Genomic DNA, 226,613 nt, shown 5'->3' with positions numbered 1-226,613 from the left:
TAATCAAAACAGTAACCTACCTGAATTAAGACACGAAAGAGAAATCAGTTTTCAGGAAGTAGAGATAGCCATAAATTCACTCAAGAATAGAAAGTCGCCAGGACCAGACGGATTAACCAACGAGATTCTAAAATCAGTAGGAGAAAGTATAACCCTAGAGATGACAAAATTTATACAAAAACTAATATTGCACTGCAAGATACCAGACGCATGGAGAAACAGCATAATGATACCAATGTTCAAGAAAGGAGACAAAGAAGACCCCAACAATTATAGAGGTATAAATCTACTGAACATCGCACTTAAGCTAACCACAAAAGTCCTAACCAACAAAATCAATAAACAAACAACTTTATCAGATGAACAACAAGGATTCAGATCCGGAAGATCCTGCGTAGACGCCGTATTTATACTGGGACAAATCACAGAAAAGGCCATTGAGTACAATAAACCAGCATATCTATGTTTTATAGACCTGACAAAGGCTTTCGATCGCATCCAAGTCGAAGACGTCTTACATTTACTGTATAGAAGAAACATACCAATCAATATTATACAAACCATCGAAAACATATATTTTCATAATCGAATACAGTCAAAGATAAATGGAAAACTAACGCAGTTATAAGTAAAATAATAGAAGCAGTTCGTAAAGGTCATGGTTACACAATGGGGAACAAAGAAATCCAAATATTGTGTTATGCAGACGACGCCGCAATAATCGCCTAGACAGAAGACGATCCCCAAAGATTAACACACATCTTCAATACAACATCCAAGAAATACAATATGATAATATCAGCAGAAAAAACCAAATGTATGACAACATCTAAATACCCACTACGATGTAAAATCGAAATTGATAGGAAAATAATAAAGCAGGAAGCAAGGTTTAGATCTCTGGGCATAGATATAACCAGTTACGGAGATGTTGAAGAGGAAGTACGACAACAAAGCTTAAAAGCGAGTAAAGCGGCGGGATCCCTTAGTGACACAATCTGGAAGAACAAACACCTAAGACAAGACACAAAAGCAAGAATCTGTAAAGCAGCAATTAGACCTATATTGACATACACGGCGGAGACAAGACCTGACACATCTAAAACGAGACGACTACTAGAAACAACAGAGATGAAAATACTCCGACGAATATCAGGGAAAAGTCTGTTGGATAGGGAGAGAAGCCGAAAACATAAGAAGATCATGCAATGTAGAAGACATAAATGGATGGGTGACAAAACGGAAAAAGGAGTGGAACGAACACATTAGTAGAATGGCAGAGGATAGTACGAATAGCACGAGGTAAATCACCAAATGGACGAAGAAGTATTGGCAGACCAAGAAAAAGGTGGTGCGATAACTTAAACAATTTAGGAGGCTAATATTGAAGAAGAATCAGTCATTAAAGCCTACATACAAGAAGGAAGAAGAAGAAGAAGATAATGTTAAAATTATGGACCGACTACCTCAAAAGAATTGTGACCAATAGGATAGCATACGTGCAGAATAGGAAATATGGAGATATCTGGAGCAGGCCTATGTTCAACAATGGGGCTGATTGATAAATAATGTTAAAATATAATGTATTTATAGAGATAAGTATAATACTGTTAATCTTCAAGAATAACTTTTTCTTAAATCTTTCTATAGTTACGTTTTAATCTAATGATCAAGAGAATATTATCTTAATTAAAATATAGACATTTAGTTAATTACATATTACACAGCTCAAGTCTAATAAATTGTCTTCTTATTTTTTGTCCCCGAACAGTTTTTGAGTGACACACAGGTACAAGAGTGCTAGTTTTGAATATTTGTCATAGTTGGTGGAGATTCTTCTTCTCCTTTCTTGGCTCTACAACTCTTACTCATTATTGCATTCTTCCCTACAATGCCTTCAACAGGCACAATTATGCCCACCCCTACAATGTGGCTACCCACCCTTAGTAACATAGCACCACCCAACCTACTTCGCGAGCATGCATTGGTTAAAGAATACAACAAAATTATGGATAGTCGTCAACTTCTAGTCCACAACGACATCCCCGATAGTCTTGTAAATCGTCTCCGATCCAGGTTACCTCCCCTGGAATCCGCTCAAGCGCTGCAGCAATCCAATTTTGACTTAAATGCCCGATGGAGAAAAGAATGGGAAAGTAAGACAGACCTGCATTACCATAGTCTACCGGACATCATAGACAAACCTGTCAAATTTGAGCGTAAGATTTGGGCAGCCCTTAATCAAATCAGAACAAATAGTGGAAGATGCGATGACTCCCTCTACAGATGGGGTAAACTTCTCTCGCCTTCTTGTGACTGCGGCGCTGCAAGACAGACGGTCAGGTACATAAGTCAGGACTGTCCACTCAGAGCATACACAGGCGACACTACAGACTTTGTAATGGCAGCCGAAAGTTCAATAGAATATAATATAAAAAATCTGGATATCTGATTGTGATGAAAACCATACGCTGAATAAATAAATAAACTGCATCATTCCAACTTTTTATTGAGCGACCAACTCACCTGCCATCGGATGTTTTCCAGAAGGTTGTATTTAGTAGTCTTTCAACATAGTTAAGCTTTTAAAATTCGTATTATAGCAAATATTAGCATATTTATTTAAAACCTTCATTTATATTGTTTACCCTGTACACTAGGTGTAGATTTATCAACTTATCATGACCCAGCCAGAGACCTAGAGGATAAATAAACAAGGCCGCAGTCATGTCCGGATGTTTGAGCGATGTGATCTGGAATAACCCATATATGAGAATGGACAGCAAAGTTAGAAGTTATAAAACTTGCATCAGACCTGTTATGACCTATGGTATTGGATCGAGAGAAGACACCAATAAAACCAAAAGCATGCTACGAACAGCCGAGATGAAAACACTAAGAGCAATACCAGAGAAGATAAAAGGGATAAAATACAAAACAACATCATCAAGGAACAATGTGGCGTGCAAGATGTAGTAAGATGGAACAGGCAAAGACGAAGAGAATAGTTCGGTCATGTAAAAAGAATGGAGGAGCACAGACTACCAAGAATTGCGCTAGAAGAAAAACCAGCTGGCAAGCATCCACCGGGGAGACCACCAAAAAGATGGAGAGGTTGCTGGCAGTCTACCTCTCAAGAAATACCTACTTCAACGTCGGAATTAACAAATTGACAGATCTACAACAAGTATAAGAAGAAGAAGAGACCCTGTACACTCCGCACCCTAATAGTCATATTTGGAACTCCAAAAGAATTTCAATTAATTGTCGACTAAAATATAAAATATTATCGAGTCACTCTATCTGTTACGAGGTCCCAAGATATAGCCGGTAGTCAACATTGTTGGGGCACTCTGTATCTGTGTGATCTTAGGGTAAGAACAGAACAAGTGGGTCGAGGTGGAGGTGTAGGTCGCGCTGGATGCTACTAGTTAAGTCGCGGTCGATGTCGACAGCTCCTAGCAACCTGGTCACCTGCGCTATCAGTAGAGCTAGAACCACTATCAAGTGAAGTAGTTTAATGAAATTTGAATGACAAAAAGACTGTGCTTTTGCGATGTTGTGTCAGTCAAGTGATGATAGTGATGAAATGTCAGCTGTAAATAATCAGATCCTCATTCATATTTAAAAAATTTACTGAATTTTATTACTTTAGAAATTCAAAAATAAACTGAATACAAAAAAGGGATTATATAAAAAGTATGAACTCAGATAGCGCAGGTAATGACAACTTGGCTTCGAACGGATCAATCACAGGGAAGCATCCTTGTAATCCTAAAACAAACTCATTTTATTTTGTAAACCTCCTGGATGGCATCGCGCTAAACCTCCACCGCGACTTACCTGCTCTGTTCGCTTCCATTCATTACAATGTGTTTGTTTTACATGGATGTCGACATCGACCGCGACCGACACCTTCACTTCCACCGCGACCCACTTGTTCTGTTCTTGCCCTTATGCTTTTACTTGATACTTACATTTATTAATAATGTTCATATTAACCGATTTTACTTTACTAAACATCCATTATTTATGAAAATACTTTTAAAAAATGTTTTATTAAATATTGAAATTAAATCGTAAGGTCGTTTTTGTACAAAAATAAAAAAGTTAGACATATTTATACCTTACAATTATCAATTTATATGTTTCTTATGCAGAACAATTTATACTCAATTTTATTATATCAGTCAGATTGTCAATTTTAGTACATTACTATTATTTAAAGTTGTAGGTATGACTCTAAACACTGTAGTAGGGGAGCGAAGTATGCTAAATGTGCAGTCACTCGAGCGCTTTGGGGACCTATTGGGTTGTGAAGAGTAGGTCCTAAAACCAAAAAAAGTTAAGTAAAGTTTTCCATTTTAGTGGGCGCTTGCCATTTTTTAATTTAATTTTTCATTTCCAACAATGGTTTTTTCCGATTATAACGCCATCTATCCATAATTCGAAAAACTGTTTCGAATAAAAGTTACTTATTTTTGCATAAGGAATCCAAATCTGCACTAAAAAATGGGAGCTCCTATTTAAGATTTTAAAGTAACCCCCCACCCCATCTCCGTGGGGGGTCGTGTTTGGTGCCATTCGATAGATTTTTCAAAAATATTGAATAAGTGTATTTTACAGTTTTTCGATCTGATATTCATTTCGCGAAATATCGCGGGATTCGTATTTAAAATATTAAATTTACCCCCCACCCCTCTCCGTGGCAAGTCTTGTTTGGTATCATTCGATAGATTTTTAAAAAATATTGAGCAAATATTTTTTAGTTTTTCGATCTGTCATTCATTTCGCGAAATATTCGCTTTTTTCTTGTGAAACTTTGGGACTCGCCCATTTCCTTACGCCCGGCTCAAATCATCAGATTTTTGAAATATACACTCTTTTGCATGTACTTAACTTACCTTATCTTAATCTGACAATTTCGAATTTTTTTAAGGATAGATTTTGTTTTTCGGGCCCCCCTTAACGAACTCCCCTGTGTTAAGAGCCAATATATGGTAGAGGTACTTCTACAGGGTACCAGGTTTCTCCCCATATGTTAATCTGACGCGCTCGAGTAACTGCAAAAATCCCCGCTTGGGCTCCCCTACCACTGTATACAGTACTTAAATTTTTCTGTTTGACATATTAAATCAGTATAGATACATATGGGTAACAGAGAAAGTTTTATGTGTCTTCTACCGTCATTTATAAACAAGGAATTATATAAAAGATAGAAGGAAGAAAACAACACAACACCAAAAGCAGTCCAGCAACACCCACACGAAGGGACTCAAGATGACAACAATACCATTTATGTAAAGGGCTTATCGGAAAACTTAACAAGTACAACATCAAAACAACATTTAAAACAAGCAACACACTCAGATCTATCATGGTCAAAGAACTGCATCTGCAAAATACACTGTCGATCGACAATTTCTATATGGGAGAAACTACAAGACCACTAAGATTCAGGATAAAAGATCATGAAACATACATCAAAAACAGGGATTTTTGACAAACAACAGATATGCAAATATGCCAGGGACAATAAAAACTGAGTAAAATGGAAATATGCATCAATAATCATGAAAGAAACAGCCGTGAAAAAGTGACAAATTAAAATTAAAGAAGCAGCCCCTCATCCCCCTAAATTAAGAAAAGTGTGTAGCAAACCCATCAGCACAATGCAGCAGGCTTTGGATTTCCAATACTTAAAGAAAGTCCAGACGGTTTCACAAAGAACGAAATAGATGTTATCATTGCTGATAAGAAAGAAATTGTACAAGATGTGTCCGTTTTAAACAGATTTACAATTGGAAGCGATCACAGATTGATTCGAGCAAAAACTCTGTTCAGCTTAAAGAATGAACGAACAAAAATGATAAAATCAGACAAGCGTAAATGGACCCCGCCTGAAAATACAGACCACTTTCGTGACATCATTGACCACAATCTGCAACAAATCAACGACGAAACACAGGTCGAAGTTCTAAACGAAAGTATCGTAAATGCGATTAAAGAAGAGGAAAAGTTGTGTTGTCCTAAAAGGAAGAAAATACATGAAAAAATAATTCTCAACACTAAAAATCTTATAGAAGAAAGCAGAACGCTGAAGGACAGGTATAACACAAACTACGCAGAACTACTCAACTCAGTACACAATAAACAAAGAGATCCGAAAAGACATAAGGCTACATAACATGAGAGAGGTGACAAGGGTGGTAGAGGAAAATAGAAGTCTGAAAGTTCTAAGACACAACATGTCCACAGGAAAAAAAACATACATAAGTTAAGAAATAAACAAGACGACATTGTGACCGATAAGGAAGAAATAGTGAGAACAGTGGAAGACTTCTACAGACAACTTTATGAAACAAGTGAATCCGATGAAAGACGCCCTTTACCAAAAATAGAGAATCAAGGCTCAGAGTTAATGCCGAACATAACTTTTGGCGAAATTAAAAATGCGCTTCAAAAGGTAAAAACAATAAATCGCCAGGTGAAGACAAAATAATGACTGAAAGCATAAAACTAGAAGGAAATAAACTTTTACTGGCACTTGCTAAATTATTCAATAAATGTCTGTGCGAAGCGATAACACCGACGCAGTGGAACAACGTAGGAATCGTCTTACTCCATAAGAAGGGAGAAATCAGCGACCTTAGAAACTACCGACCCATTAGCTTGCTGTCACAAGTATATAAGCTATTCACAAGAGTTATTACCAACAAACTACGAAGTAAGTTGGATTTCTATCAGCCAAAAGAGCAAGCAGGTTTTAGAGCAGGATGTGGCACAAATGATCATGTACAAGTAATTAAGAACTTAATAGAAAAGAGTGTTGAATATAACAAGCCATTAGTCCTGATATTTGTTGACTACGAAAAAGCTTTTGACACCATTAGTCATCAAATAATGTTAAAAGCCTTAACAGAGTGACGTATAGATCATCGCTATATAAACATGATTAAATACATCTATCAAAATGCGATAGCAAGCGTGAAACTGACAGATAAAAGACCAACGCATTTAAAATAAAACGGTGAGTGCGACAGGGAGACACAATTTCGCCAAAATTGTTTACAACATTATTAGAGTATATGTTTAAGAACGCAAATCTGAGTGAAAAAGGAATTAATATCAACGGAGAAATACTTGGTCATTTGAGATTCGCTGACGATATTGTTCTTTTTGCTGACAGCATCGATGATGCAGTATCGCAACTGGAGAAACTATACCTAGCCTACTTACAAGTTGGATTAAAAATCAACCATACAAAAACGCAAATCATGACAAATCTTGTGTTAAGCGAAAATATTTCAGTAAATAGCATGCCTATTGAAGAAACCACCTCTTATAAGTACTTAGGGCATGAGATACGCATAGGAAGAGATAATCAAACGTGCGAACTAAGCCGCCGCATAGGACCCACTTGGGTGGCATTCGGCAAGCTGAGCTACATATGTTCTTAAGTCAAAACTGCCTATGTGTCTCAAAAGAAAAGTCTTTGATCAGTGTGTGTTGCCAGTACTTACCTATGGTGCAGAAACTTTAACAATAACCAAGAAAGTAAGAAATAAAATTTGTGTTATCCAAAGAGCCATGGAACGCTCAATGCTAGGCAATTATCTTCGGGATCGAATTACGAACAGGGAGATAAGACGGAGAACAGGAGTGACGGATACCAAAGAAAAAATTATGACCCTAAAGTGGAACTGGGCTGAACACATAGCTAGAATGTCGGATAACAGATGGACACAGCGAATAATACACTGGAGACCAAGACAAGAAGCATATCGAAGTAGAGGTCATCCGCCAACCAGATGGTCTGATGACATAAAATGGATCGACAAAAACTGGATGCAAACAGCAAAAAACAGAAATGCATGGAAAAAAACTAAGGGAGACCTATATCCAGCAGTGGATAGATCCGAGTTAAATGATGATGATGATTTAAAGAAAAAGTCAACAATATTGGATGACAAAATGTGAGACGCATGTCTTCTATCATATACAATACATATGCAACACACAATACAATACTAATGCCCGATTTCACCAACGATACCTAAACAGTTGCCTTATTAAGTAATTCTTATCGATAGGAACTTCTTAAGTCAATACTTAGGAACAATCGCATTTCACAACTAAAAGAACTGCTTATCTAGGAAATGCTTTCCTAGGTATTACCTAGGGTACGTTTGAACTATTTTTGATAAATAAAAAGAAGAATAAGATGACATTTTCTTACTTTTTCGATTATTTGTCATTATTGTTTGTTTGCCAATTTGGTATTATTCAGTTTTGTACTATTATAGTTATTTTATTTAGTAGTTAGTTATTTGTGCATTAAGTTTGAAAATAATAAATATAGTCTTGTATGCTATTTGTGTATGTACAGTGAAATGGAGGAAAAGAAGAGTTGTAAATTTCACATATGACGAAAAATTGAAGTTAGTTGAATTGCCATTATTGAAATAATTTTAAAATATATAATATGTTGAAAATTGCCTTTTATTATTAATTTTTTAATGACACACTTTTAGTTATATCATGAATGGGTTTTTGAAACACAACACTAGTTTGTTAGGTAGTAGGTAGACTACATAATTTTGTCAATAGACCTGTAAAAAACTCCAAAGGATTTTCTATATTTTCCAACACATATTATATTAATAATATAAAAGAAAATACAAAATTACAACTAATAATATACCTAATATTACAGAATAACAGAAACATTAAGGTAAGAAGCAAATTATTGACAAACGTCACAAGTACATTAGTCAAAATTGTAAAAATATAACCCGACTGTCAACGATAAGTAATACCTAAAGTTTAGGGAGATCGAAATCCGTATCCTAACGTAAGGTAATGATTAAGTGGTTTAGGCAATTCTTATCGTATGGTGAAATCCCTTTTAGAGTTAGGAAGTACCTAAACCCACTTAGGTAATTCTTAAATATTTAGGTATCGTTGGTGAAATCGGGCATTATACTCCCAGACACACAACCTTGTAAAGTACAAACACACAGAATAATCAGAATTTTATGTACCATAGGGCATAAAACATCCACCCTCAGATCTTTTCCGCCAAAGCATGGCTAAGTACAACACATTGGCCTACAACACCATGTCCAAGTAGATCAACCTTAATTTTGACAACACATAACCTCCTCAACAACTTTATGGTTACGCACTATTTAAAAACAATCTTCCTTGTTAACACATTGCATGCAGATGTCTGATCCTAAGACTTAGGTATACTCTGAATGGACAAAAAAACACATATTAAAAATGTGTATAATCAATGGCATACATGTGCGCGTGCGCCGTCCGCACATTGGTGAAGGCAATGTATGTGTATCATGTGGCTCACATGTATGTATTTCCGGGGTGGAAATCGAAATTGTCATTACAAACAACTGTGGCTAATCCCATAGATACACAATATTTATTACTAAGGAAGTAAAACTTCTCTTGTAGGTAGATGGTATATAAATTTATTAAAATTTTTCTAAAAAGATCCAAGTTGGATTAAAGTGGGTACATCACTAGTACAAAACACAAACGTTGTCGGACTAATCAGTCCATCATCAGATTGAAACTTCAGATCCAAAGTAGTTGGAACTAGCTACATAGGTAGGTCGAATGACCTTACCATTATAAAAATTAAGCCATTTAGGCTACAACAATTTCGACAATAAGTCGATGTTAAAAGAATACAATTAGACTATAATGGAGTCTTCATCTTGGCTTCAAACTCTAAAGTCAGTTCAGTTTGAAGCCAAGATGAAGACTCCATTATAGTCTAATTGTATTCTTTTAACATCGACTTATTGTCGACATTGTTGTAGCCTAAATGGCTTAATTTTTATCATGGTAAGGTCATTCGACCTACCTGTGTAGCTAGTTCCAACTACTTTGGATCTGAAGTTTCAACCTGATGATGGACTGATTAGTCCGAAAACGTTTGTGTTTTGTACTAGTGATGTACCCACTTTAATCCAACTTGGATCTTTTTAGAAAAATTTTAATAAATTTATATACCATCTACATACCTACAAGAGAAGTTTTACTTCCTTAGTAATTTTTTATTATGGTATACAGCCAATGAGAGGAATTTTTTCCTTTTTACAATGTTTATCTTATACATACCAAAAGAAAACAGTTCCAAAACCTGACTGTATGGTTATTCTCATTTCTTGACAGATTCTGTTTTTGGAATAAACCCTTCCTATGTTATTGCAATAGTCAAACTCTAAAATTAATCTCTTCATATCTATTCCAAAGATTATCTTGCTTAAAAGTTGTTTAAAAGTATGAATAAGTATTATTATTTATTCACTTTTATCATACCATAATATGCCATATTTCATCCAGCCTGCTGTTTGTGTATTCTGTTAAATAAACTCAAAACTTACAGCAACTACAATATTGTAGTTTTATAATTCATACTGGCCCTTGAAAAACATATAGAGATGTCTGACAGAAAAATTTAAGTCATATTTAAAGATATCAGTAAAAACTAGTTGTTAAACAAATCAAAACATTCTATATTGTGTTAAGGAACACTCTTCAACTCAATATTTATCTAAACATCTAGCTAGCCAGCAAACGCTACGGGAAAAAATAAATGCTCATAGATACCCCCATATTGTTGGTAGAAGTTTAGGTAGATATATAATCTGATGTCAGCTGATTGTACTTTCCTTCATCTTTGGCATTTTTGTCCAAAGGTTGCAAGCCGGGTACTGGGGATTCTTTGCGTGTCACAGGAAAGCAACACCACAGTATGAAAGCCACAAATGCTACCAAGGTACCCACAAGGAGAATTATATCTTCCACTGACTAAAAATAACCCAAAATTAGATAATAGTAATAGACTAAATAAAAACAAATGTGGGATATTCTCAAATTAATTAGGGTCACCTAGGGTTAGTGTGACGTAAAAATATGCAAATTTGATTTTAAAATAAAAAAAAATATATATTTGCTTTTAATTGAACGGTTTCCGATTTTTAATGAAGACTTTCTGATTAATTGTCACAATCATTGCACAGTGAATACGCATGTTGCATTTTTAAAATTCCTTCTACATGTTTTATTTAAAAGGTTAAGGTGTCACACTATCCCTTCATTATGGGGTTACTGTGACTATGATTAGGGATAGTGTGACAACTAGCTCTTTTTGCCATTTGAAAGCACCTAGGATTGAGTGTGCCTTGGTGTGACAAAGAAAGACATTACAAAAATATTGTAATCATTTTTGGCATTTAAAAATTCGACAACTTTAGAAAAAAAATGTGAAATCTCTCATTTAAAACACTAATTTTTTATTAAACGTACGAATTTTATTGAGAACCTCTTCTTATTTTACAAATTCAGTAACATCCAACATTCAAAAACATCAACTTTCCATTAAAAGTATACCGAATTCTTTCACCATTAAGGGATAATATCGGATCCATCCAGGCCCGGACTGGGCCGCCGGCCCACCGGCCCCCGGGCCGGTGCGCCTTTTGCTTTCATTCATATTCCATTAAAAATTTAAACGCTGAAATTTTTTTTAAAACTTTACACAAAGATTCCTTGAAGCAAAGATCAATTAAGCATAGTGTGGTTGCAAAATACAACACGTATCAGGTATCAGGTAATCAAAGTCTAGCACACATAGCTCGAAAAAGGCATCCAGTGTTTTGTGTTAATAGCTTAGATGTGACGCGCGGCGCCCTCGAAGACCTTCGGGCGCCTTTCGCCTTACTATATTATACATACAGGATTGTTGCGCTCCAGAATCATACATAACGAAGCCAGCGGATACAAAAAAATACAACTCGTATCAGTTATCAGATAATCAAAGGCCAGCACACATAGCTTGAAAATGAGATCCTGGGTATTAAGTTAATAGCTTGGATACGACGCGGTGCGCCCTCGAACACTTTCGGGCGCCTTTTGTGGGTATCAATACCCGCCGTTTCTGTTATAATAATATAAGAGTGTTACATCCTACAATTAGCTTAAAATATACAGGTACAGTTTTCAGCAAACATAGCTCGAAAATGGTATCCAGGGTTTTGTGTTAATAGCTTAGATGTGACACGCGGCGCCCTCGAAGACCTTCGGGCGCCTTTCGCCTGACTACATTATACATACAGGATTGTTGCACCCCAGAATCATACATAACGAAGCCAGTGAGTATAACAAAATACAACTCGTATCAGATAATCAAAGACCAGCATTATAGCCCGAAAATGGCACCCAGAGTTTTATGTTAATAGTTTAGAAATGACGCGCGGCGCCCTCGAAGGTCTTCGGGCGCCTTTTGTAAGTATCAATATCCGCTGTTTATATTATAATATAAGGCCGTGAGAGCCAGAGTGGCCTAACAACTCTGGAACAAGCACTCAAGCTCTGGAAAAATGGCATGGGAATTCCTCTCAATGACGAGACCACATTATACACTTTATGTTTCGCTGATGACCAAATTCTGATTGCTCAGGATCATGACGACTTACGTTACATGACGTGGAAGCTAATAGAAGAATCTAACAAATGGGGCCTCGCAGTCAACATTAAGAAAACTGAAGCCATGTGTATTGGAGGGACAAAGCAGTCCATTACATTAGATGATGGGGTAGAAATTAAACACTGTGATGAATACAAGTATGAAGATAACTCAAGATGAGATACTCGATGCTGCTATAAATGACAGAAACATACAGGGTAGAAAAGCGATATCCATGATGAACGGCATTCTGTGGGACCAAACAATATCTAAATCGAACAAACAGATCATATACAATACCATACTTAAAAGTGTAAACAAAAGTCTCCACAAAATGGAGACCTTACGAAAATGATACGGCCATATACAGAAAATGCCAGATGACAGGATCCATAAACAGATTTTGGCGTGGACACCACAAGGGAGAAGGGAAAGAGGAAGGCCGAGAAGAAGCTGGAGGGAGAGAATTGAAATAGAACTAGAGGAAAGTCCAGGTCTGTGATTAAACAGAGAAGAATGGCGGTTATAAGTCGGAAGGCGTCGGAGGGCTCTGTAAACCGATAGTAGTAGTAGTAGTAGTAGTAGTATATTATTCTGTAGCAGTAGTTGAAAAATTACCCACACGTTTCAAAAATTGGTTTCGAGTCTCCAGAGAGTACCAAAGAGTGTAACGGATTAAAAGGGATAGGCACCTACTGGGAAACTGAAGCTATATTTTTGTGGCATCTTAATAAGTTTATTCCAAAGTAAACTTAATATAACGAGCAAAATGAACTAAAGCACAGGATATCAAAAGGTATCCGAAAGGTCGACAGTTTAAAAAAAATATTATAGTCAAAGTACCTATCGAGAAAGACGAAAACCAGAATATACAAAACCGTAATAAGAGCAACAGTCACCTACGGATGTGAGACATGGGTGCTAAACAAAACAAGAAGAAATGATAGATAGGTGGGAACGGAAGGTACGAAGAGCTATTTTCGGGGGAAAAATACAGAAGACGGTTGGCAAAGAAGAACCAATCAACAATTAAGGATGCTTTACAACGAACCAAGTATAACAAGATACACAAAGGCACAAAGCATCAGGTGGGCAGGTCATGTCGAGAGAATGGATAGAGCAAGAATGCCAAGGAAGGTACTGCTAAGTAGGCCAGTTGGGACAAAGAGACGAGGTAGTCCAAGAAAAAGATGACAAGAAAAGTTTCAGAACGATATATGATCGATGGAAATTACAGACTAGAAAGAAAGAGAAAGCGAAAAATAGGATACAGTGGAGAACCATAGTGCAGCAATTTTTACATAGAAATTAAATAAAATTAAATATAAGACATTAGTATATACTACCATGTGTATTATATAAAATTGTAAAGTTGTAATTGTAAAATTGTAAAGCCCTAGGCCCACAAGGCCTGTAGTGCATATTAAATAAATAAATGAAACAATATAACTTAAAAAATTTACAAGTAATATTCAATGCATTAGGATTTCAAAAAAGTTTAGGAGGGGGGGTGGTCGGGCGCCTTAGTTCAGAGATTAGGTTGGCGCCTTTTTTAGAATTTGGGTTGGCGCCTTTTTGATGAGCCAGTCCGGCCCTGGATCCATCAATATTCCTTTAATCTGAGACATTCTAATAAATGAACTGTCTTTCATTAACAACAAAACTCCTTTTATCCTTATCAACACTTCTTAATCCTACCACTTATATTTCATCTTTAGTGTGATCAAAGTTTTCAATTATTACACACACATACCTAAAAGCAGTTCCCACCCATAAAAGTTGCAACTATAAAAGAGCCTTGTTTAATATCTTCCTCGTTTACAGGTTTTGGTGTCGCAGTTTCCTCTAAGAATTCCTCTTCTGCTTCGTCACTTTCCCCTAAAGACATATCTTCTATCTCCTCATCACTGTCAGATTCATCTTTCTTTGACTTTTTATTGATTGTTTTTGGACAGGTTTTCTGTTTTCCTTTAATGGACTCCGCCTTTTTGTCTTTAAAGAAGTGATGTACATATTCTTCTTTTGTTATTATTTCTGCAGTATCAAATCTTCGTTTAACTTTCTTTTTTACGCTAGTTTGAACTATCTTTTCCAGAAGCATATGCTCAAACACTTTCCCTGGTGTTTCTTGCCCAACAGAAAGTTCGGTGATTTCGCCAACATACCCTTGTAATGGACTGGAGGATTGGCCAGTGATTTGATGCTCTTTTAATAGAGTGATAGATGATGAACCAGCGATCCCTTGTTCTTCTGATGAACGGTTGCAAGTTACTGTCAACCATAACCTGATCAAACTATGGTAGTAAGTGGTGATAGTGTCACATGTCACACTATACCCATGTTTCACTGTCACAGAAACCCCACATTGTGAAAATCTGTGGGATTACTGTGACATGCCTAAAAAAAATTATTAGATAAAGACAATTGGGCCTTTAAAATAAGTTTAAATGTTTTAGATAAGTTATGCAATACCATGCAGAGAAAAAATCATAATTAAATACAAATAATTTTGAATGTTGTTCTGAAGCTATTTCCTTGTGGCATTTTTATAATTAAGTATTTTCTATGGGAAATAAGCCACAATTTTACTAAAAAATGAATTTATTAACGTTTCGAAGCCCAAATCGGGTTTCGTTGTCAAAATACAAAATACTATTAAAATAAACAAAAATGTTGTTGCTAAGTAAAAAAATTCTTCTAATAATTTATTTAATCTGACTCATTTATATTGGCAATTCAGACGTATATTATACATTTTAAAGTAGAAGACTTTAAAATGATATCGCCAATATTTATGAGTTGCGTTCCTGGGACGACTTTACTAAAAGATAGTTCATTCGATTACATGAAATCAATCCCAACTCAAGAATATCCGTCGCAAAAAATCATAGCATGTGATTTGTCTTTAAAAAGACAACCAAATGCAACGATGACAGTAAAATTCTCGCGTTAGAGATTCCATAGTAAATCACGAGGGAAAACCAGGAAAAAACCTCGTGATACTATCCTGACATCGTAAGTATTTTGTCTTACATTTAATTTACCTTCAAAAAACTAATACCAAATTCTGACTTTAATATGTTTGAATTATAAATAATATTAATAATACATAGATATACAATAAGTAATACTAAAATATAAAATTTGTACTAACTCGATATGTTATTGACTTACTAATCGTGGTATTTTCTTTCTATTGACTTCTTCTTTCATTAAATTAATGTTTAAATTAAATTAAATTAAACGTTAATAAATTCATTTTTTAGTAAAATTGTGGCTTATTTCCCATAGAAAATACTTAATAATTTTAAAGAAATCCAAAATTTGGACTAATATATCAGAATTTCAAATTCGAATTAAAATACATACATAAATAAATACTATGATTTTAACCTAAAAAACAGAAGGGACTGAAACAATTTTTTTTTAAATAATCTGTTGAAATACAATAGAAGTGTAATATAACATTATGTAAAATAAAAGCACAAAACATTATGTAATATAACATTATGTAATATAAAACATTATGTAATATAACATATGTAAAATAAAAGCACAATATAAATTAGTATTTAATGTTGTCACACTAACACTGCTGTCACACTAACCCTAGGTGACCCTAAATTATATATAGTAAAAGCTCCTTATTCGTGCATCCTTCATTCATATTTTTACTATTTGCAGATTAAAAAAAAATCAATCAAATTCTTATATTCGCGGCTTGAGATTTCTTTATTCACAGATCGAATCGGTACATCAGTACATACAATATACCTAAATAAAAGGCATTTAGTGTCCTCTGTCAACCCGTCCTCAGCATTCGTTGTCCTCCTAATTTATAATGTGCTAATAAAAAAAATAAAAAGTGAGTTTCGATGCAAAAAAAAAATCAATGTTACCGCTTAAGGGGATGGGTACGAACTTTCGGCTTCAATGCCATTTAAATGGGATTCATTTTTTTCGAATGCTGAGAAAACTAATGAGTATTTTTGAAAAATTTAAACGCAGAATGAATGATTACGTTATTACCGAGGGCCGAAAGTCCCTGAAAACTTCTGTAATGTTTATTTTAATAAGTTACACAGGTGAAAAACTAAGAGAAAATGTAGTGTGATTTTAAATTTCAAATATCTCATTCAAAAGAAACTTTTTATTCATTCTAAGGGACTTTCGGCCCTTGGTAATAAGGTAATCTTTCATTCTGCGTTTAAATTTTTCAAAAATACCTATTAGTTTTCTCAGGATTCGAAAAAAATGATTACATTTAAAATACATTGAAAATTTTGACAGGCGTTAAAATGTTCCTTTCCTCTTAAGTGAAAATACAAATGCTTGATCATTTACGCCTCGGAAAGTGTGATCGATAAAAAATACGAATATAAAATAAAGTTGTCTGTAGCTTCAACTTCACTGTCAGTGAGAATTTTTGTGATCCAGCAATAGAAAAAATGGAAGTGGGGTTGTCATCATGGGTCGAAGACTGAAAGCGAAAAAGGATGCCTCTGATAGTCCAATGATCCAGAAAAAGGCAAAGCGCCTTTACCCACATTTTAAAGAACCTGGGGTAGTGGTGGTGATGAATGTACAGATGGAGGATTTCAAGCATCAGAAATCGTTACAAGAGCTATTTTTGTGAATGGTTCTGGAATTGTTTTGTTTCTGAAGTTGAAGCTTATTTGAAATCAAAGAATTTAAACTTTAAAGCAGTTTTGGTTTTGGACAATGCACCAGGTCATCCTCGCGTACTTGAAACTATGCATCCAAATATAAAAGTAACATTTTTATCTCCCAATATGACAGCTTTACTTCAACATATGGACCAAGGAATCATTCAGGCCTATAAGCTCTATTACATTAGATGAATCTTCAAGATGATACTGAACGACATGGAATGTGATCCTGATATGAATGTTATGGAATGCTGGAAGAAATTTTACATAGCAGAATGTGTCATACACATAAAAGAATCATTGCAACTGAAGCCATGCACATTGAAATGATGCTGGAAAAAACTATGGAAATAAGGAAGAATCTGTGCAAGTTCAAACTCTAACTTTCTAGTGGAACAGGATGAGATGGATTCGAACAGATAGAATCAAGTAAAGTTCAGTTGCTTGAATTGCAAGATAAAGATTTGACTAAAAATAACTTGGAGGAGATGTTAAATTCACAACCAATTGAAGAAGAGGCTTCAACAATTACTGGAAACATGAAATTTAATTTGAAAAATCATAGTGAAGGTTTAAGGATGGCAAATGAGCTTTGTGATTTCTTTATGAAAATTGATCCATCTATGGAACGAAGTCTTATTTTTAGGAGGCAAATTATTGCTAATTCCACGACAGAATATCGGTCTGAATTGAAAGAGTTTTTAAAAACTGCCAAGCAAGAGAAAATTACTAAATTGCCAAAACCTGACAATAATAATATGTAATTAATCAATATGTATGGTCAAAAGCTTCAAAATGAAACTGATTTTTTTATGTATTTGCTTTTTTATTTCATCACCTAGGAAGAGAGCCCCTATCCCCTATAACCCCATATAAATTACCATTCCATATTCATGGTTTCTATATTTGCAGCGGAACATATACCCCGTGAATAAAGAGCTTCTACTGTAAAAATAAATGTGGAATATTCTCAAATTAACTAAATTAAGTATTTTACAGGTTTTAAAATTGTTTTCATACCGATTCTCCTAATAACACACTATTGAATAAATACAAAAAGTCTTCAAATGGACTGATCATTACAAATGTAGCTGGCTCCATCAGGTTGATTTTTTTTTATTTACATCTTTATAATAATCAATAATCCTTTCAAGCGATGTTAAAGATACAAACTTATTTTGTTGTTATTTATTGATATCCGCAAAGATTGTTGAATTATCAGCTGGTTTTGTTTTGGTTAAGCTGTGCTGTCAGTTGCCAGTTGCCACTTTCTTTGACATCTTCTGTCATGTGCACGTCTTGCAGAGTCGGCTTAAAAGTTTTTTCTAAATTATAAATGTAAATATTAAGTGCCAAATAGGAGTTATATGGTATAAAAAAAAATAGTTAACAATCTGTAAGGACTACGAGATAATTCGTACCGTCCAATTATATACTTAAATAGTTTGTGGTCTACTTCTGCGACAGGCACGAAAAATCTACATCAATATTGCGAAGTACTATCCGACGTTGACGATCACCATTGCGAAGGCTTCTCGATCTTCTGCATAATTGTCCTGCATTTGATATCTGATCTGAGTCCATTCACGAATGTTTTTAACCAAGAAACTTGTTTTTCTGAAGCTATTTCCTTGTGACATTTTTTTAATCAACTATTTCTAATGGGAATAAGCCACAATTTTACCAAAAAATGATTTTATTAACGTTTCGAAACCCGATTTGGGCTTCGAAACCTTAATAAAATCATTTTTTGGTAAAATTGTGGCTTATTCCCATTAGAAATAATTGATTAAGAAACTTGTTGTCTTCCTACTCTTCTACGACTCTTTATTTTGCCTTTAAAGATCAGTTGTATGTAGTATTCTAATCGATATCCCCACAATATATGTCCCAGATAAGACATTTCCCGGTGTTTAGCAGTTATCTGAGCTGAGGAATATCAGAGATTGGACTAACATCAGTGTTGAACAGACATTTCACGTTGCAAAAGATATAGAAGCATTTAAATAAACGCTTTATTGGTTGATCGCCAACCTTCGTTAGACGACGGAACAACAAGAAGAAGCAGTTACCTATACTTGTTGACCATCCTTAGAACTCCGTCATTAGTTTGTTGTTCTTGCTGTCTCTTCAGCATCTGTCTATGAATCCACATTTCCAATGCTTCAATTCTGCTCATGGTCTGTAGTCTGTACTTTTAGTGTACACACTTCTGCACCATATACAAGTACAGACCAAACATAGCACTTAACTATTCTTTGTTTTAGTTCTAAAATGAGATCGTTATAGAAAATAAATTATTAACAGAATATTTATTTATAAAAGGTACAAATGTATTACCAAGTAACAAAACGAATTTGTTTCATTTGTGTGTTTGAGAACGATTTCCGAAGTGGAAATCGAAACGTTAAAGTAAACATAAATTAAAATTGTGGTTAATTCCCAATAAAAATAGTAAATTATATTAAAAAATTAAAACATGATTGTATGTACATATCTTCATTCAAAGTCCATGTTTCAACTCCATAAAAAAGAACAGAGAAGACGTAGCATGGCAGCATTGTTAATTTTATACCAAGATAGAGGTTGTGGCTCTTAAAGAAAGCCCCCATCCGGTTGAAGGTGGATTTAGCTCCTCCAATGCTTGCTCTTATCTCTTCGTTTTTGGTCCATTCTTCATTTATTATGGTGCTAGGGTAGTTATAGTGCGTCACTCTTTCAACAGGGGTTTGACAGAAGTAGAGCTGACCTTCTGTTGTCTTTTTCTTGCTACTGATCATAAGCTTTGTCTTCTTTACATTTATATTAAGTCCGTATTGTTGACTGTAATACTTGATTTTGTTCATAAGGATCTGTAGGTCTTCTAGGTTGTCAGCAAATACTATGGTGTCATCTGCATATCTGATGTTGTTTAACCAGTACCCATTGAGTAGAATACCTTTAGCAGTTTCGTGCTAAGCTTCGATAAATATTCTTTCAGAGTACTCACTTCACGCATGATCTTCACATATTCGGTGTGTTCACCTTCCACTCTGAGAGTCAGTCGCGGTCTGACTCTAGTAAAGGTTTCTAATTATTTCCAGATCTTGGTTGTTAATTCCTGCTTCTTTTAGTATTTGCATCATCTTGGCGAGCTACACATGATCAAACGCTTTCTCGTAATCAACCAGACATGCGTATACATCGCAATTGACGTCTCTGCATCTCTGGAATAAGACTTGTATTGAGAATGATTGAGAACAAAGCCTCTTTCATTCATAGCAACAGCATTTATGAACCCAAAGTGGTTGTGAGCAATTTGACTTTCACAGAGGCTGTAAATTCTCTTTTGGATAATTTTTAGGAACACTTTTAGGAGATGACTCATGAGGCTTATCGTAGGTGCGGTAAAGGGCTTTTCATTCACAGTCATTTGTTTCGAGCTTCTGTCATATGTCGTATAATCCGTGTATATTAATATTATACAACATATGACAGAAGCTCGAAACAAATGGCAATCGATGAAAAGCCCTATTCTTCGCATTTTTTTGCCTACATTAGGTATATATTATATTTTTTTACATGTTCGAGCCTGAATCAAAAGTTGAAACGTTAGTAGATATGCTTCTTTTCATGAGCATTTTTCACTGCGTCACAAATGATAGAAAAAAGGTAAGTCCGTGATAATATACATATTAGTGACATGACATTTTAGTTAAATCTGACAGTTGTCACATTTTATTTGCAATTTGGCGTAAAATCAAATCAATTGTGTTTATTGCATTTATAAAATGGTATTTTCTTTAATTTGTATAGTCTTATAAATTGAACAGAATTATATTCGTAGATAGATATATTATATAATTCGTAAATAATTTTTTTTCGATTATAGCGCCATCTATTGACAACTAGAATAAATGTTATAAATGTCACCGACGAAATGTAATCACCGACGTACGTTTTTTTTTCTGTCACATGCAATTTAATGCGTTAGAAGGAAATCGAAAAACTGTGACTCACTGAAAGATCCTCATGAGAAAAAGCATAAATAGGTTAGGCTAGGTTCCAAGTCTCTATTTATATAACTTCCATATGAATGTCTTCTATTCTTTTTCTTCTTTTTGTATAGACATGACTCTGTCTCTTTTTTCAATGTGCCTCTAGTAAGTTGTCGTTCCATCGTTTTCGTGGTCTTCCCACTGATCGTCTTCCTATTGGGGAACCGTCTCTCGCTGTCCTGACTATCCTATTTGTTGTCATTCGGCTTATGTGGTCATTCCATTCTATTCTTCTGTTTCTTACCCAGTTATTAATGTTATCCACCTTGCATCTCCGTCGTATATCTGTACTTCTAGCTCTGTCCCATAGAGTCTTTCGATTTTTCGAAGGGTTTTCATCTCCGCTGTTTCGAGCATTTTTTTTGTCCTCTCTGTGTCGGGTCGTGTTTCTGCCGCGTATGTCATTATTGGTCTGATTACTGTTTTGTAAATTCTGCCTTTCATTTCTTTTCCGATATTTTTATTTCTCCATATTGTGTCATTCAGGCAACCTGCGGCTCTGTTTGCGGCTCTGATTAAATTGGAATTAATACAATGCCCAAAACAACCTTTTTTCTTTTGAACTTTTATTTATATAATCAACTTCTATATGAGAGTTTGAAGTGAATGTGAATGAATTTGTAAATAATATTTTCGAAATATCCTAGCGCTTTTGTTGTCGATGGCAGGTAGACCGTGGGTCGTGACGTCAGACCCTGTTTACGCGCCTCGGAAGAAATTTGAATTTTATAGGATTTTCAAAGCCTCGTAATTATTAATAAGCGTATGAATTAAAAATATTTGTTTTTTTTTTGCGTGCATGCGTTTTAAGATCATGTTACCTTATATTTTTGAAGTTATACTTCTTTACCGGCGATAGAGGGTGATTTTTTTATATGTTAAAACCTATCAGCCCGGCGCATGCGCATTATAACTTTGTTCTGATTGGATGTTCAAATGACATGTCAAAAATTATCCGATATGGCAGCTGTGGTTTGGAGGTAAAGGTAAAGGTAAACAAATGTATAATATATTAGTTTTATTGTTGTGAGGACAGAAACAAAAAAGTTTATAATATTGTAGTGACTTTTAAATAGTTTTTAGAAGCAACAGGTACGTAATAATTGTTAATGTATCATGGGTATAAACCTACCTATTTGATCTGCCAAAATACATAGTATGTAATACTTTTATTTATATAATTTGATTACCATCAAAATTTCTATCAATATTCACCTAATATATTGTTTTTTTACTCTATGTTTTGTTGTATTTTTTCAATTCTAAATCATTTCAATTCAAAATTAAAATAATTTGATCAATTTTCAAAATATCAAAATATCACAAGTTTAATCCGTTTAGTTAGTCGATCTTCGTAAATAATGACACATAGTGTCCGTGGCTAAGCGGAGAAGGCGAATGAATTCCAATACCAACCGCTCTTATCAGCGCTGGTTCGAGTCCCAATAGAAACTTTCTTTTTTGTTTTTTTTTAATACATTTTATGATTGTAAGTATATTTATTATATAATTGTATTTTCAGAAAATACGTATTTAGTTAAAAAAATTTTCGACAATTAATGTTCAGACATCATTTGTGGCTTGTTTAATGTGTTTGTGTGTGTTTTATTCTTTTATTATTTTAATTTTTGGCACTGTTCTAATAAAAATGTTTGAGAAGTAGTAAGTATAAATTAGTTTAATATTTAAACAAAATATAAATAAAAAGTATATTAATTTCGTTTAAATCATATAATAGAAGTATAACTTCTTACGTGCGTACAAAGTACACACACATTCTTTTTAATACTATTGTAATACTTAACCTTCGGATGACCAAGCGGGGGAAATTGTGACCCCAGCGTATGTTTTTCTTTAATAAATTCAAAAGTATTTTCAAATTTTAACTCATTATTTTTTTATTTGACTTTAATATCATTCTCGATATCCTCATATTTTGAAATAAAAAAAATTCCCTATATTTTACTAATAAAAAATATTCTCTGAAGTTGATGTTTAGTAAAATACCGTTTATTATGTGTAATTCTAAGTAGTTTTACGCTAATGACGTCGACTTTGCAAAGTAACAAGACACTTACTCAACATACACACTACACATGACACTAATACTCATGTTGTGACTGGCTGAATGACATAAAGTCCATGCCATAAAAATAAAAAAAAATAAAAATAAAAAAAAACTTAATTTTTTTGTTAATTGTCATTTTTGACCTGGGGCCATTTCCCCCCATCCCTTGGTCATCCGTGTAACAAAAAAAGGTTGGTCATCGGAAGGTTAAAAATATATGCAAGTTCCCTATTGGGTCAGTTAGTTCATCTTCCACTTTTACTTTTATTGTGTATTACCATATGAATGTGATTCGTATAATATTCGTATAAAATTCAGTTTTTGTATAATTACAAATTAAATAGTTTATGAAACTATGAATACTATGAAATTTATGAATACTATGAAATAGTTTTAGTCAAATCTTCATGGTTTTGAAAAGCCATCCCTGTATATGATTCAGGTACTGGTTTGACTACACATTCACCTAATCATTAAAGAGAGATAACAACGTGAGTTTTCAGTCTAGCAGATAAGGATACACAGCGCTTCCCTCACGTTTGTGAAGAAAAGTTACTCAGCTACCTCTGCGTAAAACGACCAAGGCCACAGAATCGTATTCTAAATCCATCCTTATCCTCCCACTCCCACTCTTTTTATGACGTGTTCTGCCTTGTGTCTCCTTTTTTTCCATTTTTCCTTTTTATTTTATTTAGTTGTTCAAGAAACTTGACAGAGGTTGATGCTGGTGATTTTGTTAGTTATCTCGCGTCGTGTTTATTATAATTTAAGTCTTTGAAAGCGCGTGGTGTGGAATAAACATGGCGAAGTGGTTCTTTACATGCCAACAGACATTAATTATTGTGTGTTTGTGTTTAATCTTTCCGGCACCGGTGATTTTAGGCGAAATAGGTAAGCCATTTGTTGGTTCTCTTGTACTGCCACCCTATCAGTTCACGCCGTTGGAATTTGCAAATCCACTTATTTACTTACCTGTTGCACTCTTATTTTTGTTTTTAACTGTATTCTGTAAGGTCAACAAGTATAATAACTTGCGTATACTAGGGAAAACGTGGGTGAAAAGACTTAATAAATGAATAAATTTGATCTTAATTTGGTAAACAGTAACAGGAGTGTATTAATGTATTCCTTAGTTCTTGATTTTCAGTACGTTTTTTGGGCATTATTTGTAGACAGACACCTTGTAAATACAGTTAATTGGGTGAAAAAATAAAGGGTGAATCAAAGTGTACAGGATGCCAGTACTTCCTACTTTTCTGCGTTCCTTGGGCAGGTTCGGATCGAGAAGATTTTCAATGAGACAGATTTTTTTATCTTGTTTTGAAATATCTAAAAATAATGACCTAAGATAACCCCTTTGTGTACATTTTTTTTGCGTAATGAGTTGTCAATCTTGCGTAATTTTAGTGAATATTTGCAGTTTATTATTGCCAAGTCAGCAAAAACATTTTTTCCTGCCAGAGGCAGTGACAATTCTAGCAATTTGCCTTGGGAGGGGAAATTTGCCTTATGGGGAACTTCCAATGAAAAACCAACCAAAAAACAAAAAAGATAAACTCAGATTACATAGTAGACATAAATAATAACTTACATGCATTAAGTTCCCTTAATTTTGCTAACAAGCAGGTTTATTGGGATGAATTTGTCTATCTCTCCTTTAAGTTTCATGTCAGCTAATATAAGTACAGTATTCTATTGTTAATTCCTTGGTTGTCTGTTCTTTCTTGATAAATATTGTTCCTGGATATTTGTATTCGCTATCTGAATATCGTCTTGTTGTTTTTTAGTGCAAGATTTGTTGTGTTTGTCCCAAAGCTGAGATATTTTTTGTCTGGTTTTAACTATAACACTAACAGCCGGTTTCCGAAACGTTATTCAAATCTCCGATCATCTAATCGACTGTCAGATTTGATCAACTGTTAACCAGTGATGGGTTTCTCAAACGCCAATTATTGTAAAATTACACGATCATAGATCATGTAATCGATGATCTGACATACAATTTGTTATCGATACTGTCAGAATTGACTGTTATCCTTCAAAATTTCAATTATATTAACCTCTAAATCCAAACTTGTATCTTTGTATCTCTAAAGGTCTTTTAGGATAAGATACGAAAAAATGACTAATAAAATAAAAAATAGTAAAATTGGCGAATGGATTTAGTGTCCGCAGTCATATAAACCCAAACAAACAACAAATCTCTAAAGGTGCATTCTCTCTTACGTACTGTCACTTTTGTTTGGAGCAAGAATTTAACGATAGCATTTTAAAAATGAGCTAGATAATTTCAAAAAAAATAAAACGCATTAAATTTATGTGATGAGATTTGGAGACGTAAAACAGTTTATTTATGATCTATAATATTTTATACTCATATTTTTATTTTTGGTCTGTATAATTACTTTTCGTATTTATTTTTAATTTATTTACCGGCTGTTTTATTGTCTGTTTTATTGTTAGCTGCTATAATTTCACACACGTTTTCCCTCTTATTTACATCGCTATTATCATTATTATTATATGTTCTGCTTTTTAGAGCTCTGGCCTCTCAAAAAATAGCTCTATAAGTCTAGCAACGTTGTTATCTTACTTTTTTAAACGAAAAAAATATAAATTACTGTTGACTGGGTTACTGAAATTCGTGATTTGGGAATTAATTTAGACTGTAAACTTTTATTTGAATCACATTATACATCAAAAATTTCCAAATCTTTACAAATGCTTGGTTTTATAAAAAGATGCACTAGAGACTTTCAGAATATTGATGTAATTAAATTACTATATTGTTCTTTAGTTAGACCTCATCTAGAGTATTGTTCTTGTGTTTGGTCTCCATCTTACAATATTTACATAACAAAAATCGAGACAGTCCAACACAAGTTCTTAAGGTACATAGCATATAAACTGGGTATACCTTTTGAGTTAAATCAGTTAAATTATTATCAAATTGAAACCCAATTGGGTATTCTCTCCATTGCGTGACCGACGAGTAATTAAGGATGCAAGGATGCTCTATGGCATAATTAATTCAACAGTTTTGTGTCCTCAGCTACTTGAGCAGGTTGGTCTCATGTACCTCTCCGCAGAACTTGATTAAATCAAACATTCTATGTTCCTATCCATAGAACCAACTATGCATATAACAACTTTTTATCTCGAGCACTAAGATGGGCAAACACTCAACCTGATCTAGATTTCTTTGCACCGAAGTCTGAATTCATCTCTGGCCTCAGATGTTTGTTTGTTTGAGTAGTTGTTGGATATTCATTATTGTGATATATGAATCTGATTTATGTGATTAAGTTTGTGATATTTATATTTTATTGTATTATTGTTTTATTATTACTATTTTATTGTAGTTTTATTATTATTGACACATGTATTATGTATATTGGACTTATAAACTTGCAATCTTATTGGGCAGTGTCCCGTTGAAAATAAATAAATAAATAAATTATATAATCAAATATACAAAAATGTCCCAGATATCCATGTTCTGCAAGTTAAATAAATATTTTAAATTATTTCTTCCATAAAAAAATCTTATTTTTATTGAATAATATGATTTATCTCATTTATATATGTGTTATTTGACAATTTTTTCCCGGTATTTGTTAATTACAGTAATTAAAAAACTAAAAAAACTCTTAACAGCCCGTTAATCGACAGATAATCTCAGATTAGGTAACAGTACATTTTTACCGCCGTTTGACAAGCGAAACTGGTTAATCGACCTTTCAGAGACTCAAAACACTTATGATCGGCTGTTAACAAGCGATTAATCTTTTGTCAGGTGTCTACTGTTGTTAAAACTAGTTTGTTTGACGTTTCTGACGCATTTAATCCATTGTTATTCGTCGATTACATAATTTTTGAGATGATCATCCTTTCGGAAACCGGGCGTTAGTCTCCGTTTTGAGTATTCATTATCCAAATTTATTATCATTAATATGCCACATCTTTCTTAATGTTGTTCTGAAGCTATTTCTCTGTGGCATTTTTTAACTATTCTAAATGGGATCATTACTTAATATTTTGTATTTTGACAACGACATCCGATGTGGACATCGAAACGTTAATAAAATCATTTTTTTAGTTAAATTGTGGCTTATTTCCCATTTAGAATAGTTATTTTTCTTATTATCGGCTATGACGGTTTGGTCATCTGCGAATATTATTATCTTTATTGGGAATTACCCATATTTTCATTTATTTTGATGTTTAGATTTCTACCTTGTAAATTCTCCACTGTAAATTCTCATAAAATTCGTATTTTATTTTGACAAAACATCAAAATATCCTTATTTTCAATGGATATTGCGGTTCTTACCCTTGTATGTATTACCTACTTCCTGACATTTTTTATGCCACGTTTCATTTTTCTGCCTTTCTACACCATTTTCCTTTTCAATATATTTCCGTCCATCTTCTTCGGGTTTTGAGCTCAGTAAAGTCAGTTCAGCTACAGTCTCTTGTTTCTGTCACTATTCATATTATTTGTCCATTAGTTCTTGCTTTCTGTCTGTCTGTTGTGCTTCTTCAGCTGCTTCATCGATACTTTTGACTAATTATTATACATTTCTGGACTCGCTAAATTATATTTTGAATGTTTAAACTTTTCACACTCTTGTCCGTCAATATCAATCTGATCTTTTTCAGTAACTTATGGAAGTAATATTTTTGCTCTTACATGGAAGTGATCTAGTCTAGTAAAACTAGAAGGTTGGATGATAATCCTGATATAGAGTTTGTGGCTAAGTATAAAGAAGAAAAAACAAAATTTTTTATTAATTTTTTTATACTGTAATAGACAAGAGATTCAAAGTCTAAACGACAGGTTTAGCCAAGAAAATGAAGTTAGTATTATGTTGGTACTTAAATTTTCGGTAAATCCAAATAATTTCAAATTTGTCTCAGATCAATTTAATTTAAATTCCCAAAAAATAGAGGCAGAAGTTATAACTTTTAAAAACGAAAAAAATGAAAGTAGAAAGTTTAGTTAGAAATAAATTATTGTAGACTTTAAAGATTATTGACACAAGTTCTGATCTATTTAACCTTCAGGTGGCCACACCGCGGTATTCCGTGCTGCATTTTAAAGTTTCACTAAGTTTTACCAATATTCTTTCGTACACACCACTATCAATTTAGATAATATGTGACTATGTTTAATTACTACCTGTGGCTATTGCATTTTCTGAAGTGTTTTATCAGTTTGATATTGAGCATTGAAGTGAGGGTTTAATATCTTTTTTTGCAAAAATCAAAGTGAGAAAAAAATTCAGTGCAATGTGTGTCGATAAGGTCCGGTTTCACTAACAACAAATAAATCAATGAATAGTTATTCGTCGAATAAAATTTATTAGAGGTTTATATTTTTATTTTGTTTCAATAATATAATTTTGATAATTTAAAGTTAAACTGACGAATTTACTTTCTTTTAAATATTTACAGTGAGATTACCTTACCCATTTTTTCAAAGAGTACATAAATACTTATTTGATAAATAAATAAAATAAATCTTATTTGACGTTAGTAAAATGGAGAAATGTCAGTTTATTGGTCGAATAACTTTATTCATAGAATAAACTACTATTTGTCGTTGATGAAACCGGCCATAATTCAATTATTTTGTATTTAGAAATTTTTCTTTTAGAATTTTTTTGAAATTTTTTTTGTAGTAAATGTTTTCTTTTTTCGGATTACTTACATTGTAAAACTGACTACTCGTTTTGTTATTTTGCGTATGAGTCGTTACATTATGTTAAAGTGATACAATAAAATGTTAAAAATAACGCTAATTCTAACAAATTTTTTATATTTTTAACATCTAATACCGTTTTTATATGTGCGGCATTAAGTGCCACAGTGTGTTGACTCATGTAACTTTACGAGACGTGGCTACCGGAGGGTTAAAGTTATTGGCAAACTGTGCACAAACAATGTATCTTACATAAAACAGGGTAACTTAATGTCAAAGGCTATCTATACCACTAAAGGGCTCAGACAGGGATGCAGTTTCTATCCATTGTTATTCAATGTATATGTAGAAATAACCCTGAAAACTTGGAAGCAGCCTTGTCAAGAATGAGTATAATCATCAGTGATGCTCAACTCTTTACCTTCAGTTTTGCAAAACAGGCAGTGCTGGCCCAGGATTCTTTTGACATGGAGTTCATGCTGACAAGACTGCATAGAGAATATAGAAAATGGGATCTATAACTTAGTTTGGATAAAACAGTATATTTAGTAATGTGCACGGTTCAAGGTTCCGATTGATCAGTAAGGGTGCTGAGGGGCAGTTCTGACTGACATGTAAAACTAGTGGATAAGCTTAAGTACCTTGATATTGTAGTCAATGAAATATGTATTGCTATGATCTGCTTTTTATTACTTTTATATGAATTAGTATTTATTTAATTAATTATTCAATTGTCACAAATCATACATAAAAATTAAGAAAAATCTCAGGGTGCCTTTTATCATACAAAAAAAAATAACTAAATTATCTTAGGTTATACTTATCCTTTCTCGTGGTTTCAGTATCTCTTAGTTGATCCTTATCGGGATAAAATAGGAAAAGGAAATAAATAGAAATACCATAAATAAGCACATACAAATATCTTTATTATCAAAAGCAATACTCTGAAAATTTATCAATTAAATCCTGTGGGCATAACTGTCCCAATGAAACTTTTACCACATAAATTAATTTTAATTCAACAAATATTTATCGGTTTGTTCTTGATACCATTGATAAAACAAGCTAAACAAACAAATTTAGGTATTCGTTAAGGACTACTTATACTTCCTATTAAAATTTTGAAATGTTGGAATCTTAGTTCATATGCTTTTACGCAAAAAAATTAACTTCTGAACATAAAGAAAATCTATCACATAAATTATTGACTGACCTTTTGATTCACACACAATGATGTCTCCTCTTGACCCAAACAGCTTTTCCTTGTTGATTATGTTAGGCTACCCATCAAAGCCCTCTCCGTTTTCAGCATCAATCCAGCAGCATACCAGCAACTATTTCTCCAAAACACGAGCCAGGCCTCTTTTATCTAGTACTCGTTCCAAAATAAACTCCAAAATTCTCTCCTCTCTTTCTCACAATAATAATCTCCTGAGATCCAAGTATCTTTTTTACTTGGTGTCACAAATAATTTTAATAACTATAGTTCTTGTAACTTACTCTATTGGACTTTACAGAATCAAAGAGGTATTTCTTCTCAAATTGATCTGTCTCTCGTTCCACCTTTCAGCTACACTCTTCACTATCAAACAACCACTGGTACTTGCTTCTGAACTATTCACGAAAACTTTGACTGCTCTTCTGCCATGCCGGTCACATAATAATCTCCTTTTCCAAACTATCTGGACATTCAACCTTCTCTCATTCCCATTCCACTTTTTTTTTTCGAAAAAACCCATGCCCTTTCCAAACAAATACTTCTACTCATGATAATTACTTTTCGGCAATTCTACAAATTGATTTGGGGCTTAAACAAAAGTCTTAAAATTCCAACTTTCTCTACATTATTTTTCTAAACATAATAATTACCTGTGGCTTTTGGCCTCGCTAGTAACGAAGCAACCGTTTTAAAATGATCATCCCGAAACAAATTGTCTATTCATATCACTTTATTTACTAATGTCTTTAATTCTTCAGGGAAAAACTCATTAAGGATAAACCCACTGCTTAAAAGCTAACTTCTAATAAATAGTTACAAATCAATATACAGGGTGTATCAAATTTATGTGCCCACGTTATATTAAAAAAATTAAATTTTTATTCTATCTTTGATTGACAAAATGATACACAATAGTATATAGGTAGCCAAAATAGAGAATTCAGGCTCCAAGAGTCATGAAAGGTCGTAGGTGTACTTAAACTCTATAAACATTAGAACAAGCAATAAAAAATGAATTGATAAAATCATTGTTGATCCAGTTTTTGGAAACAGCTGCGAAGTTTGGACAATGAAAGAAGAAGAGAAAAGCCAAATTACAGCAGTACGTGGACTACCACAATGAGCTGCCAGAATTTCTACAATACATAGATCAAATTCGCAATGTAGAAATCAAAAACATAATGTTAGCACTAGAAACAACTGTTAAGTGCATCGAGAAAAAAAGTCTTAGGTGGTTTGGTCATTTACTGAGGATAGAGGAATCAAGTTGGCTGAAATGAGTATTCTCCTGCAGCCTCCTGGAAGAAATAAAAGAGGCCTACCCTTTAAGTCACAGGACAAGGGAATTAATCATGCTATGAGGGCTCATGATTTAGAATAAGACCTTGCCCAACATCGAACACCTCGGAGGTGGAGACTGGGAACGAGAATGCAGCGACTACCTGTGGTAGTCATGAATATCTTAAGAAGATAAAACAAAAGTCCAGACACGCCTAATCGTCTCAATAAATTTTGTGATTCAAACTAGGTACAACTAAAGGACATCGCACACATCTTATGGAAAATATAATGTCACTCAAATTCAATAAAATTTATACGAATAGATACGTTTTAAATTAACGGTCAAGTCTTATCATTGCACCAACTCTATATTTTCAATAATAAGAGCAGAAATTGATATAAATAAATCTGAAATAAAATGGGTACGTACATAAGTTAGAGAGAGAAAAAATATTTTAAAATACCCAAATTGTCGGTACTCCATAAATCAGCGGATTAGTTTCACTAATCCGCTTAGGCCCAGCGGGGTTTAAGCTTCTTTTGAATAGCACCCAGAGCAATAGTGACACTTTTACTGACTCCAAAAATGTGATTTCGATAAACTTTAATTGCAATTTGCGCCGTAATTAATCATAATTAAGAGTTGGCGCAATGATAAGATTTGACCGTTAAGTTAAAACGAATCTATTCATATAAATTTTATTGAATTTGAGTGACATTATATTTTCCATAAGATGTGTGCGATGTCCTTTGAACTAAAGTTTACTACATTGCTAAATTAATGTCTACCTAATCAAATATTTAAAGTATCCTCCTTTGTTAATTTGACAGTATCCTAAACGAAGGTACTTAGAATTCGTCTAAAGCAGAGGTCCCCAAACTATTTTTTCTCGTAGACCACTTTAAAAAATTTACTGGTTTCGGTGGACCCCACCAGAAGTGGTATTTCGTAGCTGTGCACGTCAGTGGCGGGTCTAGAAATTTGCCTTGGGGGCACTTCCAATGAAAAACATTGGGTGGGGGAAAAATAAGACATTGAAGGTCGAACTGTCGTTTTCTTCTTCTTTTTTTCTGAAAATATTAATTTAAGCAGTTTTACCGTGATTTGGAATTTAATTAAACAAATTTGCATTTTTTATCGTAAAGTATCAATGGAAAAAATAATGGTTTTAAAACGTTAAAATACTGTTTTTTACATTTTCCTCCATTCCCAAAATACACGTTCTTATGTTTGGCTGAAAATTTGCCCACAGATAGCCAAAACACATGACTATAAGTGGTTAAAAGAAGTTCTATAGTTTTACAATACAAGAAAAGTTACATGCAATAATATATAGTCCAGTCAAAATTATACAGGGTGATTGATTAGTGTGAGGAAGCTCAGTAGATCTGTTATAGTAAAAATTACAAAAAAAAGTTATTGACAAAAATTGTAGGCAGCTTTAAACTCCACATTTTAAAATTAGTTAAAATCTTACAGGGTGTTCCATAAGATGGTGGCAGACCAAACTTATGTTTTTTTAAATGGAACACCCTGTATTTTATTTTAAATTTGAAATCTGCTTCACTTCCACATCACAACAATGTAAAGTTTTATTATATTATACCGGGTATTTAAAAAGTTATAACCAATATTACCTGAAAATCGTATCAAGTTTAACTACCTGTATACTTAAAAAGGAGTATAGAAACATTGATCTATTGCAACCATAGTTTTTTAATAATTGTTAAAAATTCTAAAATATATTTATTTTCATAATATTCGTTAAATCAAATACAGGGTAAGTCAAAATGCAAGTACATTATTTTCTTGGTAATTTTAAATAGAACACCCTGTATTTTATATCTCTATCGAAAAGTACTACTATCGTACTTAAAATTTTATGAAGTACTCCCTATACCTAAAGTTATCAGTTTTCTAGATATTTTTATTTTCCCATCAAAGTATTAATTTGGTAGATATTTTAACGTTTACCAATAATTATTGTGAGTTGGCCATGATTGATTTGTCAGAAACTGACAGTTTGACATTATTGTTTATTAATTCAGTATTGGGGTACACCGTAAAATTAGCAACAATTATTATTTAGTATTTCAGTAAATAATTCAATTTAAATTAGCAATAATGAATTTTACTACTGATAGGTCTGGATCCCGAGTATGAAAAAAAAGTTGATTAATAGCAAGCTGAAAATTTGTTAATGGCTTAAGGGTGCCAAGCCGGATAAACTTTAATATATGGGAACACTGGAACAGGGGCAGTTTTAATTGTGGAACAGGTCAAAAATTTGGAACGGCCAGACCACGAAAACGGCACTTTTATTTTGTCCGACAGAATAGATTTAAACTCTCCGAACAGAGATTAAACTCTCATGCAAAAATCGGACTCCTATTTATCACCTGTCATAATTCCTGTCATTTGACATATTCTACATGTTCCACTCATTACATATTCTACATGTTCCACGCCCCTTTGGTGATAAATAGTAGTCTGATTTTTGCATGAGAGTTTAATCTCTGTTCGGAGAGTTTAAGTCTGTTCTGTTGGACAAAATACATGTGCCGTTTTCGTGGTCTGACCGTTCCAAATTTTTAACCTATTCCACAATTAAAACTTCTCCTGTTCCAGTGTTCCATATATCAAAGTTTGTCCGACTAGACACCCTTAAGCTATTAACAAATTTTCAGCTTGCTATTAATCAACTTTTTTTTCATACGAGGGATTCAGACCTATGATGAAATGGTAGATATGATCTGGATTTTGGGGCAATGCAATAAAAATTCATTACTATCAGCTAGAATTTATCAAGAACGGTTTCCAGATAGGCGGCAACCTAGACAAGATACATTTGAAAAATTATTGAAAGATCGATTTAACCGCACTGGTTCAGTGAATTATGAAAAACATGAACGAACAAAAACTAGTGTGACAGAGGAAAACGAAATGAGTGTGTTGATGGCAGTTACAGAAAACCCACACACAAGAAGGAGTATTTCCAATGAACAAGAACTTAGTTACTACTCTGTTCAAAACATTCTATCTAAAAACAAGATTCACCCTTGTCATATTCAAAAGCACCAAGAATTAAATAATGATGATTTTCAGAAACGAATAGTATTTTGTGAATGGGCCTTAGAAAAAATTAATGAGCAGAGAGATTTTTTTGATTATGTCCTATTTGGTGATGAAGCTACATTCCATCGAAACGGTTCTGTTAATAGGCATAACTTTCACTACTATTCAACAAGTAATCCATACCACATAGTAACACATAGTCAAACAAGATGGTCTCTAAATGAGTGGGGAGGTATCGTCGGTAACCATCTAGTAGGACCATATTTTTTTGAAGATAACTTAAATGGTGAGATTTATTTAGATTTTATCGTAAATCAGTTACGGATATTATTAGAAGAGGTTCCACTTAATATACGTGAACAAATGTGGTTTCTACATGACGGTGCTCCTGCGCACCATAACGAATTAGTACGTGGTGAACTTAATGATCAGTTTGGTGAAAGATGGGTCGGAAGGGATGGACCGGTAAGGTGGCCCCCCAAGGTCCCCAGATTTGAATAAAATGGACTCATTTTTTGGGGTTACGTTAAGAACGAAGTATATAAAATACCTCCAACAACAAGGGATGATATGAAAAATAGAATACGAATTGCATTTCAAAATATTTCTTTACAAATGCTTAGTAATGTAAGCAACTGACTCTTTCAATGACCGCTTTAAAGTATGCATAGATGTTTTGGGAGGTTATTTTGAACACCTTACTTAAGTAAGATAAGTTAAAATTACTGTTGTTTTTTATTTTTCTATGTGTTGTTATTTTTTTAATTTTCGGTCGGTTATTTTTTATAAATTTTATTTGAAATAAATTGTTTTCTTTTCTGTGTCGTTATTTCGTTACTGAATTAATAAACAATAATGTCAAACTGTCAGTTTATGACAAATCAATCATGGCCAACTTATTGGTAAACGTTAAAATATCTACCAAATTAATACTTCGATGGAAAAGTAAAAATATCTAGAAAACTGATAACTTTAGGTATAGGGAGTACTTCATAAAATTTAAAGTACGATATTAGTACTTTTTGATAGTGATATAAAATACAGGGTGTTCTATTTAAAATTACCAAGAAAATAATGTACTGGCATGTTGACTTACCCTGTATTTGATTTAACGAATATTATGAAAACGAATATGTTTTATAATTTTTAACAATAATTAAAAAAATATGGTTGCAATAGATCAATGTTCCTATACTCCTTTTTAATTATACAGGGAGTTAAACTTGATACGATTTTCAGGTAATATTGGTTATAACTTTTTAAATACCGGGTATAACATAATAAAACTTTACATTGTTGTGATGTGGAAGTGAAGCAGATTTCAAATTTAAAATAAAATATAGGGTGTTCCATTTAAAAAAACATAAGTTTGGTCTGCCACCATCTTATGGAACACCCTGTAAGATTGTAACTAATTTTAAAATGTGGAGTTTAAAGCTGCCTACAATTTTTGTCAATAACTTTTTTTTGTAATTTTTACTATAACAGATCTACTGAGCTTCCTCACACTAATCAATCACCCTGTATAGTCCAGTCGGGTTAGCATTTTTTGATCTTGCATGCCGACCTACCCAAGCAAGATTCTATTTCTCTAATCTTTACGGGGTCAATAGTAGTGTAAATTTAAAATCGCGAATGAATTCCGCCGTTGCGTTAGCGGCCATCTTGTTTTTAAAGGAGAACCGTTTTTGCTCAATATCTCCGTCATTTTTAACTTTTCGACAGAAAGTGTAAGGACTGAAATTTTTGTGTAACTGTAAGGACTGAAAGAAGTGTAAGGACTGAAAATATGATTTCCTATAATTTCTTTTATTATAAATTTTTTGTGCCGTCGATATTTTCCGAGTTATGAGGGGAAATAGTGACAGTTAGAGCATAATTATTGAATTATCTCGTTTATTATTAGTTTTATAACAAAAATTTACCTATACAAAAATGGAGAAATTAAATTTTATACAATTTTGATCTCTTTCATTTTTTTTTGCCAAAATCAATATTTTAGGTAGTACATATCGTCGGTATACTGCGAAAACCAGGTAAACGCCGAAATACCGAAACCGAGAAAAAACGTTTAACCCGGCACCTGCCACGTGGGGTGCTACCAGCACCCCATAACACATTTTAATAAAATATTTGGTATTTCAAGTTTGTTAACCTTGCTGTGCGTCACAGTAGCTTTTTATAATATTATATAACATAGATGTGTTAGTGTTTGAAGTGGTTATTTAGTGTCATTCTGAACTTGTAGCTCTAAAGTCGAATCGGGGTGTCATCATCTGGCAATTTAAATTTTAAATTTTTTTTTGTGTTTTTGATAAACAGGTCAGATTTACATTTTTTATTGTAATAACTGATTTTAATCATTAGTATTGTCTCTATACTCAATAAATCTTAATTTTTTAGATATTTTACTTCACTTCATTTACTATGCGTTGGTACTTGCTAATTTGCTCATAATACCTTTTTAATTTTATTTTTTAACTTTTATAATATATTAGTAGCTAATAAGTTATAAAACATGTTTTTTATATTCTTGCGTAACTCAACACACATTATTTTGTTTATAAACAAGTAGATCCCAGAAAACTTTTAAGGGGTGCTGTGAGCACCGCACGTGGCAGTTGACGTCTTGCAAAGCCACGTGGCAGGTGCCGGGTTAAAGTTTAGTGTTTTATTTTAAATTAAGAGGACAACTTGTGTTTGATATTCGGTATTCCAGTGAAACATGCATATATCAGAAATGATATTCTATCATTAGTTTGAAAAAGTTAAGACACCTAGCTGATTAAACCTAATTTTAAGATGGAGATGCGGTCACTTACCTGGTTTTACCTGTAAATCTAAATTAATCAGTTACCCTTAAAATACCACATTTATAACAAATATAATAAACCAATATAATATTTTGTAATTTTGTGATCGGAATATGAGGCTTTAACTAGTTAATAGCAATGTTTTTAATGGATTAGTCCAGCGGTTCTCAATCTGTGGTACATGTACCACTGGTGGTACATTTCATTTTTTGAGGTGGTACACAAAACGCAAAAATAGCCAAAATCAGTACCACTATTATAGTTAATTAGATCACCTAGTTAGATATGTAATTCAGTTAGGTGGTACCAAAAATAATAAAAAGTATTTGGTGGTACATGACACAAAAAGATTGAGAACCGCTGGATTAGTCGATAATTATAACATTTAACTGGTTTTCCCTGAATATTTTATTCAGAGCTATTTTTAGTTATATGGATATTATTTACATAAATGATAGGCAGTTTTATAGAAAAAACAAATTTATTTTGAACGTGTTATAGATACAAGAAAATAATATTACTATGCGTATTACTCGTCAGATTGGTCACTGAAAACAGGATCTGACAAGATGCCATTGGCATCGTAAAATACGATACCACCTGTTATATTCCTCCGGTATCAATCCCTTATCAAATAGCTGTAACAAATCTCTGTTTTTTGCTATGCTAGATGGCAAGTTTTTATCGACTAACATAAGCATGCTTATGTTAGTTGATAACCCAGCTTGCTTTTTTCTTGTTGACTGCCGTGCAGTATCAATAAGGAAATGAATCTTGGTGACGCGTCATAATTGAAATAATTTCTGTTTGTCCCTTCTTTCACGAATCTCATCTTTTTATCTTTAACCACATTATTTTTCGCCGTTTTGGTCTTTTGTTCGGTTTTTAATTAGAGTGTGTGACAATTTTTTAAATCATAAAAGTCGTAGTACCTATTTAAAATTACACTTGTATGGTTCTATACATACTTTTTTATCACTGACCTTGATATTTTTAGTTTCCCTTGCATTTTGAAAAAAACAGACAAGTAATCTGGCATACCATAGAGAGACCTGATTTCTAGCGGTTTAGATGGTGCTATGTATAGAGTCAACTTCCATACAAGAATGTCCCGACTCTAAAAATTTATGTTACGATACTGTCCTCCGCAGGTATAAGAAAATACACTTATTTCACTTGCGCACATATTCTGGGACACATTTTGATAAGTAGTTGAGTATAATGCTTTCTATTTCAGAACTTCCTCGTCTACCGTTAATTTCTGACCAGGCAAAACGGTAAGCTACATTTGGTAATGTGGCGTCATTTACACACAAATTGTAGACCCATAATTTTCGGGAAGAATATATGAATTGTGCAGTTAATCTGGAATCTGTAGATCGAAGGTGATTGAAACAAAAATCCGTTGTTGATTAGAGCTTTTCTTATCATTTCGTTTTTCGAGATTCCATACTTCTTTTTTTTTGTTGTCTGTAACTGTTTTCTAAATCCGGTTTCTTATTTGGATTAGCCATATCATAATATGATAGGGCTAATAAATATTATTTATTACAAACTAAACATTGATCTTATTTAGGACAAAAAAGCTTAAATTATAGTCGTTAGAAAATATTCTTCGTATCTAATTTCGCTAATATACCTTCCGGTTTCTTCAGCTGACAATCATTTATATAAAGTTGATACATTTTCCTTATACTGAAATTTTTGTCCAAATATCTACGCTTCGAACTTTGGCGAATATAATGTGAGACCATGGTTGGAAAACACTCAATATGAGCCTTCACAATTTTTCGGTTTTTGATATACAAAGTGTCTTACAAAAAAACTTCTCACAAACCTGTACCTCGTGACCATTTAAAGAAACATAGTCGATACTATCGATTTTACCGGTCGATATGAATGAGAAATTTTAATAAAATATACACGTAAAATGTATTAAAGACATTTATCACCTTGTTACTGAATATGGTATACAGCAGTAGAAATATAATGTTGTCCGGCAAAATAATATATGTGCGCTTACTTGGTTTTACATGCAACAGAACTTTAATTTTGTGGAAGTAAGTAGTGATATATATTGTTTTACTTGAAAATGAAAAGTTGGTTATGTGTAACTTATTTGTTTATCACACAAATTATCTGCTGAATGGTAACTCGTATCATTTACTGGGATTTACCTGTATGTAGAACGTAAAAATCTGAGAATTTTGGTATACTTAACTCAATATTTTAAAATTTGTCATTTACCTGGTTTTCGCTGTATACCGACGATATGCCGTTTGATAGCAGTGGTTTTTGTTAAATATCTCCGCCATTTTCAACTTTTCGACAAAAATGGTAGGAACTGAAATTGTTCCAAATAAATCGTATTTACAATAATTATTACAATTTTTTTAACCATTTTTTTCATAAGGTCGATATTTTCCGAGTTAATTGTACTTACGGCTATATTTTCGACTCTGATATTATTCCACGTATTTTTTTTTGTATTGTAAAACTGTACAAACTCTTTTAATCGTGTTTTGGCTATCTGTGGGCAAATTTTCAGTAAAATGAAGGACATGTATTTTGGGAATGGAGGAAAATATAAAAACGGTATTTAACGTTTTTTACACTAAAATTTGATCAAAAACTTGTTTTTAATCAAAATAACTTGTTATAATGCGTTATAATGACATTTTTGAGTCCCTACTATTAAAACATATTTTTTTCCATTGATATTTTACGATAAAAAAATGCAAATTTGTTTAAATAAATACCAAATCACTCTAAAATTTTCGTGGACCCCCATTTACAACTTGTGAACCCCCATTTTTATTTCACGCCAACGTAGACTCCCGTTGAGTCCCTCGTAGACCCCTGGGGGTCCACCTGGACCACTTGGGAGTCACTGTTCTAAAGTCTAATACATTTCTCCATGTTTCTCTAGAATTTAATATGGATTCATCAATAGCTCTTTGCCTTAGCTCTGCAACACTTGCTGGTTTAGTTTTCTGCTTTAAACTTTTTTTTTCTGATTTAGTTTTAGCTGGCAAAGGTAGAATTCGTCTAAAGTCTAATACAAGGCTTCCCAAACTTATTCGTACTGTGACGCCCTTGGGACTTTGCTATTTTTTTGCGACGCCCCTCAACCCAACCCCCAATAATACTTACAAATTTTAGTACTAGCCTAGTAACAAGTTATAGTTATAACAAAAACACTATTTGAACATTTTTATAATTTTTATTAGAAATTAAGAACGAAATCAAAACATAGGCACAAAAATAAAAAGGGATATTTATTTATGTAACTGGTTGGTTAATGTGAGGGATGTGATTGCTTTTTTGAGCACAGCTTATGAAACCGGGGCTTCAGTTTGGAAATTGCCACTCTCTGTTAAAACTGAGCTCCAAAAGCTTTAGGCTAGAATCACAGGACAGTTCTGTCAGTTATTCTTCTTCCTCTGTTGAAAGTGTCGATTGTATGGATGACTGGAAAGGGTTTCTGACCCAGTCATATTGCTCCAGATCTTCGGGAAAATATATCTCAAAGTGTTCGCTCAATGATGACATGTGTTGCTAGAGATGCATCAAGTCAAACTAGTTTGATTTTATTCAACAAACTTGACTTGACTTGAAAATCAAACTTTTTTTGGAAAAAAGTTTGACTTGACTTGATTTCGATATCTTTAGGTTTGACTTGAAATCAAACTTCTTCAAACAGTTTGAAGTTTGAATGTCATATTGGCAACGTGTTTATTTCCAATTCTAATTGAGAGCGTATGGATTTTGTTGCGACTTATTTGGATAGGTCTGAATCTGTATTCTGCTACTCCGCAAATTAGTTTGTAGTTCATATTGAGACGTCCATGTTTGGCTTGTTTATTACGTTCGTTTTGAAGTGTGTGGCTTTGGGAGATAATAGGTTTGTTCTAGCATAAGTTTCAAACGGTTTGAAACCATCAGCGAATAGTGGACCAGCGCGAGTAGAGGGGATATCACTGGTGACTGTATTATGTTCTCTCACTGACCAACTGTTTGCTGACGGTTTCTGACTAGTTTGACTGTTTGCTAGAACAAACCTAATATCTGAATGTGGATATTTTTCGGTTCAGAATAAGTACCAGAACAAATTGAGTCTGATATTGAAGGTATTCTCACTGCAAAAATTAACAGAAACAATCTGTAGTCGAAGCAGCATTAATTAAGAAAAATAAATATACTGATTTATTTGATGTTGCGGCAGGTGATTTCAAAACAATGAAAATTGCAAAGTGCATACATACTTCTATTATGTAAAAATAAAGAACAGCGTTATAAAATCACAAACAGTGAACTAATTCTTTAAAAGGACAGCGTTATGCATAACTCGACCAAGCGCCATTTCTTTAAAATCGAGATAACAGCGGATTCTGGTGACACATAGCTAAAACTATCTTGGAAAAATCCCTGTTATTGTCACGTTAATGGTTACTAAGAAAAACAAAAATAAACCAAGCGACATTCTGTCTATTAAGGGTTTTTAGTTTATTCATAATAATAATAATAGTCCCCCGTTTTATACCGCAAGTGGCTTTGGGAGTATAGCAGGGTAGTCTGCTATATCTAGGGCCTACGGTATACAAAGGAAGGAAACAGGCCCAGTGCTACGCTTCAACCGCCTATTATTACCCCTGGTTCTACCCAAGGTACTCATTTTATTCAGGCTGAGTCGACCTGGGGCCTATAGACATTTAAAAATGTCTAGTTGTTCTTGCCGGCGGTAGGATTTGAACTCCGGACCACCGGCATGCGAGGCAAGCACACTACCACCTGCGCTACGCCGGCCCTTAACTGCCATATATACATAACTGCCATTCATAACAGTTTCACAATTGTAGACTAAGCGCCAACTTTAAACTAAGCGTTTGGCCAGAATAACAGTCTTGTCCCCATTAATGTAAACATTAATTTTGAAGTTTCCGTCAAAAAATGATGGAATTTTTTTAAAGTGAAAATGTTGTGTTTATATATATGTTATTAAATTGAAAAAAAGAAATAATCTATATAAAATCTTTATATTATGTCTAACGTGCTATGTACTAAGAATATGGTATAAGTCATAAAATGAACCTTTCGGGATTCTTCTATATTTTGAATTTTAAATGTTTATTAATCATTTCTGTACTAAGAGTATAAATCAATAGCTTATTTTTCATGTATAAATATTGATTTTATTCCAACCGTACAACTTTGAATTTCAAAAGTGTGCTTTGTAAGGTACAGGTCAACTTCTACTGTTTTATTAGTACCTTCTGCTAAACGCAGCTTGACTTACTTACTTTTAGTACACCCGATATTATGTTATGAGATTCTGGGGCACTTGTATTGAAAAAATGTAGATAATCCAAATTTGACCATAAAATTTCAAGGAACTAGGCCTTAACATCCTTAAAAAGGGGTTGGTACGGAAACAGATTTTTGAGATTCTTTGTTTTCTTCCTTTTTAACTTTCACTTTTTTTATGACTTTCGTTCTGTCGTTGAAGACGGAGCCGGTGTTTATTGTTATCAGTTATAAAAGCAGAAAATTATAAAAATAGCTAGATCCCATTTACACCAAAAACTGTTCATTTAGTATTTTTTTATTTAATTTTGTTGTGCGTGCTAAAAATAGTTTACTGTGAAAGTGTCAGTTTTCTATTGTACATGATTTTTAAAAATGAGTAGAAGGAAACAAATACTAATATTATTGGAACTAAAGGATGATTTATATGGCACTCAATGTATTATTAAATTTCTTATCCTTATTGGCAACTGACATGTCTATCTCAACAAAAAAGTATATAAAAAAATAAAAAAAAAAATAAAATACAGGATCCTTTGTAAAATTTATATTTAAAAGACCCTAATAATGGTTACATCACAAAACAAAACGTTTTCGGATTAACAAGTAATCCATCATCAGTGTTAAGCCAATAACATGCATGCGTGAGCCACCAAAAAGTTATGGGTAAAAACCCTTTAAAAGATATAGTTGACACTCAATTTTCAATATGTGAGGTTCATCCCTTTCATATCACATCCACGTGGGTTAGAGTCTGTATTGCCCTGGGTAATATCCAGGAATATTTGCAACATCTAACTATTTTAAACATAATATGTAGTATAATATAAGGTCTTATACCTTTTAAAGGGTTTTTACCCATAACTTTTTGGTGGCTCACGCATGCATGTTATTGGCTTAACACTGATGATGGATTACTTGTTAATCCGAAAACGTTTTGTTTTGTGATGCAACCCTTATTAGGGTCTTTTAAATATACATTTTACGAAGGATCCTGTATATTTTGTGATTTACGGTATACAGCCAGCTACAGGAATTTTATTTTCGTCGTGGATTGTTAAAAAAGTATATCTACGAAATAAATTATTTTTCAAACTCTTTCAAACTAGTTTGACAAACAGTTTGAATTTTCAAACCTGTACGATTGACCAGTTTGACTTGACTTGAATTATTTGTCAGAAGGATTGACTTGAGTTTGACTTGAAATTAAGTCAAACTCAAGTCAAGTTCAAACATTCAAGTCAAACTTGTGCAACTCTATGTGTTGCGTAAACATATTTTTTAAAGAGGGATCAATTTCTTGATATTCTAATTTTCTTTTCCATAAGAGCTACTTCTTCTGAAATCCAGTAATTTTATCTGCCAATTGCAGGATATGAGTATTGTTTCCCTGTAAAAACTTTATTAAGGTCATTTAATTTCTTAAATATATCCAGAGGTATGCTAATTTTATTATAAACCCTGAATTAATAAAGTTTTGCGCAATATTACGCGATTCTGTATGTAGATACGTGTAAAATTTATTTCTTAATTCGTATACATGTGCGAGTACGTTGCCTTTGGACAGCCAATGAAAGTAGTATTAATAAATTAAAGGAATTTATTCATAAAGTTCTTGAAAAGTCTTGATTTCACGGATCGTGTGTAGTTCACCAATTTAATAATGCTATCTATCACAACACTTAATTCACGTGTAATTTCTTTGCTGCTAAGGCCTCTCTATGTATGACAAATGTGTCCATTTTACACTTGGAGCCTTGGTTTTGATGAGACCTTGTAGTCCTCCATACTGTCCAGGCATCGCTCGGGCACCATCCGTACACACGCCTACACAGTTATTCCAGTTAATATTATTTTCAGTCATATATCAGTTTAAAATATCGAATAAAAGTCCACGCTGACACGCGACGCCCCTGGAACAAACCCGCGACGCCCCAGGGCGTCGCGACGCACAGTTTGGGAAGCCCTGGTCTAATACATTTCTCCAGAAATTAATATGGATTCATTATTAACTCTTTGCCCAGAAATAATTTTTAGGGTTGAAATCGGGTGAACGAGGAGGTCATTCAATTCTACCTAATCTACCAATCCATCGTCCGGGAAATGTCTGATCTAAATAACGCCGAACATAATATTACAATATACAGAGTTTTCTGTTTAAACAATCAAAGGTACTAATGATATCAGAAAAATTGTAAATCTGTCGGCATTGCAAGCATCAAATTTGAAATCTCCATATTGCAGGATAATGGATCTATTTAAATAGACACGTTTTTAATAGACACAGAAATAAAAAAAATCACGTTTTTCTTTTTAAAATATAATTGTGCATTGTTTCTTCTCATTATCACACGTGCGGTTAATCACAATAGGTTTACTTCGTTATTTATCTTTGTACTTTTATGGTACATAAATCGGATACAAAAACACCAAAGTCCAGTGAAGTGATAACTGATTGATTATTTCGACCTTATTAATCGAACAGACGACTTAAATAATAGGTCAATATCGGAGTAACTAATTTATATTTTACACTACCAGTTGCAACAAGATATCCTACATATAATTATGATAAGGACGTTTTATTAAATAAATGTGGGTTTTCATCTAATCTCAATATCACCATCTAGCACCTTTGACATTTCTATAAATCTAAATCTAAATACTTATAAATACATTATTTTAATGTTGTACATGTTTCTAATAACCCTTAATTAAATGTTTTTCATACAATAATTTGTTATTCTGTAGGTCCCTATGGCCGGAACAAAGAAGCCACTCTCCCAGTCTCTTTTAAACTAGACTCTTCAAGTGTCAGTTCTTTCATTAAGAACGTTGTGTACATTTATATTATGTTACTGGCCAAACCCGATTTCAGGACAAACTAGTTCACAAACAGATGCAATTGCAACAAAGCAAAAAATGATGCTCCGCAATTCTAAGTGTCACCAAAACACTCCATGGAAAAATAAATAATAATTTTTATAATTGAGGTATAATTATTGCTTTTATAAAAAACACTTTTATGGTCTCCAAAAGGAAATATGGCGCTTTATAAGAGGTCAAAGAATGGAGGTAAAGGAACTAATAGAACCAAAACACATAGAAAAGGATACATGGATTGACTATCTAAAAAAGCTTTATGCAGAGGAAGAACAAATAATGCTAGAACCGGAAACACCAGAAATTACCACAGATGAAGATGTTAATATAAGTGCACAAGAAGTACGAAAAACACTCGAAAAGCTGAAGAACAGAAAAGCTGCAGGTAAGGATGGAATACCAAACGAACTACTGAAATATTGTGGAGCAGCAATGACAGAACAATTAACAACATTAATTAACAAAATCATAAAACACGGTAAAATACCGGAAGAATGGAGAACGAGCGAACTAATCCTACTATTCAAAAAAGGAGATAAAAAGCAGCCAGAGAACTACAGAGGTATCAACTTGTTAAATACTACCCTAAAACTTACAACTAAAATCTTACAAGACGTAATGAATCAGAGGATAAGTTTAGCAGATGAACAACAGGGTTTTCGTACTGGAAGATCGTGTACAGATGCAATATTCGTCATAAAGCAAATTACTGAGAAATCACTAGAGTATAATAGACCAGCATTTCTATGTCTGATTGACTTAAAGAAAGCATTTGACAGAGTAAGACTCAGGGATGTAATCCACCTTCTGTATAATAGAGAAATCCCTCTAGATATCATAAAAACTATTGAGAACATCTACCAAAATATCAAGATGGAAGTCAGAATAGATGGACAACTTACAGAACCTGTAGATATAGGCAGCGGAATAAGACAGGGAGACTCATTGAGTCCTCTGCTTTTCAATTTAATCATGGATGAAATCATCAAAAACGTCAACAAAGGAAGAGGATATAGAATGGGAAACAAAGAAGTAAAAATACTCTGCTACGCAGACGACGCAATATTGATAGCCCAAGATGAAGATAGTCTGCAAAGATTAGTCCACAGATTTAACATAAGAGCAAAAGAATTCAATATGACAATTTCATCTCAAAAAACTAAAACTTTAGTAATCAGTAAAGAACCAATCAGATGCAAAATAGAAATTAATGGTATCAGTACTGAACAAGTAATGGAAGTAAAATACCTTGGAATTACATTGTCAAGTTACGGAGACCTAGACAAAGAAGTGAGAAATCAAGTACAAAAAGCAAATAGATTGGCAGGATGCCTTAATAACACTATATGGCGAAACCGACATATTAACACTGAGATGAAGTCAAGAATTTATAAAGCCAGTGTAAGACCAATAATGACATATGCATCAGAAACAAGACCCGATACAGCCACAACACAAAGACTACTGGAAACGGCAGAGATGAGAGTACTGAGAAGAATTACAGGAAATACACTGAGAGATCGAAAGAGGAACGAAGATATTAGAAGACAATGTAACGTACAGTGTATAAACGAATGGACACTAAATAGAAAAAAAGAATGGAACAACCATATAACCAGAATGGGGGAGACACGTGTGGTCAAAATAGCACGAGATAAATCACCAATCGGCAGAAGAAGTATCGGCCGACCGCGCAAAAGATGGAGCGACAACCTTCCATAGAGGTATCAATCCGCCAATGAACAAGCAGAATTGCTTATAAAGAGGAAGAAGAAGAAGAAGAAGATAAAAAACACTGATTATTTTTTATAATATGATTTTTTGTATTACCAATTGTCCATTAGTTTTAACGACGAATCATTATCGTTTTAATAAAAAGGATTATTTTCCAATTATAGAGTATTTTATTCAGTTTATCTATTTATTTTGGCTTTGTAGGTATACTATAATGTTTATACTAGGCCAGTGCCCCCGTAAGGGTAACTGGCGCCTGTGTGCAAAAAAGGATTTTGGCGCCCCTTAAGGCATTTTAGATCGTTTTTCTATTTATTTTTTGAAGGTCGGTAGGTAGGTAGGTGCTTGAAATAAAGCAAAAACCTGAACCTTAGAAGTCATATTTATAGTCCAGTCACTCACGGTAAAATATTGCAAAACCTCCGAATTTTAAAGAATTGCTTGCATTGACATGGAATTTGGCATACACATACCTAGCATGTCAAATAAAAAAAGTGATATTGTGCGGATGCGTGCTTTTGCCCTGGATGTGAGTTTCACCCCTTCTCCGGTTCAATTCACCCCTTCTCCGGGGATAAAATTACTAATTTTAAGCAACTTTTGTTCTATAGATTTTTTTCAATAAGTTCATTAAGTATTTTATCGAAAAAATGTTCTTACCAAAAATAAAGCTTATAAAAAAGTGAAAGTGAAACATTTTTTTTTGTTTTTTAAGTTTATAACTTCAAAAGTAAGTAAGTTACTCTAAAAATAATGATGGTCCCTTTTTTGATAAAAAAAATCGTGAAAATCATCCCCTAATTAGCGTCCCAAATGTACCACTGGTGGTACATATCATTATTTGCGGTGGTACACAAAACACAAAAAAAAATTAAAATAGTAGTAAGTAAGTCTTGATAATACAATCTAAAAATATAGGTGGTACCAAAAATGATAAAAAGAACTGTAGGTGGTACATGACTCAAAAAGGTTGAGAACCGCTGGTTTATATGATTTGAAGTTTCATCGGTTCAAAGTGTTTTTTTAAGGCTGTTCTAGTTAAAAGTGCTTGAACGAGTCGTTAATCACGGGTGTATGCAAATTTTGAACAGCCATATCTTAAGAAATTTTTGTTTTACAGGAAAACAAAAAATCCAAAATATTCAGAATAGAAAAACCTACATTTTTTACTGCTTGAGATGTTTGGTATCACCAATTATTTTTAAGCTATTTAAAAAAAGCAATTTTTTTCAAGATAAAAAATTTTGTCCAAGATTTTTTTACCAAAAAAGGGACCAACTTTATTTTGAGCATAACTTACTTACTTTTTATGCTAGAAACTTTTTTAAAGAACAAATATAAAGCTGGTTTTAAACACTTTAAAGAAGTTTTAATGAGTTTTCCCCGAAAACTGCTTCATTTTTTGGTTATTTCACGTTGGAATATTCGATTTGGAATTTGAAGAATAAGAACCTACTTTTCATTAGCTACAACTGTGCTTCTACTGGGTTTATAGACTTCATATGCCAGCCATTTTTTAAACTTTTTGTAAGTTATTTTTTCGATAAAATACTTTTTGAGTTATTTTGGAAAAACCGTCTATCAGGGATTTTGTTAAAAAATGAACATGTTCACTCGCAAATAACTCGAAAAGTATTAACTTAGTGAAAAAATTCTATAGAAACAAAGTTCCTTAGAATTAATTACTCAGTTTATCCAATTCCAGGCTTATTTTGAACGTATGTTTTTCACCCTCGAGAAGGGGTGGAAGCCACCCCCAGTGCAAAAGCATACATCGGCACAATATCACTTTTTTTCTTTGACTTGTTAGCTATGTGTATATGTGTATGCCAATGTGTATTTCATGTCAATGCAAGCGGTTCTTTAAAAATTCCCAGGAAAACCCGTGAGTAAATGGACTATTATTTGTAGACCAAAATATGAAAATGAAACAAACATAATAAAATCATAACAAAATAAATTAAAATGCCTGACTTCCGACATGGTCTTGCATATAGGAATTGGCAGTAACTGGATGATATACCTACTAATAAAATTTTGTGTGTACATATTTATTATACCTTCGTCTTCTTTATCTAATATTTCACAACCATGAAAGTTAATTTCGACCAATCTATCTCTTTCCCTCCACTTTTTCTTGTATTATAAGGCGAAGTAGATGGAATTTAGGTCCTCTAATTATTATATGGCCGAAGTATTCTGTTTTTCTCATGTTTTTCCTCTATTTATACGTAATCCTATTTAATTTCTCAACTTTTATTTTAAAATTAATTTTTGTTTTTTTGTTTGTTTTTTTTTTCAATTTTTTGCAATTTTTTACCCTGGGTTTTGGCGCCCCTAAAGGATGGCGCCCGTGTGCATTGCACACTTTGCACATATGGTAGCGGGGGCCCTGTACTAGGCCATACTAGTTTATCCTGCAGTGTCCGCATTAATATCAGGATAAACTAGTTTGGCCTAAGTAGGCTAAACTAGTTTGTCCTGAAATCGGGTTTGGCCGGTAACACATACATATTATACTAAACTCTTGCTTAAAGTTGTAAGGTGTATTCTTACGCATTTTAGATATTATGCTTCTCCTAATTTATATATATATATAAATCTGAAGATGGCATACGTCGAAATTCACAAGCCACATTAGAGAGATACTTTTCACCGTCTCTAGGATAGGAAAAAAACTTTAGAATAATTGGAATAAAACAATTAAAATATTTAAAATTTTTGAAGTTATACTTCTTTAGGGGCGATTGGGAAAACTGTTGAGAGTGAACTTTTTAAAACCCCACGCGCATGCGCACACAGAGAGTATGGAGTTATGTAGTTGCTAAATCTTTCAAGTTATGTATGTATCAGTGCAAATAAGGTGTGAATAGAATATATTAGTGTTTTTAGTAAATATATTCTAGAGTGCTACGTATTAAGAGTATAAGTCAAAAATGAAAATTTTTTATTAGGACTTTTCAAAGTCTTTTTTACCACTGATGAAATAACTATTACAACTAAACATCAAAATGGTGACGAAATATGATTAATAAATTAGTAATTAACTATTTTACTTTCTACTTTGGTAATACCTTATTAATTATATAATTCAAAATATAGAAGAATCCCGAAAAATCTATTTTATGACTTATACTCTTACTGCCTTACTAATAAAACACTCGTATTCTAAGGTTATTCCGTATTTATATCTAGAATAGTTATCCTAAGTATAAGGTAGATATAATACGAAAATAATTTGTTACCAATAAACTCGGTATAAGTTAGTTAGAAGTATTCCCACTTTATTCCGAAATAATAGTTTGGCAACGGCGCAATCTTCTACACAAATGCATAAAACAACGATATGAAACGGGTGAAATATGTCAATTTTGACTTTTCTCTACAACTGACAAACCAAATTCCTTCATTTTTTAGAACTTTGTTATTGTCTGCTATATTTTAATAAATCGTTATTTCGTATGTTGTATGTTGAGTTTGAGTATTTCATAAAATGGCTTCAAATAAAAGAGAACGTTGCATTAAATGGGAAACTAAAGAAAAAGTAAACAAATTGATTTATTTTACTTATAAATGCAATGTAAAGACACTAATTTCAGCATATTTTGAAGAATATTGTGAGAGATTTTCTACATATATTATAGAAAATAAAGACCTTATTATTCTTGTAGAGTGGAGGATAAGCCTCATCCTCACTTGTTCACAGTAAGTGAATCACCTATTAATTTTTCTAAAAACCTCACATCATCTTAAGGAAACCAGATCTTTATTGTGCAGTCTTTGAAAAGGAATTTATGCTTTCTTTGAAAGTTTTCCTTTTTCGTGTAGTTTCCATCAGGTTAATTAAATTATCAACTTCCTCGTTAGCTGCAATACCTCTTAAACACATTTTTTTTATTACCTATATATATCTACTCACAAAACAAATAAAAAAATAATATATTTTTCCTTCTGATGACTTTGACAGTCACAAAATAGGTTATACCAGACTTAAACAAGGGTGTGGGTCGGTATAAACTTGGATTAAATTCTTATACCAAGTATAACTTATACCTAAGTTATTCCATGTTTATTGGTAGTGATTTTGCCTATACCTGCTTTATTCTCAGTATAACTTTTATACTTCGTTTATTAGTAACAGTGTTAGTACATAGCACGTTAGATTTATTATATTTTTGTCTTTGGATTTGTCTTCCTCGGGAGTACTTATTATTATTAAAACATTTTTATATATTAAAATATTTTTATATTACTTCGCATGGTCTATTTCTCACTATGTCCGAGAAGTCTTGTAATCCAATGCAAACATTGCGATTATAGGGTCAGTGGCAGAGCAATCGACTGCAAATCGAGAGGTCCCCGGTTCAAATTCGCGTGTTTCCTATTCTTTTTTGATTTTTTGGTATTGTTTTAATAAAATTTTTTGCAAAGTAGTAGGTACATATTAAAATTAGTTTAATATTTAAAAAAATACAAATAAACTGTTTAAAGTATATTTATTTCGTTGAAATCATATAATAGAAGTGTAACTTCGTACGAGCGTACAAAGTACACACACATTCTTTTTTTTTGTAACGCAAGATACAGGACGTTGAAAAAAAATTACTACTTAAATTACTAAGAAAAAAGATAGTATACCACTGAGATATTTCAAATTAAAAATCATTTTTGAATTCCTCGTTAATTTTTTGACAAAAATTCTTTCTTCCCCTTTTTCATTCGACGAGCCGTATTTATGCAAAAAATAAAACATCCCAACCCTTACAAAGTATTCAAATAAGTGTCTACGACTATACACTCAGAAACTTATGTACGTCGAATTCTTTGGAAGCGTTAAGATATTTTATTTTTTGCATGAAAACAACGCGTCGTGTGAAAAAAAGGGAAGATAGATTTTTTGTGACATTTGAAATATCTCAGTGACCTATTATTTTTTTTTAATTCAGACCATTACCCGTATGCCTGCCAATGAAGAATATAAAATTCTTAGTTGTATGTCAAAAAATGTTAGTGATGCCAGTAGTTTCGACAAAATCGTAAAAAATGTGTAAAATTTTTTTGCTTCAACGCCCTGTATCTTGAAAAGGGATGGCGTTACAAAACTTTTTTACTAAGCAAACCCCAATTATTTTTCAGTTTTTTACCTATCCTAGAGACGATGTTACCTTTTTCTGAAACACCCTATATTTATAGTTATTTAATTAAACAAACTATGAATATTAAAACGAATTACTAACAATAAAAGTGTCATATAAAGCGTAAATCAATTAATATTTTCAACTGTTGCCCTGATTACTACCGTGATACAACGGCATAAGGTTAAAGGGGAATAAAAATGTGATTATATCGAATCATCGTATATCTTGTGAGCTATAACTGTCAATCCGTATTCCGTCAAATACTTATTAGTCCGCTATTACTAATTAATTATACTTGAATCAAGCAATAAAATAAATTAGCGAATATAAAAATTCATTTTACAGTTTATTATTCCTGCATAAACAGTAAAAAATTGATAACATCATTCAGTAATAGTGACGGAACATTATATCCGGCATTATATACCTTCATGAAGTTCATTGTCCTGTAGTGTACCTACTTGCAAATCATAATCGTCGGTGTATTAATATTATAATGAGCTATAGGTTAGTCATCACAGACAAAAAAATATAATTGAAAATTAAGGTAATGGGACAAAAACACGTAGTAGTTATTCCAGTTTTGGTCGTATTGGTGGGAATCTACGCTTATTATTATTAGATTAATAATTCATGGGATAACCGTTAACGTGTTCATAATGTAAAGTATGTTTATAGGCATTGTTTCGACAAAAAGAAGACTTAGTACCGTAAACTTCGTCAGCTGGTCTATTAAAACGCCACAGCGTAATTTAGTTCCAAGAATTGAAGCATCTATAAACAGTATTTAAGACTTTTTTTGTATTTATTTTGAATCTAGAGTTTACTCTGATTATTTTTCAATTGCATACTCTTGGGGTCTAAATAAAATGTAAGAGGATTGAAAAAATATAGAGATATTAATAGTGATGCCAATATAATAAGAGACAATATACTGTTATATTCTTATTTGACATAAGAAATAGTTATATTTAAAATTCAAATAAAAATAAAGGTTTTCGTTTTTCTCGACCGCGGGCATGTAAATTTGGAACACCCTGTAAAAACAAATTTTGTATAGGTAGTTTTTAAGAAAGTGTTTCGGAGAAGTGTTTACGAACCCCAGGAACAATACGACTCAAGTAAACAATTAGAGCGATGTTTAAAAAGAAAGTGTTCGTGGAAAGGTTGTCAATAACCACCGATAACTCATATTCTAGTAAATAAAATAATAGGTTATTAAATTTGTAAAGAGGATTAATGTGGAAAGTAAAATTGAAATGGGGAATATTATTTTTTCTTGAAATCCATTAAGATATTTAGAAAAAGGAAAGTTTGTGTTGGTAAATACGGATAATTGAAAGTTGCCTTGGATTGGTTGATTTTTGAATGCTGGAAGGGGTATTTTGGCAGGAGGAGAATGAATGAGCAATGAGAGTCAGTGTGTTTTGAGCGATCGAGAGGCGAAGTCCAGTTTTCGAGAAGAGTGTACAAAAAAGTGAAACGCCGGGTTGGTTAGTTTTGTTTTTGAAAAATAAAAAGTAAGATATCGTGGAACGAGTGATAGGCCGAGTTATATAACTCCTTGAGTGTAGAGTATCCCGGTTTTGTTGAAGTGTTAAAAAAGGTGGAACACGGCATCAGGAGAAGGCAGGAACGAGTGCTGTACGAGGCGTAGTTTTCAAAGGAGCCGAGGCATTACTGGAAGACTTGGACGAGTCGTTGGATCGCAATCCAAGCCAATAGGAAACAATAAAGCAACAATAATAACGATTGTTTTTCTTCACAAATTTTTATAAAAACTTAAGTAGTAGTCAGGAACACATCGCTTTTTTTCTATTAAAGACAACAGTCCATTTTTCTTGGCTTCAGTGATTCCCACTTTTTTTGTAAAAGCTTTCTTTAAAGCAATATTATGGACATTAATTTCACGCCTAGAACGCACAATTTCCACTTGATCATATTCTGGTTGATTAAAAGATGATTTATAATTAAGAATAGTAGGATTGTTGCGATCTAACATCAAGATCCTCACATCAGATATTTTAAAATTTTTGGGAATAGTAAGGTGTAAGTCTGCACACAAAGCTTTAAGATCAAACACGTCATTAAAACCCATTTCATGTACTTTATATGGACTTCCAGTTTTTTTCGCTGTTCGAATAATGCACCCATATTGGTCAGGTACGTATATTGGACTTGATTTTTTATATTTTTTTATCTGTTTTTCTATCATAGCGTGGACACTATCCCCTTCACTCTGTCCATGTCCTGGGACAAAAAATTTATGAGTTATTGATTTTATGGGCAAATTATTTATAGCATACAAGTACAGGGCAATTATAAATTTGTTTTTATTTTGCCCTGCACAATTATCAGAATAGAAGATTATATTTAAATTTTCGTCATTACAAATATTTTGAAGAAACTTTAGAATGCAAGATCCTATTTCGTTTGACCCCCTCAAAGCTTCACCCTCGTGCCATAAAAAGCAAGTGCCTTCGTGAGACTTAATATCATACAGTGTAAAATTAAAAACATTTAGTTTTGAAACATAATAAAATGATGATGCTTCTCCAGTTGGGCAAGGCAAAACTGCTTGAAGATCATACACTACGACTTTTGTTGTACCATCACTATGTTTGTCAATATCTTTTTCTGTTCTGGATAAGTCTTTCTCTGTTAAATGTTTATCGAACTTTTCTTGTAAAGATGCCTTCTCTTCCTCTGACGAAGACCTGTATCGCAAGCACTCTTCGCATTGGTCTTTTTTAGGGACATGAAATGCTAGATTAAATTCTTCGTTGAAGATCTTAAAGTACATAAGGTAGTTTCCCGAAGAAACATTTTGTTCCTTACATAATTCAAGGTAGTCCCTGTGTAAATCGGTTATGGTTTTACTTCCTTCCATGTACTCTTTAGAGGAATGCGACCGACAATAATGGCTTTCTTTCCTGGGGATAGAGTTAATGTGAGCTCTAATTTAATTTTTTATGCTCTCACTTATTTTTTGATGTTTTCCATGCTTCCCTCTCTTGTCCTTTTCTATAACCTTTCCGGTTTCGCATACAGTTTGTTTTCGCAGGACCGTTGTTATAATTTTGTGATTAATTGATAGCGTTGCCATAAAAATATTTGCACACCCTTACTTGCTGTCCATCAATTAAAAAATAGTATGCATTATTTGGTTTTCTGGGTGCTTTTTTATTTGAATATCTGTACCGTGGTGCAACAGCTTTCAAATTAGACGAAATATATTCTCTTTGTTTGTCAAGGTCATTCAGATTCCAGTATTCTTTAAATATTTTGTTTCTCTGTGCTTCGTCTAATTTTTCGGAACACTTTAACTTGCATTTATTCCCGCAGGGTGGTAAAAGGGTTTTAGCTGGCCGCACTATTTTGGATTTGGTTTTTGTGCCGTCTGCATTTTGAACAATTCTGGTAGATAAATAGGCTTCTCCGCCATTTCGCAATCTCTTTGTGTCTGCCTGTTTCCAAGTTGCAGGCTGCCGAAGTTTCTTCCTACCCACCTTTTCATTGTTTGACGGATCTTTAACTTTTCTTTTTTTAATTGCATTACCTGTTGTTATTTTAACTTGCCTTTTAATGACAGGTGGATTAAAAGGAGGATCTGCGATGCTGTCATCTGATCCATAAGGATCGGTATCGGTTTTAGAATGTTGTGAACTGTTGTCTGTATCAGAAGATGTGTTACTGCTAGATGATGACTTACTGCTTGATGATGAGTTACTGCTTGAAGATGAGTCACTGCTTGAAGATGAAGTACCTTTATCCATAGCTTTTTTAGGTAATTGAGTTTCTAAAAATAAAAATAACACCACTTATAATAATATCCACATTTTTAGGAACTTTAAAGCAGTGTATCTTTGTATTTTATCTTACCCAAAAAATTATTATTTCCACTACCACATGTGTCATCATTTGTCATAATAGGGTTGCTTAAGATTTTTTCAGATGGGTCTGCATTATTAATAATATCTAAAATAATAATACTTATACAAAAAATCCGTATTTTTTCGATCTAAATAAGAACTTACCAACAGGACAATTTTCTAAATTTTCCTTGGCAAAATGTTCAATCACCCACTTTGTTGTTGGTGTCGTTTCCGTAGTATTTACTGTATTACATTTATCATACATTATGTTTTGTGCATCTTTAAAAGAATTTTCCGAATTATCTTTAGTATAATTGCCTTGACTATCTTCAACATTTTCAAGATTTGCAAAAATGCGATTCGTACGGCTGTTATTAAGCATTATTGTCTAATTAAATTAATCCTAAAATAATACTACTATAAATATATACTGTAAAAATATATAATATAGTTATTTTTTATATGTAATAATACGATAAAGTTATAATAATTTACCCAATCCAAAAAAAAATAATTCAAATATAACAAAATAATTTTAAGCAATAAGGTTACATTTCGCAAAACTACTTTTTACGCACACTACATTTCTTCTAATTTATGATATATTATTTAAAAGAAAGTTACAACTAAGAAAGTAACCTTCTATCAGAACATACTAGTCACTTTTAACGTTATACTTTTAAAAAAATGGGTATATCTTTACTTATAACTCTATATACCAAAAATAAATGTATAAAAATAATATTACCTTTAAGAAAAATGGGTCCAAACACAAATATCACCCTTTTAATTATATTAATTTATCTTTTGTCAATTATATTTCAAGATATAACTATATTCTCTAAAACAAATACCGTTCAGTAAAACTAGGTCAAGTACATACTGAAATGTAACTGTATTTTTCATAGTCAACTCGTTAAATTCGGGGAACGACAAAGAGTTGCATCTGCCATCTCTCGGAAACTAGCGTACTTACACATGCAACCATTTTTTCTATAGCAGAAGACATTATTTGGAAGCTATTGATGCAATAAAAAAAAACTTTAACATTTTGAGATGTAACCCTCTTCTTCCAAATGAACGATGTGTGTATTATTTTACTCTCTTTTATCTATCCCGATTAGGAATCCACTGATAAATACTTTGAAGCCACGAAAGTAAGTAATTGATATTATAATTTAGCCCTGAGACGGACACTATATTGGTATTTGATCTGTTTGATTAATGAGATAATTATTGATTAATTAATTAAGATAAATTACATCTGAGAACATCATTAGATTTCAAAAGTAAGATCACAACAATACATAAAGTGATCTACGGCGAAGAACTGGAGTGGAAGACATCATAAAACGCATTACGAAGTTGAAGTGGAAATGGTCAGGACACGTCGCAAGACACAGAGACAATAGAGGGACAAAGAAGATTTTAGAGTGGCGGACAAGGGAAGACAAGCGAAGTCATGGAAGACCACCTACTAGATGAACCGACGACATTAAAAGAATAGCGACAAACTGAATTACAGCTGCGCAGTACAGAGAAGGGTTAGGACATCTTGAGGAGGCCCTCGAGGAGGCCTATGTCCGACAGTGGACAAATTTGGCTGTGTGATGATGCTGATGATCTACGTAAAGATGGGAGATTATTGCGCAAAACCGGCTAGCGTTTAGGAAAGTAGTAAATGCAGCCAAGATCACTTATGAGTTGTAGATCCAAGAAATAAACAGAAGGAGACAACAAGTAATTAGACTTCGTAAGTTCTAGGTTTTCATCCAACGTGACTGGAAGTAGAACCGGCAGTCAAAACCGGAACTAGAGATTTAAGCACGACTTTTCAATTCGCGTCGATTGATATATCACATGACATGTACTATTTCTGCGACTATAATATAGTACTTCCGGTTAGAACTTTTTAACCGGAAATGATATAAAACCAAAAGTATACATTTGCTCTCATCTTGCTAAAGTGCGTCGATTAATATATCGCTTGTACTATTTCACCGAAGTACGAGGTCAAATTTCTCACCTCTAATACCATCTTTGTGTTATAAGCTCTCATTTGACACCTCATTTGTCATCATATCTGTTTTAATAACAGAGGAGGTATATTTGCGCTTCAGTGGAGACAAGCTCTGGAGGAAAAATGTTTAACACTTAGTATAACAAAAACAGAGTATTTGGAATGTTCATTTTAAGATGGAGTTACTACAAACAAATGATTGCGAAAATCAATAGTTTTAAGTATCTAGGATCGGTATTACAGAGTAATGGAGAAATAGATGGAGATGCATGCAGTAGAATTAGAGCTGGATGGATGAAGTGGAAGAAAACGAGTGCGCGAGTGGTGTGTTGTGTGACAGAAACATTCCAATGAAGCTGAAGGGAAAATTTTATAAAACAGCCATAAGACCGGCTATGATGTACGGAACTGAATGTTTGGCAGTGAAAAAGAAAGAGAGATGGATGAGTGGAGTGACAAAAAAGGATAAAATTAAAAATGAGTATATAAGGAGAAGTCTAGAGGTCCGTGAACTTAGCCCGAAAAAGTCGGGAAAAAAAATGCGATTGATGCCATTCGTTTGTCCATTGATTGTCCACGTTTGTCCACCATTTTATTTCGTTAGTCCACCCATCAATTCTTTTTTATAAACAAAAATTTTTTTTCGGGCTAACTTCACAAATCCACAAATTTTCGAAAATTTAAAAAAACTCTTGCTATATTGTTTGTCCATCGTTTGTCCATGTTTGTCCACCACATAATTTTTTTTGTCCACCCTCTGAAACAACCCCCTGTTAATTGTAATTATTTTTTTATTTCTTAATTCGGGCTAACTTCACGTTCTCTTAAATGGGCATTTAAACGTTAATTCGGGTGCAGAATCACAACTACCCGTTTGTCCACTCCTTCGCAGCGTTTGTCCAACCCCTTAAAGTGCGAAACAACCCCCTCGTCAATTGTAATTATTTTTTTATTTCTTAATTCAGGCTAACTTCACGTCCATTTAAACGTGTATTTTAAAGTTAATTCGGGCGAAGAATCACAACTACCCGTTTGTCCACCCCTTCGCAGCGTTTGTCCAGCCCCTTAAAGTGCGAAACAACCCCCTAGTTAATTGTAATTATTTTTTTATTTCTTTATTCGGGCTAACTTCACGTTCTCTTAAATGGGCATTTAAACGTTAATTCGGGTGCAGAATCACAACTACCCGTTTGTCCACCCCTTCGCAGCGTTTGTACAACCCCCTGTTAATTGTAATTATTTTTTTATTTCTTAATTCGGGCTAGCCTCACGTTCCCTTAAATGGGCATTTAAACGTTAATTCGGGTGCAGAATCACAACTACTCGTTTGTCCACCCCTTCGCAGCGTTTGTCCAACCCCTTAAAGTGCGAAACAACCCCCCTGTTAATTGTAATTATTTTATATTTCTTAATTCGGGCTAACTTCACGTCCGTTTAAACGCGTATTTTAAAGTTATTTCGGGTGCAGAATCACAACTACCCGTTTGTCCACCCCTTCGCAGCGTTTGTCCAACCCCTTAAAGTGCGAAACAACCCCCTCGTTAATTGTAATTATTTTTTTATTTCTTTATTCGGGCTAACTTCACGTTCTCTTAAATGGGCATTTAAACGTTAATTCGGTTGCAGAATCACAACTGCCCGTTTGTCCACCCTTTCGCAGCGTTTGTCCAACCACTTAAAGTGCGAAACAACCCCCTCGTTAATTGTAATTATTTTTTTATTTCTTTATTCGGGCTAGCTTCACGTTCCCTTAAATGGGCATTTAAAAGTTAATTCGGATGCAGAATCACAACTACCCGTTTGTCCACCCATTCGCAGCGTTTGTCCAACAACTTAAAGTGCGAAACAACCCCCCAGTTAATTGTAATTATTTTTTTATTTCTTAATTCGGGCTCACTTCATGTCCGTTTAAACGCGTATTTTAAACTTAATTCGCTGAAGAATCACAACTACCCGTTTGTCCACCCCTTCGCAGCGTTTGTCCAGCCCCTTAAAGTGCGAAACAACCCCCTAGTTAATTGTAATTATTTTTTTATTTCTTTATTCGGGCTAACTTCACGTTCTCTTAAATGGGCATATAAACGTTAATTAGGGTGCAGAATCACAACTACCCGTTTGTCCACTCCTTCGCAGCGTTTGTCCAACCCCTTAAAGTGCGAAACAACCCCCCTGTTAATTGTAATTTTTTTTATTTCTTAATTCGGGCTAACTTCACGTTCTCTTAAATGGGTATTTAAACGTTAATTCGGGTGCAGAATCACAACTACCCGTTTGTCCACCCCTTCGCAGCGTTTGTCCAACCCCTTAAAGTGCGAAACAACCCCACTGGTAATTGTATTTTTTTTTTATTTCTTAATTCGGGCTAACTTCACGTTCTCTTAAATGGGTATTTAAACGTTAATTCGGGTGCAGAATCACAACTACCCGTTTGTCCACCCCATCGCAGCGTTTGTCCAACCCCTTAAAGTGCGAAACAACCCCCTCGTGAATTGTAATTATTTTTTTATTTCTTTATTCGGGCTAACTTCACGTTCTCTTAAATGGGCATTTAAACGTTAATTCGGGTGCAGAATCACAACTACCCGTTTGTCCACCCCTTCGCAGCGTTTGCCCAACCTCTTAAAGTGCGAAATAACCCCTCTGTTAATTGTAATTATTTTTTTATTTCTTAATTCGGGCTAGCCTCACGTTCCCTTAAATGGGCATTTAAACGTTAATTCGGGTGCAGAATCACAACTACCCGTTTGTCCACCCCTTCGCAGCGTTTGCCCAACCCCTTAAAGTGCGAAAGAACCCCCCTGTTAATTGTAATTATTTTTTTATTTCTTAATTCTGGCTAGCTTCACGTTCCCTTGAATGGGCATTTAAAAGCTAGCCCGAATTAAGAAATAAAAAATAATTACAATTAATAGGGGGTTGTTTCGCACCTTAAGGGGTTGAACAAACGTTGCGAAGGAATGGACAAACGGGTAGTTGTGGTTCTGCACCCGAATTAACTTTAAAATACGCGTTTAAACGGACGTGAAGTTAGCCCGAATTAAGAAATAAAAAAATAATTACAATTAACAGGGGGGTTGTTTCGCACTTTAAGGGGTTGGACAAACGCTGCGAAGGGGTAGACAAATGGGTAGTTGTGATTCTGCACCCTAATTAACGTTTAATTGCCCATTTAAGGGAACGTAAAGCTAGCCCGAATTAAGAAATAAAAAAATAATTACAATTAACAGGGGGGTTGTTTCGCACTATAAGGGGTTGGACAAACGCTGCGAAGGGGTATACAAACGGGTAGTTGTGATTCTGCAAACGAATTAACGTTTAAATGCCCATTTAAGGGAACGTGAATTTAGCCCGAATAAAGAAATAAAAAAATAATTACAATTAACGAGGAGGTTGTTTCGCACTTTAAGGGGTTGGACAAACGCTGCGAAGGGGTGGACAAACGGGTAGTTGTGATTCTGCACCCGAATTAACGTTTAAATGCCCATTTAAGGGAACGTGAAGCTAGCCCGTATTAAGAAATAAAAAAATATTTACAATTAACAGGGGGGTTGTTTCGCACTTTAAGGGGCTGGACAAACGTTGCGAAGGGGTGGACAAACGGGTAGTTGTGATTCTTCACCCGAATTAACTTTAAAATACACGTTTAAACGGACGTGAAGTTAGCCTGAATTAAGAAATAAAAAAATAATTACAATTAACAGGGGGCTTGTTTCGCAATTTAAGGGGTTGGACAAACGCTGCAAAGGGGTCGACAAACGCTTAGTTGTGATTCTGCATCCGAATTAACGTTTAAATGCCCATTTAAGATAACGTGAAGTTAGCCCGAATAAAGAAATAAAAAAATAATTACAATTAACAGGGGGGTTGTTTCGCACTTTAAGGGGTTGGACAAACGCTGCGAAGGAGTGGACAAACGGGTAGTTGTGATTCTGCACCCGAATTAACGTTTAAATACCTATTTAAGAGAACTTGAAGTTAGCCCGAATTAAGAATTAAAAAAATAATTACAATTAACGAGTGGGTTGTTTCGCACTTTAAGGGGCTGGACAAACGCTGCGAAGGGGTGGACAAACGGGTAGTTGTGATTCTTCACCCGACTTAACTTTAAAATACACGTTTAAACGGACGTGAAGTTAGCCCGAATTAAGAAATAAAAAAATAATTACAATTAACAGGGGGGTTGTTTCGCACTTTAAGGGGCTGGACAAATGCTGCAAAGGGGTGGACAAACGCTTAGTTGTGATTCTGCACCTGAATTAACGTTTAAATGACAATTAAGGAGAACGTGAAGTTAGCCCGAATTAAGAAATAAAAAAATAATTACAATTACCAGGGGGTTGTTTTAGAGGGTGGACAAAAAATTATGTGGTGGACAAACGATGGACAAACAATATAGCAAGAGCTTTTTTAAATTTTCGAAAATTTGTGGATTTGTGAAGTTAGCCCGAAAAAAAATTTTTGTTTATAAAAAAGAATTGATGGGTGGACTAACGAAATAAAATGGTGGACAATCAATGGACAAACGAATGGCATCAATCGCATTTTTTTTCCCGACTTTTTCGGGCTAACTTCACGGAGCTGAAGTCTAGGTGTGGCACCAATTGATGCCAAAATGAGGGAGCATAGGTTAAGATGGTTTGGTCATGTTCAACGTCGAGACGTTAATCACCCAATACGAAGAATAGCTGAAGTGCAGATTCCTGGAAGGAATAGGAGAGGAAGACCAAAGAGGACCTGGGGGAGACGATTAGGCAGGACATGTTGGTAAAACTGATTAATATTGATATGACCCAAGATAGAATTGTGTGGAGAAATGCAATTAGGAAAGCTGACCCCTCATAGGGATAAGACAAAGAGAATGATGAAGGACTATTTCGGTGACTTTAAAATAAAGTCCACAAGGAAAGAATTTGCCTGTAGCTGGCTGTATACCATCAATCACAATTTTTTTTATTGAAAAATCCATTATAAAAGGTTTAAAATTTGTTAAAATCACTTAAAGGGTTACATCAATCACAGAACTTTTTGATATATAAAATATCATCATCAGTGTTTGAACTGGTTGAACTGTGGGCCACCAAAAAAATATCAGGGCTGTATAAACCCTTTAAATGGTATAAAAATTTGTAAAATGGTAAAGAGTCATACATAAAGAGTTGTTTGTTGGCTCAGCATGTGATCAACCAGTTCAACACTGATGATGATATTTTATATGTATATCGAAAAGGTTCTGTGCTTGATGTAGCCCTTTGGGGGATTTAATAAATTTTATACCTTTTATAAAGGGTTTTTCAATAAACATTTTTTGACTTTAAAACAGTACTTCCGGTTGTAACTCTAAAACCGGAAGTCCGAGGTCAAATTTCACACCTTTCACCATACTTAGGTTTTATCAACTTTCGTTAGACACCTATGTTGTCATTCTATCTGGTCTAATGACAAGGAGTTTTGTTTACAGGCCAACAGACACACATGGATAATTTAAGGTTTTGAACAAACAAATAAGGTTTTCAAACAATAAAGACAAGATTTACATTATATACAATAGACAAAATTTCTTCATACAAATATCGACAGATTCATTTAATAAATTTTACAAGAGATAGTAATGAAGAGGCAAATGATGAGAATAAAGAAAAAAAAATATGCAGTAAGAAAAAAAAAACAGGAAAATATAATAAAAAAAATAGACGAAAATAATTAGAAGTAGTGTTAAATATACAGGGTGATTGATTAGTAGGGTAAAGCTCAATAGCTCCGCTATAGTAATAGATAGCAATAAAAGTTAATAACAAAAATTTTAGCCACCTTTAAGCTTCACATTACAAAATTAGTTAGAATGTTACAGGGTGTTCGATAACACAGTGGCAGACCAAACTTATGTTTTTTTTTTAATGGAACACCCTATATTTTATTTTCGAAATCCTGTTAACTTCTCCATCACAAAAATATAAAGGTTTGTTATGTTATATAGGGTATTTACAAAGTTATAACCAATTTTATATGAAAATCGTAACAAGTTCAACTCCCTGTATAAATAAAAATAAGCAAAACAACAATGGTTTATTAATGCCATATTTTTTAATGTATTGTCAAAATTTTCAAGAATGGTCGATATTGCTAATTTTTTTTGTATCAAATACAGGGTGAGTCAAAACGCAAGTACATTATTTTCTCAGTAATTTTAAATGGAACACCCTGTATTTTATATCACTATTGAAAAGTACCATTACCGTACTTTAATTTTTAGATAACATTTCCTATGTCTAAATTTATTAGTTTTCGAGATATTTTCATTTTTCAATGGACCATTAGCGTGGCCACCCAAATCACCAGAATTTAATAAACTGGACTGATTTTTTAGGCGTACATAAATGTGTTAGGAGATAAGTTTGAACACCTTATGTAATTAAATATTAAAAATATTTTATTAAAAGTAGCTTCTAATTTTTTCAAATATGTTTTTTTGCAAAACGCATTACTGATAAGTGATAAATTATGTTTCGTTCTTTATTTGTTACATTGTTACATTTACATACAAAAGTAGTGTTTAATTGTCTTCACACAATATTGTATTTTGTGTTTGTGTGTTTTTTTTTGTAAAATTTATTACTAATTTTCTTTGTTTATTTGTTGCATTTACATTAAAAGATAGTTTTTAATTGTTTCAAAAATGTTGCATGTAGTGGTTGTGTTTTTGTTTGTAAAATGTATTACTAATAAATTATTTTTATTTCTTTATTTGCTACAGTGTTACATTGATTACCGGATTGATAATCGGTAATCTTCAAATTGTCAATTCAGTCATGGCTTACTTAAAATTTAGATAAATTTAAACACCTAAAATAATTTGCTCTGAAAAATGAAAATATCTCGAAAACTAATAAATTTGGGCATAGGGAATGTTATATAAAAATTAAAGTACGTTAATGTTACTTTTCAATAATGATATAAAATACAGGGTCTTCCATTTAACATTACTGAGAAAATAATGTACTTGCGTTTTGACTCACCCTGTATTTGATATAAAGAAAATTAGCAATATCAATAATTCTTAAAAATTTTGACAATAAATAAAAAAATATGGCATTAATAAACCATTGCTGTTGTGCTTATTTTTATTTATACAGGGAGTTGAACTTGTTACGATTTTCATACAAAATTGGTTATAACTTTGTAAATACCCTGTATAACATAACAAACCTTTATATTTTTGTGATGGAGAAATTAACAGGATTTCGAATTTAAAAAAAATAGGGTGTTCCATTTAAAAAAACATAAGTTAGGTCTGCCACTGTGTTATCGAACACGCTGTAACATTCTAACTAATTTTGTAATGTGAAGCTCAAAGGCGGCTAAAATTTTTGTTAATAACTTTTATTGCTATCTATTACTATACCGGAGCTATTGAGCTTTACCCTACTAATCAATCACCCTGTATTGAACCAAACCTATTGTAATTAGTAACTTATGATGTAAGGAGAAAAAACATGTATTTTTACGCGGTGTGAGTAATATTAAAACACCGTGTATTTCTAGATAAATCAGACTATTTATTATACATTCAGATTGTTTATCAATGAATATGCAAAGCAGCTACTTATACTATCAGATTCGAACCGCTTCTAAATTATATCCTTTGAGATGAAACGATGTTTGTAATCAACACGCCGATTAGTTTCAAGCTAACGACAGATAAACTGTATCCTAGAAATTAGTATACACTTGTGGGAAACCTCCAATGAGCAATAAAGACGGAAAAATAAGATCATGGAAACCAGATGTGATGATGTGAAGTTTAAGGACTCATAAAATGTTGAAGTGAAGAAAATTGGATTATAATTGGAAGTACAGTATAGCCCAAAATAAACAGTATTGAACTTGTAATTAGTTTATTGTTTTAAGAAATACATATTATTGACACTTAATTACGTATTCTAAATGTACTCCTTCTAGCTCAAGACAGACTTAATACCGATGTTCCAAGTTTCTCGTCATGTTATAGAAAAACTTGATCTGTTGATGATGGAACAGACGCACAAAACAAAAACACCATATTATTATAGTATCACTATTATAAGTCTTAAAAAATCAAGGAGACGACCTTCGTAAATCCAGCAATGTAATTATCCGGTAATTATTTTAAATTGGTCTCCGCGTACTTTTTAATTCTTTTAATTCGCTACCGCATTATCGTGTGACCTTTTCCTTGATTTTCACTGTTTCAATTGAACGTTAACCCACTCCCGACAAACAAACAAAAAATAAACAAACAACAAATAAATAAAGCTCTCGTCTGCCCTACTTTACGTGCCCACTCGGCAAATTAGGTCATGTGCGGATTGTAATCGAATGTAATTTTTTGCATGGTTGTTTCTATGTATCAGATTAAGTTTTATCGAGGGCTCTCATTACCATTGCCCACAGATAAATTTGTTCGAAAGAATATTATGATCGTATAATCATTATGGTAAGGGAGCCCAAGGGGATTTTGCTCGTTACTCGAGCACGTATGAAAAGTACATGGGGAGAAATCTTGCACCCTGTAATGTGCCCCTACCATGTATGGACTCTCAATACAGGGACGTGCGTTGAGGGCAGTCCGTAAAAAAATCTATCCCCAGAAAAACTCAAGCGCGTCAGATTAAGACAAGGTAGTTAAGCTAAGTATGGGCCATTCCACGAACATACGCCTGTTTTGGATTACTTCGACAACGAATATTTTACTGTGCAACATAAGAAGTACGAAAGTAAGTGGCACTAATAATTATTCCAATAAACAACAATGTAATTTGCAATTTTCTTTCGTTCTTCTTATTTTGCACAGTAAAATATTCATTGTCGAAGTAATCCAAAACAGGCGTATGTTCGTGGAATAGGGTATACTGCAGAACAGTGTATATTTCAATAATCTGACGATTTGATCGGGTCGTAAGGAAATGGGCGAGTCACAAAGCTGTAGAAAAAACGTCAAAAAAAACCTGACATGCCATACATCCCCTGGCACCAAGGGATTGAAGTGTGCAGTAGTCGCATGATGACTGAGTTGTATTTAGTATGGTTGTCTGGTGATTTGACAATTGGGCATGGTGTAGGTATGAATGTGCTTTTTGCTTGTTGGGTTGGAGTTTGTTATAATTTATTACATTTCTATAAACTGTTTTAAAATATTTTGTCAGATTTTAGTTTTAGTTCATTAACCATCTTGCTTACAATAGCTATATTAATTTTGCTGACTGTCTCAGATACTTCGTAATATTTTATGCTGAAATAATAAAAAAAAATATATGAGATATAATGATCATTTTAGGTCTGGATCCCGTATACGAAAAAAAGTGGATTAATAGCAAGCTGAAAATTTGTTAATAGCTTAACGGTGTCTAGTCGGACAAACTTTTATATATGGGAACACTGGAACAGAGAAAGTTTTAATGGTGGAACAGTTTAAAAATTTGGATCGCAAGACTACGAAAACGTCATAATATGTATTTTGTCGGACAGAACTTCCAATTGATTTGTTGCCCTTTCATTAAACTCTCATGCAAGAATCAGACTCCTATTTATTACCAACATAGTTCCTGTCATTTGACATGTTCTACGTGTCGGACTTATTAAAATGCCCAGTTGGTGATAAATAGAAGTCTGATTTTTGCATGAGAGTTTAATGAAAGGGTAACAAATCAATTGGAAGTTCTGTCCGACAAAATACATCTGACGTTTGTTGTCTGACGTTCCAAATTTTTAACCTGTTCTACAATAAAACTTCCCCTGTTCCAGTGTTCCCATATTATCAAAGTTTGTCCGACTAGACACACTTAAGCTATTGACAAATTTTCAGCTTGCTATTAATCAACTTTTTTTTGGTACGCGTGATCCAGACCTCTTTATGCTAATAATCTTTTAACGAAAATACTTTAAATTCATTTCTGGAATTTTTCGTAGGTTGTTGAATTTATTGAAAAGATAACCATAACCAAATAGAAAACATTTCAATGACATTGTATTTATTTGAATCCAGGCCATTCTACTTTATTAACCTAACTTATTTTCTTTTAAATCTTCGAAGATCTTGTGTAAAAATTTGAAGCAGCTGCAACGATTAGTCTCAACTAACGTTTTAATGAAGGGATGGATGATGTTGAAGATGACGAGTGCCCCGGGCTTCAAACCATGTATTTACCTGTAATTTTACTATTTTTACACTTATAACGACTTTATTTTAAAAAATATGATAATTACACTTACTTTTTATCGACGATGTCCATACTTTTGGTGTTTTCTTTATTGGCATATTTAAAGGAATACAACCTCGAAGCATACAAATAATACGGTATGTGGCAAAATAAACAGTACTAAAATTCGTATGCCTCAAATTTGAATGTGTCAGGCGTCGAAACGTACTGAGAGGTTTCCGAACGTCGTTATAACGTATGTGAATGTCGTGATGATGATCGGTGCTTCAGAATGGTTCTCAGTTTTGCAGAAAATATTTTTATGGTAACTATTTTCGGTCATACGGAAAAGGTCACGAAAACGGTCCAAGCTTAAAATCAACAAAGGTTTCAGCAGGACGGGACAACTTGTCACACTGCCAGGTAGTCTCTTCGAATACTGCGCGATCATTTGGGGAGTTCCACTCAATAGAACTAACGCCACCAGATGCGTACATATGGGGAATGCTGAAGGATTTATGCTGACAGAACCACCGTTTGCCATTTCCGAATTGCGGACTAGAATTTTAAAGATTTTTTCGTACCAGATTCAGTGGCGGATCTAGAAATTTGCCTTGGGAGGGGAAATTTGGCTTAGGGAAAACTTCCAATGAAAAACCAACCAAAAGACATAAAAAAGATGAACTCAGATTACATAAAATACAATAACTTATAGGCATTAAGATTCTTTAATTTTCCTAACTGGCGTGTTTATTGGGTTGAATTTGTCTTTCTGTGGTTTCGGTTTCATGTCAGCTATTATATTTTGGTGTAACAATTTTTTTTTTGTTTAATTATGGACCTTGTTGAGGGGGGAGAATTTCCTTATTTTCCCTCCCCGTAGATCCGCGACTGGCCAGAAGGTATCTTTAACATCTGTTTTATCGGGAACGTGCGTCGTCGTGAATAATGTTTGCAAGGCCTCTATACTAGATATACAGAGTGGGCCAAATAAAAGGAGCCACCCCGATATTTGGCAGTATTTATTAGATTTTAAGAAAATAAAAAAACACGTCAATTTTTGATCTAACGGGGACACATTTTTACGGTACAAACATTTGTCATTTGTCAACTCCCTCCCTTCCACTTCCCCCACCCCTTATTTTTAAATAGGGAATAGGGGTTGTGTGCTAGCTCATTTGAAAGGTTATTCAATTCTCTATTCAGTAATATCAACATTGACATAAAAATTTATATAGGGTGTCCAAGAAAAATTATTTTAAATTAAATTAATTGACACAAAAAGAAGAATGTATGTAATTTATTTAACTCAGAATACATTCTACTGCTGATAAAAAACAGAAAAAATTGTTTATTTGATAAATAAACACTGTTTGTTGCTTAAATTCAATATTCAACCTACCAAGAGGCAGATGGGTGGAAGCTTGAACATTAAAATTAAGCAAAAAGCAGTGTCTATTTATCAAAAAACATTTTTTTCTGTTTTCTATCAGCAGTAGAATGTGTTCTGAGTTAAATAAATTACATACATTCTTCTTTTTGTGTCAATTAATTTAATTCAAAATATTTTTTCTTGGACACCCTGTATACATGTTTAAGTCGATGTTGATATTACTGAATAGAGAATTGAATAGCCTTTCAAATGAGCTAGCACACGACCCCTATTCTCTATTTAAAAATAAGGGGTGGGGGAAGTGGAAGGGAGGGAGTTGACAAATGACAGATGTTTGTATCGCAAAAATGTGTCCCCCTTAGATCAACAATTGACCTGTTTTTTTATTTTCTTAAAATCTTATAAATACTGCCAAATATAGGGGTGGCTCCTTTTATTTGGCCCACTCTGTATAAATAATCATAACATTTCATTATTCATTTCAATACTGTTTATTTTACCGCATACTGTAATATTAAACACTATGTAAAACGGAAATGTTTCCTGGCTTGAACTAATTTATTGTCGAGCAAAAATTCACACCACGTGCGCCAGGACATCTGATTACATGGCGCTACTGTATTGTTACATAAAAGTATTGTTTTCTTCGATATACGGGGTACAGTTCACATGGAATGTGCACCAAAAGTCCAGACAATTAATCAATATTGCTATATATAAACATTATACGAAGACTCAAAAAAAATTTAAATAAAGAGTCCCGAAATGTGGAAAGATAAACCCCTGAATCTTCGACCACGACAACACGTTGGCTAACAACACGCACACTGTTAAGGTCTATTTAGCCAAGAATCAAGTCATATTCATGAAGTAGACTCTCTATTAGTCAGATTTTGCACCCTGTGACTTCTGACTGTTACCATAAATTAAAACCTGCTGTAACAATATGCATTGTCAGCGCTTGCTACCTCTTTGTACGCACGCATTCCTACCGAGAAGCTTCCACCACCATCCATCTGCGCTGGAGATGGAGCACCGGCAATGATATAAAACAACGTCCGCTGCAAGGGAGAACGCCCCGAACAGGGAGAAGTTGGTTTTTTGCGGTTTCCCAACTTCATTGCACAATTATACCTGTTCGTCCCAAGAAAATAGCCGCAACTATTTTCTCCACTCGAACGCTCACTGTCCACGCTGCGCTCAAAGCCACCTCCTGACCGCCGACGAGGGACGCAGGTTCGCCTGTCGTTGTACAATGGTTTCTAGGGAGATTGGTCGAGAGCAAAGCACGGACAGTACACGTAAATGTCTATGGAACCAACAACAATCCATCAAACTTTCTTCTCTGTTGACTTCTTAGCCTTCTGGACACCACCGTCCGGCATAACCAAGGATCCAAGAACACCAGGACACGGCGCTTGCCCCAGTGTGTTTTTCGGACTGTTTGCTTTTGCTGCCAACACTAAACATTCACCACAAACCCTGAAGAGGACAAAATCCTAAACGGGGAAGCACATTGTACGCATTTCTTCTTAACATTATCAAGACAAGCAAATCAAACAATGTAGTAGTAGTAAGGGAGAACGCAGTTGCAGTTCTACCAGAGCACTGATCCGATAAGGACTTTACCGGGTCCTTGGGTATTAACCGAAGACCAACCGCTCCGAGAGTTTAAAATAGTGTATTGATCTAGTAAGAGCTTCCGAATCGGCTCTCGAAGTTTTGCGTTAAGAGGAAACAGTAGCGATCAACAGGTAGCAAAAACGCATTCCAAGATTGTGGCTGTTATTTTGAATATTTTTTCGAGATATTTGGCACACGTATTCGTAATACAGTAGAAACCCGCAAATCCGAACTAATTGGGGGCACAGCCTGCTCGGATTCCGAAAAGTTCGGATTATCCGAAAGTTAGCCTAACTAATAATTCAAAGCTTTCGTTTTCGTTGATTTTGAGTCACAAAACGTTCTCGCAAGAGTGTGGACCGTGGACAATATTTTTGGACTAAGTTTACTGCAAGGAAACCGAAGTAAGTTTATATTTAACATTTATAAGCACTACGTTTGCGTAGTTTACGCACTTACGTTTACGAACATGTAGACCGAATGGAACCAGATAGATTAGCGAACATCTGTAAAAACAAGCCGTATAGCCGAAGACCCGTTGAAAGGCCGCCGAAAATGTGGAAAGACAATGTACAGTCAACAACAACCGAAACATAATAAGAGGCGGACAAACAGGAGTTATCCCAGAAGAAGAAGAAGAAGAATAAGAAGTTTACGTATATAAAGTACGTATTTATTTTTAAGAAATATTAAATGTTAACGTCCTATTAATCCTAATTGTTAAATTTTCTGGTTTTACTCTGTATAATAAACATATTTTTAAGTTCTTGTCTTGAATTTTTTATTTTTTTTTCACTTTCTGCTGGTTCGGATTTGCCGAAAGTTCGAATTAGCGGGGTTCGGATTTGCGGGGTTCTACTGTATAATAAAGAATGGCGGTACACATACCAATTTGAAAAATATATTAATATGTGGAAATTACTCTGTAATTAAATACGATATTTAAAAAACGAGCCTGTACCGCCATTAAGAAGAACAAAAAAATACACTTTCTTCAAATAAACTTTTTTATCCGATGCCTAGATTTTGTGTCATTTTGGAACTACTAATGAAATAAAATATTTTAGTACATAGTTCCAAAATGACACAAAATCTAGGCATCGGATAAAAAAGTTTATTTGAAGAAAGTGTATTTTTTTGTTCTTCTTAATGGCGGTACAGGCTCGTTTTTTTAATATTGTATTTAATTACAGAGTAATTTCCACATATTAATATAATTTTCAAATTGGGCTCTGTACCGCCATTCTTTATTATATTACGAAAACGTGTGCCAAATAGCTCGAAAAAATATTCAAAATTACAGCCGCAATCTTGGAACGCGTTTTCGCTACCTGTTGATCGCTACTGTTTCACCTTAAGTCCAAACCATCCCGCCGTAGACCAAGTATTGATTGGTCGCTACTGTGCCAGAATAAGTAGTGATTATTTTTCGTCCTTTATGTTTGGGTACTGACCAGACCAATACATCGTTCTTTTGTTTCAATTTTCCTAGCATTGCCGTATTTAGTAGAATGACTGGTCGTGAATGGATGCAAAAAAGAACGAACAAAGGTTCCAATATAGAGGTTCCAACCCCCAGTTGGGGTGGATTCTATCCCCAAGGTAAAAGCACACTGCATAGAATAAATTTTGTTTCTTAAAGTATTCCCTACTTACTGTTAAAATTTCAAGAAAATGTTGATAGAATTCGGAGTTAAAAATCTTGGTACACTGCACTATTAGCACTTAATTAGCGTTGCTTTTGTGTAAAAATACAGTGGCGCCATGTAACCAGAACCAGATGTTCTTTTCTGGCGCACGTGGTATGAAATTTTGCTCGCCAATTAATTATGTATGTAGTTCGTGTCAGGAAACATTTTCATCCAAAATAGTTTGAATATTTATTATTATTTGTTTGTTTAAAATAATAAACCTTTAAAAACGTCAATAAAGAAAACTTCAAAATTATAAACTCCGTGGATAAAAAGTGTTTTTTAAAAAATATGTTTTTTTATGTTTTTTAAAATAGTCATTAAAATTTTTATATTATATAGTCTAATCTTCAATCTCTACTTTGGAAGAATATTTTAGCAAAGCGTTGTGCGAAACTGAAAAATAGTCCAGGGCGCATCTGGTTTGATATGGACGTTGAGAGGAGACTTATATTTTTTGCAGAAATTTCTTGGAATTACCTCCTATAATAATAATTGGGTTATCCTCCCACTCAAAAATGTCCGGAACATTGTTTAAATAATCAAAATGTCAAAAAATGAAGGAAATATTCGATTATTTTCTTCGTTTTTTGATTATAACTTTCAAAGTATTCACTTTCTAGAAAAGTTGTACTGATATAAAAGTTGCGCAATTAAATTTCCTACAATATAGAATTGGTTACAATTGCGAAAAAACCATAAAAAAGCAAGTATTTGCATTTTACGTTTTTCAACCATTTATGCTACACTTACGACCTTCATATTTTACCCAGAAAAACTATAGAATATAGTAAAACAATACTTTAAATTTCATTAATATCGGTGCAATAGATTTTGCAAAATAAATTTTGCAATCCAGCTTTCGCAAAAAAAATTCATTTTTTCAAAATGTTGCAGGACTGAAAATAAAGCAGATAGCAAGTTGAAATTTTTTTACGTATAGAAGAATACCGTACCTTTCATTTGCAATTTTTAAAATTAAAATCCATTAACTACCACGGCGTCAGGAATTTTCTTAAATAAACATTAATTTTTGGTGCTACGCGCAGGACAGCGGTGTTCGATTCACACAAGTTGATTTCCACCTAAATTTCTTCCAATCTTTATCTAATACATATATTTTTAATTTTGCAATAGATTGTTACTGATTTTTATTTGACTTTATTATGTTTTATTTATATTGACGATTTGTATAATTTTAGTAAATTGTATTTGTTATTGTTTTTATTTATGATTCTTGTAAGCTTTGTCTATAAAATTGTTAAATTTTTCATGACAATAAAGCATATTTCTATTCTATTCTATATATTATTTTCGTACACTATATTTTGTTGTATTTTAATATTTTAATTCCACGAAAATCAAACTAATTTGATTATTGTTTGTGAAGTATTGTTCAAACAGTTGCATATGTTTAAAAATAATAAACTTTTATTCTCTAACTTAAAATATATGAACAAAGAAAATTTTTGCCAAAAAAGGGGTTTTTTTTGGAAAATGGCTCTGGCAGAACCAATTAGCCAGACTTGTTTGTGATTGATTGCAGATTCATAGTCATAAATTTCTTATAAACATAAGTACATTCTACAATATTATTTTTATAGATACATTGGTACATTGTGTAGCTTTTTTTATTTTGTTTTTTTTTTAATTATTTTACTGTTTTTTTAATATATATTTTAATTTTTGCGAAACATTTTTTTTACTTCTTTTTTTCTATTCTTTTTTTATTTTTGTTTCTATTTTTTTTTCTTTTTTTTATTTATTACTTTTTGGTATTATTATCAATAACTACCAGTTTTACCAAAAAAAATAATTATCAAAATTGAAGATAATAAAAAATAAAATAGATTTCTTATTCGAAAAACCTTTGAGAAGTTATTTCAAAGGACAGAGCATGTGTTTTTATTTTGTAATAAACAAATTTATTTATTTATATCGAAATGTACTAAAAATTAAAATTTGTCAATCATTATCAAAGGTCATTGGAACGCCCAATCAGAGCAAACTATCAGCTGTCCTGCGCGTAGCACCAAAAAAATGTGTATTTAAAAAAATTTCTGACGCCGTATTGGTTAACCGATTTTAATTTTGCAAATTGCAAATTAAAGGTACAGTATTCTTCTATATGTAAAAAAAATTAAACTTGCTGTCTGCTTTATATTCAATCCTGCAAGATTTTGAAAAAAATAATTTTTTTTGCGAAAGCTGGATTGCAAAATTTATTTTGCAAAATCTATTCAACCGATCTTAATGAAATTCATAGTATTGTTTTCTTATATCATAAAGTTTTTTTTTTTGGTAAAATATGAAGGTCCTAAGTGTAGCATAAATGGTCGAAAAACGTAAAATGCGAATACTTGTTTTTTATCGTTTTTTCGCAATTATTGCTATTTTGCAACAAGGGTGACAATTTTTAAAATTTTTAACGAATTCTATATTGCAGGAAATTTAATTGCGCAACTTTTATGTCAGTACAACTTTTCTTAGAACTTAATACTTTCTAAGTTATAATCAAAAAACGAAGAAAAAAATCGAATTTTCCATTTTTTGACATTTTGATTATTTAAACAATGTTTCGGACCTTTTTGAGTGGAAGTTAACTATAATTAATTATAACTATAATTATATGAGTTATTTTCAAGCAATTTCTGCAAAAAACTATGAGTCACCTCTCAACGTCCAAATGTACTAATATTTTTACAGGTGCGCCCTGGTCTAAAAGGCGTTCTACTACACAGTTACCCGTTCAACACCCAGATATGAGATGACACCATTGTATTTGCGGACAACGTCAACTCTACGTCCAAACCCCAGTAGAGAGGAGATAAAGGGAATTCTTCAAAAATCACAACACGCCACAATCTCTTTCTTAGTATAAAAGTAAGAATGCTACGTCTTCTCTGTTCTTTGTTATGGTGGACCTGGAATAAAGATATATGTGCAAGAGATTGGAAGCGTTTGAGATGTGGCTAACGAAGAATATTCAAGATCCCATAGACCGATCTAGTTACAAATGAAGAGTTCACAAGATTAAAGAAAAAGTAAGAGGTAGTGAATACGATCCAATTTTGAAAGCTATAGTACTTCGGACACATTATGCGAAATGAATCCAAATATCACCTCCTACAAGCCATCTTATAGTGAAAAATATTTGGAAGGTCCAGCATTCGCCACGAACAGGCGAAGAAAGAGAACAGGAACAAGAAGAAAACAAGAGCCCTGAATATACTAGGATCAAAATGGATCTATCGGATGTTAACGGAGAGATGTGAATTAATGTTAAGTTAATTGGGATTTGGTATAAATATTTAGAAAGAAAAAACTGTGTGTGTACTTTGTACGATTGTAAGAAGTTATACAGTGAATTCGTAAAGTGTGGAAACGGTCTATTATCTCATGACTTAATTATTTGCAGAGTTAAATATGATTTTTTGGCGTATAGTACATAATGGTGACGTCATCGATTTGGGCGTGATTACGTCATCGATGATTTTTTTAAATGGGAATAGGGGTCGTGTGGTAGCTCATTTGAAAGATGATTCAATTCTTTATTCAGTAATATAAACATTAACATCATTATTTACACAAGGTGGCCAAAAAATAATTTTTGAATTAAAATAATTGACGCAAAAAGAGGAATGTATGTAATTTATTTAACTGAAAATACATTTTACTGATGCCACATAATATAAAAAAAATACTTATTTCATAAATAAACATTGCTTTTCGCTCAAATTAAATGTAAAACAGCCACACACCTCCCTCTTGACAGTGTGAACATTTAATTGAAGCGAAAAGCAATGTTATTTGTCAAATAATCATTTTTTTTTTTATTTTCTGACAGCAGTAAAATATATTTTGAGTTAAATAAATTACATATATATAATGTTGAAATCTTGGGAACTCGAATGACAGACTAAACACCGTTTTATCTCCTTAAAGATGTATTATTTCTTTATAAATATCCTTTACCCTTTTACATACAAAGTTTTCATTATTACATAAATTCTTTTTTTGCGGCAATTACTTTAATTCAAAAATTATTTTTTTGGCCACCCGGTATAAATAATGATGTTAATGTTTATATTACTCAATAGAGAATTGAATCACCTTTCAAATGAGCTACCACACGATCCCTACTCCCATTAAAAAAATCATCGATGACGTCATCACGCCAAAATCGATGACGTCACTATTATTTGATAGTCAGAGCTTTAACTCTGAAAATAAATAAGTCATGAGATAATAGACCGGTTCCACACTTTACGAATGCACTGTATAATATAATTTTTCAAATTATTGGTTATTTAAATAAAACTAATTTTAATACTTAGTACTTTCCAAAAAAATTTATTAAAACAATACCAAAAATTAAAAAAACGTAAAGCAAGTCGCCTAAATGTTCCTAAAGCGGTCGCCCATCCAAAACATAACCGCAGTGAACACTGATTGACTTCGATTATCGGCGACAACCGTGTACGTCAGTGTACTATGGCCTTAAATTTGATACCAATATGAATTATTTTGACAGCTTGTACATATGCTTAATCTTCTTTTTATCATATTTTATTACATAACTTGAAACATTTAGCAACTATGTAACTTCGTAATGTATCTGTGTGCGTAGTTCATACTGTCGTTTTTCTAAAAATTCACTCTTCAACATTTTTCAATCGTGCCTAAAGAGGTATAACTTCAAAAAATCTTTAAAATGAAGGTACATGACTGTTGTAGAAAATAAAAAAAAACTAATGCACAGAAAAGTTTGTATTTATTTTTTTTCTAAGACTTTTTTTGAATAACATCGTGATTTTTATTTTTCTATGTATTATTCTGATGATACCGAGCAAGTTTGAAGACACTTTACATTTTTGACGATGTTTTTATACTTTGATCCTGGTATTTTCACCTCTGATGCAACTTCTAACCACAGATGATCATCGACATATGCGTACGTTTACTAATCGTGACAACGATTCATTAGGCAGTTGTATTCAAAACAAAAAAATAATAACTAGGGAATACAATCGAAAAGTTTTAACACAGGTCATTAAAATACCATTTATGTTCGACGCGCCTGTTACCGATAATCAACCAAAATAATTACATACCCGTTTTTAGTTGTTACTAACTAAACAGATATTACGAGGAGTGTTTTGTAAATTTTATACTAAAATCACAATAAAGATGCACTAGAAATGTACAAACCAAGTCACGTTGAATGTTACAAAATGTACAAAACTTTGTAAATCATGATTTGGGATTTACAATGTATATACATTATACATTGTACATGTATATACATTATACATTGTAAATCATGATTCGGGAATGCTCCTCGTAACATTCAACGTGTTTTGTCTTTCGCTACAAGTAAAACAGATTTCTTTATGCTTGATCAGTGGTTTTCAATGTTTTTACGTCATGTACCACAAAATTCTTATAGATTATTTTTGGTACCACCTACTGAAATAAATATGGATGTAGTAATCTAATTAACTACAAATATGCTGGATTTTCGCTGTGTTTTTGCGTTTTGTGTACCACCGCACATAATGATATGTACCACCGTTGATTGAAATATTAATACGGGTATTAATTAATATTTCAATTGTATTAATATTTCAGTCAACGGCACCACAGATTGAGAATCCCTGTGCTAGATAAAACGAATAAATAATCAAGGTAGCGATCATAGATTGATTAAAGCAAAGGTATTGATAATTCTGAATGCGTTGTAAATAATAGTACATTTCTCCAATTTGCTATTTCTGTATGTTTCTTCTCGACCTCAATCATCAAGTTTTACCGCTGTCATTAATAGCTTTACAACTCGTTATAAGCTAAAGCCTTCTTTAGATCAATTCTCCATTCTTTTCTCTCTCGGGCAACTACTCTTCTCGACATTTTAACTCTGATACATTTATGTCGTCATCCAAGTTGTCAAGATGTCCATGTCGGTTTTTCTCTGGTTCCTCGTCACACCGATCCTTTTCGATCAAAAATTTTTCGGATTGTTGCATCTTCTTTTCACCTGATTACATGTCCTAGGCATCTTAGATGTGCTACCTTAATGAATTTCACGATGCCAGGCTCTCCACAACTTTTATAAAATTCAATGTTCTTCAACAAACAAACAAACAACTTCTATACAACTTGTTACGCGAGCGCTATAATCCTTGCTCTTTAACTCTTTCATATTCTCTTAGAATTTTTCGTTGGAAGCTGACGCCGCATAGAGGACGATCGACTACAAAACAACGTGTAAAATCCTCCACTTTGCGGATTTGGCTCCTCCAACATTGAGCATTAGGCCGATGTCACATTATGCGTTTTGACCGGATGCGGTGGAAACGCATGCGTTTCCAACGCAACCGGACCGATCTGTCACACATGCGTTTTGACCGGATGCGGTGGAACCGCATCCGTATCCAACGCAACCGGACTGACCTGTCACAACACTATGCGTTTAGTCTCTTGCAGTTTGTAAGCGCGTAACGATGTCTCGAAACATTTTGAAAAATAAATTGTTAGCAATTTCTGTATTGGAAGCGGAGGAAATCTTACGGAGGGAATTAGGGAGTTGGTGGAAATCTTACAACCTCACATATCGAAAGAAAATATGTACTAAATTTAGAAACTCCATAAGTGCAGAGGAAAGATTGACAGTAACACTTAGGTACGTAGAAATCAGTCGATATACATCGTGTCTACTTAAGTTAAGCCTGGGTTTCCTCGAAAGCGGCACCGACAAACAGCGATCGTAGCACTGCGATGAATTACGTCACATTACGGTGAAAAATTCAAGGTTCTTCACTGGGGAAATGGAATGTGCAAGCTCAGCAAGCGGTGGCTTCCAACTTATCCTTGGAAACCAACGCTATTATTTTGCATGGTACAGTTTTTTATGATGTCATTCATCGCAGTGTTACGATCGGAGGTTGTCGGCACCGCTTTCGAGGAAACCAGCGCTTTAGACACATATGGGAAACTTTATTATTAATTTTACGAAAAAAAGTTTGAAAAAATTGAAAACTATTACATATTATGAAAAGTTGTTTGAAAATTCATGTCTTAGTATGTGACCAAAGTAACTCATTTTTATTTCCTTCATAGTGTTGAATATTTCTTTTTCTTTTTTCATCTTTGTTAGTGTTTTCCTGTTTGTTACGTGTTGTGTCCATGATATTTTCCACATTCTTCGATAACATCACATCGTAACCTCTCAATATTCTAGTTCTAATTTCGACACACAGTTTTCCATTGCATAATATGCACTGAATTAATTTTATTGAAAGCGCTTTTGGCTTCTGGTCATCTCAATGCATCGTTGTATTTCAAGGCTGCGGTGACCGAGGCGGTGACATTGTTCATTTAGCACACATCCCAAATAATTGTATTTGGGTACTTTCTCATATGGTTCTTTAATTAAGTTAGATTCTTTCGTCTTCAATTTTGTTCTTACTGACAATCATGATTTTTTTGTGTTCAAAGCCATTCCATACCTCAGATAAGTATTAGCAATTCTTTCGGAATTTTCCCGGTATCTATAGTAAATTTCGGTGAATAATTCTACTAGTATGTCTATGTATGTAGTTCTCTGTTAATAATCTTTATTGGTAAATTTCTGTAGGTATTTTATTTCATAAAGGATTTTTCAAAAGATAATCAAAATATGCAAATCACGCTACCTTGAATACCGTGATTCATAAAAGGGTTGGAATTTTGGAATTCACTATCTTAGTAATAGCTGGGAATTATGAGGGACAATATGATAAGACAATGGCCCCGGATGGTTATGTAAAGATTTAATACAATTTGTGATTTAGTTTTCATTGAAACTTCAATACTTATTTTACCTGTTTTCATAGAGAGTTTTCTGAGAATATATATTTTTGACCTCTCGGTATTATTAATACACAAGTTTTAAGATAACTAGTTTTTCCTTTCATGAGAAAAGAATACTTTTTGGTTGTAAATTAGTCTTAATTTATGTGTTTTTAATCCAATCTAATAAATAAATTGTCAAATTTCCCTCTGTTTATTGTCTCAGCCGTTAATGGGTTAAGCCAACTTCTATCCACGCTTTGCATTCTTGCCACTATATTCTTTTGCACTTTTATCCCAAAGTGCTGGCTTCTCCTGAATAAAAGTAATAAATTTATCGGTGTCGAACATTTTCACTATATTATTACTACCGCTGCCTTTGAACCGCACAGTCTGACTGGCTGACTGCTTTCATAAGAATGCTTGTGTTGTCTATGCATTTTGGTCTTTCTTCTGGTGTTTGGGTGTCGCCTCAGGTAGTTGTGGCGATGTCCGGTAGATGCGGCAAGAACGCATAGTGTAACAAGCCTCATTTAGGCTGATGCCACATTATGCGTTTTGACCGGATGCGTTTCCGCCGCATCCGGTGAAAACGCATAGTGTGACAGATCGGTCCGGTTGCGTTGGAAACGGATGCGTTTTGAGTCATCGGTACGCGCTTACAAACTTCACCAGACAAAACGCATAGTGTGACAGGTCGATCCGGTTGCGTTGGAAACGGATGCGTTTTCACCGCATTCGGTCAAAACGCATAATGTGGCATCGGCCTTAAGACGTGAGTTGTCATCATCCCATTGAACCGGAGCGTTTCCACCGCATCCGTTTCCAACGCAACCGGGCCGATCTGTCACACTATGCGTTTTGACCGGATGCGGCGGAAACGCATCCGGTCAAAACGTATCTGACATCGGCTTTTACTCTCCCCAGCGCAGCTGCACTATTCGTAGCTTTCGGAACCACTTCTCACACATGCACCTCTCACTTTCTATTCCGGTGCAACGCCATTCCCAGGTACTTTACGTGATTCTTGGGTGTTACGCCCCCGTACATTGCAGTCTTACTCTTTGTCTTGTTCTTTTCCTTTTCAGATTGATGGCTTCTCCGTATTCGCAGTTATGACCACCGTTATATGCCAGGTTCCTTAGTGTCGGCGTAGGGTCAAAAGACAGATCCGTGGGGAACCCCGGCCGTCTTGTCGACGATCGTCCCCTTCTTCACCATAATCCTTCTCTCGGGCTGACATTCCGCCACCACATTCATCAGGTAACCAGGACATTCCCTCTCCTCCATTGCATTCATTACCTGGTTCCACTGCAGCGTTTTGAATGCATTCCCAACATCGAACAATATGTAGTGCCTCGAATACACTCACGATTACATGAACCCTTTGCAAAAACCAAATTGTCTCAGAGATAAGCATCTGATCTCTCAATCATGTCATAGATGCGTTCTCTCGGTATCCTTTCATATAGCTTTCCGATCCACGAACGAGACAGATGGGGTGATATTTTTCCTCAGCTTTGACGTTCCTGTATCCCTGATGTCCTCATTCAGCTTTTCACACAGGTCGTTCCAATGCCTTCTTTTTCTGCACGAATATTTCTCTAAAGTTCTAGTTCATCTAAAAAGTTCCCTTTTTACAACACCGAGTATTATTCTCGTGTAATTGTAATTTTTTGCTTTTCCTTACACCCTTGCTTCACTTCTGAAGTCTTCTTCAGAACCATGGAGTGTTTCGCCTTGGGAACAATTCATTTTTATTTAATTTTCTTTCGCCAAAAACTTTCTTAGTATAAGATAGATATTTGATTTAAATTTTACCCAGCAGATTTATGTTTCTGCTTCTTTTTGTTATTATTTTTTGGAATATATTTTTTTTTGTTTTTAACATTGAATTTTTATTAAAAATATTAATTTTTTACAAATATCGGATATTTATTTCGAACCAGAGAGAGACCTTTTTAAAAACTGCTATTTAGTCTTTTATTACATTGGTTGCAAAATAAAAAATTTTTGTTCTGTAACCAATGGTACTGTTATTAATAATTTACGTAGTACTAGAGTACCATTTAAAGAAAGCCCGATATTGTCATTAATATAGACTAAGAGCCGCTATAGGTGAAATTTCTTAATCATTTTACGGGACCCTATAACTTAAATAGTAGAACCTAAAAGAAAACGTTTGAACACTGTGCCGTCACTTTTCAGTGGCACATGCGTCGACAGTGGCGCATCAAACTTTCCACTTATGGACGGGATAAATAAATTAAAAGTTAACAGAACTTACTAACAGAATTAAATTTTTTTTATTTTTTTAAGTTCTATGTGATTAACACATAGGATTCATCGTGATTTTAACCCACCACCCCCTTCCCCCTGCCCCCACCATCAAAAACTTAATTTTTCGTTTTTATTTTTTTTTGGTGGGATGCAATCAATTTTAAAATTTCAAAAAATTCACACGCATAGTTGAGGCTTTTATAAAACATGCCTATTTTTTATAGACCCATAGGTAGAGTGTACAGAACCTCAAAAAATTAAAAGAAATTTTTTTTTTCAAAAAAGCTTATAACTTTTTTTGAGGAATAGCTGCCGGTCTAATTTTTTCTTAATCTTGTGTGTTTTATCAAACACTATATTTTAAAAAAGTTTCAGATTTTTCCGTAAGTCTCCCCACCTTCAAAAATCCGAAAAACTGTTTTTTAGGGGGTTTTGGGGGATTTTCCCTATTTTATAGACTTCATAATATATCAAATCAATTTTGTTTTTATAGGTTATATGTAACTTGAAGTAACTGAGTCCTTTAGAATATTTAAAAATCAGAAAAACACGTTCAAACCCCCCAAAACCCCCTTAAAAAACAGTTTTTTGGATTTTTGAAGCTGACCAACGTTACAGAAAAATCTGAAAAAAATTAGAAATATAGTGTTTGATAAAATACACAAGACTAAGAAAAAATTAGATCTGCAGCTATCCCCAAAAAGAAGTTATATACTTTTTTTCAAAAAAAAAAAAATTTTAAATTTTTTTGAGGTTATGTACACTCAACCTACAGGTCTATAAAAAATAGACGTGTTTTATAAAACCCTTAACTATGCGTGTAATTTTTTTGAAATTTTAAAATTGATTGCATCCCACCAAAAAAAAATAAAATCGAAAAATAAAGTTTTTGATGGTGGGGGCAGGAAAAAGGGGGTGGTGGGTTAAAATTACGATGAATCTTATGTCTTAATCACATAAAACTTAAAAAAATGAAAAAAATTAAATTCTGGTAATTAGGGAGGGTATTTTTTAATTTATGTATCTCGTCCATAATTGGAAAGTTTGATGCGCCACTGTAGACGGATGTGCCACTGAAAAGTGACGGCATAGTGTTCAAACGTTTTCTTTTAGGTTCTACTATTTAAGTTATAGGGTCCCGTCGTGCCTAAAATTATTAAGAATTTTCACCTATAGCGGCTCTTAGTCTAATATATTCGACACATCGCATCGTATCAGTATTTTCCTTTATTCACATCCATTCACAATAAGACATCTCACTTTATCCATTCATTGTTCAGAGTAGTATTGGGGTTCTTTGTGCCCATTTACATTGAACAGTTAACCATTATCTTGGTGGCAGAATAAAAAGATGTCTGTTATGTGAATTTTATGTTGTTTTATGAGTTTCATGACCGCTCTGTCATTGTTACGTATTTTTTCTTGAAATTCGGCCAACCTTAATATATGTAGACGACGAAAGTATGGTATAACGTAATAATTACCAAAAATAATTTGTTTTGTTGGACTAATTTTGATGCTTTTGTGCATTTTTAACAAGTGGTTAAACGTTATCTTACGAAATGTGCAAGCAAGTGTATAATCAAAAATGTATTTATGTAATAATCGCTTGGGGCCAGTTCAAGGGAGTGAACAATAGGTGTAGGAGAAATCGATCAATTTCATGTGAGAGCAGAATTGCATCTTGATTCAGTTAATTTGTACTCTACAAGCTCCCTAGTGGGAAAGTTTTGGGGTAGTTCTGATTTCTTTCATTATATATCGATTTTGGGCTGCTGAATCCGAATATGAGGTTTGCGGACAAAATTTCTTGCCGGAACATTGAAAAAATCGAAAAATTTCAGCTTTTTTCCGCTTTTTTACTCAAATCTCGAAAACTATTAACTTTTAGTAAATGGTATGTTAACAGAAATTAAAGTACTTAAAATTATCTACAAATACCACTATTTACTTTTTAGTTCAGACGAACCGTTCGGTCTAAAGTGCAAGTTGAAAATTGCCAATTTTTAACGGTCTCGGCAAAACCCACTTTTTACATTCCAAAACTTTACTTTTTATTAGAATGCTGTCATTTGATAAATTTCTCCTATTTTTCTGTACAAATATTAAATGTTAGTTCATAATATATGAATATGGTATGTCTCTTCTCACAGCTTCCATGAATCCATTCCATCCTAAAATACCGAGAATGTCTCTGCTTTTCCCTTAGAGCCACAGAAGATCAGGCACAGATGTAGTCACAGTTTCAGTTGGTGTGAACATTTCCTTCGGATCTTGATTTCTGATAAACCTTGAGGTTTTGTCCTTTCAAAATGTATTAGTTGAACAGCTCTCTGACTTCCATAAACCTCAGGTGCGGGTTTAGTTTTTAGCCGAGGAATGGATTGGTTAGGAGCTATTGCATGTTTTGGTGCAATACAAGAAATGCCACCCATGACGTAAAAAGTGTGGTATCCGTCGATTGTATGTACGTTAACCCTTTCTGTCCCAACGCTGCATATATATGTTTTTGAAAAAGTGGGTCTGTATTCCCAGCCGCCGTATATATACGTTCAAGGTGTTATGGTCTCAATTTACTAAAGTCGAAAATATGTGTTGCTTATAAAATTTTAGACTCATTGGTGTCCCAGTGCCGTAGAAATATGTCCGAAAATGTTAGATTATTGTTCCCAAAGCCTCAAAATGTTGGCACCTAAGACAGGTCATGCGGAGGTTGACGTCTGCCATGCGGACAGACGGGTCATTGCCGTATATATTTGTTCACATATTTTAGATATATGCTATATTGTAGCACTGGTGGCAACGCTTATAGGTAGCTGCTAGAAGGTGAAGCGTTTGTAGCAACAGAAAAGACCAGAAAAAAGAAGCGAATCGAGATACATGGTGCAAGATGCGGAGTCGGCCTTTGCGTAGTGTCATGTTTTGAGGAGTACCACACAAAAGAAAACTTTTAATGCTAATTTACATTACATTATTTTTTTTTAAGTTAGTTACATTTTTTCAAGTTGATTTTGCTCTCTGATGAGTACTTTTGAAAGGAAAACGTTTAAGTTGGTTAAAAAAACTCATTCAAAAACATGTTTTGGTCATTTATTTGTTTATGTATATGCGACGTATATAAGGCAATGGGACTCTAAGCATGAAAAAACCTTTGGGATTGAGGGACCAACATGCAAATTAAGGCCTGGCATAGAAAGGGTTAAAATCAGCGTTTTCGTACACCTGTTGTGTAAAGCACGGCTGGTCAATTTTCTGCGGATCGTCTGCTATTGCTGACACTTCCAGATAAGCAACGCGCTTGCTCAAAGTCTTGTAGCGGCAGTAAGGCCCAGATAGTTGGTCTTACCATTCCTTGCAGGGTTGGCCGTTTTCTCTACAAAAAGTACGGCTCAAGAAAATAGGTTGATGTAGTTTCCCCTTTGGGGTTTTGTTCATCCCATACAGAAGCTGTTTTCCTGGAAGTGTCAGCATTCGCAGGCGATCCGCAGAAAATTTACCTGCCGTGTTTTACACAGCAGGTGTACGATAACGCTGATTTTAACGTACATACAATCGACGAATACCACACTTTTCACGTCATATGTGGCATTTCTTCCTCTTATAAATCCATTCCTCTTATAAAAAAGAACCCGCGCCTGAGGTTTATGGAAGTCAGGTAGCTGTTCAACTAATTCATTTTAAAAGGACAAAACCTCAAAGTTTATCAGAAATCAAGATAACAGATCCGACGGAAATGTTCACACCAACTGAAACTGTGACTCCATCTGTGCCTGATCTTCTGTGGCTCTAAGGGAAAAGCAGAGACATTCCCGGCCTCTTAGGACTGAATGGACTCATGGAAGCTGTGACAAGAGACATACCATACCTATGAACTAACATTTATTATTTGTACAGAAAACTAGGAGAACATTAGCAAATGACAGCGTTCTAATAAAAAATAAAGTTTTGGAATGTAAAAAGTGGGTTTTGCCGAGACCGTTAAAAATTGGCAATTTTCAACTTGCACTTTAGACCGAACGGTTCGTCTGAAAAAAAAAAGTTAATAGTGATATTTGTAGATAATTTTAAGTACTTTAATTTCTGTTAACAGACCATTTACTAAAAGTTAATAGTTTTCGAGATTTGCGCAAAAAAGCGGGAAAAAGTTGAAATTTTTCGCTTTTTTCGCGATTTTTTCAATGTTCCGGCAAGAAATTTTGTCCGCAAACCTCATAGTCGGATTCAGTAGCCAAAAATCCATATATAATGAAAGAAATCAGAACTACCCCAAAACTTTCCTAGTTCAAACACAATTTTATTGAATCATCTGGGCTCATCGCCTCAATGTGCCATCCATAAAAACAGTAATAACAGAATATTACAAAAAATATTCCAAGAGACTAGAATCTCATCCAAACGAGTTAGCCTGCAACCTCACTGTTGACCACAATGATGTACGACGCCTGAAGAGATTCAAAGTAGTGGACCTAGCAAGAAGATCCGAATAATCTGTGATAACTAAACTTTTAACTTGTTTTTTTAGTTTAATTTATGTAAAGAGGGTGATCACTGGATCTCCCTCTACAGGTCAAATTTTCAATTTTTGTCAAAGAATTTACCTATTGTTCTTAGTTAAGGACAGATTGTAAATATTACATTAAAAAAAACCTGGGCTCACTGTTAAACACTATAGATCTTGGGCACACACTTAAAAAATTTTATTACCTCCCTCAGGAGACTTTTTTATTCAGCTATTCATGTCAAGTCGAACTACTTTTCTAATACAGAAAATTATCGGGAGAAGGGCGTTTCGTTATAGGGAACTTGCACATTCTTTTTATTACATAATATTGTTCAGTTTTGTTTAAAAAAATGAGATTTCCAAAATTTCACGCTTCAAAAACTCATAATAACTTAAAAGTACAAGTTTAAAGTCTTCTGTATTTTAAAATAGTTCAAACGACCCGTGACGTCACATAGTTTAACTTTATGGTTGTATTTAGGTCTATTCTTTCCCTTTTCTTTAGTTTATTGTCCTCCACCTACTTGGGTATTTGGCCAGCTCATCGTCGCGGAATAAGGGAAAAATATTTATATTCTAATGACATTTATTTATCGTATGTCATTGTAATAATATATACCAGTTTGTTGAGATTGGAGTTTGATACAGTTTTTGAAGGAAAGGAAAGACGGTTTACTATGGAAAATAAAAGAAAACACCATAAGTGTTGTTTAGTGCCATTTTCTAAAAGTACAAATTTAGTGGAGTGTACAAACTTGTTTGCATTTTCCTGTTGAAAAGCATTTTCTTTTCCAAATAAGGTTGTTTTTCTTTAACCTTGTTGGCCACTTTACTCGTACGCAGAACCTTTTAGTATGCATTGTTTATATTTTTAGATGTTGTCTTCAGGAGTATAATGGCAGACTCATTACATCATAGTCATTACATACATTACATCATAGTCCAGAGAAAATGGAAAAAAATTCCCAAAAAATCTCCGAAAAAAGCTGTTTTTCGATTTTTTTAAGGTCTCACCTTACGGAATAATTGAAAAAATTAGTCATATAGTTTTTGGTAATATACACATAAAAGTTATACTTTTTTTTCCAAATTAAATAAAATAAAAATTTTTTGTTTTGTATGTGTTGTAAAAGCCTCAACAATGCATGTAAATTTTTTGAAATTTTTAAATTTTATTTCCCACCTACAAAAAAAATAAAAAAACGACGTTTTTGATGGTGTGTGAAGGGGAAGTGGAGGTAGATGGGTAAAATTGCGCGTAATCACATAAAACGTAAAAAATAAAAAAAAATTCAATTCTGTGAGTGAGGGCATTTTACCTATCTTCACGGGGGTTCCCGTTCCTTTTCTTTTTGTTTATCTCGTATGACATTTTCAGTACAGAAAATGGCATAAGGGATAAAGTCGAAGTTGAACTTCGTATTTAAATCCAACGGTAGATTAAGCGTCGTCGTAGTTATGGAACCACATATTATTTCTCCGAATGCATAAATTTCGTAAGGTCTTCGTCGGTTCGGCTCTGCACTGGTTTGATAATCATCAATTATGCAAGCAATACTTAACGACCGAGGTGTAAACATTAAATTGAATGATAGGACCTACCTATGTATGTACACATATCAACAACCGGAAGTCGTTTGAATCGCACTCGTCTCGCTATAGCCAAAGCGTCGGAATTACGATGAAGTGACTTCCTTCTCCATTCACCTAGACGTCCATTAATCATCGTAATAGGAAAAAGGTTCGTGACGATGGTGAATGTAGAAGTCTTGGTCTATGGAGATAATCGTATTCAAGGGAATATAAGGGCGTGATAAAAAGTAAATGCATGTATTGAGCGACGACAAGCTAGACCAATTATTATTGAGTGAATAAAATGTTTGTACAATAGGGAACTTGCACAACAAAATTAGGCTACCTTTCAAACAAGAAACATACTCCAGGCTGTGGGTGAAAAATAGGTCGATTTCAGGATATAATTAAGGAATTTTTGAAACCTATCAGGTGTTGTAAAGGACGATGCCAGGAATAACTTATACTAAAATGTGACCAAAAATATTATGAGCTTTTTTTTTATTGCGATTTTCATTTGTCAAATTTGCAATTTTTAAAGATTTTTAATTTTGCAGCTTAGGATATTGATTCTAGAGAAAAACTTTTTAATAGAAAGTTGTAGTAAATTAAAAACCTACAATTTGAGCTATGGTAAGTTTAATTTCGTTTATTGGTTATTGCAAAACAGCCTGCGAAAGGTCCAAAATGGCCGTTTTTACAATTGCGTTATTTATTGTACAAATAAATTTTTTTATTTTTTAAAGCTTTAAAATGAAGATCTTTCAATTCCAAACATAAAAAAAATTGTAAGGCCCGATTAACGAATTTGTTGCTTAGATATTATAAATTGTTTATCCCAAGAGGTCAAATGTCGAAGGCTATAACTTTTTGAAAAAAAAAATCGTAGAGAGTTGGTGAAACATCCAATCTCCTTCTAAAGAGTTATATTTTTATATTCTGATGTAAATAAATGCGTAAAATATTTTTAAAACTCTAATTTTTGGGTTTGAAAATAAGGGGGCAAATTTCGTTATAAACATTTAGAGCTGAAGCGGCCCTGTACATCCTATGAGTTTTTAACTTACAGATTATTGTTGCTGCAGATGAAACGAAGATTTATAAAAAAATAAAAAATTTCTACGACCAACTGAAGCCGAGCTAAATGTTGGGTTTGAAAATAAGGGGGCAAATTTCGTTATAAACATTTAAAGCTGAAGCGGCCCTGTACATCCTATGAGTTTCTAATTTACAGATTATTGTTGCTGAAGACGAAACGAAGATTTATAAAAAAATAAAAATTTTCTACAACCAACTGAAGCCGAGATAATAATTATTTCTTTTTTCTTAAATCGTAGTGTCTTTATTTATAACAATTAAGAAATTATTTTACAGTCATTGACTAAATAAAGACTTATATTACCTTAAAATAAAAATTATTTTAAAATATAGTTACATTTAATTATTAAAAATTATTTTTAAAACCGGTGCTTTTGCGAGCGGCCAAATTTTGGAAATCGCCCGGCTCGCTTCAAATCCGCGCGCTCGGAAAATTTTTACGTAACTTGTATTAAATTTTGACCGAACACAATTTAATAATATTACCATTATAATATACAGTCTATTTACCACTGTATTTGTTTTTCTTGATAAACTTTTATATGTGAAATCTCATTTCCGAAGAAATAATATTACAAAAATGATACATATATGAAATATATACAGTAGGAAAAATGAAAGAATACCCATGAACGAACATATAAAACACGAGGTATTTTGCTGTCACCGTGTCACACAAAAAATTGGGCAGCACAAGTACATGTAATAATTATTGTTACATGTACTTGCACTGGACAATTTTTTTTGTGACACGGTGACAGGAAAATACAGCGTGTTTTATAGGATCGTTCATGGGTATTCTTTCATTTTTCCGACTGTAACTATATTTTTAATTTTTTCATTGTTATATAAATATAATAATAATAATGTTACTTCTTATTATACAATATAAAACTTTTTCTTCTTGTAGTGACTATCCGTTTTGGATGTTGGCGACCATCATGGCAATCTGTACTTGCACACTAAATCGGTACTGCTGCTCTAAAGAGATTTGTAGTTGTTGTGTTGAACGACGTACGTAAATTTTCTAGCAAGCTAATCCTTCGCCTTCCTGGTTCTGTTTCCAAATGGGGTTTGCCAAATTGCCATGATGGTCGCCAACATCCAAAACGGATAGTCACTACAAGAAGAAAAAGTTTTATATTGTATAATAAGAAGTAACATTATTATTATTATATTTATATAACAATGAAAAAATTAAAAATATAGTTATATATTTCATATAGAATATATCATTTTTGTAATATGTATTATTTCTTCAGAAATGAGATTTGACATATAAAAGTTTATCAAGAAAAACCAATACAGTGGTTAATAGACTGTGTATTATAATGGTAATATTATTAATTTGTTTTCGGTCAAAATTTAATACAAGTTACGTAAAAATTTTCCTAGCGCGCGGATTTGAAGCGAGCCAATTTTAAAAATAATTTTTAATAATTAAATGTAACTATATTTTATAATAATCTTTATTTTAAGATAATATAAGTCTTTCTTTAGTCAATGACTGTCAAATAATTTCTTAATTATTATAAATAAAGGCACTACGATTTAAGAAAAAAGAAATAATTATCTCGGCTTCAGTTCGTTGTAGAAAATTTTTACTTTTTTATAAATCTTCGTTTCGTCTTCAGCAACAATAATCTGTAAGTAAGAAACTCATAGGATGTACAGGGCCGCTTCAGCTCTAAATGTTTATAACGAAATTTGCCCCCTTATTTTCAAACCCAACATTTAGCTCGGCTTCAGTTGGTCGTAGAGATTTTTTATTTTTTTATAAATCTTCGTTTCGTCTTCAACAACAATAATCTGTAAGTTAAAAACTCATAGGAAGTACAGGGCCGCTTCAGCTCTAAATGTTTATAACGAAATTTGCCCCCTTATTTTCAAACCCAAAAATTAGAGGTTTAAAAATGGTTTACGCATTTATTTACATCAGAATATGAAAACATAACTCTTTAGAAGGAGATTGGATGTTTCACCAACTCTCTACAATTTTTTTTTTCAAAAAGTTATAGCCTTCGACATTTGACCTCTTGGGATAAACAATTTATAACATCTAAGCAACAAATTCGTTAATCCGGCCTTACAATGTTTTTTATGTTTGGAATTGAAACAACTTCATTTTAAAGCTTTAAAAAATAAAAAAAATTATTTGTACAATAAATAACGCAATTGTAAAAAACGGCCATTTTGGAACTTTCGCAGGCTGTTTTGCAATAACCAATAAACGAAATTAAACATAGCTCAAATTGTAGGTTTTTTAATTTACTACAACTTTCTATTAAAAAGTTTTTCTCTAGAATCAATATCCTAAGCTGCAAAATTAAAAATCTTTAAAAATTGCAAATTTAACAAATGAAAATCGCAATGAAAAAAAAAGCTCACAATATTTTTGGTCACATTTTAGTATAAGTTATTCCTGGCATCGTCCTTTACAACACCTGATAGGTTTCAAAAATTCCTGGGGTAACAAGACTATACAAATTTACTACAAATTAAATGTGTTGCTTTGACGTAATAAGTTAACATTTATTATTTAAATCTTCGTGTAAAACCCCTACAGACACCGTTAATCAATACTTTCGTTAACTATAAAATAAATCGAATTATCGCCAATAATTTTTCAATTTTTTGTTGTTTCTTGTAAAATTTCTTATAAAAATATGAAAATTACGCAAAATATGCCAGATATGCAAAATAAAATGCATTTTGTATTCCGGTCTCTAATTATTACGAATTTTGACTTAGCTTTCTTATAAATAATATTACAATTATTAAATCACTGTAACATGAATAATGATGAATCAATTTTAATTTATAAAATCTAAAATTATAAGTAATGAATGTAAAAAATATTTTATTTTATATGGTGCCCCTCAAAATTTGGCGTCCCGCGCCTATCCGACGCTCAGTATTAAACTATTATTGACAGTAATATATGATGGGATAAACAATATTTATTGATAAATATGTTTACTAAATAAATGTGGGTAATCTCCTAAACAAACATATTTTATTTTTGACTTATGATGTAATATATAAATAAGTGTCTATGGATTTATTCGAGCTCCCTTGGGGTACCTCATTTTTACTTATGGAATACCTAGACCAGATAAGACATAAATGAGTACATTAATCAGTAAACAGGAAAGGAAACACACACGACGCAGAAGGTTCTGATAGTTAATATTATAATATTATCATACACAAGAATTTTTACGGCTGTCACCTCCTTTCTTTTAACCAATTTCTCCAGTGTTTTTTATTCTGTCATTATCCATCTCTAAGATCTCGTCTCTCCATGGTGTTGTCCACTTCATCCTTCTCTGATCTTCGGGGTCTGCCTCTCTTTTTCTTTCCTATTGGGCTTCAATTCTTAAAGTCCTTCTCTTATATTTTATATTACTAGCTTATGCATATTTATTTCATGTATATTATGTTACGGACAATGATGTAAATTGGCCATTGACGTTAAGGCGGAGATAGATATCCGCGTCGCGAACTCCGCGCCGTGTGAGCGCCGCGCGTTCGTGGCGCGGTTATTGTTCGTTAAAATATTTTATTTTGACGATCCAGAGTAAACTTACGAACGTTTAGTAATTGTAGATAATCATGTCTCTGTCCTGCACTTCTACTACATCTTATTTTGGTATTGTTCTGAAACTATTTTCTTGTGTCATCTTATGCAATTTACTATTTTATGTGGAATAAGCCACAGTTTGGGAACATTTCGGGAACTACCTTTTTCGCTTCCCGGCAACACAAAAATATAATGGTAGGGGAGCCCAATCGGGGATTTTTGCAGTTACTCGAGAATTTACTACGAGTAATTTCAGCACGAGCACAGAAATGAAGCAAATAATAAACATAACCTATCTTTTAGTCTAAGTTTCAACATTGACCGGTAGCCCAATAAATGACCGTTTTGGAGTGTAATTTTCAGGGGCAACTCCGAATTGCATGAAAATTTGGATTTAGGCTCTACTTACCCTCCACTTCATAGTTGAAATTGTGCCGTTGGTTGCTTTTACTTGGGGGGTGACAGTCACCCCTAATCGGGGGGTGAAAAACGCTTGTTTAAAATAAGCCCGGAAATGAATAAATTGACAGATTATAAGCAACTTTCGTTCTATAAAGTTTTTTACGTAAGTCAATACTTTTCGAGTTATTCGTGATTGAAAATGTTGATTTTTCGACAAAAAAACTACGTTTTCAGACTGTTTTTCGCAAATAACTCAAAAAGTAAATATTTTATGGAAAAAATTATTCTCAGCAAAAGTGTAGCTTATAAAAAATCGAAAATAATGGTGTATCAGTAAAGTCTATACCAGGGGTGGCCAAACTCCTTGATAGTCCGAGCCATTTTTCAAAATTTGAAATTTTTCGCGAGCCACAGTTAAACAATTATTTAAAAAGAAGTGTAAAAAAGGTATTAAATTTTCTCTTACTATTTGGTTAAAACTTACTACACGAATTTTAAAGTGAAATAAATTGGTTCAAATCGTTGTTTCAAATATATGCCAATAAATCTACAAGTAGTCTTTACTAATTCAGAATACTTCGATTTTTCATCATCCTTCCATCTTTTTCTGGGACGGCTTACTGATCTTTCACCATCTCTCAAAAAAACGTTGTCTTTAATACTCTGTGTTTCACTGATCTTACCACATGACCTGCCCATCTTATCTTAGCTTTTATGTCTGACGATGTTTTCAGTACCATACAGTCACCAATTTAGCATTACGTCGCCTTCTCCATTCTCCTGTCAATTCATCTCTTTAAGGGCCAAATATCATTTTAAGAACTTTCATTTCAAATACCAGCAACTTACCTATCTATTTTCCGCTAATGCAGATTCCATGTTTCACTTTCATATATAAAAATTGAGCGAATAATTGGCATGTACAGCTTTTTAGATTATCTTTTTAGCAACATAGATCTTAATAATGATGATAGGGAGTATAATGGAAATAGGGAGTAAAAGTTGTGGACATTAATAGTTATGTTCTGCCTAACTCTTTTGCCGAAGGCCCAGACTACTTGTTTCTTCCTCGAATTGTCAAAACACCTGTCTCACGTCTCTTGTAGAATGAGGGACTACACCTAGATCATCAGCAAAGGCCAACAATAGTTTTGCTCCTCGATTCGCAAATCGCCCTATCAACTCAGATGATATTTCACTTATTACATATTCTAAGGCCAAATTGAATAAAGGGGCCTCCTTGTATAAATCCTGCTGTTACACTTATTAGTCTTTAATAATATTTGTTTTCAGTAATTCAAGACATTTTAAAACACAAAAATTAAAAGTAGTAATTCAGGTACATTTATTGGGAGCCACAAATAATCCTTCAAAGAGCCACATGTGGCTCGCGAGCCACAGTTTGGCCACCCCTGGTCTATACATTGAGTAAAAGCAAAGTTGTAGCTCATGAAAAATTCGTTCTTATTCGTCTAATTCCAAATCGAATAATTCAACGCGAAATCACTGAAAAATCAAGCACTTTTCGGGAAAAGCTTATTAACATTTTTAAAGTATCTAAAAAAACTTTATATTTGTTTTTTAGAAAAGTTTCTAGCATCCAAAATAAACGAGTCACACTGAAAAAAAAGTTGGCCCATTTTTTTGGTAAAAAAATCGTGAAAACCTGCCTCTATTTAGCACCCTAAATAAAATTAATCGTTACCGCTTTACCATTTATTTTAACTCTATGTGAATTGTTTATATGATCTGTAAGTTTTATTGGTTTGAAGTGCTTATTTTTGAAAAAATTTGGTTTTATAGTAAAAAAAAATTTTTTGAAAAATTTCCTTTTTTCAAAATAACTTAAAAAGTATTAGTGATAAGAAAAATCTTAACGAGTCAAAAAATGTAGGTTTTGCTATTATAAATATGCTTGTTTCATTTTGTTTTTCCGTAAGACAAAAATTGGTTAAGATATGGCTGTTCATACACTGATTAGTGACCCATTCAAGCTTTTTCAACTATAACCCTTTCAAAAATAAGCACTTTAAACCGGTGAGACCGACAGATCATATAAAAAATAGATAAGTAAGTAAATTGTTTGTAAAGCGGTAGCAATTAATTTCATTTGGGGAGAGAGATTTTCACAATTTTTTCACCAAAAAAAGAGGGTCAACTTTATTTTGAGCGTAACTCGCTTATTTTTTAATGCTAGAAACTTGTATAAACAATTAAAATAAAGCTTTTTATAAACACTTTAAAAAAGTTTAAATGGGTTTTTCCCGAAAAGTGCTTAATTTTTCGGTGATTTTACCTTGAAATATTCGATTTGAAATTATACGAAAAATAACATGTTTTCCATGAGCTACAACTTTGTTTTTACTCGATTGATAGACTTTACTGATATACCATTTGTTTCGATTTATTATAAGCTACATTTTTGCTAGGAATATTTTTTTCGATCAAATATTTACTTTTTGAGTTATTTCCGAAAAACCGTCTGAAAACGTAGTTTTTTTGTCGAAAAATAAACATTTTCAATCGCAAATAACTCGAAAATTATTGACTTACATAAAAAACTATATTAATTAAAAGTTGCTTAAAATCAGCCAATTTATCCATTTCCGGTCTTATCTAGAACGTATGTTTTTTCACCCCCGAGAAGGGGTGACTGTCACCCCCCAAGTAAAAGCAACCAACGGCACAATTTCAACTTTGAACTGAAGGGTAAGTAGAACTTAAATCCAAAGTTTTATGCAATTCTGAGTTGCCCCTGAAAATTACACGGTATCGCCGTATTTCCGTTCGTTTACTGGGCTACGGGCAATGATGGATATGTTATCAAGAATTTAAAATTATCATCAATGTCCAGTTTCTATGGACAATAAGGTTAATATCCGGCCATTGTCGACAATGACTAATTCAACAGGTCATTGTCGATATTGACCGGTTATTAACGTTATTGGCCGGATTTACGTTATTGCCCGTAACATATAATATATTAAAAGAAAATAAAGACCTTTATTCTTATTAATGGTTTAAGGGGCCATCCTAGTGTAAAAGTATGAAATTCATATACTTTTTTGGGAATTTCTAAAATAAAAAGTTGTACCGATTGTTTTGAAAATTTGCATGAGGATTTATTATAAAAAGAAGTACATGTAAAACGGCCTTCATAAAAACATATTGAAAATTAAACGATTTATGCATGCGCCATCTACTGGCACCGTGAAAATAAAAACATAGCTCCATTGCTGCAGTGATTGGGACTAATAGAGATCATGAAACATAAAATTTCAAAGTTATTATTGAAATATAAGTTATTTTATATACCATCAACTAGGCGTTTTTTGATCGGATAAAAAATGTCAATTTGGTGGTTTTTGAAACTGAAAATGTTTTAGCTATTTTTTGAAAAAATTTCAACACTTCGTCATTTTTCCAAATTTTAATATTTTTCAAAAATCCTAGTTGATGGGATAGTAATCACTTTAAAATTTTATGTTTCAGGATCTCTATTTAGCCCCAATCACTGCAGCAGTGGAGCTACGTATTTATTTTCACGGTGCCAGTAGATGGCGCATGCATAAATCGTTTAATTTTCAATATTTTTTTTATGTTTTGCATATACTACTACTTTTTATAATAAATGCTCATGCAAAATTTCAAAACAATTGGTACAGTACTTTTTATTTTAGAAATTCCCAAAAAAAACTACAGTAGAACCCCGATTATCCGGGTGCGGATTATCCGTGCTGCGGATTATCCGTGCTGCGGATTATCCGTGCTGCGGATTATCCGTGCTATGATTTTCTATTACTCAAGTTGCGTTTTTGAGGTTTTATCAAAATAGCGTCATCGTAAATCACTTGACGGAAACTCTATATGACGAAAGAGAAACTCATAATGAAAGATTTATTTATTTCTGTTATTTTTTATAGTAGGTACTATGTATGTGTATACGCACATATGTATTATACATAAGAAATACATGTTCAGATTATCCGTGCTTTTCAATTATCCGTGCCACCCTTCGGTCCCAACGAGCACGGATAATCGGGGTTCTACTGTATATGAATTTCGTACTTTTACACTAGGATAGCCCCTCGTTATTCTAAATCTGACTTTTTAGCTACCTCATTACCAGATTTACGCAGATGTCGCAGATACACACATTCAAATCTAAAGTATATGCTCATAAATATGCACGACTTTGTCAATAATATGCCAAAACATTTATTTATGTCAATAATATGCAGAAAAATTCAACAAAACAAACTGTGAATTTTAAAGTATTATTTATTATATAGTCCGTTCTTTAACGGTAAAATATTGAAAAACCTCTAAATTGTAAAGAACCGCTTGGATTGACATGAAATTTGGCATACACATAGATAACAAGTCAAAGAAAAAAAGTGATATTGTGCCGATATGTGCTTTTGCCCTGGGGGTGGTTTTCACCCCCTCTTGGGGGTGAAAAAACTTCCGTCCAAAGAAAGTCAGGAAATGGATAAACTGGTTAATTTTAAGTAACCTTTGTTCTATAGAGTTTTTTCACTAATTCAATACTTTTCGAGTTATTTGGCAGTAAATATGTTAATTTTTTCAACAAAATAACCACGCTTTTAGACGGTTTTTCGCAAATAACTCAAATAGTAATTATTTTGTCGAAAACACATTCTTAGCAAAAATATAGCCTGTAAAAAATTTAAAAAAATGGTGTATACATCACGTCTCTACACCTAGTAGAAGCAGAGTTATAGCTAATAAAAAATAGGTTCATATTCGTCAAATTCCAAATGAAATACTTTAACGTGAAATAACCAAAAATGAAGCACATTTCGGGGAAAACTCATGTAACGAAATAGCGATGGACTACCCAGCTAATTGAAATAATATTCGAAAATATTACCCCAACTAACCAAGATAGCCATCGTTACACCCTTAGCTTAGCTCAGTCACTCAGGTGTGTGTTCGTCTTGTCTTAACCTCAGATATGAACTATGAAAATTGGAATGGAAGCAAACAAAACATAGTTTTTAACTAATCATGTTTATTGTTCATAAAGATATAATAAATAAAATGACTTAGTAAATTGCATTAACAAATGTATTTAAATTCTTGCCAAAAACTAACAATTCTGGATTATACTTATGGCTTTTGGTAGCTGATGGTATCTTCTTGATGTCGTATGGTACTGCTGTTGTAGACTTCTCGTAGGCCTGGGCGGATCTTCGGCCCAAGGCCCCTGCAGCTAGAGGTGGTGGTTGTGCAGTCTGGATGTCATTGTCTTCGTTGTTGTATCGCCGGCGATTTGAGGGTTGTTGAAACTCCCGGAGGGAGAAAAGTGGTTTCTTTCCAAAAAACTATAAAATAGAGACACATATCAATCATCAAGAAGAAAAACCAACGTGTGCCATCTGCCGTTCTAATCGTCAGAAAGAGTAGCAGATGACAAGAATAAATCAAATGAAATTTAGATGAGAATAGGTAAAATTCTGATTACTAAACGTGCATACATGTAAATTAAAAGATAATTATATTTGAAACTAAAATATCAGAACACATGGTCTGACATTGGAAGTTAGGTTAGATAAAAAACAATTAGAAAAACTGTTAGACGGAGAAATATAATCACAATATAATGTTATCCTTACCCCAAGAGATGATTTGATGAAATAGAAATGATTTATTTTTCGAATTACATGCCTTTTTAAGGATTAATTTTTCCCTTCCAGTGTATGTCAGGGAGTAGGGGGTCAAGTCGATGAAGTGACTAAGTGACACTGTCATTGAAAACGACATTTAAAATGACAACCAAGTACTATGAAGTAGCGGCATGTTCCGTATTGAAAATACAGATATTTGGAGAGTATGAATATACGAGGTATGTTCAGTATGATGATTTAAATGAAAGAGATATATTAAATAGAAGATAATAAAAGAAGGTAATAAAAGAGAGCGCCAACCGATTTTTAAAGGGGAAAATGGGTAAACCAATTAGAAGAAGATAATTATTAATGAAATATTAAAGAAAATAAGATAAAATAATTATTTAAAAATAAAATATCAAAGATGTGACGTTTGTAACGTTACACTCATTACAACTTATTTAAAGTGTTTAAAAAAAGCTTCATTTTTGTTTTATAAAAAAAATTTCTAGCATCAAAATTAAACAAGCTACGCTCAAAATAAAGTTAGTCCCTTTTGGTTTTGGTAAAAAAGTCGAGAAAATCACCCCCTAATTAGTATCTTAAATGAACTTAATCGTTAGGACTTCATAAATTTCTTGACTCCTGTATATATTGTTTATATGATCTGTAAGTTTCATCGGTTCAAAGTCCTTATTATTGAAAGGGCTGTAGTTAAAAGGGGTTAAACGAGTCACATGATCATGAATGTATGCAAATTTAGAAACACCAAATCTTAATCAATTTTTGTCCAACACAAAAACAAAAAAATACATGATATTCAGAAAAGCTAATCTAACTTTTTTGTTTTTCGAGATTTTTGGTATCTCTAACAATTTTTAAGTTATTTTGAAAAAAAAAAGCATATTTTTTAAAATGTAAATTTTTAAAAATTTTACTTTGAAACCAAATTTTTTCAAAAATAAGCACTTTGAATCGATGAAACTTACAGATCATATAAACACAACATAAGAAAAATAATTTGTGGAGCGGTAACGATTAATTTAATTTAAGTTGCTAATTAGGGAGTGGTCTCCCAGATTTTTTTTTTTGCAAAAGCAAAAGGGACCAACTTTATTTTGAGCGTAACTTGCTTAAATTTAATGCTAGAAACTTTTTGTAAAAACAGAAATAAAGTTTTTTTTAAACACTTTAAAAAAGTTATTATAGGTTTTCCCCAGAAAGTGCTTAATTTTTTGGATATTTCACATCGAAATATTCTATTTGAAATTTGGTGAATATGAATCTATTTTTCATTGGCTATAACTCTGGTCCTGCGAGATCCAGAGACCTAACGCGTACACCATTTTTTTACTTTTTTATGGGCTATATTTTTGCTAAGAACGTTTTTTTTCGACAAAATACTTACTTTTTGAGTTATTTGCGAAAAACCGTCTAAAAATGTGGTTATTTTGTTGAAAAATTAACATATTCACTTGCAAATAACTCGAAAAGTGTTGACTTAGCGAAAAAGCTCTATAGAACAAAAGTTACTTAAAATTAGTCAGTTTACCCATTTCCGGACTTATTTTGGACATATATTTTTTCACCCCCAAGAAGGAGTGAAAGTCACCCCCAGGGCAAAAGCACACATCGGCACAATATCACTTTTTTTCTTTGACATGTAAGCTATATGTATGCCAAATTTCATGTCAATCCAAGCGGTTCTTTAAAATTTAGAGCAAAAACCGTGAAATAATGGACTAATATTAAATAGACAAAACCAAAACAATAATATTTAAGTTTATTTCTCATAAAAACAGTACACAATAATTAATAGGCCTGGATCCCACGTACCAAAAAAAGTTGATTAATAGCAAGCTGAAAACTGGAACACTGGAACAGGGGAAGTTTCAATTGCGGAACAGATTACAGGTTTCGAACGTCAGACTACGAAAACGTCCCATGTATTTTGTTGTTTTGTTATCCTTTTAATAAGTTACAGGGGTGAAAAAAAAAGAGGAAATTGAGTGTGATTTTTAATTCCAAATATCTCATTCAAAAGAAACTTTTTGTTTAGTATAAGAGAATTTCTGCTCTCAGTAGGGGTCGACAAGACAAGAATTCTTGTCTTGATAACAACTTCTATAGAATAGAATAGAAATATGCTTTATTGTCATGAAAAATTTAACAATTTTATAGACAAAGCTTACAAGAATCATAAATAAGAACAATAACAAATAACAAATACAATTTACTAAAATGATATAAATCGTCTATATAAATAAAAATAATGAAGAGAAACAAAAAAAAATCAGTAACAATCTATTGCAAAATTTAAAAAAAATTTTGCAAATTGCATATTCTACCTTAAGAAATTTAATAAGTTAAGTTAAGCTGCTGCATATGACACTCAAATATAGATTAAGATTATACTTATAGATTAAGATTATACTTATAAATAAGAATACTGTACTTTCTTAGTTATTGGTTAAGAAACTCTGCTGTTGAATAATATGGTCTTTCAGATAAATAGGCTTTAGTCATTTTACGGAACTTGGGGAAAGATGTTGCAGATTTAAGTTGTAGAGGGAGATGGTTGTAAAGTTTTTTTGCAGAATATAATATAGATTTCTTTACTAACTCACTGGACGGGATCGGTAAATAGATGTCAAAAGTAGAATTTCTGGTGGAATAGTCATGTCTAGGTCTTGCTGGAAAGACATGTAGATGTTTACGAATTAAGCAAACAGTTTCTAAAATATATAAAGAAGGTAGTGTTAGAATCCTGTGATCTTTGAAGTAGCTTCTGCAATGTGTTGTTCTTCTGAGGCCAAACAGATATCTTATTGCTCTTTTTTGTAATTTAAAAATAACATCAGTTTGGGCAGCCGTACCAGAACCCCAAAAAGGTAGACCATATCGAAGATGTGACTCGAACAAAGAAAAATATGTTATTTTGGAAGAGGCTAAATTCATTTCCTTCGAAACAGATCTTATTGCAAAGCAAGCTGAGGATAGTTTCTTGCTTAACACATCAATATGAAGGGACCATTTCAGATTGCTATCTAAAAAAATACCAAGAAACTTTACAGAATCAACGATACTGATCTGGCTGTTATGAAGAGGTAAGGGTTGAAGAGCTCCTTTATAGGACAATGCTGCTGTTTTATCTACGTTAAAAGAGAGTAAATTTGAATCGGACCAAGATTTTATTGTAAGTAGATCAGAAGTTATAGTAGCATGAAGAGTTGCGATATTTGAGTTGAGATATTGAGTAGTGATGTCATTAATAAAGATAAGGAAAAGTAGAGGACCCAATACTGAACCTTGTGGTACCCCACATACAACATTTTTGAGACTAGAATCTGTATCATTTGCTCTAACCAGTTGTTTCCTATTATCCAAGTAAGATTGAAACCAGTTCGAAGAAATACCTCGAATTCCGTAGAAATCTAGTTTTTTTATTAAAATGTCGTGATTCACACAATCAAAAGCTTTGACATAATCACAAAAAACAGTGACAGTGTGCAGATTATTGTTTAATGCTTGATAAACCTCATGTAGTACAGAAAACATGGCATCTGTGGTACATTTATTATTTAAAAAGCCGAACTGATTTTGTGATAAAATATTGTTATCAACGAGAAAGGACATAAGTCGGGCTTTTATGAGTCTCTCAATAATTTTGGAGAGTACCGGTAGTAATGCAATAGGTCTATAATTGCAGGCATTTGATTTTTCACCACCCTTATGAAGAGGAATAATGATGGCCGTCTTTAGGCACTCTGGAAATTTACCTTTCTCAAAAGAATCATTAATTAGAGAGATAAGGACTCCCAACACACTGTCTGGGAGATTTGAGAAAATTTTTATGGATAGTCCATCGGTACTACAGGAAGATTTGCTTTTGATATTATTGATTGTCTGAATCAGTTCAGATTTATCAACCGGTCTTATAAAGAATGAATTCGAGACCTTTCCTGAATTAGGGAGATAGGAAATGGGATCTTGTTGTGACACAATAGTTGATGTTATATTTTTACTCACATTAACAAAGTATTCATTTAGATTTTCTGGGTCTGGAAGGGAAAATGTTTGAGCTGTGTGAGTTTTATTACGAGGATCGTTTATTATGGACCAAGTTTCTTTTGCAACACTTTTAGAGCTTCTCAGACGATTTTGATAGTACAATTTTTTAGCTGATTTTATAAGTTTTAAATAGATTGCCCTGTACTTGGTGATATATTCAGTAACAGAGACGTTGGTAGTAAATTTCTTGATGTACAGTAATGAACGCATATTTTTGGCTGATATGCGGACACCTTTGGTAGTCCAGGGTTTGTGATGTTTTGGCTTAATTGTGATTAAAGGAAATGCTTTATTAAAGATACAGACAAGCTTATTCAAAAAGTCACTGAAATTATTATCGACGTTCATAGAAGGAAAGGGCCACTCAGAGGTTAAGCATAAATTTTGGAATTTACGAAAATTCCGAGCGGAAAAAATCCTGCCTAAACGTCGAGTTTTCGAAGAGTGCTTGCTAAAGATGTTAAACTTCGTATAAACCGCTTCATGATCAGATAGTCCCGCATTAACAGTTGTAGCGCACACATCACGGGGTGAGAAGTCTGAGACAATATAATCAATTATGCTAGATGAAGTTTTTGTAATCCTTGTAGGAGAATCAATGTGCATTGTTAGACCATACGATTCAAATATGTTGACTAGGGATATTTGTGTAGCACAAGCAGCAGCATAATTAATGTTAAAGTCCCCGCATAAAATTTTTCTGCTTTTATGGGGCAGGTCATCTAACAAATTAAGCAGGTTCTGAAAAAATAGTTCCACGGAAGAGTCAGGTGATCTATAAATGCAAATAATATAAAGATTAAAGTTCTTACTGTAAACTAAGGAAAACTCAAAGAATGCTTCGCTTAATAGAAAATCATATTTTGTTACCAGAGAAAAATCATTTGTAGAAATAATCAGGGTACCTCCATGCGCTGAACTTTGACGATCGTACCTAGCAATAGTGGAATATTTTTCTACAAAAAAAGGCTCGTTGACTTCAAGCCAGTGCTCAGTAACCGCAACTATCGGAGGAAACCCTAATTCCTCTAGAAATAGAAATAATTCATCAGTTTTATATCTTATAGAACGAATATTAATCAGAACCATGCTAAAGTTGTTATCACTAAAATAATTTGAGGATTCTAGTCCCTCAGAACACGTCGTGATGTTTAAAAATTTCGTTTAGGAGACACATTTCTTGTCTTGTCTTGAGAAAAAATCAAGAAATTTAAAAAAATCTTTTCTTGACGTTTTCTTGACATCTTATATCTTGTCTGGATTCAAGAAATTTCAAGATCTTGAAATTTCTTGATTACCTACCTGGTCCGGTGATTCCCAGGCTACCTTTTTTATTGCGTTACGTGCTAACACGGCCTAATAAATTCTAGAATGATCTACATAATCCAATACTAGAGCCAGCATTTAGTCATAAAAAAGAAGAGAACGAATTTGATTTAGATAGTACTTACTTATTTAAGAAAGCTGATAATTATTATAACTTGCAATCTTGGAAGTATGAAATTGAAAAATACTTAAATGAGCCTAGGTCAGAAGATGCTGAGAATATACTTGATTGGTACGGAAAACACGAAAATCTCTACTCGTCATTATCAAAAATGGCCAATGATTTTCTCGGAACGCCAGCAACATCTGTACCTGCAGAAATGCTACTTTCAAGAGCAACTTTGACAATAACAAATCCAAGAATTCGGCTAGGCGTTGACTCCATAAGCAGTGTTATTTGCCTTAATTCATGGCTTATCAATTCCGATTTAAAAATGAACTAAATTTATTATTTAAAAAAAAATCTACCTTTTGGTACATAGTTTCAATAAAGTATAATTCTCTCTCTCTAGTCTGCAATTTTATTTTCAACAGGATTAGACATTTAATATTTTTAATCTACATTTTTGTAAATCGTTTTAGCAAAAAAAGTGCTTAATAAATTAAAATACGTTATGTTATGTTAAAATATATTATCTTTTTCACAAATAAATTTTAGACAGAGTTTTTAGTGTATTATCCAAGATATTTCAAGATTTCTTGATTTCTTGACAAGAATTCTTGGTATTGGCATACAATTTCTTGTCTTGTCTTGAAATCTAAAATTACTTCTTGAGAGAGAAGTTCAAGACAAGATGTTGAAATTTTCAAGAACTTGGCGACCCCTAGCTCTCAGTAATGATGTAATCTTTCATTCCTTGTTTAAATTTTTCAAAAATATTAAATTAGTTTTTTCAGGATTCGAAAAAAAATGAATGCATTTAAAAAGCATTGTCCCGAAATTTTGCGCCTATGCTCAAGAAGAATTTGGAATTATATTTCACCGTCCACATTACATAAATAGTACAATAAATGGATTTCATCAATTATTATATTTTTTTCTTGTTGTCAATAATTAGAGATACCAATTATTAATGATTTTTCTTTAAAGTTTTGATAAACAAACGGAGGGTCATCATCATATCGCTAACCTCTAATTTGTCAACATTTAAATCAAATATAATTTGTAATTTTTTAAAGTCAAAAGTCAATAAGCACTGTCTATCATCTATTTATGATTTATTGTCCATCTGTGACTCATTAAAAATAGTCAATTGTGCAAATCTTAATACGACATTTGGATATTTGGAATTCACTCTTATTAGGACAAGGTGACAATACCTTGGCCTAATACTAATAAATATGTATTTCTTTTTTATTTAAACAATGTATTTATTTCTCAAAAACGGCTATTTATATTTTAGTCTGGGGAGATTATCGAAAAAAGGCATTTTTGAGAAAAGTTATTTACCAGTTATTTTATTGCTTTAATCTAATCTTAAGATTGCATAATTATTATAGTAGGGGAGCAAAGCATGCTAAATGTGCAGTCACTCGAGCGTTATGGGGACCTATTGAGTTGTGAAGAGTAGGTCCTAAAACCAAAAAAAGTTTAGTAAAGTTTTCCATTTTAGTGGGCGCTTGCCATTTTTTAATTTAATTTTTCATTTCCAACAATGGTTTTTTCCGATTATAACGCCATCTATCCATAATTCGAAAAAATGTTTCGAATAAAAGTTACTTATTTTTACGTAAGGAATCCAAATCTGCAATAAAAAAATGGGGGCTCCTATTTAAGATTTTAAAGTAAACCTCCAGCCCACCTCCATGGGGGTCGTGTTTGGTGCCATTCGATAGATTTTTAAAAAATATTGGACACCTATTTTTTAGTTTTTCGATCTGTCATTCATTTCGCGAAACATTCGCTTTTTTCTTGCGAAACTTTGAGACTCACTTATTTCCTTACGCCCGGCTCAAATCGTCAGATTTTTTAAATAATATACACTCTTTTGCATGTACTGAACTTACCTTATCTTAATCTGACAATTTCGAGTTTTTTAAGGATAGATTTTTTTTTCGCCCCCCCCCCCCCCTAACGAACTCCCCTGTGTTAAGAGTCAATATATGGTAGAGGTACATCTGCAGGGTACCAGGTTTCTCCCCATAATATGATAATCTGACGCGCTCGAGTAACTGCAAAAATCCCCGCTTGGGCTCCCCTACCATTAGTAATATAGGTACCTATGCAAAGTCGGCAGAAAGTGTGCTATTTTGTTTCTAAACAAATTAGCGCCCCGAAATATTCTTTTTTTTTTAATTATTGCTTTGTAACTCCAAAGATTTTAACTTTAAACTAAAAACACCTAAATAAAAATTCAACGTAATTTAATTCTACATAGAGATATTTTTTCCTCGAAAAGTTTTAAGTTTTTCCAACAAAATCTTTAGTTTTCAACTAAAATTTTTGGGGGAAGTAATTATTTATCAATAATTAAATAGCTTGGTAACACGACAGCTTTTTATAGATTATATTTCCGGAAGCCGGCGACAATCTAATAAATATTATAGCAACAATTAAATTGTTAATTAAAATTTTACGGTCACAACCGGAGTAATTATAATATATAGTCGGTTCGCTAAACTCAGACACAACTGGCTAGTGATTTTAGTCGGTAATTTCTTTGTTTTTGGTCAATTTTGCCAAAGTTGGCAAAATTATTAACTATTTAGTAATTATTAACTATTTAGTAATTATTTTTTTGCCAATTTTACCAAATTGACAAAATTACGTAATAAAATCACTAGCCAGTTGTGTCTGAGTTTAGCGAACCTACTATACCAGAATAACTATGATTTTCGTATAAAAAGGCACTATACCTATCTAACGTACTTTAGCAGAATAAATTGAATTTGGACTATTTGAACGGCCTCGGGAATGTTTTAAAGTTATAAACATTTTTTTTTCTTATAAACAAATGAATTTCTCGACAACTATTAGACTCAATTAAATTAAGAAAACGGTTTTATAAAAGACGTGGCAGGACCCTTCTTTTAAAAGAAAAAAAGTTGAATTGCGAGGAGTGATTGAAAAACAATCAACAACTAGGGTAAAGAAAATTGAAGTTCAATTTCAAAATTGGTATACTTTAAAAAATGTTTTCCTCGGCTCCCCATAGAGCAATTTTCTTCATTTTTTTTTAACCAGAAGTAAGTTCAGTATAGCCACCTAGGTAATTAACGAATTATTAATATCAAAATTGCTTTAGTTTGGTTATAATAAATTAATTTATTATAACAAACGTTTAATTTGTTTAAACAAGGATTGTTTAAATAATTATACTTACAACTTTCAAATGAGAATATTTGTATTTTGAACGTTAAAAGGTACACGGGTGAAGTTTTTCTAAAAAAAGTCTACAACAGGAAAAATGTATAGTTTTATTTTGTTATTAATAAATTAATTTATTATGACAAAAGTAAAGCATCTTCGGCACTTATTAATGCATTAGTTAAGTAGATCTACGCGAGTTAGTTCGGATTAAATAAAAAATGAAGAAAATGGCTCTATTGGAAGCCGAGAAAATACATTTTTTTAACGTATACCGATTTTGAACATACATACTTACATACAGTCCGTCTAATTTACTTACCGTTGCACGTCATTACCTACCCCAGAGATCTAAGTTGACATAGTTGCCAAAGTATAAAAAAACCTGAATCCATTTTAAATCAACATAATTATTGTAAACGTGGATTATACAACAAAACAAAAATGTAAATAAGTAAAAACTTAAGAAATAGAGAACAAGAATTATTAAGTTATAATCTTTTAAGATTTGCAGTGCAAGCGTTTTTGCACTGCATTGTTAATAATTAAAAAACGGCTCCGAACTCTTGGCATGAAGTCGGTAGGTTTCTTTGTATATGTCCACAATAACAACTAAAAAAGTTGTCAGATACCTCGATTATTCCAAGTCGTGATAAAATTAGGTGAAATTTATATTGTTATAGTAGAGGATCTTTTTATAGTAAAGTTAATAATAAAAACAGTAAATATAATAAAACAGATACTTACAGTAAAGAATATAAACAAATATGAAGTGTCATCACCGCAACTGTCAAATAAATGTTACCAATTTATGCCAAAATATCACCTTCGTTCGATTACAGTTACAGTGTGTTCCGAACAAATGTGCTTCATAAAAACGCTTTATAATCCATTTATACAAATTAAATGAAACATATTATTGTGTATTTCTTTAGGTTAACATTAATAGAAATCTACAAATATTATTTCTACGCGTATATAATAAAATATGTCTAGTGGCTGTAATTCCAGTGTACTCGGCAAAGTGATTCTAAAAAAGAACACACCTACCGCCTAAATATTTCGTGTTGGTATCATGCGACATCACAGGCTATGACGTGCAACGGTTAGTAAATTAGACGAAGTATACCCATTTAATTTTAGATTTATTTAGATCAATTTATGCCGTTATTAATCAAAATTCAGAGTTGGCGCAATGATATGAAATGATTGTAATTTCGAGACGAATCTATTCATGTAAATTTTATTGTATTTGTGACATTACAGTTTCCATAAGATGTGTGCGGTGTATTTTTTTTTATTTTCACGAAATTTGGTGAAAACCGAATTCTTGAAAATATCATCTATGATCTGGAAACTATCAGATTTACCTCGTACACAAACAAAAATCTTTACTTTTTAGGCTTAGTAGCACCTTTTTGTAAAGTTATTAACCGCTCTACTTCGTGAAGATAATATTTTTTTAATTCATAAAACAATTGGTCTCGCTTGATTCAATAGCCCATTGTTGAATCATGATTTTGAGGTAGACCCAGATCGCAGTGTAATTGATTTGAGACGTCGTCATTCGTTAATAGATCCTTGTGGAAAGTTATAACTTTCGACGTGATTGATGGACCGGTTTTAATACATTCCAAGTTTCTGATATAAATCATGAAAATATTTCAAATTCATAGACTTCAAAATAGTTTCAAAACCAAGAAGTAAATAATTGTGTTATAGTATATTGTATTAATTATTTTTTCTTTGTTTCAGAATTAGATGATAGACTAGTATACGAGGTAGTTGGCCGTAATATCATTAAAAGAGATACCAATAACGCCACAATGGTTAAACCATCGGAAGTGACTGGTAGTTCCGAAAAACCAACGACGTCACCACCAAAAAAGGTAAATTTCCATTGTTTCATAAATAATCATTTCGTTGTGAACCGAAACAAGAGCCGTCTTATTTTAGTTAGTCTAGAGAGCGCCAAAAGCACTACAACTAGTTTTAACCCTTGTTAGGGTTTCCTCTATTAGGTCTTTTCGCGGTGCACATCCTGAATGTACTCTGAACTTAACCCTGATACAAATGTATGCGCAAGCGTGTCTCCGAATATATTCTGAATTTTTTTCTGCACGAACAATTTCCGGATGTTTTTTGGGTTGCCTATGCCAATTGCCTAATTCTTTATCTACGACATAACATCAACAATCGACACCTTCGAGACAGGAAAAGTAATTTTACATATTTTTAAAAAAAATTTGCATTTTTGGAACATTTAAAAGTCCTATAATCTCTTCCAAATCTTCATCACTTGAACTGAGGTTCATCATCTAAAAAGGTTTTAAAAATAAGAAACTGAAATACATAATAAAATTTAAAAAACCTTACCTTTTAAAAAAATTTTATGATAACACAACAATTTAAAATCTGTTAGGTTAGAAATAGAATCTCGAATCTCTAAACAAAATAAATAAATTCGTCAAATCAACGTCTGCACATGTGCGGACAATAAATCCTCTCTTTAATCCCAGAACTTGTTGAACGCATTCCGAATACGTTCAGGGCAAGTTGTTGCGCTCCGCGAACAGAGAACTTTTTATTCAGAGGAGGATTTTTCAACACCGCGAACAGCCAAAATTCTAATGCGCAAGCGTTCTTCCTCTGAACACGTTCAGGATGTGCACCACGAAAACACCTATAAGCCTTGCGACATCCAATATTGGACATAGGCCTCCCCTTCGCTCCTCCATCATTCTCTATCCTGAGCCATATGCATCCATTTTGAGCCTGCTTGGTGTTTTAGGTCATCAACCCATCTCATCTGTGGTCTTCCTCTCTTTCGTTTATATGTCCATGGTCTCCACTCTGTAATAATTTTATTCCATCTTTCGTCTTTTTGTCTAATCGTATGACCGGCGAATTTCCATTTTAGTTTAGCTGTTTGACGAGTAGCATCTTTAACTTTTGTGATATTTCTTACCCAGGAATTCCTTTTTCTATCTGACAGTCTAACGTTGATCATTTGTCTTTCCATTGCTCTTTGTGTTTTCGCAATTCTGTCCATATTCGCTTTTGTGAACGTCCATGTTTGACATCCATATGTAAGGACCGGAAGAATACATTGGTCGTAGATTTTCGTTTTTAGATATTGAGGGTATTTTTTATTTTTCAATATGAAGCTGAGCTTACCAAACGAGGCCCACGCTAACTTCGTTCGTCTCTTTATTTCTGCTGTTTGGTTGTCTCTATTCAATTTCATTATTAGTCCCAAGTACAATATATGTATTCATGCACTTCCTCTATTTGGTTTTGTTTAACTACGATTCTTAACTCATCGTCTTGATTTGTTATCACTTTTGTTTTGCTGTAGTTCATATTTAATCCAACTTTACTGGCTTCGTGGTCTAGTTGTTGTATCATTATTTGTAAGTTGTTCCTTGTCTGTAGCGATAATGACGATATCGTCAGCGTATCTTAGGTGATTTAAGTATTGGCCGTTAATGATGATTCCATATTCTTCCCATTGTAATCTCTTGAAAATGTCTTCTAGAGCTTGGTTGAAGAGCTTCGGCGAAATCGTATCTCCCTGTCTAACGCCCCTTTTGATAGGTATGGGGTGTGTATTCTGTTCAAGTTGGATCGTAGTTGTGGCCTTACTGTATATATTAGAGATTAGTTCTGTATACCTGTAATCTACTCTGCTATTGTGTAGTGATTGTTTCACTGCCCAGTGTTCTATGGAGTCGAATGCCTTTTCAAAATCTATAAATGCCATATATATGGGTATTTGGTATTCATTTATTTTCTCAATAAGTAACTTCATTGTCAGTAGGTGATCACATGTACTGTAGCCTTTTCTGAATCCTGCCTGTTCTTTGGTCTGATAATTGTCAAATTTAGGGGTTAATCTGTTGGTTAATATTTTAGTTAACAATTTATACATAACATTAAGCAAGGTAATCGGTCTATAATTTTTCAGATCTTTTTTGTTTCCTTTTTTAAACAATAATAGGGTGATTGCTTCATTCCAATTACTGGGTATGTTTCGTGTACTTAGTATTTTGTTCAGTAATATATATAAGACTTCCCTTGTAATTTTTCCGCCATTTTTAATCATCTCCACTGTAATGCCGTCTCTTCCTGGTGATTTATTATTTTTCATTTCTCTCAGGGCTTTCTTTATTTCTGATTTGCTAATCTCTGGTCTCGCTAACACTTTATTAGAGATTATAATTTTCACAATCATATAATCGAAAATAATATTGTTCGCGGCGTTCATTAAAAGTTCTACTCGTAACGGCATTTTTCGGAGTTATACTTTTCGTAGGTGGCGGCGATATGCTCTCGGAAAGGTTTAAAAGAAAACCATTTGTAACAATTCTCTGTCGACAGACCAAATAGTTTTATTTGGATTTCGGTCATATTGCTTTCTGGAGATGCTGAAAGCCATGATATATTACAATATAAGGCTTACACAAAAATTATAAATAAGCGTCTTAAAGACATAAATTCGATTTATTTTAACATTAAAACATTAAAATTGTAGTTAAACGTATTTTTCTTTCAAATGAATATTTTTCGGATTTAATTTTTTTTTATTATTTTTATTTTCTAATCGCCAAAAGTCAGAAATTTTAGGGCGCGTGAGTTATTTAGACCTCTTTTTGTTAACCTTATCAATAAAGTTGGGTGCGCAAGTGTTTTTCTACCTTGACAGTTCGAAATAACCAAGTACTTTTTATTATTTTATGCTTACAAATACGTATAGGTCTGGATCCCGCGTATGAAAAAAAAGTTGATTAATAGCAAGCTGAAAATTTGTTAATAGCTTAAGGGTGTCTAGTCAGATAAACTTTGATATATGAGAACACTGGAACAGGGGAAGTTTTAATTGTGGAACAGGTTAAAAATTTGGAACGGTCAGACCACGAAAACGGCACATGTCTTTTGTCCGACAGAACAGACTTAAACTCTCCGAACAGAGATTAAACTCTCATGCAAAAATCAGATTGCTATTTATCACCAAATGGGCGTTTTAATGAGTGGAACATGTAGAATATGTCAAATGCCAGGAATTATGACAGGTGATAAATAGCAGTCTGATTTTTGCATGAGAGTTTAATCTCTGTTCGGAGAGTTTAAGTCTGTTCTGTCGGACAAAATAAATGTGCCGTTTTCGTGGTGTAACCGTTCCAAATTTTTAACCTGTTCCACAATTAAAACTTCCCCTGTTCCAGTGTTCCTATATATCAAAGTTTGTGCGACTAGACACCCTTAAGCTATTAATAAATTTTCAGCTTGCTATTAATCAACTTTTTTTTGATACGCGGGATCCAGACCTAGTATCTTCCATCATAACACATGTAAAAATTTGTTGGCCTATATGGAGTATATGGGCTTAAAGAATCATTTAATATGGTAAATTGTCTTTAAAAGTCTCCATTTAAGAAACCTTTTTAAGTTTGCTATAAAACTGTCTGCACTTAAAGTGTCTTTTAACAAGGTTTTAAAGGCACCTTCACAGCAGTTTTAAAACCAGTTGCTTAAGAAAACAAAGTTTTAAGAAGGTTTTTAAATGGTTTTAATTTTAGTTTTATTCTACAGTTTTAAAGCATCCTTAAAAGACTTAATAAACCCGTTCGGTGCTACTTGGGGAGGCTCTAAGGCCTAAGGGTTAGAGATGATTCAACAGAATGGTAAATAGAATGCTTCCACATTGGCGTAATTCCTTTGTTAGGCCACTTAGTCAACGAATGATCAACGTATTATTAAATTTAACCAACATCCCTAAGTACATTAACTGCATCGAACAAAGTCCTTTTTCACTCACCACAAAAGATAACAGTCGAAACCAACTTAAACACAGATATTACTAAATAATGTAAATTTATTAAAAACTATAAATAAATAAAACTCATTACACAACACCTTTTTTACATCAAAGGATGCACTAATTATGCAATTGTTTTACATAAAGTTTCCTGCGACCTATATTGGCATGCAAACAATAAGTGTATAATAATGAATTTTTATGACATGTAACGAATGAAATGTACAAATATGTAACTGGATGTTCGCCACCGTGGTATTTAGATACTTCCTGACATGAGTGTCATTTTTTATGCGTTAATGAAGAGTAGCAATTATTTTACCTTTATAGCCTGTAGCCCAGCGGTACTCAACCTTTTTCTTTCCTGGGCCACATAGTAGCTATTGCCCAGCTTGCGTGCCGCAGTCAAGATGAAGTAGTATACAGGGTGTTTCATTGGGAAACGGAAATACTTGAATGGTGAATAGAGGTAAATGAGGCGGTTCTAGACATACTAAATTTATTACTCCACCGACTTTATAACCTAGTTACAAGGTGTTTTATCGATTTTGCCCATTTATTTCTGGACCCATACCTTTAGAACCACCTTGTATATTTTTTTGATATTTGGTAGGTACATATATGTCACATTTAGAACCCAAATTATAAATTATAAATTCATTGTGACCTTGAAACAAAATCCTGTATATTGAAATTTTCAAAACCCGTTTGCACATTTGAAAAGAGCTTTAATGGAGCTTCCATTCTTTGCGCAGTCAATTTAATGACTTTAATTTTGAAATTATGACGAAATTTTTAAGAACTCGAACTTTTAAAACAAAAATTTCGATATAATTTCAAAATTAATGTCATTAAATTATCTGCGCAAAAAATTGAAGCGAGCAATTAAACTTAGTTTTTTGTGCTCTTTTCAAATGTGCAGACGAATTTTGAAAATTTTAATATACAGGGTGTTGTTTCAAGGTCACAATTATTTTAATTTTTTTTTTGTTAATGCGGACCTGAATTTTTCTTGTGATTACTAAATGGGTCGTTGCAATGTAGTAAATAAGTATTGATTATTTTTAAAATAGGTATTTGTTCATTAACTTTAATAATTTATTATTAGAAGGTAATAATACCCTGCTTTTAATCAGAGTTCTTAAAAATTTCAATATAATTTAAAATTAAAGTCATTAAATTGTCTGCCTCACGCCCAAACATGCCTCAAACACATCGGCATACTATCAAAAAATTTGAAAAACACGTGAAATTTGACAAATAATTTGATCACAGGGCCTTTTAGTTAGCCTTCGGGCCGCATAAAAAACGCTAGAGGGCCGCATGTTGTATCACTGCTATAGCCTATAGCCCATAGCGAATATAAAGAATTCCATAAGTACATATAGCCCAGTAAATGACCGATTTGGAGTGTAATTTTCAGGGTCAAGTGTAAATAAGTCAGGAAATGGATAAATTGACCATTTCTAATAGACCAGGGCGCATCTGTAAAAATATTGGTACATTTGGACGTTGAGAGGTGACTCAAATTTTTTTGCAGAAATTGCTTGAAAATAAATCAAATAATAATATTTGAATTATCCTCCCTCTCAAAAAGGTCCGGAACATTGTTTAAATAATCAAAATGTCAAAAATTGAAGGAAAAATTCGATTTTTTTCTTGGTTTTTTGATTATAACTTTAAAAGTATTCATTTCCGAGAAAAGTTGTACTGAAATAAAAGTTGCGTAATTAAATTTCCTTCAATATAGAATTGGTTAAAAATTTAAAAAATAGTCATCCTTGTTGCAAAATAGCAATAATTGTGAAAAAAACATACAAAAACAAGTATTCGCATTTTACGTTTTTCAACCATTTATGCTACACTTACGACCTTCATATTTCATCCTAAAAAACTTTATGATACAGTAAAACAATACTGTAAATTTCATTAAGATCGATTCAATAGATTTTGCAAAATAAATTTTGCAATCCAGCTTTCGTAAAAAAAATTCATTTTTTCAAAATGTTACAGGACTGAAAATAAAGCAGGTAGCAAGTTGAAATTTTTTTGGCATATAGAAGTGTACTGTACCTTTTATTTGCAATTTTGCCAAATTGAAATCGATTAACACCACGGCGTCAGGAATTTTTTTAAATAAACATTAATTATTGGTGCTACGCGCAGGACAGCGGATAGTTTGCTCTGATTGGGCATTCCATTGACCTTTGATAATGATTGATAAATTTTAATTTTTATTACATTTCGTTATAAATAAATAAATTTGTTTATTGCAAAATAAAAACACATACTCTATCCTTCGAAATAACACTTTTATTCGCAAAAACTTTCTTTGTTCATATATTTTAACTTAAATAATAAAAGTTTATTATTTTTAAACATATGCAATTGTTTAAACAATATTTCACAAACAATAATAAAATTAGTTTGATTTTTGTGGAATTAAAATGTTAAAATACAACAAAATATAGGATAAGATAATAATATATTAGATAAAGATTGGAAGAAATTTTGGTGGAAATCAACTTGTGTGAATCTAACACCGCTGTCCTGCGCGTAGCACCAAAAATTATTGTTTATTTCAAACATTTTCTGACGCCGTGGTAATTAATCGATTTTAATTTTGAAAATTGTAAATGAAAGGTACAGTACATTTCTATAAGCAAAAAAAATTTCAACTTGCTATCTGCTTTATTTTCAGTCCTGTAACATTTTGAAAAAATGAATTTTTTTTGCGAAAGCTGGATTGCAAAATTTATTTTGCAAAATGTATTGAACCGATCCTAATGAAATTTACAGTATTGTTTTACTGTATCATAAAGTTTTTCTGGGTGAAATATGAATGTCCTAAGGGTAGCATAAATGGATGAAAAACGTAAAATGGAAATACTTGTTTTTGTATGGTTTTTTTCGCAATTATTGCTATTTTGCAACTAGGGTGACTATTTTTTAAATTTTTTACCAATTCTATATTGTAGGAAATTTAATTACGCAACTTTTATGTCAGTAGAGCTTTTCTCAGAAATGAATAGTTTTAAAGTTATAATCAAAAAACCAAGAAAAAAATCGAATTTTTCCTTCAATTTTTGACATTTTGATTATTTAAACAATGTTCCGGACCTTTTTGAGAGGGAGGATAACCCAAATATTATTATTTGATTTATTTTCAAGCAATTTCTGCAAAAAAAATTTGAGTCACCTCTCAACGTCCATCTCAAAACAGATGCGCCCTGGACTATAAGCAACCTTTGTTCTTTGAGTTTTTTAACCAAGTCAATGCTTTTTGAGTTGTTTGCGAGTGAAAATGTTTATTTTTTAACAAAAAAACGTTTTCAAGCGATTTTTCGTAAATAACTCAAGAAGTATATATTTTTAAAGTTTGTAGACCCAGTAAAAGCAAAGTTTAGCCAACGGGAAATACGGCGATACCGTGCAATTTTCAGGGCCAACTCCGAATTGCACGAAAATTTGGATTTAGGTTCTACTTACTCTCCACTTCAAAGTTGAACTTGTGCCGTTGGTTGCTTTTACTTGAGGGTTGAAACTCGCCCCTTCTCGCGGTGAAGAAACATACGTTTAAAATAAGAGTGGAAATGGATAAATTGACTAATTCTAAGCATGTTTTGTTCTACGGAGTGTTTTTAACTCCGTAGAACATCTAAGTTTATGTTAATACTTTTCGAGTTATTTGCGAGTGAAAATGTGTATTTTTTAACAAAAACACGACGTTTTAGGCGGTTTTTCACAAATAACTCAAACAGTATCTAGGTATTTTATCGAAAAAAATATTCTTAGCAAAAATGTAGCTTATAAAAAAACGAAAAAAATTTTGTATTGATTACGTCTATAAACCCAGTAAAAGCAAAGTTGTAGCTCATTAAAAATACGTTCTTATTCGTCAAATTCCAAATCGAATACTTCAACATGAAATAACCAAAGTTATTTTCGGGAAAAACTTTTTGAAAGTGTTTAATAAAGGCTTTATTTTTATTTTTTATAAAAGCTTCATAACATACGCCACATACGTCTTTCAGCGCTCATTTAATACGGTCATTTTTTTTATCTCCCACTATACATACTTTTTGAATCAAAACTTTCATTCTCTTAATATTTTTTACTTAAAAAAAGGTATACTACAGTCATCTCTCTAAATTCAACCGTTTTCGAAATAAACGCATTTTAAATCTGAGATGCAACATAATTTTTTACTCGCAAAAAAATACTTATTTTCACTCGCAAATAATTGGAAAAGTATTCATTTAGTTAAAATACTCTATATAACAAAAGATACTTATAGCCAATTAGCCAGACTATTTGTTTTTTGTATGGTATTACAATAACAATTAATTTAATCATCTAAGCCTACTTATAGTCTAAATTTACAGTGTGTTATAATATTCATGGATACATTTTTCAATTTTGTGTGATATGTTTACAATTATTTTTAATTTTATTACCTAAGCCTATTTAAAATATAAATTTACAGGACGTTACATATTTGTGAAGACATTTTAACGTCTGCTTGTTATTTGAAAAAATAATTTCATTTAAATTAATAGGTAAAGGGCAATTTAGACCAACTAACTCTTCATACATTATTTTAATATTTTGCCTGTACTGTCCACACTCCAATATGAGGTGCTGTAGATCTCCAATTCCACCACAGGCGCAATATGGGTTATCACTGATACCTATCCTGTGTTTGTATACTGGGGTTAGTGCGTGATTTGATCTTAATCTATTTAATGTTTTTATAAATAACCTATTGGACTCATTTTTAAGCCATCTCTCATTGGGAATTAGTGGTTGGCAATTTCTAAAATTTATTCCTGTTGTACTTTGGTTGCACAAACGTTGCCAATTTGTTTTGCAATTGTTTTTACTGATATTATCTATATCGGTTACGGGTAGAAGTATGTTGTTTATGTTTCGTTGGGTTAATGCTGCAGATTTAGCTAATTTGTCGACTTCTTCATTTCCTAATATTCCAGAATGTCCTCTAACCCAACAAATAATAATTGAACTACCCGAGGAAGTAATATCATAATATAGGCTTTTAATTTCTATCTCAATGTGGTTTACTTACAATTAGTCAATTTATCCATTTCCGGACGTACTTGAACGTATGATTTTTCACCCCCCGAGAAGAGCCGACTTTCACACCCCCAAGTACAAGCAACTAACGGTACAAGTTCAACTTTGAAGTGGAGGGTAAGTAGAACCTAAAGCCAAATTTTCATGTAATTCGGAGTTGACCCTGAAAATTACACGCCAAAACCGGTCATTTACTAGGCTAAAACTACACGGGCTGACATGGAGAAAACTCAAGAACCTCAAAAGTTATAACAGAAGATCACTATACAAAATAGAATCCTAACGAATAAAGAACAGCAATCATGTTAATTGTTTAAAGAAGTTAGACTGGAAAAACCTGTAAAAAAATTTAAACACGACTATACCTACTTCTAACAACCAGAAATCTCATCACCATTAATGGCATCACAGGTCGTTATGAGCCAAAGCCTTCTTCAGAAAAATCCTTTATTAGCCTCTGTCGCTGGCAACTGTTCTCCGTGTTCTAACTTCAATGGACTTTAAATCATTAGCTAGGTTGTCTTGATACTGAATTGCTTTTCTAAAGCCAGGTCTAATTTAGAAACACGATAGTACATCATTCTGTCTTAGTCCATTTTTGCAATGGAAGGATCTTGAAACATCGTTCTGAATTCTGACCATGCTCGCTGCTCCTGTTAGTGTAAGTTCAGTTAGTTGAACTGTTGAACAGTCTTGTCTGTAATTAGATGAAACGGCATTTGGAATTCTATTTCTTTGCAAATTATAAACAAACGATGTTGACAATGTCAATCCATAATGTAACTGAATGATTCATTGTAACCAAGTATCTAATTTGCGTTGTTTGTTTAATATTAAGATTCGTCTATTAATACACCATTATCTTTTTTACAGGTAGTGAGCATACCAGTGAAACCAGCGTTTGAGCCAGTCGTAAAAAACTTTACTAAAAACCTCGGCGAGAACGGCCACGGCATCAGGCTGAACATAACCTCTACCACGCGGCCACCTCTAGTAGATCCAATTATCAAGCCAAACGAAAAATCTGGTACCACCGTAAGCGTAAACAAGAGCATTGTAACAGACGCTCATAACGATTCAGATGATCCTGACGCTTTCGCTGTCGCCAACCCGAGTGATTTGGATACTGAAGAGGGAGGTAAAAAGTTCAATGAGTCGCTATCGAAGCATAACGTGACTAGTTCCAAAACGGTAAGTGTTGTTTTTGTTAGTTTGTGGTTTAAACCGATGTCGTACTTAGTAGTAGAAACGCACCAATGCGTGAAACCTCTATATACTGTGCCTATATTTTCTTCTTTGAATAATTAGAATTGTATTTGTTACAGTTCCTTTTAGACAAGGCGAAAACGGCGGGTTCGTTGGAAGAAATATTCCCATGAGATTTTTTTGCATAATCACATTCGTGAGACACCCCAGAATAAGGTTCAAGAAGTCGCCCACGCGAAAAGCGGTCCAGTTTTTTTTAACAATTTTTTTTAATCAAATTGCAAAAGTCAATATTTTCGGCCCGGACAAATTTTTTTTTAGATTTTTCGGACCATTCCAGGCAGAAAAGGTCTTGTAATTTTCGTGTTCGAGTTATAAGCAATTTAAAATTTGAAAAATGCGAAAATGGCCATTTTTAAGACTTAATAACTCGGTTAAAGATTATTATTATGAAAGTCAGAAAGTGACTAAATCAAATTTAAAGCCCCCCTTCATGATCCTGAAGAAATTTGTGTCATTAATTTATTACTAAGCTGTTATTTTTATTTATTAATACTGAGCGGTAAGATCGTATTGACGCGGCTGTAAATGTGAGTGCGAGTGAGGTTCGCCATTGGACTGCCTGAATTGCATCTATTTCGCTCTCATCATGGACGGCCGCCTAATACGTGCATGGCGCTCATTATTTTTACTTAAAAATAACAGCTTAGTAATCAAATAATGACAAAAATTTCTTCAGGATCTTGTAGGGGGATTTTAAACTTTGATTTAGTCACTTTCTGACTTTCATAGTAATAACTTTTAACCGAGTTATTAAGCCTTGAAAATCGCCATTTTTCGTTTTTTTCAATTTTAAAATGCTTTTACCTCGAAAACTATCAACTTTAGAGAAAAATTATAAGAGACCTTTTTTATCCAGAAGAGTCCAAAAAACCTAAAACAAAATTAGAGGGAAAACCTCTCGATACGAATCAGTTAAAATATGGAGAACAGTGCCTACGTTCCTTCCGATGAAGGCTCCAATAAGAGCCGAAAATCGCGATTCAAGGGACTGGACTGCACTCCGTATTCTAATTGAAAAGTAAGATTGTTTTGCCTTCGCATTGCAACTGAATAAAAATGGTATACATTTTTATTTTATAGTCGTATTACTCCGTAGAGTAACTAGGTGCATTTTCCGTTGGAACTTTACCAGCTGCAGACGGGGGATGTGAATTGCATAGTGTAGAATTTCTTCCCTCTCGTCTTCACTGCAGCATCCATTTGACTTGCAAATTGTAGAAGTCTTGGAGGTGTCACCAGGAAAGTGTACCAATAAGTTTTCAATTTAAAAATCTTTTAGTAAAAGTTTTAATATTTTCAATATTAATAATTTACTATTAGGATTGAAAACTACTTCGTCTAAAACAAAATTGTTTGGGCCAAAAATATTGATTTTTGCAATTTGATTAAAAAAAAATTGTTAAAAAAAATTTGGACCACTTTTCGCGTGGGCGACTTCTTGAATCTTATTCTGGAATGTCTCACGAATGTGATTATGCAAAAAATCTCATGGGAGTATTTTCTCCAAAGAACCCGCCGTTTTCGCCTTGTCTATTTACCATTGTTCTTAATAGATTCTAATAATTAGAAATAAGACATTAGATAAGACAGGTGCTGGTTTTATATGAAAAGTTGAAAAGGGTTAAAAGCAAAATTATTCAATCAAATGAATTGTGTGTATGATATAGTACGGTACAATACCTTGTTTGATGTCTTCTTCTTTCTCCTACTCGACTAGGCTGGGCTGCGGTTTCTGGAACTTGTTTAGATTAAAAACTATATAAAAACTGTGTCGTTTCACACTGAAAGTCTATAGTCTATACATATCTGAAGAATGCGCGTATTTGCATGGCGAGTCAAGCTCTGTCTCAAGTGCTTTGAGCTTGGGGTAGTGCTTTCAGGACCCTATTGGTACTTATTTAAAGCATACACACATGATTAATATAAAATAAAAAAATGAATACTGATAAAAACTTATGTTATTAATTACTAATTAAATATAAAAGAAAATATATGTGGAGGGACGAAACAACCATTAATTGCTAGTATTAGTCGAAGCCAATATTTATAATAGTCAATATTCGAAGATCGAGTAATTTCATCACGGGCCTTTTGGCTATTTAATTGAATTTTTTCTATCAATATAAACTGAATATGTCCAGAAACTGGGGGTGTCCAATAATGGGTACATTTGACATATTCGAATACACTTTTGCTTAATGAAATCGAAATAATATAAAAATAATATTTTAGTAACATGCAAGTAATTAATATGTTCTTTTTATCATTCGTAACTTTACGCATGTGCTCTTAAACAGACAAATCTTAGATCTTTAATAACTCAAAAAGTATTGATTTATTTTAATAACATGATATAACAAATTTTACTTATAATTTGTCCCTCTATCGATTTGTGGGGTTATTTTTAATAAAATAGTTTTCATGGAAAGTGATCTGGAAGCCCAAATGTGGTGCGTTTAATTGTTATTAACAAATTATGGTAAAATTAGGTGTTTTTCAGGAATTATTAGAAGCCTTGTAAATAAATTGATGGTGTTAAGGTCTTCTATGGTGCATTTTTGGTCGCTAAATCGAATGCGACTAGTCGCGATTACTCAAAATATGTTCTTATTTTGTTAATAACAAAATATTTGTTTATTCGCCGAAAAGCTCGAAATGCGTTATATACAGCAAGTTTGTAGTCTTTTTCATAGTATTTTTATACGCAAAATCGAATGTCACTAGTCGTGATAGCTTAAACCACGTTCCGACTTTTTTATTAATAAATTATTTCAAAAATAATGGTTTCTAGTACGTTTACTCACGGTTTTTGCTCTAAATTAAAAAAAAACACCTGGAATGACATGAAATTTGGCATGCACGTAGCTAACATGTAAAACAAAACAAGTGATATTGTGCCGATGTGTGCTTTTACCCTGGGGGTGACCTTCACCCCGTTTCGGGGGTGAAAAAAGAAACCTTTAAAATAAGTCCGGAATTGGATAAACTGATTAATTCTAAGCAACTTTTGTTCTATACGTTTTGTTCTATATGTTTTTTCACCAAGTCAATACTTGTCGAGTTATTTGCGAGTGAATATGTTCATTTTTCAACAAAAACAGAACAAAAATAACTCGAAAAGTATTGACTTAGTGAAAAAACTGTATACAACAAAAGTTGCTTAGAATTAATCAGTTTATCCACTTCCGGACTGATTTTAAAGGTTTCTTTTTTCACTCCCGAAAAGGGATGAAACTCACCCCCAGGGTAAAAGCAGACATCGGCACAATATCACTTGTTTTGTTTTACATGTTAGCTACGTGTATGCCAAATTTCATGTCAATCCAAGTGGTTTTTTAAAATCATGAGCAAAAATCGTGAGTGAACGTACTATAAACCGTTATTTTTGAAATAATTTATTAATAACAAAGTCGGAACGTGGTTTAAGCTATCAACTATCACGACTACTGACAATCGATTTTTTGACAAAAAGACTACAAATTTGCTGTAGATGCCCGCATTTCGAGTTTTTCGGCGAATAAACAATTATTTTGTTATTAACAAAATAAGAGCATAGTTTGAGTAATCGCGACTAGTCGCATTCGATTCAGCGACCAAAAATACACCAGAGAAGACCCTAACACTATCAATTTATTTACAGGGCTTCTAATAATTCCTGAAAAACACTTAATTTTACCATAATTTGTTAATAACAATTAAACGCACTACATTTGGGCTTCCAGACCACTTCCATTGGATTCAACCCCACCCAACCCAAAAATCCTATAATACCGCCATCAAATCGCGGCGACCTAAAAGTGCCCACGGGACCCCCTATGTTGCGACTAGACTATTATAGTATCTATCAGTAGTTTTGCCTTAATATCGTCTACGATTGTGTGCTTTACCTTAAGGAGAATAAAAAGAGGAAGAGTTCATAGTTTTTATATACTTTTCATCAAATTTTTACATACACTAATGTCGTTCCTCACGGATACAACACTTTTCGAACAAACCCAATCATGCTTAACGTCGCTCTCTAAGAACGTTTCTCATTTCTTGCTACAAGCGCAAACACACAGAAAACCAATTAGCATTGCGACTTATCGAGCTGCAAGTAATAATGAAAGTGAGTAGACAAATTAATTATTTATATCTGCTGTAAAAGCCATTGAAACATTGCAAATCCACCGATCAATGTCAACTGGTCGAGTCCGAGTCTCAAAAGAATTCGAATGATTTAATTCCTTGTAGTTGTTTTTTAGAGTGAAATAAGGTGCGTTTCGTGTCTAAACACAGATATCATTTCACATTTATGTTTGTATACGATTTCAATTTCTTTCACAAACACTGAAGTGTTTTGTTATTTTTTTTTATCTGAATTAATAAACAAATTTTAAAGCTCCGTGAAGTTAGCCCGAAAAAGTCGGGGAAAAAAAATGCGATTGATGCCATTCGTTTGTCCATTGATTGTCCACGTTTGTCCACCATTTTATTTCGTTAGTCCACCCATCAATTCTTTTTTATAAACAAAAATTTTTTTTCGGGCTAACTTCACAAATCCACAAATTTTCGAAAATTTAAAAAAACTCTTGCTATATTGTTTGTCCATCGTTTGTCCATGTTTGTCCACCACATAATTTTTTTTGTCCACCCTCTGAAACAACCCCCTGTTAATTGTAATTATTTTTTTATTTCTTAATTCGGGCTAACTTCACGTTCTCTTAAATGGGCATTTAAACGTTAATTCGGGTGCAGAATCACAACTAAGCGTTTGTCCACCCCTTTGCAGCATTTGTCCAACCCCTTAAAGTGCGAAACAACCCCCCTGTTAATTGTAATTATTTTTTTATTTCTTAATTCGGGCTAACTTCACGTCCGTTTAAACGTGTATTTTAAAGTTAAATCGGGTGAAGAATCACAACTACCCGTTTGTCCACCCCTTCGCAGCGTTTGTCCAGCCCCTTAAAGTGCGAAACAACCCCCTCGTTAATTGTAATTATTTTTTTAATTCTTAATTCGGGCTAACTTCAAGTTCTCTTTTATAGGTATTTAAACGTTAATTCGGGTGCAGAATCACAAATACCCGTTTGTTCACTCCTTCGCAGCGTTTGTCCAACCCCTTAAAGTGCGAAACAACCCCCTCGTCAATTGTAATTATTTTTTTATTTCTTTATTCGGGCTAACTTCACGTTCTCTTAAATAGGCATTTAAACGTTAATTCGGGTGCAGAATCACAACTAAGCATTTGTCGACCCCTTTGCAGCGTTTGTCCAACCCCTTAAAGAGCGAAACAACCCCCCTGTTAATTGTAATTATTTTTTTATTTCTTAATTCAGGCTAACTACACGTCCGTTTAAACGTGTATTTTAAAGTTAATTCGGGTGAAGAATCACAACTACCCGTTTGTCCACCCCTTCGCAGCGTTTGTCCAGCCCCTTAAAGTGCGAAACAACCCGCCTGTTAATTGTAATTATTTTTTTATTTCTTAATTCGGGCTAGCTTCACGTTCCCTTAAATGGGCATTTAAACGTTAATTCGGGTGCAGAATCACAACTACCCATTTGTCCACACCTTCGCAGCGTTTGTCCAACCCCTTAAAGTGCGAAACAACCCCCTCGTTAATTGTAATTATTTTTTTATTTCTTTATTCGGGCTAACTTCACGTTGTCTTAAATGGGCATTTAAACGTTAATTCGGGTGCAGAATCACAACTACCCGTTTGTCCACCCCTTCGCAGCGTTTGTCCAACCCCTTAAATTGCGAAACAACCCCCCTGTTAATTGTAATTATTTTTTTATTTCTTAATTCGGGCTAGCTTTACGTTCCCTTAAATGGGCATTTAAACGTTAATTCGGGTGCAGAATCACAACTACCCGTTTGTCCACCCCTTCGCAGCGTTTGTCCAACCCCTTAAATTGCGAAACAACCCCCCTGTTAATTGTAATTATTTTTTTATTTCTTAATTCGGGCTAGCTTTACGTTCCCTTAAATGGGCATTTAAACGTTAATTCAGGTGCAGAATCACAACTACCCGTTTGTCCACCCCTTCGGAGCGTTTGTCCAACCCCTTAAAGTGCGAAACAACCCCCCTGTTAATTGTAATTATTTTTTTATTTCTTAATTCGCGCTAACTTCACGTCCGTATAAACGCGTATTTTAAAGTTAATTCGGGTGAAGAATCACAACTACCCGTTTGTCCACCCCTTCGCAACGTTTGTCCAGCCCCTTAAAGTGCGAAACAACCCCCTAGTTGATTGTAATTATTTTTTTATTTCTTTATTCGGGCTAACTTCACGTTCTCTTAATGGGCATTTAAACGTTAATTCGGATGCAGAATCACAACTACCCTTTTGTCCACCCATTCGCAGCGTTTGTCCAACCCATTAAAGTGCGAAACAACCCCCCTGTTAATTGTAATTATTTTTTTATTTCTTAATTCGGGCTAGCTTTACGTTCCCTTAAATTGGCATTTAAACGTTAATTCGGGTGCAGAATCACAACTACCCGTTTGTCCACCCCTTCGGAGCGTTTGTCCAACCCCTTAAAGTGCGAAACAACCCCCCTGTTAATTGCAATTATTTTTTTATTTCTTAATTCGGGCTAACTTCACGTCCGTTCAAACGCGTATTTTAAAGTTAATTCGGGTGAAGAATCACAACTACCCGTTTGTCCTCCCCTTCGCAGCGTTTGTCTAGCCCCTTAAAGTGCGAAACAACCCCCTAGTTAATTGTAATTATTTTTTATTTCTTAATTCGTGCTAGCTTTTAAATGCCCATTTAAGGGAACGTGAAGCTAGCCCGAATTAAAAAATAATAAAATAATTGCAATTAACAGGGGGGTTGTTTCGCACTTTAAGGGGTTGGACAAACGCTGCGAAGGTGTGGACAAACGGGTAGTTGTCTGCACCCGAATTAACGTTTAAATACCTATTTAAGAGAATTTGAAGTTAGCCCGAATTAAGAATTAAAAAAATAATTAGGTTATACAATTAACGAGGGGGTTGTTTCGCACTTTAAGGGGCTGGACAAACGCTGCGAAGGGGTGGACAAACGGGTAGTTGTGATTCTTCACCCGAATTAATTTTAAAATACACGTTTAAACTGACGTGAAGTTAGCCTGATTTAAGAAATAAAAAAATAATTACAATTAACAGGGGGGTTGTTTCGCACTTTAAGGGGTTGGACAAACGCTGCAAAGGGGTGGACAAACGCTTAGTTGTGATTCTGCACCCTAATTAATGTTTAAATGCCCATTTAAGAGAACGTGAAGTTAGCCCGAATAAAGAAATAAAAAAATAATTACAATTTACGAGGTGGTTGTTTCGCACTTTAAGGGGTTGGACAAACGCTGCGAAGGAGTGGACAAACGGGTAGTTGTGATTCTGCACCCGAATTAACGTTTAAATACCTATTTAAGAGAACTTGAAATTAGCCCGAATAAAGAATTAAAAAAATAATTACAATTAACGAGGGGGTTGTTTCGCACTTTAAGGGGCAGGACAAACGCTGCGAAGGGGTGGACAAACGGGTAGTTGTGATTCTTCACCCGATTTCACTTTAAAATACACGTTTAAACGGACGTGAAGTTAGCCCGAATTAAGAAATAAAAAAATAATTACAATTAACAGAGGGGTTGTTTCGCACTTTAAGGGGTTGGACAAATGCTGCAAAGGGGTGGACAACCGCTTAGTTGTGATTGTGCACCCGAATTAACGTTTAAATGCCCATATAAGAGAACGTGAAGTTAGCCCGAATTAAGAAATAAAAAAATAATTACAATTAACAGGGGGTTGTTTCAGAGGGTGGACAAAAAAAATATGTGGTGGACAAACATGGACAAACGATGGACAAACAATATAGCAAGAATTTTTTTAAATTTTCGAAAATTTGTGGATTTGTGAAGTTAGCCCGAAAAAAAATTTTTGTTTATAAAAAAGAATTGATGGGTGGACTAACGAAATAAAATGGTGGACAAACGTGGACAATCAATGGACAAACGAATGGCATCAATCGCATTTTTTTCCCCGACTTTTTCGGGCTAAGTTCACGGACCTAAATTTTAAGCATTTATACATTTTTCTTGGTTCTGAAACTATTTATTATTTGGGGTTTATTGTCACTAAGGGGAGGGTATGGTTTGAAATCAACATTTCATACACTTTTTTGTGATTTTTTTGGAAACTGGTATAATTATTTTGTTTTTAAATTAAATAAGCATAATAAGTACAATTCAGAAAAGGCCATCGAGTACAATAAACCAGCATATCTGTGTTTTATAGACCTGACAAAGGTTTTCGATCGCATCCAAGTCGAAGACGTCTTACACTTACTATATAGAAGAGACATACCAATCAATATTATACAAACCATCGAAAACATCTAGTTCCATAATCGAATACAAGCAAAGATAAATGGAAAACTAATACATTTTATACCAGTACAAAGCGAGTCAGACAAGATGACTTGTTAAGCCCATTGCTTTTTAATATGTAATAATTAACGAAATAATAGAAGCAGTACGTAAAGATCATGGTTACAGAATGGGGAACAAAGAAATCCAATTATTATGTTATGCAGACGACGCTGCATTAATCGCCGAGACAGAAGACGATCTCCAAACTCCAAAGATTAACACACATCATCAATACAAGAGTCAAGAAATACAATATGATAATATCAGCAGAAAAAAACCAAAAGCTTGACAACATCTAAATACCCACTACGATGTAAAATTGAAATTGATTGGAAAATAATAAAGCAGGAAGCAAAGTTAGATATCTGGGAATAGATATAACCAGTTACGGAGATGCTGAAGAGGAAGTACGACAACAAAGCTTAAAAGCAAGTAAAGCGGCGGGATCTCTTAATGACACCATCTGGAAGAACAAACATCTAAGACAAGACACAAAAGCAAGAATCTATAAAGCAGCAATTAGACCTATATTGACATACACGGCGGAGACAAGACCTGACACATCTAAAACGAGACGACTACTAGAAATAACAGAGATGAAAATACTTTGACGAATATCAGGGAAAAGTCTGTTGGATAGGGAGAGAAGCGAAAACATAAGAAGATCATGCAATGTAGAAGATATAAATGGATGGGTGGCTAAATGCAAAAGTTCTCCCTAAAGAAGATGTTTTAAAATTTATCCATGGTGTCCAATATTTGGTGTATGATGACAGCAGGTTCTATGAATCCCAAAGAAAGAAAGAAAGAAAGAATATTGCAGTATCTCGGACACATAATGCCTGGAGAAAAATACAGTATCTTCAGGCTCTTAATTCGAAACACAATGCTAGAAAGAGTATGGGAAGAAGGTCTTGGCTAAAAAGCCAGTATGATGATATGACAGTAGCACAAAACAACCCTTTAGAGAAATTGCTTTGAAAATTAGAGTGGCCATGATGCTTTATAACTTCCGAAGGTAGCACTTGAAAAAGAAAGAAGACCCTGATAACTCTATTTTTGACAAAGGATGTAGAGTGTAGCAAATGAGGCTGGGTAGTACCTAAATATGTATAACTAAAACATAAAGTTTTTACATTCGAACAACGGAAAATATTATTTTGAAAAAGTATGGTCAAGTCCAAAGAATAGCAAACGATAAATATAGGTACTACCAAAACAAATGAAACATGGACATCATCATCATCATCATCATCATCATTTGGCTCTACAACTCTATGTGAGTCTTGGCCGCGTTTACTATTTCCCTCCATTGTTGTCGGTCCTGAGCAGACAAATGAAACATGGACACCAAACAAAATTAAAAGGAGTAGACCAAGATTAATGTAGATGGAGATGTAGAAAAGGAAATGGGGAGAAGCATGCTGCAAGATGATTTATGCATGTATGCGTCGAAATGATGCGTCAATTCATGAGTCGAAAAACGTATAGGTCGTTGTATTGAAACAAAAAAGAACGCGATCGACTACCCCAGCTAATTGAAAATACTATTCGAAAATAATATTTCAATCAGCCAAAATAGCTATCGTTCACCCCAGCCTAGCTCAGTCTCTCAGGATGTGTGTTCCTCTTGTCCTAATCTTAGATATGAACTCTGAAAATTCAGAATGGAAGCAAACAAAACAGTATTTTTAACTAATCATGTTTATTGTTGAATAAAGATATAATAAAAATGTGACCTATTAAATGCATTAACAAATATATTCAAATTCTTGGCAAAAACTAACAATTTGTAGATTATACTTATGCATGGCTTGTGGTATTTGATGGTAGATCTTCTTGATGTCGGATGGTACAGCTGTAGACTTGTAGACCTGGGCCAGATGTTGTGGCCCTAGGTCGCTGCACCTAGAGATGTCGGGTGCTGCTGTCTGTTTGATGCATCTTGTAGTCCTGGCTTTAAAGTTGCATCACCGGTAATGACAGCTGGTGTCTCCCAAAGGGAGAAAAGTAACTTATTCCCACAAACTAGAATACAAAACGTGTATAAGTTTTGACATCAAGAAGAAAGGTAGGTAGGTACCTTGCCAAAAAGTATTCAAAAAGTAGCAGATGGCAAGGGGTAAATTAAATGGAATTAAGATGAGGAGAATAGTTAAATTATCTGATTACTAAAAGCATATCAATAGATGAAATGAAATATTCAAAATTAAGACATCAAGACACGTGGAGAGTCGAGGTTAGGTATAGGAAAAAATGACTATAAAAAATTATTATAAAAAGCTAGGTATGCATGTAGGAATATAATGATTGTAATTAATATGATACGAATAAGAACTCACCCCAAGAGAATATCAAAGTCTGGAAATAGATAGCTATTCTCAGCCCTGTTATTGGCTATTATACCAAAATTAATTTTCTATCACCATTTTGAGAATTGAGAGACGAAGTGTCACTGTCATGACAGTAGGAGGTGGCAGGCATGTTCCGTATTAAAAGAGAGATATCTAGAGAGTAAGGATATACGGGGTACGTTCAGTATGTTCAGTTGATGATTTAAATGAAAAGAGATATAGTAAATAGCAGATAATAAAAGAGGGCGCCAACGAGTTTTTAACGAAGAAAACAGGTAAAACAAATAGAAGATAATTATTAATGAAATATTAAAGAAAATAGAATAAAATAATTATTTAAAAATAAAATACCAAAGATGTGACGTTTGTAACGTTACAGTATCACTGGCAGAAATGTTTTTTCTTTTTTTTTAGTAAAAAACACTCTACCATAACTGAATTAGTCATTCAAGTTAAAAAGCATCAGGCAGTTTTAACTTATGGACCATGATAAACAAATTGATCGCACTTTCTTTCAATTAATCGTTGTTGTTGTTCAATTTCAGGACCCGAATTTGTTCTACAATACATCAATCTATGACGACCCGAATATTGGGCATTTCTATTGGGTGGACATGGACAATCGTACCGATGTCAAAGTCAACGAACTTCTGTCTCAGTCTCATCGAAGAGCGGCTGTAAGTAATTTTTTTGTTTGGATGATAATTTATTAGAAATTAGAATGCGTGGTGCGGTAAGGATTATTTAAATATTTTGTTGTTATCCATCGAAGGAAATGGAAAATAGACCAGGGCGCATCTGTAAAAATATTAGTACATTTGGATGTTGAGAGATGACTCATATTTTTTTGCAGAAATTGCTTGAAAATAACAAGTTATCCTCCCACTCAAAAGGGTCCGGAACATTGTTTAAATAATCAAAATATCAAAAAATGAAGGAAAAGTTCGATTTTTTTCTTCATTTTTTGGTTATAACTTTAAAAGTATTCATTTCCGGCAAAATTTGCACTGACATAAAAGTTGCGTAATTAAATTTCCTACAATAAAGTATTAGTTAAAAATTTTAAAAATTATCAGACTTGTTGCAAAATAGCAATAATTGTGAAAAACCCATAAAAACAGGTATTCGCATTTTACGTTTTTCAACCATTTATGACCTTCATATTTTACCCAGAAAAACTTTATTGATATAATAAAACAATACTGTAAAGGGCCTAGCCGGGTAAGACGGTGAAAAGTGCCCCCAATTCAATTTAAATTCCATATAGGTTACTTTTTAGCACATATAGAGGAACTCACTTTCTGAAATTTTTAGCCCCCTAGGTGGTCACGTGACCCCCCTAGAGCCTAATTAGGCTTTTTATGTTTTTATTTTTTATCTCAGCCGCGTCAAGAGCTAGCCAAAAACTTTATTTAAAAAAGTTGTAAGTTTCAAAAAGATCTATATGAAAAAATTTTTTTAAATTTTTTGGCGGGAAATTCGAGTTTTTAGAACAATTTTAAACTTTTAAATAACTTTGAAAAAAAAAACTAAAACACTCGTTTTTACGAAAATCAATTATAATGTGTATTTTTGCACAATCTTTCACCCTGAATTTTTTCAGATTTTTAAAATTGGTGAAACGTACCTTTAAAAATAAAAAAACCGCATTTTTTCGGTTTTTTTTTTCGTTTTTTGATATAATTTTATACATTTTTTCAAAATAGGTAATACCGTCACTAGAGTAGGTAAAAAAATGAAAAATAATTGGGGTTTGTTTAATAAAATTTTTTTGTAGCGCCATCCATTTTCAAGATACAGGGCGTTGAAGAAAACAAAATTTTACACATTTTTTACGATTTTGCCGAAACTACTGGCAACATTGCAATAAAATTTGGCAGATTTTAAGAGGTAGTTATTGTGCATTTTTTGACATACAATTAAGAATTTTATATTCATCATTGGCGCGCATACGGGCAATGGTCTGAATTTTTAAAGAAAAAAAGATGGTACGCCACTGACATATTTCAAATTAACAATCATTTTTGAATTCCTCGTTCCATTTGTGACAAAAAATCTATCTTCCCATTTTTTCATACGACGCGCCGTTTTGTTGCAAAATATCTTAACGCTTCCAAAGTATTCGAATTAATTTTTATAATGGATGTACGAGTTTATGTATGTAGATGTAGAAACTACCAGAAGTTCGAATGCTTTGTAAGGATTAAGATCTTTTATTTTTTGAATAAAAATGGTGCGTCGTATGAAAAAATAAGAAGATAGATTTTTTGTCACAAATTGAACGAGGAATTCAAAAACGATTGTTAATTTAAAATATGTGAGTGGCGTACTATCTTTATTCTTTAAAAAGTTCAGACCATTACCCCCATGCGCGCCAATGATGAATATCAAATCCTTAATTGTATGTCAAAACATGCACAATAGCTACCTCTTAAAATCCGCGAAGTTTTATTACAACGTTGCCAGTAGTTTCAGCAAAATCGTAACAAATGTGTAAAATTTTGTTTTCTTCAACGCCCTGTATCTTGAAAATGGATGGCGTTACAAAAAAATTTTATAAAGAAAACCCCAATTATTTTTCAGTTTTTTACCTATTCTAGTGACGGTGTTACCTTTTTTGAAAAATATGTATAAAATTGTATCAAAAAACGAAAAAAAAAAAAAACCGAAAAAATGCGGTTTTTTATTTTTAAAGGTACGTTTCACCAATTTTAAAAATCTGAAAAAATTCAGGGTGAAAGATTGTGCAAAAATACACGTTATAATTGATTTTCGTAAAAACGAGTGTCTTAGGTTTTTTTTTTCAGAGTTATTTAAAAGTTTAACATTGTTCTAAAAATTCGAGTTTCCCGCCAAAAAATAAAAAAAAATTTTTTCATATAGATCTTTTTGAAACTTACAACTTTTTTTAATAAAGTTTTTGGCTAGCTCTTGATACGGCTGAGATAAAAAATAAAAACATAAAAAGCTTAATTAGGCTCTAGGGGGGTCACATGACCACCTAGGGGGCTAAAAATTTCAGAAAGTGAGTTCCTCTACATGTGCTAAAAAGTGGCCTATATCGAATTTAAATCGAGTTGGGGGCACTTTTCACCATCTTACCCGGCTAGGCCCTTTCATTAAGATCGGTTCAATAGATTATGCAAAATAAATTTTGCAATCCAGCTTTCGCTAAAACAATTCATTTTTTCAAAATGTTGCAGGACTGAAAATAAAGCAGACAGCAAGTTGAAATTTGTTTTACATATAGAAGAATACTGTACCTTCCAGTTGCAATTTGCACAATTAAAATCGGTTAACTACCACGGCGTCAGGATTTTTTTTAAATTAACATTAATTTTTGGTGCTACGCGCAGGACAGCGGATACGTTTGCTCTGATTGGGCATTCCAATGACCTTTGATAATGATTGATAAATTTTAATTTTTAGTGCATTTTGATATAAATAAATAAATTTGTTTATTTCAAAATAAAAATACATACTCTGTTCTTTAAACTAACACTTTTTTAGCAAAAACTTTCTTTGTTCATATATTTTAACTTAGAAAATAAAAGTTTATTATTTTTAAACATAATATGCAATTGTTTAAACAATATTTCACAAACAATAATCAAATTAGTTTGGTTTTTGTGGAATTAAAATATTAACATACAACAAACTATGGAGCAAGAAAATAATATATTAGATAAAGATTGGAAGAAATTTTGGTGGAAATCAGCTTGTGTGAATCGAACACCGCTGTCCTGCGCGTAGCACCAAAAATTAATGTTTATTTAAAAAAAATCTTGACGCCGTGGTAGTTAACCGATTTTAATTTTGGAAATTGCAACTGAAAGGTACAGTATGCTTCTATACGTAAAACAAATTTCAACTTGTTATCTGCTTTATTTTCAGTCCTGCAACATTTTGAAAAAATGAATTTTTTTTTTGCGAAAGCTGGATTGCAAAATTTATTTTGCATAATCTATTGAACCGATGCAACGAATTTTACAGTATTGTTTTATTATATCATGAAGTTTTTCTGGGTCAAATATGAAGGTCCTAAGTGTAGCACAAATGGTTGAAAAACGTAAAATGCGAATACTTCTTTTTTATGTTTTTTTCGCAATTATTGCTATTTTACAACAAGGGTGACAATTTTTAAAATTTTTAACCAATCCAAAAGTGAATCTTTTCTCAAAAGTGAATACATACTTTTAAAGTTTATAATCAAAAAACGAAGAAAATAATCGAATTTTTCCTTAATTTTTTGACATTTTGAATATTTAAACAATGTTCCGGACCTTTTTGAGTGGGAGGATAACTCAATTATTATTATATGAGTTAATTCCAAGTAATTTCTGCAAAAACATATGAGTCACCTCTCAACGCCATCTCAAAACAGATGCGCCCTGGACTAAATTGCGGCGATGATTTTTTAAGGTATACCGTATATTATACGAGGTTTGCTAAAAATAGTAGCTTTTTTAAATCTCTGTGGCTTAATTACATACACTTTGCTTTTTAAATAACCCCATAAAAATAATCTGGAGGTGTCAAGTCCGGCGATGTTGCTGGTTATTATATAACTACTCTTCTTCCAATCCAACGATTTGCAAATGTATTGTCGAGAACATCACAAACGCCTCGAAGAGAACCCCACAAACTCCTTGAAGATAATGTGGAAGCACTCCATCTTGCTGAAACCAAATTGATCTATTCACGAGATGAGGATTTATATAATCAGGAAATAGTCTGGCTAATTCTGGAATTAACTTCAACTCTAAAAATGTTCAGTATCCTTCGCCTGTTATGGTTCTATCCCAAAAATAAGGTGCAATAATGGTATTAATAATAATTCCTGCCGACACATTGATCTTTTGTCGATACTGCCTATTTGCCTCTACCATCCAATGCGTATTTTCATCGGACCAGTGCCTGCAGTTTTGTTTATTGACCGTGCCATTTAAACGGAAGGTAGCCTCATCAGAAAAAAGTTTTTGGTTAAAAAAATTAGGATTAGCGTTAAATATATTTAACATTCTGTCACAGAACTCTATTTTGCGATCTGGATCGCTTTCATTCAGTTTCAGTACCAATTTTAGCACCAAGCCACATACTGTGGCTTAATGCTAAAAGGGCCAATATCAATTTTTTGCGTTTTGTTTTGTCAATATTGAATCAAAAGCTGTACGAAAAAAGCCAGAAATTGACATTGGCCCTTTTAGAACCAAGTCACAAAGTTATCGTTTTACTTACATTTTTTTAAAAAACTTTAAGGTGTATAGCAGTATTTTTAAATTTCGAACATCATAAGTTGAGTTAGTCATCAGACCAATAATGACATACGCGGCAGAAACTCGACCCGACACAGAGAGGAGAAAAGATTGCTCGAAACAGCGGAGATGAAAACCATTAGAAAAATCGATGGTAAGACTCTATGGTACAGAGCTAGAAGTACAGATATACGACGGAGATGCAAGGTTGATAACATTAATAACTGGGTAAGAAACAGAAGAATAGAATGGAATGACCACATAAGCCGAATGACAACAAATAGGGTAATCAGGACAGCGAGAGACGGTTCTGTAGTACCTACGTTAGGCATGGTAAGCAGCATACGTTAGAATGAGACCCATTTTCAACAGTCGGGAAAAACAAAATACCGTCTGTTGAAATGCTACATATTCACAGTTCTGCTCTACTGAATGGAAGCGTGGACACTAACTGCTGCATCTACAAATCGGCTCGAAGCTTTCGAAATGTGGTGTTAAAGGCGCATCTTACGTATAACCTGGGTTGACCGAATCACTAATGTGGAAGTCCTGCGTAGAATGGAAAAAGAGTGTGAAATTCTCATCAAAACCCATCAAATCAAAAAAATTAGAATATCTAGGACTAGTATGATAAAATTGATCCAAATAATGGCATAACCCAGACATCCAAAGTGAAAGTTATCCTCCAACACCAAATTGTTCTATATGCTCCACATAATGTTCAGAAAAAAGTCACACCATTTTGAGCGTCGGGTTGGGGGGGGGGAGAGGGGGGAGAAATCGGTAAATTCGTAATTGTTTACGTTTTTCGTCAATATTTCTAAAACTATGCGGTTTAGCATGAACAACCTTCTATACAAAAATGTTCTACATTAAATTTGAAATAAAAAAGGTCCTATGCATAGTCCTTCTAAAATGAACGGTTCCAAAGTTACGGAGGTAGTATAGTGTAATTGGTCCAAAAAACGCCAATTAGTATGGTATAACGACCCAAACCCAGACATCCAAAGTGAAAGTTTTCCTCCAACACCAAATTGTTCTATATGGTCCACATATTGTTCAGTAAAAAGTTTGAGCGTCCGGTTTGGGGGGGGGTGAGGAGATGGAGGAGAAGTCAGTAAATTAGTTGTTTTTTTACGTTTTTCGTGAATAGTTCTAAAACTATGCTTTAGCGTAAACAATGTTCTAAACAAAAATGTTCCACATAAAATTTAAAACAAAAATGGTCCTATACATAATTGTTATAAAATAAACGGTTCTATAGTTACGTAGGGTGAAAAGTGGAGGTTTTCGATACTTTTTATATTATTTGGACAATTGATGATGATTTTGGGTGGTGAGGTTGACGTTTCTTCAAGGGCTTATCACTAACATACCATCGGCCACTGAAAAAGCAAATTTTATTTACAAAAAAATTTCTGTCATCAGTAATATAATATTATAAATTGCCCAAAAAATATAAAAAGTATCGAAAATCTCCACTTTTCACCCTCCGTAACTCTGGAACCGTTGATTTTATAACAATTATGTATTTGACCTTTTTTGTGTTAAATCTCATGTAGAAAATTTGTGTATACAACATAATGTACGCTAAAGCATAGTTTTAGAAATATTGACGAAAAACTTAAAACAACTACTAATTTACCGACTTCTCCCCCAACTCACCCCAAACCGGACGCTCAAATTGGTGTAACTTTTTACTGAACAATATGTGGACTATATAGAACAATTTTGTGTTGGAGGAAAATTTTTACTTTGGATGTGTGGGTTAGGCCTTTTTTGGACCAAATTATAATATACTATCTCCGTAACTTTGGAACCGTTCATTTTAGAAGGATTATGCATGGGGCCTTTTTTATTTCAAATTTAATGTAGAACATTTTTGTATAAAAGGTTGTTCATGCTAAACCGCATAGTTTTAGAAATATTGACGAAAAACGTAAAAAACTACGAATTTACCGATTTCTCCCCCTCTCCCCCCAAACCCGACGCTCAAAATGGTGTGACTTTTTTCTGGACATTATGTGGACCATATAGAACAATTTGGTGTTGGAGGATAACTTTCACTTTGGATGTCTGGGTTTGGGTCTAGTTTACCATACTAGACATGTAATGAGAAATCAAGAACATTACGGCCTTCTCCAACTGATTCTCCAAGGGAAGGTAAATGGTAAAAGAGGACCGGAAGAAGACGCAATTCCTGGCTTCAAAATTTACAAAAGTGGTATAACACGACTACCACTGTACCGCGCTGCGGTAAACAAAGTCAAGATAGCCATGATGATCGCCAACATCCGGAACGGATAGGTACTTTAAGAAGAAGAAGACATTAGGCATACCCAAAATAAGAGATAGGCAACTTACATTAGGTGTACTCAAAATAAGAGATAGAGGGAGCCAGGGAGCCAATTATTTTTTTTAATTAGTTGGTTTGATTTATAGCATAAGACATGACAGTTCAAATAAAACACTAGATAACTACAGAGAATGTAATGTCAACATAAATTTAAGTCCCTTTTTACATACAAATATTAATTTTGATCTCAACAGTTTATAAGAACAAAAGTAAGTACTTAATTAATTAAAAAATAATAAACCAGAATCAGCTGTTTCCTTCACATAAATATAAAAACTTTTTATTTTAGTCCCCTTTTTAGACCCATTTAACCCAATCTAAATTGTACCTTGTTTCTTCTTGTTTTCTCCCATAAAATAAAATAAAATCTGTTACCGTCCTTATTTCCTTAAATAACAAACCATTTGCCTGGATAAACACTCTGCAATCTTCCATAAATTTTGTCAAAATGTCAAATGATTAAACGTCAAATATAAAACTGCTACATAAATGTACTTCAATTACAATTACAACTTCTTCAAAGCCTTAAGATCGATAAACACATACAATTATTGTACTACCGGAACACCCTAGCAAAAGAAAAAAAAAACAATAAAAATAACTGAACTAACCTCTTAAAACTCAAAACCAATAAACTGACCAAAAATGACTTCAGCTTACCTTTAACATGCAAAAGGGTCCATTAAACAACTCTCAGCCTGGCCATTAACAAACATCAAATTAATATTTTGAGGTTTTCAAAAAAAAAAAAATCTTCACGTGCCCCAAATTTCCAGCATACCAACGGAGACCTCAATAAAAGAATTCCCAGCACATCCCACCAAAGGATTGAAAAACTACCATTTAACCATTACCAACAAAAACTCTACAACAAAAATCTTCTCTCACTAACTCACGCAAAAATCATATACATACATCCAAACATACACAAACTATACATCCAAGGACAAAATAATCATAATCGGTAACTAAATAACCAAAATTCAACAAACGTTAGTCGGCACACACAGTGGAGGCGGTTTCCGCTTACGGTTAAACCGCGCGGACCCGCTTTTAAACGTTTTCAAAAAGAATGCACGTCTTTAAATGTACACGAACATAGTCAAAGCAGGTCCGCGCGGGCCAACCGCTTCAACCCGCCTGACCGCTTTTGCTAGAATGAGAATTAATTTTTTTCCGCGCGGTTTTAATGTTTACTCGAATGAGAATTTAGTTTATTCCCTCTTTATAATAAGAATTAATAGTTCTCCATGGATTAATTTTATAAATTGTACATTACTTATAATAAACAAAAGTATAGTATTTTTACTACAAAAACGTTATTACGTAGGTCAAAATTTTTGACGTAAGAGAACTGTCAAAACATTAGAATGTGACTTTTCATTATTGCCGTGTTTATAATAAACATAGCAATAATGAAAAGTCACATTCTAATGTTTTGACAGTTCTCTTACGTCAAAAATTTTGACCTACGTAATAACGTTTTTGTAGTAAAAATACTATAATAAAGTCAATCTTATTGAAACCGTAATTTTGTGTGACTTAGGTATTTCTAAAATCATTCCAGTATTAACTATTAACTAAATAAGTACTTGAAAAATAAATTTACAACAAAACTACTTACCTCAATGTTATAACAAGCCTTTCTTCCGGAAGGATAGCCTGCTTATGTAAATTACACCAATTTTTAATTAAACGATACTCCTTCTTAAAGTGCCTATCCGATCCGGATGTTGGCGATCATCATGGCTATCTTGACTTTGTTTACCGCAGCGCGGAACAGTTCAGTGGTAGTGGTGTTATACCACTTTCGTAAATTTTAAAGCCAGGAAATGCGTCTTCTTCCCGGTCCCCTTTTACCATTTACCTTCCCTTGGAGAATCAGTTGGAGAAGGTCGTAACGTTCTTGATTTCTCATTACATGTCCTAGATATTCTAATTTTTTTGTTTTGATGGTTATGAGAATTTCACACTCTTTCCACATTCTACGCAGGACTTCCACATTAGTAATTCGGTCAACCCAGGATATACGTAAGATGCGCCTATAATACCACATTTCGAAAGCTTCGAGCCGATTCATAGATGCAACAGTTAGTGTCCACGCTTCCATTCCGTAGAGCAGAACTGTGAATATGTAGCATTTCAATAGACGGTATTTTGTTTTTAATGATATGTCTCGACTGTTGAAAATGGGTCTCATTCTAACGTATGCTGCTTTCGCTTTTATTATTCGCCGTTTAATTTCTGTTGAGTAGTCCCATTGGCTATTTAAATTCGTACCCAGATATGTATATTCCTCAACTCTTTCGATATTCTGTTGGTTGACTGTAAGTTGAGCGTATAATATTGGTTTTAACGATACTCCACTTTCTCCAAAATATATTTAATAGTCTCTTGAGTCATTCTAATATACTGGAAGAATCGTTCATTATCTTTTAATTTTTGAATAGATGATGATATTCTCCATAAATTAATCTTTCTCGATTAATAGGATGTACACCAACTATCTTTCTTTTCAGTTTAGTCAAAACAGAATCTAATGCAATTATATCGTCATCGGAAGACGACGTTTTGCTACAAGTAGTAGACACAACTGCCAAATTTGAACGATCTGTCTCGCTTTTACCCGTCTTCACTGTGTTACCATACCCGCGCGCGAGAACCGCGCGGTTTGCCCGTAAGCAGGAACCCGCTTTCACTATGTGTGCCGCCTTACTACCAAATTTTCAACCGTAATACTGATGACATTGGAAAACTTGAAATCGGATGCTGCAGACATATCAAAGAACTGAGAAATATTTTAAGCCCGCACTTCACTCTCGCCGAAGTCGATCGAGGTTCAACTTTGTCGGTATCGCACCGCTCTTTGTCGGTGTCGCACTTCGAACGAGTGTGTAGAGAGGGTACTTCGGACTTCGGTCAACTTTGGCGAAGTAACTTCGCCGAGAGTGTGGAGCCCGTTTAATATGTTAAAGGGACTCGTAAACGGGCTCCACACTCTCGGCGAAGTTACTTCGCCAAAGTTGACCGAAGTCCGAAGTACCCTCTCTACACACTCGTTCGAAGTGCGATACCGACAAAGAGCGGTGCGATACCGACAAAGATCCCTTTGACCAGACCGACAGAGAATGGAAGTAGAACGAAGTGAGGCGAAGTTACGCAAGGTGGCCGTCTACACTCTCGTACTTGTTGAACCTCGATCAACTTCGGCGAGAGTGAAGTGCGGGCTTTATATAAGCAACTAACTAACCAAGAGAGATCAATACGAATTTGTTCCTCTCGACAAATGGATAAGGAAGCCGAAAGAAGGCACCAAGATTGCTCCATTGTAGAAATAAAAGTGCCGTGATTATGAAGATAATGAGCAACAAATAGACATAACTACTTGGTATTTATATGAAAGCTACTATAAAAACTCTTATATTGCATGTTGTTGTGTTTAATGTATAGACCTATGTTATCTTAAATAACGAGAACTTAATTGATCATTAAAAACTTTCTACGTCGCATATCATTAATTGTTGTTATTTTAAGAGACTTTTGCGTTAAACAGAGAAGGTTATTAAAATTGTTATAATATAAAATACATATAAAGATTTGAAAATACATATAAAGGGTGATTCATTAAGAATGTCCAATCTGTGAGTTGTAGATTCTAGGGTGATTTGGGTTAAATAGTAACTATTTTTAGGTAGTGTACACCGTACTAAATTATGCTAAATACACGTTTCTGACTACTACCAAGGCGTACGACAGGTGAAAGTGAATGGTTGACCCTTTCCACATTCTACGCCACTGGCGGAATTACTATTGTAGCGCAACTTTTTGGTTCTCCAATACTTTATGTAAACAATGTACTCTTCATTCGTAACGATAAAGTCACTAGTTTTCGAGATAATATTATTTATTTAGTTCGAGATAGTATTTGCAGTTAAACATTAAGGGGCACAGTACTTAGTACAAAATAGCTGTTCCGTTTCATTTCCAACTTCAAATACAGTGAAGAGCGCACTAATAACCGGCAAAATAACCTAAAAGATGGAAAATATATAAGTTGTGAGATGAAAAGAGATGTAACTAGTAGAGGTGGAAATTATGGATATAAACGTATAAATTAACATTACATTACATAGTTTCCCCACCTTTAGACGTATCGGAGGAGTATGACAATTGTCACTGTGAGAGGAGAATTTTATAAAATACACCTGCCCGAGACGTCTAAAGGTGAGAAATTATGTAATGTAATATTAATATGTATACGTTTATGTATAGTATCAGTGTATTAAGTGTATAGTATATTAAGTATAAGTGTATTAGTGTATTAAGATAGTAAGTACACAATTTGATCATAAAGATATACACAAAATAACCTGGATCTCTCCTGATGGAAAAACGAGAAACCAAATAGACCATGTCCTCATTGAAAGAAAACACAACAAATCTGTGACTGATTGTAGAAGTTACAGAGGAGCAGACGCGGATAGCGATCATATATTGACAATAGTCAAACTTAAGCAAGAAATTCCCAAGCTAACAAGAAAAGGAACACAACGGAAAAAATTCCAATTAGAGCGACTCCAAGATAAAGAGGTAGCAAAAAGAACAGAGGAAGAGATAAACAAGAGATTGGAAAGAATCACGACCGGGAACCTAGAAGAGGAATGGGAACAAATACAAGCAGCTGTGATAGAAGCGGCAGACCTTAGCATTGGGAAAGCAGAAAAAGAAAATAGAGAACAATGGTTTGATGAGGACTGCAAAAGAATTCTAGAGCAGAGAAACAACGCAAAAATGGAAAATATTAGAAACAACACAGAAAAAAGTAACGAGTATTATAAAGAAAAGAGAAGAGAAGCTAAGCGATTATGTAGGAAAAAGAAGAGAAAAGCACTGGAAAAGCAACTAGAAATAATAGAAGAAAACTATGTCCAAAAAGAAGTTAAAAATTTTTATCAAGGAGTAAAAAAAACACGAGGGACTCAAAATAAATGCATAATGTTTTGCAGAAATAAAGATGGTATGTTGCTGGGAGACAAGACAGAAAAATTGAATAGATGGGCAGAATACTTCGGAGAATTATTAAACGATAAAGCCCAAACAGAAACAGAAATGCAACAGCGAGGGCAAGAAATCGAACAACAACAAATACAAGAAGCGGAACCACAACAAACACAAGCACCGACAGAAAGGGAGATAATAACAGTAATAAAGGACCTAAAAAATAATAAAAGTGCCGGAGAAAGCGGAGTTCCAGCAGAGATATTAAAGGTAGGAGGAAATATACGGCAGCAAAAAATAGCTGGACTTATAAAGAAAATATGGGACAACGAAAAAATGCCGGAGCAATGGAACACAGCACTCATCTGCCCAATTCACAAGAAAGGTGATAAGACCATATGTGAAAATTACAGAGGAATCGCACTGTTAGAAGTGGTGTATAAGGTATTAGCAAAAATTATAAGAACTAGATTGAAAGCTTATGAATCAGAGATAATAGGAGAATACCAGGCTGGTTTCAGACAGGGAAGAGGAACAACCGATCAAATTTTTTTGCTAAAGTTATTGCAAAACAATAGTTATGAACAAAATCTAGGATTACATATGCTCTTTATCGATTTTAAACAGGCTTACGACTCAATCTCACGAAACGGGCTATACGAAGCAATGAGAGCACTAGGAATATCAGAGAAACTGATACGATTAGTTAAAATGACGTTAACCAACACAGTCAATAAAGTCATGATAGAAGGCAGTTTTTCAAATCAGTTTAACGTCACAGAGGATTAAAACAAGGGGACCCCCTGTCAACAGACTTATTCAATCTAGTACTAGAAAATATAATTAGAGAGCCAATATCCAGACAAGCGGCACGATTCTTAACAGAAGACAACAGTGTATAGGTTTGCAGATGACTTGCTGTTTCTGACGCGTTCAAGAATAGAACTTCGAAAAATGTTCAAGCAATTTGAAGAAGAAGCAAAAAAATATGGCCTGACTATAAACCAAGGAAAAACCAAGTATATGGAAATGAGAGGAGAAAATGCTGAAGAAAATAAGTGGATTACTCTAAGGACAAATTACAAAGATTATAAATTTGAGAAGGTAACTGAATTTGAGTACCTTGGAGTTACAGTTACAAATAGAGGAGACGAAGAGAGAGATAGATAAACGGTTGTTAAAAGGTAGCAAAGCAGTAGGTTCATTAAACGCACTGTTGAAGGCAAAAAACGTGTCCAGGGCAGCCAAGATCCGAGCGTATGAAGCAATAGTGAGACCAACGGTGCTGTATGCATGTGAAACTTGGACAATGAACCAGAAAGTAGAAAAGAAGCTAGAGATTTGGGAGAGAAAAATATTGAGAAAAGTTTTTGGTGGTATAGAGGAGGGATAACGGGGAATGGCGCAGAAGAACAAACCAGGAGCTAATGGAGATGTATAAGAAATCTAAAATAACTCAGAAAATCAAGGCACAGAGAGTTAGATGGTTGGGCCATGTTTTACGAATGCCACAAGAAAGAAACGTCCTAAGAGTTTTATCAGCAGGAGAACAAGGGAAGAAAAGAAGAGGGAGACCACGAAGGAAGTGGTTTGATGCCGTCCGGACTGACCTAGAAGAAAATGGGTACAAGAAACTGGAGAGGACAAGTACAGGACCGCAAAAAGTGGAAGAAATTAGTCAAGACTATCGAAGCCAAGGGCCTCTAAGGCCTGTAGGGCTGTTATATACAGTATGTCCCTGTAAGTTGTATCCATATGGAAAACTTTTTTATTATTAATTTTACGAAAAAAAGTTATTCTTTATAAAAAGCTCTGCATGGTCCAAAAGCTAAGATTTAACCATCAAATATCAAATTTTTTTAATATTATACGAGGTATGTCAAAAAGTTTGAATTTCACTCAAGAGTAAAGTAGCTTTATTTTTCATAATATTGGAAATTACTATTATGAAAAGTTGTTTGGAATTAAAAACTATATTCTAATATGCAATTACATCCTTCTAATTGAAAAATTTTTTTTTGAGAAATTATGGATAACTATCATTATTTTTTCAGTTATTTCACTTCTGATAACTCTTTTATTATTAATTTTACGAAAAAAAGTGATTCTTAATAAAAAGTTATGGATGCTCTAAAACTTAAAATACAACCATCTTATATGAAATTTTATCAATTTTATACGAGGTATGTCAAAAAAGATAAATTTAGATCAAAAGTAAAGTACCTTTATAGTTCAGAATATTTCAATTAGAAGGATGTTATTACATACTGAAACATAGTTTTTAATTCTAAATAACTTTTCATAATAACAATTTTCGACATTGTGAAAAATAAACGTATTTTACTCTTGAGCGAAATTCATATTTTTTGACATACCTCGTATAAATTTGATAAAATTTGACAAAATATGGTTGTATTTTAGATTTTAGACCATTCAGAATTTTTTATAAAGAATCACTTTTTTTCGTAAAATTAATCATAAAAGAGTTATCTGAATTAAAATAACTGAAAATAATGTTAGTTATCCATAATTTTTCAAAAAAAAAATTTTTTCAATTAGAAAGATGTAATTGCATACTAGAATATAGTTTTTAATTCCAAACAACTTTTCATTATAGCAATTTTCAATATTGTGAAAAATAAAGCTACTTTACTCTTTAGTGAAATTCAAACTTTTTGACATACCTCGTATAATATTCAAAACATTTGATATTTCATGGTTAAATCCTAGGTTTTGGACCATGCAGAGCTTTTTATAAAGAATAACTTTTTTTCGTAAAATTAATAATAAAAAAGTTTTCCATATGGATACAACTTACAGGGACATACTGTATATATATTATGTATACAGTGATGAGCACGCTTATAACCGGCAAAATAGCGCAAAAGATGGAAAACATAGTACATTGCGAAACAAAAAGAGATGAAACTCGTGGAGACGGAAATGATCGTTATAAACGTATAAATTAATAACATTACATTACATTCTACATTACATAGTTTCTCACCTTTAGACGTATGAGAGGAGTATGACAACTGTCACTGTGACAGTAGAATTTTATAAAATAGTTCTGTAACAGACGTCTAAAGGTGGGAAACTATGTAATGTAATGTTAATTTATAAGTTTTTAACGATAATTTCCACTAAGTTTAACAATAATAATTTATTCATCAATATTAAGTACAAACTTTTTCAATATTTAATAAAGTGAATAAAATAACCCGAAGGTTTCCAAGAGGTGTGGATAGGTACAACTGTTTCGGTAAATAGGATATATAATAATAAATAATAACATACCAACGTAAATAACATAAATAACATAAATAATAACAATATACAGTAAATAGATAAGTTTTTTTTTAGAGTTATAGTTTGTCTAGAATATATAACTCAGAGATTGGACATTCTTAATGAAACTCTGTATAAATATGGAAAAATATAGTTCGGAAAGAAATTCTAATCAAGGATTACGATGCTTTTGTTTTAACCTTCCGGAGATCACAGACATGTTCTAATTACACATATAGTGAGGACGTTTGAGTTTAATTTTCTCGAGAATGGGCGACTTTAGAGATAAATCCCGAAACAGGTCGATTATTCGACACCTGATATGAAAAACATTGTAACTCACTTTTGCTTAGTTTACAGGAGAGCGATTTAAAGAAATTTCCAAAACATTTTATTTTTTTACTGGGTCAGCTTTTATATTTTTTGTAATGTTCTTAATCCATATTTTATAACTTTTTCTCAGCTTTTCACTTTTACATATCACATTGTTGTCAACATTACTGGTCCTGATTTAGGTCGAGTTACAATCGCAAATTTTTTTAGAATTTTAGGTGAAAATCATTGTAAGTGGTTCATACAATGATATTTCAACACAGTAAGTTTCTTTGGTTATGTGCATATAAATTGTAACTAATCAGTAAATATCCAAATAAAGAGATTATAATTAATTTATTTTATTGGTTTTACTTAAAACGTGATTTTTTTGCTCAGACAAGTAGTATTTAAGAATTTACGTCATACATATTAACAAGAAGTAGGTAAATAAAATAATATCTTTTAGATTTATTTATTACAAAATGAACATTTACAATGTTCTTCTGAAGCTATTTCTTTGTGGCATTTTTATAATAAACTATTTTTAATGGGAAATAAGCCACAATTTTACCAAAAAAATGATTTTATTAACGTTTCGAAGCCCAAATCGGGTTTCGTTGTCAAAATACAAAATACTACTAAAATAAACCAAATGTTGTTGCTAAGTAAAAAAATTCTTCTAATAATTTATTTAATCTTAATAAAATAAATTTAATGTTAATAAAATCATTTTTTTTTGGTAAAGTTGTGGCTTATTTCCCATTAAAAATAGTTTATTTTAGAACATTTACAAATTATAAAACAGTTTATATTCTATTAAAAAATAAACAAAATTAACCCGATGCAAACTTTTATTCAGAGTCATCACCCGAATATTCCGTTTGTTGAGAGTGGGAAAGATTTAAATAAAAACTGCAATATTGCTCTGGTATAACTTTACCAGAGCACCAGAAAACTTGGCGTTTATCTATATCTAAATCCCAATTCGGTATTTTCTTTAACATTGATTTAAAGTCCAAGATGTCATTTTGAATTAGTTCTTTCAAATCGTATGGTTTTCCTGTGACTTTAGCACACCTTATCAGTGTATACCACTTTTGTGGTACATAAAGAACTTGGTTCTTTTTTCTTCGCTCAATAAGGGCGTGCATTGAATCACCCTCAGATTGAGAGTGGCCCACCTCAAAAAACGTGTGTGTAATATTAATATTCATGATCTTAGCTGCATAAATATACATTAAAAATATTATCCGATTTCGATTTTGTCCTCCAGAACAATCTGAATAAAATCTAAACTCTAATGCTCCACCAGCAACTTTTCTCTTAATAAAATCAAATAGCGCACTACTTATTTCATTAGGCCCCTTTTTACCTGTGGTTTCATCCCATGCATAACAATAACCTTCCGCAGATCCAAGATCAAAGATAGTAAAGTTATACACTTTAAACTTCCTTTTATAATAAAACAATGATACCTCTGATTGGAGCGTAGTTAATATTTTTTGCAAATCAAAGCAGGCAGTTACAACCGTTTCTGTTTTCTTAGTGGTCTTAGATCTTTATCGCGATTTTTGGTTTCACGTGCAACACATTTATTTGCAATAATATGTAAAGCATACTCTTTTTCTATTTGGCCTTTCTCTGCTTTAGTGTTGTGTAGATTGCAAGTAAGACACATATCTTTTTTCGATGCAAAAAACCGATATTAAACTCAGTATTGAATATGTTTCTGTACTGACTTTTGGTGGCTGGTTTATCGCATGGGTGATTCTCTAACATCCATTCATTATATCGTGAATACAATTTGGGAAAAGTTAGACTCATCAAAATATATCTTACTTGTTCTTTGCCTTACGTAATGGGATTCTTTTGCTGGAACAGAGTTTATATGCGCACGAATCGAATTTTTAATACTTTCGTCTGCAGCATTTGCCCTGTTCTTGTGGCGACCATACATATCTCCAGGTATACGGCCTCCGCCTTCATGACTATCAATTTTTTTGAATAGTGTAGTTAACCACATATCTGTTATGTTAAAAATGTCCAAAAATGTTTTCTTACAAACTTGAAGTCAGTGTTCTGCCAACTGCAAATTATATTCATATGTCCAGTGTCTTCTGGACTCTTTTAGCTTTGCAACTTTCCTCTCTTGTCTGATAACATAAATATTCTCTTTGTTGGTCATGATCAGCCATTGCCCAAAAATTATTAAATAAATTGAGTCTATCATTTTCTGATAATTTCGATTTTTCTGATACATTTATCGTTACATCCAGGTCCCAGTTCTCTAATTTTCGATAATTTTCTAGTTTTCCCAGTAAATTCTTGGTCAGAGTTCCTCAGTTTCTTTAAGACATTCATTTTCCAAACACTAGGATCCTTTTGTCTCTTCCTTCTAAGATTTTTCTTCTTGGGGTCTTGTTTTTTCTTAGCAGACGTATCTAATGGTGAACTTGTATCTTCGGTGCATGTAGAAGTTTGCACTGTCGATGTATCTTGAGCGTGCAATCCACTGTGACCATTGATTATCTGAGTTTCATCAGTAGAAGTTAGTTCAGCAGTGAATGCTATAGGTGTTATTATTTTTGTTTGAAATTCTAAACTAGTACTTTTATGTGAGTTTTTACGATTTGAGGCATGCTTACTGTGCTCAGCAGTTAATAATATAGAATTTACCTCCTGACTATATTGAGTTACAATGTTGTTCATCGTAATATTCCACTACCTTGCTTTCTTGTATCGCAACTTACAATGCAGTTATAAAATCTTACTCAATAAATGTTTCGAGAAAAACATTGTATCCCATGTTACAATGTTTTAGTAAAAAAGTTTCATCAATAATAAAAAATTTTAATATTGTAACATTGGTTACAATGTTTTTTCCACCCAGTGATAAAAAATTTGCACTTACAATGAGGTTATTTTGTTAAATAACTTTATAATTACATAAGATAGGATAAATGTTCTTAGACCAAATTGAAGGTTATCGTTTAGAGATGCTATTTAAGCCATAGTTGAAAAACATTGTAAGTGGAGATACAATGTTTTTCATATCAGGTGTCGTATTATTTTTAAATTATAATTTTTTGGCATATATATCGTACTAGTGACGTCATCCATCTGGGCGTGATGACTCAGCTCCATGTGACAGCTCAGTTTTCAGTGTTGTATTGTTACAAAAAATGAACTTTAATTAAGTAACGGTAGAATACATGACTTCCTTCGTTTTTTTATTCATTTTTTTTTTGCTAAATTTGCTAATCTCTACAAAATTTAGCTTTTTAGTTTAGTACCGATTAAAATTATCAGTGTGCGGTTTTTGAATTAATTTACATTCCTTGCAGTGAACAAAAGCATAATTTCATAGCCTATTGATTATTTTATCTCAAGTTTATGCTCAACCTTGACCCTGACCAGTGGTATAAATATTGTTTTGAACTATCTTTAGATGATAATGAAAAAACATTTCCAAGTTTACAGTTTTTTGTATAAAATTTGTTTATAATAATGTTTTAAATGGACTTTATTTTTACTGTTTAAAACTGGCTCCACAATTATTATATAAAGATTATTCAACGATTAGAATGGAATATAATGATTTAGTTACGTCTCAGGATTTGGTAATATCAAAAACATGATAAATAAATTTTCTATTTATCACAAACGAGCATAAATAATTTATTCTATGATGTAGATAAAAAGTATTCATCAAAGATATGTCAAGTTACAAAAAACAACAGCTGCACTAAATGCACTGTTAAAATATATCAAGAATTATTACTGTCAATATTAAAAAATTAGCTAAATAGGAAAATATTATACAAAGCAGTTGGCAAATTATCCATTAGAGATAATCCAGCACGTGCTTCGGACTCTGTGTAGAGATTTGATTATTCCTTTCTTGATGTTTACGTTGTGATTGGAGGTTGTAGTTGTGGTTACACTTAAACAGCCACTCCAACCACAACGTAAACATCCAAGAAAGGAATAATCAACTCTCTAGACAATAGAGCCCGAAGCAGCTGCTCCAATGAAAATACATTCCAGGAAGAAAAAAACCTGCTAACAAAGGTCTTGACAAAAAATGACTACCCGGTGTCATTTATAATCAAGGAAATCCACAAGATTGAAGAAGAAAAAACAAAATACCACAAGCATTCCAGAGACATCCAAAAGAAGGAATTCAAAGATTAAAACAATACCAGCAAAGGGCTCATCAGTAAAAATGAAAAGAATAGGAAACAAATACAATATAATAGGTCTGGATCCCGCGTATGAAAAAAAAAGTTGAATAATAGCAAGCTGAAAATTTGTTAATAGCTTAAGGGTGTCTAGTCGAATAAACTTTGATATGTGTGAACACTGGAACAGGGGTAGTTTTAATTGTGGAACAGGTTAAAAATTTGGAACGGTCACAGCACGAAAACGGCACATTTATTTTGTCGGACAGAACAGACTTAAACTCTTCGAACAGAGATTAAACTCTCATGCAAAAATCAGACTGCTATTTATCACCAAATGGGCGTTTTAATGAGTGGAACATGTAGAATATGTCAAATGACAGGAATTATGACAGGTAATAAATAGCAGTCTGATTTTTTCATGAGAGTTTAATCTCTGTTCGGAGAGTTTAAGTCTGTTCTGTCGGACAAAATAAATGTGCCGTTTTCGTGCTGTGACCGTTCCAAATTTTTAACCTGTTCCACAATTAAAACTACCCCTGTTTCAGTGTTCCCATATATCAAAGTTTATTCGACTAGACACCCTTAAGCTATTAACAAATTTTCAGCTTGCTATTAATCAACTTTTTTTTCATACGCGGGATCCAGACCTATAACAACAACATTCAAAACAACCAGAGATCTATCCTGTCCAAAACCAAACCCAACAACTAGTGATGTAAAATTTCCGAGAATATTGGAAATTTTCGGAAACTTATGGAAATATTACATTTTAATTAAAATTATTATAATAAATTATACAAATCAATAGTTAGCTTTACTTATTGTTGTGGTATTACGACTACAGAAAAAATCTCTTGAAAATTAAATGTCCAAAAATACTAAAAATTTATTTAACTTAATTTAAAAAATACTCTGAATATTTGTTATTAGTCATTAGGTATAATTTTAAAATAAAAAAGTTATTTTATTAAAAAAAATACTGAAGTGCAGCTATACACTGCATAGCTAATATGCTCTTTACCAGTGAGGCTTTGTCCTGTTAAAGAAGAATCAAGTAAGTTTGCAGCATAGTGCACAGGCTTCACTGCCATTTTTTTTCTAATTTAGATAAGCATTCCTTTTCCTCAGACTTACTGATTGGAAGTAATGGAATATTCTAGGTAATGGCTATTTGTATAACAAGGGAGGAAAGTGCTACTTTTCCTCCCGAGAATGGAGTTTACTGCCCGACGCGTAGCGGAGGGCAGTAATAATTCGAGGGAGGAAAAGGCACTTTACTCCCATGTTATACATATGATTTTTCCACCTTCCTCAAATATCAAGTAATTTTTTCATTTTTAGATAATTTATTTATGTGACTAACTGACAAAATTTATTAGAGCACTAAAACTAACAAGTATGTACAGTATAACTGACAACTGTCAAATAAAAGTCAATTTATTAATGTAAATATTGTTAAATCAAAATAACAAATTACTGTTTTTACCATTCTGCAAAATACAGGGTGCTCTATAAATAAACGTTAAAATGTATAGATACTTACGTAATAGCTAATAGAATATTGTATAGGGCGTCAATAAGTTATTTTATCAATGACATACCATGACGTCACTTTTATTTTTCCTCCCTAGGGAGGAAAAGTACGACTTTGCTCCCTACAATCAGGTCAGGAAAAGTATACTTTCGGTATAGGTAGGTGGAAAAAATATTTTCTGTATCCTGAAACATATTGCCTTCCAATAAAGTACCTAATCCATTTCACAATTGGTGTTAGAGCAACTGCTACTTTTTGCAACTTTATCGAAAATATTTCATCATCCAGACAGTTCTGTTTAAAATTCCGTGAAAATTTTAAATTTTCTCCCTCTATGACCATAAGTATCGGTAAAGCACTTTTAGACGCAATAATGTTATTTATACAATTAAGGATTGAACCCCATCTAGTTTTTACAAGAAGTTTTAATGATCTAAGTTTATGTATTGTAGTTTTGAATTTTTTCTTTTTATTACCTATATTACAATCACAATAAAAATTCGCTAGAAATAAACAAAGACACATTGAATGTTCGAGGAGGACTTTGATGATTTGGAAGATTGTTGGGAAATTGATTATTTGGGAAATCATGATTTACAATATTTATGTACATTGTAAATCCCAAATCATGATTTGCAAAGTTTATACATTATAAATCATGATTCGGGAGTACTCCTCTTAACATTCAACGTGTCTTAGTTTGTTTATTTCTAGTGCATCTTTATTGTGATTTTAGTATAGTTTAGACATTTTTAGTATAAAAATAATGAAGGTAATGATCAAAAAAACGTTCCACTTGGCAGTGGTATAGGTTCGCCGGCCATGTGAATTAAATAGCGCTATTTCCGTGTAAATTCAAATTACGTCACTGACTCGTTATGTCCAAAAGGCTCTTGGGAAATATTCTCAAAAGTGCTCGGAAATATTATAGAAAGTTCTCGGAAACATTCTTGAAAATTCTCGGAAATATTCTCGTGAATTTTCCATTGAAAGTTTCCGGGAATATTCGCGGTCAGGAGAAAATTTCCATTTTTTATAGGCGAATATTCTCGGAAACTTTCTAATGTTCGCGAATATTCGCTTGGAAGTATTCTCGACTCACATCACTACCAACAACACACAAGAAAGATCCAAAAACTGCATCTACAAAATACCCTGTGAATGCGACAACTTCTACGTGGAAGAACTTTTGGTGAAACACCAAGGAACGTAACTTTAAAATTTCCTTGGTCACTAATAGTCTTATTCTTCTTCATAAGGTGCCATGCCCCTTTTTGCAGAAGTTGGCTATAAAAATGTTTACAATTTCCTGAAATCTTTCTGTATCGGCTGCTGCGCCAAATAATTCTACTGTTGAACCACACCATTGTCTAATATTACGCAGCCATGAAAGTTTCTTTCGACCAATTCATCTTTTCCCTTCACTTTTTCTTGTATTATAAGAACATCTTCATTGGAGGTGTGTGAAATCCCCGATATTTTTAGGATCCGCTAATATCACCATAATTCGAATGCTTCTAATTTGTTAAACATTGTGGTTTTTAATGAAAACATGTTTTTAATTTCAAAGGAGGTTACTTATGAAACCAACTAGTATATGTATGTAAATATTACACAAATAATTAAATATTATTTAGCAAGTTATTATACCATGTTATTATACCGTTGGTTATTTTTTTTATAGACCGTAAAGTTGTCATTTAACTTCCCATTCTACGGCCACTTGATCAAGAACGTGACGATAGCAACGGGAGGTTTCCTCTACACTGGCGACTACGTTCATTCCTGGCTAGCAGCTACCCAATATATAGCACCTTTGATGGCGAACTTCGACACCAGCTTATCCAATGAAAGTTTCATAAAATACGTCGACAACGGCACCGCCTTTACCGTCGAATGGGAAAAGGTGACGTTGCAGGATAAACCAGACGATGGAGAATTTACCTTCCAGGTTACTTTGTTCAATAACGGAGATATAGTGTTCGTCTATAAGCATGTACCCCTGCTCGTCGATCAGATTCAAGAGTTGCATCATCCTGTTAAAGTTGGACTCTCTGATGCCTACATTATGGACCAGACTGTATTCTGTAAGTATATTTTTCAATTAGATTAGATTCAAGATATCCCTGTCCCTTACTTACTACTGACTAATGAGAATCATTGTTTGTTCTCTTTCAATAACAGCTGTTTGTATGTTTACAGCAGATAGAATTTAACAAAAATATACCATTATAAGCAATCCCCAAGCTCTCTCCCGTCAGAACTATTTATAGATAGCTTGATTATAGCTATAGGTTGTCTTCCAGGCAATGTAGAGCTATGACTGTGCAATGTCTCTTTTGATTACTTGTCTCTTCCAATTCTTTACTTTTCTGTCTCTCTGGTATTTTGCATAGTTCCTTTTTCTTTTTCTTGGTGTACCCCATTTTGTTTTTTTGTCTGGTATTTTAAACGTTATCCTTTTAATTAATCTAGACCCTAAATTTGCTCTAGGTGTACCAGCTACCATAGCTATATTGTTTGATTAATTTTTGACCCCTTATATACATTTTAAACTTTTGCCCTGTGTTCTTCCCTTTTATCAATACTCTGTTTTTATTTCAACATCAATTCTTCGAAAGTCTTTTTCTTTCCCATATCTCTATTTTGTAACCATATGGGTCGGGGGGGGGGGGGGGGGGCGAACGATGAATGTCAACTTTTGGCCATTTTGCGATTTTTGTTCAATCTGTTAGCTTAGAAAGAGTACTATCAACCTGTGAATGGCCAATGGAAAATAACGATGAGAATCGTCTTAAAAACACGTCACAAGATGAGACGCAAGGGGGAAAAACGATGAATATGTAAATAACTTTGTTTCTCATTTTACCGAAAATGCTTCCAGATAGACATTCATCGTTCTTCCCCCTGACCCTTCATATAGTAGTGTCATATCTACCCTTTACCTATGCCCAATAATAAGAGATTAGAATACATATGCAACACACAATACCCAAAACAAATCAGAACATTCCCATACACGGAACTGTATAAAGCACATAGAAATAATACAGAAACACACAGAATAATCAGAATTCGAGGTAGCATAGGGCATAATACATCGACCCTCAAATCTTTTTAGCCGAAGCATTGCTGGTGCCTACAACACCATGTCCAAGTATATCAACCTCAACCTTGACAACACATAACCTCCTCAACAACCGGCGGTTATACACTCTCGAAGTACAATTTTTCTTAATAATCTTATTGAATACTATTTCCGGAGTGTAAATGTACTTGTCATTAGAGGTAACTGTGACTAATTCTATATAAACAAAATATTTATTAAATAAAGTTTCATCTTCCCATAATTTCCACCTTCTCTAAAATCAAATATTTTTTATTGGCTTTGCATCCTATAAAAGTGCCTCATTTTAAAATATTCTTCCTTTTCTTGGACTGTTCTTTTTTTTATTTATCTTTTCGTATTTTTTCATAACTACGGTTATTTTTATTTATTTAGCGTATGGACTTTCACAGTACGATAAATACACAAATCCACAGAGAACGACAGTTCTCACCAGTGGCGCACAACACCCCTACAAGCGACACTATATATCAAACCTGACTGAATTGAAAATTGGGCTAAATCCCATCTTAAAGTTTAGGAAAAGACTCGTCCATCCATATGTTACCTCTCCATTTTGGTCCAAGGGTGTGGATTTTACGGCCCTTCCCATTTAAAGCCTGTTTTTCGTTCTCGTCCCCAAAACTCCCAAAAATTTCAAAAATTTAAGCCCGACCTTTACGGCTTCTGATAGCACAGATCATTACCTTTCCAACGCATGTTTAATTTTGAAAATCGGTTATACCATTCAAAAGTTATCGAGCTCAGAAATATGACTCAATTTTTATTTAAAAAATGGAAAATGTTTGTGGATATGTATGTATGTATGTATGTGTGTGGAAAAGTTACACCGATCTGAATTTTTTTTTCTGTGTTCCAAGAAGGTGTGAGGGCCGATTCAGAACCGGTCTAATTTTTGACTTCTAACTACCCGTAAGCCAGCTACAGGACTAGGTAGATACAAAATAGCATATTTTTTGGGCGTATATATCTTAAGTTCAAGGAAAGACAGGAAAACCGCAAATACACCAAATCAATAGGATTGAGTTAAGCTTTCAAGTGGCGCCTAAGCGATCAAGCTGAGACATACACACTGCTCGCCATAGCCAAAAAACTGAAAAATTAAACTTTGAAAATTTTGGTTTTTCGACAATTACTCAAAATTTCAACCTACGAATTGCGCCAATAACTGAGAGTTTGTAGAAGGACTCAGGACGCGTCTAACGGTGTATACCTCATATCTGGGAAAATTCGAATTTTTAAGTTATAGGCTTCATAAGTATAATCAAATCTATTTCTTATGGGAAAAACGGTTTTTCAAGCTCAATAATTCCTGTAATACGTTCAGTTATCATACTCGATCTTGGATGCTGGTCAGATACTACTTGTCAATACGTTTCAAATTCATGTTTAGTGATCAACATCAGGTAAACCGTTCAGAAGTTATAGAGCTCCAAAAGTATAATTAGTCCAGGAACTGAAATTTTTCACTTCGCAATTTTTACAGAATGGATAGATTTGCTTGAAAATTTGACAATAAGTAGTGGATAGTCCAAGGATCAAAATCTATATGATGCCGAAAGACGCTTTTACCATGGGGTGGTTGCCACCTCATCTCGTAGGTGGAAATTTTTTATTATATTTTGACCGCAAATGCTGGTAAAAACATTAATTATAAGCAAAAAATGTTCATTATACATTTTTTTTGATAAAATTAATAGTTTTCGATTTATTGGTTATCGAAGCTGTTAGTTTTATATCGAAAAAATTACCAGAGAACGGCAGTTCTCGCCAGTGGCGCAGAAATACACCCCCCTACACGCGACACTATTATATACACGAAATTTTCAATTTTCTAAATCTGACTGAATTGAAAATTGTGCCAACTCCCATCTTCAAGTTCAGAAAAAGACTCACCCATTCATATGTCAACCATCCATTTTGGTCCAAGGGTGTCGATTTTACGGCCCTTCCTATTTAGGTCTGTTTTTCGTTCTGGCTCACAAAACTCCCAAAAACTTCAAAAATTTAAGTCTGACCTTTGCGGCTTCTAACAGTACTGATCATTACCTTTCCAACGCATGTCTAATTTTGAAAATCGGTTATACCATTCAAAAGTTATAGAGCTTAGAAATGTGACTTAATTTTTATTTAAAAAAGGGAAAATGTCTGTGGATATATATGTATGTGTGTTTGAAAGTTAAACCGATTTGATATTTTTCCTCTGTGTTTGAAGAGGGGGTCAGGGCCGATTTAGAACCGGTGTAGTTTGTGACTTTTGACCACCCATAAGCCAGCTATAGGACTTGGTAGGTACAAAACGGCATATGTTCTGGGGGTATATATATTCGGATCAAGAAGAGCCAGGAGAACCGCAAATACATCAAATTAATAGTGTTGACTTAAGCTTTCAAATGGTGTCTAAGCCGTCAGAATCAGACATACACACGGCTCAGTATAGCCGAAAAACTGAAAAACTAAACTTTGAAAATTTTGGTTTTTCGACAATTACTCAACATTTCAACCTACAAATTGCGCCAATAACTTAGCGTTTATAGAAGTACTCCAGACGAATTTAATGGTGTATACCTCATATCCCGGAAAATTTGAATTTTTTAGGTTATAGGCTTCATAAGTATGATAAAATCTATTTCCTGTGGGAAAAACGATTCCTCAAGCTCAATAATTCCTGTAATAGCTTCAATTTTCATACTTGACCTTAGATCCATCAGATACTACTGGTCAATACGTTTCAAACTCATGTTTACTGATCAAAATCGGTTAAGCCGTTTAGAAGTTTTTAAGCTACAAAAGTATAATCCAATTAACGATTATTCCCGAAATGGTTTATGTAGTTGTAGTGGTTACGACGCTAAATTTGATCTGGCAACGGACAATCCGACTTCATTTACCGGCCATCTCAATTTTTTTTTCAATCTATTTCGAATAAAAAAAAAATCTAGTGTACATTCGATGGACACTAGATCATTTGGGAGATAATGCAACAAAGGTGACCATTTATAAAGCTTGACGTGTAATAGAGGAACATTGCATTCAACTTCATACATTTAATTTATAAATAACTTTGAAAAACTCCTGATACAAGCATAAAAACCGCTAAACGCCGTAAAAATGAGTGGCGCATAAAATATTCCAGCTACAAAAGATCTGATATGAATATTACGTGGCGCGAAAATGGATTTTCATTTGATGCAAAACAAAATTCTAGTTTTATTTTAAAAGATTTTTCCATAATATTTGCTAAATTTGAAGTAAACGCGCCACAAAAGAGTTTCAAACTGTATCAAAGTTACTCTTTTGTGGCGCGTTTACTTCAAATTTAGCAAATATTATGGAAAAATCTTTTAAAATAAAACTAGAATTTTGTTTTGCATCAAATGAAAATCCATTTTCGCGCCACGTAATATTCATATCAGATCTTTTGTAGCTGGAATATTTTATGCGCCACTCATTTTTACGGCGTTTAGCGGTTTTTATGCTTGTATAATGTACACTAAGCGCCAAAATTAACGTACCACCTTAAAAATGGGACATTTTTAATGTCTCATATTTCCTAAATCTGTTGTCCGATTTTAGTGAAATTTTTAATATATTATAGATTTATTCTTGAAGAATATCGATGTAATATTGTTGCTTAACAGATAAGTGTCATTGTATACCGGGTGTAACAATAATAGTGTGATTTTATATTCACCATATTACCCGGTCATATTACCCGTATGGACGCCAATGGTGAACATAAAATTCTTAATTGTATGCCAAAAAATGCGCAATAACTACCTCTTAAAACCTACCAAATTTCATTTGCATATCTCAACCGGTTTTAGAGCAATAAATAAATCGTCAGTTTGTAAGAAAAAACTCAACATCCTGTATCTCGGAAACGAAGCATTTGCGGACATATGTTTATAAAGCAAACGGTCATTATTTTTTCATGCAGAATTACCCCTTAAAGTTTGTCGCACTTATTTAGAAACACCCTGTATTGATGAAGAACGTGGCTAGTTATTAAAGTACCTAACTTTTTTTATTATCCAACATAAGCGAATAAATCAAAAAGCAAAATGTTAAAATAGCCTAAGGTTACAGTTGAGTTGTAATTTCAATATTTTATATACGCTAGAATATTCCACAGGGTGTTCCAAACTTTGAGGAAAAAACACACTATCATTGTTACACCCGGTATACAATGATACTTATCTATTTAGGAACAACATTATTACGTCGATATTCTTGAAGAACAAAGCCATACCATATTAAAAAAATCACTAAAATCGGACAACAGGTTTAGGAAATATGAGACATTAAAAATGTCCCATTTTTAAGGTGGTGCGTTAATTTTGGCGCTTAGTGTATTATTCAAACACTAAAATATAATGAATGAATCTAAATATTAATGTTCAATTTACATAGCCATTTAATTGCTTCTGGGGGCATTCCACAAAGTCCTGGAGGTTTCCACGGTAGGCACGATTTAGGCAATCTGAAACACAATGACTTATGGTCTGTCTAGGTGATCCACAATCGCACTGTGGACTTTCCGCACGACCCCATTTGAACAGAGAATCAGCACATTTACCATGTCCGGTACATGTGCGATTAAGCCTCGCCCAGGTGCACCGGGGCAGACCCGATTCGATGAAACCCTGGTTTGGGGTGGATATCTGAATATAGTCTGCTGCTATTGTTGGCATCCATCTTGTGGACCATTGCCTTTGTATATCATAGGAATCACCAATTGTTCGGGCAGATCTGATAATTAAATAAAGTAAAATCAATCGTTGGTGCTCTTTTGAGATGTATGGTATGTCTTGATGGATTGGTAATTGTATGTTGGCTACAATTTTCTGGCACACTCTCACTAATACTACGGCGTAGATCTGGTGGAGAAATATTGCTCAAAGTAGGCAGCCATCTCACTGGGGTTGATTTTATTGTTCCAGTGATTATTCTCATGGTTTGATTAAGTTTGACATCGATTTTGTTTGTATGTGCACTATTTAGCCATACTGGTGCACAATATTCTTCCAATGAAAAAACCAAAGCTAGAGCAGAGGTCCGAAGAGTATTTGCAGAACCACCCCAAGTTGTTCCAGCAAGTTTTGTTATTATATTGTTTCTTGTTCTCAGTTTACCGGCTGCGTTTGTAAGATGGCTTTTGAAGGTGAGTGTTCTATCAAGTGTGACGCCTAGATATTTGGGGTTGTTGTTATGTTTGATAGCTGCATGCTGCATCATTTAGAGTTACATTGAGAGTATCACCCGCAAGTTGATTCGACAGGTGAAAGAGACAGGTTTCAGTTTTGCTTGTGTTAGGACGTAAGCGCCAGTTCTTACTACGGTTATAGGCACAACAGTCAACTAAGTATATTATCAACTTTAATAAATAATCCAATCAAATGTGACATCTCAATAAAACAATAATTTAACAAAAATTCGTAACTCAATAATTCAACACATCGATATCAACAAATCAGGAGTATTTTTTTATGTCCTGATTTATGGCATGGCATGATAACTACATATTTTCTTATCAGAATCTAACTTCACAGAAGAACCAAATATAAACAAATATCTTCCAGTAATATATACAATCTTATCATAACTGATAAAATAGTTTTGAATAAATTAAATGAAAACACATATATCAAATTTTTTTGCTTCAGTGACAATATGAAAAAATTATTGGGCATTTTTCATTCATGCCTATTTTGTTATCAGAATCTAACTTCACAGAAGAACCAAACATAAACAAATATCTTCCAGTAATGTATACAATCTTATCATAACTGATAAAATAGTTTTGAATAAATTAAATGAAAACACATATACCTATATCAATTTTTTTTGCTTCAGTAACAATATAAATTATTGGGCATTTTTCATTCCGGCCTGTTCGTATAGGTATCTTTTACATCGAAGATAATTCCCAGACGATTTTTGCATTTTTTGGTGTATGTTGATTGATTTATTGATTTCTGTCTGTCTTTCTTTCTTCCTGGATGAGCCTATGGCTTACTTCAACCTATGGCTTTGTTGATAATAAACCAGGCTACATTAGTATCTAGTAGTAAAGATTACATATTACAATTGAAGCTATTAGTGCATGAAGGTGTCAAGTCATTTTGAGATATCAAGAGTTAACACCTTCTTGCTCGGACTGCTTTAGACAAAACTTGACTTGACGTGTTTTTAACATTGGATTTTAGGGTCTCTATCGACATCTATGCACCAAAGTCTCGACTAACGCAAGAAAATGAAAAAGATGGAAAACAGATTAAGTTGTGAGATGTACGAGATTATAATATTATATTATTATACGTAGCTATTTGACTTGAGTCATAATTATACATATGGCATCGAAAATCGTTAAAAAAATTATTCTTGATCAATAATTAAATTTTGGATTAAAAAAGTATTCCTATTAATTAAACTGTTTTTATTTACATTTGCTTTATTGTCTTCAATCAGTTTTCACTTTATGCGAAATTAAAAAAAAAAAAAATTCTACGTCATACGTATAGACTGAAGTCAACTATCTTTTGTGCGGTCGGCTAATACTTCTTCTACCGATCGGTGATTTATCCTTTGCTATTTTGACCACGCGGTTCTCCCCCATTCTGTTTATATGATTATTCCATCCTTTTTTTCATATTTAGTGTACATTCGTTTATACAGGGTGTCCCAAAAGTATAAGTAAGAATATTTCGCGAACTAAACATCGGATCGAAAAACTGAAAAATACGTGTTCAATCATTTTCAAAAATCTATCCAATGATACCAAACAGCAACCCCCACTACACCCCCTGGAGGTGGGGTGGAGGGTAACTTTAAAATCTCAAATGGAAACCCCTAGTTTTTCTTGCAGATTTGGATTCGTTACGTAAAAGTAAGCAACTTTTATTCAAGACATTTTTTCTAACTGTGGATAGATGGCGCTATAATTGAGAAAAACGATTTATCCTGATACCATAGGTAAATTATATAAACGGTCTAATATCTCGGGAAATACACTTCCAAATAAGAAACCCAAAAAAAGGTTTTTAATACTTTTCGAAAACCTATCGGATAACACTAAACATGACCCTCCAACCTACCCCTTTTCTGGGGGTGTGGGGGTAACTTTAAAATCTTAAATAGCAACCCCCACTTTTTATTACAGATTCGGATTCGTCATGAAAAATTAAGCAACATTTATTCATTTTTTAGAATTGTCGATAGATGGCGCTTTAATTGGAAAAATACGATTTATTAGCGCCATCTATCAGCAATTTTAAAAAATGTTTCGAATAAATGTTGCTTTATTTTTCATGACGAATTCGAATCTGCAATAAAAAGTAGGGGTTGCTGTTTAAGATTTTAAATTTACCCCCCAACCCGTCTCCAGGTGGTGGTGGTGGGTTGGAGGGTCATTTTTGGTGTTTATCGATAGGTTTTCAAAAAATATTAAAAACCTATTTTTTGGTTTCTCATTTGGAAGTGTATTTCTCGAGATATTAGACCGTTTCTATAATTTACCTATGGTATCAGGATAACTGGTTTTTCCCAATTATAGCGCCATCTATCCACAGTTCTAAAAAATGTCTTGAATAAAAGTTCCTTGCTTTTACGTAACGAATCCAAATCTGCAAGAAAAACTAGGGGTTTCCATTTGAGATTTTAAAGTTACCCCCCAACCCCACCTTCAGGGGGTGTAGTGGGGGTTGGTGTTTGGTGTCATTGGATAGATTTTTGAAAATGATTGAACACATAGTTTTCAGTTTTTCGATCCGATGTTTAGTTCGCGAAATATTCGACCGTTCCACTACTTTTGGGACACCCTATATATCATATACACTTTCAAGTTACATTCGCTTCGTCTAGTATCTTCACTCCTCTTTCGATCTTTCAGCGTATTTCTTGTAATTCTTCTGTGCCGTTAGTATTTGAAGTGTAAAAATCAGATAAAACATTATCTCAGGTAGTGAGGGTTACAATGTCTAGTAAAACAGACTTGCAACAAGAAATCAGTAATTGCAATAATTATCGTATTGTTGCCATGCTTATTAATAATAATTACACTTTTTTAAAAAAGAACTTTTTATAATAAAACGTTTTTATTATTTATAAGACCCAATATAAAATGATTAATTATGGCATATATCAGATTTTTATTAACATCCTAAGTGCTCTTAAATTTGTTGCAAACACACGCTAAACACAGTTACTCGAAATAACATAGTGTAGTTTACCTCCGAGGTCCAGAATATAATTCCAAAAATTTCACTAGTATAAAAAAGTACTTTTTATAATAACACGGTTGTTAAAAATGGCATATATAATAAATAACTTATAAAATATGAATTTTAAGTATATTAACTTTTAATTATGCATTAAAAAAATTAAAAAAAGGTAAACGACAGGCAGTATTCGAACTTAGGACTTCTCGATCTCCGGTCTAACGTTCTACCACTGAGCTACCATGTCTCGATCTTTTAACTTACGTTAAAATGGAATTCAAACGTCATAGTATTAGTCACATTTTTAAAATAGTTTGAAATTTAAAAAAAATCAATTTATCCATACAATAGCTGGTAATGGTCCTTCAACCAATTATAGGATATATCATATTTTTATTAACATCCTAAGTGCTCTTAACTTTGTTGCAAACACACGCTAAACACAGTTACTCGAAATAACATAGTGTAGTTTACATCCGAGGTCCAGATTATAATTCCAAAAATTACACTAGTATAAAAAAAGTACTTTTTATAATACCATGAATTTTAAGTATATTAACTTTTAATTATGTATTAAAAAAAATTAAAAAAAGTAAGCGACAGCCAAATTTCGAACCCAGGATCTCTAGATCTCCGGTCTAACGCTCTACCACTGAGCTACCATCTCTCGATGTCTTAACTTACGTTAAAATGGAATTCAAATGTCATAGCATTAGTCAGATTTTTAAAATAGTTTGAAATTTAAAAAAAATTCATTTATCCATACAACAGCAGTTAAATATTGCATTGTTAGTCAGCTCTGAGCTATTCTGAAAATTTCAAGTACCTAGTTAGCCTAGAACTATTTTTAAAATGGATTACAAAATTTGCGGAGTCCGTGACACCAACCAAGCCAAGTATATAAAAACATTTTAAAAAATATAGTTTTAGTTCTGACTGAATTTCCAGTTTACGTTCTGATAGAATAAAGGATTGACATTTCTGAGTTTACTTCCGAGTCAACTCAGAAGTGTCAACCCTTGAACAACTGAAATGTCAACCCTCAGAAATGTAAATCTCAACTCAGAAGTAGTCCCTAATATAGAATCCTTGACACAACTAAAGAACAATAAGGCTCCGGGCCCAGATGGAATACTTGCCGAAATGTGAAAGGAGGGGAGTGAAATTATTCTCGAAAAATTGAAAAATGTTTCCAAAGAATGCCTTCACAGAGAAGTCCCAGATGATTTGAAAGAAAGTTTGACAATAGTTATCTTCAAAAAGGAGACAGGGGAGATCTGAAGAATTATAGGCCAATCTCCCTGCTGTCAAAAATGTACAAACTGTTTACGAAAGTAATAGCTAATAGGTGAACGTCGAAGATTGGTAGCTATCAACAGGTAGAGTAGGCAGGATTCCGAAAGGGTTACAGTGCAGCGGATCATCTTCTCACAGTCAGAACGCTAATAGAGAAAGCCAATGAATATCACTTGAACTTATACATTAGCTTCGGTGGTTATGAAAAGGCATCCGACACCATAGAACTTTGGGTAATAGAGAGAGCTGTGAACAACTAGATTCCCGATACAGAATGCTCATACATAATATTTACAAGAAAGCTACAATGAAAATACAAATGGGTGAGAAAAACAAAACTATGTATATCAATCAACAGAGGAGTTCGCCAGGGAGACGTTATCTCACCAAAGCTATTCACACTGGGACTGTAAGACGTGTTCAAAGACATTAACTGCGCCGATAAAGGAATAAATGTTAATGGAAGAAAACTGAGTCATTTGAGATATTCTGAGGACGTTGTAATATTCGCTACAAATTTCGAATAATTACAGACCATGATGACGCAACTATTTCAACTTTCGGAAAAAGATGAACTTGGAAGAAACAAAAATAATGACGAATACACCGAACATTGAAAAAATAACGTTGAACGGCATTAATTTAGAAACAGTAAGCAAATATATCTACCTGGGACAGACAGTCAACAAAGAAAATTAAACTGCCGAAATTACCAAAAGAATAAGGTTAGCGTGGGTAGGATTTGGAAAGCTGAGTTGGATCTTGAAAACACTAAAATAGAACAATATTTGAAAACCAGAGTTTACAATCAGTGTATCCTCCCTATATTCATGTATGGTTTACAGACGTGGACACTCACCAATGCCAATATAGATGAAATAGTAAATGCACAGAGAGCAATAGAAAGATCAATGCTCGGGGTGAGACTTATAGACAAAAAGACAAACAAATGGATTAGAAGCAAAACCAAAGTAAAAGACGCACGAGAACATGCTGCCAAATTAAAATGGAGCTTCGCAGGACACAATGCCCGACTAAAGGATAAAAGATGGAATCACGAAATACAACAATGGAGACCGTGGTTAGGAAGAAGAAGTAGAGGAAGGCCAGAAATGAAATGGGCCGATGACATAAAGAAGTTTGGAGGACATAACTGGAAGCAAGTGGCGCAAAATAGAAAACATTAAATTGAATTGGAGGAGGCCTATGTCCAAAGTTGAAGAATATTAGATTTTATAGAATATTTTTTATAGATAATTAAAAATTTGGAGATTAAAACGTGTTATGTCTACTTTTAAGTATAATTAACATTTTAGTATAATCATAAAATATAATCGATAACAATAATTATTGAAATTTACGTTTGTTATAATAAAACATTAAAGTGAGTTAAGTTGATTGTCATCACAATGAAAAATTATTGCCTCTAAGTAACACAATGTTTATTTATGTAACCAAGTTTAAGTATTATTTAAATTGTTATATATTTATGATTATTAAGCTTTTTAATGTGTGCAAACATGATTTATTGTTCTGCTATTTGCAATAATAATTTGCTGAATATGGAATTTGTGAATTGCTTTTTTCATTTTGTGTTGCGTCAATGTAAAATATTTTAAATATAGCAATGGTTTTGTTAATTTATTTTCGTTATTATCAATATTTTGTGGATCATTTTTGTCTGTTGATTTCGCATTTTATATCTTATACAGAGTGTCCCAAAACTAGCGGAACTGTCGAATATTTCGCGAACTGAACATCCGATCGAAAAACTGAATAATACCTGTTCAATAATTTAAAAAAATCTATCGAATGACATAAAAAACCACCCCTCACTCCACCCCAGGAGGTGGGGTGGGAGGTAACTTTAAATCTTAAATGTAAACCTCCAGTCTTTATTGCAGATTTGGATTCCTTTCGGAAAAGTAAGGAACTTTGATTCGAGACATTTTTTCAAATTGTGGATAGATGGCGCTATAATCGGACAAAACGATTTATAGTGATACCACCACAGGTAAATTATAGAAACGGTCTAATATCTCGTGAAATACACTTCCAAATTAAAAACCAAAAAATACTTGTTTAATATTTTTCAAAAACCTATCGAACAACACAAACATGACCCTCCACCCCATCCCACGTAGGTGTAGTGGGGGGTAACTTTAAAATCTTAAATGGAAACCTCCATTTTTTATCGCATATTTGGATTCCTCATAAAAAATAAGCAACATTTGTTCGAAACATTTTTTAGAATTGTTGATAGATGGCGCTATAATCGGGAAAATACTATTTATTAGCGCCATCTATCAACAATTGAATGGTGCGCTGCAACAATGTTGTAAGCGACAGAATTGAGATTATGCAGGAGATGAAAAAACATATTGACAAGCTATTGATGGACATACGGATACCAACATTGCGGTACGAAAAACTCGGGGAAAAGCAGAATGTTTTATCCTGTTTTAACATGACAGAATAATTATTGTATTTCTGCTAATTATTCAAAAATTTTAAAATGTATTGTGTCCTTTGTTTTCTGTTTTCAATATTTGTGTTAATTTGAAATGTTGAGCATCATCAAGCTTCTCTTTAATAATCTCAACGACTAGTAGGTTTACTAAAACAATGTAATATTTTAAAATACTTACATTTTTGTTTTATATTACAGAGTCTTGATAAAGGGGTCAAACAACCCCGAAAGCTAGACAAAAAGTCAAAAGAGTGTTTCTTTGATATCCTGGCCAAACTTCTGACTGCAACCCTAATAAACCACTTGTTTGTTGATATTGACAGTCACTAATATCCAGTATTTCTTGTATATATATATATATATATATATATATATATAAATAACTCAAAAAGTAAGTATTTTGTCGAAAAAAATGTCCTTAACAAAAATATAGCCTGTAAAAATGTGATAAAAGTGTTGTATATATTGGGTCTCTAGACCTAGTAGAAGCAGAGATATAGCTATTGAAAAATAGGGTTATATTCGGCAAATTCCAAATCGAATAGTTTATTAACGTGAAATAATCAAAAAACAAAGCACTTTTTGGGAAAAACTCATTACAACTTTTTTAAGTGTTTAAAAAAAATCTTTATTTTTGTTTTATAAAAAAAATTTCTAGCCTCAAAAGTAAACAAATTACGCTGAAAATAAAGTTAGTCCCTTTTTTTGGTAAAAAATCGGAAAAATGACCCCCTAATATCATCCCAAATGAACTTAATCGGTACCACTTCACAAATTGATTTACTCGCATATGTATTGTTTATATGATCTATAAGTTTCTTCGGTTTAAAGTCCTTATTTTTGAAAGGGCTGTAGATGAAAGGACTTGAGGGAGTCACTAAACACGAGTGTACTCAACATTTTGAACAGCCATATCTTAAATAATTTTGGTCTTACAGTGAAATAAAAAAATACAAAATATGTAGAAAAGAAAATGTGACTTTTTTTATTGTTTAAGATTTTTGGTGTTTCGAACAATTTTTAAGTTATTTTGAAAAAAAAGTATTTTTTTCAAAATTAAAATTTTTAAAGATTTTACTTTAAAACCAAATTTGTTTAAAAATAAGAAGCACTTTGAATCGATAAAACTTACAGATCATATAAACACGACATAACTTAAGCAATAACGATTAATTTCATTTTAGTTGCTAATTAGGGGTGATTTTCCCGATTTTTTTTTGCCAAACAAAAGGGACTAACTTTAGTTTGAGCCTAATGTGCATATACATATTTGATGCTAGACTTTTTTTAGAAAAACAGAAAAAATGATTTTTTTATACACTTTAAAAAGTTGTAATGAGTTTTCTCCAAAAAGGGCTTCATTCTTTAAATATTTCACGTTGAAATATTTTATTTGAAATTTGGCGAATATGAACCTATATTTCATTAGCTATAACTCTGCTTCTATCAGGTCTAGAGACCTCATGCATACACCATTGTTTTCACTTTTTTACAGGCTATATTTTTGCCGAGAATTTCATTTTTCGACAAAATACTTACTTTTTGAGTTATTTGCGAAAAACCGTCTAAAAACGTGGTTATTTTGTTAAAAAATGAACATATTCACTCACAAATAACTCGAAAAGTATTGACTTAATGAAAAAACTGTATAGAACAAAAGTTGCTTAAAATTAGTCAGTTTATCCATTTTAGTGACTTATTTTGGGCGTATGTTTTTTCACCCCCGAGAAGGGGTGAAACCCACCCCCAGGGCAATAGCACACATCGGTAAAATATTACTTTTTTTCTTTGATATGTTACCTATGTTTATGTCAAATTTTATGTCAATCCAAGTGGTTCTTTAAAATTTACAGCAAAAACCGTGAAAGAATGTACTATAAGATTCAAAATCAGTTGCGTAACTAATACATTTTTACCAATTTTGCAGTGGTTCGAAGAAAAACAATATACGAATACGATAGAGTTCACTTCAACAAGACGTACATCAAAAACTGGACAACTATTGTGTTGAGAGCTCTGCCTACATGTCTGGATGCGACTGATTGTAATACATGTCTGACCAGGAAGTTAAATTTTAAGGTATGTATCTGCACCGATTTTACTAAAAAAAAGACAATTATAAAAGTAGACAGTTCTATAATGCAATGCCTAATGTCATATTAGGAAAAAAACGTTCACGTTCAAGTGAAATTGTTTTCGTAATTTTTATCCTTTAATCAGCTGTATTTTCAGTTGTAAATAGTTTACAAGAATAAAAAACCGCAAAACGCCGTAAAAATGAGTGGCGCATACAATATTCCAGCTACAAAAGATCTGATATGAATATTACGTGGCGCGAAAATATATTTTCATTTTGATGCAAAAAAGTTTTTCAATTAAATATCTTTTAAAAATATTTTATAAATATTTTTATTAGGTTGAAAAACTTAGACTTTCATTTAGCAGATGCCGCTACGCACCTACTACCTTCACGTCAGTTGCAATGGGGGGACTAATAATTGTCGAAAATGTTTACCTGTAGTAGAGATAGCAGCCTATGCATTCTCTGAAGAGTCTCTAACAAGAGGTGAAATCGTCGATAAGAGTCCTGGGCCTGGATTCCGTGCACTGTAGATATCTACAGTCGCCTTCTATCGATGTCACGTGTCATGAAAATATTTGAATTTTTAGCTTTAATTGAATTATTTTCTAGTTTTGCTAGGTTATACTCTAATTGATGCTGAAGTGACACTTAGTAAAACAAGAAAATATTTGAATTAAAACTAAAAATTAAAATATTTTCATGACAATTGCCATCGACAGAAAGCGACTGTAGATATCTACAGTGCACGGAATCTAGGCCCGGGCCGCGCTCTCTAACCTAAGTAAAAATTAAGACAGTTTTGGCTTCGCATTGCAACTGAATAAAAATGGTATATGTACATTTTTACGAAATAAATATACTTTAAACAGTTTATTTTAATTTTATTTAAATACTAAACTAATTTTAATGCTTACCACTTTCCAAAAATAAAAAAAAAAGAATATGAATGATCCGGATTTGAACTCAAGACCTCTCGATCTCTAGCCTAATGCTACGAGGTCTGTGTTTGTATCGTCTCGGAGATAATGACAATTCACGGTAACAAACAGACGTAGTCAAGTATAATAAATATAAAATTTATATTTAAATATAAATATAAAACATTTAATGTTTTAATAATACTTATCTTACTCCTGAGGAAGACAAATCCAAAGACACAAAAATATAATAAATATATTTACTAAAAACACTAATATATTCTTTTCACACCTTTTTTGCACTGATATATTTATACATACCTAACTTGAAAGATTTAGCAACTAAACGCCATACGGTCTGTGTGCGCATGCGCGCAGAATAATGAAAATTCACCCCAATCGCGCCTAAAGAAGTATAACTTCAATAAATGTATTTATATATTTTCCAGTGCTTCTGGTGTCCCGCTATGTCCAAGTGTTCCCAAGGCTACGACAGGCACCGTCAGAATTGGTTAGCTAACGCATGCGACAAAAACAGCTTTAACAACGTCTCTGTCTGCTCAGCGGTATATCAAACCGATAATACCGCCTACGTCTTCGATCATAATGATGCAGACCAGTTACCTCCGAATAAAATGTCGTTGGCCCATAAAATGGTAAACCCGAATCCTCCAAATGAGGTAGGAATGTCCGGTGTTGTAGCTATACTGTTCTTGGTTGCAATGGTATCTGGATTGTCATTTTGGGTGTTCTACGCTTATAGGAATCCACACACGTTTAGTGGACAAATTTTAATTAGAGTAAGTATTCGATTTTAATACTGTAAAAACCTTGATATAACGGACTAGTTGGGGGGACGGGATGTCCGTTAAAGCCGAAAGTCAGTTATATAAAAATAAGTTAAATTATTACACTTTTTATAATAAAACGTTTTCATTTTCATAATTATAAAACCCAATATAAAATTATATAAACTACAGTCGGAAAAATTAAAGAATACCCATGAGTCATCGATGATATGCATACGAATCAAATCAAAAATTTCTAGTCAAAACAAAGTCTAAACTAAGTTAATACTGAAAATAAACGGATGTGACTACTACCCCACCGTACGATTTTTCGCTACGTAAGAATGCGTCAAAAAATTTTTGTGATGTTATTCTTTTTCTGATAATATATATTTATTGGTGATAAATGTTACTATTACTACCGTAATTAATTATTTGATATATATTAATAATACAAAAACAGTGAGTAAGCAAATATAGTATTATGAATTTCTCCATGTTAAAGTTGCCAGGGGACGTAAATAGTAACAGGAATTTAAAAAATGTCGTTTATGTCAGCTGCAGTAAGTGATTACAATGAAAGTAAACTTAATGAATTCTGATCATTAGGTATTCAGATCATTTTCCAGACATTATCTGCAAATAAATGTACATTCGTAAAAATATACTAATCTGTAATTTCATACACTATGATTGAAAAGTCAGAGTAATATGTACACGTTTGGCGAACTCATAGACAGAAGTTAAGCATATTGACAGATGATTACTTACAAATTTTATTGACGTATTTTAATTAAATAAATACTTACCAAACCAAAAATACAATATATCAAAAAAGCTCTTAAAAGAACTGAATTTATTCAAGTAAATACGACTAATTATTAAAATTTATAAACTCTACCGAACCTAACCCAGTTTCACTGTCAAAGTGACAGAAATCGAATCAGTCAGATTATAGTTGACCACCACGATTACTCTAATAGTAGTTTATCTCTACTCATGTTGAATGTTTTTCTAAGAATGACATTAGAAGTACAGAAATAGTCGTTGAACAATTGTATCGCCGTCTCACTCTGTCAATTATAAATATGTAACTGCGTATGTTTTGGATAACGTTTTTGCTTTGTAGACAACACTTAATAATTTATCTCTCTCGTTTGTTATTTATAGAAAGAGGCAGCAAATCCAAAATATGTGCTTGATATGATCGTTCATGGGTATTTTTTCATTTTTCCGACTGTACATATTTTGTTGTTTCAATTTCTATGTCGTAAAATAATTTTGTAATCGACTTTTTTAGAGTCATATTTTCTCTAGCGGATTTAAACTCATATAAATCAAAGAAAATATTTAAAATTGTACATATAACATTTATATACAGTGTGTTCCAACGAAAATTTGACCCCCGCCCCCAGAAACTCAGAAACCGAGAGTTTTTTCACAATTAAAAAAAAAACACTTCAATTTGTATTGACAGTGGGACGAATTTTCATGCAACATTTTTTTAACCCCCTACCGCCCCACATCAACCCCCAGTTTTTTTAAATAGCAAGTGTAGTCGAGTGGCACATCATTTGAAAGGTAATTTTTTTCTTTATATGACCCTCTATTCTTTTTTTAATTTGCGAAATAACTTTAAAGATAATTTTGGATTTAACTAATTTATAATAAATTTGTCCAAAATTATCTTCAAAATTATTACGTAAATTAAAAAAAAAAAAAAAATAGAGTATCGTGTAGAAAAAAAAATTACCTTTCAAAAATGATGTGCCACTCGACCATACTCGCTATTTAAAAAAAAACTGGTGGTTGATGCGGGGCAGTAAGGGGTTACATTTGAGGGCATGAATTTTGCATGAAAATTCGTCCCCTTCCAGTATAAATTGACGTGTTTTTTTTTTAATTTTGAAGAAGCTCTTCGTTTATGAGTTTCTGGGGGAAGGGGGGTCAAATTTTTATTGGAACAGTCTGTATAATAGTTAACTTATAAAATATGAATTTTGAGTATATGAACTTTTAATTATTTATTAAAAAAAGATACGCAACAGCCGGGTTTCGAACTCGGGACCTCTCGATCTGTAGTCTAATGCCCTACCACTGAGCCACCCACCTATACATTTATTAACGTTCTTTAAAATGGAATTTAAATGTCATTGCATTAGTCACATTTTTAAAATAGTTTGAGATTAAAAAAATCGATTTATGTATCCATATAATGGGGTGTATTCTGTAACACTTCCGTTAAATTTTAGAGGCCTCTAAAGTTTTAGCGCCCGCTAAAAATATTTTGGTATTCTGTAAATCATACGTCCGTTAAAATCATAACCTAAACCGTTAAAACTCCCTCTAAATAAAAATATTTTAGAGGATGTCAAAACGTACCCGCTAAATTTTTAGCAGTCCGTTAAATGTGGTTTGATTATTTTTGTTGGGTTACGTTTGTATGAATAGTAGTTTGTTATTCTTGTATTATACTGGAGATAAATATTTACAAAGGGCAAATGGCTTTTTATAATGTATTTGGTGAAAAAGTACTTAATAAATAATAATGAAAGGTAAGTCTCATTTTACTTTACAATCGACACCCTACACCTCTAAGTAACAAAATTCAAATTTTTGTTTCTTTTTGTAGAGCTGATTTCAGATTACAACAAAAACAAAAAGTAATTGACCTGAAAGTAACTACAATTACCTACCTAGAAATGTGATTGAAAAAGTGTTGGAAGTCAAATATGTTTGTCAAAGCAATTAAATCCTATTAATGCAGGTAAAATTATTTAAAGTTATTGTGGAACATTACAAAACGTACCAAATGTTTAAAAGGTAAAGTTTCAAAAGGTTTATAACCAGGTGCATTCTGGTTTATAACCAGATTAATAAGATGACCAATGTTATTGAAAATAGACCATTTGACCCAAATTAGTGTCGAAGGAAAAGAAATAAGATATGCAATTTTTCAGCAATATTTTAATGTATAACTTTATAAATAAAAATGTTTAATTGGAAAATATGAGTTTTACTAAAAAATAATTAAATACAATAAATATTATTTTATAGGAAACTGTCAATTTCTTCTTCTTAGGGTTTTTGGCCTCTGACAGTCAGATTTCAGCCAATTTCTAGGTTAAAAGTAGTTCAAAAACGATCAACGTGCGACGTTGCCGTATTTGTTCCAAAACCTTTTAGAGGATTCCTCTAAAAAATATTATTTTAGCGGTCCTCTATAATATGTGTGTACAGAATGTCAATCTAACCTAAAAGTTTTAGAGGACCGTTAAAAGTTAAATTTTAGAGGCCTCTTAAATTTAACGGAAATGTTGTAGAATACACCCCAATAGCAGTTAAATATTGCATTGTTAGCTAGTTCTGAGCTATTCTGAAAATTTCAGGTGCCTAGGTAGCATATAACTATTTTAAAAATGCATTACAAAATTTGCGGATATAATGACATAGTTACAAAGACCAAGCCAAGTACATAAAAACGTTTTAAAAAGGAATCAAGTTTGTTTGCTACCTTTTTACTTTTCTACCAAAAGAATATGGACAGTCGAGATACACGGGTTATTGTCAATATGTACTGGAATCAAAAAGCAAAGGTTAGAATCGAAAATGTCTAAACAGAAACTATAGAAATCAAAAGAGGTGTTACACAGGGTTGCATGTTGTCCCCATTTTTATTCAATCTGTACAGCGAAACTATTTTTAAGGAAGCAATATTCGAAGAAGAACAGGATTATATCAAAAATGAATAACCATTTTCAATTTCGTTGCAAAACGAAAATACAGCCGCACCATATTCTAGTCCAATCAGAGAGTGCAGCAAGCACCTCTACCGGTTTCGAAACTTATTAGTCTCTCATCATGAGGCACATATGCTGCTCTCTCTGATCCAACCAAAACAAACCACGACGAATACCGACGTTTAACCCAGGATTATATCAGTAAACCGAGAAATCTTGAACAACATAAGATTCGCAGACGACACACGATATTTTTGCAGTGGGTCTAGAAGCACTACAGTGATAAGTAAATAGATTACATTAAGTGAGTATAAAATATGGGCTACAAATTTAATGAATGCTAAGAAAACCATGTTCATGGTTATTTCTAAGCAACATACAGTAGGAAGGCTAGATATCGATGGAAAACAAGTAGAAAGAGTGAATAACTACAAATATCTGGAAACCTGAGTAAATGAAAACAATGACTAATGTAGAAAAATCAGGACACCCATTGAAATTGCAAGACATTTATAAAAATGAAAAAAATGTTTGTTAATCGAGACTTTCCTCGGAGCTCAGCAGGGTTGTTTTGTTTTAAACATTTTGTTTTAAACAACTGTTTTAAACATTTGTTTAGGTTCAAAACAGTTTTTGTTTAAAACAGCTTAAAACATGTGTAATACACTTAAATTAAACAAGCGTTTTTTTTTCATTTTTTTGCGAATAATACATAAATATGAAAAAAATCTTATACATATTATTATACAGACTTTGTAACAAATATATTATTTATTTAATCATAATGGGAACACAACAAAAATTGCAAAACTTCAAAACATTTTACATACGAGAGCTAATAAATTTCTCAAATTGTTTCAGTCTCATAGTAATCTTGTAATCTAAGTCATCAATTTTATCAGCCACGTGATCACTTATAGAATTAAGCTCTTTAAAAATTGAAACCAACTTAGCAGCTTTGACATTGCCTAGCCGGTTACATAGTTGGAGTAGGGAACTTGCATGTATTTTTAAATATTAAAATAATATTAAAAAATATAAGGTAACATGATCTTAAAACGCATGCATGCAAAAAAAATCAAATATTTCTAACTCGTACGCTTATTACGCGGCTTTGAAAATGCTATAAAATTTAAATTTCTTCAGAGACCCGTAAACGGCTCTGCCGTCACGACCCACGGTCTACCTGCCATCGACAACAAAACGGCTAGGATATTTCGAAAATATTATTTACAAATGCATTCACATTCACTTAAAACTCTTATGTAGAAGTCGATTCTATAAAAACAAAAGTTCAAAAGAAATAAAGGTTGTTTTGGGGATTGTATTAACTCCATTTTAATCGTATTTAATTGGAAATTCCAAGGTATTATTTGTGTTCTTGTAGGTATAGTTCATAATCAGTTTATTTAGTTTAAAATTGAAATTGATCAGGTGTTAAGACAAATAAGTAAGCATTATTAATAAGCATGTTTATATTGTTTATAACAATAGGTTTTAGTTACTCTTACTTTTATTACAAAAAGTATAATATTGTATTGTTTATTTTTAAGTTTTTTGTTTCTTCTTTGTTATGAATCTAAAATATTTATAAATGATAGGTTTTAGTTTTGTTTATTACAAAATATTACGACTGAAATATATCTATTCGGAAACTTAATTATAATAAGGGACGAACGTTTTGGATTTAAAAAGTTGTGTTGGTAGAAAATCGAGACCGAGAGCTAAAATCTAATCTATCAACCAAATAACCAATGCAGTACAGTTGCAAATGTTTCTATTTAAAAAATATTGTTTTTTTTTGCGTAGCAGATACAGACTTTGAAATTTAAAATTTACTTATAAATATTTGGATAGAATATGACTCAGGTCTTATTGACAATTTGATTAGTATAGCACAAGACTTTTGGAGTGTAAATATTTTCCCCCGTCTATTTGGCTCTGCTAATTACTATTAAAAATAAATGGAAAAAAACTTTGATAAAATAAAGTTGTATCCATAAAATATTTTTTATTTCTTTATGTGAGAATGAAATTAAAATTTTAAACTAAATATATGCCTATTTATATATTTTAATAAAACATCCTTTCTTTTTATACGTAATTTTTTAGTAGTATCTATGTACTTACGTACTTACATAACTTTATAATGTAATTTGGCATTTGAGATACATAGGTTGTAAAATAAAAATGTATTTCCGTAAACAAAAACAATATTATAAATAAATGAAACATTTTAAAATTTCAAAATATTGTCTTCACAGTACACGTCTGGCACGAGAACAGTTGCAAACATCATGGTTGGTGACGTCAGACCCAAGCGCAGGCTTTTGAAGTTGTTTGAAATGGTAAATTTGGGCGCGCAACTATTATCAGTTATTGTACGTAAACTATTTATTATTAAGACGTAATATTTTGGACATAATATTTTTAAACATAAATTAACAATTTTGTGCAAAAATATTTTTATGTGCAAGTTCCCTATTGACTAAAGCGTATGATGAGAAGAGTTTTTTTTATGTTGGATGACCATAGAACACCACCATGCCAATGGTCGTACATTAGATGTTTAGAAAATATATTATGGTTTAAAGGGTACACTCTTTGCCTGGTAATTCGCCATTTGCGTGTTCAGTCTCGAATGCTTCCAGAAGTTCTAGCCATATCTCTGTAGCCTCTCCTTTAGTGCAAGTATTTGTTTGGAATTTGTCCCTGCACTGCAATATACTTTCATTTCTATAAATGCCTAGTCTTAGGCTTTTGTCTTTAACTTTGTATCATTTACAAGCTTTATTACATCTTTATCAATACTTATTCTATTGTTTAGAGCAAATGTGAAATAATGTTGGCCAATTTTTCAACTAATCTTCTAAGCATTCCGATAAAGTATTCCAACGAACATACTAATGCAATACAAGAGCAGAATCACCAGCTTCTCGGAATTTTGCGCTAGCAAAATGTACATGTAAATTTTTTGACACTGTTCTTTATTTCTGGCACTTCTATATCGTGGGCAAGTAAGTTCAGAATATTTGGGCTGAACAGCCATAAGTTATTATGTACGTATGTATCTGTGCTGCCTAATTCCTCAAACAGATCCTTCTCATTTTAAGAAATATGATTTAAACAATGTTTTTTTCTACGTTTTATTTGTTTAAAACATGTAATATAAAAACGAAAAATAAAACATGTTTAAAATAAAAAAACCGTTTAAAACAAAAAAAAAAACGTTTGTTTTGTATAAAATAAAAAAGACATGTTTTTTTTCAACTCTGGAGCTGAGGATAAGAAAGAGCCTTAAGATGCTACTGAGACGACTGATGAGATAAGATGTTCTAGACTTTGTTGTATGGAATGAAAAGCTGGACACTAAAAGTGGATAATATAAATAAGTTGGAAGCATTTGAGATTTGGTGCTATAGAAGGATTTTGAAAATACCACGGATCCAACGAGTTACAAATGCAGAAGTGTTACAAAAGGATTGCGAGGTCATAAAAGACATCAAAACAAGAAAGTTGTAGTATTTCGGCCACATTACCAGAGATGCGAAAAATGGGATATTAAGGCTCACAATGCAAGGTAAAATAAAGGGTAAAAGATCTATAGGTAGAAGAAGAATTTCCTGGCTGAGAAAGTTAAGAGAGTGGTATAGTTGTAGCTCAGTAGATCTTTTCAGAGCAGCCGCCAATAAGGTACGAATAGTTGTGATGATAGCCAACCTCCGATACGAGAAGGAACTACAAGAAGAGAAAGAAGTGAATTGTATTATGGTATGGAAAGAATAATTCTTGAGGCCAGGGTATGTGTTAAAAGATCTAGAAGAAAGTCTCCATTATGAGGATCAGAAGGATAAAGAAAGGACACATGAGAATTTTTGTTTTCTAGTTTAGTAATATATTTCTCCTAAATGTTTCTAACTATTAAACTAATAAAATTTGTTTTTTTGTTCTAGTACCGACCCAGCCAATGGAGATGGAGAAGAGGCGAAGCCAGATACACGGCAGCTACGATTCATATGTGATTTAACCAATTTTAATTCTTAGGCATTTTTTAACGTATCAGACAATTGAAAGGAAAGGCAACTGAGCGTTCTCTAAAGCCGTAGTAAAACGATGAACTGATAGTTAACCAAATTTTAGAGAACAACATTTACAGTGTTGTGCAACAAGATTTTCTGTGATAAATAAAAGGATGGAATTGACGAGGCTCTTGAAGTACAATAAATAATTGATTTTGCGATTAAAATATATTATATAAACAGTTTAAATAAAAAAACAATAGGATAAGTTTGGCAGACCCGTCATATATTTTCCTAGATGATTTTTATTTGCATTTCATTCCTAGTTTCTAATTCTACCAATACGTCTTCTCACTCTTATTTCCTTATCACTTTGTTTTTAGATGTAATTCTTTGCATTGTAAATTTTGTGCCGTTTTGGTACAACCAATTCGAACACATCTTATAGTGTATCCAGTCTCCCGATTTTTTTGGTTTTGAAGTAAATTTCTCAACAACCTTGGTGGCCATTTTTAGAATTTAGGTCGCCATTTCATTAATCTAAATTGGTCTCCCTGTGAAAAAACTAATTTAGGCTTCATACTTGATATGATCCATTTTTTCTATCCAACAAGGTCACGATAAATAATTCAGCAGTTGTCAACTGCTGAAACAGATTTTATTTCTTGGACTATATAGATGATTATATTATGTGATAAGATAAAGGATAAAATTTGTCAGATTGAAAGTGGAAGATGACTGGTTTTAGCGTAATAAAGATGTACATTTTAATATTTATTGGATTGTCATCCAGTCCTTGAGCTGTGCTTAAAATTTTCAGTCTTTATCAAAGTAGTAAAGTTGGTTAAAAAAAAATGAAAGATGGTATGATATACACAGAAAAATGAAAGATAATGTTTTCTCTGCGTAGCTTTATAATACAAGGTAAGGTGGAACTCTTTAAAAAAACTTAGTGTTTCTGTATCGTTACACAGCCTCCCCCACGATCTTAACTTGGTGTAAACCACAGCTTGAAATCGGAATAGGAACCATACAAGAAAATGGAACGATACCAAAAAAGAAGAAGAACTCTTTGTAGTCCCATAGCACATCAATTCAATCGACAAAATTACTCCTGATAGATCAATAGCAAGTTAATTAAATCAAATTTTAGCCACTTTTCTGTTCTTCATCTACCAAAACCAATACTTTGTCAATTAGTATCTATCAAAGTAGGAAAGTTAGTTCAAAGCCAATCCAATCGACAAAATTAGTCCAGCTAGATACAGAAGCAAGTTAATAGAACCGAATTTTAGCCACGTTTCTGTACTTCGTCTACCAAAACTAATACTTTGTCATTTTTAAACATGGTACAATTCTCCCGGTTGGGGACCTGTTACCGACTTACCCTAGTACATAATACAAATCGATCCATTTTATTAATTATTTTTTGTCCTTTGAGCCGACAAATAACCAACGTGGCCTTTGGTTCGTGCCTTAAGATATTTTGTATACATTTTTGAAGATTGTTGTAGTTGTTTTTCAGGTGTATATACATATATTTGACTATTTTGTATTGTATATTTTTACCCGATTCCTCCAGTTACAAAATAGATACTTGTGCGATACGCAATTGATACATTTTCATATATGTCAGCAAGAATACCATCACTTGAGGAGGGCCCCTCCACTACCTCTTTTTAAGATGGCGGCTATGACGTTAGCTGTCACGTCAACTATAAATTCGTCGGGTTGTTTCATCTGTCCATTGGTCTTCTTTTTCAACATCATCGTCGCTGTGAACATCGTCACATGATCATTCTGTTTCATCAGTTCGTCTTGCTCTGTGAGTTTTTTGCGACAGTATCGTTCTTGCATCCAAAGACCAGCTCGAAGGAGGAGAAGATGCAGGCCCAGAGCACGATTTAAGGACCAGGTTGAAGACGACTTACAAGTATTAAGAGTACGAAATTAAAAAACCAAGGCGAAGGAATAGAAGCTGATTCTGAAACAGGCCAAGACACACCATGGGTTGTAGAGCCAAGGATGACGATGATAGCTCTTCTTTTTCGTGTGCGAATTTCAGTATCTCCGTTGATATCGATCCGATAGAGACGTACGAGGTACCATATGACAGCTTTTATCTTTTAACATCTAGCAAAAAAATATCAAATATTCAATGCGTCTTACGTTAAGCCAGTAAGTTCGTCGTCTTTTTCATTTGTCTCGAAACGTCACCTACCAGTGGTCAAGTCATTCCTTCTCTATGTGTACCCTTAAGAAAAACAGCTTTAACATAGATATTCGTTGACTACATACGACTACCTACTGCTATACATATGATAACGCGAAACAGTCCAAAGTCCACTTACGGTGCCACGTATCATGCGATAGGATTTAATGAATATTGACGAATAAAAGGCAGCTTGCCGAAGGGTACTTAGTTCTTCTTCGCAGGGGTGTGTGGGTTCATATATGAATAGCATAGGATAATAAAATAAAAATTTATTGACATGGCATCTGACACCATAGCCGCTATCTTGAAAAGTAACTTGGCTTATGACGCCAGGTTCATAATGGAGGGGTGCCACACAAATGAGGGTATTCCTACTTATTTCATTGTAAACTTTTGACATCTGTTAAAAAGAAGAATGAATTTATTAGTAACTAATCAGACAGGTACTCTTCTCTTCCGCGATATATCCTGTCAAGGGTGATATTGATCTGAAACAAATATCTCTTTAGTGAGATATTTTTAACTGAACTATACTGTTAATAGTTAATTACACATTACACGCGCTTATTTTGGAAGGTACATACTAGAGTTTTAACAAGCAAAAATACTAGATTTGTTGTAAAAGGTATATTTTAAAATACCCTAAATAAGGGTCTCAAGGCAAAACGTTCTCGGATTAAAAAATCCATCATCAGTGTTCTAAAAACCCTAAAATTAAGTATAACTTAATTAATTGAGAAAAAGTTAAAAAACATGACAGAGGTTTTTATTTAGGGTATTTTAAAATATACCTTTTACAACAAATCTAGTATTTTTTTTGATTTATGGTATACAGCCAGCTACAGGAAGTTTATTTTTCTCGTGGATTTTTTTAACAAGCGGTATATTTCTGGAGAGAACAATATAGTCGCTTGTTATCAACGTTGTCTCTTCTATGTGTGTATTTTCCGATCGCTGGAAACTTGCTTTTTGGAAAAGTAGAAGACCAGAAGAAATACGTGTGGGGTAGAGAGTAAGAGAAAAGCAATATTGCTTGTGAAGTGTGTTGTCGCACCATCGCACAGTGGTTCCAAACGCTGAAAACGTGGTCATGAGGTAAAATAAAATGTCCCTATTTAGGGATTTTCATGTTTACAGTTCTTTTCTCATACTATTATAAATGGGAAATAATCCACAATTTAACTAAAAAACTGATTTTATTAAAATAAAATAAAATCATTTTTTTTTAGTTTAATTGTGGCTTATTTCCTATTTAGAATACACTTGAGAGCAAAATAATCGACTCACTTGCTGAATAATTGTACACGTGGAATTTCCTAAACCTGTTGTCCGATTTGAGTGATTTTTTAGTATGTTATAGCCTTATTATTTAAGAAAATCGATGTAATATTATTGTTGCTATACAGGTAAAGGTCATTTTATACCGGGTGTAACAATCATACTGTGTTTTTTCTTAAAGTTCGGAACACCCTGTGGAGTATTCTAGCATATAAAAAATATTTAAATTAAAATTCAATTGTAGGCTTAGGCTTTATTAACATTTTCTTTTTTGGCTCATTTGGTTATGTTGGATAATCAAAAAAAGTTAGGTACGTTTAAGAAAAAAAAAACACCCTATGATTGTTACACCCGGTATAAAATGACCTTTAGCTGTCTAGCAATAATAATATTACATCGATTTTCTTAAATAATAAGGCTGTAACATACTAAAAAAATCACTCAAATCGGACAACAGGTTTAGGAAATTCGATACTTTTAACGTGTACAATTCAGCAAGTGAGTCGATTATTTTGCTCTCAAGTGTATTATAAATGGGAAATAATTTATTGTTTATAGTTTAATTGTGGTTTATTTCCCATTTATAATAGTTGATTACAAAAATACCACAAGGAAATAGCTTCAGAACATTTTCTCATACTATCGTAGAGTCGTAAATAAAGTCTTACCATACCAAGTTGTGAAATCTTGTCCGGAACACTGAAGCCGGTCACATACGAGATGACTGTTTCCGTACCACGTGCCTCGCGTTTTGACTGTTGCGAAATCGTGTATGGCGTCACTCCCGAATTACTGTTCGTGCACGTATTGCTATTGTTCGTTTCAGCCCAAAAAAAAAGGCTGGACCGTCAAGAGATGAGCGGTACCGACTTGATACGTCGAAAGATCGTGGCGAAGAGATTGCACCCTCACGTGTGAGTGCTACTTGTTGACCGTCGAACGGCTGATGAGAGAGAGCGGTTCACCCTTTGGCGGGTGTACGAGAAGAGAGGTTCTTAATCCCAAAATTGTCCAAATATTGTCTATTGGAAGGGATTGAAAAATATAAAAATATAAAGCCAGTAAAAAATATAATATTTTTGACATGTGAAAATTGAATACCATGCATGACCTTATTTTGGCCGGCAGTGAAAGTCGGAAGGAACGTGTATATTGAAAACGCTGTAAAACGTTTTGTAGTTTATCAATTTTATTGCTGTAAAGCAGATTCTTCTTTTTCAATTACGTATTAATGTAAGATAAAAGTTGACTAAAGATTTAATAACAATAAATGCATAAAATTTGTTAATTGCATAAAAATTAATATACTTAAAATATTCAAAATTTCGTAAAAATACATTCAAAAAGTACTTAATTCTGCATAATTCTGCGATTAATGTTATTAATGCGATTAATCTCAAAATGTACAGTCAGAAGATACAGAACCACATTGGTTTAGCTGCCTTTAACTGCCTATGCATTGCTTGCAGTTGTTTGAATACAAAAGTGTGAAATGAAGCATATATATTACATGATTCTGGCGATTGTTACTTATGTATGGGCCGTTGTACCTAAAGTAATAAGTTCTAAATGTTGTACTTCAAAAAGAAAATGTATTGGCAATCAGCAATTTCAAAAGTCCCTTGTATAAAATTTCAAAAAAATTGCGTTTAAAATAAAATTTTCAAATTGCTTTCTTTGTAATCAGCGACCTTAAACTACCAAATCTGACAAAAAGTTTTTCGTTTTGATTGATATTTTCTATAACTTTCCTCCATGTTGGATCCGCCATTTTGTTTTTCAAAAAAATGTCAGATTCGTAATAAGCGATGCCAAAAACATTTCAATACGAAAGCAATTCCTAAGTGTAGGGACAATATACGCTTTTAAAAATCATGACCACCTTTTCGGCATTTGAAACCACAGTGTATCATAGTGTATCATTTGAAACTGTCTTAAAAAATGTATATACTTATGTATAAGTTCAATGGTCTTAGGAAAGTGAAATAAACTAAAAATACCAAAATAATAGGTGAAGAGTAACTTCATATCCTTAGATTTTGGTTCCGTATATAGATGAAAATGTCAAAGTTTACAATGTGTATCAAACAATTCCTTATCTTTTTTGTAACAAACTATAGATATAAGTTTTAAATTAAGCATTTATCTCATTAATTTAAAGAGAATCATTAGACCTTGTACCATTTTAAGTTGTAGAATATTGTATAATCTTTTGCTTCTATATAAATTACTTAATAAATAACAGATATATATCAATACCTTTATTGACACTTGTGAATTGATTCTATACCGATTGAGAAATTTCTCATGGTTGGTGTGGGCCTTCAATGAGAGCGACAAAGAGACATGTATTTATTATACATTTAAAACGGGCTAGAAGATATACGCCGACAAAGCGAGGTAGCGCCAACAACCCTCTTCGTGTCGTAGGTAGGGCTTTCTCAGCACAGCGTTGTCAAAGTAGTTTTAAAAAAGAAAATAACAAAGTAGAAAAAATTATATTTAACTTTTTGTAAACGAATATGATAAACAAATTATTTAAAAGAAAAAAAAACTTAAATAAAAAATATTGTTTTCGTCCATTTAAAAAAAATGTGATAACGTTGAAATATAATTCAACCTTTTTCACTCACTTTTTTTAAAATGGGTGAAAACAATATTTTTTTACTTAAGTTTTTTCTTTTAAAAAATTTGTTTATTATATTCGTTCACAAAAAGTTAAACATAATTTTTTCTACTTTGTTATTTTCTTTTTTAAATCTACTTTGGCAACGCTGTGCTGAGAAAACCCTACCTACGACACGAAGTCGGTTGTTGGAGTTACCTCGCTTTGCCGGCGTATATCTTATAGCCCGTTTTAAATGTATATTAAATACACGTCTCTTTGTCGCTCTCACTAAAGGCCCACACCAACCATAAGAAATTTCTCAATCGGTATAGTAACGATGTTTAAGAAGCTGCATCCAGAAAAATGGTTCCGTCGATAAAAAAGTCGTTATTCAGAACATCAAACTATTCATTTCTTTTTTTTGTCGAACAAAAACAGAACATTGTCAAAAAGCAAGAATCTGTAAAGCAGCAATTAGACCTATATTGACATACCCGGCGGAGACAAGACCTGACACATCTAAAACGAGACGACTACTAGAAACAACAAAGATGAAAATACTTCCACGAATATCAGGGAAAAGTCTGTTGGATAGGGAGAGAAGCTAAAACATAAGAAGAGCATGCAACGCAGAAGACATACATGGATGGGTAACAAAACGGAAACAGGAGTGGAACGAACACGAATGGCAGAGTATTATGATAGTACGAATAGCACGAGATAAGTCACCAAATGGTTGAAGAAGTATTGGCAGACCAAGAAAAAGATGCGATAATTTAAACAATTTAAGAAGCTAATATTGAAGAAGATACAGGCTTTAAGGCCTACATACAAGAAGGAAGAAGAAGAAGAACTTAGCCTCATCGGAGCACCTGCGTAGAGGCGCTACAAGCACTACAAGTGCCTGGACACAGGTGCTTCGATGAGGCTAAGTTAACGCCGAAATACGTATAAGCACATAGTAGACGCCTTATTCTGTAATTAAATCGGAATCATCTTTACTTTCACTTTTGTGGGAATAAAATGGACTAGTTCGCTCAAGATTGTTATCACAGTGAACGACAGGTCGTGGGTGCAATTATATATCCGCTTGTCGACTTCATCACTCTGTTTTGCTTTAGATTTACGTCTTAAAAGGCATCAGAGGATAACAATTCGAATTTTAGTTCCTACCTCTTTTGACTAACTAAGAAATTATTCTTTTACAATGTAGCGTCACTGAAAATCACCTTTAAAACATCATTGTCGGAACTGTTAAAGGTCGGGTGGCATAATGTTTTATATTTACTTGTCAGTTTTAAAATTTTATTGTCTCTTCTTTTTATTCGTTTAAATGTTACTGGACCTTTTGCAAATTCTATGGGGTTTAATTTTAAATTTTAATAGACAATGAACCCAGTTCAGAAATAAAGTCAGGAGAAGATTTAGGCAGGGATGTATTATGTCTCCATTACTCTTCAATGTATATAGTGAACCCATTATTGAAGAAGCATTATTATCTAAAAGGAAAGAAATCATAATTAACGGAAGAACTATTCACGACATAATATATGCAGATGACACCGTGATTATGGTTAAGCTCTGCTGAACAACTTTAACTACTGCTAAATACGACAACAGTTTCTTTGTGAAAAATATGGATTAGAAATAGGTATAAAAAAGAACTAAATATATGATAATAACAAAGAAAACAAAAATAGAAACAAACAAACATGTCATTTTATAGATGTACCGATAGAGATGTACCGATAAATACAAATACCTGGGAACCTGTATTTAGGAAAATAATGATAAATAACAGAAATAAGGCCTAGGATAGAAATAGCAAGAAACCCGATTGTAAAGATGTGGTAGATAGAATATATATACAGGGTGTCCCGAAAAGATTGGTCATAAATTATACCACAGATTCAGGGGTCAAAACTAGGTTGATTGAACCTCACTTACCTATATACAATAGTGCACACAAAAAAGTTACAGCCCTTTGAAGTTACAAAATGAAAATCGATTTTTTTTCATATATCGAAAACTCTTAGAGATTTTTTATTGAAAATGGACATGTGGCACTATTATGGTAGCAACATCTTAAAAAAAATTAAAGTGAAATTTGTGCACCCCATAAAAATATTATGGGGGTTTTGTTCCCTTAAACCCCCCCAAACTTTTGTGTACGGTCCAATTAAATTATTATTGTGGCACCATTAGTTAAACACAATATTTTTAAAACTTTTTTGCTTCTTAGTACTTTTTCGATAAGCCAGTGTTTATCGAGATATTTTGAATATTTGTCGAATCCACCACATATTTGTATATGGTTAAGTACGATTGTATATAGCGACCTGTTAATAATCTGAAAATTTATTTATAATTTACTTTTTTAGGTATATTTTGAAAAAGAAGCCATATCTCGATAAAAGGTGACTTATTAAAAAAAGACTAAGAGGCAAAAAAGTTTTAAAAATACTGTATTTAACTAATGGTACCACAATAATAGTTTATTTAGAACGTACACAAACATTTGGGGGTTTTAAAGGAATAAAACCCCCTTAAAATTTTTATGTAAACATATTAAAAAAGAAGCCGCATCTCGATAAAAACTGGCGTATCGACAAAATACTAAAAGACAAAAAAGTTTTAAAAATGTTGTGTTTAGCTAATGGTACCACAATAATGAATTAATTGGAACGTACACCAAAGTTTGGGGGGTTTAAGGGAACAAAACCCCCATACAATTTTTATGGAGTGGAAAAATTTCACTAAAATTTTGTTTTTAAGATATTCCTGCCATAATAGTGACACACGTACATTTTCATCAAAAAATCTCTAATAGTTTTCGATATATTGAAAAAAATCGATTTTCATTTTGTAACTTCAAAGGGCTGTAACTTTTTTTATGAGCACATTGTACTAAGGTAAGTTAGGTTCAATCGAACTATTTTTGACCCCAGAATGTGTGGTATAATTTATGACCAATCTTTTCGGGACACCCTGTATATAGTGATGATGATATCCAACTTCCGACTGGGATGTTATTTTATAAATAACTGACGGTATTTTATAAATAAAACTTCAAGATAATTACTTGAAATATATTGTACATTATAAATACATTTTTTACTGAAAATTTATTCGTACCCGGTACGTTAGAAGCGCCATCTGTTAGCAAATCTACAAGCAAAACTTTGTAGATCTGGTAACAGGTGGCGCTAGTGTTAAATATAATATTTATTTGTATTTTTTGGCTTGAGAAAGTTCTAGTGCTAGTTTAAACATACAAGTACCTATAACGACAGTAACAATGGCTTTTTCGGTCTAGAAAGGCAAGTATATAGGACAATATATGAGGAAGATAAGTAGATTTTAATATTTTATCGAAATAAATAAAAACTAAGCTTTTGGGTCTTAGATCTGCATTCGTTCTTGAAAGTTAAGAGATTTGAACACTTTTCTAATGTAACGATTTTTCGTTTCAACTTTAAGAGAATATGTTTTTCTTCTACTATATTATTTATTCTAGGCAAATCGCCTGTTTAAAGTTCAAGTTATCTTTCCACCTTTCCGGGTTGATATATACTTCTCCGTCCTCTTTACTATTTATCTGGAGCTGTATTGGAGACATGCCGTATTGTTTATCCTTGTTATGCCAAAGAGTAATTCGTGAATAATTTCATGCATGAGCAAATATGGAGTGGAAGAACTATATCATCTACCGACCAATTATTTCTCATGTTTTCACTGGAAGTGTTTTGAATTTAATTGTTTTCAAGTGAAACATAGAAAATGTGTTATAAATGACTTCAACGTCCTTAAATACACGAAGTTGGCACACAATGAACGTTGTCGCTAATTATTATATGCGGGATATGGTTCATTTTTTTAATAGTTTACAAGAATATAATATCAGTGACATTTCTGCTTCACATTGATTTTTTCATCTTATTGTTTTCAATGTGATTTATTATACAAAGACCACTTATTTGGGAGTTCATAATTATTAATGTAAATTCATATCAGCTGGCTGTGCTATTTTTAAAGAACTGTAACAACATGTGAAGCAGGTTTAGTTCTGATGACATGTCGTGAATAAAGATATTGATAATATTTACTAGTTCTATAAAACAATTCTTTTGTAGTTATTTAATTAAAAGTTATTAACACAATTTTTAATTTGTTGATGACTTCTAATATAAACTGCGCGTCATAGAAAACGGGCACCCTAAAAAATGGGCCATTTTTGATGTCGCGTATATCCTAAACCAGTTGTCCGATTTAAATGATTTTTTGAATATGTTATAGCCCTATTCTTTGTCAATATCCTTCTAATAATATTTTTGCTAAACAGGTAAATTTTCATTGTATACCGGGTGTACGAATCAAACTGCGTTTTTTTCTCAAAGTTCGCAACACCCTGTGGAATATTCTAGCATTTATAAAATACTGAAATTAAAACCCAACTATAGCCTCAGGTTTTCTTAACATTCTGTTTTTTTATTCATTCGCTTATGTTGGATAATACAAAAGTTATGTACTTTAACAACTAGCCATGTTCTTCATCAGTACAGGGTGTTATAAGTCTAATGGGTTTTAGGGACTAAATAAGTTGGACAAACTTTAAGGGGTAATTCTGCATTAAAAATAATGACAGTTTGCTTTATAATCATATATCCGCAAAAGCTTCGTTTCCGAGATACGGGATGTTAAATTTTTTCTTACAAACTGATGATTTATTTATTGCTTTAAAACCGGTTGAGATATGCAAATGAAATTTGGTAGGTTTTAAGAGATGGTTATTGCGCATTTTTTGACATTCAACTAAGAATTTTATATTCACTATTGGAGCGCATACGGGTAATATGACCGATCATATTATTCGTATGCACGCCAATGGTGAATAAAAAATTCTTAATTGTATGTCAAAAAATGTTCAAAAATTACGTCTTAAAACCCACTAAATTTCATTTGCATATCTCAACCGGTTTTAGGGCAATAAATAAATCGTCAGTTTGTAAGAAAAAAATTAACTTCCTGTATGTCGGAAACGAACCATTTGCGGACATATGTCTATAAAGCAAAAGGTCATTATGTTTTCATGCAGAATTACCCCTTAACCCGGCACCTGCCACGTGGGGTGCTACCAGCACCCCATAACACACTTTTATCAAATATTTGGTATTTCCAGTTTGATAACCGAGCTGTGCGTCATAGTAGCTTTCTGTAATATTTTATAACATATATGTGTTAGTGTTTGAAGTGGTTATTTAGTGTCATTCTGAACTTATAGCTCTAAAGTCGAATTGGAGTGTCATCATCTGGCACTTTAAGTTTTAATTTTTTTTTTGTATTTTTGATAAACAGGTCAAATTTACATTTTTTATTGAAATATCTGATTTAAATTATTAATATAGACTCTATACTCACTAAATCTTAATTTTTTTAGATATTTTACTTGACTTCATTTATTATGGCTTGGTACTTGCTAATTTGCTTATAACACCTTTTTCATTATATTTTTTAACTTTTATAACATATTAGTGGCTAATAAGTTAATAAAACATGTTTATTTATGTTCTTGTGTTACTCAACACATTATTTTGTTTTTTAAACAAGTAGATCACAGAAAATTTTTAAGGGGTGCTGTGAGCACCCCACGTGGCAGTTGGCGCCTTGCAAAGCCACATGGCAGGTGCCGGGTTAAAGTTTGTCGTACTTCTTTAGAAACACCCTGTACTGATAAAGAGCATGCCTAGTTGTTAAAGTACATAACTTTTGTATTATCCAACATAAGCGAATGAATCAAAAAACAGAATGTTAAGAAAACCTGAGGCTATAGTTTGGTTTTAATTTCAGTATTTTATAAATGCTAGAATATTCCACAGGGTGCTGCGAACTTTGAGAAAAAAACACAGTTTGATTCGTACACCCGGTATACAATGAAAATTTACCTGTTTTGCAAAAATATTATTACAGGGATATTGACAAAGAATAGGGCTATAACATTCAAAAAATCACTTAAATCGGACAACAGGTTTAGGAGATACGCGACATCAAAAATGACCCATTTTTTAGTGTGCCCGTTTTCTATGACGCGCAGTGTATATTTCTATTTCGGACTTTCATTGTATCGTTATTATTTTTCTTTTAATATTTTTCAAAGTACGTTTGTATACATATTTTCAAAACTGTATGCCAATAAAACTATTTTAACTAAATATTGTAGTTTATGTATTTTCTGAATACCGCTTTCTTTTCCTGCTGATTCTCCACCCCCCACAAGTGGTGGGCGGATGGAGTAGTTCAGTAACTACCAGTGCCAAACGCAAGCCCAGATAGGAGGACGTTTGGACGAAAATCTATCGCCTCTTCACCAAAACATTACTACTAACAAGCCACGGAATAGAAGGATATTGAAGCAACGATATTGGCAACGGAACATGGATTTTCTCTTTTTTAAATAGACCAGGAACGTTGAGCGCCCTTGTTAGGGAATAGTGCTATTTATCGCTTCTCATTTGTTTAGTACACTTGACAAATGACGTATAATATTAATATATCTATACGTCATTGGCATATATCAATTATATGGGGACAAATAATCCCGGACAAAAAATCCCCACAAATTATCCCTGGACAAAAAATCCCCGGACAAATAATCCCCACAAATTTTTTTGGGCAAAATATCCCCAAGAAATATTTGCTGCCGAATAGTTCTCTAAAAATTTTTCCCGAAATTTTAACAAATTTCGAATTCCAATTCCATCCTGAAAACTTCAAATTTTACATGACAAAAGAGTGAGTTTTTTCAAAAATCGTGGAAGATATGGGGAATGAGCTAAGGCCCCGTTTTCATGACAGGCGCTTAACGCGAGTTTTGATAACGCGCGATTACAACTACATACATTTTACGTGAAGACCGTTCACACGCTAACGCGCGTTTTAGGTCATTAAGACGCGCGTTGGCATGTGAACGGTCTGAAGTAAAATGTATGTAGTTGTAATCGCGCGTTAAGCACCTGTCATGAAAATGGGGTCTTAGCTCATTCTCCAAATTTTCCATGATTTTTTAAAAAACTCACACTTTTTTGTCATGTATAATTTAAAGTTTTCAGCATGGAATTAGAATTCGAAATTTGTTAAAATTTCAGGAAAACTTTTAGAGAACTAATGCCCGATTTCACCAACGATACCTAAATATTTAAGAATTACCTAAGTGGGTTTAGGCACTTCCTACCTCTAAAACGGATTTCACCATAGGATACGAATTGCCTAAACCGCTTAAGCATTACCTTACGTTAGGATACGGATTTCGATCTCCCTAAACTTTAGGTATTACTTATCGTTGACAGTCAGGTTATATTTTTACAATTTTGACTAATGTACTTGTGACGTTTGTCAATAATTTGCTTCTTACTTTAATTTTGCTGTTATTCTGTAATTAGTATATTAGTTGAAATTTTGTATTTTCTTTTATATTATTAATATAATATGTGTTGGAAAATATAGAAAATCCTTTGGAGTTTTTTACAGGTCTATTGACAAAATTATGTAGTCTACCTACTACCTAACAAACTAGTGTTGTGTTTCAAAAACCCATTCATGATTATAACTAAAAGTGTGTCATTAAAAAATTAATAATAAAAAGCAATTTTCAACATATTATTTATTTTAAAATTATTTCGTTAATGACAATTCAACCAACTTCAATTTTTCGTCGTATGTGAAATTTACAACTCTTTTCTTTTCCTCAATTTCACTGTACATACAAATAACATACAAAATAACTATAATAGTACAAAACTGAATAAAACCAAATTGGCAAACAAACAATAATGACAAATAATCGAAAAAGTAAGAAAATGTCATCTTATTCTTCTTTTTATTTATCAAAAATAGTTCAAACGCACCGTAGGTAATACCTAGGAAAGCATTTCCTAGATAAGCAGTTCTTTTAGTTGTGAAATGCGATTCTTTCTAAGTATTGACTTAAGAAGTTCCTATCGATAAGAATTACTTAATAAGGCAACTGTTTAGGTATCTTTGGTGAAATCGGGCATAAGTATTATAACATTGTATTAACTATTCGACAGAAAAATATTTCTTGGGAATTTTTTGTCCGGGATTTTTTGTGGGGATATTTTGTCCCAAAAAATTTGTGGGGATTTTTTGTCCGGGATTATTTGTCCTAGCTTCCAATTAAATACAGTAATGAGTGCGTTAAAACCGCAGTGATCGGCAAAATAACGGAAAAGATGTAAAGCATAATACGTTGTGCAATACAAAGAGATGAAACTAGTAGAGGTGGGAAATTATCAATGGAAACCTATAAATTTACAATTAAATTGATCGTTTGCCACCTTTAGACGCACCGGAGTCAAACTGCCACAGGAGAATTTAAAAAATTCTGTTGTCACAGTGGCAGTTGCCAAGTTCCTCTGATACGTCTAAAGGTGGGAAACTCAATATAATGTAAATTTATAGGTTTCTATTGATAATTTTCTGCCTCTACCAGTTTGATCTCTTTTTATTTCACAACGTATGTTTTTAGTCTTTTGCGTTATTTTGCCGGTGGATATATTAATACTATACATCATATGTCAAGTCTACTAAACAAATGAGAAGCGATAAATAGCCCTATTGAAAAGGTACAAGATTGGTTTGGTATATAACAATTCAGGAACAAGGGAATGGTGTCCGGGACACAAAAACACTCACCAACTTGTTAAGTGGTGTAGATTCAGAAAATTAGGATTTTGGGATTGCATTTGTATTAGTAGATACTAGATACTAAACTGAAAAACAATGTAACAGATTTTGAAGCAGTTAACGAACGAATTTGTAGGATACGAATAAATACTCGTGTCTTTTTTTTATTTTATTCATAACAGCATCAACCACTTTGGGTTATTAGCTGTAGTATAATTATACAGGATTACTTAAATCTAATAGCATTTTTGAGTATTCTATAAGTTCACAGTTAGGTAACAATATCATAATTTACAAATTAAAAAATGTGGTTTACAAGATGTTAACAGTGGTTGTAGTTTGTTCAACACTGTAATGTCTTTCAAATAATTCAACAAATTTGTAAGCTTACAGTGGGGTCCTAAGACTGCTTTTATACTGTAGGTATTGAGTGTTTTTTTCTTTCACTAATATATCTAGGACAATATTAATATATGTGTTACATTAATGTCACAATTATATCAGTCACAAATAGGGCGATTTAGAGATTGAGTAGCTGTAAGTCTGTTGTGCCCTATCTATACGTAAACGATTCAGCTTCACAAACATCTGGCGATTTAAGTCTATCTCACACCAAGATTCAATCGAGGGCGTTATTGTGTGTAGAGTTGATTGCGAAAGATTCCATTCGTTTATCACTTTTTCTTTAAGGAACGATTTGTAGTCGGAACGAGACTATAAGTTCACTAACACTGAAGATGCACTGTGTATTGCTTTAGTTAATTTCTTGAGTTGAATTTGTTGTACTATCACTTTCTTGATTATCAGGCTCGAAATTTTTTGGATTTTATTTATTAATTTAGTGCATTTTGTTGTCATGCTTTTTTCTGTAAAATACGGCTTAATCGTTGTTATCAGGCCTGTTGGGTATATCCGTTGTGTATGTTTGTAGTAAACTCCAGGGATCAGTCGAGCTAGTATAATTTTCGAAAAAGTCAAGAGTTTCATCATATATCGTCCTATTAGAGGTAAAACTCACTAAGTGCACTTTTTTGAGATTTTGACATTTTCATCAATTTGAACTCGATACACGGTACTGCCCAGCTGTGGAAGAGTCACCTGGAGCTCTAACCCTTCTAATTGCTGAGATAATTTATGGTACAATTCACTAAGTGCATTATTGTAATTTCGGTTTCAGGGAAAAACTCATTAAAACATATTATTGCACTTAGTGAATTTTTCGTTCCAATATGGAGTGCAATATTGTGAATTTTGATTTCAGGGTAAAACTCATTAAAACTTATTATTGCACTTAGTGAATTTTTCCTTACAATCTGGAATGCCGAATCGGTACTTAGTGATCTTTCAAACAATACATTAGATAACAATCTATTTTGCGATTAAGCAGACGACTTGTTTGTTACATTCTATTGTTGAAACTGTACATTATATTTGTGTGCATTATCTGTTCGGCGATTGAAAAAAGAAATATGAGCTTACGTGATACCGTGTAACGGTATCACGGTTTATGATACGAAGTAACCGTGATAGCTTACATAAAAGGTAACATAATCTATTTTGCAATTAAGCAGGCGACTTTTGTGGCTGTCATAAATGACGAAAGAATTGCATTTATTTTCGAAGAACGAAACTTTTGTTCATTTTTAAACGCTTTTATTTAGTTCAATAGATTGCGTCAAATCTTTGGATGTTAATTTGACTACCTTTTCTTCCATGCAAATGAATGAAAATTTGCAGACATATGCATTCGCGGTGACAATACACGAATAGACAACAAAAAATTTTTGTTTATGTTTATTAATTGTTTAAATAAAAAAAAACGATTTTAATGGAAAAAGGCCTAAATTCTCTTGTTTTTTACAATGCAGAAACTTGAAACTTTTACGGATGGTAGCTAATGATATAACCTATACATAATTTCACTTTTTACGTTAATTGTTTACGTTATGCGTCATAAATAAACAATAAAGTTTTAAATTTTGAACACTCATATATTTGTTTATACAGTACGATGCAAGTGAAAGGAATAAATTCGTTATTTCGTAAAAAGGCAACTTGAACCGTGAAATGCTACCTGGGGTACACTTGTACCCCAACCTTGTTTGTAAGTTACACCAATTTGCAGTAGTGGGTGTAGAAAATATGAAAATAAACTTGTGAATAATAATATAATAAAATATTTTTGTATACAAAATAAATTCTTAGCATGTTATCTTAAGATTGTTTTTGTCATAAGTTCTTAAAACATACATATATAAATATTTTAGGTCGATTTTATTTGGGGTACCACTGTACCTCGATGTAGCAGATTGAGTTTAGAAAATAAGTGTAGCAATCCAGGGTTAAGGAAAAATCCCGAAAGAGGTCGATTTTATTTTTAAATTACGATATTTTGGCATATATGTCATACTAGTGAGGTCATCCTTCTGGACGCGATGACGTAATCGATGATTTTTAAACGCTTTTATTTAGTTCAATAGATTGCGTCAAATTTTTGGATGTTAGTTTGACTACCTTTTCTTCCATTCAAATGAATGAAAATTTGCAGACATATGCATTCGCGGAACAATACACGAATAGACAAAAAAAATATTTTTGTTTATGTTTATTAATTGTTTAAATAAAAAAAAAACGATTTTAATGGAAAAATGCCTAAATTCTCTTGTTTTTTACAATGTAGAAACTTGAAACTTTTACGGATTGTAGCTAATGATATAGCCTATACATAATTTCACTTTTTACGTTAATTTTTTACGTTATGCGTCATAAATAAACAATAAAGTTTTAAATTTTGAACACTCATATGTTTGTTTATACAGTACGATGCAAATGAAAGGAATAAATTCGTTATTTCGTAAAAAGGCGACTTTAAGGAAAAATCTCGAAAGAGGTCGATTTTTATTTTGAAATTACGATATTTTGGCATATGTATCATACTAGTGACGTCATCCATCTGGGCGCGATGACGTAATCGATGATTTTTTTTAAATGAGAATAGGGGACATGCGATAGCTCATTTGAAAGGCTATTCAATTCTTTATTCAGTAATGTAAAAATTTATATAATTATTTGTACAGGGTGTCCAAAAATAATTTTTTAATTAAATTATTTGACAAAAAGAAGAATGTATGTAATTTATTTAACTCAGAATACATTTTACAGTTGCCCGTAAACAGAAAAAATGTGTATTACAGAAATAAACATTGCTTTTCGATTAAATTAAATATTCAAGCCAGCTCCCGCCAGCCACCTGCCTCTTGGAAGATTTAACATTCAATTTAAGCGAAAGGTAATGATTATTTGTGATATAAACATTTTTGTCTGGTTTATGACAGCAGTAAAATGTATTTTAATTTAAATTTAATAAATTACACACATTCTTCTTTTTTTAAACGCTTTTCTTTAGTTCAATAGTTTGCGTCAAATCTTTAGAGGTCAATTTGCCTGCCTTTTCATAAATGCAAATGAATGACAATTTGCAGACATGCATTCGCGGGAACAATACACGAATAGTCAATAAAAAAAATTTGTTTATGTTTAATAATTGTTAAAAAAAAAACGATTTTAATGGAAAATGCTTAAATTCTCTTGTTTTTTACAATCTAGAAATTTGAAATTTTTACGGATTGTAGCTAATGATATGAACTATACATAATTTCACTTTTTACGTTAATTGTTTACGTTATGCTTCACAAATAAACAATGAAATTTCAATTTTTTTGCCGATTCCGACTACTTTTTGTTTGTATATCATATGTTTTATATACATATTTTAATAAACATGACGATATATTTTAATGTTTGAAAAGTGTAAGACTAAAAAGTAAAAAATAAAAAAATATGAAAAAAAGTTTTTAGGAAACGCTTTTCTTTAGTTCCGGGTGACTAAAATTATAAATATTAAAAAATCAACTAAAAAGCAAAAAATAAAAAAAATTGAAAAAATCCAACACATTCGTTAAAGAAAAGCGTGGGGCGAAAACCGTTTATTCGATGAAGACGTCCCACGCTTTTCTTTGACGAATGTGTTGGATTTTTTCAATTTTTTTTATTTTTTGCTTTTTAGTAGATTTTTTAATATTTATAATTTTATCACCCGGAACTAAAGAAAAGCGTTTCCTAAAAACTTTTTTTCATATTTTTTTATTTAAATAATAGACTGTTCTTTTTGATAGTTCGTTTGTTGTAAGTCAGCAAAATTTTATGGAGACAAATTCATTAACTTCTTAATATCCAATAATTGTGTTTAAGGAAAAACTAATCAAGTAAAAAGTGTAGTTAGTGAGTTTTACCTCTAATAGGATATCAATGTCCAATAATTGTGTTCATGGAAAAACTCATTAAGTACAAAAATTGATCTAACATTGATTGTATCATAGTTCCTGTGACGAAATATGGCCTAAAATATCTGTTTTTATTTATTCTTTAAGGTTCCATTAAAAAATTCCAATATTCAAGTCAGGTGAATTTAAAAAACAATTTCTACCTTTAAATCGATGTTTCTCCACTTTCTGAAAAGTGTAGTTAATGAGTTTTACCTCTAATAGGACGATATGTTAGGTTAGAATTATTTGACATATTTTGAAATATTGTTTTTGTTGGCATCAGAAATTTCCTGAATTGATGTGGTAGCTTCAGGTTGCTTTTTTTGTTTCTTTTTGGTTTGTTTTGGTATTATAAATTCTTTATTTAATTCTTCAGTGGGAGATGGAGTAGTATTAATTTCCGAAATTGTTCTCTTATTGGTCGTTGACTGATTCTTAGATATACCTTAGTTTCCATACGACCATTTCGACAAAAATAGAAATATTATCAAATACCGTGAAATTAACAAACTCATAAAAAGAAAAATTAAACAGGCCAAAGAATCCTGGATCGAGAATTTATGTAAAGAAATAGAAGACCTCCAAAAAAAGCATGACAGTTTCAACCTCCACAAGAAACTTAAATATACCTCCGGAATTAGAAAACAGAAAAATGCTCACGTACTTAAAACCGCAGACGGAAAAATTTGTGATCACGAACAACAGTGCAAAGAATGGGAGAGATACATCAGTGACCTTTTTGACGATGCTTCTCGAGAAAATGCTCCAAATACTACCTGTGACAACCAATTAGACAGAGGTCCCAGTATACTGAAGTTAGAAGTCATAAAAGCAATACAACAAGCCAAAAACAATAAAGCACCTGGACCAGATCAAATCCCTGTTGAGCTACTTAAACTTTTGGATGAGGTAAACATTACCTACTTGACTACTTTCTTTAACAAAATTTACAACGAAGGAAAAATACCAGATGATTGGTTGGAGTCACTGTTTATAACATTACCAAAGAAAAGGAGGCCCACCAAATGCAGCGATTTTAGACTAATCAGTTTGATGAGTCACACACTTAAGATACTTTTACGTATTATACAAAACCGAGTATTCCTTCTGTGCGAAACTAGAATGGGTAATAAGCAATTTGGATTTAGAAATGGTCTAGGAACTAGAGAAGCACTATTTTGTATGCGCGTTCTATTACAAAAAAGTTGTGAATTCCGAAAGAACGTTTATGTTTGTTTCATCGACTTCGAGAAGGCATTCGACCGAGTACAACATGATACACTTTTCGATTGCCTGCAGGCAGCAGGACTTGACCACTACAATATAAGACTGCTGAAATACTTATATTACAATCAACTACCCTCTATCCAAATTGGAGACAGTCGTACTGAAAAACTGCCGATAAAACGTGGAGTACGACAAGGTTGTGTTTTATCACCCACCCTTTTTAATCTGTACTCTGAAGAAATCTTTAGGGAGGCTTTGGATGACAGACAAGAGGGAGTAAGGCTAGGCGGAGAAGTAATCAACAATATTAGATACGCTGACGATACAGCCATTCTTGCTGAAAATTTACAAGATCTTCAGACACTACTAAATCTAGTCAGTGAAGCAAGCTATCGGAGAGGCCTTAAAATCAATATTTCAAAAACAAAGTGGATGGTAGTTGGAAAGATTAATATAGATCAAGGTCAGCTTTCTCTTGATGGAGAGGAGTTAGAACGGGTAAATCATTTCAAGTACCTTGGCAGCTGGTTAAATTTAAATTGTGACTCTGATGAAGAGATAATAACTAGGATCGAAATATCACGGAAGGCTTTTATGACCTGGAAACCCGTTTTATGTAATAGAAACCTGTCGATGAATATTCGAAAAAAAGTGCTGAAATGTTATCTGTGGTCTATCCTATTGTATGGTTGTGAGACATGGACGTTAAAAACCACAATGCTAAACAAAATAGAAGCATTCGAATTATGGTGCTATCGACGAATCCTAAAGATATCGTGGGTTTCACACACTTCCAATGAAGATGTTCTTCAAATGATGAATTCGGAACGTCTGCTCATAAGCATCATAAAGAGGAGAAAAACAGAATACTTCGACCATATAATTAGAGGACCTAAATACCATCTGCTTCGCCTTATAATACAAGGAAAAGTGGAGGGAAAGAGATGGATTGGTCGAAAGAAACTTTCATGGCTGCGTAATATTAGACAATGGTGTGGCTGCACAGTAGAAGAATTATTTCGCGCAGCAGCCGATAGAGAGAGATTTCAGGAAATTGTAAACATGATGACGGCCAACGTCTGAATACAGACACGGCACCTAAAGAAGAAGAAGAAGTTTCCATAAGTACGGGAAGTATTAAATTAATATCTGTTTGTTGGTTAAGTGAATAAGGTTCGGCAGGTTTAGAATTACTGACTGGAAGATCTGGTTCCATTTCTAAGGGTGACGGGTTAGACTGGGAGGATTCTTGTGGTTGTTGCGGTTGGTGGTGGATAAGAGTGAAATCATTTTGTTGATTATGACCTGAACAATTTGATGCAATGTGATCTGTTTTCTTACAAATAAAATATGAAGGTTTATCTAAACTTAAAAATATGCGATACGAAGTTTGTTCATATGTAATTAGTAAGGAAGAAGGTAGGTCTATATATACAAGTGATTGAATGTAAGTTTGTCTTCTAAAACTGAGGACGTGTTGAAATTCTGGAAGTTGGCTACCGATTCTAAGGAAGGTTAAAGGTGACAATAATTTAAGAGCTAATCTAATTAACTCATTCTCTATTAGAATATGTAGAACAGAAGGGCAAACATTTGATAGTAAGTCTTTCGTTCGGAGTTATCAATCTTCTTGCTTTTAGATTATCGCCTTTAATTGTTATTTCTGCTGGACTGGACATAAAATTTTCAACCAAGGATTCGCTGGACAGATAAATACATATTCTGTGATTTGATAGTCTTGATGAAAATAAAATATTCCGTGTAGGTAGCAGGTAGCGCATTAAATAAAATGGTTTGATTCTTAGAAGGGAAGTGAATATGAAGTGTTATTAAGCACTACAGGAGTATGATGTTTTGTTTTGGGATTGGTGATCGTCAATCATGGTTGTTGACAAATTTGTGAGGTTGGATATGGTATCATTTGTTAAACTTATTAGTAATTAGAATTACTGGAACCAGTTGTAGAACCAGAACTGGTTCTCATAACTGGACTTTCGGCCAAAAGTTTTTTCACTTAACCTTACAAACGGTATGCTTTTTAATGTTTTTAATAATTAAAATAGCCACTCATGTGTTTAATTTATCCATAATAGAAGTTCAATGCTCAAAGGACGAACAAAATGAGAATACCAAAGTAGGTGTTTACCAATTACTAGAACAAATAGGTATATGACATGACCAAAAAATGACATCAAAAAAGTCATAGGTCGTTTGTGTTGGTGTTCTTATTAACGATCATTATTTTTGTCTTCTTGCAATTTAGTTTTAGGCCGTATTTGTTACATGCTTCTACACCGTTATCCATGATCCTTTGGAGCCCCTGCGCACTATCTGCCAGCAGTGCCAGCAATACTGTATCGTCTGCATATCTAATATTATTTATAAGTTGTCCATTTACTGCAGTACCATCTTCTGATTCGTCCAAGGCCTCTCTAAAGATGTTTTTAGAGTATTTGTTAAATAATGCGGGTGACAGTATGCAACCCTGCCTAACTCCTTTTTCGACTGTGAATATTTCGGACAGCTTTCATGTGTTACTTTATCAAATGCCTTCTCTAAATCTATGAAACATGCATACACATCGCAGTTGACATCCCTGACTCTTTGTATTAGAACTTGCAAGCTGAAAGTGCTGCCCTCGTTCCGAGTCCTGCTCTGAATCCAAATTGAACTTCACCCAGCTGTTCTTTTAAAAGAACATTTTAGTGTATATGCGCGAGTAAATGATAGTAAGGAGTACTTTAAGTACATGGCTCATCAAACTAATTAATCTATGTTCTTCACATTTTCTAGCGTTGGCTTTTTTGGGAAGTGGAATGAATATTGATAGTAGCCAGTCTTTTGGTAAGTAACCAGTCTCATATATGTTGTTGAATAACTTCGTAAGAGCTCTGACTTGGTGTGCCTCTAACAGCTTTAAAATTTCACCATGCACTTAATGAGATGATTTCGAGTTTTTATAAGTCCCCTATATTAAGAGCCAATATATGGAAAGGGTACATTTGCAGGGTTTCTCCCCATGTGGTTTTCTGACGCGCTCGAGTAACTGCAAAAATCCTCGCTTGGGCTCCCCTACCATAAGTAATTTCTCGATTATTATTGTACAAAACAATCAACTGAATCGTATCTGCAGGATATAAACAGTTGAATATTAAAACGTATAACTATATAATCTAATTACACGACAATTTTCCTATTAGCCTCGTTAAAACAATGAAGACAATGCTTATAGAAAATTTTCTTCTAGATTTTACCGCCTACGCGAACGTATTTATAGATACAAATCTTTTAATATGTGTTTGAAATAAAAGATATTTCAATCGATTGCAGTTTAAGTGAAGTAAAAAAATATTTTTTTATTGATTGTTGCATAAACGGATGTTTATGCAGCAATATTGATACTTCAAAACAAAAATCATACAAAAATCGATACAAAAATCCTCGCTTGGGCTCCCCTACCATAAGTAATTTCTCGATTATTATTGTACAAAACAATCAACTGAATCGTATCTGCAGGATATAAACAGTTGAATATTAAAACGTATAACTATATAATCTAATTACACGACAATTTTCCTATTAGCCTCGTTAAAACAATGAAGACAATGCTTATAGAAAATTTTCTTCTAGATTTTACCGCCTACGCGAACGTATTTATAGATACAAATCTTTTAATATGTGTTTGAAATAAAAGATATTTCAATCGATTGCAGTTTAAGTGAAGTAAAAAAATATTTTTTTATTGATTGTTGCATAAACGGATGTTTATGCAGCAATATTGATACTTATTTGAAACTAAGAATCTTATTAAATATAACTTTAAATATTTAAATATTAAAAGAAAATATCCGCTTGTTTTTTATTTCGATGACCTTTGCTGTTATCCATTTCTATGATGAACTCAGATATAATGACACCAGAACTAATTCACTAAAACACAATTATACCAACTAGAAAACAAAAAGTCCCAAATATTAATGGGGATATTATGGTTCATTGTTGGTTGTAAAACTGCCCATGGTAGTGGATCAGGAGTCTTTCGACAAACATGTAACTATAATAAATCTTACAGCATAGGTCAACATACAACTGTGTTCCAGGCTGAAGTCTTTGCTTTGGTGGCATACGTTGATGAAATCATTGGTGAAGACCCTAAAGCTAAGAGAATCAACATTATTTACACTGATAGCCAAGCGGCTATTCTGGAAGTAAAGAACCTACTCACGAAATCAAAACTGGTGAGAAACTGCAAAGATCTCCTCAACAACCTGTCAAAATACTCTGGGCTAATTAGCAAAATTCATGGAAAAGTTATTTACCAGCAATTTTATTGCTGGAATCGAATTATAAGATCCTATATATTAATAATATAGGTATGCAAAGTCCGCAGATAGTGTGCTACTTTTTTTTATAAACAAAATGGCGCCGACAAATCGTATTTTTTTCAATTATTTCTCTATAACTCCGAAGATTTTAACTTTACAACAAAAACACCCAAATAAAAATTTACCGCAATTAAATTCTGCATAGAGATATGTTTTTCACGATTTGCTCCGACGAAAATTTTCTTCGGAAAATGCGGGGTTTCCTAACAAAAACTTTAATTTTCAAATAAAGTTTTAGGTAAGTAATTATTAATCAATAATTAAATAACTTAGTGACATCAAAGCTTTCTTGGTATAGATTGTAATTACAGAAGCCGGTGAAAATTAAACGAATATTTTAGCAACAATTCAATTGTTAATTAACAATTTACGATCGCAATAATAACCAAAATAATCATGATACAATGATCAAACTTATAAAGATTATAAAGATGAGATGCTTATTTAATATTTTATCGACAAAATATAAATTTTTCTTTTTTTTGCATAATCTTTAAATTTTGAAAAAAAAAATAGTTATAATACGCTGGTATTCTTAGTAAAGTACAAAGAAAGGTTATTTACCAGCAATTTTATTGCTGGAATCGAATTATAAGATCCTATATATTATTAATATAGGTATGCAAAGTCCGCAGATAGTGTGCTACTTTTTTATAAACAAAATGGCGCCGACAAATCTTATTTTTTTCAATTATTGCTCTATAACTCCGAAGATTTTAACTTTACACCAAAAACATTCAAATAAAAATTCACCCCAATTTAATTCTACATAGAAGTAGGTTTTTTCCGATTGGCTCCGACGAAAATTTTCCTCGGAAAATGTGGGTTTTCCCAACAAAATCTCGAATTTTCAAATAAATTTTTTGGACCAGTAATTATTTATCAATAATTATATAGCTTTGTGAAATAAAAGCTTTCTTGGTATAGATTATAAATTCAGAAGCCGGTGAAAATGAAACGAATATTTTAGCAACAATTCAATTGTTAATTAACAATTTACAGTCGCAATAACAACCAAAATAATCATGAGACATTGATTAAACTTAGAAAGATTATAAAGGTGTGATGCCTATTTAATATTTTGTCGACAAAATATAAATTTTTCATTTTTTTGCATAATCTTTAAATGTTTAAAAAAAATTGTTATAAAAAAATGAACATTTCTCAGAAATTGTTTATTATATTCTAATTTTATAAAATACTTAAAATGCGTATTTCATAGGTCTTGAAAATGAATGCTTTAAAAAAAATTTCCAACCATTTGCAAAAAAGTTATGAAACAGCAAAATAAATATACGTTCTCTCCGTTGTTTATAATTTGTTTTAATTGTTTCAAAGCTTAAAAGTGAGTCTATGGTATAATATAATTACTCACAAAGAATGTCAAAAATTAGTGCAATGGTTATATTTTAATCAAAGATTAAAAATACTTTTTTTTGTAATTTTTAGCGCAAAAGTAGGCCTGATACAGAGTCGGAGCTTAAATGTTCACTCGAAGCGACTGACACGCAGCATGCATTATTTATAAAAGTGTACGTCTCGCGCGGCCCGTCGTCGCTCCGAGTGAAAATTTTAGTTACAGTGCTGTATTATTCTACTTTCGCGCGTGTAAATTACAAAAAAATATATTTATAATCTTTAATTAAAATATAAGCATTAAACTGATAATCGATATTTTTTTGTGAATAATTAGCTTGTACTTTAAACTCTTTGAAAGAATTAAAAAAAATTATAAACACCGTAGCAATCGTATGTTTACTTTGCTGTTTCATAACTTTTTTGAAAATAGTTGCAAAAAAGTATTAAAGCATGCATTTTCAATATATTTAAAATGCGCATTTTAGCTATTTTTTAAAATTACAATATAAGAAAAACTTTCTGAGAAACGTTAATTTGTTTATAACTATTTTTTTTAAAACATTTAAAGATAATGCAAAAAAATAAAAAATTTATATTTTGTCGACAAAATGTTAAATAGGCATCTCATCTTTATAAGATTTCAAAGTTTGATCAGTGTATCGTAGTTATTTTGGTTATTATTGCGGCCGTAAATTATTAATTAACAATTGAATTGTTGCTAAAATATTCGTTTAATTTTCATCAGCTTCTGGAACTATAATCTAAGCCAAGAAGGCTTTTAAGCCACCAAATTATTTAATTATTGGTAGATAATTACTTACCTAAAACTTTATTTGAAAATTAAAGATTTTGTTGGGAAAACCCGCATTTTCCGAGGAAAATTTTCATCCGAGCAGATCAGGAAAAACACGTCTCTATGCAGAATTTAATCACGGTGAATTTTTATTTGGGTGTTTTTGTTGTAAAATTAAAATCTTCGGAGTTATAGAGCAATAATTGAAAAAAAACACGATTTTCGGGCGCCATTTTGTTTATAAAAAAAGTAGCACACTATCTGAGGACTTTGCATACCTATATTATTAATATATAGGATCTTATAATTCGATTCCAGCAATAAAATTGCTGGTAAATAACTTTTCCCAAAAATGGCCTATTCTCCGATAATCAGCCTAGACTAAAAGACAATAAAGTGTCTTTAATATAAATTCCGGGTCATGAAGGTGTGAATGGGAACGAACGAGCAGGTATGTTGGCAAAATAAGGCTCGAGAGACACTTTTAAAGGTTGAGAACCTTTCTGTGGCATCACTAAAGATGCTACAAAAAACGAGGTTCAGAAATCACTGATAAGGAATCATCAAAAGAAATGGAGAGCAACTCAAGGGTAAATCCAGACTAAAAAAATAGTCAAGAATATTGTGACGGGTAATCCTTTCAAGACGACAGACTCAGTAAAACACAGGTTAAAACAAAATAAATATATTTAATATAATAGTGTACAGATCAAAAAAATAAAAGCAAAATACAATTCTCTTTTTCGTCCCGTTGTAGCGAAGTCCTCCCCCGGATAGACGTCTGCAAAGGAAAAGCAAAATTAATAACAAAACGAAAATATCCTTACACATCACTGCAGTGTAAGTTGCAAAACAGTCACGCAATTAAAATATATAAATTTATCGGGAGCTCGTTCACTTCACTTGCTACCGTTTAATTGTGAGCCGCGCATTACTTCAACACGGTACACTTCTCTGCTCAAGTCGACCAGCCTCAGTTTGCGAGATCACGTCAGTACGGCGTCTCGCTGCTCAGGTAGGCCTGCCTCGCTCACTTCGTTTGGCTGGTAGTGGAGTACAGAGCTGTCACTTCAAGACTGGAGAATCTCCGTTCGCTGGCCTCCTTAAGTATCCCTCTACCTGTGCTGTTTCGGAGAAGTGGAAATGAGTGGGGTGTCTGCGCGGATTGTGGAACTCGTACGGTTCTAGTGTTGGTGCGGGTTCGCGGCGTATCATTACAATATTGATAAAAAACTCTGGAATAGTTTGATAAACCTCATTGAACGAGATATCAAAACGGTCAATAAAATGGTGACTGGACATTGCCGTTTAAGAAACCACCTATAAAAACTAGGTAATGTAAGGCAGGAATTCTCTGGTCAACTTAGGTTTGAATCAAAAGAGATCCTATAACTATTAATAAGACAACTTTTAGCCTTCGCTGAGGCCACAGAACTTATGGTACAAAGGCCTGACGACCATATGCCAGAGATTAACGAGTCTCGCCTGATCTAAGAAGAAGAAAAATAATCACTTTGCTGTTGCTGTATGAATTAGAAGGTAAGGATTTCTAAAGGAGACAAATAAAAAGGGAGCACTGGCAGAGTTTCTCAAAAAAGATGGAACACGATTTCTATGGAACACAAAAAGAAGTATGGAGAATGATCAGAGGGCAAAGAAAGGAAATGAACGAATTAATAAAAGCGAAACACATTCACAAGGAAACATGGGCAGAATACTTCCGATCTCTATTTGCTACAGGCGACGATAACGAACCACCCCCACCTGAAGTTACGACAAACGAAGAAATAAACATTGAGGAGGGAGAGGTAAAGGAAGCATTAAGAAAATTAAAAAATAGAAAATCTCCAGGGAGGACAGAATATCGAACGAACTCCTAAAGTACGGAGGACAAGATCTAACTAAACAAATATTAAAACTAATACAAAAAATAATAGAACAAAACAGAATACCACAATAATGGAGTTCAAGCATCCCAATACCTCTCTTCAAAAAAGGAGACAAATCGGACCCGGAGAATTACAGAGGAATTAACTTATTAAATCAATGTTTTTCCATTGGTCTCTATCATTCAGCTGCTCTAAGAGCTTCGCAGAATGAGTTTCCAGCAGAATGCTTTATTTGGTCAGACCATCTAGTTGGTGATCGTCCTCTTGATCTTCTCCCCGGAACGTTTCCAGAAACAATTAATCTCTCCAAACTGTCGTCACCTCTGCGAACCACGTGACCAAAGAATTGCGGAATTCGTTGCAGACATATTGTGGACAGCCTTTTTTTTAATACTGAGTTGGTTTACAATGGAAACGTTTGTCCTATGAGCTGTCCAAGGTATGCGCAGCATTCTTCTCCAGCACCACATCTCAAAAGCATCAATTTTTTGGCGCTCGCATGCGCGAAGTGTCCAAGTCTCTGCTCCGTATAGAAATATTGAGAATACAAGGGCATTCACCAGTCTCATCTTGATATTTTGAGAGATAGATCTGTCTTTCGAAACTTTAGTTAGGCGACTCATAGCATTTTTTGCCATACCAATACGTCTCCGAACTTCTGCTTCACAGTTACCATCGTTAGTTATACTAGACCCCAGATAGATAAAGGTGTTTACTATCTGGTATTCCTATAACATGTTAGTCAGTTGAATAGTGTCGAATCTGTCGACGACCATTATTTTTGTCTTAGCTTTATTGATTTTCAGACTAACTTTATTGCTTTCGTACTCAACTCTTCGCAAAAGATCAAACATTTCTTGCTCATTTGCTGCTATAAGTGTAGTGTTATCAAAAAATCTTAAATTGGAGATTTTCCTACCAGCTACTGTTACTCCACCGGCCCATCCTTCTAAAACCATCCTCATGACATATGTTCACCGTAAATGTTAAATAAGTCAGGTGACAACACGCATCCTTGTCTAACACCTCTCTCGGTCTTAAATTGGTTTGTTATTAAACACAACATTAAAATTAACAACCAAAGTGATAACAAACAAATTTAATGAAATTATACCATTAGCAGAAGAACAACAAGGTTTTAAGTCGGGAAGGTCATGCACTGACGCTATATTTATAATGAGGCAAGTTCAAGAGAAATCGTTTCATATTTATGTTTCGTGGACCTTAAGAAAGCATTTGACAGGGTCACATTAAAGGACGTTTTCCATTTGTTATACTCGAGAGAGGTACCTCCAGGAATAATTAAAACGATCGAAAACATCTACCAGAACAACACAATAGAAGTAAAAGTGGAAGATGAACTAACTGACCCAATTGAAGCCGGCAATGGGATAAGACAGGGGGATTCCTTGAGTCCTTTATTGTTCAACCTGATCATGGACGAAATAATAAAAAAAGTAAGAACTAAAAAAGGATATCAAATGGGAGAAAAACAACTTAAAATAATCTGCTATGCAGACGATGCAATACTAATCTCCCAAGGTGAAAATGATTTTCAACGAATACTGCACCAATTTGACATAACCGCCAGAAACTTTAATATGTTAATTTCCTCAAAAAAGACAAAATGCATGGTTATAACTGCAGATCCAATAAGATGTAAATTGGAGCTGCAAGGTCAGATAATAGAAAATTGATGGAGTTTAAATACCTAGGCATCGCACACTATCTAACTACGGAAGGCTCGAAATAGAAGTGGAAGGTCAAGTAAATAAAGCAAACAGAGCCGTAGGTTGCCTGAATGACACAAAATTGAGAAATAAAAATATCGGAAAAGAAATGAAAGGCAGAATTTACAAAACAGTCATCAGACCAATTCGAGATTAAACCTGAATATAGAGGGCAGGTCGAATGCAGGAAAATGGCCAATAAAAATGGTATAAACAAACATTCAATTGAGGAACAGAACAATACCGATTTGATTTAAAATATTTTAATATACTCATATATGCTGAAATTTACTAATAATTTTTAAAAAGTGACCCAATTTCCATTCAAATCAACAATTTTCTGGTTTGTTTATATCACTTATAGTAGTTCAAATTTATTCCACCAGAGGCCAGACACTTTGTTTTTCATCGCGAATAATGACATACGCGGCAGGAACACGACCCGACACAGAGAGGACAAAAAGTATGCTCGAAACAGCTGAGATGAAAACCCTGAAAACCAAGTCGATGGTAAGACTCTATGGGACAGAGCTAGAAGTAAAGATATACGACGGAGATGTAAGGTGGATAACATTAATAACTGGGTAAGAAACAGAAGAATAGAATGGAATGACCACATAAGCCGAATTACAACAAATTGGGTAGTCAGGACAGCGAGAGACGGTTCCCCAATAGGAAGACGATAAGTGGGAAGACCACGAAAACGATGGAACTATGGAACGACAACTTACTAGAGGCACATTGAAAAAACAGATAGGTAGTCATGTCTATACAAAAAGAAGAAGAATAAGAAGAAGATTTCTAAATGCTTCTTTTTTTGATGACCTTATAGTTTCCACGATCTGTGTCTCACCTATTTTATTGGCACTTTTTATTTAGTTTTCTCCTGCCTTTAATTTTTTCATGAAGTTCATTTGACCAGTCAGGTCCCTTTATTTTCAATCTCCTTTACTGAAGTTTTTCCAATATTTCAATTGCAGTGTTTCTAATAACACTGGTCATACTTCTTCAAATTATATTACGACTTCCTTTCATGTTCAAGTACATTTGCTCTGCATATACCTTATTTCTTATCTTTTAATTGATTCCATCACCACTTGATTCTGACCAAAAAACTTTTTTTATACTAAAAAATTTGGATTCCGGATGGGGACTGCATAGGTTAGAACAAAAACAAGTTAGGGTCTTGAAATCCTGGAAATCTTACAAAAGACAATGGAGTTGGTAGTGGTAGACTCACTTAAAAGAAATTTAGTACGGATTTCTTGAATTCAAGAGAGAGGGTGTTATTAAATAATAGATATAAAATAAATAAAAAATAACTAAAAATAAATGTAAAAAAACTTAACATAAACAATTTATAGGCAAACATCGAGATTGTCTAATACTTAATCGACTGGAGCATCATAAACAGGAAATCTTGAAAAAAAAAAAAGAAAAAGTCTGAGCATGGACCAAATATAGAGCAAGAAAAAAATTTAGTTTTAGATTAGTTTTAAATATTTTAGTTGCTTAAATAAAGAATTTCGACATCCCTGGGGAAGTGTGGACAGTTTAGAGGGACAGAAATAAGTTTTCTCGCATATTTGTTTAATAGAATTATGGAAGTGAGATAAGTGCCCGACGAATGGAGAAGCAGTATATTAGCTCAATGAAAAAGTGAATCCATGTTTGATATATGAAAAAATGCCTAAGCGCTGATTAAAATTGCTTAAGGGGATCGGTACATAGTTTCGGCTCCAATGCTATTTAAATGGGATTCATTTTTTTCGAATCCTGAGAAAACTAATAAGTATTTTTGAAAAATTTAAACGCAGAATGAAAGACTACGTTCTTACCGAGGGCAGAAAGTCCCCGAAAACTTATATAATGTTTATTTTAATAAGTTACAGGGATGAAAAACTAAGAGAAAATGTAGTGTGATTTTTAATTTCAAATATCTTATTCAAAAGAAACTTTTTATTTATTCTAAGAGACTTTCGGCCCTCGATAATGATTTAGTCTTTTATTTTACGTTTAAATTTCACACAGGTTCAAAATTTGGAACGGTCACACCACGAAAACGGCACATTTATTTTGTCCGACAGAACAAACTTAAACTCTCCGAACAGAGATTAAACTCTCATGCAAAAATCAGACTGCTATTTATCACCTGTCATAATTCCTGTCGTTTGACATATTCTACATGTTCCACTCATTAAAACGCCCATTTGGTGATAAATAGCAGTCTGATTTTTGCATGAGAGTTTAATCTCTGTTCGAAGAGTTTAAGTCTGTTCTGTCGGACAAAATACATGTGCCGTTTTCGTGGTCTGACCGTTCCATATTTTTAACCTGTTCCACAATTAAAACTTTCCCTGTTCCAGTGTTCCCATATATCAAAGTTTGTCCGACTAGACACCCTTAAGCTATTAACAAATTTTCAGCTTGCTATTAATCAACTTTTTTTTCATACGCGGGATCCAGACCTATATCTTTGTCATACAACGCACTGAGTCGAATAGAATATGGTGACAAGAAAGACAATTTTAAATATTTGACATGGCATCGGGAATGTTTTGAGTTGTTGATTAAACAATATTTATAGTGTATTTGATAAATGATTGATTTAAGACGTCAACTTAATAAAAAGTTATTTATTGGTGATTATTTATGGAAGATCCAAGCAGAGAATACACCAGGATATATATTCCGTGATCCAAGTATTTTGTTAAAGATGTTCAAAATTTTAAGCGTTCCATAGTAGCAATATATTATTAAAAAATCACTTTAACACTTTTCCTCTTTTCTCGATTGAATATTAGTTTTTGTTGTACAGTATATAAATTATTACAATAACTGAATACATAGTTAATGAGAAAATTATCATATTATTAATTAACTGAATTAATAATGCAATTATACAAGTAACAGTTATCAAAGAACATTCAAAAGTCATCTCTTTAAAGTTAATGATGACATTAATTTGTCAAGTAATGTTTACATATCCATACCAGTGAGAATTTTACTACACGTAGTTTGCCGTGTAAAGACAGAACAAGTAGGGATAGCCGTAAAATATTTGCGCCCATGCCCTTAAATATTTTCGTACTGACCATAATTTCTACTACTTGGTGAATCGGTGCTGACTTATAGAGAAAAGTAACCAAATATGGAATAGTGCCCTAATATGGAATTCCTTGATTTCTCCGAAAATATAAGTTTGAAGCGCACTACAAGACCATCCTCTATTTCAGTCGCTCTCTTTATCGTCTCGCAGAAAATTTCAAAGGTAAATATATTCAACGAGTACCTATTATTGTACCTAAATGTGTTATTGCAGAAATTCCTAGATCAAAGGAAAGACGTCTTTGCTGTATTTATTGACTATGAGAAGGCCTTTGATCGAGTACAACATCACAAATTAATTAAAATATTAAAGGATAAAGGAGTTGATAGTCAAGATGTACGAATCATAGAAAAATTATACTGGCGTCAAACAGCGACAGCTTGCATAAATGGAAAATCAACAGAAATATGCAAAATACAAAGAGGTGTCAGACATTGTTGTATACTGTCCCCACTGTTATTCAATTTATATTCAGATAGAATATTTAAGGAAGCGCTGCATAATTTGGAATGGGGTGTGAAAGTTAATGGAATTCTGATAAATACAATCAGATATGCAGACGATACAGTTATTTTAAGTGATGATATGAATGGATTACAACACCTTTTAAATGCCATTGACACAGTGGGAAGAGAGTTTGGCCTAAATATAAACTGTTCAAAAACAAAATACATGGTATTTAGCCGTTTGGCCCATCAAGATTCACGGTTATATGTTAATGGTCATATAATTCAAAGAGTACCCAGTTTTAAATATCTTGGTTGCCATATTACTGAACAACTAGATCCAGATAAAGAGATAAAATGTAGAATCGAGATAGCCCGCACGACATTTTTAAAAATGAGATCGTTCTTCTGTAATGATACCTTGCAACTTCAACTTCGAACGCACATGATTAAATGCTACATTTGGTCAGTCCTCTTGTATGGTGTCGAAGCATGGACATTAAAAATATCCACCATTAACCGTTTGGAGGCCTTTGAAATGTGGCTGCACAGACGTATACTGAAAATACCATGGATGGCTATGCTGACAAATGTGGCAGTCCGTAAGAGAGCAAATGCTACCCGCGAGCTGCTAGATAACATCAAATATAGAAAGATGGCCTATTTTGGACACGTAGTAAGGAGAGACCGGTATAATATTCTTCAACTTATTATGATGGGTAAAATCGAAGGACGCAGAGGAATTGGTAGAAAGCAGGCCTCTTGGTTGAAGAATATCCGAGAGTGGACAGGAATAAAGAAAGCAGAACACCTATTTAGAATAGTTCGAGACAGAGACAGTTTCGCCATGTTAATCGCCAACGTCAAGGGGACTTGATAGGGCACGTTAAGAAGAAGACCTATTATTGGTTATTATGCATAAATACAGACTTGTTATGCTATTGCGTATAGTACCTTTATTTTGGTATTTTATGACCTTCTGTAATTAAAACATTACGACCTGAAAAAATGTTGATACTATGTAGTTTTAACTAATGTACAAATCCAAATATGGACAGTCGTTGGTGCCTAATTATGGAATAGTGGATTAAGTGTAAGTCGGCTCATCATGATTGTGCTGGTCCAGAGTTTCATACATGGATCTGTGATGTCTGCATGTGAATTAAGCTACTTCTTTCATTTTTCACAATTTAAATTTATTTGATCTCAGATGTTTATGTCTATTTTTGTTATTGATACGTTAGTTTATGCCTATATTCCATATATGGGTACCTATTCCATATTTGGTTACTCATTTGAGATTTTGTTTTTTTGTTCGATTTTTTTTTGTTAATTAAGGTATTTAATAGAAGGCTTTTAATTACTACATAAAAATGTATGACTGATGTGTCATACCATTAAATTGTTTTCATTTCTATAAAGGTATTATTTTATATCCCCAAAACAAAATGGTACTCCATAATGGGCGACTTTCCTCTACTTTTAATAAAATATAATAATATTTTCTTTCTCTCCTTCCTTTTACCCTTTCAGTTGTCGGATTTGGGTTTAGTTTTGCTCCATCTCCACCCATCTCCATTTTTCCTCGGTTTGCCTTTGTTCTTTTTTATGATATTTCTTGTTTCGTAAATTTTTCTCGTTAGTTTACTGGGTTTCATTCTCATCAGATGTCCACACCAGTATACTATTATCTTCATTATCTTGTTCATTATTGGTTCCTCTTTGGTTATCCGTCTTATTGTCTCATTTCTTATTATATACCATTTGATCTTTTCGGCTATCGCTCATAGAGGTCTCATCTCCATTGCGTTTATCTTACCATTATGCTTTTCTGCAAAGTCCAATTTTCACTCGTATATAGTATCGTCGGTATCAGAATCGTATTATATATTTTCATTTTTGTTTTTTGGAACAATTCTTTTTTTTTTCTCAGACTAGCGCTAGTGCGTAGTATAGTTTGCTCGATTTTTTTGTCCTGTTTGTTACTTCGAGGTCTACTTTTCCATCATTGGTAATTATCTATACGTCCAAAATAATCGTATGCGGTAACTATTTCCAGTTGAGTATTTTTGCATTATATATTTATTTCATTTTCTTCCTTTTCTCCGATGACCATTATTTTACTTTTCTCTATTTAATTTTCTCTAGTTAATTTCCATTTTAAGTTTATCTATTTTCTCTGTCCATATGTTTATAAGCTTTTACATTTTTAATGTTGTTCTGAAGCTATTTTCTTGTGGCATTTTTATAATCAAGTATATTCAAATGGGAAATAAGCCACAATTTTACCTAAAAATGATTTTATTAACGTTTCGACGCCCAAGTCGGGTGTCGTTGTCAAAATACAAAATAATACTAAATAAACAAAAATGTTGTTGCTTAGTAAAAAATTCTTCTAATAATTTATTTAATCGGACTCATTAATAAAATGAAACGTTAATAAAATCATTTTTAGGTAAAATTGTGGCTTATTTCCCATTTGAATATACTTGATTTTACATTTTTGTCACGGAATCTACTATAAGGACTATGTCATCCGCATACAATAAGCTTTCTATTTTTACTGGCTATAATCTTTCTGGTCTAAACGATGCTTGTTCTTCTCCCAGTTCTTTTTCTACGTCTTGTCTTTGCCTCTTCTCTACTATTTTCGTGTAGATTTTACAACATACAGATGACAAACTTATACTTTTTCAGTCTTTTGAGATGTGATGCTTATTCCATGCCTCCTTGTATGTTTTCTATAGCCAGTTTATCCCTCCTTCTCCCATGTATTTTATCATTTCCGGGTCTACGTCATCATCACTTCCTGTATTACTTCTTTTCTACTTATTTGCTCTATTTCTTTCTAAAATAATAATAAATTTTATGCATTTATAGTCCAGGAACCCAAGCTTTTCACCTCGCAATTTTTACAGAATAGATCGATTTGCTTGAAAATTTGAGAATAAGCAGTGGACAGTCCAAGGATCAAAATCTATATGATGCCAAAAGGCGCTTTTACCATGGGGGTGGTTGCCACTCCATCTTGGCGGTAAAATTGTTTTATTATATTTTGACTGCAAAATTTGATAAAAACATTCATTTAAAGCAAAAAATGTTGTATAATTTTTTTGATAAAATTAATATTTTTCGATTTATTCGCTATCGAAAGTGTTAGTTTTATATCGAAAAATCAATGTTTTTCGATATTATACTCATTTACGATTTACTCAATTTTTGCCGTAGAAAATTTTTTTTCAAACCAAGTCCTTGGGAATTAAATAACCTACAACTTCATATCTAAACATTTTTTCGTATCTCTGATGCTAATCTTTCTATTCTGAAGAAAATGGCATTTTTTACCAAACTACAAAAATTCAGTATTTGCTTTTAACTTAATTTTTTTAAAAACTAATTATTCTAAGCCGGTCAAACCTCTAAAACCTATTAAAAATAAAAAAAAAAATATATAAAGACCAAATAAGGTCAATGACTAATTTTAATTAGGGTGGTAAGTAGGGGAAGTTTCCGATCACTTTTTCGCTAAAAAAAAATAGGGAGTGACATTCTTTTCATAATAATTCACTTAATTTTTGAGCTAGAGACATTTTTTTATTTCTGTGGATAGGTATTTTTAAATTGAACAAGGTTTGAACAAGTTATCCTCGAAAAATGCACAGTTTTCCCGTCTTTTGAGTTTGAAACTACAATATTTAGCATTTGACGAAGAAGAGCTAACATATAATAAAGTATAGCTCGAGTACTATTGGTCTTGAAGAAAATAAAAAAAAGTTTTGTTTATTTTTTCAAAAGGTACATTTTTGTTAGGCAAAGTTGTTTTGATAAAACGAAAATTTTTGAGTTACATATTAGCAAAAAACTGATTAAAAACATTGATTTCTTCGATATAAAACTAACACTTTCGATAGCGAATAAATCGAAAAATATTAATTTTATCAAAAAAATGTATGGAACGTTTTTGCTTAGAATGAATGTTTTTACTAACTTTTACGGTCAAAATAAAAAAAAATTTCCACCCCCGAGATGGGGTGGCAATCACCCCCATGGTAAAAGCGCCTTTCGGTCTGATATAGATTTTGATACTTGGACTATCTACTACTTATTCTCAAATTTTCAAGCAAATCGATCTATTCTGTAAAAATTGCGAGGTTCTGTCCTATTTTAAGCTTCATTACTTGGACTATTAATAATAATGCATTTAATAATTGAAGATATTTCTGAATTTTCCCGGTACTATAAGTGTTACATTTTTATTTACAATCATGCCCATTATCTCTTTTATGCACTTTAAATTAAGATTTAGTTACCGATAGCACCGTTCGCTACCTTCGTTTCAAGTTTTTAAGGATATGTCGTGAACCCCAAAGGAGGACAGCTTTCTCAGGACACTCTGTATAACAAAGGCTCCTCTTGATAATTAGAAATAAAAAAATACTGCCTTTCATCGTATGTGTATGAACTACCTACTTATCGAGTTCACCTTCTAGAAAGACAAAATGAACATTTAGTACAAAAGAAATAGAGTAGGCTTTGAAATAAACAGACAACATCCTTCAGATACAGTTCTTAATTTAGTACTACATACAAAAGCTTAAATCCCGACTGTTTGTAAAAAAGAGCATATTAAAGAATGGTGTTTATGAATATGTGCCGAGGATATGTGCCGAAAATTGGAAGCATTTGAGATGTGGCTATATTGGAGAATTCTTAAAATCCCATGGACTGATCGGGTCACAAATAAGGAGGTCATTAGAAGAAGGAAGAAGAATCGAGAAGTACAAATTAATATCAACTCTCGAAAGTTGGAATACTTTGGACACATTATGCGAAATGAGTCCAGATATGCCCTCCTACAAGCCATCCTGCAATGAAAAATATTTGGAAAGAGAGGTCCAGGAAGAAGAAGAACATCCTGGTTAAAGTACCTCAGAACCTGGTTCAACATCTGCACAGCTTTTCCGCGTTGCTGCAGATAAAATGAAGATTGCCATGATGATCGCCAACATTCGTCACGGATAGGCACATCAAGAAGAAGAAGAAGAAGAAGAAGAAGAAGAAGAAGAAGAAGAAGAAGAAGAAGAAGAAGAAGAAGAAGAAGTTAGGAATATATTGAACTGAGTAAGTTTAATGCGTTAGACACATCTCGTAATTAAGGTATCGATGGGTTGCGACACTACAATATCTGCTTTAGCTCCTGGATTAGCTTTCTATTGCCAGCACGGTTATGTGTTGCTGACTATGAATTAATCTGTGCATCACTCATATGGATTCATCCTTTATAAAAATAAGAAGTGGTGGTAGATTCAGCAGAACTTCCCAACATCGTTGTAGGAGTTATTGATCTATACATTGCTGTATAGATGAGTATTCCATGTAAGCATGTGAACAAAGTAAAACCTTAGGTATTTTGTTCCTTTGGCGAATGAACTCTCTGTTCCTCCCACCACCTTTATTTTAGGCTTTGATTACAGCCTTTCTTGTGATGTTAACAATTTGTGTTTATCGATCATTGACTATCAGTCTCTCTTGTTTACACCAGTTTTCAACTATAGTTAAGGATGCTTGCATTCTCTGAGATACCACCTGGGCAAAGTTGCCCCTAATGAAGATTTCAAGATCGTCAGCGTATCATAGATAGATAGTAATAGTCTTTTATGGACAGATTTTTGAGATCATCTTCCAAGGGTGCCCAAATTAGACGTGGCCGAATTCCTTCTTGTGGACAGCCTCCACCTGCTCTTGATTTGATGGTTGCTTTATCCAGAGTCGTATTACTATCCTATTCTCCAGGGATCCACTTATCCATCTGCATATTACATCTTATCAAAGAGTTGGTAGTAACATTGGGTCCGTAGATTTGCCAGGTTAGTATGCGTATTGACTATTGTTTAGTTAGATAATTATCTTTTAGCACTTCGTCTCTTAGGTACCTAGTACGTAAGATAGTAGGTACGTACAAAAGATAGCGACGGTTAAACTGCAAAACCTCCTAAGTCGATTTTTGGTCCATTATGACTTTTATACTTTGTTGTTTTATACTTTTACCTATCTTTTAAACTACGAAAGCGTGTAAGTCAATATTTAAATTTAATGGTACTAGCGACATCTACAAAAACCTCGTAAGTAAGATTTTAAGTTACAAAACCTCGTAAGTAGCATTTTTATAAGACAAAACCTCGTAAGTTTAATGATAGTTTAGGATTTTAAGTTACAAAACATTGTAAGTCGCTCTTTGAAAAAAAAAAGACAAAATTACTGAATTTTCTTAATGGTAATGGAATCGTTACCTAAAAAGAACCCTACAAACAAAAAACGAATAAATTTAATCTTACTTAAAGAAGCCAATATATGTTTTTCGTCTCTCCTCTAAAGTTACATAAAACTGACTTACGAGGTTTTGCAGTTTAACCGTCGATAGGTAGATCATATAGACCTTATCGGTCTATATTACCTGCCTAACTGACTTTAAAGAGTTATGTTATCTATGTTATCCACCATTTGATTTTTTTATGGCACCTTCTGACATTTTGGCTTGGTGTTTCTTACTAGTAATTAACGAAGTAAAAATATCATACAAATAATTACATCAAATGAATGGAAAAATCATTAGGTACACAAAATTATTGCAGGAGAATAGACTGGAGTATCTCACAATACTCTGTGACAATCATGACGGAGGAAGCCGAAATTACAGAGGAAGATATAACTAAAGCACCAACAAAAAACAAAAATAACAAAGCACCAGGACCAGAAAACTGCTAAAATATGGAGGTACATGGATCGTGTCCTACGAGTGTTGTTCAATAAAATTGAAACAGGAAAGGAGATTCCATATGAGTGGAATCATACATCTCCTTCATTTTCAAAGAAGGTGACAAAAGGTCAACAAATAACTATCAGGGTAACATAGAGGGATCAGTGTAATGTCTTCAAAAGCAAAAACCTTTTCCGTAGTTATAAAAGAAAAAATACGACCTGCTCATGGACCACGCGAGGTTCCGAAAAGCCAGATCATGTCTAAATAATATATTCATCATAATCATGAGATAAGTTATAAAGAAAGCACAAAGAACAATATTGAAACACATATGAACTATTATAAACATTATCGACTTGGACAAAGCGTACTATATTACGTGCCCAGGAAACAACTGTGGGAAGCATTGAGAAGATTGCATGCTAGAGAGAAATGGGTGAATATAACACAAAGACTGTATTAAAAAACACAGTTGTAAATAAAATTAGGCAATGAAATACTAAATTACGGAAAGATCTAAATCCGAAATCAGAAATTCCATCAACAATAGAGCAACCAAGAGCAGCCTTTTTAAAGATGAGGAAATATCTGAGTAACCACTCATTCTGCAAATCCGATATCGAATGGCAAAATGTTATATCCATTTTATTCTTCTTTATGATGCCGAAGCTTGGACTGTGTTAATGTTGTCATGTTGGGACATCTCAAAATCTGGAAGCTTTTGAGATGTCCCTTTTTAGGAGAATTTTGAAAATACCATAGACCGATTATATTACGAACGAAATGCTGTGGCATAGAATAGGAAGAGACAGAGAACTCTTGACCCCCATTAATAGAAGGAAACAGCATATTTGGGGCACATACTCAGAAATGATAAGTACGGGTTGTTACAGCTGATTATGACGGGTAAAATCGAAGGAAAAAGGAGTCCTGGTAGACGACAAATATCTTAGCTGAAAAACATTCGCGACTGGACGTCCATCAAGTTAGCAGAACAAAGTCAGCAGAACACAGTTATTCTTATCCAGGACCAGATTTAGGGGGGCAGGCTGCGTAGCTGCCCGGTGCCCCCACATTCCGGGGACCCCACAAAGCCCCAAACTTAAGAAAATCAGCACATCATTCACATAGAATAATTTTTGTCAATCAATTAACTGTGATATTTCGTTACATGGAAGTACATTACGTTGAAAATGTATTTTTGCCAAATCATTGGCATAAAGCAGAAGATAGAGATATGTATTTAATTCTCTAATCTCATTTTTGCAAGATGATATCGATTTGAAAAACTGCAGACTGCAGCGAACTTGGGCGAACAGTTCTGCGATAACACGTTAGTTATGAATGGAAAGTACAACGGTGTTCACTGTGTTCAGGCTAAAATTAAATACATAATACAGTAGAACCCCGACAATCCGAACTAATTGGGGGGACAGCCTGTTCGGATTCCGAAAAGTTCGGATTATCCGAAAGTTAGCCTAACTAGTAGTTCAAAGCTTTCACTGTCGTTGATTTTGAGTCGTAAAAACGTTCTCGCAAGAGTATGGACAATATTTTTGGACTCAAGTTGACTACGAGAGAACGGAAGTAAGTTTTTGTTTAACCTTTATAGGTACTATATATTAAAGTAGGGGAAAGTTGGACAAAACCGGGTAGCAGTCCAAAAACCGTCTGTATCTTGTGCTATGTTAGAGTAGCAAATGTTTGCTGCAGATTGAAATATTCTCAAATGACTTAGGTTTGATATGCCAATGTAAATTTTTATAAATATTCTTAAATTTTAAATTTTTTTTATTTTTATGAAAATATTGCGAAATACCCGGTTTTGTCCAACCGGTATGATAAAACCGGGTAGTAATTTAATTACCATGTAAAAAGACTAAAAATCTTTAATCTTTAATAATCTTTAATTTAATTACCATGTAAAAAGACTATCGAAAATAAAATATTTATTGAAAGTATGTGAACAAAAATCAAAAATTTATGAACAGAAGTCACAAATAAAAACCTCATCTACATCATCATAGGCACTACAGGCTTCATGAGCCCATTTGGTGCAAGACACATTTTTATCCAGCCTTCCTTCGCCTTAGAATTTGAAAATAGTTCATTGTAATAAAGACACGCATCGTCATTCTTATTTTCTTCCTCCAAACTCTCAGAATTTGCAATCGGTAATTTCGGAACCAATTTTGTTTTTGGTGCAGCCCTTTTTTACCACGTTTTTTCCTTTTTTTTTTGTCCAGTTCATTTAGTTTTAATTGAGATTTTTTTTTTATTTGTCCTATTAGCTGTCTTACTAGTTTCTTCAACAGAAGAAGCTACATGTTGTAGTTAACTAAAAGCAAAAAAACACTGCGGAAACTGGAAGTAACAACAGGTCTGATAAAATCGGGTACCCGGTTTTGTCGATTTTCGCACTACCCGGTTTTGTCAAACTCGTAAACAAGACATTAAATATTATTTAAATTTTTAAGTTAGGAAATAATATTCAAATTTTTGGCCAAATTAAAGGTAATGTACTAGGTTACATGTACTAAATTTTGAAATGGCCATTAGTTATTCACTAGAGGAGAAAACAACTATAAACTTAGCTTAAAAATCGAGTTTGCTGCATCAAAAAATAGGTGAGGTCTTACTGCTCCGGTACAGATTACTCAAATACAGTAGAAATGAATACATGCGACTGTTGGTGGCAAAGGGACACTGATTTTAACATTGTCTGATAGATAGCAGCAGACAGTTAGAAGAATTAAAGGGTACCCGGTTTTATCTACCTACCCGGTTTTGTCCAACTCTCCCCTATACTAAATTTACAATCAAGATGCAGTAGAAATAAACAAAACAATACAACATGTATATACATTGTAAATTATGATTCCGGAGTGCTCCTAGTAGCATTTAACGTGGCTTGGTTTTATTTCTACTGCATCTTGAATGTGAATTTAGATAGCTATTTAGAATTTTTAAGAAATTTTAAATGTCAAAGTTCTATTAATCCTACATTATTCAATTTTCCGATTTTATTCTGTATAATAAATATGTGCTTAAGTTTTTGTTTTGAATTTTTTCATTTTTTCACTTTCTGTTGGTTCGAATTTGCCGAACGTTCGGATTAGCGGGGTTCGGATTTGCGGGGTTCTACTGTAGTACGGCGGGCGTAATTTCGGCCGGTAATCCCTTGGCCTACCTGCATAAATCAAGGGGTATCATTTATGACAGGGGTAATTTCGGCCGAGGGGTTGATGTTTACGATGAGATTAAAATATTGGTAATTACACTCCTGGGGTACTCTACACTCTAATACCCGAAAGTTAGGTTTTGACGAAGCGTTAGGTCTTCCTCCTTTGAAAATTGTACTGTGTAAATAATATAATATATTAATTTTTTAAAATTAGCAAAATTTCGGTTCAAAACGAATAAGAAGTAATTAAGAAGCAACTTAAAACCTCCGGCCGAATTTACCTACCGGCTTTTAGTACCTGCCCTTTTTCCGGCCGAAATTACATCCGCCCACTCGCGGTACACTGAATCCACAACGCCAAGATATTATACTACAGGGGCGGAGTATAATACTACAGCGCTTATTTACTACTAATATAATATCTTGGCGTTGTGGATTCAGTGTACCGCGAGTACCGCCCACTCTCTAAATTTAGTTAAAAAAGCTGCAGCTGAGAGCTGTCCTGCTGCTATAGCGTTCTTTGATTTATTGGAAGGACTAGGTATATGAACTATAATAATATGTATTTTTCACTTGATCTACATATAGATACTCAATCTTGAAAATCAAGCTAGCAGAACATGCGATAACTTTTAAAGAAGAAGAGCAATAAATTTTTTCTTGGAACATTAAATTTGCATTTAATTCAGAGAATACTTTGGCATTCAATTATAAATGATTTATCAAATTTTTGAACTACTGTTCTGCTAGCTTGTTTATCAAGTTAGCAGAACATGCGATAACTTTTAAAGAAGAAGAGCAATAAATTTTTTCTTGGAACATTAAATTTGCATTTAATTCAGATAATGCCTTGGCATTCAATTATAAATGATTTATCAATTTTTGAACTACTGTTCGGCTAGCTTGATTATCAAGTTAGCAGAACATGCGATAACTTTTAAAAGAAAAGAGCAATAAATTTTTTCTTAGAACATTAAATTTGCATTTAGTTTACACTTAATTATGGTATAAGAATAATTGTGTTCTGCTGACTTTGTTCTGCTAACTTGATGAACATCGCGACTGGATCGAGTTAAACACACAGACGCTAAAGCTTCATTAGTGGCAGGGCCGGGCCAAGGCTTTCAAGCGCCCCGGGGCAAGAAATTTTAGGCGCCCCTTTCCTCCTCTATTTAAAGTTTTTGCAACAGTGAATCAGTATATCGTATTCACTCCGTGCGTGACTATGGCGGGGGTACCTTGAAACGATGCCAACGTGCGTAGTGGCGAAATATGACAATATTGGAGCTATCTTTGTAATGTCATTGTCATTGATTGTATAAAAAATTCGTCAAAAATGGTATATATAACTACTGTTACCCATTTATCATATGCTTAACGTCAAATTGTGAGATCCAATAACGTCAGATGAAGGCGCTAGGTGTCGCGTCAGTCATGTACAAAGCGAAAACCTACAAACTATTTGTTTCATCGTCATTCTTCTTGTCTTTATCTCTATGCGCGCTTACGCGTCCATGACATGACTACTCTGTAGTCATATTTGAACGCGCGTACGCGTCACTGGAGCTGAAAGGATTAACGCAACTAGACATGCCCAACATACGCAAGGAATTTTCAATTAAAATATCTCGAAAATTACCCGGATTTTAACCATACATCTTACCACGTTTATTTTTAATATTATACTGTAACAAGTTACAGCTCTTTTGTTTTTATTATTTAAAAATATATTTTTATAAAAGTAGATCAACATTTTTAATTGTAGGAGGTAGGGCCCCACGCCAATTCTGTCTAGGGGCCCCAACTACCTTAAATCCGGCTCTGGTTGAAACTATTACTTTTCAAAAAGTTTTAAACTCTTTTCTAGCTTGTCTCCACTTGTACAGCATACATTAAGAACCAGAGAATGTTACCCTGTAGCTTCGCTGTTATCTGATCCAAAACTAATAAGAATAAATAAAGACTAAGTACTGAGTCTTGGTATACGTGTAATCCTACTTTCGTATGAAATTTATCAGTCCCTTTCACAACTGCCCTAACAGTAGTTGTTGCTCCCTCATACATATCCCTCACAATATTTACACATTCATCCGGAACTCCTTTGTTATTCAGTGCCCACCACAGAATCTTTCGAGGAATTCTATCATCATATGCTTTCTCAAGATTTAGCATATAAGCGTTTGTTTTTTATTCCTGTATTTTTCCATCAGCTGCCTTTTAATGAAAATTGTATCTGTTGTTGATCTGCCCTGCATAAACCAAATTGATTATCGCATATTTCGGTTTC

General features: G+C 33.1%; 2 protein-coding genes and 1 long non-coding RNA gene across 3 annotated transcripts; 1 reads left to right on the top strand and 2 right to left on the bottom strand.

The window, feature by feature from the left end:
- Positions 1-9,918: 9,918 nt before the first annotated feature.
- LOC114324353 (uncharacterized) lies at positions 9,919-18,403 on the bottom strand. The gene is made up of 2 exons (XM_028272157.2): positions 18,187-18,403; positions 9,919-10,839 (listed from the first exon to the last, which is right to left on the bottom strand). The coding sequence occupies exons 1-2, from the start codon at positions 18,265-18,267 to the stop codon at positions 10,660-10,662; spliced, it is 261 nt and encodes an 86-aa protein (XP_028127958.1). The 5' UTR covers positions 18,268-18,403; the 3' UTR covers positions 9,919-10,659.
- A 5,466-nt stretch (positions 18,404-23,869) lies between these two features.
- Positions 23,870-192,628, top strand: LOC114324354 (plexin domain-containing protein 2). Its single transcript, XM_028272158.2, has 8 exons — positions 23,870-24,162; positions 110,556-110,689; positions 120,586-120,903; positions 132,275-132,406; positions 155,344-155,746; positions 170,699-170,850; positions 172,221-172,571; positions 180,253-192,628. Exons 1-8 carry the CDS (start codon positions 24,072-24,074, stop codon positions 180,319-180,321), a joined length of 1,650 nt encoding a protein of 549 aa, XP_028127959.1. The 5' UTR covers positions 23,870-24,071; the 3' UTR covers positions 180,322-192,628.
- On the bottom strand, positions 99,479-100,216 carry LOC126880194 (uncharacterized). The gene is made up of 2 exons (XR_007696474.1): positions 100,103-100,216; positions 99,479-99,811 (listed from the first exon to the last, which is right to left on the bottom strand). It is a non-coding gene; the product is annotated as an uncharacterized LOC126880194 (long non-coding RNA).
- Positions 192,629-226,613: the final 33,985 nt, after the last annotated feature.

The sequence above is a fragment of the Diabrotica virgifera genome, chromosome 1 (assembly GCF_917563875.1).
Source record: "Diabrotica virgifera virgifera chromosome 1, PGI_DIABVI_V3a".
NCBI lineage: Eukaryota > Metazoa > Arthropoda > Insecta > Coleoptera > Chrysomelidae > Diabrotica > Diabrotica virgifera.
Note: the sequence above shows the minus strand (reverse complement) of the source record. Positions and strands in the feature narration are given on the sequence as shown.

Coding starts and splice junctions, on each gene's coding strand:
- LOC114324353 (XM_028272157.2), bottom strand. CDS start 18,267: ATGGAGCCAGCTACATTTGTAATGATCAGTCCATTTGAAGACTTTTTG. Junction 10,840..18,186: donor GTGTGTTATTAGGAGAATCG/GTATGAAAACAA, acceptor GGTTATTTTTAG/TCAGTGGAAGATATAATTCT.
- LOC114324354 (XM_028272158.2), top strand. CDS start 24,072: ATGGCGAAGTGGTTCTTTACATGCCAACAGACATTAATTATTGTGTGT. Junction 120,904..132,274: donor ACGTGACTAGTTCCAAAACG/GTAAGTGTTGTT, acceptor GTTCAATTTCAG/GACCCGAATTTGTTCTACAA. Junction 172,572..180,252: donor GTGGACAAATTTTAATTAGA/GTAAGTATTCGA, acceptor TTTTTGTTCTAG/TACCGACCCAGCCAATGGAG.